This window comes from Macrotis lagotis, chromosome 1 (assembly GCF_037893015.1).
Source record: "Macrotis lagotis isolate mMagLag1 chromosome 1, bilby.v1.9.chrom.fasta, whole genome shotgun sequence".
Classification (NCBI taxonomy): domain Eukaryota; kingdom Metazoa; phylum Chordata; class Mammalia; order Peramelemorphia; family Peramelidae; genus Macrotis; species Macrotis lagotis.
In genome coordinates, this window is record NC_133658.1 from 429,908,221 (window position 1) to 430,172,577 (window position 264,357).

General features: G+C 35.3%; 1 protein-coding gene and 1 long non-coding RNA gene across 5 annotated transcripts; one reads left to right on the forward strand and one right to left on the reverse strand.

The window, feature by feature from the left end:
* The first annotated feature begins 68,660 nt into the window (after positions 1-68,660).
* On the forward strand, positions 68,661-236,568 carry TRAF3 (TNF receptor associated factor 3). Of its 4 annotated transcripts, none has more exons than XM_074213155.1 (14): positions 68,661-68,871; positions 69,161-69,443; positions 102,768-102,925; positions 155,696-155,816; positions 182,888-183,146; positions 190,091-190,142; positions 195,465-195,569; positions 199,275-199,442; positions 203,427-203,507; positions 208,079-208,153; positions 210,169-210,261; positions 218,164-218,304; positions 224,304-224,478; positions 226,004-236,568. In XM_074213155.1, exons 5-14 carry the CDS (start codon positions 182,905-182,907, stop codon positions 226,573-226,575), a joined length of 1,704 nt encoding a protein of 567 aa, XP_074069256.1. In that variant the 5' UTR covers positions 68,661-68,871; positions 69,161-69,443; positions 102,768-102,925; positions 155,696-155,816; positions 182,888-182,904; the 3' UTR covers positions 226,576-236,568. The 4 variants fall into 4 exon arrangements, with proteins under 4 accessions (XP_074069256.1, XP_074069255.1, XP_074069259.1 ...); XM_074213154.1 differs by having other exon boundaries at positions 69,314-69,443; XM_074213158.1 differs by lacking the exon at positions 102,768-102,925 and having other exon boundaries at positions 69,314-69,443.
* LOC141506395 (uncharacterized) lies at positions 185,467-197,161 on the reverse strand. Its single transcript, XR_012473837.1, has 3 exons — positions 197,098-197,161; positions 188,704-188,827; positions 185,467-185,657 (listed from the first exon to the last, which is right to left on the reverse strand). It is a non-coding gene; the product is annotated as an uncharacterized LOC141506395 (long non-coding RNA).
* Positions 236,569-264,357: the final 27,789 nt, after the last annotated feature.

Genomic DNA, 264,357 nt, shown 5'->3' on the forward strand with positions numbered 1-264,357 from the left:
AAGGAGCTGGGATCTGAACTTACGTATCCAAATCTAGTGATTGATCCAGCTCATAATATTTCACATTTATTACAACATATTAACAATTTATAACAATATATAATATTTATGTAACATATATAGATATATACATAACATTTATATTATATATAACTATATATATAAGACATTTTTGACAATATTATAACACTTTAAGCTTATACAATAACTTTCTGAAACGACCCTATGACTTGTAGATGGGGAAAAAAGAGATTCAAAGACATGAAATGAATTATCTATGTTCAAACACAACCAGTGTCAGGATTGTGATTTTTAACCTGAGTGTTATGACTCCAGGATGATTGCTCTTTCTATGATATTAGTCAATCAGCTAAGCAATCAATCTATAAACATTTATTGATCACATACTTCTATGTGCCAAGCAACAGTGATGGGGTTCATCAGTTCACACCGTTTTGGCAGAACCCATACCTAATTTTATGTTGAGTTCGATGAACTGGTTGTTAAAATGGCACATGTAATCAGAGTTCTTTCTAAGGTGGTCACCTAAGCAGCCAATCAATGTGGAAATCATAATTTTATATTCCTTACCTTTTTTTTATTCATCTGTGCAACAGTTTTTTCCAAGACCCTTATTAATATTCATTCAATTCATAGGTTAAAAAAATTATGGAACTCTGCTTGTAGTATTTATTTATTAATTTCTTAAAATTCATTATACCTTTGATGAAATACTATATATTTAATTCCCCCGTTTTTGTTACTTCAGTAAACAAACATATAATGTAAAGAGAAAAAGTACCAAACAACCAGCATGTGACAAGCTGTTGTTTCCATTTTGTATTACACCCCAAATTCCCCTAAGATATTATAAAAGCGTTGTTGTTTCCTGAACTGTGAAAAATAGAGAACTGGGACACAATGAATCAATACAAACATAGTTTTCAAAGGTTGTCTTATTGCCCATTTTGAAAGCCATGGAAGAGCGAAAAAAAGTTCAAATAGGTAGCATGAGTTTGGTTCTCCATTTATTCCAACATTGGCTACTTTCGCTCCCAATGAATACGTTTGCTTTTTTGTGAGTATTATTACATAATCCAGTTTTGTGAATCTCTTTTATGGTTCCTATTTGAATATTAAATGCATGAAAATTAAGCTACCTTTTGTTATATCTTTTCACACAGATCAGTGTTAAGTTGATTTAACACTGGAAAACACAGATGTAGCCCATTGAGTTAATAGACCACTAGGTGGCGCTATAATGCACAGAGTGCCAGACCTGAAGTCAGAAAGACTCATCTTCCTGAGTTCAAATCTGACCTCAGTCACTTAATGACTGTATGACTCTGGCCAAGTCATTTGACCTTGTTTGCCTTAGTTTCCTCATCTGTCAAATGAGCTAGAGAAGGAATTGACAAACCATTCCAGTATCTTTACCAAGAAAATTAAAAATGGAGTCATGAAGAATTAGGTATGACTGAAATAAGTGAACAACACATTTGACAGTTTCATCGTAAGTCCACAAGAAAAATGTTTCACCTCTATTTTAGTAGAGTTTTCTGTATGTCTCCCCCCATAATATTAGTGGATTTATATTTATAAATTACTTCTTGCTTCAATGCTTCATCAAGACTCTGTATTCTTAAAAGTCATGCCAGCCTACTACAGGCTCTGGGGGGTTCCAAATAAGGTTTCAAGACCAGTATGACAAGTACTAGCAGTGAATCATGATTATATTCCAAGGACCAGCCTAGCTAAGCTTTATGTCAGGTGAATTGATTGAAATGATTGAAAGGGCAAAGGTTTGAGCTTTTGAGCATATTAATTTATTAAGTATGCCAATTGCATAACAAATTGGGATTAGATCCCAAATACAGGGGGAGACATATTTTATGCATTAAAAGAAAACAATTAGCAGGATATAAACCAGGAAACAAGTTTAGGTAAACTGAATTCTAATTAGAGGAAAAATGATAGATTTTCCAAGTTGGGAGGGAGAAGAGTTTGTTTTGGCTGGGGGAACGGGGGTGAGTGGTTTTTGAGGTCTTTCATTTACCAAAATTGAGAGATGTTTATTAATTGCATATACCTTCATTTATGAAACAGCAGATGGTCGAGTTTCCCTTGAATGATTTGCAGAAAAACAAGATGGAGGATAAAACATGTGGCAACACACTTTGAAGTCGGCATTCAGGAGATAGAATCTGATTGGGTTTTTTTGATTCCTACAACAAACCAATTCCATTTTGTAACTGGCCTTCATTCTATCCCATCAGTGTTATGTGGGAAGGCTTATCATTGGCAAGTTGAATACATAGTAATGTATTATTTGTTGATGACATTTTAATATTCAAATAGATGTATGCTCTCACTGACTGTTCTCTTCACTGATGCAGCTCACAACCTAATCTGCATGACTCTTGTCACATAAGTTCACCAAGGTCTAGAGGCTTATTTCACTTTCTTTTGACATGGGAGAGACACATCAGTGGATAGCGGCTATACACCTAACACTCCTCCCCTTACAATAGAATTGACCTGTCTTCTCTTTGTAGTATATATTTAATTGAAGACACTGAAATTCTTAAGGGCAAATGTGAATTATATCAGCTGAATATCTTGGGAATTATAATTATTCTTCCCTCTTCTTCCATCTCCCTCTCACCTTCTACCCCACAACTTCATACAGAGAAGATATAACATATTTCTCAGATGTCTAGATGTCAAAGTTCACAATATTTACCCTGGAGATTTTTTGCTGGCAGGATTTTGCAGTATCTTTTACTCTTTGAAATTCCTCATTGGTGAGATGTCATAGGCAGCTCATACCCACCATGTGCCTCACCAATGAATTCTATATAATGTTTATTTTTAATTGTTAGAGATTCTTATGTTTCACACATCACAGCCATACAACCATACTGGTAAAATATTGATTTTTAAAATGTGGGGATTTTTTTTTCTTTGCAAGGCAGTAGGGTTAAGTGGATTGCCCAAGGCCACACAGTTAGGTAATTATTAAGTGTCTGAGGCCAGATTTGAACTCAGGTACTCTTGACTCCAGGGCTGTTGCTCTATCCACTGTATCACCTAGCTGCCCCTAAATGTGGGGATTTTGTTCTGGGGCAGGGAGCAATTCTAAAGGCAATCCAGTCTATTCTCCACCTTCCAATTTAATTCTGGACTCAGAACTCATTGTCCATTTCTAATATCAGTCTTAGAAAGACATGCCAGCTTCCATCTAATTGCATTACTGACATTCTTTATCTTCTGTCTTTTTTGAGAATAGTAAATTTAAATTTTTTGTAAAGTAGGGATAGAAATATTTTTTATATCTCCATCTATATATCTCTACTGTTATAAAGCTCAGTTATATTAGAATTGTTCAGTATTCTGTAAACTTTAAAAACTATATAACACATCAATTATTATTATATTTAATTGTTTTATCCTTAACATGTTAACTTTGTCCAGTTGTTGAATTGAGATAACTGGAATAAACCACAACGATAATAACAATCTTTTCATTTTAGAAAACTAAAGGAAATTTTAAAATTGCAGTTAAATGGAAGGATAGCTTCTAGGACCTACTCAAAGAGAATGAAAGAATTAGAAGAGTTGGTTTCATCCTGTACGCAAAAACAATTTGTCATGGAACATTTTGTTATCTCATCTCACAAGATTAATGATGGGTATTAACAACAAACTGCCAATATATTCTTGCAATTTATGCATCAAGATCTGTTATAGGTTGTTGTTTTTTTCAAGGCAATGGGGTTAAGTGGCTTGCCCAAGGCCACACAGCTAGGTAATTATTAAGTGCTGGATTTGAACTCAGGTACTTCTGACTCCAGGGCCGGTGCTCTATCCACTGCACCACCTAGCTGCCCCAAGATCTGTTATAAAGGATAAAGGAAAACAAAGAGAAATCATGGTGATGAACTTATTAAAAAAATATCTTCCAACCCAGAATTATGTATGTCTCAAAACTCAATAAAATCAAGATAAATGTAAAAGCAGATGGCTAAAATTATAGTGTGTAAGGGTGGAAGGTGAAATATCTCTCTATTGAAATAATATTGAAATAATCAAACAAAAGCAGATGTGAATAAAGCCTACCCCTAATAAACAATCAAAAGCATTTCAATTAAGTGTGACTGTCTGTTCTAAATCAAGGAATTTTGTAACATCCTATGAGATTTAAGAGATTAAAGCATGAGATAGTAAAAGGAAGAGAGGGTCACCCCAGAGAAGAAACTACTTGAAGGAATGGAGAAGAATGCCTTAGTCCTGGCTTTAGTCTCTTCTCATTGTCCCTTCTCCTTTTGATCTAGAGGATTTTTGACTTCCCATTGGTATCCCAACATCACCTCTGGAAGAAGTATGTTTGGTAACAATGTCTAAATCAGGACTTAAGAACAAATTGGACATAAAGAAAAGAAGGCTCGGGGTGGCTAGGTGGCATAGAGGATAAAGCACCAGCCCTGGAGTCAGGAGTACCTGGGTTCAAATCTGGTCTCAGACACTTAATAATTACCTAGCTGTGTGGCCTTGGGCAAGCCACTTAACCCCATTTGCCTTGCAAAAACCTAAAAAAAAAAAAGAAAAGAAGGTTCAAGGCTCTATAGAGGAAAATATATATTATAGATAAGGGGAAGATCTTATGGATTCCAGTGAAGGGACTTCCAGGAACTATGAGATACCCCTTTTCCACAGGAAGTCCTTATATTTAAGTTCACTTTTTTCCTGGACTTTGCAAGTAGTAATGGAAGAGTATATACAGATTGGGGAATGTTTTGTGCTAACTTTTTCTACTATAGTATTTTAGTAACTATCTCTTTCTAAAATCAAATTAAGTCTAGCTGATTAATTGATATTTACTGATAACTCTGGGTGGATAAACATAGGTAAGGGTTTGAATTAATGGCCATAAAGAAATTTATTAAGCCATGCTGTGGAGGCCTGACTTGTCAGTGCAAATGGGACATATTCTTCCTTATTTGTTCTGCTATATGTGGAAAATTTGGTTTGGGAATAAGAAATAAAAGAGTCTAAACTCTGTAGCTAGAATATGCAAGAGGTGATTTTTTTGTTTTATTTTTTTCAATTTTTACCTTGCCTTCTGGCTGTAATAGTTTTGGACAGGTTTATGATTTCCTAAAGTATATTATCTAGACTTTCTGTTTGGTCTTGGTTTTTATATAGTTTAATGAATCTTAAATTATCTCTTTGTGTACTATTTTCCAGGTTGATTGTTTTTTTCTAATAGAAATTTCACTAGTTCTCAATCTTTTGTCTTTAAAATTTCTTGTCAGCTCACTGAATCACTGAGTTCTATTTGCTTCTTTCCATTTTTCAAAGTTTTGACTACTTGAGTAAGGTTGTCCCCCTTTCTCTCCAAGCTATATATTCTTGTTCCAAGTACTTTGATATTGTTTTTCATTTCTTGTTTCAAGTATGTTTCTTTATTACTTTCTTCCATTCTAAGAGTCTTTGCAATCAATCTATTTTTTTTCTAATTGTGATTATTTCAGTGTTATTTTCTTGGATTTTATCTTATGATTCCCTTAAACTATTATATTCCTTTTTTCCCCCTTCAGTTTACTAATGTCTATAACTTCTGTTTTTTGAATTGGGAATTCTACCAAAGCCAGACTCTCTGCTCTGTTGTATATTTTTGAAAAGCTTGGATAGACCCAAGTTTTGTCTCCTACTTCATTCAGAAGAGGGATGATATTTAAATGGATCTAAGTTCTAAGTGCTGAAGTCCAGAAGTCATTGTTCTGTGGTTTCTAAGTGATAGACTGCCTGAACTAGTCCCTGCCTTCTTTCATGTCACAGCCTAGGAATGCAGTCCTAGCTTGGAGCCCAGAGCTGGATGGAATTCCAGCATAGAGAAATTGTGATACTTTTCAGCTGAGTTCACAGAGATTGGAATATCACCAATTGCATTGTAGTATGTGAATCAGCTTCAGTTCTAGGGAAACCTGACCTCTAAAAAGAAAAGATTTTCCATTTTCTAAAGTGATTTTTTTCATTTTTCATTTTTTCCAATTACATGTAAAGATGGTTTTCAATATTCATATTTTGATAAGATTTCTCATTTCCACATTTTTCTCTCTCCCTCTCTTCCCTTTCCCCTTCCCAAGAAAGCAAGTAATTTGATACAGGTTATACATGTACAATCTTGTTTAAGGGAAAAAGGGGAAAAAACCATGAAAAAGAAAAAACAAAAGATAAAGTTTAAAAAGTGAAACTAATGTGCTGTATCTTCATTCAGACGCTTTAGTTCTTTCTCTGGATGTAGATGACATTTGGACAAGTCTTTTGAAATTGTCCTTGGTTACTGTTTGAGAAGAGCTAAATCTTTCATCGTTGATCTTCTTACAATGTTGCTGTTACTATGTACAATAATCTCCTGGTTCTCTTCACTTCACTCATTATTGGTAGTGAAATATTCTTATAATGGATAAGTATGGAATTCACCATATTAGAATCCTAAGAAATGATACTTGAGAAGTTGGGGAAACTATTAAGATCAGACTAATTATACATAAAAGTAAAAAAAAAAAGAAAGCAAAAAAATTTTTTTAGAGCAGTAAGAATTTTAAATATTCTTTTAAGATATTTGAAGAAAGAGAAACTATAAAATGAATAGAAAAAATTGGTGTTATTATTTCCCCCCCAAAGTGACCAAGAAAACATTAGCAATGACCTCTGTGTATGCTAACTTTCTGATCCTTTAAAAATTATTATGAGAATAATCTGTAAGGGTATTGAGGCTATCCTAGTTGGGAACAGGCATTTGGAAACAATTTTCTATAGCAGACCATCTTTACAGTCACATAATGGAGTGAAAAATATAGAAAAACAAGTGCCCACTATATTTATTGTTTGTTGTTCCAAAAAAAATGCATAACAAAATGCAACCTTACAAGCTCTATTTCAACAAGGAGGCTTTCATGCTTGAATTAAGACAATTCAAGATTCTTAAAGAGGCAGTCAGCAATAACTTGAAGTTCATTATCAATTTGTATCAATATCAACAAAGGTAAGTGAGATAGATTTGTGAACTAAAAATATCTGTCACTTTCATGGCTTGTACAGAATCTAAATAAAAGAGGGATTCCCAATAGATGATGGAAAAAAGGAAAATACAAGTACATGAAGCATGTCTATTGACTGGATTGTGAGATTATGTTGTATGAATAAGAATTAATCCACATAGATTGTAGATTAGCATTGCAAGTGTAACAAGAAGAAGAGAAAATTGGATTATATTTGAGAAGTTACACAGCATTTTCAACAGCAAATTGTTCCTAGAGACAAAAAAGCATTTATTGGCTAATACCAATAAATGTCTAGTGTTTTGATATGACTGCAAATCAAAAAATATAACAATCTCCAAAGAACAAAAAAATTACAAGTGCCTGAAAGGTATATGTGGTGGGCTTCAGTTACATATTAACAATAATGAATACCTGAAATAAAGTATGCAAAATGCATTATTAAGATTATTAAGATTCCTTTTGATGAAACAATTAGGGGATGCAGTGGTTAGAGCACCAACTCTGGAGTCAGGAGGACCTGAGTTCAAAAATGGTCTCAGATATTTAATAATTACCTAGCTGTGTCAGTTCCTTAACCCCATTGCCTTGCAAAAACCAAAACAAAAGATATCATGAGAAGGAAGTCAAGCAGTCTTGCAAGGAGAGCAAAGAATGGTCAGCCCAAAGGCTGTACTGATACTCACAAATTATTATAAAATCTAGACAAAAGATCCAATTGCTCTGGGAAGATGACTCATGGCAAACATTTTGGAACATCCTTTTCTGATGTCAGTTCAATAAAAATTATAATCAATAGAGTCAGATGAATTGATTCAGATTTAAGTAGAATAATAATATAATCCTAAAAAATTATGGGTCAAAGAACAAATTATAGAAACTATAGAACATTTTGTTAAAGCAAATTATAACATATCATATATCATGGTATATAACCACAGCAATGCTTAGGAGAAATTTAATTCTTTAAACATATTCATCAACAAAAGAGAGATGTAAATTACCAAGAAATTGGGTAAGGAAATAGGAAAGCAACAAATCAAAAAACTCCAAACCTAAAAAAACCAGAAAAATTTGAAAATAATAGAAGACATAAAAGAAAGTGAATACAAGAAAACCCATTGAATTAATAAAATAAGATGTTTTTAAAAGATTGATGAAATAGATAAATCATTTGTAATTTTTAAAAGAAAGAAAAACCAAAACACAAGTATGAAAAAATGAAGAGGAATCTCTTAGTAGATGGAGAGGAAATAAAAAAAAAACTATGCTGGAAAGGGTACTGAATTTACACTCTGAGTACCTGGGTTTAGATGCATTATTAGATGATATTTTGCCCAATTATATTAGGTGCTCCCCCAAATGGATAAATGAAACAGATGAATACTTAAAAGTCAAATGGAAATATTAACAAAACAGAAATAGAGACATTAAATAACCCAAACTCAGAAAAATAAATTGATCAATCCTTAAATAGATGCCCAAGGGAAGAAAATCCAGATTTAGATGAATTTATATATGAATTCTATCAAAAATTCAATGAAAAATTAATTCAAGTATTACATAAATTGCTTGGAAAAGTAGCAGAAGGCATTCTACCAAATTATTTTTATGAAAAAAAAATGAACCTGATACCTAAACCAGGGAGAGTAATTATTATAAAAACTAAATAAAGAACCCAATGGGCAGATGCCTTATGGCAAACTTTTGGTAGCATTACTGATTTCAATCCAATAAAAATTATAATCACTAGGATCATCAGACAAAGAGAAATATAGACCAATATCATTAATGAATATTAATGCAAACATGTTCAATAAAATATCAGCAGAAAAATAGCAATAAAATTCAAAAACTATCCACTATGATCAGGTTGCATTTATATCAGGGATGTAGAGATAGTTTTATGTTAGGAAAACTATAAATATAATAGAAAGTATTAACAAAATAATAAAAGTCACATGATTGCCATCACAAGAAAATTTATGAAGTGTGTACTATGCACTGTGTTAGACAGAAAAAGCTTTCAGGAAAATGTTTCATTACAAACAATAGAAAGAAAAAAGAGCATTAATAAAATAATTTTGAATTGCATAGAGAAAAGGGAGGTGAGTTCTGTAGAAATGGTAAAAATAGAACAATTTGTTAATATGTTATTTTCTGGATAAACACACCCACATAAATATGCATTTAAGTGTATATAGATACTTTTATATATGCATATGTGGATTTATTTTTGTCCAGGTAGTAATAAATTGCTCTATTTTAAAATTACACTTGAAGCATCTGTGATTTCATTAGAGGTAAGAATTCCTGATATAGAAACTCTGTTTATTTGTGACAGAACTTGAGGTTAAGAAAATTGTGGGAGCGACTAGGTGGTTCAGTGGATAGAGCACCGGTCCTGGAGTCAGGAGTCCCTGAGTTCACATCCAGTCTCAGACACTTAATTACCTAGCTGTATGGCCTTGGGCAAGCCACTTAACCCCTTTTGCCTTGAAAAACCCAAAAAAATATAAATAAAACTGTGAAGGGCCACATAAGTGAAATTATTAAAAGTAGGATTTAAATCTAGATTTTCAAGATTCTAAGACTAGAACTCTTGCCACCATTCTATATTGCCTTTCTAAGAAAACTATAAACATAATAAATCATAAAACTAAGTCATTTATATTACTTTTTTATATATGTCAATAAATGTCTTCATCAAAATACAGCATTCATTTATGTTAAACATACACATACACATTAAAAATCAGAGGTATAAAAAGACCTTTCTTAAGATGATTTAAAAATATCTATCTAAATTAAGAGTTAGCATTATTTGAAATGGAGCAGTACTAGAAATGTTCATAGTAGGATCAAGGATCCATTAAAGATATCCTTTGTCAATGTTATTACTTGAAATAGAGTTGGAAAGACTAATTATAGCAATAAGAAAATAGAGAGAGAATTGTGGGAATATAATAGTCAGAAATATCTTAATTTGGAGATATGGTAATTTATTTAGAAAAACTCAGGAATTCTACCAAGGAAAAACATCAATCAAGACAATAGCTTTAGTAAAATCATAGAACACAAAATGAATTTACAAAAAAATCACCAACCTTGATGAATACAAATTCTAGAAGGAAGAGTAGGAATGCAGATATCATTAAGATAACCACAAAATATACTTGAGAACCAACCTACCAAGATACATATATAAATATAACCACAAAGCAATTTTTACAGAAATAAAAGAAAAACTAAATAATTGGAATGAGATTCAGTGTTCACAACTGAGTCATATAAATATTCTAAGAATGATTATACTGCTGCAAATCTTGTTGTTCAGTCATTTGAACTCTTCATAACCTCATTTGGGATTTTGCTGGCAAAATGGCAATTTTGTTTGCCATTCCTAGTCCAGCTCATTTTAAAGATGAGGAAACTGAAGCAAATAGAGCTAAATGAATTGTCCATGGTCACACAACCAGTAGGTGTTGGGACTGGATTTGAATTCAGGTCTTCCTGACTTTAAGATCTGCCTGTCTCTTGATTCCAGGCCTGGGGCTCTAACTACTGTGTCACTTAACTGCCCACCACTACCCAAAATTATGCACTGAATTAGCACACAATCTGAGTACAATCCAACCTTTGATTTGTTCAAGCAAAGACCAAAATCAATACCAATTTAGAAGAATTAAAATGAGAAAAATTTGCCTGCATTTAAAACAAGCTCCAACTCGACTTAAAGAAGTTATTGATAAAAATTAAAAAAAAAAGAATAGAAATCATCCAATCACATTAAGAAGGCAAAAAAAAAACTTAGAAATAATTTCATCCAGCAAACACAGTCTCATCAAGAAGAAAGAGATAGCAGCCAAGGGCAATGCTGATTTTGAATATAAACCTCTTTGCATAATCTTTCATGCCTAATTAAAAAGAGAACAGTGTAAGATTATAAGAAACATCTCTTAAAATATCTAAAATTAGTGGAGGGATGAAAAGTTTGTATAAAGTTTGCCAGGGGACCCAGTTAAGACAAATCATCTGGAGGACATTTAGGGATGAAAGAGAATAACACAGAGAAGAAAAATGAAAAAAAGCCTTTCAAATATTGCTGTTGTTTTAGCAATGTGCTATTATTATAGATAACATTAATATTAGATATAATATTGTAATGATTAAGGATAGGAGAGTCATTATATTTAGAAACTAACAATGCAGTTTCCAGAGTACTGCTATGTGAAGTCTTACATCTGTCACCACCTGTGGGACCTCAGATAAGTCATTTAACCTCTGGATCTCATTTATAACATGAAAGGGTTAGACAATACAGGATCTTATGTCCCTTCCCTTTCTAGATTTGTGATCTATGATTAAAACTAAGGAAAGCAAATATAGGAAGAACAACTGGATCATATAAAGTAGAGAAGGAAGAGATCTATGCTACATGGAACAGTTTTGAAGGTATTGAGACATTGATTCTTGAGCTGTCTGAAAGAGGGGAGGACATAAAATGCTTGGGAAATATAATGGTAGATATGACATAGGGTTCAAAAATCTTTTAATCATGTATAAATGGGGTCTGGTCTAAGTGTAGAGGACCTCTAATTTCCTTTTTCCATATGAAAACATTGGTGAGCCTGCCAGAAGAGTTTCAGTGATATGAAATAGAAATACCTTGGAGACACTGGAGTATTGCAGAGTTCTATAACTGGTTTTAAGATTCTTTGATTGGCTGTGAAGTGATTCAGAACAATTCCTTCACTTTGCCTCAGCACTCTTGAGGGAGCTTGGTGACTAGTGAAGGGAGTCAAGAATACAATCTTGTTAGCTTGAAAGGTATAGACAAGGTTCATCCACATCCCAGTGTTCCTGAGGCTGGGTGTCAAAGGCAGATCCACCCTGATTCAAGGAGAGATGTTTGGAAGTAAACTTTGGGACTTTAGCCCAGTAATATCTGATATGAAAGTTCATACAACAGTCAAGTCACATCTGGATTTAGGGGAACCCATGTTATATAAGAATTGGGCTAAGTTTCAAACTTTCTTTCTAGAAAACAAATTAATAAAAGGGGGAATATGTCCCTGGGAGATTGGAAATAGAACATAATAAAACTTTATCTAATGTTGGGTGACTAAATGAAAAAAAGATAATTCTAGTCTATTGTCTTCCTAACAACTGGAAGGGGCACAACTGGTGGAGTCTAGAATTTTTTCAGTAAAGAAGAGGCATCTACAAACTCCTTGCAGGGGCAATTCAGTAGACCTGGAACAGAAAGAAGAAGCCAAAGCATTTATGCTACATATGGCTTTATTTAAGTAGTGAAAATTATTTTAAAAAAATAAAGCAAAACAAACAAACCAAAAACCTAGTGCAGTGACATATTAAAAATTCTCATGATGTCTGTTTCCTATACATCTCTTGCCTTAGTTTCATAATCAGAGAAATATTATTGCATTTGTTTTTGGGAGGCGGGAGGTCTTAATAAATATTTGTTGAATTTAATTGGATCAGGTTTTTATGACTTAGTTGAATTTGTATTGATGCCTTTTATTGTATTATCACATTCACTTCTGAATACATTCCTTCCCTCTTCCTTATTCAGTAAGCTTCATTGTAACAAAAATTGTAAATGAAAGAAAAAAAATCATTCCAGCAACCAGCCAGCATATCAACTGTGTCTGATAAAATATACAATATCTGACATCTATAGTCTCAGATCACTGCAATGAAGGGAGAGAGATACATTTTATAAACTATTCTCTTGGGGTCAAATTTGTTCATTATGATTACACAGTATTCAATTTCATTTTTCAACCTTAATTTTATTATTTTACTTTTATATCCACCCTTCATTTGTGAATATAGTCTTCCTCCTCTACCATTAAAATTCTTGAAACAAGAATTTTAAAAGAAAGGGGGGGGGAAAGTAGTCCTACAAAATTAACCAATAAATCAACCATGACTGACTAAATATACGTGATATTATAACAGGCTCCTTCTCAGACTCCTCTACTGGATCTTCCTCCAGATCACACACACTAACTCACCAGAGGTTCTGTCCTGAGCTCTCTTCTCTTCTTCATCTATGCTATATTACTGAGTGATCTTAACAGTTCCCATGGTTTAATTATCCTCTTTATATAAATGTCTCTCAAATTTAACCTCTCTCCTGACCTAAAGACTTCCATCTCTAATTGCCTATGACATGTCCTTATAGATTGTGTAAACTCACCAAGTCCAAAACTGAACTCACTTTCTTTTCTCCCAAACCCTCCCCTCTTAACTTTTCTAGTATTTCAAGAATACCACCACCCACTTCCTCAGCTCTCCACTTTTTCTCATTTCTCACAGCCAATCAATTGTCAAGTCTTATTTCTACCTTTGTAATATCCAGTCCCTTCTCTCCTGTCACTGCCACCAGGTGCAGACCTTCATCACCTCACATCTGGACAATTGTAATATTCAACTGATTGATCTCCAGGCCACAAGTCTCTCTTAACTCCAGTCCATCTGCTACTCAGCTATTAAGGTTCAAGTCTCACCATATCACTTCCTTCCCTATTCCTTTAAACTTCTTAATATCCCAATAAACTACATTGACTCTGTTTTTGTCTCAGAATCAAACATAAAATCAATCTGTTAGCCTTTTAAAGTCCTTCATACTTTGGCTCCTTCCTCCCTTCCCAGTCTTCTTACACTTTATTTCCCTCCCAATACTCTGTAATCTGATGACACGCTATTCTTCATATATGACTCCTGGAGCTTGAACCCAGGAGTTTCTGTGTGTAAAGTGATAATCACTATACCATAGAACTTTTGACAGGGCAGCTAGGTGGTGCAGTGGATAGAACACTGACCTTGGAGTCAGGAGAATGGAAGTTCGAAGTCAACCTCAGACAATTGACATTTACTAACTAGGTGAACTTGGGCAAGTCATTTCACTCTGATTCCCTCTCATCCAGGACCATCTCCAGTCATCTCAATTCATATCTGGCCACTAGACTCAGATGTCTCTGGAGGAGAAAGTGAGACTGGTGACAGAACAATATCCCCTTCACTCAAATCCAATTCATGTGCTTATCATGGTGTCACCTCCCTGATGTCATGGTCTTCTTCAAGAAAGACAGGCAATGGGGGCGGCTAGGTGGTGTAGTGGATAAAGCACCGGCCTTGGAGTCAGGAGTATCTGGGTTCAAATCTGGCCTCAGACACTTAATAATTACCTACCTGTGTGGCCTTGGGCAAGCCACTTAACCCTATCTGCCCTGCAAAAACCTTAAAAAAAAAAGATGGGCAAACATCACCATCATCATTATTACATTATTACATTACATTATACATCATTATCACATTCCATTTGTCAAGTCAGACATTTTCACTGGTTGGACCCCCCCCCTTCCCCCAGGCCTGGAATTCTCTTTTTCATATTAAACTTCTAAACTACCCTTGTTTCCTTCAAATATCAACTGAGAAGTCTTTCCCAGTCTTTCCTTAGTGTCTTCCCTCTACACTACTCCACATTTTTCCTGTATATACTTTGAGCTCCTTGACATCGGGAACTGGGGCTAAGGTCTCCCACTGTACCAGGGCCACCTCCAGTCATCCTAATTCATATCTGATCACTGGACCCAGATGGCTTCAGAGGAGAAAGTGAGATTAGTGACTTTGCACAGTCCTCCCCTCACTTAAATTCAATTCACTTGCTTGTCATGACATCAGCTCCCTGATGTCATGTGCTGCAGGACAAACAATAATAACAACAATTGTATTTCCAAATGTCTCTTGTAATCCATCTCCTTTTCTTCTTTCACACAATCACTGTCCTTTGATACACCCTCCTTCAGTCCTGTTGTTTATTCACATGTGTCCAAGGTATATATGTTGATAACTGAGCTCTATAGTTTGTTCATCAATTAACAAATCAAACAACAAACACTCATAAGTACCTACCCTGTGCCAAACACTATGCTAGCTAGATACTGGGAATACAAAGAATGAAACAGTCTACATTCTTGGAGTTATAGTTCATTAGAATAGGCAGCAAGTGTATATGTAAGTGTAGAAAGAATAAATATCAAGAAAATAAAAGCAGGATAATTCAATACAAGTTATTTTTGAGGGTATTATCTATTTCAGGAGGCAGATAGGTGATACAGTGGCTAAAATGCTGGATCCAGAGTTAGGAAGACCTTAGTTCAAATCCAATATCAGACATCTTGAGACTCTGGGCAAGTCACTTACCCTATTTGCCTTGGTTTCCTCTTTTGTAATATGATCTGGAGAAATAAACAGCAAACCATTGAAGGATCTTTGCCAAGAAAACCCCAAATGGAGTCACAAAGAGTCAGATAAAAACTGAAAAATGACACAGCAACCTAGTGATGAATTAAAGTGAAAGGAGACCTAAGTGGAGAGAACAACTAGGAGACTAGGAGGTAGGAAATGATGAGGATCGATCCTGAACTAAAGTGAGGAGAAAGAAGTTATCAGAAAAGACAGATATTGTGAAAATAGAAACAAAATTTTCCAGCTGACTGTATCTGAGAGGAAGTGAGGAACTGAGGTTGATACCAAAGTTAACCTGGGAGACTGGAAGACTAATGGTCCCTTTTGCAAAAAGGGAATTGTTCAGATTTGGCCAATGTCGAATTTGAGATTCCTCTGGAATATTGAGGTTGAAATCTCCAAAAGACAGGACTAAAGCTCAAGGGAGACACTGGCCTGAAAATGGAGAACTGTGAGTCATTTTCAGGGAATTCATTTTAACCCTGTTAGTGAAATTATTTAGAGCAGGGGAGGGGAAAATCTGGATGTAGATTGTATATGGCAGCCAGAGAAATCACTTGGTTTGGTGCTGCCAAGGCAACTGTAGACAGGACTTGAACCTCAACAAATCTAGGAACTTTTTAGGGATGAATTAATTAAATTTTTGATCAAATATAACAGTCTGCTTTTTAATATGATAATTTTGTATGGCCCCTGAATGGTGTTATAAATATCCAAATGGTCCTTGGCAAAGAAAAGGTTCCCCACCCCTGATCTAGAGAGTGAAGAAAGAAAAAAGAATAATATCAAACTATTGAATATATGGAACTAAATATCATGTCATAAACCTGACAATGAAGGAAAAAGTATCAGAAGTGTCATGAAAAGATAATGACAAAGAAATTTGTAACAACAGAAAAGAAGGTAATGTGCAGTAAGAGTAGAGGATAATAGATTTTCTGTGCTTCATTGATACCTAGTACCAGTATTGCACATTGGTATTAAAGCCCTTTCAGGAGAGCTGGATGAAGGACCCCACAATGTTGGCTGGGCCCCTGTGAAGAACCTATGGGAGGACACGAACAAGGGAAACCCAGAATAAAAGCCATGAATGAATATTATTAGGTAGCGTTCTGGAAGGACTACTTATATCAGTGAAATCATAAATACCTTTGGGAATATTTTTTCATTAATACTATTTGGCTAAAAATTATGAAATAGTAACATTTCAGAAGATTAACCTTCAGATTACCCAAAAATGCTTGACCTGGAATCAGGAAAACTTGAATTCAAATCCAGCCCCAGACATTTACTAGCTGTGTAACCTTGGACAAATTGCTTAACTTGTTTGCCTCAGTTTCCTCCACAGTATAATGGGGATAAAAATAGAACCTACCTCCTAGGGTTGTCATGAGGATCAAATGAAGAATATTTATAAAGCATTTAGCATAGTGTCTGACATTTGGCAGGTGCTTAATGTTTGTTTCCTTTCTTTTTTCTCCCTCCCTCTCTGTTCTTTTTCTCTTTCTTCCTCCCTCCCTCTCTTCCTTCTTCCCTCCCTCCCTCCCTCCCTCCCTCCCTTCCTTCCTTCCTTCCTTCCTTCCTTCCTTCCTTCCTTCCTTCCTTCCTTCCTTCCTTCCTTCCTTCCTTCCTTCCTCCCTTCTTTCCTTCCATCCTTTCTTCCTTCCTTCCAGCTCACACATATCCTTCAGTGTAGGTTAGAATTCATGAGGTACACAGTGGTACACAGTGCTGACTATGGAATAATAAGACCTGAATTCAAATGTTACCTCAATCACTTGTGACCTTTCCTCATCTTTAAAATGCCATCTTTGATGGCATCTGAAGTCCTTTTCATCTCTAGTAGTTTATGTTGCTCTTCTTAAGAAGTTGAAGAACTTAACAACTTTTAATATTTAAAAATCAAAGTCTGAAAGTTTAAAGCAGTTGACCCCTTGATAAGTCATAATTTCACTGGGTCTCAATTTCCTCATCTATTAAAAATGGGACAGGTATGTGACACCTATCTCTGCTCCCCTCACTTATCCCTTGTGGGATCACTAAGTATTTTGATAAATTGATTCTACTGATAACAATATCAATTTACTTTACTTTCAGGCTTACTCATTTCTCTTCATATTTTCATTTCATCCTCAAAACCACCCCGTGAAATAGGAAGTTCAAGTATTATAATCCCTATTTTTGAACTGAGGAACCTGGGGCCCAGAGAGGTTAAATTGACTGCTGTCTGTCACAAGACAAGAAAGTGGTATAGCCAAAATTAGAACCATGAGGACATAACTGGATTCCAGAACTCTTGCCCCTAAACCACATTGCCTCTTGAAAATAAATGTAGAGTTAACTGTGACCTTCAATTTTCTGATCTGAAATCACATGGGTAGCAGTGCAAGTTAAGTCTACATAAATCTTCCCTCCTCTGCCAGGAATCTAAACCCTAATATAAGGTTTCTGAGAAGAAGAAGAAATGACTTCATTGTTGTACCTTCAATTTGACCCACAAAACACCCCCCACACACACACACACACATACACTGTTCTGGAAGCTTCTCTTCTGAACACTCCAGATTTTTAATGCTCCAAACAAGTACAGATTGCATAAGGAAGTACACAGCAATAAACTGACTTGTTTTCAAGTTAGGGAAGACATATTATCAGATGGGTTAATATTGTGGAAGTTATGATCTGTAGTTGTGATTTGTACTACCCTGCAAACCTTTGTGTAACCTCAGAAATGACACATAATTTCTGCGTTCCTGCCAGTTGCATAGCTGGAAATTTTGGGACTCTAGTCAAAAAGTTTAGAAAGGGATCCCTTGCTCTGCCAAAAAAATATTTCTACTTGATGAAATAAGAAGGGAGTTGTTTAAGGGAATGTCATAGGGGTTAGAGTCAGAAAAGCACTTATAGTTCGTTGTATCCATCTTACCCTCTACCCTACCCATCCTATAGAAGAGGAATCTAAGATCTTGAGATATCAAGGAACTTGCCCATTCTTTTTGGGGATGATACAGAGAATGCATTGAGCTTTCCTGTCTCTTCACAGCCCAACCTTACAACAACAAGCAGTTTTACAGTCTTTATAATATATAGACATACAATCTAAAGCAGCAAATAAGCACAATAACATTGTTCTTATCAAAAATTTGAAAAGACTTAAGGTTTTTGAATAAAAATTCATTATTTAGTAAAAATTTTTGAGAAAACTGGAAAGCAGAAACTGGGCATGGGTCAATATTTTATACCATTTTCTAAGACAGATCAAATTGGATATATAGCCCATATATAAAGAAAGCTTTAACAAGAAAATTAGAAGAACATGGAACATATTTGACTTATGGATAGGTGAACAATTTATGAATAAGCAAGTGATGGGGGCAGGTGCAAAATGGATAATTTCAATTATATTAAATTAAAAAGGTTTTGTACACCATAGTAGATTGATTGCTATTTTGGGGAGGGGAAGGAAAAAGAAAGGAGGGAGAAAAGTTTGGTACTCAAAAATATAAAAATGGATGTTGAAAACTATCTTTACAATAAAAAAATTTTTTTTACAAATAAAACAAATATAAACAAGAATAGAAGGAAAGCAGAAAATTGAGAAAAAATTTATAGATTTTGTCTATCCTTCAATCCATTATCATTACAGATATATTACAAAAATATTTTATATCTATAGTTTATTAGATAAAGATATCATATTTAAAATTTTTAAAGAACTTTGTCAGGTCTATAAGAATATGTCATTCCCCAATTGATAAATTCCCCAAAGAATATGAACAGGCAGTTTTCCAATGAAGAAATCAAAATAATTTAATTAATTATCATTACAAAACAAATTATTGCAATATGGTAGGTGCTATACTAAACACTGGGGATACAAGTAAAGGCAAAAATAAGCCCTGTCCTTAAAGGGGTTTTTTATTTTTATGGGGGAGACAACACATAAATAACTTTTTCCTGGTACTTTTTCTTTCTGCATATGTATAATATATAAATACTTATATAGTAGACACACACACACATATATATATATACACAAGCACACAATGGGGTTCTGTTGGAACTCACTGAGCAAGGAAGTGACATGGTCAGATATATAATATTTAGATATCACCTTTGGATTGAGTGGGGGGTAGTTTTGGAGTGGGGAGAGCCTTAAGATAGGAACATCAGTTAGAAGGTTAATGTAATCATCCAAGCGAGAAGTAATGAGAATCTCAATTCTTTATTATTTTCCATTTATCCTATAGATGGCTTGCTTTGTATATGTTCTCTGCATGTTGCCTCCTCTGTTAGATTGTAAGCATCTTGAGAGCAGGGATTTTCTTTCTACTCTTTTTTTCCCTCTACTTTTTCTCTACTTCTTTCTTTTCTCCTCTTTTTTTTTATCAGTCCTCAGCACAGTATCTAGCACATTCTTAATAAATGTTTATTGACTGATTGAACTAGACAAGTGGCCATGTAGATAGAGGAAAGGGAAAAATATATTAAAAATATATAAAGGTAGAAATTACAAGATTTGGCAATAAATAGATTGTATTTGTGGAGTGAGTAACAGCGAGGATGACACAAAGTTTATGAGTCTGAATGACTGGAAGGATGGTAGTGCCCTTGAGAATAATAAGGAAATTAGGAAGAAAGGGGTAATTGAAGGGAAATTTTATAATGAGTTCTGTTTTGAATACCTTAAATTTGAATTGCCTTTGGGAATCCACTTAAAGGTTAGGTTTTCCAGGATTAACCTTGTCTGGACACTGTGCATGAAACTATAGTAAAAGCTTCCCTTAGTAGAAAGAGAGGGTACAGTGCCATACTCCCCTCCCATACCCTCAACCAGCAATGTTAGACATTCATTTATTGGACAAACTTTTATTAAATGCTTTCATTGTATATAGATTCAGGTCCCAAACCACTAATCTTCTGAATCTCAGCCCAGAGTTATTTCCATTATACCATCCTGCCTTCCTTGCTCAGATGCTTCCTCTCCATTATCTTTTGACCTTTCTCCATAGCAACCAGAGTCTCATGAGTCATTACCTTTCAATATGCTGAGTAACTGATCTTTAGTAAGTGACCACTTCCTGCAAATTTAGAGTTTAGCTGAGGTGAACACCATATGTAAGTGGGCAGTGTTCCATAAAACTCCAAAGCAATTTTAGGTGGCAGCAATGAAAGTGTGGATGGCAGCCAAAGCAAGGGAGATGACAATGCTGTCCCTCTCTGCTCTGGTCAGGTCTCATCTGGAGTGTCATGTTCACTTCTGGTGGCCACATTCTTAGGGAGGACATTGACAATCTGGAGTATGTCCAGAGGAGGGTGAGAAGATTAAAAAACCATTCTGCAGAAGGATCAGTTGAAAGAACTAAGCCTAGAGGAAAAAAGATTAGGGGAAGGGAAGAGGGCAGGGGCAGGGCTTCATGAATCTTGTGAAAGCAGGTTTTGATTTGCCCCAAAGGGAAGGAGATGAAAAATGGAAAAGAAGAATTAGTAATTATTTTTATAGCACCCTCTCAGGCATTCTGCTAAGCACTTTGACAAATATTTCATTTGGTCCTCATAACAATCCTGAGAGGCAGGTGCTATTATTATTCCAATTTTACAGTTAAGGAAACTGAGGCAAACCAAAGTTAAGGTCCACTCAGTAAGTGACTGAAGTCAAGATGGAAATAATGGATGAGCAAATTTTTTTTTAATTCAGTAGAAGGGAAAATTTCTTAGCATTTGGCTGTAGTACAGTGGAAAGAGAACTAACTCTGAATTCAGATGATGTGGGTTCAAATCTGCTTTTGATAGGTGACTTCAGACAAGTCAATTAATCTTCCTAGGTCTCAGTGAGTATATTGGACTAGATTTCACCTGAGTGAAATCTGTTCAGTTTGGAACTGTGATTCATATAATTTCAGTCATTTCATTTGTGCCTGACTCTTTATGACCTCATTTTCGAGGTTTCTTGGCAAAGGTACTAGAGTAGCTTGCCATTTTCTTTTCATTTATAGATGAGGAAACTGAGGAAAACAGGATTAAATGACTTGCCCTGAGTCACACAGCTAATAAGTATCTGAAACCAGATTTAAATTTACTGATTCCAGACCTAGTTGTATTATCCACTGTTCCACTTAGCTGCTGTCTGATCCTTATGATCCTTGCAGGTATAATCTATCAGTGAAAGGAATTAATACTGATAAATAGTTCAAGGTGCTTTGGGATGGGGTCTGCAACACAGGAGAAATCTTATATCCATCCAAGTATGAGAGAATCAAAGAAAATAATAACATCAATATTGAGCATTAAGATTCTGATATGCAGGGACAATTTGGGGCTATCTGCAATGGAGAATACCATCTGTAACCAGAGAAAGAACTGTGGAGTTTGAACAAAGACCAAGGACTATTACCTTTAATTTAGAAAAAAACTGATATCTTATTGTCTGATCTTGCTATCTCTTATACTTTATGTTTCTTCCTTAAGGATATGATTTCTCTCTCATCACATTCAGTTTGGATCAATGTAAACCATGGAAACAATGGAAAGACTGGTAAATTGCCTTCTGTGAGGGGTAGGGGGGAGGGAAGTAAGATTAGGGGGAAAAATTATAAAACTCAAAATAAATAAAATCTTAAAAAAAATCCTGAATATGGTAAATTCTTGCTGAGCACATGAAGAACTGTAACTCTCTCTTACAGTTCAGTAGTTGGAAACATTTAGTGGTTTTCCATAGAATTTTTTTAAATAGCCAAAGATAGTTGTCTTCTTTGAGGATCCAATCTGTGACCAGCTTAAGATTTAAAATGAGTAAATGAAAAGTAGTGCTGTATAGTGGATAGAGAACTTCTCTATCAGTTACCTCTGACTTGTACTGGCTATGTGAAACTGGACACTGACATTAACTTTTCAGTGACCAACCAAGCAACTCTCTTTTTAAGAGAAAGTGATGTTAAGCTTTGGTAGAGAAAATTTCCTTGTTGGGGGCAGGGCATATTTATGAAATAGTAGAGGATCTAAAATTCTAGCTAAAACATTATGAGACTAGGGGCGGCTAGGTGGAGCAGTGGATAAAGCACCAGCCCTGTTCAGGAGTACCTGGGTTCAAATCTGGTCTCAAACACTTAATAATGACCTAGCTGTGTGGCCTTGGGCAAGCCACTTAACCTCATTTGCCTTGCAAAAACCTAAAAAAAAAAACATTATGAGACTCCTAATTTCTGAATCAACTTAAAAATTTCTCAGCATAATTTACATAAGCTTTCTGTGCATAATGAAGATCTGGTTTAGAATTTTAAATGAACTGAGCTAATTTAAGAGTGGATTTTCTGAGTAAGATGATCCACACTCATTGATCAAAGGTAACAGGATTGAACTGGTACTAACTGCTAGAAAATACATTATAAATGATCAAATTTAGCAAAGCTAGCAACAGACCAAAAAAACTTTTCCTCTTTTCTTCCTAGTCTCTCTTCCCTCCACTGGTAAAACAAGCAAAAAGGAAATTTCAAGAATGCATTTCCTTAAGCTTTTTAAAATAAATGTTTATGATAAATATTTGTGACAATTTTTAGTTGATGCTAATTGAACTTGAAATCAATGTCATTTAACTAGATTCATTTTCATCTTTCCAGTCACCCAGACTTTCTTAACTCCTAATTATCCTTAACCACCCCCCAAATCCAATCAGTTACTGCATCTTGTCCATTCTATTACCATGTTTCTCCCATCTGTTCCCCTCCTTCTGCCTCTATAACTACCATGGTAGTTCAGGCACCCATCACTTTTTTCCTATTATTGCAATAGACATAATCAGTCTCCTTCGGAGCATTTTACTCCCTTTCTCAGAAAACTCCAATGGTTCTATTTCATCATAAACTTAAACATAAATGTCAATGTATTTGACATTTAACCCCCCTATACAATCTAGCACTAGTCTACCTTTCCAAATTTGCTACATACCATTCCCCTTTATATAATCCACCATCTATCAGTGGCATCAGACTCAAATAGAAATGAATTCCTGTGGGCAGCATGTTGACTTAGAAATCCATAATTTAACAATATCTATTACTTTATCAACTGTTCTCAGTTATTTTAAAACATCAAATAGTTTTACAGTGAGAGTCTGACCCCTCTGAAAGTCAATCAGCATTCCTGTTCCTCATGCATAGTATTTATTCCCAGACCTTTATGCAAATTGTCCCCCATGCTTGTACTGCATTGCATTTTTGCCTCTATCCCTTATAATTCCTGGGTTCCATCACCAGTTACCTGAGACCTTTTCTGAGACTTCTATCTGTTAGAGCCATGGTCCCCTCTAGCAAAAATTTTCTTGTATTTATTGTGAATATATTTTATAACCATTGTATACACATTACTTCACTTGATAAAATGCAAGTTCCTTGAGGGTAGTCTCTGTTCTGTTTTTGTCTTTGCGCTTTTAGAGTCTAGCGTATCACCTGTCATATGATAGATAATAAATAGTTGTTGGTTAATTGACTCCCTTGCCAGACACTGGACTTGATAGCAAACTAAAAAGATGAAAAATGATCCAGTCTCTGACCTTTAGAAATTAACACACTGATTGGAAAATATGATAGCAAATAATTTTAATATAAGATAAAAATATAACAACAAAGGAGAGATACAGACAAAATGCTTTGGTAAAATCTGAATTGGGTATAGTAATTTTTAGCTGGAAAGATTGGGGAAGGTCTCATAGAAGAGGTAGTCTCAGTGTTAGGTCTTGAAAGAAAATACAGATTTCATCTGCCATTGAGGATGAGGAGTGTTTGTCTTGTTGACATGGTAACTAATAAGTTTTATTTCAATTTAAGGGAATTTTTCATGCCTTTCATCCCCAAGTAATGTAACTAAAAAGTTGATCTGAAGCCTTCATCAGATGCAAATGCCTCTTTGAATTAAATAATCAAATAGAGGCATAAACTATTTATTAACAATTCCTAGATATCATTTTTGAATCAATCAAATGTGCAAAATACCATTTTAATTTATAAATATGTAAAAACACAGGTGTAAATAAGTTGAATGGAAGGAGATGGCCCACACAGGAAACGTCTTATGATTAATTGAAGAGATTTTTGACCTCTGGAACATAAGAGCAATAACAGCATAACAGGAAGTTCTCAATTTGGAATTCTAATAATAGACCAATTTTGTGGCAGAATAGTTCCAGGAATTATTTGAAGGAGAGGGAACAAGCACTTATATAGTGCCTACTGTATACTAGTGGGTAGAGTATTGGCCTCAGACTATTGATAGTTGTGTGACATTGGGCAAGTCACTTAAAAGTGTTTGCCTCAGTTTTCTCATTTGTAAAATGAACTGGAGAAGGAAATGACAAAGTGCCCTGATTTTTTTTTCTTAGTTTTTTTGCAGAGCAATGGGGTTAAGTGGCTTGCCCAAGGCCACACAGCTAGGTAATTATTAAGTGTCTGAGGCCGGATTTGAACTCAGGTACTCCTGACTCCAGGACCGATGTTCTATCCACTGTACCACCTAGCTGCCCCTTCCCTAATATTTTTGCCAAGAAAACCCCAAATGGGTTCACAAAGAGTTAGATACAATTGAATATCACTATCATCAACAACTATTTAGGCCATAGTCATTCTGTTTACTAAGAAGTTAAAAACCTAAATTGGCCGAAAGGAAGAGCATCCATGACAGCAGGGAAGGGTTCTAATTTGGGAGTCCAGGAATTTATTGCATTTCAATATCATTGGTTTTCTTTTTAATCCTATGTATTTTATTTTATGCATTTAAAAACTTTATTCTAAAAAGTTATTTATAGACTTCCCAGATTACCAAAGAGGTCTGTAAAACAAAAAAATTCTCTACAGTAAAATCCCAGTTAGATGATACACTGAAGATACAGTAAAAACACTTTGCATTTATATAGTGCTTTTACCTTTAACAAAGTGCTTTTCTGGGACGGCAAGGTGGCGTAGTGGGTAAAGCACTGACCTTGGAGTCAGGAGTACCTGGGTTCAAATCCGGCCTCAGACACTTAATAATTCCCTAGCTGTGTGGCCTTGGGCAAGCCACTTAACCCCATTTGCCTTGCAAAAAAAAAACAACAACAACAAAAACCAAAGTGCTTTTCTCTCGACAGTTCTTTAAAGGAGATGGAGGAAAGATGAGGTCACTGAGAGCCAAAGAGAAATCTTGCCTACAGTGGTACTTAGCAGTGGAGCCAGAGCCTTCCTCTAAAACTCCTCTAAAACTCTTCTCAAGTTGGGAAACTTTTGCATGAAGCTTCTTCCATTCTTCCCTTCCCTGGGTAGATATGTGGCATAATAGGTAAAATATTGGATCTGGAGTCATAAGTTCAAAGCTGGCCTCAGGTATTTACTAGCTGTCTGATCCTGGACAAGTCTGATCCTATCTACTTCAGCTTCATCATCTGTAAAATGAGGATAATAACAAGACCTGTTGGAGGGATCAAATGAGATAATATTTACAGAGCCTTATTTGTACATAAATAAATAATACAAGATAAGTTGTGGGGGGGGAAGAACACAAGTATTTATTAAAGCATTTAAGCTCTTGTGTCCATCCTCCCCCACAACTTACTATATATATATTTGCTTACACTTATTTCCATGCATGGTATTTTTCCAATAGGATATATGATACTTGAGGGCAGGTACTGCCTCATTTTGGTCTGTCGATCATCAAGTGTCCAGTACTTGCACAGTACCTAACATAATAGGCATTTCATAAATGTATGTTGATTGATTCATTTCCATAGAGAGAGAATAAATATTGATAGATGAAATCTCAATGTAATCTTGAGAAAGACTTTGAAAAACTACTCTGTGGCTGATTGAATCACAGTAAGCCTGATTCTCCTCTGAGAAAGGTTGAGAATGGCAGGCTTTCATTAGCCATAGACAGTGGCAAAGCTAGGATAAATTGATGTGGATCAACAATGGAGTTAACAATAAAGGAAAACTTTTTTTTCTAGGCATAAAGGTTGCAGAACTGAGAAACCCCCTTTTAAGATAATGAAAAGAACACTATATTTGGAATTAGAAGGCCTTGGTTAGAATCCAAACTACTATTATTTCCTAATTATATGACTTTGGACAAGTCATTTTATTAGTAAATAATTACTTATTCTGTACCTACTAGGTGCCGGTACTGTGCAAATTTAAGAATACAAAGAAATATAAAAGATAGTTGCCGTTCTCAAGGAGGCACAGTCTAATGGGAGAGACAGCAAGTACACAACCATTGATATGCTGGTATAACAACTGAATCTTAAGGGGAAAAGAAGGGAATATACACACCAACACACTTTTAATTAAATCTAATTTATTAACATTTTCTCCATCTTTTTTTATATCAAGACAATCAATAAAACAAAAATTCAGGCATGTATGTATATATGTAATGTTTTTCATATTTCAAGATGTATATGCTCACATTGAAAATTTAACTGCCAGGGCAGGTAGGTAGCCCAGTGGATACAAGACAAGCTCTAGAGTCAAGAGGACTTGAGTTCAAATTCGATCTCAGACACGTCATACTTACTAGCTATATGACCTTGGGCAAGTCACTTAATCCCATTGCCTTGCAAAAAGAATAACAACACCAAAAAAGTTTGGGGCAACTAGGTGGCATAGTGGATAGAACACCAGTCAGGAGGACCTGAGTTCAAATCCAGCCTAAGTCATTTGATATTTCCTAGCTGTCTGGCCTTGGGTATTCCTTTAGCCCCATTGTCCCACCAAAAACAGAACAAAAAAAGAAAATTTAACTGTCAGCTCTCACCTTCTGACTTGTCTAATTGCCCTGTGAATACTCAGGTATATAAAAAAAGTTCAATAAATGATAAATGGAGGTAACCAAAAGATGAGCACTAGAATTATGGGGGATTGGGAAAGACTTTTTGCAGTAATTGGTATTTTAGTTGGAACTTAAAGGAAGCCAGGGAAAAGGAGGGAGAGAATTTTAGGAATGGAAGACAACTATGAAGAGATCCAGAGTAAAGATATGGAGAGTCTTGTTCTCCCTGAACCTTTATTTCCTCATCTTTAAAAGGAAAGTTTTGTACAACATGATTTCTAAGGTCCCTTCCAATCAATTCTATGAAGATAATATATCAGGAAACTACAAAGACAAATATGTTGGTTTGAGCAGAGGAAGGGACACTGAATTTGGAATCAAGAGAGGGTTCACATATCACCTCCAGCACTTGCTAAATGTGTATTGTTTATTGTTTACAACATTAAAAAGAAGGTCATCTAGGAATGAATAAGTCTCTTAATTTCTCCCAGGCTCAGGATCCCTCAGTGTAACTTGTGAATATTAAGACCTCTAGCACCTACCTCACAAAGTTGTCATATGACACTCTCAAAAAATCAAATATGTAAAACATTTGGTAAACTTTAAAGCACTATAAAATTGCCAGCTATTACTATTGTTATTATATTTTCAGTCAAAATCACAGCCTCTTTCTTTCCAAAGCATTCTTTTGAAGTACATAGAGCAAGATATTTTTATTTCATAGAAGAAAGAAATTTATTCACAGAGTTGAGGACACATACTAATCCCTTACATTGTTATAAAACTTAAAACTAAAAAAATGCTTTCAAATATATTATCATTCACCCTTTCTAGAATTAAGAGTCCAAATGTATAAAATGAAAGGGTGGTGGTAGATAGTCTTTAAGTCCCCACCCTTCCTAAAATCTTATGTCTTATAATTTTTGACCCTGACAACTCCCCTGTGTGTTAGGTAAAGCATATGACATTATCTCTAACTGAGAACTAAGGAAACTGAAATTAGTGTTTAGTGGCTTGTACTGGATTACATAATGATTTAATGATAAAGCCATGACTAGGACATAGACTCTTAATTCAATATTCTTTGAACTATAAAAAGCTGTTACCAGAACCCATCATTCTTACTTTTAGTCTTAGACTGTGCTAACTCACTGAGTAAAACTTTTCTTTGTGATTTATTTAAAGAAATTAACTTATCAGTGGAATTTTGAAATATTTGTTAAGCATCTACAATGTGTATGGCACTGTGCTAGTCTCTGGAGACTCGGACAAAAAAAATCATGTCTCCTCAAGGAGCTTAAATTTTACCAGTGGAAAAATAGTGTTAATAACCTTGGGGAAAATTAATCATAGCTTTTTATGAATCATGTGAATCTACTTAGATGAATGATGGCTTGACAATTGCAACTTTTGTTATTTTTTGTGGTAGCCAATAACTGGAAATAAAGTATCACTTGGACAATGAAATAAATAAATAAACTGTGAATAAACTGTGGCATGTGAATGCAGTGGAATATTTTTGTGTCATAAAAAATTACAAATATGAAGAATTCAGAGAAGCCTGTGCAAACTACATTTTAAGAGCAAAATAAGCAGAACTAGGAGAATACTATATAGAATATTCACAATAATGTAAAAGAAAACATCATTAAAAGATATCAGATCCCAGATAAATGTCCCAGAGGCCAATGATAACTCTCTTTTTTTCATCAATGAGACTTCTGTAATTCTCCCAATTTAAATGTTTCCCTTTGTAGCTTAGGTTTATTAAGAAATCAGATTCCCTAATTATGAACATCTCTAACATTTTCCAAAAAGAAAAGACAACAGAGTGTAGATTCTCATGATGTTCTCTACATCTAGTCAGGGATCACTTTCAACCAAGCGGGCCCTAACAGCTTTATTAACTCTTAAATAGTATGCCCAAGTTTCTTTGGTTTTTACCTTGTTCTTACGATGTAGCTTCATGGGAGGATTGAATTTTAGAGTTGGAAAAAATCTAGATTTTACTTACTAGTCATATGATCCTAAATGAAATTACTTAATTTTCCTCTCTTGTAAAATAGGGGTAGTAATACCCAAAGCATTTCCCTCATGGTTTTGGTTTGAAATTTAAAGATATAATATGTGTAAAGAATATTTTGTATGCTTTAAAAGCTATACAAAATCAGTTATTATTATTATTATATAATCATCTTTCTACCTCCAAGGCAAGTTACAATAATTTTATTGCTATTATTATTGAAAAATTTTATCTTGAGGGCAGCTAGGTGGCGCAGAGGATAGAGCACCAGCCCTGGAGTCAGGAGTACCTGAGTTCAGTTCCGGCCTCAGACACTTAATAATTACTTAGCTGTGTGGCCTTGGGCAAGCCACATAACCCCATTGCCTTGCAAAAACCTAAAAAAAAAAAAAGAAAAAAAATTATCTTGTTTAATGAACTTCAGATAGAAACTTGTCCTGGGGATAGGTCTTTAATCTGTTGTTATTCTGAATATTGAATACTGAATGTTCTGAATATTGAACAAGCAGATAAAATGATTGGTTTTTGAGACTAAATAAAATTGTTCAGTTGTAAGATCATCTTTGGTAGACTCAATGAAAGCATCTTCAATAAAACCTTAGCAACAGAATAATGAAGATGATTCTGTTCCCATGTGACTTGGATTTTTTTCTGCCAGACCTCTTTATTTTGGAAACTGTTCATTCCATGTAGTCCAGACATTATGAATATTTGTTAGACTAAAATCTATCTTAAAAGGTTCTGAGTTTTTATGGATCAGTATTATAGCCAAGTAATTGTGGAAAATGGTTCAGTCTATTTAATATACAATTCTAGTACAGTTTATTGAATTAGTTTCTCCAAGATATTTTGAGGTTTGTATTTGTAGTATAAAAATTCATTATATAACACACAGTCAATTAGCATTTATTGCTATTATTTCTCAGACACTGTGCAAGGCACTAGGGATGCAAAGAAAAGGAGAAAATAGCCCCTGCCCTTGAGGAGTTCACAATCTAATTGGGGAGACAATATGTAAATCACAATGTACAAATAAGCTATATACAGGAAAAATAGGAAATACTCAATAGAGGGAAAGCATTAAAACTAGGAGGGCTTGAGAAATGTTTCCTGAAAAAAAAAAGAGGAATTTCAACTGGAAAAATTTAGCCAGGGAAGAGGAAGAGACGAAAAAGGAGAATTTTTCAGCACAGGGGCTAGCCAGAGAAAATGACCAAAGCTAAGAGATGAAGTATCTCATTTAGGTTACAGTTAGGAGGACAGTGTTATGGAATCAAAGAGATGTAAGAAGAATGGAAAGAGGGAGGAGTATAGGTTATGAAGGGTTATGATTGCCAAATAGATTTGATATTTATTCCAGGAGGTAATAGTCATTGGAGTTTGTTAAGTGGGGTGGTGATATGATTAGATGTGTACTTCAGCAAAACCACTTTGATAGCTGAGTAGAGGATGACTGATCTTGTCTCTTGATCGATCCTCTGGAGTGCTAATTTTTTTTAATCTAATTAATTTGTTTTGAATTTTACAATTTCCCCCCTAATCTCACTTCCCTCTCCCCCCACCTCACAGAAGATTGTCTGTTAGTCTTTACATTGTTTCCATGATATACATTGATCTAAGTTGAATGTGATGAGAGAGGAATTATATCCATAAGGGAAAAAAATTAAGTATAAGAGATAGTAAAATGATATAATAAGGTTTTTTTTTTAATTAAAGGTAATAGTCTTTGGTCTTTGTTCAAACTCCACAATTCTTTCTTTGGATATAGATGGTATTCTCCATCAGAGATACCCCAAAATCGTGCCTGATTGTTGCACTGATTGAATGAGCAAGCCCATTAAGATTGATCATCACCCCCTTGTTGCTGTTAGGATATCTGATGTTCTTCTGGTTCTGCTCATCTTGCTCAGCATTGGTTCATGCAAATCCTTCCAGGCTTTCCTGAATTCCCATCCCTCCTGGTTTCTAATAGAACAATAGTGTTCCATAACACACATATACCACAATTTGTTCAGCCATTCCCCAATTGATGGATATTCACACAATTTCTAATTCTTTGCCACCACAAACAGGGCTGCTATGAATATTTTTGTACAGGTGATGTTTTTACCCTTTTTTCACGATCTCTTCAGGGTATAGACCCAGTAGTGGTATTGCTGGATCAAAGGGTATGCACATTTTTGTTGCCCTTTGGCATAATTCCAAATTTCTCTCCAGAAAGGTTGGATGAATTCACAGTAGAGTGCTAAATTGATGCATCCTGCAGTAATATGATTTATGATTTCTACTTTTTTCTTGCATAATCTATATTGATCATTAAATCTGGACCTCTTGAAGTCAATATTTCTTTAATTTTTATTATCAATGATCTGGTGCTGAAATACCATCATAAACTCCTCTTCCATAAACAGATCTACCTGATTCAGTCATTTGATGATACCTCTGTCAACATATTATTGATTGCATTTATATAGAGCTTATCCATGGAGGCATTTAGATTCTAATTCTGAACCTCAACTGTTGCACTGACTACATCCAGGGGTTAAAAAAAACAAAGAAAACTCCCAAAACTTTTGTGCTACAAATTCAATGACATGACCTTTTGTCAGTAAGGAGATGTCTATTTGTTCCAAAAGTATTTCCATAATTATTATCATGTAGCACCAAAATTTTTTTTGATGAAGAAATGCTAATCTTTCTACAGCTGCCTTAGTGTGATGACCCATTATTAATATTGTAGAGATTTTGTTTGTTTGTTTTTTAGTCTAGCCAAGATATCACCAAAATCCCCTTTCTTTCCCTCTGGGATGAGTCATTTTTCCCTCTCCTTCAAACTGCCTTTATCCTGAAAGGTTTGGTTTCTCTTTTTGTTTTCTCTTTCACAGGAGAGTCAGCTCTGGCTAATGCTACAATGCCACTATTTAAATTCTTTTTCAGGAGCCAATGTCTTGGCTTAACAGCTCCTAAAGCTTCCAATAGGGTTCTTCCCATTGAGATAAACCAAATAGTCACAATGACATCATTGATATCTAAATATGGAACATTTACTAAATGGCAAAAGCAAGAATCAAAATACAATAATTCAATCATAAATTTCACTTGCACCAAAACAGTCAGTGTCTATGGGAGATATGGGAATACATAAAAACTAAGAGATACACAAATTGGGAAACCTATGTGCCAGAGACAATTCACTATTCTGGATGGCAGATTTGATATCTTTAGTCTTTTTAAAGAACATTTGCCTCATGTGTCCAACATGCTGGGCAAAATTGCTTTTCTACTATATGTTCCCTTTCTGGTCCTCATGGGTTACCTCTCTGGAAGATATTGATTTTCCTGTTCTTTACAGTCTCCTAAAGCAGTGATAAACTTTTTATTTTTTTGGCACATAGTCACTCTTAGCAGGGTGCTAAGAAAGTGTTACAATCTTCCAGTGACAAGTAATTCCCTTAAGTCAAGGAACTGCCAAATTTCTTAGATCTATCCTAGGGGTTCTGAAGATTTTTTCCCTCTCAAGCTGTAGATACTAATAAGGCTATATAGCTTTTCCCTAGTCAGCTTTTCAAATAAGAGTATTTTTGTTTTTTCCAAATAGTTCTTAGCAAAGTCATGCCTCTTCTCAAAAAGCAAGATATTCAAATCTAGTCTTTCTCCAGCTTCTTCTTCTCAAACCAGAGAGGACAGTAAAAGGGCAACCAAGGAAATCTCTTGAGAGGTTTCCCTCTCTCAGGCTATAGATAAAGTAGAAAATAATAAAGCAATGCCTTTCTTACAATTAAAATAGTCCCCCCCCCCAAAATAGCTGGAGATCCTGTCAGTCAGCTTTGATCAATAAATGTCAGCCTCTCTACCTGTTTTCTATAACAAGCTAAATCCATGAACTCCTGTGCCTTTTGTCCCTAACTCCTCCTGTACTCAGTTTCCTTTCTTGCTTCTATCTTTATTTGGAGGTTTCCTACCCTTCTTCTCAACTGAATTCCAGAACTTAGCACAATAACTATCATATAATAAGCACTTAATTAATAGTTAACCATTTGATTGGATTCTACTATCTTGAATCAGAATCTCTTCATAATGACTCATCTTTAATATATATGTATATATATAAAATGTAAAAACTAAAAATGCCCCAAGAGACCTTATCAAACCTTCCAAACATGAGTTGACTTATAGTTTATCCCTTATATCCTTAAAAATTCTTAAAATAGTAATATGATAACATCATATCCATCTTTAGCTCAGTTCTTCAATCATTTATGTGAAGGGCACTTTTCACTTGATATTGGGAATAATCTGTGTCTCTTTCCAGCATTTTAGCTGAGAGGTTATTTCTTCTCAAGCTGATTTTTATCAGTGTTCATTGCACAATGTTCTTTTTCTGCCCATTTCAGAAGCCAAAATGTTCACATACGAAGAGTGTATTGGTGGGGAGAGGTAATTATGTATTAAGAAACTTTCTAAATGATCAATACATTATCCAAACAGTCCAATCTCAGAAAGGGAAATTGAGTAAACTATAAAAAGGGGTGAAGGTGAGGAGGGGGAAGAAAACCTTCAGGACCAGATACAATTATAAGTGAATGATTTGAACATTTTAAGAACAACAAAATCCATACTAAATAAATTATTCTAAAAATTAGAAAGATAAAGCACCATTTCAAATTACATTAATGAGAAAAATATAGGCCCTAATATTCAAATAAAGTAGGGATAGAACAGAGAAGCATTTACAATATCAATGAAATGATCAAATTAATTCTGTGTCTTTTAATCGATCCTTTTTACAATTAATTGATTAGCAGGGGAACTGAATTTCTAAACCTAATTCGTAACAGACTAGCTAAATTTCTGAACTAAGTTCAGAGACAAAGAAACATTATTTAGATAGAGAAAAAAATCAATTAATCGTAAATATAATCTGTTATCCATTGGGAATATGGGTGATCACCAGACTGTCTGATCTAGTATCTTTACAACACTAAATTATTCTTCAAGAATGCCTGGTTTGCTCTCCAAAGAAGTCTGGTCTATTATCTCTAACCTTGCAGGTGGATCCAAACAATGAATATTTCTTATTCCTAGGAGAGAAGAAGGGGTTTTTTGTTATCTATTCATTTCCAATTTCCAATTCCTATGTCTCAGTTCTATAGCCAATTAAAATTTCACCAATTATGAGGTTGAGTTCTTTTAACCAATTATAATATGTTCCTTATCTAGTAAGTCCTGTTCTTTGTCCTGTACTCCCTAAAAATTATAAAATAGAGTTGCCCCCTCGCTTAGTTTTGTGGAGAAAACTGAGATCCTATTTGTAGGCAAATTCACACTTTGATAATAAATTGATCATGTTCTGAACTGTGTGCTTCAGTTTACCTTAATTTTAACATCACAAATAGATTTTGATGCAAATTTTAAAATTATATAGTTTTCTATCTAAAAATTATTCATTATGAAAACTTAGTCACAGATGATTTGAGAACAATGAACGAAATCAATTGTAATAATAAAAAAATCACATAAATATATCAATAAATGTATAATAAAATTTTGGCAAAATGCATTTTTAATTTTTTTATTTTTTGGTTATATTTTAAATTCCAAAATGTCTCACTCCTCTCTCCACTCTGCATACTATCTCTCTCTCTCTCTCTCTCTCTCTCTCTGTCTCTCTCTTTTTCTCTCTTACAAACACACAAATTTTCAGAATAACTTAGTTGTTCACAGTTATTCTTCAAACACTATTGCTGTTTCCATTTCCAATTTTCTTTAATTCTACTCATTTCATTCTTCATTATTTCATGCAAGTATTTCTATATTTTCTAAAATCAACCTGCTCATCATTTCTTACAACCCAGAAGTATTCCATCACAATATTAAACCATAATTTGTTTAGGCATCCCCCAATTGATGGGCATTCTCTCAATTTCTAATTCTTTGCTACCTCAAGGAGAATGACTATAAAGATTTTAGAACATAAAGGTTCTTTTTTTCTTTTTCCCTGATCACCTTGGAAAATTGACCTAATAATGATACTGCTAGATCATAAGTGTATGCAGAGTTTTTATAACAGGAAATAATTCCAAATTGCTTTCCAAAATGTTTGGATCAGTTACAGTTCCACTAACAGTGTATTAATGTACCAATTTTTTTTCATATCCCCTCCATCATTTGTCATTTCCCTTTGATCATTATAACCAATGTGATAGATATGAGAAATCTCAAATTTGTTTTAATTTGTATGATTTAGAGCATGTTTTCATATGATTTTATATATAGTTCCAATTTCTTCATAAAAAACTACTTGTTCACATCCTTTGACCATTTATCAATTGAAGAATGACGTATTCTTATAAATTTGATAAATTCTCAATATATTTGAGATATGAGACCTTTATCCAAGAAATTATCTTTATAAAATATCCCCCCCAAATTTTCTGCTTTCTTTCTAATCTTATCTATATTGGCTTTATTTAAATCTTTTTTGATATAATCAAAATTCTCCATTTTACATCTCACAATGCTCTCTGTATCTTTTTATAATTCATAGATTCTCTCCATAAATCTGATAGATACCCTGTCACATGTTCTTCTGGTCATGTATTCATTTTGATCTTATTTTGGTAAATGGCATAAGTTATTGTTTCTATATTCAGTTTCTACCTGACTGCTTTCCAGTTTTCCCAATAATTTTTCTTTTAATCAAATAGTAAAATCTGGGGGTGGGGTGGAGGAGGTAGCTAGGTGGTACAGTGGATAGAGCACTGCAATCAGAAGGAACTGAGTTCAAATCTGGCCTCAGATTCTTAATAATTACCTGTGTGACCTTGGGAAAGTCATTTAACCCTATTGCCTTGCATAAACAAAAAAAATCAAATAGTAAAGTCTTATCTACAAGCTTAAATCTTTACATTTGTCAAACACAAGGTCAATGCTGTTATTGACTACTGACTGTTCCACTGGTTCATCTTTCTATTTCTTATGAGTACTAGAAATTTTGATAATTATTGCCTTATAATACAGTTTAAGAACTAGTGTTACTAAAACTACCATTTTTTCCCCACCCATTAATTCCTTGGATATTCTTGACTTCTTGGTCTTTCACATAAAGTTTATTACTATTTTTTCTATCTAAATAAAATATTCTTGGTAATTTAATTGGAATGACATTGCATCAGTAGATTAGTTTAGATAGAATTATAATTTTTATTATATTGACTCTGATGTAATTAATATTTCTCCAATGATTTAAATCTTTTATTTGTATAAAAAGTCTTTTATAATTATGTTTATGTAGTTCCTGAGTTCACTTAAACAGTTATACTCCCAAGTATTTGCTATTGTCTATAATTATTTTAAATGAGGTGTTTCTTACTATCTTTTCTTGCAGTGTTTTATTTGTAGAAATGCTGATAGCTTATTGGATTTATTTTGTATCACTTTGCTCAAATGATTGATTATTTCAGCTATCTTTTTAGTTGATTTCTTAGGATTTTCCAAGTATATGTATATATATCATCTTTGTTGCCTGCATAAAGATTTGGTTTGATTACTTCACTGTCCATTCTGATTCCTTTGATTTCTTTTCTTCTCTTATTGATATTGCCTATATTTCTTAATACAAGATTGAATAATGTTTGTGATAATGAACCACTTGTTTCACTCCTGATCTTATTAGGAAGGTTTCTAGCTTATCCCCATTGCAAGCAATGTTGCTGAGAATTTTCAAGTATTTCTTGTTGTCATTTTAAGGAAAAATCCATTTATACCTAGCTTTCAAAGTGATTTTTAATAGGAATGATTGCTGCTTTTTGTCAAAGGAATTTTTTGGCATCTACTGATATAATTCTATGATTTTTTTGCTACCTTTGTTAATTATTATAATAGTTTTTCTTATAATTATTCCTGGTATAAAACCTACATGGTCAAAATGTATAATTTTCATAATATGTTATTATAGTCTCCTAGCTAGTATTTTATTTAGGATTTTTGCATCCTAATTTATTATTGAAGTTGTTCTATAATTTTTTTCTCTGTTTTTGCTTTTCCAAGTCAAGATGCAGGCACCATATTTGCTTGATAAAAGGAATTAGATAATACTACTTCTTTGTCTTTTTCCAAATAATTTATTTGACATTAGAATTAGTTGATCTTTAAATGTTTGGTAGAATCACTTGTCCATTCATCTGGCTGGTGCTTTTTTTAATTAGGAAGCACATTTATGCCATGTTCAATTTCTTTTTCCATAATAGGCTTATACATTTTTATAAGCATTCTTTCATTTTATTATATTGGCATATAATTGGGCAAAATAACTCCTAATAATTACTTAGATTTCATCTTAGTTATTAGTATATTCAGCCCTTTTATTTTTTGTACTAGTGATTTGATTTTCTTTTCTCTTTTTAAAAAATCACATTAATCAATAGTTTATCTAGTTTATTATTTCCCCCCTAAAACCAACTCCTAGTTTTATTTATTAAAGCAATATTAAATTTTATTAATCTTTTCTTTAACTTTTAGAATTTCCAATTTGGTATTTAATTGGGAATTTTTAGTTAGTTCTTTTTCTAATTTTTTAAAAAATTTAATATTTAATTCATTGGTCTGTTTTTTCTATTTTATTGTTATAAATATTTAGAGATATACATTTTCCTCTGATTACTGCTTTTTCTGTGTATTATAAGTTTTGGTGTGTCATGTCATTATTTTAATTCTTTTGAATAAAATTATTTCTTATTTCTATGACTTTTCCTTTATCCCACTTAATTCTTTAAGTTTAAGTTATTTAGTCTACAATTCATTTTTAATATTACTTTATTGTATTATAATTTGAAAAAGATACATTTAATATTTCTACTTTCTTGTTAAACTATAAAGTTTTTATGCCCTGATATATAATCAATTTTGGCAATGATACCAGTATTGCTGAGAAAAAGGAAAATTTCTTTCTATTTCCATTTAATTCTTTGCAGATATCTACCAAATCTAGCTTATCTAAGATTCTATTCATCTCTTTGACTTCTTTCCTAGTTTTTGAATAGGCTTAACTAGTTCTGAGAGGGCAAGATTGAAGTCCACTGCTATTATAGTTTTAATATCTATTTCTACCTGTGATTCATTTTACTTTTCCTTTAAAAAATTTCAAGGTTATAGCATTTGATGCATATAGATTTAGTATTGATATTACTAATTATCTATGGTGCCTTTTATTATAATGTAATATAATGTTCCCTGTTTATCTCTTTTAATTAAATCTATTTTAGCTTTAATTTTGATTGCTACCCTCCTTTTTTGGCATTAAAGAATAATTCATTCTACTTCAGCCCTTCATTTTTACTCAATGTATATATCTCTCATTTTTAAATGTATTTCTCATTGGGGGGCGGTTGCAAGGCAGTGTGATTAAATGACTAACCCAAGATCACACAGCTAGGTAATTAAATGTCTGAGGTCAAAGTTGAATTCAGTTTCTCCTGACTCCAGGGTCAGTGCTCTATCCATTGTGCCACCTAGCTGCCCCCAAATGTATTTTTTGCAAACAACATGTTGGATTCTGGTTTTTTGATCTATTTTTACTATCTTTTTGCATTTTAAGGGAGAGTCCATTCCCATTTAAACTTATAATTACTAATTGTATATTTCTTTCTATCCTATTTTAACTCATTGCTTAGCCTTTTATCCTTTTTGGACTACCTTTATTCAGATATCTAATTTACTTCTGAACTACTGCCTTACTAATATATAGTCCTTCTAAGAATCCTTCCCTTATCCTCTCCCCTTGTGTTCCTATTTCTTGACCTACATACCTTTCTAAGAGTCCTGCCCTTATTCTTTCTCCTAGCCCTCCTATTTCTTTCTAAGTTAAGAAGACGTTTATATCCTTTTAGGTGTATATATTATTTCCTCTTTAACCCAGTTTTGATGAGAATAACGTTCTATTGCTGAAACTAACATTTCTAACACAATATTGAATAGTAGTGGTGATAACGGGCATCCTTGTTTCATCCCTGATCTTATTGGGAATGCCTCTAGCTTATCCCCATTGCATATAATGCTTGTTGATGGTTTCGGATAGATACTGCTAATCATTCTAAGGAAAAATCCATTTAGAGAATAAGGTTCTAACACTACAATGTTCCACCTCCTCCTGCCGTGTACCAAAATGGTTTTTCCATTGATACCTCATTTGTATGAGATAATTGCTCCATTTTATCTCTCCCTGCATAATTTTATTTTTTAGTATCATCTTATCATATTCAACTCTAAGTCATTTATTTATTATGTGCTTTTAAATTAGTCTAATAATGATAACATTCTTAAGAGTTACAGAAAGCATTTTCCTATATAAGAAGTGAACAGGTTGACTTTTTAAAAATTAAATCCCTTATAATTGCTCTTTTGTCATGTCATATGTATTCCAGGCTAAGAGCTATGAAGGGTTAACACAGAAATAGTTATGTGCTTTAACCAGCAAGATGTACTTCAGAGCTTAGATAAGGGAGTAGCTGCATGTCTGAGCTAACAAGGTGTATTCCCAGGCTCAGATAGATAGCGCATTCTGAGATAATTACCTTCTGCACTCTGTTTATCAAATCACTGTTTGGTTCTCAAAACAATCACCTAAGACATACACAAGGTATGCATGTGAAAAAAAATGCTTGCTAAAACGCTTATGTAATTGGTTACGTAAATGTATAGTATAAAAGTATGTATCCTGTGATCAATAAACGAACCAGCTTATGCATCATATTGATGTCGACCTGAGTTCCCTCCCCCGGACTCAACAGTCTTTCTCATTTATCTTCTTAAATTTCTCCTGATTCTTGTAGGTCAAATTTTCTGTTCTATCTTTTCCCCATGAATACCAGAAAATCCTTTAATTCATTAAACACCTATTTTGTTTTTCTATACAGAGTTACATTCAGCTTTCCTGGGTGATTTAGTCTTGGTTGCAAACCCAGCTTCTTTGCTCTTTGAAATATTGTACTCCATGTCCTTCAGTCTTTTAATGTAAAAGCTGTCAAATCTTATATTCTGACTATAGCCCCACAGTATTTAAATTGTTTCTTACTAATTGTTATTTTTAAACTTTGCTATAATGGTCCTGTGAGTTTTCATTTTAGGATCTCTTTCAGGTCATGATTGGTGGATTTTTTCAATTTCTCTTTTTTTTTTAAGTTTTTTTCAAGGCAATGGGGTTAAGTAGCTTGCCCAAGGCCACACAGCTAGGTAATTATTAAGTGTCTGAGGCCGAATTTGAACTCAGGTACTCCTGACTCCAGGGCCAGTGCTTTATCCACTGTGCCACCTAGCCACCCTGGGAATGCCAAGTTCTATTTTACCTTCTAATTCTAAAAGTTTAGGGCAATTTTGCTTAATAATTTCTTATAGGATAGTGTCTAGACTCTTTTTGATCATAACTTTCAGGGAATCCAACAATTTTTATATTGTGTCTCCTTGATCTGTTTTTCAAGTCACTTGTTTTTCTAATGAGATATTTCATATTCTCTTCTATTTTTTCATTTTTCTGATTTTATTTTATTATTTCTTGATTTCTTATAAAGTCATTTGGTTCTTGGTTCTCATAAAGTCATTTAGTTCTTGGTTCTTATAAAATCATTAGCTTCCCCTTGCCCAATTCTAATTTTTAAGGAGTTACTTTCTTCCATAAGTTTTTGGCTATCTTTTCCCAATTGTTTGACTTCCTTTTCATAATTTTCCTGCATTACTCATTTTTTTTCTTAATTTTTCCTCACCATCTCTTATTTGATTTTTGAAGTTCTTTCTAAGCTCTTCCAAGAAATCTTCTTGGGTTTGTGACCATTTTGCATTTTTTTTGGAAGTATAAGTAGCTGTTTTGACTTCATTGTCTTCTTTTGAGTTTGAACCCAGATCTTCTATATTATCATAGTAGTTATCTATGGTCAAGTTCTTTCTCTTTTGTTTACTCATTTTAAGTGACTTATTTCTTGACTATTTATGTAACAGTCAGGTTCTTGACCTGAGATGTGGGAGATAATGCCTCAAGCTTCATGTGTTTTATGTTGCTGTTTTCTGAGTATATCTGAGGACTTGATTTCATGTACTCCTCTCTAACCCTGAACCATGACTAGGGCCCCTAGAAATTCTATTATTGAAAATGCTCTTACTCCTTGTGATCTTGAGTTTGCAAGCTTCAGCTTATCCATTTGCCCTGGAAACAAAACCAGGTTTGGGTCACCTACAAGTGACCATAGTATGGCCCTTGCCCCTCTACTCTCATCAAGTGTATACTCTCTCACCCTCATTCATAGACACAGACTGGAACCCAGACTGATCAATGCCCTGGATCCTATGTCCAGAGTGTTGGTGGATTCTGCAATTTTCTTATCAGTTGTCTGACTCCCACACTGTAGGTTCCTGAAGCTGAGGCTACCTCCAAAACAGCTGCCCCCAGGGCTTGTTGTTTATTGATTAAACAGTATCTGCCTAGAGGTATCTGTACTTAAATCAGGCCAGATTAATGCCCTGGAAGATCAGATCTTTCCTAATATCCTCCTAAATTGTCTTAGAACAACTGCTTTATGCCAACTTTTAATTATTTCTGCTGCTCTAAAATTCACTTTGAGGCTTTATTTCAAATTTGTGGGGAAATTTGGGAGCATCAGGTAATTTCCACTCTTATTCTGCCATCTTCCCAAGACCTCATTTTTGTTAGAAGTATCAAAAAGCATGGAAATGAAAGGATTTTTCTTTAATATGATTTAAAAACATCTATGTAAAACCAAGAATTATAATTATTTATAATGTAGAACTACTGGGAAGTGTTTCAAGTAATATCAAGGGTGAATCAAGGATACTTACTATGGTTAGCTAACTGTACTAGTAAGAAAATTAAAAAGAAATTAAGCAAATAAGTATCAGTAAGTAAAGGGCAAAATTTTCTATCTGTGAATGATAGTTTACTTATAGGATCTTAATAAAAACAAAATTGAGATAATAGCTTCAGCAAAGTATCAGGATTCAAAAATAAGTCCATAAAGATCATAACCACGTGGTTGTGGGCATGTATGAAAAATCATGAAGGAAGGAAAAATATCTACATAATATATTATGTGTATCTACATAGACAACTAGAAAGCAATTTTTATAGAAATAAAGAAAATCCTATCTAAACAGTGAGCTATTTAATGTCCTTGTTTGGGAAGTGCATAATGATGATCTTTTCCAGTTAATCTACAGATAGATAATGCTATGTCAATTAAATTATCAAGCACATAACTTTATAGAATTAGGCAAAATAATAAAATTTATATGGAGAAATAAAATGCCAATATTTCCAGGGGAAATCATAAATAAAAATAAAAGTGAAGTTGTCTAGCATTACAAGATCTCAAATTACATTATAAAGCAATAATTATCAAAATTATCAAATATCTGGAATGAATAAAAAATATAAAAGTAGTCAGTAGAATAGGTTAAATGGGATAGATTAGGGGAAAGAATTTGCATTAGGTATATCTGATAAAAAGTCTGACAGCTAACAGCTATAAAGAATTGATACAGCTCCAGACTCTGATTAAGAGGTGACCCTTCTTTCAAAGATGAACTCCTTTATTTTCACCTTTGAACCTATCCCATTCCTTCTGGGATTTCCTGGCAGCTTGCCCCAGTAATTATTCTCTCTCTTTGTAATTTTCAAGCTCTTCATATCTATTAACTCCATCCTTCATATCTATTAACTCCATACAAACATGTCCAGTTCTTCCCTATCCATAAAAATAAAATAAATCAAACCCCCTACCAACTTCTATTTGTTGCTCTTATTCCATCAAGCTATCATCTTATATTCCTCCTCTTTTTATCAAATTCTCAGAAAAAAGCTATTTCTTTTCCTTATATCCAGTTTCTTTTCTCTCACTTTTCAACCCCTTGTAATCTGGCTTCTGACCTCAAATAAAACAGCTCCCTCCAAAGCTACCAAGGTTGTCCTTCACTCAATCCTCATTTTTGCAATATTTTGCTCTATTGGCTTCCCTTCACTCGGAGCAACTTGCTCTTCTCTAAGTTTTTTATAACATCACTCTTTCCTGGTTTTCCTCCTTCCTCTCCAGAAACTTCTTCTCAGTCTACTTTGCTGAATTTTCATCCATGCCCCACCCCTTAACTATGGGTATCCTAGGATTTATTCCCATTACTTCTTTAATCTCTATATATTCTCTTTCTCAGAAATTTCTTCTGTTCTCATGGGTCAACTCTCATTATCTTTAGAGATGACTTGTGTGTGGGCATATATATAAACTTAGTGATATGTATGCTCACACATAATATATGCATATATGTGTACATATACACCCATATTTATAATCTCTAATTTTTCTAAGTGGTTGAAATGTGGACATCTTAAATTCAAAATTTCTAAACCATAATTCATTATCTTTTCCCTTTTCATTGACTCCACTCTCTAACTCCCCTGGCTCCTTCTAGTCACTTGATTTTGCAGTCTCAAAATCAATAAGCATTGTGGGTGCTTAGGCTATATCTTTTTACTCACCCCACTCCCCTAATACCACAGTATAACCACAATAACTCTCCCATCTGTCCCCTCTTCTTTATTCACATGACCACCACTCTAGTTCAGGTTTTCATCACTTCTTACATGACTTGTTGCAATGGTTTCCTATTGAGTCTCACTTTCTCACTCCTCAGTCCATTTTCCACATATCTTCAAAATTAAGTCCCTAAAACCCCTCTCTAACTTTAAAATCTCTCATATCTCTTAATTGCTTCCAGGATAAAATATATACTCCTTGCATTTAAAGGTCTCACTATCTAGCTCTACTCTATTCTGCCAGTCATACTGGTTTCAAATTGCACACAACTCATTTCACATATTCTAGATTTCAACTAAACTTTGTTACTACTCTTTACAAGAACCTCCATCTCATGTACTTGTGCATGGCTTGATCCCCATGCCTGCATGTATCTCCTTTTATTAATCCTTTTTAGAATCCCTATTTTTTTCCCAGGTCAAGTTCAAGTATTATTTTCAACTGAGGCTTATATTGATCTTTTCATTTGATAGTGAAGTACCACTCTCCTAGTCAAATTACTTTGTATTTACTTTGCATCTGCAATATTGATGAGTAGATACTTCTGTCTAATATAATAAAAGGATCACATAGCTACTAAGTGTCTCAGGCCAGATTTGACCTCAGGAAGATGACTCCAGGCCCAGTTCTGTATCCACAGTGCCACCTAGCTGCTCAATTATAAAAATAGCTACCATTTTGTAGTGTTTAAGGTTTACAAAGGATAGATATAATCTAGGATCTAACAAGAGATATGCTGACTGTGAATGTGTGTGTACATATATATGTATGTATAATATAATGTATATATATATATACACACAAATACATGATATTCTTTTTTTTAATTTTTACAGATTTTATTTGAGTTTTGAGTTTTACAATTTTTCTCCCAATCTTCCTTCCTTCCTTCCCCCACCCCCACCCCCCACAGAAAGCAATCTGCCAGTCTCTATTTTGTTTCCATGTTGTACATTGATCCAAATTGAGTGTGATGAGAGAGAAACCACATCCTTAAGGAAGAAACAGAGAGTATAAGTGATCACAAGATCAGACAATAAGATATCTGTTTTTTTCTAAAGTAAGGGAAATAGTGCTTGAAATTTGTTCAAACTCCATGGCTCTTTATCTGGATACAGATGGTATTCTCCATTGTAGACAGTCCAAATTTGTCCCTGAATGTTGCATTGATGGAATGAGCAAGTCCATCAAGGTTGATCATCACTCCCATGTTGCTGTTAGGGTGTACAGTGTTTTTCTGGTTCTGCTGATCTCACTCAGCATCAGTTCATGCAAATCCCTCCAGGCTTCCCTGAATTCCTGTCCCTCCTGGTTTCTAATAGAACAATAGTGTTCTATGACATACATATAACACAGTTTGCTAAGCCATTCCCCAATTGAAGGACATTTACTTGATTTCCAATTCTTTGCCACCACAAACAGGACTGTTATGAATATTTTTGTATAAGTGATGTTTTTAACCCTTTTTCATCATCTCTTCAGGGTATAGACCCAGTAGTGGTATTGCTGGATCAAAAGATATGCTCATTTTTGTTGCCCTTTGGGCGTGGGTCCAAATTTCTCTCCAGAAAGGTTGGATAAGTTCACAGCTGCACCAACAGTGTAATAGTGTCTCATATTTCCCACAACCCTTCCAACAATGATCATTATGCTTTCTGGTCATATTGGCCAGTCTGAGAGGTGTGAGGTGGTACCTCAAAGAAACTTTGATTTGTATTTCTCTAATAATTAATGATTTAGAGAAATATGGCTATGGATTGCTTTGATCTCCTCATCTGTAGATTGCCTTCATAATGATATACTTTTAAATTGCATATGCATCATTAATATTTTTCTCCACCACTTTCTTAAGTCTATAGGCAATCAACAAAACAAACCAAGACTTAATTTGCAACATTTGCCAGTTTTAGTGGTACAAATGCTTACACTGAAAATTTAACTATTGTCTCTCCCTAGCTAGTGTGAACTGACTCTAACACATCTCTGAATCTAGCCTACCCCATCTCTCTTTGTAAGGAATAAGAAGGTAGCTGTGGCTGAGTTCCTTTGCTAGAATTATATTTCTATCTACCACATACCAAATGCTGTCTATCTATGGTAATCATTCTTCTGGGGTTCAGGATAAATGCCACTTTACCTGATTGTGCTAAAGGGGATGGTAGCAACTAACTTCCTCTCTTTAGTTTATCTCCTTCCCCCAGATATGTGATACAAGAAAAACAATCTTAGCTTGAAAGAAAATCTATTTATCCAAATAAACTATAAACAGAAAGAGAAGTAGGTGAAAGAATACAGAAGAGTAAATGAGCTCTTTGGGAATGAGATAACCTCTCAGCTCAATCAGAGAGAGAATGATTTCACCAGGGAAGTCTGTTCTTTGCGGTCTCTGGGATTATAAATATTGGCAATCAAGTGACATGTTGGGAATCAACTTTTGCACATGCTAACAGCTCTGATGAGATCTCTCATTCAATATTCAAAACTATGTCCTACTCTCTAGCTGTCTCTCTGGACTCCTTCCTTTTCTTCTTTCACCAGTTTCTCCCAATCTGATAACTCTACCCTTACACAGCCTCCTAACTCAGAGATCTCTCAACCCATGAGAAATCACATTTCCTTCCATAAATGTAACACTTAGTATCATAAGGCTGTTCTTCAGGAAATCTCCTAGCTCTTCAACAGGTCTGACATTACATATTTTTTGCACCTATTTATTTGTTTTTCATATTATTTCCCAATCCCCACTGGAATGTAGGTTTCTTAATTATAATAATTTTGTTATTTTTGAGTTTTTCCAGTTATATCTGACTCTGTGGCTCCATTTGAGATTTTCTCAGGAGAGATTCTGGAATGGTTTGTTATTGCCTTCTCCAATTCATTTTACAGGGAAGGAAATGGAGATAACAGAGTTAAGCAGCTGGCTCAGGGTCACAGAGTTAGTAAGTATCTAGGCTGGATTTGAACTGAAGAAGATGACTCCAGGCCTAGTGCTCTATCCCCTGGGTCACACAGCTGCCCAATTATAATAAAAGATACCATTCATCTAGCACTTTAAGATTTGCAAAACACTTTCCATGCTCCTTTATCATATAATGCTCACAGTAACATGATAAATGAGCAACTATTATCCCCATTTTATAGATGAGGAAATTGAAGTCCAGAGACATTAATGACTCGCTCCAGCTCAGTTTACAGATGAGGAAACTGGGACAAACCTTTTGCTCAAGGTGACCCATCTAAGGAATGATTGAGTCAGACTTTGAACTCTTCCTGATTCCCAGTCTCACACTCTAGTCCCTTCACCATCTTCCTCTCTCCTACTCAAGGAAGCAAAACTTATTTCAGTTTTATGTTTATATCCCCAACACCTATTACAATGCCTAGCAGATATTAAATACTTAATAAAGCTTGTCACCTAAATATAACATCTAATTATGGCAGCCATTCACTTGCAGATGGCTAGTATTCTCCCTTTTAATTTCCTTCTCTCTCTAGACTTCAGAGAAAAGCAGAAAAGTGTGAGTAAACAGCCTAGGACATTTAACATAAAGGTATTTGCCTAAGGCCATTGTGATTCACCATGAAGGTGACATTAGAGAAGTTACAGGATAAAGGTAGTGAGAGAGACCAGGAGACACTTGAAACCAACAAGAAGGGAAAGAAGACTGATCTTGAAACCTCTAACAATCAACTTTTTGATAAATTGAGATTTCAGTTTGTCATGGAGATTGACCTGGAATAGAGGAATTGGTGAGTGAGAATGCAATAAGTGATGAATTAATCTTGCTTCATGATTCTGAGACCATGGAGGGTTGGTATAATGATGTTTGGAGATGTCATTCTCTTTCCATACCTTATGAGGTACAAAAGACTCAACACATAAAAGAATGAGCAAGTTGAGAAGGATGATAGTAAAAATAAGATAGTAAAAGATTAGAATCTTTTTTTAATTGAATTTTACATTTCTCCCCCATCCTCCCTTCCCTCCCCCACCCCCACAGAAGGCAGTCTGATAGTCTTTTTTATTAATTTATTTTTATTAAAGGTATTATTTGAATTTTACAATTTTCCCCCAATCTTGCTTCCCTCCCCCCACTCCCCACCCCCACGGAAAGCACTCTGTCAGTCTTTACTTTGTTTCCATGTTGTACCTTGATACAAATTGGGTGTGATGAGAGAGAAATCATATCCTTAAAGAAGAGAAGAGGGGCGGCTTAGGTGGCACAGTGGATAAAGCACCAGCCCTGGAGTAAGGAGTACCTGGGTTCAAATCCGGTCTCAGACACTTAATAATTACCTAGCTGTGTGGCCTTGGGCAAGTCACTTAACCCCGCTTGCCTTGCAAAAAAGAAAAAAAACCTTAAAAAAAAAAAAAGAGAAGAGAAGTCTAAGAGCTAACAAGATGAGACAATAAGATATCTGTTTTTTTTTTTTCTAAATTAAAGGGAATAGTCCTTGCACTTTGTTCAAATTCCACAGCTCCTTATCTGGATACAGATGGCACTCTCCTTTGCAGACAGCCCAAAATTGTTCCCAATTGTTGCACTGATGGAATGAGCGAGTCCTTCAAGGTTGAACATCACTCCCATGTTGCTGTGAGGGTGTACAGTGTTTTCCTGGTTCTGCTCATCTCACTCAGTATCAGTTCATGCAAATTCCTCCAGGCTTCCCTGAAATCCCGTCCCTCCTGGTTTCTAATAGCACAATAGTGTTCCATGACATACATATACCACAGTTTGCTAAGCCATTCCCCAATTGAAGGACATTTACTTGATTTCCAATTCTTTGCCACCACAAACAGGGCTGCTATAAATATTTTTGCACAAGTAATGTTTTTACACTTTTTCACCATCTCTTCAGGGTATAGACTCAGTAGTGGTATTGCTGGCTCAAAGGGTATGCACATTTTTGTTGCCCTTTGGGCATAGTTGCAAATAGCTCTCCAGAAGGGTTGGATGAGTTCACAGCTCCACCAACAGTGTAATAGTGTCTCAGATTTCCCACAACCCTTCCAACAATGATCATTATCCTTCCTGGTCATATTGGCCAATCTGAGAGCTGTGAGTTAGTACCTCAGAGCTGCTTTAATTTGCATTTCTAAAATAATTAATGATTTAGAGCATTTTTTTCATACGGCTATGGATTGCTTTGATCTCCTCATCTGTAAATTGCCTCTGCATATCCTTTGACCATTTGTCAATTGGGGAATGGCTTTTTTGTTTTAAAAATATGACTCAGTTTTCTCTGTATTTTAGAAATGTGTCCTTTGTCAGAATCATTAGTTGTAAAGATTGTTTCCCAATTTACTACATTTCTTTTGATCTTGGTTACATTGGTTTTATCTGTGCAAAAGCTTTTTAATTTAATGTAATCGAAATCATCTAATTGGTTTTTGGTGATGTTCTCCAACTCTTCCTTAGTCATAAACTGCACCCCTTTCCATAGATCTGACAGGTAGACTAGTCCTTGATCTTCTAATTTGCTTATAGTATTTTTTTATGTCTATGTCCTGTAACCATTTGGAAATTATCTTGGTAAAGGGTGTGAGGTGTTGGTCTAATCTAAGTTTCTTCCATACTAACTTCCAATTATCCCAGCAATTTTTATCAAAGAAGGAGTTTTTAATCCCAATGGCTGGACTCTTTGGGTTTATCAAACAGCAGATTACTATAATCATCTCCTGCTTTTACACCTAGTCTATTCCACTGGTCCACCACTCTATTTCTTAGCCAATACCAAACAGTTCTGATGACTGATGCTTTATAATATAATTTTAGATCAGGTAGGGCTAAGCCATCTTCTTTTGCACTTTTTTGCATTAAGCTCCTGGCATTTCTTGACTATTTATTTTTCCATATGAATTTACTTACAATTTTTTCTAACTCATTAAAGTAATTTTTTGGAATTTTGACTGGTAGGGCACTAAACAGATAGTTTAGTTTTGGTAGAATTGTCATTTTTATTATATTAGCTCTGCCTATCCATGAGCAGTTGATATTTGCCCAGTTATTTAAATCTGATTTAATTTGTGTGAGAAGTGTGTTATAATTATTTTCAAAAAGATTCTGAGTCTGTCTTGGCAAATAGACTCCCAAATATTTTATATTGTCTGAGGTTACTTTGAATGGGATTTCTCTTTCTAGCTCTTCCTGCTGTTTTTTGCTAGACATATATAGAAAAGTTGAGGATTTATGAGGGTTTATTTTATAACCTGCAACTTTGCTAAAATTGCTAATTGTTTCCAGTAGTTTTTTGGATGATTTCTTGGGATTCTCTAGGTAGCCCATCATGTCATCTGCAAAGAGTGAGAGTTTTGTCTCTTCCTTACCAATTCTAATTCCTTCAATTTCTTTTTCTTCTCTAATTGCTGACACTAACATTTCTAATACAGTATAGAATAGTAGTGGTGATAATGGGCACCCTTGTTTCACCCCTGATCTTATTGGGAATGCCTCTAGCCTCTCCCCTATAATGCTTGTTGATGGTTTCAAATAGATACTGCTAATTATTTTAAGGAACAGTCCATTTATTCCTACACTCTATAGTGTTTTTAATAGGAATGGATGCTGTATTTTGTCAAAAGCTTTTTCAGCATCTATTGATATGATCATACGATTTCTGATAGGTTTGTTGTTGATATAATTGAGTACATTAACAGTTTTCCTAATATTGAACCAACCCTGCATTCCTGGAATAAATCCTACTTGATCATAATGTATTATCTTAGTGATGATTTGTTGTAAATGTTTTGCTAAGATCTTATTTAGGATTTTTGCATCTATATTCATCAGGGAATTAGGTCTATAATTTTCTTTCTCTGTTTTAACTCTTCCTGGTTTAGGTAACAGCACCATATTGGTTTCATAGAAAGAGTTAGGCAGAGTTCCATCTTTCCCTATTTTTCCAAAGAGTTTATATAGGATTGGAACCAATTGTCCCTTAAATGTTTGCTAGAATTCACTTGTGAATCCATCAGGCCCTGGAGATTTTTTTTTAGGGAGTTCAATAATGGCTTGTAGAATTTCTTTTTCTGAGATAGGATGGTTTAGGTATTTAATCTCTTCTTCATTTAACCTGGGCAACTTATATTTTTGTAAATATTCATCCATTTCACTTAGATTATCAAATTTATTGGCATAGAGTTGGGCAAAATAATTTCGAATTATTACTTTAATTTCCTCCTCATTGGTGGTGAGTTCACTTTTTTTTATTTATGATACTAGCAATTTGGTTTTCTTCTTTTTTTAATCAAATTGACCAGAGGTTTATCAATTTTATTGGTTTTCTCATGATACCAACTTTTGGTTTTATTTATTAATTCAATAGTTTTTTTACTTTCAATTTTATAAATTTCTTCTTTAATTTTTAGAATTTCTAATTTGGTATTTAATTGGGGTTTTTTGATTTGTTCTTTCTCTAATTTTTTGTGTTGCATGTTTAGTTCATTGATTTCCTCTTTCTCCAATTTATTCATGTAAGCATTTAGAGCTATAATATATACCCTGAGAGTCACTTTGAATGAATCCCATAGGTTTTGGTATATTGTTTCATTATTATCATTATCTAGGATAAAATGGTTAATTCTTTCTATAATTTGTTTTTTGGTTCACTCATTTTTTAAAATGAGGTTATTCAGTTTCCAATTTGTTCTGGGTCTATATCTCCTTGGCCCAGTATTGCATATGACTTTTATTGCATTGTGATCTGAGAAAGATGTATTCACTATTTCTGCCTTTCTGCAGTTGATCATTAGGTTTTTATGTCCTAGTACATGGTCAATTTTTGTATAAGTTCCATGTACTGCAGAGAAAAAGGTATATTCCTTTCTATCCCCATTCAGTTTCCTCCATAAGTCTACCATATCTAATTTTTTTTAACAATCTATTTACCTCCTTAACTTCTTTCTTGTTTATTTTATGATTTGATTTATCTAGATCCGATAATGGGAGGTTGAGGTCTCCCACTAGTAGAGTTTTGCTTCTGATTCTGCTCATCTCACTCAGTCTTCCTGTAGTTCTTTCAGCTTCTCCTCTAAGAATTTGGGTGCTGTCCCACTGGGTGCATATATATTCAATATTGAAATGACTTTATTGTCTATGGTACCTTTTAGGAGGATAAAGTTTCCTTCCTTATCTCTTTTAACGCTATCTATTTTTGCTGCTGCTTTGTATGGGATAAGGATTGCTACCCCTGCTTTTTTTTACTTCAGCTGAAGCAAAATATATTTTGCTCCAACCTTTTACCTTTACTCTATATGTATCTCTCTGCTTCAAATGAGTTTCTTGTAAGCAGCATATTGTAGGATTCTGGTTTTTAATCCACTCTGCTATTTGCTTAGGTTTTAAGGGAGAGTTCATCCCATTCACATTTAAAGTTATGATTACTAATTCTTTATTTCCCTCCATGCTATCTTCCCTCTGTTTGTATTTTCCCCCTTCCCCCCCTTTATCCATATTCCCCAGTATTTTATTTCTGAATACCACCCCCTTCACTTCCCTCCCCTTTCTTTCCCCTTTCCCTTTTTCCCTTCCCTTCCTTTTGTTATTTCCCCTTTTTCCTCCACTCCCCTTCCCTTTTTTCATCCCCCCCTTTTCCCCTTTTAATACTTGAAAGGTTAGATGTTTTATAAGTTAACTGAGTATGTGTAGGTTGAATTTAGCCAAGTTTGATGAGAATAAGATTCAGGTGTTTCTCATCTGCTCCCTTCTTCCCCTCTATTACCATAGGTTTTTTTGTAACTGTGCCTGTCTTCTCTCCACCATCTTGGCCAGAAGTCAGTCTGATAGTCTTTACCTTGTTTTCATGCTATATATTGATCAAAATTGAATGTGTAGAGAGATAAATCATATCTAAAGGAAAAATAAAAGAGGTAGCAGAATTTCATAATAAGATAAGTTTTTTTAAAAAATTAAAGGTGATAATGGAAGCAATGTAAAAATTGCCTTCTGTGGGAGAGTGAGGGGAGGGAATTTAAGATTAGGTGAAAAACTGTAAAACTCAAAATAAATAAAACCTTTAAAAAAATTAAAGGTGATAGCCTTTGGTCTTTGTTTAAACCCCACAATTCTTTCTTTGAATACAGATGGCATTCTCCATCACAGATAACCTAAAACTGTCCCTGATTATTGTACTGATGAATAAGATTGATCGCCAACCCCATGTTGCTGTTAGGGTGTATAATTCTGCTCATCTCACTCAGTATCAGTTCATGCAAATTTTTCCAGGTTTCTCTGAATTCCCATCCCTCTTGGTTTCTAATAGAACAAGAGGATTCCATCATATACATATACCACACAGTTTGTTAAGTCATTTCCCAGTTGAAGGTCATTCACTTAATTTCCAATTCTTTGCCACCACAAACAGGGCTGCTTTGAATATTTTTGTACAAGTGATGTTTTTACCTTTTTTTCATAATCTCTTCAGTGTATAGACCCAGTAGTGGTAGTGCTGGATCAAAGGGTATGCAAAGTTTTGTTGCCCTTTGGATGTAATTAATTCCAAATTGCTCTCCAGAAAGGTTGGATGAGTTCACAGCTCCACCAACAATGTATTAGTGTCCCAGATTACCCACATCCATTCCAACATTGATCATCCTCCTTTCTGGTCATATTGGCCAGTCTGAGAGGTGTGAGGTGGTACCTCAGAGATGCTTTAATTTGCATTTCTCTAATAAGTAATGATTTAGAGCAATTTTTCATATGATTACGGATCACTTTGATTTCCTCATCTGCCTTTGCATATCCTTTGACCATTTGTCAATTGGGGAATGGAAGAATCTTGAAGATATTTTCGTTGTTATAAATCAAGAGAAGGAATTGTAATTTCAGACCTCATTTGGCATATTGAGTGGATAGTTGCTTGGAATTCCTAAAGCTGTGTCTTTCACCTTTGATTTCATCTGCAAAAATGTACTATATTCTAAATGTAAGTAAGTAGCCCTGTTGGTTCTTGAAATTGGGAAGGAGATTACCACATTGAATGGGATGGGGGCTGAGCCAATTGCATAAGTTATGAATTATTATTACAAATATATTCATACCTTTTCATTGACTAGACTGAATTTGTGCTGAAGTTACAAAAGGAAAGACTGAAAGCTGAACTACCCAGCAAGGCAATCAGTACATGCATCTCAGTTATACCTGAAGGACCTGTTTGAACCTAGAGCACCTCTATCTTGTGGTGCCACAGAAATTGTATATTTAAGTAGCTATCATAGTCATGAATCCTTAACCTCTCCCATGCCAAGCTTGTGAAGCACTTATTGTCCTGCTTTATGGATAAAATTAAAAGTTATTCCTCAGGGCTGCTAGGTAGCTCAGTGGATAGAGCACCAGTCCTGGAGTCAGGAGGGCCTAAGTACAAATTCAGCCTCAGACACTTAATAATTACCTAGCTGTGTGGCCTTGGACAATTGACTTAACCCCATTGCTTTGCAAAAACCTAAACAAAAAGTTTTTCCTAAATAATAACTTTTTTTTAGGTTTTTACAATAATAATAAGTGGCAAAACATACCACTACCAGTAACCATGTGAAAACTGTTCAAGAGGGGTGGCTAGGTGGCATAGTGGATAAAGCACCAGCCTTGGAGCCAGGAGTACCTGGGTTCAAATCCGGTCTCAGACACTTAATAATTACCTAGCTGTGTGGCCTTGGGCAAGCCACTTAACCCCATTTGCCTTGCAAAAAAAAAAAAAAAAAGAAAAGAAAACTGTTCAAGATTCCTAATTCTTTGAATCAAATCTGAGGTATCAGTTTACACTCATAAAATTAGCAAAGATAGTAAAAAAAACCCCTCAACATTAGAAGAATTCTAAGGTGACAGTGATGCTTATTTATTGTTGTGGTAACTGGGATTTGATGTAAGCATTTTTAAAACAATTTGGAATTATACAATAAAAGTTATTAAGTTGTTCAGATCTCCCATTGGGTTTATACTCCAAAGAGATTATTGACAATGAGAAAAAAGTCATATATATATACAAAAATATTCCTAGAAACATTATCTATAATAGCAAAAACTAGAAACAAAATATGTGCTCAATGACTGGAGAGCAGATGATATGGAAGTATAATGGGATATTATTGTGACAAAAGGAATGATGGATAAGTAGAATTTAGAGAAACTTGGAAATACTTCTATGACAAAATAGAGAATGAAGAAAGTAGAGTAAAAATGATATTCATAATAACAATAAAATAACTTCATACAAAATACCAACAAAACTAAGACCAAATACATACAATATTGGTACTGTGTTTATTAAAGTTAATGCATATATACATCCTTTCAGTTATTAATGGTAAAAGACAAAAGTGGAAAGTTGATGAATAAATGAATGAATGAATGGGAAATAATTTACTAAGCCCTTTCTATGCACCAAAATGCTATGTTAAACAGAGGGAATAGAAAATAAAAAGTGAGACTATCCTTACTGTTTAGAAGAGCACACTCTAACTGGGCAAGATAACACATATAAGGGTGTTCAAATGCAGGACACATGGAAAGATTTAGAAATCCTAAGGACACAGTGGCAAGTCAGATGGCAATATTCTTGGATCTTTAGGTTGTATCAACAAATCAAATGTCAGTTAGGTGGCTCAGTGGATAGAAGACCGACCCTGAAGTTGGGAGGACCTGAGTTCAAATTTGACATCAGACATTTAATTACCTATCTGTGTGACCTTGGGCAAGTCACAATCCCATTGCCTTGCAAAAAAATAAAAATTAGAAAAGAATTATACAAAGCTATTGGATCACAAGTTTCAATATTACTGGATTACTATATGAACAATACAGTCCTTCCAAAGATGTTTGTCCATCTCACCAGAAAGATTATTGATGGTGAGTCTCAGTTTAATTAAGTGATGTCACCCTTCCTACCTACCTACCCCATGGGGTCTGGGTTATATAAGGAGTCAAGGAAAGGCAAAAGAGAAGGGCACTCCTTAATGTGTTACATGTACTATCAGTTAGAATCGTTCTGTGATATGGTTTCATCTAATTGTTTTCAGAGTTTGTAGTCTATGGGATAACTGGTTTTTGGGTTGTGTCCACTGGGCCAAAACAAAATGAACAAATCTAAATAAATGAACAAAGGGGAAAAAATGAGCAAACATAAAGTGTGAAAAAGAATCCTGTCAGAAATCCTTATATATAGAAAAATCCTGGGGTGGCTAGGTGGCATAGTGGATAAAGCACTAGCCTTGGAGTCAGGAGTACCTGGGTTCAAATCTGGTCTCAGACACTTAATAATTACCTAGCTGTGTGGCCTTGGGCACCCCATTTGCCTTGCAAAAAAAACCTAAAAAAAATCCTTCTCCAAAAACATTTTGGTCACTGGGAGAAGACCCTAATAGCTAGTTGGTTAGACTGGTACACACTGGTAGAAATAATTTATTTCTATGAGGATGCTGCTGCATTTTCCTCTGCCAGGATCTCAACTCTGATCATGTCTCAGATTGCTTTTGCTTCCTGCTTGAGGTCTACAGTCAGAACTTCTGTATCCATGTTGATTTTTCTTGACCATCAATATCCATTAAACTCACTGTTGGCCAGGGTCACTACCTATGCCTGTCTGGTGGTCAATAGCTTGTTTATGTAAACAATACAACCTTCCATTCTCCTCCAACATGCTCTTCTTTCATGGGCCCTGGAAGGCAATCCTAAGGCTATATGCACAAGTTCCTACCAGTACACTTCTCATTAACAATCAGCCAATACCCATAATTAGTTCTTAGCAAAGTCATTCATCAAGGTGATTTAGTAAAACAGTAGCTACCAGGGGTGGCTAGGTGGCATAGTGGATAAAGGACTGGCCTTGGAGTCAGGAGTACCTGGGTTCCAAATCTGGTCTCAGACACTTAATAATTACCTAGCTGCGTGGCCTTGGGCAAGCCACTTAACCCCATTTGCCTTGCAAAGACCTAAAAAAAAAAATAAAAAAAAAAACAGTAGCTACCAAATCGTGGCTTCATAAGCCTGTCAGTTTCCTACACAACGTGCATGGGAAGAGAGTAACCTTTTGAGTATAGGGGTCTTAAGACACACAAGAGGGAAACATGTGTGACCAAAAAAAAACTCCAGTACTACAGAACCTAAAAATTCTTTCTCTTTCGGATAGTCATTATAAAGTCTTCATAAGAGCATTTCTTCTGGGTGGATTGATCAGCTGAACTCCTAGGATTTTCTCCTCTTAAAGCCTGACTCTTGATTGTTAGGGCTAATCCTCTCTCTCTTGAGCCAGAGGTCTCACTATTAGGAGCTGCTTCTCTGGTTATCCTCTCTGCTCTGTTATACTTTAGTGTCTCGAACTGATAATGTAATTCTGATTTAAAGCAAACATGTCCAATGGATGTTGGGGGCAAAGGGAGAGAGAACTCCTCTCCTCATTTATGAGCTATTCCCTTTCAGGATAAGGGGTTGTTCCTTCACCTCTGACTCTAGGCTTGGAGTCACTTATCCTGAAATTCAGAAGCTCACTTATCTGGGGCTTGGCTATTTAAAATTCTGCAAGAGCATGTCTATTGAGGTTGCTTCCATTAATTCCCCCAGAAAAACAATGTTAGTATCTTTCGATTTCTGGGGGATAACCTCCTCTTGACATATAGTTTGGAAGATTTCTTTTTTTTTCTTTTTTGCAAGGCAGTGGGGTTAAGTGACTTGTCCAAGGGTGCATAGCTAAGTATGAATTAAGTGACTGAGACTAGATTTGAACTCAAGTCAAACTGACTCCAGGTCAGGTACTCTCTCCACTGCACCACCTATCTGTCCCCTGGAAGATTTCTGCTAGTTTTTTTTAATGAGCAGTGGACAGTCTGCCTTGTAAATCTCTGCTAGAATAGGATCACCTCCAGGTACTTTGCCACAGGAGAGGAGTCTAAGGCGTTCAAAACCTCTTCTTCAGTTGAAAGTTCATCTGGAAAGGGAGTGACTTTACCCTGAATTATATGGCCAATGACCTTTAATTGATTGATCATGGTCTATTGAGCACACTTTGGAGTATTCTTCTCATCTCTCCAGGATCATGTCAATGTGGCTCCATCAGCACTGAGTGGTTGAGATGAACCATAGGTCTCTGACCCATAAATAGGTTACAGGTGTATACCAAAGGTGGAGAGCAGTACTGCAAAGGGTTTATCAGCTCTCACTATTGCCAGAGGTACTAGTACTAGTCTTCCCTGAGCAACCATATCCCCCATCCCGTCACCCCAAAATATGCAACAATAGCTGACTTTAAGACCAAAAACTCCAATTTGTAGTTGGGATAACAAGCATCAATGTCAGAAAAGAATTTCTGGTAAGTATCAGTTTTCTGGCACAAAACTTCCCTCAGGCCATCTTGGCTAATGTCTGGGAATAATTCAAAGAGCTTGCTGGTATTAATAAAAATCAACCCTGGTGTATGTATTTACTAGCTAGCCAAGTTCTTAAAGATCTCCTTTACATTTCTCATTCCAGATCCTTGCAAATGTGCAATGGGGTCTAATCTGGTCTGTTTCTTTAGTCTTCTTTTCTGCTTCTGGCTCCTTTCAGCCTTATATTCATTAGTATGGTCTTGAGGTCCTCACTAATTTCAATAATAAAAAAGTGACTTAATAATTTTCCCCAAATCATTGATCAAAGTCATCTATCCTCAGAAACATTTTCATTTCCTGATGATTCTTGTGCTTGTGACCATGTGATCATGACTTCTATTTTCTCAAGGACAATATTTATTTACCTCTCTGTTGACAGTCTGGGTAGAGCTGATTCTGATTTAATGCCCCCCAACAGTCTGTCCTTAACTCTTTCACAACCTTTTTCAGATCACTTAAATCTAGATAAACCCATCTTTCAGTAATTCATATTCATGGGAGGGAGCACTGTATAAAATCATCAATAAAATGTTAAAAAAAGAATATTTGTAGTATTTATCTTATGGAATTTTCATAAGAATCAAATGAGATAATACATACAATGTATTTTATCAATCTCAAACCTATACGAATGTGAGCAACAGTAATTATGATGATGACATCACTGACCACCTTTATCAACTAAGGTAAAAAAAATATATTAAGGCTAAAATATATTGGGTCCATAGAAATTCCTTGGGGCATCTGTTCAGACTGCTAGGATACCTGCTGACAGATGAATACTGCCTTCTCATCTTTCTTTACCATGGGTACCTGATATACAGGTCCCAAACTTATAATCACTGACTAGTCAAATAAAATCCAGGCATTCTGGACCTAGGATATGCTGTACACTTAAGTTCTTTCATTAAGGATTTAATAATATTCATTCCTGACACCAGTCTTTTCCTATACCATTACTAGCTATGAGGCATATAGAGCATGATATTCCATAATGTTAAGTGACTTGGACAGTCACAGAGCTAGTAAATATCAAATGTTTGAGGCTGGATTCAAATTCCTGTCCTCTTGACTCCAAAGCCACCTAGCTGCCCATCTAGGGCACTCTTCAGTCATCCTGATCCATATCTGGCTACTGAACTCTCTGGAGGAGAAAGAGAGACTAGTGACTTAGAACTCTCCCCATCCCACCCCACCCATCAAATCCAATTCATCTGCATGTCATGGTATCACCATAATGTTATCACTTATTTCATGTGATTCCTAGTATGTCCATTTTCATGAAAACACTTTTCTAAATGACTCAAAAATCCCAAGGTTCATAAGAGTCATCTTTGAAAAATTTCTGACCTTTAAAAAATATTTTATTATTCCCCCAACTATATGTAAAGGCAATTATTAACATTCATTTAAAAATTTTTTGAGTTCCAAATTTTCTGCCTCATCTCCCAACACCCTAAAGCAGTAAGCAATTTGATATAGGTTTTATATATATATATATATATATGTATATATATATATATACATATATATATATACATATATATATGCAATCATGTAAAACATATTTATATATTAGTTATGGAAGAAAGAAGAAATAGACCAAAAGAAAAAAAAACACAAAAAATAAAGGAAAATGAAAAACAGCATGCTTCAATCTTTATTTGGACTTCATCCGTTTTTTCTCTGGATGTGAATAATATTTTTCATCATGAACCCTTTGGAATTGTTTTGAACCATTGTATTACTGAGAATAGTTGAATTGTTCACAGTTGGTAATAACATAATATTGCTGTTACTGTGTATAGCGTTCTCCTGGTTTCACATCATTTTGCATTCGATTTTGTAAATTTTTCCAGGTTTTTTCTGAGATCAACCTGATCATAATTTCTTATAGCATAACCATATTCCATCACAACCATATACTGCAGCTTGTTCACCCATTCCCCAATTTCCCTCAACTTCCAGTTCTTTTCCATAACAAAAAAGAGCTGCTATACTTTTGTACACATAGATCCTCTTTCTTTTTTAAAAAATCTCTTTGAGATAAGAAATTGGTAGTGATGTTGCTGAATTAAAGGGCAAGCAAAGTTTTATTATCCTTGGGGCATAATACCAAATTACTCTCCAGAATGATTTGATCAATTCACAACTCCATCAACAGTAGTCTCTATTTTCTATTAGAGTCTCAATTTTCCCCTCAAATATATATCATTTTCTTTTTCTCTCTTATTAGCCAATCTGATAGGTATGAGGTAATACCTCAGATTTGTTTTAATTTGCATTTCTCTAATCAGTGATTTCGAATATTTTTATGTGACAATAGATTGCTTTGATTTCTTTATCTGAAAATTACTTGTTCATATTCTTTGATCATTTATGAATTGGGGAATGAGTTGTATTCCTATAAATTTGACTTAGTTCTCTATATGTTTGAGAAATGAGATCTTTATTAGAGACACTTAATGAAAAAATTGTTTATAAACTTTCTCTTCTAATCTTTGTTGCCTTGGTTTTGTTTGTGCAATCCCCTTTTAGTTTAATATATTCAGTTATTTATTTTACATTTCACAAAACTCTGTCTCTTGTTTGCTCATAAATTCTGCCCTTCTTAATAGATATAACAGTTAAACTATTCCTTGCTTTCCTTATTTGCTTATACTATCACCCATTATGTCTAAACTGTGTATCCATTATGATCTAATCTTGGTGATCTGGACTTCATGATGAATTTCTTGCTCAGAAGACCCTCCTGTTTCTCTTTCCTGGGTATATCCTATGGGTTACAAAAGAATCCTATTATATTGAAATACATTTCTTTATAGTATTGAGATGTGTGTGTGTGTGTGTGTGTGTGTGTGTGTGTGTGTGTGTGTGTGTGTGTGTGTGTATTAAAAGTTCAAAGATCTCCCCAGGTTCAGAATCTCTCTTCTACCCTGAGCTTTGATCTTGAAAACTTAGATTTTTTTTATTTGATCTCGCTTCCCCCATAACCCTCCAAGTTCTATTGTTCACCATCAAAATCTATGAAAGAATAATATATATTACTATCTTACACATACTCACAGCCATTCGATTTACAATATCTTCCAATCTTCATTAGGAGTTAAAGGAAAATCAAACTTGTTCAAATTCAATTTCAGGGTAGGGCAAAGAAAGTTAACATAAAGGTCTACAAACTTTTTTTTAAATTTAAATTTCTTAAAAGTAATTGTTTTAGCATTATTTTCTTTTTAAAATGTTTGAGTTCCAAATTTTCTCCCTCCCTCCCTCCTACCCTTCCCTCACCCCTGAGATGACAAGCAAAATTATATCAATTAATTATATAGGTGAAATCATGCTAAATGTATTTTCTTATTTTGCACTCAGAATTCATCAGTTTTTCTCTGAAAGTAGATTTTATTTTTCATCATAAGTCATTTGGAACTGTCTTATAACATTGTATTTATCAGAGCAGTCAAGTGTTTCACAATTGATCATTACAACATTGTTCTTATTGTGTATAATGTAGTGTGCACCATTTCAAGCATATCAGATTGACTAATATGAGAAAAAAGGAAAGTGCTCAATATTTTAAGGGAAAATAGAGACACTAATGCACTGTTGGTGGAGTTGTGAACTGATCCAATCATTCTGGAGAGTAATTTGAAATCATAACCAATCTTCTCACTTCGCTTTGTATCAGTTCATATAGATTTTGCTACATTTTTTTTTTCTGAAAATCCCCCTCCCCTGATCATTTCTTAAAGCACATTTGTACTCTGCCAAAAATCATATGCCACAACTTGTTCTGTCATTCCCCAGTTTGTTCTTCTGAAAGGTTGGGACAGCTCAGAACTCCAACAGTTTATTAGTGTATCTATTTTTTTCTCTAAGTGTGAATATGTTTTAAAAATCTTTTGATAAACTGTAATTCCAAGTAATTGGTTTCCATTGTGATCTTATGTATTTTATATTATGTATTTAAAAATATTGTTCTGAAAATATATTATCAAAGGGATCACAAAAAAGTTTTAAAAGATGGGGCAGTTCTTTTGAGACAACATAGAAACATTTATTAAGTGATAAAAGCAGTTTAAGATGCCAACAATGACAAGAAGTAATAAACAGTTAACCATTTAAAACTTGACAGTCCAAAGTTTAAAAACCCAAATATTGAAAATATTTAAACATTCTTTCTGCTGGTTTGTCATATGTCAACTTTCTTCCCTCATTAGCTGTATAGAACTTTTTTAGACTGGTGGGTCTTCAGAGGATTATAGCAACTATACATCTAATTTTTCAGTTCTTGTATCTTTTTTTTAATCACTCTTGGATTTTAGGACACTCTTAGTCTTTAAGGACATCATTTTAAGTTCATGGCATACTCTGAGGGTTCCAATTTCGGTGTTCCCCACCACACCACACTTTATGGGCAATCTGGTACTGAATCCTAACTTGATGCAAGATATGCCCTGTTGATGTACTTTGAACTGGATGGAAGAGGGTCTAACACCGAACTTTAATTCAGCAAACATGAATTGGGCATGTAAAAGATACCAAACTAGAAACTAGAGCTTCCAAAAAGGAAAAAAAGCAAGTTTTTGGGCCCCAGTCCCAAAGACTATGATAGGGGCATATAATAACCATATAAATGTGTATAAAATATGGAAATTGAGAAAGAGATCCCTAACATTTGAAAGGAGGATCAGGGAAAGTTTCATGGAGCATTTATAACTTGAACCGAGACCTTGAAGGAAGATAAGGATTCCAAGAAGTAGAAAGGTCAGGAGGGTAGCTTAAGAAAATGAACAGAGATGGGAGATGAAGTGTTCAGCTCAGAAAATGGTCAGCAGGAATGTAAAATTCATTAAGGAAAACAATATGAGATAAAGTTGGAAAATATTTCGAAGGAAGATCATGGAGGGCTTTTAAATGCCAGCCTTAGGAGTTTGTGTTGCATCCTATAGGCAATAGGGAGGCATTGAAGGTTTTTGAACAAGAGAACAGCAGTCAGGACTATGCCTAAGGAAGTTGACTGGAGAGGAATGAGTAGAAACGGAGAGAAATGGGAGCTAATTTTGGAAGTCTAGGTGAGACATGAGGAATATAATTTAGGGAACTGATATATGCTATGGAAGTGGTGATTGATAGGATATGTAGGGAGGAAGGGAGAGAAAACAGACCAAGATGACTCTGAAGTTACAAATGGCTCTAGGAAAATATGCTTTCAACAGAAAAGGAAAGTAGAGTCCTCAGACTGCCTTAGGAGGAAGCAAATGAGTTCTGTTATGGACATAATGAATTTGTCATAACTCTGGGATGTCCAGGAAAAGATATATAGCAAAAAGTTTACAATATAGTCCAGTAGTTCAAGAAAGAGGAAGGGTGGAATATATAGATTTGGAATTATCTTCTGAGAGAGGATACTTGAACTCATGGATGCAGAGATCACTGAAGGAGAAATAGAAACTGGAGAATGAGACTAGAAGGGGACCCAGGACTGGACCATAGGACAAAAGTCAGGCTAAGGGGGCAAGAGATTGAGGATGGTATAACAATTGCCATCAAGGATGAGCTTACTGGTAGGAAGAGGAGTAGGGGAAATCGCAGAAGCCAATGGAGGACAGGAGGTACAAGTAGAAGGGAGTGGTACAGGGTTAAAATCTGTAAAGAATAAAGGAGTGAAAGGACTGAGTAAAGGTCATCAGATGGGACGGTAGAGTTTGTTGATAACCTTTGCAGAGAGCAATTTCAGTGGGAATGAAGTGAGATTGCAATGAATAGAAGCTGTTAATGTAGATTATTCCTCCTAGGAGTTAGTCAATTAAAGGTATAACTGGGGTGAGGGTAGGAGGGGTCAAGTGAAAATTTTAAAACATGAGCCAGACTAAACATATTTGTATGTTACAGAGAAAGGACCAATAGATAGGGAGAGATCAAGGAAGAGAAAAAGAGGAAGAATGAATAGTCACTGCAGCAAATTCCTGCAGGAGAAACTTCAGAAAGATTGTCAGGGATGAATATAAAAAGGGAAGAAAACCCAGAAAACTCAGAGTACTATAATATAAACATCCTGATATGGGTGGTCTTTAGAGTTCAGAGACTAGTAATACCTCAGATTTTCTTTGTTAATGACTAGATGTATTGTTACTGAAGATCTTTTGACCCCTTCAGCAGAATAATTCCTCTCTCTAATTCTCTGTCAATTATAAAGTCTGCTAAATCAGACCCAGGGTCAAAAAATAGTGAGACAAGCATTAATTTTTCTGGGAACGGGGGGGTTCCTCTTCTCTGTGGCCCAAAACCCATTTCCTGGCACTTATCCAGTGGACTTTGGGTTCTGGAAGACCAATAGCAAATTTTTATCAGGTACATCAAGTACGCATAATATTTTATTATTGTTTAGTACAGGTATTTGTATTGCCTTTCTGAAAAAGGTATCCTCAACCTCTAAATCTGAGTGTCCTTGTTCCTCAGAGAAGAGTGACTGAACAGTGTTGCCACAGATAGCAGAGCAGACCTTTCAAACTCCTTTAGTGAGGTTTATTATGATGGTTTTTGCTCTCTGTGTTTCTATGGTCCATTTTTTTTTTTAGGTTTTTGCAAGGGAAATGGGGTTAAGTGGCTTGCCCAAGGCCACACAGCTAGGTAATTATTAAGTGTCTGAGACCAGATTTGAACCCAGGTACTCCTGACTCCAGGGCCGGTGCTTTATCCACTATGCCACCTAGCCGCCCCTCTATGGTCCATTCTTTAGGGAATCCCTTATGGACTCTAGGATCATTTTATAGCCTCTTTGCTCATACATTCTTTTTCTGATCAATTGATCAGTTCCCAATTAGCTGGAGGGCTGTCTTCAATGAAGCATTGTTGCATGAGTCCATCATTTCAGAGCTACAATCTTCAATCATTATCCTTGGAGAACAGTTCTTTGCACTCTGACCTTTATACAAATTTTTCCCCCTGCCCTTTTTTGGGGGGGGATTGGAGCATAATGTAAATATCTCCTGAAGTTTCTGTGCCATCCAATTATCTTTCCAACACCCAGAAGCATTTGAAAGCCTTGGTTGAGGGGGTGTTTCATCTTTAAGGTGCCTAGAAAGTCAAAGGCCAGTTCCTCTGAGATTATTTTACCAACCTCTCCCCATCATCACTGATCTGGACACACCCCCCTCAAATATAACTTGTATTATCAGTTATATTTAGCTCCTGACATGATTAGAGAGTCTCTCACAAAAGTCTCTGGGTTGTGGTCTTCTACTATCCATTACACACACACACTCTCTCTCTCTCTCTCTCTCTCTCTCTCTCTCTCAGAAATCCTGGGAATATTAGTATCTGACCTGTGATAGTATCTGATATTTAATGAAAAAAAAATCTGTCAAGTCCTCAAACAGAGAAAATCTGGTGACATCAGTATCTGACTTATTTTGCTCTTAGAAAAATAAGTCTCAGCTTCCCTACAAGGAATTCAGACCAATAAGGCATCTAATATAAGAAATATTGTATATGTCCCACAAACACTTTATAACTATTTCCAAAGACAGTCAAGAAAATTCTCCCATATTCCTCATGGCCAGAATTTGGGAATACTAGAGTCTACCTTTCCTCTCATTTTCCTTGAACCCATACTGTCTACATGTCTCACAGTGCCAGTCTAATGATAAGGCCAAGTTATTTCTCAGTTCAGATGGTTCCCTTTAACACAAAGAGTTTGCTTGGATCAGCAAATACCAACAGTGGTGCATGTTTGAGGCAGCTATCCAAATCTTTAAAGGTCTTTTCACATTTCTCCTCCTGTTCTCCAAAAGATGCCAAGAAGGTGTAGTCCAATGTTTATTTTGGCCTTTTTGTTTATGGTTCTTTCCAGTCTTACATATCTATGTGTGAAATCATTGAGAATGTTTGCAATGATGACAGTGTTCTTCATAACTTTCTCACCATAGCCACTAAACCCCAGAAATGGCTTCACTTCCTGATAATTCTTCCACTATGGCCAGGTAATGAGAACTTTTATCCTCTTAGGGTCAATATTCATTCTGAGCTAAGATACTATGTGGCCTTGGTCTCTGTCTGCCGGGTTCCCAGTCCTGTTACCATGTTACTCTTCATTGAGCTCTCTCTCTGTTTCTCTCTCGTTCCCTTCTCCTCCTGGAACCTGTGTTCCCTGTCCAGCAGTCCGTCCCCCTTTTACCCAGGAACCTGGACAGAGGGGCTCACCTGCATGCTTACTGCACAGCCGCTGGAGGTAGAAACCAAAACTAGACCTGAAAATAGCGGGCGGCGGGGGCGGCCCATTTCTCCTGAGTCAGCTCGGGGGCTTCTCCCCCCGGGCCGGGCGGCCACAGCGCCGCGCCTCTGCAGGCTCCTGCGAAGTGACGGCCTGCTCGGTTAGCCCCCCCCCCCCCCGCGGCTCGGCGCCCCTCCCCCTCACTTTAGCGTGCAGTGATGTCATTCACTTCCCACTTTGTGGAAAGATCTCAGGCCCGCAAGCGCGCCTTTTTGACCTGGGGGGAAAAGGAGGAGAAGAGAGCGCGCGTGCACGTTTCCAGCCCCCCCCCCCCCCCGGCCCTGGCACAAGGAATAAAAGTGGAGTCTGAGTGGACATGGGTTCCAAGAGAGGGGTGGGTGGGCGCCAAAGGCCCCGGCGAGGGGTCACGGGTTGGGGGGGGGGGGAAGCGGCGCGTGGCATTTTAAATCCCGCTGCGGAGAAAGGGGCCGGACTGCGGCGGCGCCGGCCGGGGGGGGGGGAGGCGCGCGGCGGCGGCAGGTTTAATTCAGGGGCTGGCGCGGGGCTGGCGCGCCCCTCCCCCTGCCATCCCCGGCCTGGTCCCGGGGCGCCCGTGGGCCCCCCTCCCCCGCCGGCGCGGCGCTTCCCGCCCCGCCGCCTGTTGCTAAGTGGCCGGCTGGCGCCGGGCGGGAGGCCTTAGTGACCCGGCCGGCCCGGGACGCTGTGCGCGCGCGGGGAGCTGGCATTGCCACCCCCACGCCGGCCCCCCCCCACGGGCTCTCTTCTTGTAGATAGAGGGGAGAGGAAGGCGTGTGCGTGTGTCTGTGTTTCTGTGTGTGTCTGTCTGTGTGTATAAAAATATGTGCGCGGGAGGGCAGGCATTCCGACCCTCCACACTGTCCCCCCACAGGCCCTCTTCTTGTAGATAGAGGGGAGAGGAAGACGTGTGCGTGTGTGCCGCGTGTGTGTCTGTGTGTGTCTGTGTCTGTGTGTGTCGTGTGTGTGTCTGTGTCTGCGTGTATAAAAATATGTGCGCGGGGGGGCAGGCATTCCGACCCCCCACACTGTCCCCCCACAGGCCCTCTTCAAAGCAGATGGGAGAGGAAGACGTGTGTCTGTGTGTGTGTCTGTGCGTGTGTGTGAAAATATGTGCGGGGTCAGCCAGGTTCTCCTCCCCCCGCCGGATCCTCTTCTCAGGAGAGGAAGGGGGTGTGCGAAGAGGAGAGAGTGTGATTGTGTGAATGTGCGTGAGGGGGCGGGTTATCTCCGTCGTGGACTCTGTGTGTGTGTGTGTGTGTGTGTGTGTGTGTGTGTGTGTGTGTGTGTGTAGTGGGGGAGCGCGGCCACAGACCCCGCTTCTCATGGACACACTGACTCGTGTGTGTGTGTGTGTGTGTGTGTGTGTGTGTGTGTGTGTAGTGGGGGAGCGCGGCCACAGACCCCGCTTCTCATGGACACACTGACTCGTGTGTGTGTGTGTGTGTGTGTGTGTGTGTGTGTGTGTGTGTGTGGGCCCCCTTGTGGACAGACTGCCTTCTCATGGCCACACACGCCCCGTTAGCGGGCAGGGAAGAGGGGCCCACGAGGAGAACAAGGGGGTGTGTGCGTCGGTGCTCGTGTGCCTGCGCTTTCTCCGCTTCCTTCCCTTACACAAGGCCACGGCCGAGACGATGCTCGCGGCCAGGAGAGCAGGCTGCGCGTCCCCCGCCCGCAGCGCTGCGGCTCGATGCGGGGGGGCAGCCTTCTCGCTATAACCAGCCCCCGGGGTGCTGGACGCCCCCTCCCTCAGGCACGCAGGGAGGAGAGCGGGAGGCGGGCAGCGGGAGCGGAGCAGACGAGGGCCGGAGCCGCGTCTGCGCGGGTCCAGCGCGGCCGGCCGGCGGCTCCCCGGCGTGGCCACAGCGCGAGCCGCGGGGCGGGGCCGCCAGCATCAGGTGCAGTGGGCGGGGCCGGACGAGGGGCGGGGCCGCGGCGCATGGGCGGGGCCTGGCCCGCGCCGTGACAGCCGCTGGTGTCGCCGCCTCCGGTGCAGGGCCAGAGCGAGGGGATTTCCAGCGTTGAGAGAGGAAGTGCGGTATGTGTGTGTGTGTGAGTGTGTGTGTGAGTGAGTGAGTGAGTGAGTGAGTGAGTGAGTGTGTGTGTGCGCGTATGCATGCATGTATGTGTGTGTGTTTGTGTGAGGGATTACAGCACAGAAGGGACTTTCCAGCCCCGGCGGCGGCGGCGGCGGCGGCGGCGGCGGCTCCAGCCCCAGCTCTCCCCCCTCCCACCACCTCACACCCCTCCCCCAGCCCCTTCTCCCTCCTCCCCACCGGGACGGCAGCCGCCTCCTCCTCCTCCTCCTCTCCCCCCACCCCTCAATTTGGCGCTGCTGCTTCCCACCCACCCCCGTCCTCCCCCCCCCACGCAGCCCAGCCCACCCGCCTGCGAGATGGGGCTGAAGGGGGAAGAGGAGGGTGCGGAAGGGGGATCAGGACCCACTTGGCTTCCCTAAGCGACCCGTGGCTTTGAGGAGCCTCAGCCGGTGGCAGCTCTATCAGCCTTGGGTAAGGGGGGAAACTGGGAGGGGGAGGAGGAAGGGGAAGGGGGCTGGTGGGAGTGCTCGTCCACGTTGCTCTGCCCCACTGAAGGGAGGGGGTGGGCGTGTTGGGGAGGGGGGAGGCGGGGCAGGCACCTTCCCCTGCTGCGGCCGGGGCACTTGCTTCTGCAGCTTTCTCAGACTCCCTCCCTCCCTCCCTCTCCTTCCCTCTCCCCCCCGCCCCCTCCCTCTTTCCTTCCCTCCACCCCCCCCCCCCCCGAGCTGTGCCCTCGCTGCTCTCTCGCTGCTCTCTTTAGCTTCTTGCTTCAAGATTGTGGCTGCCCCTGATCCTCCTCAGACCCTCATCTGTTGCCTTGCTGCCGCTGCCGCCGCTGTGGCCGCTGATCCTGCTGCTGGAGGCTGGGGCTGTGGACCCCCTTCCCAGCTCTGCCTGCCCTGTTGCTGCCCAGGCAAAACTCGGGCTTCTCGGCGGGAGGACGTTGGAGCCGCGGGACCCCAAACTGATCCACATTTCCCTGGTGCCGGTGCTGCTGCTGCTGCTGCTGCTGCTGCTGCTACCGCCGCAGAAAGGATGGATCAGTAAGTATTACCCTGGCCCAGGACTCCCTAGGCAATTTTGTATATGTGGTTTTTTCTTGTCTTAATTTGGTTTTATTATTATTATTTTTTGAAATCCCTGTCCATTTCATTATTTTCCCATTGTAGCTGGGAGTAAGCGGGTCATGGGGCTTTAAGAACCATCGGCCACCTCTAATTTTGCTATTCTCTTCCTCCTGGAGACTCAAAACGCCTTAACCTAACTTTGAAAAACTTTGTAAGGGAAAGATGGTATTCCTCTGGAAATGTCTTGGGGTTAAGGAAGGCAGTTTTGATGGCTTTTTCCTCTTAAAGGATTTGCTCTTAGTTACTGAGGCGGTAGAATTATACTAAATAATGCAGTCTAATGTGATTTGGATTTTCCCCTCTTGGAAAATCCGCAGAATATTTCAGTGTGGACAGTTGCACCTGGTCAACACAGAAGGATTTTTTTTTATCCTCAGCTTGCCAGAAAATGTGGATTCCAAGGCCTTATTGTATGTAATTTTCCTCTCGCTCTCTGCCTCTCTCTCTCTCTCTCTCTCTCTCTCTCTCTCTCTCTCTCTCTCTAAATCTATGTTCTTTGGACTGAGAGGGATAAAATTATGCAGCCCCGAGAAAGAGATACTCCATTCAAAGCATTTACATTCATGAATGTACTTATCCTGGTTGAGTTTAGGGTTTTTTTAAAAGCTATTATTTTAAAGTTTATACTGAGTCATTCCTCTGCAGATGAACCTCTGACTGATTCATAATCAGAAAACTGCAGTGGCCTGTATGATAGAAAAGTACTGTAATACAGTTACAGATAGCTTGCAAAATTTGATCTTCAGTTGATATTAATGAAATCCCCCAAAGCAATGATGATGATGAGTTATTCCTACCACTTCATTCCCAACTCCATCCTAAGGTGCCAAGCTGTTGCTTACATACTAATGAAACTCATTGTCTTTTTTGGGGTGTCTAGTTGATATTTAGACCTTTGGAAGAATTTTCACTGTTTAAAATAATCTCAAATTAATTGTTTTAAAGGAGTAATAGATGATTGAGGTCGAAGTCACAAGGACATGTTTAGGAATCCAAGATAGCCTCAGATGATTAATGGCCAATCAAAGAGGAAATTGTAATTGAAATGTTTACATTCATCTTAGAATGAATTTACAGCCAGAAATTGGGTGTATTCTATTTTTGTAGGCATTATAAGAAAGCAGGATTTAACACATTGTATGCTTTTCTTAATTTACATGCACAGCATACAACTGAAGAGGAGCCATTATTTTTCAACACATGCTGTGAATACATATTAGGAGTAAAACCTTGGAAGAGGCTGGTTTCTCTAATCTTGGTTTTAGCAATGATTTAATCATTATGTGAAAAAATGATTGCACGCAAATGCTATTTTAAAATCCATGTAGTTTCTACATGAAATCTTTAAAAAATATTCTTATTTTAAAAGGCTTCATCAGGTATAGGGAGAAATGGATAAAATAGTATCAATTCTTTCCCAATTTAAATGAATGAAGAAGATTATTTAAAAGAAAATACTTGCCTTGTCATGTTGTGCTTATAAAAATCTCCTTAAGAATTTAAATGTGAATTAAAGCTCACACACCCAAAGCCTCACCATTCCTAGACTGAAACAAAATAAGCCACACCAATGCCAAAATAGGAAAATTTTATGGCCAGATTGGAAACCCCTGAGAGTAGGGGCTTATTATGGAAATACTGACAGACTTTGAATTTTAGCATCTCTAGTTAAAATCAGACCTTATCAGGGTTGTGGTTTACAATGTAAGGCATCTCACTGAAGAGTAATCTGTTCCAGCTGTCATATCCTATAATATAGGAAACCAAATAGCAGCCAGAAAGAATTCCAGTATAGCAATGATGCTTTTTAAGTATACATAGGACAATTTTCTGTGATAGGAAGACTAATTCATTTTATTTTTATGTCTTCCAATTCCCTAATAAGACTCTTGATCAGGGAACAGGGTTATAAAGACATTGAATGACAATAGCAGGAACTAATGGTTAGTTGATTACCTTATTATTGTTAATGTCTTTAAAAAATAGATTTTAACTAAAATAATTAAAGAATTTCAGTTTATTGTCTCAGCTTTCCTCCTAACACCCTCTCCTCATCTCTCAGACATAATTTTAATACCATTTCATTTACTGATACTGACCTCTGTTTATTAGACAAATTTCATAAACAGAACTCACAAAAACAGTTTATATGTCTGTGTGTGTGTGTGTGTGTGTGTGTGTGTGTGTGTGTGTGTGATGAATCCTTGTGAGAAATTTTAAATCACTTTTTTGAAAAAAATTTTGGAGTATGCTTTAGGGTACTATTAGGTTAGAAATACTAATAAATTGGAATATGAAAAGGTATTAATCATTGCTAAAAAAAGATTTTCTTCTTTCAAATACTGTTTTTATATTGGAAATTTCTGTGAGGGGTTTAAACTGTTACTGTGTTGCAAGATTAATTAGACCAAAGAAAGGAAATTGTGTTAAAGTTGTTCATCTCTATTTTCCCATCTAGATATGACAAGAACAGTATGTAATCCAGCCTATCAAATGTTATGCAATAGCTGAAATTTTTATTGCATTGGTAAATTTAAGAGCTATTACCTCAGAAGCTAAATTCTCATGCTTCAAGGTTATATATCATTTCTATAGAAGCAAGATTTCCTTACTAATTTAAAAAAAGTTTTATTAATGTCTTTTGGTTTTGTATCACTTATTTCCAACTAAATCCCCTCAAATTAGTGCCATGGAATGTTTTGCTATAAAAAAAGAAAAAGTTAAATCAACTGCCAGTGATCAAGTCTTGTCAGTGACAGATGATCAAGTATATACAATATTCTGTATCCTTAGATTCCTCTGCTTCCAATTGCCCCTTATCAAAAGGAGGATGTTATATTTCATAATCTGTTCTATGGGACAAATATTGATCATTACAATTATTAAGAATTTGGCTTTGGCTTTTCAATAACTTCACCATAGTTACTGTATACATTGTTTTTCTTTATGTCACTGCATCAGTTCTTATGGGTTTTCTTATATTTTTCTACAAATTCTCAGATTCATTGTTTCTTATGGCACAACTATAAATACTATGATGTTCATGGATCACAATTTGTTGAGCCATTCCTTCACCAAAGATATCCACTTTGTTTACAGTTCTTGGCTACCCTAAAAAGTACTATGATGAATATTTTGGTAAATAAGGGATTTTTTCTGTGTTTGACCTCTCTGTGGTTTCTAATGCAGTAATGGGCTCTCTAGGTCACAAGGATATTAATATATTTTTAAAAACTTTTGGAAGCAGTAGGTGATTTGCTCAAGGTCACATAACTAGTAAGTGATAGGATTTGAACTCTAGTCCTCCCCCTGACTACAGGGCCAGTGCTCTGGCCACCAAACTGTCCCTGTATTGACAGTTTAGTGACTTTTTTGACATAATTCTAAACTTGAAACGATTGACCTAAATGACAGTTCCACCAACAATGTATGTTTGCCTGTTTTCTCATCACACTCCCAACATGTTTCTGTAGATCATTATCTTTGCCAAAATGATGTGAAATAGAACCTAAAAATTGTTTTAATTTGCACTTTTCATGTAGTTTTAGTGATCTGGAAGTTTTTTAATTCTTGTTGCTACTTTGCTAGTCTTTTAAAGCTGTTTGTTCGTAACTTTGACCAGTTATCCAATGAAGAATGGCTCTTGGTGTTATATATTTATATACTATATATTATGAATATCAGAGATGGTTAATTCAGAGTTCCCCATTCCAGGTTCTCCTCTTTATCTAGCTGCATTGATTTTGTTCATACAAAATTTAAAAAAAAATTTTGTAACATAAATTATCTTTTAGATAAAATAGGATTTAAAAAGATAAAATGGACATTTCTTTTTAACAGGTTACTTTGGATCTGAATACAAAGAAACTCTAGAAAGAAAATGTAAGATAGGGTGAATAAAAGGAAAAGAAATAGACTCAGTGACAAAGATGATGCCTGAAAATGAAGTTTAAGCAAGGTAGATATTTAGTGGCAGGGAATTTGGAGGGTTGTTGGGGAATAGAAAGCTGATAGACAAACAGGAAGAAATTTAGTATTGCCCTGGTTTTTGTGTGTTTTGTCTATATTTCTAATCACTTTAAGAAGCTCCATTTTTGTGAACTCTTTCCACCAGTGCAGCTAAGTAAGCAACTTCTCTAGTGTTAAGAGTTCCTGGGGTCCTGAGCTGTTAAATGTCAGACCTGTGGTCACACAGCTTATCAGAGGCAAGTCTTGAATAACTCTATCAGTTATTCTGTATGGCCTTTCCTTGCAGAATAGACCAAATAAGAAAACAGTTGGAGGCTTTTTGTCCAAAAGGAGAGATTAAAAAAAAAAGCAAAATAGTTGGAAATTATCCATATCAAGAGAGCATATTTATGCTGAAATATCTTTTAATTTATACAATTAATCAAAAGATGGTTTTCTCATCATTTAAAAATACTTATTGAAAACCTATATGCACTGTGTGCATATATGTATGGGTTGGTGTTCGTGTGGTATAGGAAATAGAAGACAGGATCATAAAAGATAATGCATTTTTTCTGGAAAACTTTTCTCTATGCAGATGACATGGGTCAAAGTATGGTGGGTATAGGACAAAGAGATGGTGAAATGTTACTGTTATAGATCAAGTTTTATTACATGAAAGTCCGAGGAATTGTCCTCCCTTTTTTGGGTATAAGTTTTCTGTTAATTGAACCTTGGCCTCGGATTTTATTGACCTAGATATAGTTTTGTGGAGGTCTCTCACAGTTTCTTTGTATTGTGACCCTACTCAGGGAAATCTTGGCACAGTTAGTATCTAGTTCCTTTTGCTTTCCCAGAAAGGGCCTTTGGCTATCCTGCTAGCACTCAGGTTAAGGGGACACTGAATTTATTTAGCCAAACAAAAACATGTAAATTTTTACCTTAGCCTCTTATCTATCAGATAAACTCTTCTTTCACTTGTTAAAGAGCTCAGGCAAGTCTCTTTTCTCCTGGATTCCAACTTCCCTTGGGCCCTATATAATCCAAATGGTACCAGTGAACAAACTGATTCCACTTGTTTCTCTTTGCCTGTAGTCCCCCTGCTCTTTTGATCTGTCTAGTATTTGTAAGAGCAAGGTGACTTTCCCCCTTGTGATTTTCTCTTTCCCTCTGTGATTCTTTTGATGTGTCACCATCATTATATGTTGTTGGCTTCCTTGTAAAGACTTCAGGTATGTACAGTCTCTTTCCAGTTCCTTTGTGCAGTTCCATGTTTCATCTCTGTGTCTGTGTGTCCTGGACAGCTCCTGTGAACAAAACTGGGACTTCATGGAATGAGAAAGCAAGATTTTCTGTTCACCTGAATAAAGTGAATAGAAATATCAGTTACATTGCAATTGAATGTTTCTTGAAGTTATAACAGAGACATTTGTATTCCATTTAGTATACCAAGTAATAATATTTATATTATCAGACCTTATGAGATAAACTGCAATTATAGTCATTTCATTGAAGAGAAAACTAAAATCCAGAGGGTTTTAATGACTTGTCCAAAGACAACATCTGTAGGGGGAAGAGAATAAACTTTTCTTAAGTACCTGTTATGGATCAGACACTGTGCTAAACACTTTACAGATATTATCTCATTCCATCTTCACAACCTTGGTAGGTAGTTGCTATTTATCACTGCTTTACCAGTTGAGGAAACAGACAAACAGGTTAAATGGCTTGTCCAAAGTCACCAGCTAGTAAATGTCTGTGATCATATTTGAACTCAGGTTTCCATGCATAGTACCCAGTTTAGTGTACCCTCTCAACTCAGTCTTCTGATTCTAAATACAGTGTTTTTCTTTTACTATATTTAGATGCCTACCATGAATGTTTGCCATAAGTGAAACATTGGCTGGGGCTTGTCATACATGGTATCTTAGGATAGCACAGTGCTGAACTATGTAGGATTTTAGATAAGAGCCCATTTTAGTGGAAGTATGAAAAAATCATCAAACATTTACTGTTTACTAGTAATGTGTTAGGTTCTGTAGGAATATGGAAGAGATCCTGACTTCCAGGAGTCACAGAAATATACCCATAGGAAGACACTAAAAGAAAATAAAACATTGTACCCTGGAAAACTTGCTATCCTTGATTTGATCAATAGGTTTAGAAACTATTCTCTAGAAAAATTCCCAGCAGTTCTATGCAGATGTCAGGACTTAAATATTTCAGGGGACTGTGTGGGTATTCCTTCACTGATAAAGAGTGCAATCCCTCTATAACTAATTTTAAAAGTTGCCAAACCTGAAAAACTCTTCATTCTGTAGCCAACCAGGTAATGAGCTCCTCCAAACTTAGCTATTTTGGTCTGCAGCCAATAGGCCTACTAGGCCCATGTTTAAAGCCTTTGTAGCATGGTTGGACCTGCCAGTGCTTGTACTATGCTGGCATAACCTTTGAGAACCCAAGGACACCTCCCTGTCACATTGAGGCATCAGAGGCGATTGATGAGATGAGACAGCATTTAACAAACTGCTGGAAAGTGATTCAAAAAAAGGGAAAACTCTTTGGGAGCTGGGATTATTCATGGAAGGATTCATGGATAAATTGAAATTTGAGATGAGCTTTGATGTAGATACAGAATTAGAATTTCAGTAGGGTAGAGAATCAAGGAGCAGTACAAACAATTGGAAAGATAATTCACCTGTGACCAACTTGGCCCCCTGGTATAGGAACCCGAAGAGTGCATTGTATTGTATGTTTTGTTGTAATAACCTATTTTGATTTTTATAAAATAGAATTTGACCTGTGAAGCTATTTAATGTCAAGTTGCTTTTTATGGTTAATTAATGTGAGGACTTGGAATGATGAAAATGAAAATAACAATAACAATGGAGATTTTTCTGCTATATTTGAGGGAAGGAGGTAGGTGTTTTTCACTCATTTTCTCACTTGAACTCCAGCCTGGTTGTGTAGGAAAATGAAGGTAGCTTTTCAACCTGGGACTCATTGGCTTCATTAATGCTAACCACTTAAAACCTACTTGGTTATTGCTGACTTTCAAATATGAAAACTCAAGACAAACACGTTTTCATATTGTATTTTTAATTACTTTGAAATATCTTTTTTTAGGTTGGTTTTTTTTTTTTGCAAGGCAAATGGGGTTAAGTGGCTTGCCCAAGGCCACACAGCTAGGTAATTATTAAGTGTCTGAGACCAGATTTGAACCCAAGTACTCCTGACTCCAGAGCCGGTGCTTTATCCACTACACCACCTAGCTGCCCCTACTTTGAAAGATCTTGATGTCATCAATGTAGTACCTGATGCAGATCATGACTTGGCCACATTGCACTAGTTACTGACCTTGCATATCACCTGTTAGTCAGCCTTCATCAGACTTATACTTAGACTGACCATCTGATAGTAATTCAATGTAATTCTGCAGCTTCTTCAAAGTGTGTGTAAAGAACTGAACTAGGTTCTAGGAGAGATAATAACATAGACATGATTGTAGTCGTTATCAGGCCTTACTTAAAGTCCTTTCTCATGCGTTAGAACAACCAGATTTTTATTCAGCAAGCATTGCATTAAACATTTTCTATGTACTAGGCAGCTAGGTGGTATAGGGGATAGAATACCTTATCTGGTCAGGAAGACCTGATTTCAAATTCTGTATTAGACACTTACTGGCTGTGTGATCCTGGGCAAGTTATTTAATCTTGTCTGCCTCAGTTTCCTATTGTGTAAAAAGCTGGAGAAGGAAATGACAAGCCACTCCAGTACCTATGCCAAGAAAATCCTAAATGGGGTTACAAAGATTTGGACTTGACTGAGCCACAACATGTGTAGGCATATAACTTTTGCGAACCTAAGTTTGCATTATTAAGTAATGCTTTTAAAAATCATTCTAGAGTTTATGCTATATTAACTTTCAAAAAATTTTTGTGTTTTATTTTTAAGAGGGTTCCTAGATGACTTCTTTTTCTCTATAGCAATGGAAATCACAGTAGAACCTTCTTTTGATGCTCAGTCTAATGTATGGCATGTGTTTCTTCTCCTCTTGTGCCTTATATTTTCTAAAACTGACAGACTCTTGATCTGATGGATGATGTGTCTTTCTCAAGGCTAGTTGTTGCTAACTATTGCAGGAATAAGGAAGAGAGATAAATCTCCTTCCCTCAATCTTGTTTCCGTCAAGTTGAATGTATGCCCCATGACTATTTATTAAAAAAAAAAACCTCTTCTCTTCTAGTGAGATGGAACCCTTTTTAATATCAGGGAATAGGGGATCTTAATGGTTAATTTAATACTTTTCCAACACCTCATGATTGAATTCTAAAGGCTTTCTGGTCTGAAGGTTGGTCAAAGTAAATACAAGTTAATAATTTTTTTTTGATAGGTGGCACTACCTTCTGGGAAGATCAGTAAAGGATTTAGGCAAAAAGTGAATTTGGGCTGAACTTTAAGAAAACTATTCTGAGACAGAGGAGAAGAGGTAGTCCTTTCCAGGTATGGGAGAAGAGACATGAAGTAAGATGGAGGGAAAAACAGAAACAAGATCTATTTAACTGACTCATAGAGTGTATGAAGAGACATAATGTATAATAATAATAATAATAATAATAATAATAATAATAATAATAATAATAAGACTAGAAAGGTAGGTTGGAACTAGACTGTGACTTGCTTTAGATACTAGACAGAGGAGTTTATGTTTCATTCTAGAGGGAATCTAGAGCCTTTTAATTGACATAGTTTGACATGACCAGACATTGCTTTAGGAAAAAACATTTTGGCAACTGTGTAGAGGAAGGATGGATTGGAGAAAGGAGAGACTTGAGGCAGAGACCAAGAAACTTGCAATAGTCTTCTTGGCAAGAGATGATTAGGGCTTAAGGGAGAAAGGTAGGTATGTGAGAAAAAAATGGAATGGATGAAGTCTTATACATAATAAGAAAACTAGAATTTATTTCATGTTAAGTGACTTCCTTAAGGTCTTGTATGTCAAATTAGTAGCAGAATTGGGACTAAAATTTAGGCCTTCTGATTTTTGGATCAATTGTACCTCATTTTCAAATAGTTTTCATTCTATAGAATTACTAATTGTATAATAATCTTTCATTTTGTCTCTCCTACCCATCCTACTCATTTTACTTGCTAGTTATTCTATTACATCTTTAACTTTTTCATTTGGAATCTTTTCCCTTATATTTCAGTTTATTTGCCTAATATGGTGAGCAACAATATTCAAGTCCTTTTACAAATCTAATTTACGGAAACTCACCCCCCCACCACTCTAGGATTTACCTAACTAAACAACTCTCTAACTTATATGAAGTTAGAGACTTTAGTAAATGACTGATTTTTTTTCTTCTTCTTGATTTACATTTGATTATTACCAGTTACCTAGTAATAACAGTATTTAGTCACGATGTAGCACTTTAGATCCTTAAAGAATTTTGCAAACACTAATTTGTTTGTGGTGAGTAAATCCCTCAGGCCAGCTCATTGTGTAGAGAGTATTTTGTCCCTTCAAATTAGCATTTCATTCTAACTACAGAGTACTTAAGGGAATTTGAGTTAAGGAGAGGAAAAGTCCCGTTTCCAAATTATAGGAGGAATGATGTTGGTTATTTTGGAAAAAGAATGAATATGATTCTGGTAAAGTCTTTCAACAGAGCTCGTTCTTTGTTAAACAACTAAATGTTAAATGTTAACCATGTTAATTTTTGGGTCAGTAGGCTATTTTTTTTTTTCTTTTTGAGGAGCAGAGGATGAGAATCTTCCCTCCTTGAGGGTAAAGACTGTAATGATAATAACTGGCACTTATATGGCACCTTAAGGTTTACAAGTCACTTTACAAGTATCTCATTTTACCCTCATAGCAACCTTGAGAAGTAGATGCTATTATGATCCACATTTTACAAATGAAGAAACTGAGGCAGAGGGTAGGTGACTTGTCTAGGGTTACACAGCTAGTTAGAGTCTGGGCAGCATTTGAACTCTGGTCTTCCAGAGGTCCAGTGCTTTATCCACTACCTTACTAACTGCCTTATTCATCTTTATATCACCCAGCAGAGCCTAATACAGAGCCTCCTTGCCATAGTAATAATAATTCATTTCTTTGGTGCTTTGAAATTTACACAGCACTTTCTTTATAGAAATCTTTAATATAGGGAATGCAAGTATTCCTGGGTAAGCTAGGTGGATAAATTCCCAGGCCGGAAACCAAGCTTATCTTTCTGAGTTCAGATGTGACCTCAGATACTTGTATGACCTTGGGCAAGTCATTTCACCTTTTGCCTCAGTTTCCTCATTTGTAATATGATCTGGAGAAGAAATGACAAACTACTGCCAAGAAAACTCCAAATGGGACCTCAAGAAGAGTTGGCCACAACTCAACAACAGCAACAATATCTTTCCTATTTTCAGGTTAAGAAACTGCTTCAGAGAAGTGAAGTAGGTTTTATGAGAAATGTTATAGAAATCCTAAAAATATATAAATGTAAATTATTATAAAAATAAGAATTTTAATTTCCAAATATGTTTTCAGAACAATTTCTCAATTATCTCATTCAAGTCACTTCTTCAATTTCTGCCTAATGTGCAGTTTTCAAAGCTACCACATATTTCTGGGAGCATCCCTCATCATCTAACTATCTTTCTTTTCTTTGATTTTCACATGAAGGCTAATTTATTTTAGAAAAATTTTAGAAGTATTTTAGAAGTGTTGCAGAGCTCTTAAATGTCAGAACTGAAATTTGAACCAGGATCTCTCCTGGCTCCCCTTAATTCTCCCCTCTTCCAAACTTTCCTATTTCTGTTAATGGCACCCCGCAATCTTCCCAGTCACCCAGATAAATAACCTTTGAGTCATCCTAGACTCTTCTCTCTCCCTTGTTTTCCCCATATTTAGTCAGTTGTCAAGTCCTGGGTAATCTGCTTCTGCAATATTTCTCTACCCTTCTAACCATTATCTCAGTTCAGGCTCTCATCACCCCTTATCTCTGATATTGTAATAGCCTCCTTGGTCTTCCTAGTCTCTGTCCTTTCCAATACATCTTTAGTGCAGCTGTCAAATAACCTTCCTAAGACACAGGCCTGGCCATGTGGCTCCTTATTTCCTTTGGGATAACATACCAACTCCTCAGTATGGCAATTCAGGTTCTCTACAATCTGGCTCCAATCTATCTTTCCAAATTTATTTCACATTATTCCTTTTACCTCTTTGTGTTCTGTCCAAAATATATTTATAACTCTTGATCTTCCATTTCCTTGAAATGTGCTCTTTTTTATTTATGCCTTTGAGAAGTCTTATTCACTTACAAGTCTCAGCTTAGAGGATGCTACCTCCTCTATGAAACCTTTCCTTATCTTTCTAGTTAGTGCTCTCCACCCTCTAATTACTTTGAATGTATTTATCTGTTTATTTCCCAGTATGCCCTTTGAGGAAGATAGTAATTTTTTTTCATCTCCAGAGTCTAGAGTACATAATGTTTTGCATAGGGTTTAATAGGTGTTTAAAGGCCATATTAGTGAACCTTTGCACTTAAATGTTCAACTGAATTGAGCATTGAATCATGGCTAACTTCAGAGTGACTTGATGTAAACATTTCATTTTCTATAACTATAACTGAAAAGGAAGATAAATGTATCAGAAGTAAAGATGAATGATAGCTCAGTATTTCCCTAATTTTTTGATTTACTAAGCAGCTAAAACAGATTTTTCTAAAATAAATTATTCTTCATGTGAAAATCAAAGAAAAGAAAGATAGTTAGATGATGAGAGATGTTCCCAGAAATATGTGGTAGCTTTGAAAACTGCACATTAGGCAGAAATTGAAGAAGTGACTTGAATGAGATAATTGAGAAATTGTTCTGAAAATATATTTGGAAATTAAAATTCCTATTTTTATAATAATTTACATTTATATATTTTTAGGATTTCTATAACACTTTTCTCACAAAATCCTGTAATATCATTTCATTCAGAAAAAGATTTTCTGTGTTTGATTAATTTTAGTTTAATTTAACATATTACAAATTCTTCCCCCCACCCTGAATTTAGAGTTTATCCCAAATATTAATACAACTTTGGACAAGTCACTTAAGCTCACTCAGGGAATTCTCCAGTTCTATAAATGGCAAGACAATTGCCACAGTTTTCTTTGGGAGCTTCTTATAGCTTTGAAATCACAGATCTAGACTGGAAAAAAGTCTTACAAACTTAATTGGTTATATATTAGACCTTTTTTAAAAACCTGAAATTTTGAAAGCCCTTTCCATTAGTCTAACCTCATCACCCTTTGATGTTGTAGAGAATTGTTCTGGTTGGGATTATTTTAAAATATAAATTGGGAATTTTCCTAGAAGGAGGCAATTTAGGTCCCTTTTATAAGATACCACAGCAAAGTGGACCTTGGAACTTCTTTCCCTTCCTAGTTGTTACTAGAGAGTTTCCTCCTTTTCATTCTTCCCAGTTCCATTTCTCTTCTTGCTGTTGACCCCAACATTGACCAGAAGCTCAGCTCTTTTTTCCCCTCAGCAATCCAAGTACATGTTGGAGTTGAGCTCTTGGCAGGGAGATGGTTAGGAGAATGAAGGGAAACAGGAGAAAGAGAAGTAGCACTTCTCTGCACTTCAGTTCTATATATGTAACTTCTTCGGGACAGGTTCTATGGACAATGAACTGAGAACAAAACAAAGACCACAAACTTGGAATGAATTGCATTTGGGAAAGAGCACAGGGCTTTTAAGGACTCCAAGCTGAAATATATATATATATATATATATATCTGTGATTCTAAGGCAAATTTCATCTATTGACTGTACCTCCTAATGTCCCACCCCCCATTCTCATTCTTTTCCAAATAACAACTCCTATTTCCTTCTTTCTTGAAGAAACCAAGACTAGTGACTTAGAGTTGGGGGAGTCATCATTTCTTACTGTTTTTGGGTGGGGTTTCAACTTTGACATTGATTCCCAAATCTCTATGTTTGGTCCTAATCTCAATTCTGAGCTCTCTAGGGCTACATTCTCAGATGTTTGATAAATACTTTCATCTAGATGTCTAGTCTCCACCTCAAAATCAGCACATCCAAAATGGAATCGCTCATTTTCTTTCCAAAACCTACTTCTTTTCCCAATTTGCCTTTTTTCTGTTGACTACTATCTTCCCAGTCACTCATATTACAAAATGTGGAGTCATTGACTCTTCCCTCTTCCTTGATCTCCACAACTAGTCAGATGTTAAATCTTGTCAATGTTTTTCAATATCTTTTATATTCTTCCTTACCTTTCTACTCTTACAATACCTAGTTTAGGACTTCTTGCTAAAACTATTATAATAGCTTTTTAACTAGTCTCCCAACCTCCACTTCTGGTAGCTGCCAAAATCATCTTCCTAATGCACAGATCTGACATATCAATGTCATGTTAAAAAATTTGAATAGTTCTTTATTATTGCCTTTAGGGTAAAATGCAAATGCCTCATCTGGTTATAACTTACCTTTCCAACCTTATTTTACTCTACTCTTCCTTATATTTAGTCCAAACTGGACTGCTCTTCCTTATATTTAGTCCAAACTGGACTGACTGTTCTTTCTTCCTTGAATTTGTTTTATATTTCAAGACCTTATTTCCTTATACATTGTTTCTATATCTCTACCTGTAGATTGACAGCTAGGGAGTTCAGTGTATAGAGAGCTGAGTCTGAAGTCAGAAAGGCCTTAGTTCAATTTTAATCTAATTTACTAGTTGTATCACCCTGAGCAAATTACTTAAGTTCTTTTTGCTTCAGTTTTATTACTGTAAAATAAGTGATCTTTCCTTACTTATGTCCATTGCTTCGCTTTGTTTAGACTTATGCATTGCATGTTTTCATATTCTCTCTTTGTAATGCTTATCTTTTCTGTGTCTCAGTATCTCCCCGATTGGAGTATAAGCACTTTAAGGGCAAGGACTATGTTTTTGTTGTTTCTTCTCCTCCTCCTCCCCCTCTCTTCTTTCTTCTTTCTTTCTTCTTTCTTCTTTCTTCTTTCTTCTTTCTTCTTTCTTCTTTCTTCTTTCTTCTTTCTTCTTTCTTCTTTCTTCTTTCTTCTTTCTTCTTTCTTCTTCTTCATAATCCTTGCTCAGAATCCTAGCACTGGATTTTGCCTTTATCTTGGTGGCAGGATTCTTAATCTTTTTGTGTCATAGATCCCTCTGACAGTCCTATAAAGCCTCTGGACCCCTTCTGAGACAACTGTTTTGTTACCTATATTCAAAATTGAAGGACATTTAAAGTTTCAATAAGACCTTAGTGAAAATAAAAAATGTAATTTTTCCCCCATTCAAAATGGGTTGGAATTCCCTGAAATCTGTGGACATTTTGGAGGTTAGAAACTCTTATATTAGTGGATCTATGATATTTTCAATTATTGGTATTACTTCCATTAGTACAGATTACAAACCAATGAGACCTTCTCATTCTTGAGGAATCTTGTTCCTGTTCTTTTATAAATCAAATCCATCAGATATATTCAACATGTAAATAGGTCTTTGTCTAGATATTTTTACCTTTTTTGGAGACTAGTGGAACATTAAGGTAGCCCATCTGTTATCCCTTACTTTTGCCACACAACCAATTCACCGGCTTTTCTACACATATACTTTTTTTTTTGTTGTTGGTATCCCATATGTCCAAGTTTGTACATCATTGGAAACACTGTGTTTTACTTGTTCCCACCTTGTATCTTTCCATTACTCTTTGGGTTACTTACAACTTTGACTCTTGTCCACTACCCTGCAATAGCAATAAGAAACATTGTATTAAACAAGGTTTTTCTTGTGTCAGGGAGCAGCTTGGAGTCCTTAAAAGCCCTGTGCTCTTTCCCAAATGCAATTCATTCCAAGTTTGTGGTCTTTGTTTTGTTCTCAGTTCACTGTTCATAGAACCTGTCCCAAATGACTGTATTGATATACTGACTCTTTGATTTCATGTCATTAGTCTGGACAATAAACATTTTTATCCATTTAGTTTTCCTATGTGGATGTTGGGTCGATTTTGAGTTATTTGAATAATCATGAATGCCAATGAGAAGGAAGTATAATGCTTTGGAGTTTGAGGCAATTAGCATATCAGCTGCAAAAGGAGTATTTGTAGAACCTCGACATTTAACACTTTTTCATTTGAACTCTGTGCTGCACTTTCTCCATGAGAGTAATTACCTTTTGCAATTTACATCTTGTTTTGTGCTTTACTTAAATATAATCAGGATCATTAGTTACTGTTAATTCTGTGGTTTCAATTATTGAGAGATCTTGCCTGATTTTAGTATTTATATGAAAAAGTTCATTGTTAGAAGAGAATCTTTTTTTTTTTAGGTTTTTGCAAGGCAAACGGGGTTAAGTGGCTTGCCCAAGGCCACACAGCTAGGTAATTATTAAGTGTCTGACGCCGGATTTGAACCCAGGTACTCCTGACTCCAGGGCCAGTGCTCTATCCACTACGCCACCTAGCTGCCCCAGAAGAGAATCTTAAAAGTCTGTTCTTTGCTCTCCTAAATCAAATGCTTATTTGTAATCAACAAACAGTAAGCATGACAGTCTTGCATTCTCTTCAAGTCGCTTCCCCATTTAGTTCATTGTGTCATTAAGACCTGGCTTGAGTGTAGAAAATAATTTGAGAAAGTATAACTGTGTCCTCATATTTTTACCAAAGATAACATTAACATGTGTAGATAATTTTTAAGAAGTTAATATAAGAATGAGACAGTAGGCAAATTGTTCTATTATATATTCTCAATTGCCTTTTTGGGGGGAGAGATAATAATCAATAATGGACTAGAGAGAGAACTAGCCTCAGAGACAAGAAGACCTAGTAAGTCCTGTTTCACACCCTGGATAAGTTGCTTAACCTCTTGGTGATCTCATGCAACAACTCTAAAACTAAACCATAAAGTTGTTGCTGTGTCTTGATAGAAGAATTTCTCTATACCACTAAAGTCACAGATCTAGGAAAATATATCATCTGGGATGGCTAGGTGACGCAGTGGATAGAGCACCGGCCTTGGAGTCAGGACCTGAATTCAATTCCGGCCTCAGACACTTAATAGTTAACCTAGCTGTGTGGCCTTGGGCAAGCCACTTAACTCCATTGCCTTGCAAAAAAAAAAAACTAAAAAAAATCTATATATTTTTTTTCCATTCTCTTGTTACCTTCCCTTAATTGAGATGTTTTGTAAAATAATCTATCAACAATTTCAAGATTGTGTCATCTGTTTCCATAAAGATGAAAATGGAACAGTGGAAAAACATAAGAAGATGTTAAAGGTAATATTTTAAGCATCCAATAATAACATAGCTATAGGTACTATGTTAGATCTTTGACCAGTGATGAAAGAATGAATGTAGTATTAGAACAATTAAACAACATTAGTATTGCTATTCTTTTGTTAATTGAAGTTAGAAGATGTAAGGAAGCTAGAACTAAAAGGAAGAATGGCTCATGGATTCTCTCCGAGTAGGCAAACAAAAAGAGGTTATGAGGTTGATTTCATTTTCCACCCAGAAACTGGAAAGTGTTCTATGGGATACTGTTATTTTCTGGCAATATCCATGATGAGGATAAAGAAAAAGATCCTCATGAAGATAATTGAAGTTTACTTATAAACCATCATTTCTGTAGCTAGTGAAGAAGAGAAATTTTACTAACAATTCAAATTTGAACTTAATTGTGTCTTAATATTAGGTTAACATCAATATGAATGTGGGCATATGGAATGATGGTGAAAAATATATTTCAAAATATATTGAAAAAAGATCAAATACCGAAAGTCAAAGGTCAAAGATTACTCAGAAACTTCATGGATTATGTTAGGAAGAGAGTACAAATACAGAAGGGTGATATATCAACTGTTACATAACAGTCTTATATTTTGTAGACTTCCAATTTTAGCCCATCTTAGAACTTCTGATTGTAATTTGGGGTTTAATGAGGTTAGAAAATTCAACTAGATTGTTTATACTATTTTCTCTGTTTTCTGTATGCTTGCTCATGACATACAAAGCCAGTTCAATGACCTCTTTTGGTAATGGCTGTTATCACCAAAGCAACACTATCTGCTCTGAAGACAGTTAATAGGTTGTGTCCTTGACCTTGAATCTGCTAATCTCCTATCTTCAATAGAGGACCTCACTGTACTCTGCTTGGACTCATTCAGCAATGGTTCACATATTCTCACTCCCTATGATTCTCCAATTCAAGTAGTCTATTCTGCTATTTCTATCTACCTTAACCTAATGGAAATATCAAAAACTTAAGAAAAAAATCCTTTTAGTATCACTGGAGAGTTATAGACTTGGGTGCTCACAACAGAAAAAGGAAACTTTGGCAGAGTGCTGATTTTTAGAAGAACATATGATGAATTCAGATTAGGGTATGTTGAGATTTGGATGTTAGTAGAGATTTCTAGGTAGAGAAGTCCAAGTAAGGCTTTGGAGATGTGGGAATAATGTACTTTGGGAATGCATACACAAATTTGGAAGTCATCTAAAAGATCAAAACTGATCCCAGGAGAACAGATGAACTTCCATAGCCTTTAGATAAGAGCTTCATAGGACATTCACATTTAATGGGAAAGGAGTGAGGAGACTGGGATTGATAGATGCTGAACCATCAAAGAAGAAGGAAACAGCATACCGATTAATAAGTGAGTCAGAAAAGGACAGAGACACAGGAGACAATATTCAGGAGAGATGAGGCAGGTAAGAATTCTCAGATAATTTTTGAGTGATCATGCTAAAATATACAGGAGACAGTTTTTCCCAAAATAATAATTTCACAATTTATCTTCTCCACAAAAATTTCTCTACTAATGTCTACTTCTCAAAGAGAAGTTTGATTTTTGGAGTATTCATAGTAATAGTCTGTTTACTAAATGTTTATTTCTTTCAACTGCCAAGCTATGAGGTTTATAGACCTTTTTTTCGCACTTATGTTGTGGTTGTCTGAGACAATTTGGCTTCCAGCATGTTATGTCTAAGAATTTGTAAGTTTCAAAGCAAAAAAAAAAAAAAGGTTTATGGCCCTAGATCTCTGTGGGTCATTCTGTTCCAAGAGAACTGAACAAATTTTACCTGTCTTTGTTGGAGACCTCCCAGTATTATTTGATGGAATTCAGTGACTGAAAATTGTGCTTGGAGAACTTTGACCCTTTAACATGTTCTTGAAGTCTTGTTTTATTGTTGATTTGTTTCATTTATTGATTTAAGTTTTTCTCAAGTCATACTACCATTATTACTCTGATAATCCTGCTCTTTGTATTTTTATGCTTTTTGCCCTTGGTTCCTTTTTGGTTTTCCTCATCTACCACATAGGGTATTGTTAAGCAAAATGCTTTGTAAAAGCAAATCTAATATAAATCTGTGGTTCTTTAATTTTTAATGTGATTGGTTTTCTGCCTCAGTGATATTCCTGATTTTTAAAATCAAATCAATAAATATATAAATACCCATTCAGTGTAAGACATTGTGGTGGATATATAAATTTAGAAAGTCTGATTCTAGTCTTCTTAGATCTTAGACTGATTACCAACACTTAGAAGTTTTTTCTAATGTTGAGCAAGTTACTTCAGTTTCCTCCTCTGTAGAATGTTATAATAAATGTTCTAGCTACTATTATCAAGGAAACAAGACAAACCTGTGAAATTTAAATATATATGTATACATATATGTGACAAATATCTATCTACAATCTATTATCTCTCTCTTTTCTCTCTCTCTCTCTCTTTGAGTGAGGAAAATCTGGGTTCAAGTACTAGCTCCAGTTATGTGACCCTATTTTTATAAATGACTTGTAATTATAAATATTTAGTCCAGAGTGATTGAAGTAGTTTTTATTAATAAACTTCTCTGCAAAAGGGGGCCAGTTTCCCTAGAGGAAAAAGGCATCGAATTTCGACAGTGTCTAGTCTTCTATTTAGTTTGAAAGGCCAAGCATTGGTCAGGGTTACAATCTAATCAATACCACTCTCTAATAATATGTTTTCCCCAACCTGGTCATTATACTAATGAGCACAGGGGAATGTACTGTAATAGTCACTTGTAAAGAACAAGGACCCTAGGTCAACTCTGGACCAGATGGAGCAGGCCTGATCTAATCTCCGGTCTGATCAGGTTGGAGTCAGTTCTTTTGTCTTACACTCACATAGCTGCATGTAGGCAACAACAACCACAGGCAGACACTTCTTTGTAATGTATATACATTTTTAAACAATCTCCTCTTAGTTCTGTAGAAGCCACATGTCCTGCTTTCCTCACAAAGTCAACCTCTCAGAACGTTAGACAGCTCTGTAATCACAGCACAATTATTGATCTGCATTGGTAAAGGCAGTTCCCTCTTTAGGAGTAGCTAAAGTCAGTGAAATCACAATTCTGTACCAAAAATACAGTGCAAGAGTATCTTTTCTACTTTCAGCTTGAATTTAATTCATGCTTTCATTGAAGAGAATTTTCTTTTCATTCTATGAGACTCTTGTCTAAGTCCTCCCATAAATTCTCAGTAAGGGTTCTACCCAACATGATAGAGGCCTTCTTTTAGAACTTTTAACATGATAATTATACCAGGAGAGCATTTAGATAGAATGTTAGAGTCCAGGCTCTTGTGACCTTACTGTCTTCTTTTTTTTTGATCACAATGATCTTTCTTATCATTTGGATCAGCAGCATCACACTAGGGAACTAGATTAAAATACAATAGAATATAGATAATGTTAATGTGTGGTTTTCTAAGTCTTTATAGTCCACAGGGATCCTTATATATAATTTAATAATCTATTTCTATTTGAGTTTGACAACATTGATCTGAATGCTATATAACATGGATATATGTAATACATCTTTTTACACTGTTCTCTTTCTCCTCTCTCCACTCCCGCCCTGCCCTTAGGGAGCCATTCCTTAAAACAAGGCTCTCCAAAATTCAGCCAGTAGCTAGTAATTTTAATGAGGCCTGCCTGTGGGTTTACTAAATGCAAAAACTAGTCAACAGATTATAAAAATCTGATATTTTGTGCAGTGTCCCACACCCATGATTCCCCACTTCAACAAAGGAGAAACATCTCTTCTTGAGCACCAAGTTTGCTCATTATGGTTACATATCCTTCATTTTCTATTGTTTTGTTATTGTTATTATTTCTGTATACATTATAATAGTTGTTAACATATTGTTTACCTAATTTGCTTACTTTACATCATTTTACATATTTTTGTCTTTTGAAGTCTTTATTTTCAGCATTTATTATCTGTCATTATTGTTCAGTAATATTCTTATATTCAATTTCTTTAATCATTCAACTTTTTTTTTTTTAGGTTTTTGCAAGGCAGACAGGGTTAAGTGGCTTGCCCAAGGCCACACAGCTAGGTAATTATTAAGTGTCTGAGACTGGATTTGAACCCAGGTACTCCTGACTCCAAGGCTGGTGCTTTATCCATTATGCCACCTAGCCATCCCTAATGCCACCTAGCTGCCCCTTCATTCAACCTTTAATGGACATATACTTTGTTTCTAATTTGCTACCACACAGAATGCTGGTATAAATATTTTGGCCAAGATAAGATCTTTCTTTCTCTCCTAGACCTCTTTAGAGCAGGATCTCTGGCTCAAAAGAATATAGGCATTTTCCCAGTATAATGTCAAATTGCTTTCCAGAATATTGTCAATTCATAGTACCACTAAAGGTATTTGATGTGTTTAATTATCTTTCCACTACTCTCTCAATATCAACAATTCCCATATTTTATAATTTTTACTAATATGTTGGGTGTGAGGTGAAATCTCAGAAATGTTTTGATTTCTATTTCTCTTATTAATGATTTGGAACAGTTTCATTTAGTTGTTATTAATTTGCAATTCATTGAGAGCTATTTGTTCATATCGTTGGGATGAATCTTGGTCTTGTGTATTTTAGTTCTCTGTATATGGGAATCAATCAATCTATCTATCTATCCATCTATCTATCTGTCCTGGCTTGGATAAATGCATATATTCCTTTTCAGAGATTATTAATATGATTTTTTCTCCAATGACTTCTTTTCTTATCCTAGTTGATTGATTCATTAAGGGCTTCTATGTTCCAGACATTGTGCCAAGCAATGAGGATACAGAGAAAAGCAGAAGACAGCTTCTATTTTTGAGGGGTTCATTCTGACTGGGGAGAAAATATGCAAATAACCATGTATAAAAAAGTTATATACAGGATAAACAGGGAGAGATCAACAGAGGAAGGCATTCTCATTAAGAGGTATCAAAGAAAGGATTCCTGAAGGTGGGAATTTAGCTAGGACTCTAAGGTAGCCAGGGAATCCAGGAGAGGGAGTTAAGAAGAGTGAGCCAGGCATGGAGGAAAGCCAGTGAACTCCAGGAGTTAGGAGATGGAGCATTTTTTTCTAGGAAGTGTCAAAGTGGGAATAAAGTGAATATAAGGTATAAGAGAACTAGAAAAGTAGTGGCGCTAGTGGCATGTTTTGAAAGACTTTGAATTCCAAGCAGAGAATTTTATAATTGTATCTGAGGTGTGCAGGAGCTAGACTATTGCAATAGTTCAAGCATGAGGGGATGAGGGCCTGTATCAGTGTGGTAGTAGTGTGAGAGGAGAGAAGGAGACTTCAATGAGATATGTTGCCATGATAAAATTGATAGTCTTTGGCAACAAATTTAATTTTATGTAATCAGAATGATCCGTTTTGGTTTTGGTGATTGTTTCTGTCTTTTTGGGTATACCCTTTAGCTGTAGCTATGAGAAGTATCTGATCTGGGCCTCTTCTAATTTTTTCATGTTGTGACCTTTTACATTCAGGTTTCATTTTTTGATGCCATTCCTTTCACACACATCATCATTAGTAATATGCTGCAGAATACATTGTCTTTATTACCATTTAGGGAAACTAAAGTTTTGGTTTTTCAGGGGCTATGTTGTTCTCAGATTTATAGACATCATTGCCAGAATATTGGTATTTGGTTTTTGTTTGTTTTTGGTTTTTTTGCAAGGCAGTGGGGTTACGTGACTTGACCAAGGTCACACAGCTAGGTAATTATTAAGTGTCTGAGGCAGGATTTGAACTCAAGTCCTCCTGACTCCAGGGCCAGTGCTCTATCCATTATGCCACCTAGCTGCCCCCCAGAATATTGGTGTTAAAAGAATGGTTTTTATTTTAAGGAGCATCTTAAGGATATTGGAAGGACTACACAGTTCTTAGGGTCAAAGATTTAGAGCTAGACCTCATGCCATCTAGTTCATCCTTTACTTTATAAAAGAGGAAACTGAAGTCTAGAGATGCTAACTAACTTGCCCAATATCACATAGGCTAAAGGTATCTGAGGTGTAAGTAATCTCAGGTCCTCTGATTCCATAAACCTGGATGACCTTACCCTACTATACAAAATTTCAGTTCTATTTGGATTCTTTACTGGATACATCCCCTGACAATGATGAACACTTTTTTTTAATTTTATACCTTGTTTGATTGATATTGATAATCAAAGTATCACAGAATAAATTTGGTTTTGATTTTATGCCTAAAGAAAACTTGTATGATTTTAACATATACCTTGGAGACATGACTACACTTCATTTTATCAAATCAAATGCCATTTAATTGTCAACAGGAAATATTCACAGTGAGATTTTTATATGCTCTACATGTTTCAATCAATGGAATAACTGTAAAGATGTGGTCTGATGTAGAATATGGTTTGTGATAGCCTGTCTGTTCCCTTTTCATATTTTCTTCAGTTATCCTACATATATGTGTAGATCATTTTCTTTTTTTTAGGTTTTTTTTTAGGGTTAAGTGACTTGCCCAAGGCCACACAGCTAGGTAATTATTAAGTGTCTGAGGCCAGATTTGAACTTAGGTACTCCTGACTCCAGGGCCGGTGCTCTATCCACTGCGCCACCTAGCTGCCTCTGTGTAGATCATTTTCACAAAGATTTTATAGAAATAAAAGTATATAGATTGTTGATGTCCTCATAGTAGTCTTTTTGGATTTTTTGATATTTAATATTTTATTTTTTCTCACTTGCATGTAAAAATAATTTTTAACCTTTGTTTTTTAAATTTTGAGTTCCAAATTTTCTCCTGATCACCCCTTTCCCCATCATTAAGGAGGCAAGTATTTGATAAAGGTTATACATGTATAGTCATGTCATGCTTATTTCTGTGTTAGTCATGTGAAATCTTTCAGATTTTTTAAGAATCAGTCTTATCAAATTTTTGTCAGATGTGGGGGTTGGATTTCATATATATACATATATATATATATACATATATATATATATATATATATATGTATATATACTTGCTCTGGTCCAGCTGTTTTCCTGATATCATGTTCTTCAGTGCTATTTCTATTTCCTATCGCACTCATTGGGGACTCTTGTATAACATATATTCTACATATGTCATTTGCACTGTCATAAGAAATGTCTGGATCTTTTCCAATTTGATGTTTGTTGCTCTCCTAGTTTCCTTTTTAAATGTTGTGGGGATATTTTGACTTATTTGAATTTCATAACAACCATTCTTGAAACTTTTTTTTCCCCCTCTGCTGCCTTTTATTCATTTTTGAGGTAATATTGCTCCCAATTTGCTCCCTTCCTCCATAGGTTTTAGCAAATGAATTAGAATTCTAAACTGTTGTTGTCCTTATCTCCCACCTCTCTCCTCTTGGTAAGGAGAGGAGACCTGTGCTAACTGGGATCCTTTTGGGGCTCTTTTGTTTTTCTTGTTAGTGTAATAGCTTTGAATTGTTTCAACTTCTGTAGGAAATTATGCTAGTCGGTGTCATTGTTTTTTCTTTTTAGCCAGTCCTCAATAAAAAAAAAAAATTAGGTCAGGTTGGAGTTGTTGTGATTGCATGCCATACATATCATCTTCTTGTCATCTTTTTTTTCCTTCTAAGTTGTGTCAATTTTGATTTTTTTCTCTAACAAGTTAGAGTGAACATAGGAAACTGATTCAGTCAGTCAGTCAGACAGTCAGTCAATAAATATTTACTAAGCACCTATTATGTGTCAGGCACTGTATTAAATGCTGAATATCCAAAGAAAGGCAAAAACAAAATAAAACAAAAAAAAAAGACCCTACTTTCTAGGAGTTCATGATCTAATGGGGGAGATGACATGAAAATAATTATGTATAATTGATGTTGTTCATTTGTTGTTCTTAGTCATTTCCGATTCTTTGAGAGCCCATTTAGGATTTTCTTGACAAAGTTACTGAAGTGGTTTGACATTTCCTTTTCTAGCCCATTTTACAGATGAGGGAATTGAGGCAAACAGGGTTAAGTGATTTGCCCAGAGACACATAGCTCAAAGTCTGAGTTTGGATTTGAACCCAGGGAGAAAAGTGTTTGTGACTTTTGACCTAGCACTTTATCCATAGGGCCACCTTTCTGCCCACAAATAATACACACACACACACACACACACACACACACACACACACACACACACACACACACACACACATAGATAAATTGAAGATAATCAAGAAGGAATCAAGGAATCAATTGAAGATAATAATGAAGGAAGACACTAGCATTAAGAAGGGGAATCAGGAAAGGCTTTTTGTAAGGAGGTTATATTTTCAGCAAGGAATTTGAAGGAAGCCAGGATGCAGAGATGATGAGAGAGAGCATACCAAGCATTGGGAACAGCCAGTGAAAATATAGAATTCAGACATGGAATAACTTGAGGAATAGCAACAGTGTATTAGGTCACAGAGTCACAGAGTATTAAGTAGGGATATAGGATAGTGGGATGGAAGGGAATGAGATGGAAGAAAATTGGAAAAGTCAGATTATGAAAGCTTTTGAATACCAGAGACTTTTATATTGTTTCTTGATGTGTTAGGGAGCTCTTAGAGTTTATGAACTTGGGGGTACTATAAGTAACTAGTCAATGTCAATGCTTTTTCTTCCAGCCAGTCCTCATTGTTTTAATAGGTCAGGTTGGAGCTGCTGTATTTTGCATATCATATCTTCTCATAGTCTTTCTTCTGAATTGTTGCTGATTTTGATATTTGGGGTTAATGAGTTGACTGCATAGGAAGCTAATTCAGGAATGAATTCCATACTGGAAGTTTATTGTTTCCTGTTGAGACAGTTTCATTTTTTTGTGATGTTCAGTACTCAACATCTTGTTCAGTACTCACCAACTGACTCTTTTTGAAGAAAGTATTCATGAATATAGCATAGGATTTACATATAGTCTATAAAACATCTTTCTTAATCTGGAACCTTATTTTCTTTCTTTTTTAAAAAAACTATTCTTATCTGTACATATCTGCTCATTGAAGTCTCTGACTGTTAACAGTAAATATTTATTTAGTTAAGATATTTAAAGTTTCTTAAGTTAGTTTAGAATTTCACTACCTCCTATACATTTTAGCACATATGCAGTTTTTAAAATTGATTCTATCTTAGGTTCTGCAAGGTAACTTCCCAAGTATCTATTGAAATGTCTATTTTTGTGGTTCTTGGGTTGGATTAAGCCAATACCTTTATTTATCTCTCCAAGAACTTATAAATCATCTTTTCATTTTGTTCTACCTTCTTTTTGTTGTTTTTACATTGAAATATATTACAAAGAATGCTGGACAGAGGCATTTTGCTAAGGTTTTCTTTCTACCTGTCACCTACCATCTGTATATCCTGTTTAAGTCATGTAACCTGTCAGAGTTCTCATTTTCTTTTTTGTAAAATGGGATAATAATGACTATAATGCCTACATTGCAGGAATATCCTTAAGGATCAATGAAGATAAATGTATGTAGAGCACTTTGAAAACCTTATGAGAGCTATAAAGATATCAACCATTATTATTCATTTGCCTTGAAACAGTCAGTTCTTCAGTAGTATATCTGTTAATGATCCTTAGATAGAGGTCTCTCATTTAAACACTGCAGTTAATATTTATAACTGGTTTAAAATATATATAATATGTATTATGCTCTGACCCCTTTACCAACATACCACTTTTTATTATTGCAGAAATGAAAGAAGAATTGAGAAACTTCATTTTTCTTTGTTTTGTGGATTAGCATGGTCAAAAAATTCATCATCTTCTGGTAACCCTACAGATGATAAGCTTCTTCATGTTGAGCTAGGATAGTCTTTGAATAACAGGCACAGCCTTTGGCCAATCAAAATCTTTCCAGCATGATAGAATCTGCCAGAGCTTGTACTCCATTTACGTAGTCACTATCCTATATGAGATTAATTGCTAAATAAGTTCAAAGAAGAGAGAGATCACTTTTGAGTGGGAATGTCAAGGAAGGATTATGAAAGAGGTGGCAATCTGTAGTAGTTAGAATCAGGACTATATCAGATCTGGAAAGGGAACTTTTTTTTTTTAGGTTTTTGCAAGTCAAATGGAGTTAAGTGGCTTGCCCAAGGCCACACAGCTAGGTAATTATTAAGTGTCTGAGACCAGATTTGAACCCAGGTACTCTTGACTGCAAGGCTGGTGCTTTATCCAATATGCCACCTAGCCACCCCCTGGAAAGGGAACTTTAAGATCATGTAGCTTAATCATTTTATTTTACAGATAAGGAAACTGAGGCTCAGAGAGGGAAATAACTTGCCCCAGGCACATGGCAAGACTAATATGTTCTGTAGAAGATTCTGTAAAAGGAATGGCTTAAAAGTTTGAAAGGTTAATCTATTAAATCTGACTTAGCCCATAGTGGGGAAGTATGGACTTTTTATTTGCATCTTGGGTCATTACTACAATTGCCAAGCATGTTTCATTTACTTAGAGATGCCACCAATCAATAAATAAATGTCTCATATAATGGGGATACAAAGAAAAAGCTGAAACAGTTCTGCCTCAAGGAGTTTATGTTCTAAGGGAACAGGCAGCATGCACACATGAGACAAGATACAAGTAGATTAAAACATCTACTTTTGCAGAAGATAGTGAGTAGAGTCTTAAGGAAGCTAGAGATCCTGAGGAGGAAAAGCACTCCAGATTTGGGCAATAGAATCAGGGCAAGGAAACAGAAAAGGAACAGTCATATTGTTAGAAATAGTGTTAGGGCATTGTATAGAGGGGAGCAGTGTGTACAAAGATTCGGAAAGATAGAAAGTCTTTCTTGGTTGATATTTTATTTTATTTTATTTTTCCAATTACATATTTGAAAGTTTTTCAACATTCATCCAGTTGCATAATTATGTTACACAATTTTTTACCTTCCTCCCTTCCCAGCCCCCTCCCCTCAGTGGTAAACAGTCTGGTAAAAGCTGTACATGTTTATTTGTGTTTAATATGTTTACATAGTAGTCATTTTGTGTATGAGGAATTAGGACTAAGGGAAAAGAAAGAAAACTATGGTATAGGAAGGAAAAACATAAGAGAAGTTTTTAAAAAAATGAACATGGTATCCATTTAGATTCGGTGGGTTTTTTCTTTGTTTTTTTCTCTGAATGTGGATGGTATTATCCATAACAGGTTTCCTAGGGTGTCCTAGATTGTTGAACTGCTGAGAGGAGCTGCATCCATCATGGTTGGTCAACTCACAGTGTTGTTATTAATATGTACAGTGTTCTTTTGGTTCTGTTCACTTCACTCATCATCAGTTTATGTAATTCATTCCATGTTTTTCTAGAGTCTGACCATTCTTGGTTTCTTATAGAATAATAGTACTCTGTAATATTCATATACTATAACTTGTTGAGCCAGTCCCCAAAATGGGTATACTCTTGATTTCCAATTCTTAGCTATAAATATTTTTTGAATGTGTGGGGCTTTTCCCATTTTTTATGATTTCTCTTGGATATAGGCTAGACATTGCTGAGTCAAAGGGTATGATCAGTTTTATTACTCTTTGGACACAGTTCCATATTGCTCTCCAGAATGGTTGGATCAATTCACAGCTCCACCAACAATGCATTAATGTCCCAATCTTCCCACAACCTCTCCAACATTGAGCATTTTCCCTTTTAGACATCTTAGCCAATCTAATAGTGTGAGTGGTACGTCATAATTGTTTTAATTTGCATTTCTGTAATGTTTTGGAGCATTTTCCCATATGATTATATATTTAATTTATTTCTTTGAAAATTTCCTGTTCATATCCTTTGACCATGTTTCAATTGAGGAATGATTTGAAATCTTATAAATTTGATTCAAATCTCTATATATTTTAGAAATGAGACTTTTATCAAAATCCCTAACTGTGAAAATTGTTTTCTAGCTTTCTGTTTTCCTTCTAATCTTGGCTGCATTAGCTTTATTAGTGCAAAAACTCTTCAGTTTAATATAGTTAAAATCATTCATTTTGAAATTTATAATGTACTCTATTTCTTGTTTGGACATAAATTTTTCTCCTTTCCATTGATCTGATAGAGTATTTCTTGATCTGTTAATTGGTCTATGGTATCCCTCTTTAGTTCTAAATTCTATACCCATTTTGACCTTATTTTGGTGATGTGAGATGTGGGTCTATGCCTAGTTTTTGCCATACTGTTTTCCAGTTTCCTTATCACTTGTCAAATAGTGAGTTCTTATCCCAGAAGTTAATGTCTTTGGGCTTGCCAAACAATAGATTACTGGAGTTGTTTATTGAAGTTTCTTTTGTACCTTCTTTTGATCCATTACTTTATTTTTAAATTAGTATCAGAACGTTTTGTTGACTGCCATTATATAGTATAGTTTTAGATCTGGTACAACTAGATTACTTTTCTTTGCATTTTTTTAACATCAATTCCTAGGATATTCCAGACCTTTTTTTGCTCCAAATGAATTTTGTTACTAATTTTTCTAATTCTGTTATATAGGTCATTGTAGTTTTATTGGTAGGACACTGAATAAGTAATGTAATTTGGTAGAATTGTCATTTTTATTCTATTAGCTTGGCATAACCATGAACAATTGACATTTTTCCAGTTGGTTTAGATCTGATTTTATTTGTATGAAATGTATTTTGTAATTGTGTCCATACAGTTTCTCGGTTTGTCTTGGGAGGTAGATTCTCAAGTATTTTACAATTAGTTTAAATGGAATTTCCCAGGGTGGCTAGGTGGCATAGTGGATAAAGCACTGGCCCTGGAGTCAGGAGTACCTGGGTTCAAATCCGTTGTCAGACACTTAATAATTACCTAGCTGTGTGTACTTGGGCAAGCCACTTAACTCCATTTTCCTTGGGGGAAAAAAAAAAAACCTAAAACACTGGAATTTCCCTTTCTAACTTTCTGGGCTTTTTTTCACAAATAGAAATGGTTATGATTTATGTGGATTTATTTTATATCCTCCTACTTTGCTGAAGTTGTTAATTGTTTCAAAGGGTGAAAGTTGTACTTTCTCATTGTCTTTTCTAATACCTCCAATTTCTTTTTCTTCTCTTATTGCTAAAGATAACATTTCTAATACTATATTGGATAGTAGTAGTGATAATGGGCATCTTGGTCTCATCCCTGATCTTATTGGAAATACTCCTCGTTTATTCCCATTAATTTTTTTTTAAAAAAGATTTTATTCATTTTTGTTTTTACAATTTTTCTCTCAATCATACTTCCCTCCCCCACCCCCCCCACAGAAGGCAATTTGCCAGTCTTTACAGTTTCCATGGTATACATTGATCCAAATTGAATGTGATGAGAGAGAAATCATATATTTAAGGAAGAAACATAAAGTAAAAGAGATAGGAAAATCAAACAATAAGATACTGGTTTTTTTCCTAAATTAAAGGTTAATAGTCCTTGGTCTATGTTCAAACTCCATAGTTCTTTCTCTGGATACAGATGGTATTCTCCATCTCAGACAGCCCCAAATTATCCCTGATTGTTGCACTGATAGAATGAGCAAGTCCATCAAGGTTGATCATCACCCCCATGTTGCTGTTAGGGCGTACAATGTTTTTCTGGTTCTGCTCATCTTGCTCAGAATCAGTTCATGCAAATCCCTCCAGGCTTCCTTGAATTCCTGTCCCTCCTAGTTTCTAATATACCATATACCATTCTAATATACCATTCCATATACCACAGTTTGCTAAGCCCTTCCCCAATTGAAGGACACTTACTTGATTTTCAATACTTAGCCACCACAAACAGGGTATCCCCATTACTTTTAATGTCTGTTGATGGTTTTAACTAGATACTGCTTATTATTTTGGGAAAACTCCATTTATTTCTATACTCTCTAGTGTTTTTAATAGGAATGGATGTTGTATTTTGTCAAAAGCTTTTTCAGCATCTATTGAGATGATCAAATGATTTCTGTTGGTTTTGATATTGATCTGTTCAGTTATGTTGATTTTTTTTTACCCATAAAATGGAACCATTCCTAGCTACCCCCAGATAAATCCTACTTGATCGTGGTGTTGTATCTTAGTAATAATTAGTTGTGTTCTCTTTGCTAAAATTTCATTTAAGATTTTTGCAGCAATGTTCATTAGGGAGATTGGTCTATAATTTTCTGTGTTTTGGCTCTTGCTGGTTTAGGTATCAGCATCATAATAGTATCAAAGAAGGAATTTGGCAGAACTCCTATTAAGATAGGAAGTCTTAACTTTAAAAGCCAAATAGTAGAGTTTATATTTGATCATCGAAATAAAAGGTTGACTAGAATGGTACTGTGGTATAATATGGTCAGACCTATCCTTTAAAAGATACTTTTGGAAGCCTTGGGGAAGATTGGTTGGAGGGAGGGAGACTTTTGGTGGGGAGTGCAATTAGAAAGCTTTTTCAATATTCCAGGCAAAAATGATGAAGAGCTGAACTAAAGGATAACTGTGAATATATGGGAAATTCCGGAAATGGGAATTTTGTTGTGGTTTGATTTCTCTATGTTGATATCTGCTCTCACATTTAAATACTCATAGTTAATATTTATAGGTTACCAAAAATATGGTGGTAGTTGTTGCTGTCTTAAAGACAAGTGTCAGTAAGTCTGCTGAAGCTGAGTTTATATCCTAATTTGTTGTTCAGTCATTTTAGTCATTTTCAACTCTGTGTTTCTTGGCAAAGATACTGAAGTGGTTTGCCATTTCCTTCTTCAGTTTATCTTTACAGATGAGGTTTGTCTGATTTGTCCATGGTCACACAGCTAATAAGTGTCTGAGATCAGATTTGAACTCACAAAAAGGACTTCTTGACTCCAGTGCCATGCTCTATCTACTGAGCTATCTAGCTGCCCCAAAACACTTGCTACTGTGGCTAAAATCCTAAGAGAGGTTCTGTCTTTTTCTGTGACTTTAGAAAAACTTAAGAATTGTACTTGCCCTTGCTTTTCAGGGAAAGAGGAGGATACTGGGTCTTTGGAGATAACAACTTTTTTTTTAATGACATGAATTCATTTAAGTACCCTGAGTGTAGTTAGTACAAATCTATTAAGCATCCTTATGCATCTTTCATATGCCAAGCACTATGCTAAGTGATAAAAATACAAAGACAAGAATGAAAGTCCTTGACCTCAGGAAGCTTATATACATAAGATACATCTCTCAACTTTAGTTTCCTTATTCATAAAATAGAATTGATAATAATATCTGATAGTACTTAACTTACAGGATAGGTGGAAAGTTCAAATGCTATAATGTATAGAAATGTACTTTGAAGACTTTCACCAAGTTGTTTAACTTTTGTCTCAGTTTTTTCATCATCAAATTGAGATGATAGCACCTCCCTCATAAGTGCTTGTGAGGATAAAATGACATCACTTTTGTAAAGCACTTTGCAAAACTTAAATGTGTGTGTGTGTATATGTATACATAATAGCTAATATTATTGTTAAATCACAGTTGACATTATTTGGTATTTTACAATGTTTCTTGATGTAGGATCCATGGTAAGACATGGATAGGAATTGTGTAGAATGTGAGGGATTGCCATCTTTACAAAGGAACATTAGCCTCAGATCATGAAGACATAGAAACATATCAAAATTTTAGTATGATCGTAGTATTTAGAGCTGTACAGGACAGGGTCTAGTTCAGGCTCTTAATTTTTTTAAGTTGAGAAAACTCAGAAATAGAGTTGCCTTATCACTGAGAGAGTACAACCAGGGACCCTGAAGGGTATGAGAATTTTCTGGAATAAATTATTTTGTTTGTCTTCCTGTTGCATACTTCACTTCAAAAGATTTGATCTTTCATTGGACTGGGTACTCTCTCTACTTCTACAGATTACAATCTTTCTTCACCACCAAGGATTGTTTTATGATTTTTTTTTGTGACCAAACAAATTAATTACTCATTGAGCTGACTTCTGGTGACAAAATTTGTTTTGAATACTTACTTGAATAATAATTAGTCACTCATCTAGAGAAAGTATGGTGTAAAAAAAAAAGACTACTAGATCACTAGGGACTGTGAATTTGAATAGAGTGCCAGTTATTCCCTTTGAGATCTTGGGCAAGTCACTCCATCTCTTTGAGTTTTTTAACAAGTCAATGGAGTTAAGTGACTTGTCCATGGTCACACAGCTAAGTAATTATTAAGTGTCTGAGGCCAGAGGACCTTCAGACTCCAAGAACGGTGCTCTATCCACTGCACCACCTAGCTGCCCCTCATTACATCTCTTTGGACTTCAGTTCCCTGATCTATAAAATGAGATTGGATTAGGTCAAGGGTACTTAACCTTTTTTGTGTCATGGACCTTTTTGACAATCTGGTGGAACCTGTGGACTTCTCAGAATAATATTCTTAAATGTATGCAATAAAATAGATATGATTGGGGGCAGCTAGGTGGTATAGTGGATAGAGTCCTTGCACTGGAATCAGGAGGACCTAAGCTCAAATCTAACCTCAGACAATAATTGCCTATCTTGTGTGACCTTGGGCTGTTGTGACACTTAACCCCATTGCCTTAAATAAATAAAGAATTAAAAAAAAACACATATGATTATAAAGGAAACCAGTTACACTGAAATAAAGATATAACTTTTTTTCATAAGTTCCTGAAACCCTTGAAATGAACCTTATGTTAAAAATTCTGGATTAGATGATTTCTAAGGTTACCTTGAGCTTGAAAAGTGGATAGTGATGATAATTTGCAAAGTACTTTCCTTACAACAATCCTGTGACTTAGGTAGTTTCATTTTATAAATGTATTCTTTGCATTAGGACTAATGTGTGTCATGTAGAGGGGTTGGAGAAGATAGCTTAGCAAATCAGGGAATGGTAGGCCAAATGGTGAGAATGTAGAATGGGAGAATGGAAGTAATATAAAATAAAGCTGGAAAAGTTCATTGAAGCCAGGTTGTGAATTGCCATGATATTAAATGTCAGGCTAATAAGGAGTTTGTATTTTATCCTAGAGACAATCGGGAGACTTTGAAGGCTTTTGAGCAGGGGAATGACATGATTGCACTTGTGCCTTAGGAAGATTATTTTGGCAACTGTGTGGTGGATAGATTTGGAGAAGAGAGAGACTGGAATCTGGGAGACCAATTAGAAGGCCATTATAATCATCCAGGTGAGTGATGATAAAGGTCTAAACTAGGGTTGTGCTAATGTCAATGGAGTTAGTAAGGATGGGACTGAGAAATTTTGTGGAAATAGAATTAATATTTCTTGGTGAAATACCTGTAGTACCCTCTCTCACACAACAAGTTCCCAGAATAATTAGCCCAGGCTTAAGATGCTCTCTTAGTCCATATGCACATGATTGCTCATTAGCCCCAAATGATGTTAATTTTTTTCTTTTAATTAATGAGAGGAAACATTTAGTTCAAAGAAAGGCTTATGATATAATAACATAGACAATTGCTAACCAAAAATTCTTTCCATAAAAATAGTATGCCTTTCCCTATAAATATATACATATCATTAGTAAGAACGAGCATGAAAGGGACCAAGCAATAAGAGAATTTGGTGAACACAGAGTGTCTGCATTCTTCCACTAGGCACTACTGGGCTCTTAGTCGATGCTTCTGTGCTCATTTTTTTAAGGATAGTTTCAGTCTGGCTAAATTGACTAACTGGTTAAACCTCATGTAAACAACACTACACACAGCTAAGAAAAGCTAAATAGAGTGGTCCAAAGCCTAGGATTAAATCTTTCCTTTTTGATCCCTAGGTTAGACTTGTAATCAAAGCCTTCTGTCATAGGTGATTTGGGGTTAAGATAATCTGACACTCTCCTTTAGACTTCCTTTGGCTTAACTGCAAATTACTTTGAGGCATAATAAAAGATAGGGACTTTAGGTCAGTATCTTCTATCCACCTAGTCCAAATATATGTGTTTGTGTGTCTGTGTGTGTGTGTCTGTGTGTGTGTCTGTGTGTGTGTGTGTGTGTGTGTGTGTGTGTGTGTGTGTGTAGCAAAGTCTTGAGTGCTTTGAATGATGTATTTATGACTTAGAAACAATTTTGGTAAAGTTATAATATAATGCTAAAATATGTATAGTCTTTGATAGTTCCATTCAGAAGTCACTACAAGTCTTTCAAGTTCGTTTTCCAACAATCTCTTCTGTTTTTTGCTTATCTTCTTTGTAAGAATTATCCATCTCTGAGAGGAATAATAAAGATTCCTACAATTATGCTATGACCTTTTTGCAGTTTGTTTAACTTTTTCTCTAAGAATTTAGATGTCACATTCTTTAATACCTAAATATTTAATAGAATATTATTTCTTTGTGGTTCCTTAAATTATAATGTAGTTTCTCTGGTTTTTTTCTCATGACCGTGTCACATTTGATGAATTCATCATCTGAAATGATTATAATGGCTACTTGTTTTAATTGTCTGAAGCATAATATATTTTGTTTGAATCTAATTCAATAAGTATTTATTAAGCATCTGCTATGTACAAATAACTGTTTTAGGGGGCTATGGTGATTATAAAAACAAACCAAAAAAATTCTTTCCTTCAAAGTACTTCAGCTCTTATTTTCATGCAAAAAAATGTATGTAATGTAAATAAATGGAAGAAAGCACAAACTTATCAATTATAACTTTAACTGTGAATGTATCAAATAAAATAAGGAAAACAAAAAGTAATAAAATAATGGGAATAAACTCCAATAAAATAATACACACAAATCTCAGTAATTTGCTGTATATAAGAAACACAATTGTTGCCTTTCTTAATTTATTCACATTTTGTATTTTGTCATTTTTTAGATTATTTATTCATTCTTTGTGTGATCTTGCCACTTGTTTATGTGGGCAGGGGTTGGGTTTATATATAATCTTAATCTTAATCCTTTTGCAGGCAGCCCCTCTCTTTCATTTCAAATGAAGATGTCTTAAGCCTGGAACTATTTGATCCCTTCCTCATTCAGTACTTCCTGTTTTCTCCTCCCCCTGACTCTGGGATCTACAGCTGTTATTATTATTATTACTATTATTGTTGTTAATAATAATAGTAATAATAACTAGGGTGTTTTAAGGTTTTCAGTGTTCTTGAAATATATTGTTACACTTCTGCCTCTTAACAACCCTGTGAGGTAAGTTCTTCTATTATTCACATTATTCAAATAAGAAAACTAAGGTTGAGAGATTTCATTGCTCTCCTCTCATTAAGGGGGAGGAACTTCCTCTTAGAACATTGTTAAGAAGAAACTGTGAGAAGATAAAATACATGCAACTATTTAAAACTTGAAAATACCTGTCAAAAGATATGGAGAGCCAGTTCTGGCTATAAGTTGGAACTTGGTAATGCAGCCTTCTCTTTTCTTTTGTTTTATTAGGATTTATATTATGGGAAAATGTTTCTCTTCATCTTCTTATAATTTTTGTTACTTTAATTTTTTTTTAATATTTTGTTTTGAGGTTGTGGGGCTAAGAGACATACTTGTCAATGCATCATCTTTCTGGGAGAGGACATGTTGAAATGTTGAAGTTTAGGTTCAAGATTGTGAAGGGAGGAAAGTGGTGTCAAATTTGAGATTCTGACCTGGGAGGATGGTGAAGGATAGTGAGGAACTAGGTGTTATGGTTATGACAAAAAAGTTTAAAAGGACTGAGGTAGTAAGTTAGCTTTCAAGTTAGGTACCTTTGGGTGTAACCCTTTGAGTTTCTGAGATGATGTAGATTTATAAATCATAAAGAGTTCAGGAGGTTGATAACTGGGAAGTCAGGGATGTTTGAAGTGACTTTGTTGTTGTTAATGTTCATTCTCAAAGAGGACCAATGACAACCTGAGAATGATATCTTGACTAGCTTTATGAATTGGATTTAAGTTGTCAGTCTCACTCTCTCTTTCAGAATCATCAGAGTTCAGTGACATACAAGAGTCAAGATGTCTAGTGAGGTATAGGATGCAGCACATGACTTTGACCTTTCTAAATTATGTTTTTTTTCCCAGGTTTCAAATTGTCTGAGACAGTCCATTCAACACCATCACAAAAGTATGATAGAGAAAAAGACCCTCAGAGTTTCTGGCAAGAACAAGAAAGTGATTGTCATTTGCATACATTAGTGTGTAATTATGCTATTATTGTACATCCAATGAAAGCCAGAGTGATTTAGGTTTACAAGTTTAGTCAAGTAGTTCTATTTTGAAGCACAGTAGGATTTTTTTTTAAAACCTGTTTTTTCAGAGCTATTTTTCAAGAATTCACAAATGAAAACTGCATAGGAAAAAATGTTAATCATCCCAGTTTTTTAAAACAAAAAAATAATAAAAATAAAAATTGTGTAGGAAGAAGAGGAACTGAAAAGGAGAAGGAGAACAAGGGAAAGAAGGAAAAGAAGAAAAAGCAACTTTACTATGAATATTCAAATCATCCAGCATAAGGTCAGGGTATAGGATAGCCTATGATACCCTTACATCTTTCACTTTTATAATCTTAGCCAAATCACTTACCCTCACTGAACCTTTTTTCCCATATTTGTAAAGTGTTGGGGCTCTACTAGATGACCTCTATGCCACCTTTAGGTCCTATTGATACCAGGGGAAAATGTGTCCTGATAAAGATTTCAGGGGTTGTGCAAACATGTGTGTATACACATGCATGCATATACATACATATATGTAATAATAGTGGAAGCTAAGGAAAAGAAAGAGTAAAGGCAGTTGAAAGTCAACACCAGCTACATGAGTGACATTAAGTCCCCATGAGAGGATGGGCAATAAGGGAAAGTGTAGGAGCAAGAGAGGTTACCTGGGAGATCATGCTACCTTAAACTGCTACCTCCCAAAGGAAAATGAGCAATCAGGGGATAAGTTAGCAAAGATAGGCAGAGGGGTGTGAGAATTTATTTGGGGAGTCAAGTTCCCCTAGAGCAGGCTGCCCTCCCAAAGAAAACCAAGGAACTCAACTGAGAAGTAAGTGAGCTTTTAAAGGGGCAGGAAGATGTGGTAATACAGATATATATTGATAGGGGCAGTAGGGATATGTAGATGAGGGGTGATAACACAAAGACTTAAATATTTCAGGTTTAAGGCAGGGATCCATTGTTTTGTTGATAGGGACTTGTCTTGTGCTTAGGGGAAGGGATTTACTGGAGTTCTTGTCAGGTTGGGGTGAGGTGCTTTACTCAAAGATCTGTGATCTCATCTTATGGAGGGAAAAGATTAATTATAAAACATTTTTCTGTATAACATTTTCCCTACTTCGCTGTAATATTTTACATACCCTTATTTGAAATAACCTGCAGTTCAGAAAAGGAGAGCAACAAAGATCTTGCCAAAGTAATAGCAAAACATAGGTCATATTTTAAATGAAGAAAGCTGTCAGTCAATAAACATTTATCAAACTCCTGTTACATGCTAGACCCTAGGCTAAGCTTTGAGGATAAAAGAAAGCTAAATGACCATCCCCCCTCTCAAGTTGTTCACAGGGAAACGACATGCAAACTAGATATTGTAGTGGAGGGAATGTTCCCTCTGTGCTGACCATGCTAAATAATTTATCTATTTCTATCTGTGTTGGTCTCATATTAACACACTGACCCCATCCCATTGTTCTATTCTATGGAAATTCCTTGAAGCATGCCCATACTTACATTTCATTGTCTACCTTAGGATACTACTTGAAGACACTAAGTTGACCCTTCAGGACATGTGCTTACCCACTTCTTAATCTTCCTTAGCACTGCCCTAACTCCTCCCCATTTCCTCACATTGGATACCAGGCCATGGTTTAAAAGGTCTTTCCTTTCTCTCTTAGCTTGGCTACTTTCTTAAGGAACTCTAGACAGTTCCCTTAAAAAAAATCTAGCCCAAACTTGCATTGCCCTTCAATTCTTTCTTTTCTTTTATTTATTGTATGTTTTCTTTTATTATTTTATTTATTTAAGGCAATGAGGTTAAGGGACTTGCCCAAGGTCACACAACCAGGCAATTATTAAGCATTTGAGGTCATATTTGAACTCAGGTCCTCCTGATTCAGGGCTGGTGCTCTATCTACTGTACCACCTAACTGCCCCTCCATTTCTTTCTTTATGCTGCTTATCCCCTGTTAGCTGCTGTTGATCAGTTCAACTGCAACACTCTTAAAACTGTCCTTACTTTTTCTTTTTACTTCCTTAAAATTCCTTTACTATTTAATCCCTTCACTTTTATCATCTTAACAGAATTAACCTTTTTTGTCCCTAATTCTGAATTCATTTACATTGTTGAACCCTAAACTAGACTACCCTAAAACATTTCTCTACCTCCAATATATTCAAGATAATTTGGTCATAATCTACAGAGGGAAGGTGTTAGAATTAAGAAGGGAATAGGGAAAGACTTTCTTGTAGAAGGTAGGATTTTAATTGGACGTTAAAGGAAGTTAGGGAAACCAGGAAGTGCAGATGATGTTGTAGTGATTCCATGTGGAGTTTTAATAAATGTTAGTTGACTTGACTGGCCTGAACTATGCAAAGAGATGAACTGAAGAAACTGTCACCTAGAAGAGTTTTGTCATTTAAAGGATGACTATCTGAGATGGTGGCTCCTAAGCTATTTAAAAGTTTGTATTGGGTCATTTTGTAGATCATGGCTTTTTTTTTTACTTTTAGAAAGATTTTATTTATTTTGAATTTCACAATTTTCCCCCTAATCTTGCTCCCCCCCCTACAGAAGGCAGTCTGTTAGTCTTTACATTATTTCCATGCTATACATTGATCTAAGTTGAATGTGATGAAAGAGAAATCATATCCTTAAGAAAGAAAAATAAAGTATAAGAGATAGCAAAATTATATAATAAGGTATTGTTTTTGTTTTTGTTTTTAATTAAAGGTAATAGCCTTTGGTCTTTGTTCAAACTCCACAGTTCTTTTTCTGGATACAGATGGTATTCTCTATTGCAGAAAACCCAGAATTGTGCATGATTGTTGCACTGATAGAATGAGCAAGTCCATTAAGGTTGATCATCACTCCCATATTGCTGTTAGGGTATCCAATGTTCTTCTATTTCTGCTCATCTCGCTCAGCATTAGTTCATGCAAATCCTTCTAGGCTTCTCTGAATTTCCATCCCTCCTGGTTTCTAATAGAACAATAGTGTTCCAACACATACATATACCACAGTTTGTTAAGCCATTCCCCAATTGAAGGACTTTCACTTAATTTCCAATTCTTTGCCACCCCAACAGGGCTGCTATCAATATTTTTGTACAAGTGATGTTTTTACCCTTTTTTCATAATCTCTTCAGAGTGTAGACCCAGTAGTGCTATTGTTGGATCAAAGAATATACACATTTTTGTTGCCCTTTGGGCATAGTTCCAAATTGCTCTCCAGAAAGGCTGGATGAGTTCACAACTCCACCAACAATGCATTAATGTCCCAGATTTCCCACATCCTTTCCAATATTGATCATTGCCCTTTCTGGTCATATTGGCCAGTCTGCGAGGTGTGAGGTGGTACCTCAGAGATGCCTTAATTTGCATTTCTCTAATAATGAGTGATTTAGAGCAGTTTTTCATATTACTATGGATTGCTTTAATTTCCTGATCTGTAAATTGCCTTTGCATATCCTTTGACCATTTGTCAATTGGGGAATGACTTGTTTTTTCAAAAAAAATTGACTCAGTTCTCTGTATATTTTAGAGATGAGTCCTTTGTCAGAAATACTAGTTGTAAAAAATGTTTCCCATTTACTGCACTTCTTTTGATCTTGGTTACAGTGGTTTTATCTGTGCAAAAGCATTTTAATTTAATGTAATCAAAATTACCTAGTTTGTTTTTAATGATGTTCTCCATCTCTTCCTTAGTCATAAACTGCTTCCCTTTCCATAGATCTGACAGGTAAACTATTCCTTGATCTTATAGTTTGCTTATAATATTTTTTTTATGTCTAAATCCTATATCCATTTTTATCTTATCTTGGTATAGAGTGTTAGGTGTTTATCTAATCCAAGTTTCTGCCATACTAACTTCCAATTTTCCCAACACTTTTCTTGGCATACTTTTTTGATTGTATAGGCATAAGTATAAGCATACTTATAGTTAAAACCATTCTATTAAGTTTAAAGTAATCTTGCTTCTGGATCTCTTCTGATGAAGTTGATTGAGTATTCACGATTTGCCTTTGGTTTTGGGATTATAATATAGATAAAGCTAGAATACTATCAAAATTGTTGAAGTTGAAATCAGTCTTTTTTTATATTTCAGACTGATATTGAACATTATCTATGAGTTCTTAATGTTTTTTTTGCATCACAGACCCCAATCTTTTTTTTTTGCATCATAGACCCCTTCTCACAATATTTTTAAATATGTCAAGTAAAATACATAAGATTATGAAGGAAGCCAATAATATTGAACTCTAGTTATCCATTTAAATAATTGTTCACCCTAGGTTAAGAACTCTTGCTCTATAATATTAATATGCTATAGATAAATTTAAACTGATGAAAATTGCTTCTCCTTGCCTACTTCTCCTCCATACTTAAGAGTATTTGCAGGAGGATAGTTGCCCTAAGTTCAAGCTATCATGAATCTACATAAGACTTAAACTGAAGCCAGAAGCTGGAAACAGAGTAGGATATCCACTCTATCCCTCTTAGCAAACATTCCCAGAGGAACCAGTGGGACAACATCACCTGAAAACAACAGAATCATGAGTTGCAACCTGGCTACACACATTCCCTCTCTATCTACTTCATGTGTGTCCATTTTTCCACTATTGATAAATGTATCTGAGAGAGAATAGTAACAAGTTTTGTGAGAGAACTCTTCTTTTGACATTTTTCTTACTTTGGCATTTCATTTAATGTCTTTGATATGAACTGATTCTGTCTTCCAAGGGCTGTCAGAACTGGAAACAAAGTAGATATCAAGGGGCAACTCATGACTGTTACAAGATTACTGTTTTTTTTCAGTGATGTTGCACCCACCTCCCTCTAGGAATAATGGCCAAGAGTCATTTAGTGGAGGCTTTTAAGAAAAAAGTTTTCAGAACTGGAAACAAGGTAGATACTCACTGATTGGGACAAGTGATAAATAAATTTTAGTACCTGTTTATAATGGAATATTACTGTGCTGTGAAGAATATGAAGATTTCAGTGAAGAATGGAAAGATTTATATGAACTGATATAGTTTGAAGTATTCAGAACCAGGGAAACCATATATATATATATATATATATATATATATATATATATATATATATATGAATTCAACTGTAAATGTGACCCCCCCCCCACAAAAGGAACAGTAACCCAAAACTGAATAGTTAAATTATAATGACAAAACTTTTCATCTGAGAAAGAGAGGGGAAAATTCACTTCTCTTCTTTATTTGCAGAGATTAGGGATTATGGGTTTGAGGTTTTGTGCAAACTTTCAAACTCAGTTGATGTATTAGTTTTGATGAATCCTTTTTTTCCTTCTATTTAAAAAATGTTTTATGTTTCAAGGAAAGACTTGTTGAGGATAGGAAGGAAAATATATTTGAAGAGGATGTAAAAACAAAAATATCAATTTAAATGAATTGAAAAACAATTACTCTAGCTATATTCCAGCAAAAGTCCTTACTTATGGAAAAAAAGACATTCTAGGCTTTTTTCCCCCTTATGAAATTGCTTTGCTATCCTAGCATCTTGGCTATGCAGCATTTCATTTTGTAAACAGGAGATTACACAGGTTACTCCTGTAACCCCAATTCTTCAAAGTAGTGTATGAATTCTCCTAGTTAAGTAACTCAGGCTTAGTTCTTCCTGATCACTGAGGTTAGAGTTTTTGAGGATGATCTCACTCTAGTTCATGGTACCTTTCCGATTTTCATTTCTGAAACTATACTGTAAGCCATTAACCAATATTTAGCAAACTGCTCTAAGCTTGGCTCTTCTCTTTTTTTCAATCCTAAACCTCGTCTATTCTTCCATGTAGATTAGTGGGTTGGGAAAAAAAGCCTGGACAGAACTAAACCCAGTAAATCAAATTATCCTTTCCCTACTCTGCAACAGTCTTAGCCTTTTATATGCAGATAGAATCAACCAAGGGAAATTGGGCCCTGGGCTTAGTTTTGCATTAGTTATAAAATACTGTTATCATGGTCCTGGCAATAGAATATATGTTGTTTATCTGAGGATCAGCTTACATTCCTAGTTTAGGAATGTTCATTATCATTTATGGCCATAGCCAAAAGACAAACTGTATTAAATGATCTCGAAGGCCCCTTATAACTCAGAAGCCTGTGATCTTGTGATATTTAAATACTTGAGGACAACTATCACGTCTCTAGTAAGTCTCTTTTAAGCTAAATATTCCCAATTTCTTCATGGTTTTGTCCCATATCACGGTTTTGAATACTCCCATCATTTTGATTGCCTTTTGCTAGACTCATCCCAGCTTATCTTTTTATTCCTAATTAAATGTAGAGCTCCAAATGTGGTCTAATCAAGGACAGAGGACTGTATAACAACCACCTTCACTAAGCTTCCATTGTAGTCTAAGGCCATATTAGCATTTTTGACTATCATATCTCATTTTTCAGTCAATTGATCAGTAAACATTTATTAAGGTCCTATTGCCAAGGACTGTGCAAAGCACTTTGCTGACCCATAAGAGGTGAAATAGTGCCTTGAATTTATGATATTGGCATGATTTTAAGTTGAACCCCATTCATTTTGGAGATATGTTGATCTCCCAACCATTTCTAATCATACTCATAAGATTATTTTCTTACATTCTCTATTTTCTAGTAGGCATATTTTTTTAGTTCTGTTTTTACATTAATGATGATAATTGCCAATTATTTTTTAGATGCATTGCTAGGTATTATTTGGGGATATTATGCCCTTTATATTTGTAGTTTTTGAAGATGAGAAAAATCACTCACCTGTCCATTATTTCAAAAAATATACTAGTGAATGATTCACAGTGACCCCCTCATCTTCCAACAGAGTTGGGGTTTTTTCTTAGGGGATTTTTCAGTCAGTTATTTTTTCCTCACCTTTTGTATATTAAAAGAATGAAGGCAATAGTGTTTGGGAGAATCAGTGACAATGGTTTTAGTGGAGTTCACCTTTGAACTGAGTGCAATTAGTTTAGTTTGATCTTGTCTTCCTGTAGTCACAAGAGAGCCATACTTTGATTTACTCAGAATGCTTTGCCCTTCCATTTTTGTTAAGAAGAAAACTAATCTTACAATCCATGTAATGTAACAATATTTATTAAGTGGAACAATAGGTTAAGCAGTAAGGAAGATACAAAGTTTAGATAATATTGTATGTAAGATAATTTGGAATTGAAATGTCATCCAGTATGTAGATTAGTTCTAGGAGGGAAACATATAGTCACTTTTGGTCTGTTTTTAGTGTTTTATGGCAAGTATTTAAAATACTCATACACATGTAAAATGTATACACTTATACACATATTTTTCTTCCAGAAGTTTCTCAAATAAGATATGATAGTAATAATAGCTAGCATTTATTTAGCACTTCAGAAATATTTCATTCTATTTTCATAACAACCCAGGTAGGAAGATGCTGTTATTGCTTCCATTTTATGGATGAGGAAACTGAAGCATACAGGTTAGATGACTTGTCCAAAAAAGGTCACATAGCTAGGAAGTATCAGGCCAGATTTGAACTAAGGTCTTCCTGACTCTGAATCTAATGCTCAGTGCCCACTTGCTGCCTTTAGGCTTTTATGATTTCTTTTGAATAGGGAAATAATGGGTAAGGCAACTCCTTCTACTGTAGAGATTGATACTTTTCCTATAATTTTTAGTCTTAGAGGGTTGCTCAGAATTAAAAATATCAACCAATCAGAACATCTTCTACTGAAGGCCCTGCCACCCTGAAAGTCTGTTTCAAAGAGATAAGAACTTTGACCTTTACTTAAAGCAGACTAGAAGTTTCCCTGTTGTTATGGCTTCAATGAGAGAAATCAGTCTTTTTCTTCATAAAGGTACTAATATTTGTAGCTGAAATGATGTTAGATCTGAAAACCTAAACCCATTCCAATTGCATTCAAAGGTAATCAGCTTTACCAAACTTTTAAAATTAGAATGTCTGCACAATTTAATAGGGTTAGACAATTAATTTGACTTCCCTGGAGAGACTCTCTTAGTGGAAATGACTATGGTCATACATAGTTCCGTTTGCAACCACATTCTCTCATAGAAAACATCCAACTTCCCTTAAAAAAAAGTCTGCTTTATATGTGATTTAACTTGGGAGGGAGTACCATAACAGAAGGAGCACTAGACTGGAAGGACACAGCCTGTATGACAGAGGGAGTTTTGAATCCAGGTCTCTCTGACTTTGAAGTTGGCTCTCCAGACACTGTGCCAGATTGGCTTTATTTTTCAAGTAAAGGAAATTAAATATCTAAGCTTCTCCTAAATTCCTCTTCTATTGCTATATTGTGTAGAAGTAACCTTTGGTTCTTGGGGGCTATGGTAGCAAAACTTAAACTTTAGCAAATGCTATCATGTTGAAAGTCTTCAAGTATCTAATGGCAAAGTCTCACTAAATTTGCAGATGTTCATAATCAGAAAGTTGGATCCTAGGTGAAAAAAAATGATGGTTTTCTGATTTCTGAGGAAATCATGGATTTTTTGAGTTACATGAAAAAGATGAGTAGAAATAAAAAAAAATAGAGCTAGAAGCTGGAGATTAAACAAAGGTAACACTTTCATCTTATATGTGAAGAAATGGAGGCATTGTGAATAATGAATGAATTGCTCAGTCACAGAGCTAAATGTGAGAACTGGGGCTTGAATTTATGGCTTCTGATTGCAAGGCTGGTGCTGTTTTGGCCACATTACTCTAGGAGCCCTTTACAGTAGAGGGTCACAGACAGTCTTCTGATTTGTTGTATTTGGAAATTCATAATTCACATTAAGCTATCTTCATGGTATATTCACTTGGCTCATCAGAATTCTGACTACAAGGGATAATTTTTTCTTACATATTTGAAAAAATAGAGAAACAATTATTTTTAGTTAATAGAAACAAAATTGAAACTGCAGAGTAAGAACAATTGTATGTTACCTGCCCCTTTCATCTTTTCAGTCTTCTTCACCCCTTCTCTCCTCTCACCCCTCTCCCCCCCCCCCCACCCCCATGCCTTCGGCCATGTACTCTGCAATCCAGCTGATAGTGATCTCTTTGTTGTTTCTCAAAAAGACTTCTAGAATGATTTCCCTCTTCATCTTGGCCTTCTGACATCTCTGGCTTTCTTCAGGTCCTAGTTAAAATCTCTTCTTCTAAGGGAAGCCTTCTCTTGTTTGTTTGTGTGTGTGTGTGTGTGTGTGTGTGTGTGTGTGTGTGTGTGTGTGTATCTCCTATTTGTACACATTTGTTTGCATATTGTCACCCTCATTAGACTGAGCTCCTTTAGAGACGAGGGACTGTCTTTTAAACCTTCTTTGTATCCTTGGTGGTCTGCAGAGTGTTTGGCACATACTAGGAACATAATAAATGTAAACTGATTAACTGAAATGCCTTAGAATGCAAAAGTAATAAATTCTAAGCAAATGGGGATCAGCATATATTGATGTTCTTGTCATCCATCATCATCATTGTAATAATAAATAGTCTTCATTGAAATTATCTTATAGCAGAAGGTACATCTTCCTAATGACACTACTTAATGAGGAACTAAGATCAGTTCCTAGAGATAGAAACATCCTTTTCAACTCAGGGATTGAGTTTTAACTGTTTAAACTTCCTGATATGGAGCTTCAGTACTGGGGAAAGAAATCAAACTTCTTGTTCACATACAAAATAGACCATAGATCTTGTAATAATAATAATAATAATAATAATAATAATAATAATAATAATAATAATAATAATAATAATAATAAATTCACATTTGTTTAGACCTTTATGATTATTTCTTCATAGTAACCATATGAGGCGGGTAGTACAGTTATTTTTATGTCTATTTTATAGGTGAGGAAATAGAGGGTTAGATTGTTAAGTGATTGCATGATGACAGTGGGCTTTGTTTCAAACCCAGGTCTCCTCCAAGTCTAGTACTCTTTTTGTTATAGCATTCTCCTGAGTTAATTCACATGTAAAGCAGAAAAGGTAACTTTTTTAAAGGGAAGCTCCTATGAGATAATATGGTTATAAGCAGAACTGTGTATGACTACCAGTCGTTTCTACTCTCTTCTCTCCAGAGAGCTCAAATTAATGCCCTATTAACTTGTGCAAAGTCATTTTAATTTGAAAAGTTTGGAATAGCTGAATACCTATGAATGTAATGAAGGGTGACCTAATAGTTTTGGAGAATATTCAAGTACTATATTCTTTTAATTGGAATGAGTTCAGGCTTTCAGATCAAACATTATTTCAATTACAAATGCTAGTATCTTTATGGAGAAAAGACTGATTTCTCTTACTGAATCTATAACAACAGGACAATTTCTAGTCTGTTTTCATAAAAATCATAGTTCTTATATCTTTGAGATAGAGTTTCAAGATGGCAGGGCCTTTAGGAGAATATGTTTTACTTGGTTCATTATTCTCATGATCAGAATTTGGTTAAATAACATGAAGAATCTAGATGCATAAACCAACCAGCAACTGATCTTGTAGTCCTAATAATGGACACCTTTAGAGAGAGATGTTTTGATCAGCATTATTCTTAGGGATCCAGAAGAATACAAGGAGATCTGGTCTAGAAATGAAGCAAATTCAGATACAGAAAAGATTGAGTTGGAAGCTAGAAATGACCATGGCCAGGCTGTGATAGCACCTACCATTCTTAGTATTCCATATAGTCTCTTTGGCAAAGTTATACCTGAAACTACAGAAAGTCTACTTAATTTTTTCTTATCATGTATATTTACATTTTTATTGTCATAATACCATGGGAAGTCATTTCTAGTCCTAGACAGCATTGTTGGCAACAGAGTAATCATTCTGGAGACTCCTTGAGTTGAGTTTCTCATTGCAGCCAGATAGGCTCAGCCTATCTCTGGAATAGCTGATACCTATGAATGCAATGAAGGATGACCTAATTATTTTGGAGAATAATTGGAATGAATTTAGAATCAGATGATTCTCCTTTGGTGGATGTGAGTGAAAGCTTGTATATCCAGGATTTTTTTTAGTCCTCATTTCACACTCTCAAATGTCAGAGTTTCTTGTCTTTTCTTCCCACTTCTTTATCAATTGAGAGCTGGGTCTGGGTCATATTTCTCTTTTGGCAGCTGAGTACAGAGCCTTGAACATAGCAGCAAATGCTGGTTGATTTGGAATTGCCATTAAGAGGTTTTGCTCAGAGAGGGAAGGAGAGAGAGAGAGTTTGGAGCCTAATGACCTTGAGAGTTTCTCTTTGTCTTGAAACTGGCCAAGGAATGCCCCTGGCCAGTTGTGGATGCTTAGAAATCCTTCTTTAGTTCTTCCTCAGTATTAATTTCCATTCTCATAAAATAAAGATGGAAAGCAATACAACCTAGAAACATGTTTCCTTCTTTCTCCTCCTTTCACTCCCTGTGGAGGTAGAAATTAAAAACTCATATTTACATAGTGCAATATAGTTGACAAAGTTTTTTACTAACAATTTCTGAACATGGGTATTTCTAGGATAGTGTTCCTAATTTAAAATTTTTAAAGATATTTTGTTTGTTTTTCCAACAATATGCAATGGTAGTTTTTAACAATCATTTTTATAAGGTTTTGAGTTTTATAATTTTTCTCCTTCCCTCCTCCTAATTTAAAATTTTAATTTTATATTGATCACTTATGTTTTTATCTCACCCAGCTCAAAGTATAATAAAGAGGGGAAAAGCTGTTTAGCAAAACTCACTAATACCTCAACTGAATATCTGACAGTACATGCAATATTATACATACATAGTCCTCCCTCACTTTTTTTTTTAGTTTTTGCAAGGCAAATAGGGTTAAGTGGCTTGCCCAAGGCCACACAGCTAGGTAATTATTAAGTGTCTGAGACCAGATTTGAACCCAGGCACTCCTGACTCCAAGGCCGGTGGTTTATCCACTGTGCCACCTAGCTGCCCCCCTCCCTCACTTTTGCAAAGAAATATCTCCTATTTCTTCCATGAGATTATTATTTATCAGTCCTCTCCCATTCTGTGCTCACTAAGAGGAAAAAGCCAGAAATGACCATATTTTTCTGAGTAGTGATAGTGAGATTCAGTATAAGTAAAACCAGACCCTGGCATTTCCTGTTGTTAGATAGTTGGTAGTCAAGGAATGGAGAGAGATTAGGAAAGATTTTTGATCTCAGAAATACTGGTACTTTCCAAGGCCTACCTTGTATCCAGTAATCTCAGAATATTCCACAACCATTCCACATCTTTTTCAAATCACTGTCAGATGCACCTTGTATTATGATTGAAGTTTTTAAAAGTTATAAAGCTATTAGCTGACTTTCTTAATATTAGTTACTTGTTGATTAGAATTCAGGTTTCTTCCTTGTTTAGGGGAGGTAAACTATTGAATGGAAAGAACTTGGTGAAAGAACATCTGAGTTTTAATTCTGACTTTGCCATCTACTTACTTATTTTATGATCATAGTCAAGTCATTTTATATTTCTGTGTTTTAGTTCACTCATCTGTAAAATGAGGATAATGTACTACTCACTGTATGATGTTGCTGTGTTGAAAATGACATGTAAATTATAAGGCATTCTATATGGGTTTTATTTGGTGTTTCCTACTTTTTTTTTCCTTTTCTGCTTTTTAAAAAATTTTTATATTCAAGGAAAATTAAGTAATGATCAGGATGTTCTCATGTAACTTTTAAAGTAAAAGCTAAATACTTTCTTGAATCATTTTTTTTTTGTTGAAAGTGCTTTTATTCGTTTTTTCTCCTGAGCTAACAGTATTATTGAATTTCCTGCTTATATGCACATGGATTCTTAAGCTTTAAGCCTAATGCCTGATTTCCATCCAAGGTCCTCCTATGCATTCTCTGTTTATTAATGATTGTGTACTGTGTTAGGTTCTCTGGATAATAGCAGTTCAGGGGAAAGAAAAAATGCACGTAACTATAATATAAAATGGAATATAAGTATATAAGATACAAATAGGCATCATTCCAATTTGTGGGAGAGAAAGATCATTTTTAGCTAGAGATGTGGATGATCTTAGAAATTTTCCTTGAGTAGGTAGCACTTGGGCTGGGCTGGGCTGGGCTGTAAAGGATCTGTAGAATTTCAAAAACATGATATTCAGGTGTGCAAAACTATACTGCCCCTTTTCTCAGTATTTCTGAACTCATATTAATCCTATATGGTTCATGTTTCTGATTAGAAAGTTACTGCCTTTATGGCATACTCTGGTTTCTTCTATTTTTAATTGAATTTTTTAGAATAAACTTGGTGGGGTTCAGTTCACTGTATTGAATAGAGACTATATAGCAAGTGGGTTGAGAGTTGCCATATCTGAATTGCAAGAGGAAGTGGCAACAGTGGGACACTATTTATTCCCTTCCTTTGTCTCTGTTGGTGGGTGGTGAAGGGAAGCAAGAAATGAGAGGTATGCTATGGAGAGGTGGTATTTAGCAAGCATTCTGTGGCTTGGGGCCAACAACATCTACCAAAGAAGGAATTATCTCCTGTTTCTGATTTTTTGCATCTGTTTCCTTTTATGGATATAGTTTATCAAAAATAGATATACTATACATACTAGTATACAGGTTAAAAGGTTCTTAGTTGTTTGTGTATTGTGTATATAGTGTATTTTATTGGTCAGTTTTGATTAAGAAACAACAGCAGCAACAACTCCCAATAGATTTAGTTGATTACTCTGAGACTTCGCACCAATGAAACATTGTCTGACTCTAGGCTCTCCAGGGATATGCCAAAAGAATGTAAGTTTGGACAGGTCCTCCTTCATTGGCTTGATGTTCTGTTCCAGCTCCAAAATGATGACCTCAGAATAGATAGGACCTGTCTATTAAGATCTTAGTTCTAGAAGGTTGACCACCAGGTTACAATTTTTTTTTAAACCATAGTGAGTAATGAAATTTCGTAAGGCATGGAGTGATTGGGATGTATGGTGAGGTAGTACTAGTATTCACATCAATGAAATTTTGTGTCCCTGAAGTTTTTGAAACATTAAAAAAAATTTATATTAAGTTTAATTTATTATATTTTTATTTAAATTTAAATTAAAATTTTCAGGTCTATATTCTTTGTCTTACAGTTTATAATAGCTAATATTTACATCATACTATGTGCTAGGCTATATGCTAGGTGCTTTTCAAATATTATTTCATTTAATCCTTACAATAACTGTAGGAAGTCAGTGCTATCATTATCCCTGTTTAAAGTTTAAATGACTTGCTCAGTTACACAGCAAATAAGTTCCTGGAACTCAATTTGAACACAGTTCTTTCTGACTCCAAGCCTGATACTCTCTCCATTGTGCCACCTAGTTGTTCCTACCTTTTCCTACTTTCTCCTAAACCTTTCCCTTCTTCCTTTTCCCCCTCACTTCCGGAAAAAAAAACAATTAAAACAAAGCCCATTATAAACATGCATAATCAAATAAAACAAATTCCTGCATTGACCATCTTCCACCTCTCTGAGTCTTTTGCTGTCTTATCAGGAAGTGTATAACCAGTTTTATCATGAATGAAAATCCTCTGAAATTGTGGTTGGTCATTGTATTGATTAGAATTACTATATCTTTCAAAACCATTTATCTTTACAATGTTGCTATTATTATGTGAATTGTTCTGACTCTGCTCACTTCGATCTGCATCATTCCTGCCGAATTTTATTATAATATGTTTTAAAAGAAGATCCAAATGTTCCTCCTCTACTATTCCACCAAATGAAAAAAAAGTGTTTGTTTGGAGATGTCACAAAAATAAAAAAAAACTGCTTTTAAAATTTCCATTATTCAGGAAAAATCCATTTTTTATTACAAAGCAATTACCAATATATTTTTGTTTTTAAAAGGTTTGAGATGCAAAATTAAGTTTGAAACAGAATTTTAGGACTGAATGTGTCACTATACATTGTTTCTGCCATTTTGAAAGTTGTATTTTTCTCTAGTCATTGATAGATTATAGAACTTCTGAGTTGGAAGTGATTTTTTTTTTTAGTTTTTTTGCAAGGCAAATGGGGTTAAGTGGCTTGCCCGGGGCCACACAGCTAGATAATTATTAAGTGTCTGAGACCGGATTTGAACCCAGGTACTCTTGACTCCAGGGCCAGTGCTTTATCCACTGCGCCACCTAGCTGCCCCTGGAAGTGGTTTCAATGAAGCATGACTCCCTTTTACAACATGTTCCTCAAAAGTGGGTCATTCGACCTCCACATAGAGACTCCTAGAGGTGGCAAATTTACTGGGCACCTCAGTTGGCCTAGAATTAGGAAGCCCTGAGTTCAACTCCAGCATCAGATGCTTGCTAGTGGAATGGTCTTAGGCAAATTTAGCCTCTAACTCTGACTTAGCACCTTTCTTCTAAGTGCTGAGAGTTCAAATGGGATATTTCTAAGTGTTAAGTGCTCAATAAATGCTTGTTCCATTCCTCTCTGCCCCCACTAGCATTCTAGAGGCAAGCCTGTTCACTTTGTGATCACTCTGTCAAGCTTTTCAAGTCAAAATCTATCGCAGTTTCCATCAGTTCTTCCTACTTCTGTAGCCTGAGGTCAAGAGAAAGAAATCACTTCCTTTTTTCCACTTGATAGTTCCTTATCTAGTGATCACATCCTTGCTAAGTCTTCTTTTCTCTAGACAAAACATCCCTAGTTCTTCAAGGAATAGTATTTTTAAAAGTAAATTATCACATCTTCTCTTTTTATATCTCCGTCTTTTCCCCCATGTCCATTCCCTCCCCCTTCCAAGCTAGCTAGGTGTAGTTGGTTGAGCACTAAGCCTGGCTTCAGAAAGGCCTGAGTCTCAATCCAGCTTCAGACAACTTGCTAAACTGTATGACCTTGGACAAGTTACTTACCCTCCTCTATATCTCAGTTCCTTTAACTGTAAAATGGAAATGATAAAAGCCCTGACTTCCCAGGGTTATTGTGAGAACCAAATGAAATAACAATGTCTGACATATAAATGCTCCTTTCCTTTCTTCCATAAAACAAATATTTTTCTAAAGACAAAAAAGGAAAAAATAACATCCACATTGAAAAAAGTCTAAAAATATACCACATTTATGGACCTCCTCCTTCTGCAAAGAGATAGCTTAGAGGTGTCTTCTCATAACTGTTTTTTAATTAATTTTTTTAATTGAAAAAGACATCTGTTTTCCTCCTGCCAAACATATCCCCCCTCCGCCCACATAGAGTGAAAGAAAAGCAAAGCCATGACTACAGTTCTTGCTTTACATCAATTCACATTAAACAAATTCCACTCTATGTAAAAAATTCTGAAAGAAATCTGCATTCCAAAAACCCACCTGTGTTAGTTTTATTGTACAGTTACTGTGCTCTCTGTCTCTCTGTCTCTCTCTCTCTCATTCCACTCCCACCCCTCAAATCGTGTACTGTGGCCTTCTACCCTCCTACCAAAAAATCAGCCAACTTTCAAACAAAAGCAGGAGATGGAATATGTGTCATCATTGCTGCTGTCACTTGATCAGGGGCTTGGTTTGAGACCTCCAAGCACCAAGAGAGGAGACCTTTGCCCTGCTCCACCCACCTGCCCATGTGTCTGCCCCTCACATGTCTGTTTTCCATCAGTCCATACTTGATATCACATGTCTGTCCCTGCTTGTCACCTGTCCTCTCTTGTCTGTGTCTGTATCTGGCTTCCACATATATGATCCCCCCACTCCCCCACCCTTTAGGTTCCTCCTCTAAGTACTGATTAGGCCACATTGTGGCTGGCCCTGGCCTCTACATGTTCCTCTTCTTTCTCTTGCCTCTTTGTCCCCAGGTCCCAGAATCCTTCCTTTATAGATATGGCCCCCTTTTTATCTTCCTGCCTCTCCCTTGCCCACATCCATAAGCAAATTCACACTGTAAAAATCATCACTCTATATAGAGGTCTGCCAAATAGTCTACTCACTCAAATTAAGAACTCTGTGTAGTCAAACACATTTTTGCATTGACCATATATAAAAGAAAATGTATACCTCTCTCTAGGTCTCATTTTCCATCCTGAGGAATTGGATAGCATCTTCATTAGTCTCTTTGATTGTGTTTGATTATTACATTGAGCAGAATTTCTGAGTCCTTCAAAGTTTCTCCTTTTCTCCCCAGCTATCTTGCATTTAACTACTATTTGTCTATATGTGTATATAATATGTGTGTATAAAACATATAAATGCACATGCTTATATAGAATATACATTATATTCATGCTGTATTTTCTATGTACTTTTTGCTTCTCCCATTAGAATTTAAACTTATTGCAAATATTATTTCATTCTCTGTACTTGTACAGTACATGGTATGTCCTGGTAGGTGCCTGATAAATGCATGTTAGTTAACTGAATCATAGCATTCACTTTCTTCATTGCTATGTAATCCCATTGATCCTTTGAATCCATTCACATCCCATGGTTATTTTCCCATGGACTATGTTATCTAATCCTGTACTTATTCAGTTTTTTTTAATATAAGTATGGTCCTTGACATTTATTTCTATTAATTTTATTAGTGTACAAGATGAAATTTAAGGGTAGAGAATATACAGGGATAATGTTAAGTTTTATTGAAGAGTTCAATTTGAATTCCTTTAATTTAGTATTGTGTGTTTGGGTTCCATTTCAGTTAAGGTTGATAGGATACAGTTTGGCTTCATATTTAATGACTTGCTTGACATCATTGCAAGCATATTTTCAGTTCTCTGAATTCATAAAAAAAATTATGTAACATCTAAAATATTTAAGGACATGTGCTACTGCACAGAACTCAGTAATGTAAGTTGTTATCCACAAATATTTATTTGCTTTAAAATGTCTAGAAATTTGTAAATCAGTTATGATATTAGCAGAACCAGGGTATTAAAATCTGTAATCATTTAGTGACTTTTGCAAATATCTTATTGTGAACATTTCAGAAGAGAACTCGAATGTTTTAGTTTGAAATCAAATGCATAATGAATAATTTCTTAATAAGTACATCATCTACATGAAGTTTAAAATAAATTAAATTTTAAAAGTAAGAATAGATTATATACTTGGTAAATAAAAAGCTTACACTTGTATTTTGTTATCTGTTTTATACAAATGTTATAAGTTATATAATAAATATATAACTACTATACAAATGATTTAAAGCATTTTATAAAAGAATGAGTAATTTAAAAGTTAATATATATATATATATATATATATATATATATATATATATATATATAACTCTGGGAACAATTTTAACTATTTGTGATGATCTATCTGGAATTTTAAAACTATTAGGAAAATTATGAATTGGAAAAAAGCTTTACTAATTTCCATTGTCATTTATTTCCTAGTAAAGCAAAATGGGATGAATCCTTTAATACTTTAGGTGATATTGACATAATTGGGGGGAATTTTTTGTACAATAATTAATAAGTTTCCAAATTAATAAGTTTTCAATTTTCACTATCATTTGGGCAGATCTCTATAAAGTAACTGAATACCATTTCAAAACCAGGTTTACAATACTTGGATTATCAATGTTCAGCTTTTCTTTATTCAGAAAAAGATTAATTTGTGAATCTGTTTGAAGTCCAGTTGCTAAAAAAGAATTATATCTGCTAAAATGAAAATATATGTACAAATGAATTAGTTTCTTTTCTTGATTTGAGATCAGGTTAAAAGAAGCACTTCATATCTGTAAAATCTGTAATTTAATGAGAATATATTGAACTTTTTGGCTACTATAAATTTTCCCATTATGTAAAACACCTTCCATTTAGTTGACTCATTGTAAATCGTGACTAGACATGATTCTCTTCCTTAAGACAACAGCAACATAAACTGCTTTGAAAAAGTTTTTAATCACTTATAATGTTAGGAGGTTACTAACTTGGTAATTGAAAAGTTTGGGGTTTTTTACCCCCCTGCCATTGGATTGATTGAAACTTCCAGTTCAAGACTACCAGAGGTGAGAAAAGAAAAAAATTACAAATATTGGAAGAACTCTGGGAAAATAGGCACATCCATACACTATGAAGCCATGATTTGGTTTATTCATTCTGGAAAGCAGTGTGGAACTCTGCTCCAAGTTATAAATTATGACATAATTTTTGACCTAGCAATACCACCACTAGATCTATAACCCAAACAAATTAAAGAAAGAGAAAAAGAACCTCTGTATATAAAAATATTTATAGCAGTTCATTTTGTAATAGCCAACTGATAAATATATACTATCTTCCTGTTGAGGAATGGCTAAAACAAATGATGATATATAAATGTAATCGGATATTATTATATCATAAGAAATGAATACTAACAGAAATAATGATAGAATTTTTATATTTTGTTTTATATCATCTATATTTTTTCCACTGTACTTCCTCTCCTATGCCCTCTTAGAGATATTTATGAATATGTTCCTCAAGTCTATTATATGTAATATTCCATTCCCATGCAAAGAAACAGAAGAAGGGATTCCTATAGCAGTTTGGGGCCCAGAGTTGGTCATTATATTGCAGCATTCAACTTTGTTGTTCTTTCTTTTTAAATTTTTGTTGAATTGTTTTCCTAGTTATGCTAACTTTGTATCAATGCATTGTCTTTTCATGCTTCTCTGGATTCATCATTTTCAACCACATAGTAGCATTCTGTTACATTTATGTATCAATTTGTTAAGCCATTCCCCAATTGACTAGCATCTTCTTTGTCCTTTGTCCTTTGCTGCCATATAGTTTAGAGCATATGAGACCTTTTTTGTCATTAAATCTCTTGAAGATATGTAGCCAGCAGTTTGTTTCCTGCTTTTAAAAGTTGTAGTTTCAAAGATGGCGACAAGAGCAGATCGTGTCTTAGGTGCTCTCTCATAAATCTTCAAAACTAAGGACTCTAACTAAATTTTCGAGAGACAGAACCCACAGAGGGACCCAGTGAGGCAGTTCTTCTACTCAAGGTTAGCTGGAAAAGAGCAGAAAGGCTCTGCTCCCAGGAGTTGGAGGGGTGGCCCACCAGAGGGGTGGCCCGTCAGAGCAAAAGAACTTCAGCCTCCTGGAGGCAGCCCCAGAGCGCTGGGAGCAGCGGCTCACAGCAGTGGGGGAGTTTCCTGAGCTACGCCCTGGGGAATACGGGGCACAAATTGGGGGGAAAAGCAGGGGGCCTCTGCCAGAGTGAGCACATGAAGCCCAGACCTCGGCACACAGTGAGCAGTGTGGCCACTGCAGCCCAGATCCAGGAAACAGAAGCAGGCAGAACCTGTAAGCTGGAGCCCCCAGGGCATGAGCCCATTTAGCCTAGGGAGAGGAGTGAAGAGAGAGACTGCAGAGCTCTATCCCTTGCCCCGGAAGAGGACTCTAGGGCTCTGACCACATTCAGATCCTGATTGCAGTCTAGACCCCCCCATAGAACAGCAGGGCCCTCCCCACCTCAGCCCCGTTGCAGCCCCATTGAAGAGGGGGGCGCATATGGTCATTCAAAGACCAGGAGAGAAGACAGAGCCTCACACACTGAGATCCTTCTGGGAGTATCACAAAAGCTCAGGAAACACCCCCAAAACAAGCTAAGGTTGGGAAAATGAGCAAGCAGAGAAACAAGAGGAACACCATTGAGAAATGCATTATCTATGATCCCAAGAAGGATCAAAATACTCAGTCTGAAGATGAGGAAGCACAAGCTCCTGCATCTAAAGACTCCAAGAAGAACAGAAATTGGGCTCAGGCTATGACAGAGCTCAAAAAAGACTTTGAAAATCAAATGAGAGAGTTAGAAGAAAAACTGGGAAAAGAAATGAGAGAGATACAGGAAAAACATGAAAATGAAGTCAGCAGCTTAGTCAAGGAGATCCAAAAAAATGCTGAAGAAAATAGCATGCTAAAAACCAGCTAAGGTCAAATGGATAAAACAGTTCAAAAAGTTATTGAGAAGAAGAATGCTTTAAAAAGCAAAATTGGCCAGATGGAAAAAGAGATAAAAAAATCTGAGGAAAACAAATCCTTCAGACAAAGAATAGAACTCAGGAAGATTGATGAATGTACGAGAAATCAGGACTCAATACTTCAAAACCAAAAAAAAAAGAAAAATTAGAAGAAAATGTGAAACATCTCATTGAAAAAACAACTGATATAGAAAACAGATTTAGGAAAGATAATTTAAAAATTATTGGAATACCTGAAAGTCATGATCAAGAAAAGAGCCTTGACATCATTTTCAAAGAATTACTACAGGAAAATTGCCCTGATATCCTAGAAGCAGAGGGAAAAATAGAAATGGAGAGAATCCACCAATCCCCCTGAGAAAGAGATCCCAAAAAACCAACCCCTAGGAATATTATAGCCAAGTTCCAGAACTCCCAAGTCAAAGAGAAAATATTACAAGCAGCCAGAAGGACACAGTTCAAATATTGTGGAGCTGCAGTCAGGATCACACAGGACCTAGCAGCAGCTACATTAAAAGCTTGTAGGGCTTGGAATATAATATACCGGAAGGCAAAAGAGCTTAGAATGCAACCGAGAATCAACTACCCAGCAAAACTGAATGTCCTCTTCCAGGGAAAAAGATGGACTTTCAATGAACCAGGGGAATTTCAACTGTTTCTGTTGGAATGGCCAGAGCTGAACAGAAGATTTGATCTTCAAATATAGGACTTAAGTGAAGCAAAAGGACTGGAGGAGAAGAGGAAAATATGAGGGACTTAATGATGATGAACTGCATGTATTCCTGCATAGAAAAATGACACTGATAATACTTATATGAACCTTCTCAATTAACAGAGCAGTTAGAAGGAGCTTTTATAGTTGAAGCACAGGAGAAAGCTGAATTTGAAGTTAAAATATGGTGTAAAAATGGAGTCAATAGAAAAAAGGGAAATGTAATGGGAGAAAGAAAAAGGAGAGGGGGAATAGGCCAAGATATTGCATATAAGATTTTTCTTTATTACAATGAGCTATTGCAATGATATGGAAGGGGGGAAGGCAAGGGGGAATGGGGGAATCTTCACTCTCCTCAGAGGTAGCCAGGAGAGGAAACAGCATATATACTCAATGGGGTATAGGTATCTGGACTAAGAAGAAGAGGGGGGGACAGGGGGAAGGGGGTCAATGTGAGTGATGGAGGAATGGATGGACCATGGGGGGAGAGTGGTCAGATATAACACATTTTCTCTTTTACTTCTTGTAGGGGGCTGGGATTGGATAGCTTGTCCAGGACCATAGGGCCAGGTGGATGCTGGGCCTAAGGGATGGTAGGGGGCTCGGGGCCTTTTGGCCCCAGGGCCAGGGATCTGTCTGCTGCACCACTCAGCTACCCTACAGCAGAGTCAGAGTGAAAGGAGAAGGGGCAGCTGGGTGGTGTAGTGGATAGAGCGCCGGCCCTGGAGTCAGGAGTACCTGGGTTTAAATCTGGCCTCAGGCACTTAATAATTACCTGGCTGTGTGGCTTTGGGCAAGCCACTTAAATCAGTTTGCCTTGCCAAAAAAAAAAAAAAAGAATGAAAGGAGAGAGAAAATATAGTACATGGTAGTTGGGAAATACAGGAGGGAGTTGTGATCAGCAATGGCAACGGTGGAAAAATATGGAAGTAATTTTTGCAATGGACTTATCATAAAGAATGTGATCCACCCGTGACAGAGTTTTTGGTGTTGGAACAAAGACTGAAGCACATTTTTTATTATTATTTTGGTGGGGGGCGTGTAAGGCAAATGGGGCTGGGTGGCCTGCCTGGGGCTGCATAGCATGGTGATCGTTGGGTGTCTGGGGCTGGATTTGGACCTGGGTGCTCCTGGCTCAAGGGCCAATGCTCTGTCCACCACCCAGCCACCCCTACTATTATTACTATTTTATTTTATTTTGGGTCCTTTTTTTCTTTTTTCTTTTTTTTTTTTTTTGCAGGGCAGTGGGGTTGGGATGGCTTGCATGTCACATGGCTGGGTGATTGTTGGGTATATGGGGCCGCATATGGGCTTGGGTGCTCCTGGCTCCAGGGCTGGTACTCTGTCCATTGTGCCACCTGGCCATACCTACAATTATTACTATTATTTTTTTAATTTAAAATTTTTTTCTCTCCCCTTTACTTTATCGCTCAAGTGAGCCTACATTTTTTGGGGGGGAGGGGGTATTTTGTTTACTCTTAAGCAAGAATATTTTATTAATGTATAAAAAACCATTATTTATACAAAATGAGAATAAATACACATTAAATATTTTAAAAAGTTGTAGTTTCTGATTTAATGCTACTTATTTTATATATTCTAAAATGCCATTTGATGTGTTCATATTTTAAAGTAAGGTAAATTTTATATTTAAGATTGGAAAATTTTATAATACTTCCTTTTGAAGTATCAGAGCTAACCAGAGTGTCCAAAAAATAACAAAACAACTTAAACAATAATAAACTAATAACTAAAAATAAACTAAAACTGCCATCAGAGTTGAAAATCACTAACTTAGGCTAAAAGAAATAGGTTCATAGGACTTAAGAGGTAAAGGGGTAATATAGAGGTCATTTCTTTCAGATAATATATGAGGAAATTAAGTCCAAGAGAGGTGAAAGACTTACCCAAAGTTTTAGAGTTTATTATTAATAGAGCCTAGGCTAGATTCCAGGCATCCTTAATCCCAATGTCATGCTTTTATGTTCCACTGTCTGTTCACATTTAAGTGAAATGTACTACACAGAAACTGTGATTAATACTGGGTTAAAAGTTTTTATAAACCTAGTCCCTCAGTTTTGTGGAACTTAACACTCTAGCAGAGGAGTAGGAATTTACAATTGCATATTATATATAATAATATATGATATATGGCATTAGGAAGATATTAATCAAGTGCTCTATGGGGTCTGGTGGGTAAAAGATGATTATTGTACCAAAACTCTTAGAATAGAGCCTGACCCATAGTAGGCACTTAATAAAACCTCATTCCCTTCCCTCTCCCTGATCACACCATGATGCTTTAGGTTTGTTTTTTTCTCAAGTTCTATATTTTTTCATTTTTAAAATTTTATTGATGTCTTAGTTTTTACCACAGTATTTTCTGGTTATAATTCTTTTCTATCTACTATCCTGTCTTGTAACCAAAAAATACATCTAATACTATATAAAAATTTAATATTCTTGCTCTCCCATCTCCCACCTTCCACCAAAAATAGGAAGGTATATTTCATCATCTTTTCTCTGGGACTGAAATTGGTCATTGCAATTTAAGTAGAATTCCATTATTTTTAATAATCTCCATTTACATTATTGCAGTCAATGAATATTGTTGCATTATAAGAAATGATGAATATGAAGAATCAGTATGGTAGTAGTATGTGAAGACATCCAAACTGATGCCCAGTGAAGTAAATAGAACCAGAAGAAAAAAAAACACATCATTATGTTCATATATCATACTTTCTGTTTGTGAAGTCATTCCTCAGTTACTGAGCATTCACTTAATTTTAAGTTTTTTGCTACCACAAAAATGCTTTATTTATACATATATGTTTGTGTATAGCTTGTAGGGGATCTCCTTATTACATTGACCTCCACATCCAATTAGAACTAGGAAACCTGAGCATCCATGAGCTTCATGGCCTTCCCTGTTTGGACCTCCATATTTTTTTCTGTAAAACAAATATATATGTATAAGTACATATATATATATATATATATATATTTGTGTATAGCTATCTATTTATACTTTTTTAAGTCTTTGATCCTTTTGGCATCTGTGCTTAGTAATGACTTTTCTCAAGTTCCAAATGCTTGTCTAGAATGGTTCAATCAATTCACAGCTCCACTAAACAGTGTTACTTTTCTTGTCTTCCTATAGTACCTTAAGCATTGACTATTTTCAGTTTTTGACATCTTTGCCAATGAAATTGAGTTGAAACTTCAGAAAGTTTTAGTTATATATACATTCTTAACTATATTTATATATTTAGTCATCATATTTTAGAGCTAGAAGCAGCTCCGCACATCTTATAATTTGAACTCCTTTGTTTTACAGAAAAGAATATAGAGTTCCAAAGAGGGAAGTTACCTCACCATGGTCATGGAGCTCATGGGTGCCCAGGTTTCCTAGTTCTAATTGGATGTGGTGGTCAATATAATAAGGAGATTCCCCTATAATGAAATTGATCACAAGAGTTACTAGCAAGTACAACAATAGGATAAAGAGAAAAGGGAGAATTTTTCAGTAACTTGCATAGCGTAGGCTTACACTGCCAAATTAGTATCAAATATGCTTCAAATGTAGGTATGTCTCTTCCCACAGGAGAAAGTAAAGGATATCTTTCTTCTAATCAGTTCATCAATGAAAATAAAATATTCCTATTAAAAATGAAAATGTTTAGCGTAAAACAAAAAATGGTATGGATGGAAAACTTGTAAGAAGGTGACAGAAGGTTTATCAGTCATTGCAAATATAATTTTAAAAAAATCTTAAACTGAACAGAAAGCTACAGGAAAGGAAAAATTGCTTGTGTATAGTTACACAGAGTAGCTACAGAATAGAAAGAATAGCAGTGAAAATGCTCAGAAATTCATAGTAGAAAAAAATCCAAACATTTATTAAGGGTTTATTACTAAGTACCGATCTAGACCCAAGTCAAAAAAATGCAAGTCTCTGTTCTTAAGGAACTTATATTCTTTTGGGGGGAGACTTCATGTATATATACATATATATATATATATATATATATATATATATATACACATATATAAATATATGGAAAACAAATATTTATCTGATAGATACTAATTGAAAGTTAATTAAATTCAAGTAAGCTCTGGAATCTCAGGGAGTAGATGACATCAGGAAGATCATCATGGAGAAATGTGTGAGGTGGAGTTAAGAAGGGAAAAGATCAATGGAGAAAGAATCAAATATTATTATTGCAGTATGCTATAAACCTCCTGGATATAAAAACATATTTTTGAAGCAGATTACAAGCATGGTATGGAAATGTGACATAGTAATGCTATTCATTTATCTGAATGTCTTCTGAGATTCTCTTCCAAAAGGAAAGACAAAAATTCTTAATTTAATAATAACTTCTTCTTTCAGAAGGTAGAAGAACCAACATGCAGAGCTCTATTCTGATTGTGACTCTTACCAACAAAGTTGTTGCCGTAGAAATAATGGGATTGTTGGAGGAAATAGACCATTCTGTTCTCTCTTAGAATTTGGGATAGAGAAGTGGGAAGCAGCTTAAATATCAGGAGAGCAGACTCTTCCCTTTTTTCCCTCCTATTTAGAAATCCACGCTTTCTAGTTTCTTTTGCTTTTTGCCATCTGTGTTATTCCCATTACTGTGGTTCTTCCCAAAACTCTGACCTGGGTTTTCTTTCTTTTTTTTTTTTAACTATCATCTTTCACTTGGAATCTTCATCAATTCTCATGTATTCATTTACCTTTGTGCAGATGTGTCCCAAATCTTTATAGCTTCCATTCTGCTTTATCATGGACAATTCAAATCCCATCTCATCTGCATCTCAAACTCAACATTTCCAAAACAGAATTCATCTTTTGCCCAAACCTTTCCCTCTTTTGAACCTTTATGTTATTGTCAAGCATAAACCTATTCTATTCACCCAGGTTAAAAATCTCTGTCATCCTTAGCTTTTCATTAGCATATTTAATTAGTTGCCAAATATTTTTTCTTATCTCCACAATATCTCAATGAGTTTTGGGAGTCAGATTCCTAGGCTGCTGATGGCAATACCCCTGGGTGGACAAATCTCATATGAACTTCTAAGAATAACTAATATAATGATATACTGCATCTTTGTAGGCTTAAAGAAGATAATGTATAAACCAATTTGAACTCCTTGTATTCCTGAAGTGCCCAAATATCCCATATAGCCTATATGTGCATCGTGACAAATATCATTCATTGGTTCTAGAAAAGTACTACATTTAAGTGAAAGAAAATTACAGAGAATATAGTTAGTTCTATAAGAAAAATATTTATGCAGCCAGTGGCAAAACCCAGCAAGCACATTAAGCTTAATGAACTAGTAATTTGAAATATTATGTACCATCCAAATATTACACTAGGATTTTGTAATCTTTTTGTGAACCTGGTTATAATATACTGTATTGTGAAATGAATTGTCAATGTCTCATCATGGCATGAAGGTGAACCTAGTGATAGACTGTGTCTGTTATCCAAGAACTAACCTTACTTAGTGTGGAGAGTTACATTGCTTGAAAATTGGCTATAGGGCCATGAATTTGATAGTCATAGAAATCCACAGATTGTCTCCTAATTCATTTTTATATTATCGAAGACTTGAATTTTTTTAACAGTTGTGAAATGGCATTGTTAAAAATAAATGTGGGGTCTACCTGTAGATCATACTATTGCATATGTAGTTGTTTTCAGCAAAATCTAATGGTTGCAAAATAATAAATTCTATGAAATCTATACTCCATCCAGGCTTTAATAAACAATTTCTGTAATTTTGAAATGTCACCAAACCATTTGCAATCTGTAAACCCCTTTCTTTTCCCTTTGCTTAATCTTTGTATTTTAAAAAGCAGTTTTCTATAACTTAGTATTTGGCTTTTTAGTGTGCCTGATTTCTGGGCTATGTAGCCTTAAGAAAGACTGCAATGCAGTAATTGGTAAATATCCCTATTAATATGGAAACCGTCTATGATAATCTTTTTTCCTCTTTTCACAATTGTTGACTGATGCATGTCATTTGTAATGGGGGAATAAGGATGATAATCTTCAAAATCCAGCTTAGTAAAAAGAACATAAACTGTTTTCTGGTTAGCTAGAGTAGGTATGTCCTGCAGCAGATCTCTTAAAGTTTGTGGTGCATTGGGCTCCCTTTGAATTTGAAATTGAAGATGTCTAGCAGTTTGTGCATAATAACCTTGTTTTCATCTTTGTGTTCAGATGGTTGAAGATAAGAAGGTAAGGGACTTTTTATTATGCATAATTTTTAATATTTATGAAAACCCCTAGAAGAGATCTATCAAAAGATATGATATGTGGTAGATTTCTAATGAATTTTACATGAAACTTACTTCTTAGTGAAATGTAAAGAAAATTCATTGTTTAATTTTGGCTAATGAAATTTTTAAATATAGGTTGAGGGTAAAATTATTTAGGGTGGTATAGTCTTTGGGGCTATGTGGGAATAACATTTTTCAATTTAGGTCTCTTCAGAAATAGATATATTTGTGTGACTCTGGTAAGCAATAATTTATTTCATTGCTCCATTAAGTATATATTCAGTGCCAAAGTTAGATTTCCTTTGATTTTATTTTGCCTTATAATCTTGCATCATAAGTAATATAGTGGTATTTTCTCATTAGTAGAGAGAATCTGACAGTAGTACCACATGCTGTTACTACTTGTTTAAGTATAAGGACAAAAGTCAGAAATTGGGTTTATTTTCTTCTGACTCACTGACAAAAACCTATATTAAATATATTAAAGATCATAATTTACATGTATTTATGTCAGGAAATATAATGTTAAGGTTCTTGTAGTAACTGCATGTATTTGGCTGAACTTGTCCATGTGTTCTAAACCCTCTGGCATTTTAAATGGGATTTTCCAGTTGAAAGCCTACATTTGTGATTAGTAAGAAATAAATACAATTCCTTTTTTGAGACACATCCACATTATTTATTTACAAAAGAATACCCATTCACTCTGGCTATTTGCAGTGTTTATTTACTAGAGATTGTCCCTTTGGTTTGATTGGTGTTGTCTGCATGCAAGTCCTTTATAGAGATAATGAGCTTAGAAGGTCATTTTCAAACATTTGAATTTAAGGAATCCTTCACTGTGCTTTGTGTTCTGCAAGCCTGATTCATGGTCTTGTATTAGAATCATGGATCTAATTCATTGGTAGAAGGTACCATAAAAATTCCTCATTTTACAGATAAGCATGCTGTGGCCCCCCAAATGAAACAATTTGCTTAGATAAAGAGAACTAACAAGTATCAGAGACATCTAGTTCATTTGATTTGAATACAGTCTGGTACCACTACTGTACCTTTCCAGCCTTAGCTCATGTCTCTCTCTAACATATTCTCTATATCCTATCCCTACTCTATCATTTGCTAATGAGTTTAACTACACGTTTCCCCTCCCTGTCTCTATACCTTTAAATTCTTATTGCTTCCAGTTTCTTTCTGTGCTTTTCCCATAATCTCCATCTGTGGGAATTCTACTCAACCTTGAAAGCCCAACTCAAATGCCACCCTTCTTGACTCCCTCCCTTTCTCTTACCTCTTAATATTAGTAATGACAGTCCTTCCTGTACTTCACTTCCTGTATCTGCTCCTTTCTTTTTAGAATTGACTGTTCATGTAGGTCATATTTTCCTCTTAGACCATAAGGTTGCGCCTTTTAAAATCTTTTCATCCCCAGTTCTATGAAGCCTAACCTACATTTTTGTTTAAGGGATCTGCAGCTGTAAGTTAACCTTGAGGTTCTTTGCCCACAGTTTCGAAACCATTGTGCCAAGGTATGAGCATAATGAATGCTCAATTTCTCATGGAAAGGAGTTCTCTCCCCTTTTTCAGTGGAAGTGTTGTGATTAAAGAATGTCGTTGCTACATACATGCCTACTATATTCATAATGACCATTGCATGGTCCTATTTTAAGCTTGTCAGTTAGCTAACATTTATTAAGCTCCTGCACTGTGCCAGGTTCTGTGCTAAGCACTAGAAAGAAAGGAAAAATCCTAGCTCTCAAGGAGCCTACAGTTTAAAGGGGGAGATCAAAATAATATAAAACCTCAATTGGGAGTAATCTCAGAGGGAAGGCACAAGGCTCCTGATGGAAGATGGGACTTAAGCTGAGACTAACGAAGTCAGGAGGTGGTGCTGAGGAGGAAGGGCATTCTAGGCATGGGGCACCAAGAAAATACTTGGAATCAGGAGATCATGTCTAGTGTGAAGAATGATAAGGAGGCCAATGTCACTGGATCACAAAGTTGTACATGGAAGGGAATGAACCATAAGAAGACTAGAAAGGTAGGATATGAAGCCTTTAAAGGTCAAACAGAAGATTTTATATTTGTTCCTGGAGATAATAGGTAGCCAGTGGAATTTATTGAATGGGGGAGAAAATGATATGTTCGGACCTACATGTTGGAAAGATTAATTTGATAACTGGGTAGAGAATGGATTGGAGTGGGGAGAGATGAAGCAAGGCAACTAAGCAGACTACTGCAGCAGTTCAGATATGAGGTGATGAAGGCTGGACTGGATTGTGACAGGGTTAGAAGAAGGAAGGGGAACTTGGACTGAAAATGTTGTGAAGGTAGAATCAACAGGATTTGACAATGTATTGGATATGGAAAGTATGAGAGAATAAGAAGTTGAGAATGACCTAGGTTGTGAAACAGTTACTGAGAGGATAGTTATACCATCTACAGTAGAAGTGGGGAATCTTTTTTCCTACCAAGGGCCATTAGACCAACATCATTTGAGAGCTGTAACTGGTCAAACATTTAATTAAATCACTCTTTAAAAAGCATCTAAATTTATTGAATTTCATATTGTCATCCCCCCCCCCCCCCCATGCTTGTGTTTGCCTTAGCAACATCAGACCAATACAACCCATGGACCAGAGGTTCCCTCCACCCCTATTCTACATAGGGAAGTTAGGAATTGGGGAGGATTGGGAAGGAGGAAGGGAAAGGGAAAAGAATTTTTTGTTGTTGAATTATTTCAGTCATATCCAACTCCCCATAACCCCATTGTTTTTTGGGTTTGGGGGTTTTTTGGTAAAGATTCTGGAGCGGTTTGCCATTTCCTTCTCTACTCCATTTTACAGATAAAGAACTGAGGCAAACAAGATTAAGTGACTTACCCAGGGTTACACCTGTCCAATAATGGCTCTTTCTTTATTCATACAACTTAACACTTGTTTTTAAAGGGATATTGAAATACTTTGGGTTGTTTTGTTTTTTAAACAAATTTTTATTAAAGTCTTGATTTTTCCATTACCATAGTTTCCCACAGTATCCCTCCCTTTCTACTTTTAGATTATCACCCCATATAACAAATAGTATTTTTAAAGAAAAAAAAAATAGAACAAGAAGCAGAATAGATTAGCACAATCAATCAATACATTGAAAAAGACTGAAAATATATGCAATGTACAGTCCTGTGGACCTTCCATATCCACAATGAAGTAGATTGAGAGCATTCTGTCAAATCAAAGTTCTAATGAGCTTTCAGTTCATTCTTGTTCTCATCAATTTTTGCAGCATTCATGTGTTTTTGTATTTCTTTCCATTGATATTGTCATATGTAGTTTTCTTGGTTCTTATTTCATTCTGCATCAGTTCAGATAACCCTTCCTGTGCTTCTTTGTATCATCACATTCATCGTTTCTTACAGTAAACAATTACTCCATTATATTCATATACTAAAATGACTTAGTCATTTGCCAATCAGTGGCTATCTACTTTAGTTCTAATTCTTTATCATATAAAAAGTATATGCTTTAAATGTTTTGTTGTATATGGAGGCTTTATCAATGAAGGAAGGATTGGAATCTCTAGGTCTAAAAGGGTATGAACATTTTGACACTTTGTTTAATCCAAATTACTTTTCAAAATGGTTTTACAAGTTCACAACTCCACTTATAATGCATCACTGTGCCTGTCTTCATGTAACCCCTCCACTATTGACTCCTGCCAGTTTTAGAATCTTTGCCATTTTGCAGAATGTGAGATGAAACAATAATGTTTTTTATTTTATTTTTGTTTTATTTGCATTTCTCTTATTAGTGATTTGGAGCATTTTTTTTCCTGTGGTTGTGAATATTTTGAAGTTCTTTTTTTTGAAAGCTTCATGTCCTTTGATCACTTATCTATTGAGAATATGTCATATTTGTTAATTTTTTTTATATATTTTAGACATCAAACTTGTTAGATTCAAAGTCAGTATTTATTAAGGAATTACTGTGTGCCAGATGCCATGCTAAGTGCTGAAGATATGAAGAAGGACATAAGACAGCTGCTGCTTTCAAAAAGCTCACACTCACATGTGGCTAGGTGGCACAGTGGATAGAGCACTGGTTCTGGAGTCAAGACGACCTGACTTCAAATCAGGCCTCAGACACTTAATAATTACCTGTGTGACCTTGGGCAAGTCACTTAACCCCCATTGCCTTGCAAAAACCAAAAAAAAAAAACAACAAGAAAAAGAAATGGGAAAAGTCAGCTCATAAAAAAGAAGCTAATAAAGGTGGGGTCTGCAGCCCCCAGTGTGGGAGGATGCAGCCAGGCTGAGAAATGATGTGAGAAGATGCGAGTGAGCAGAGATGATTTCATTTCGTAGGCCAAGAGGATAAGTTTCAGGAGAACATCTGGGCGACAAGTTATGAGGTGAGTGAACTGCTTGCCCTCCTTGAATGGTGAAGGATCTGGGAGGAGGTCTTTCTTGTACATCTATTCTTTCCAAAGAGGGAGAGAAGGACCCTACAGGCAAAGGGCATGGAAGAGGTAGACATTTTAGTCTTGGTTTTATGTTGCAGAGGGATGAGTTTTTGGAGATGGTGAAGGAGAGGAGAGCTGTCAGGTAGGAAGTAATGAGATTTGATACAAAGTTGTTTTTTCCCCCCATTTGACCACTTCCCTTATTCTAAGTGCATTAACTTTGTACAGAAGTTTTTCAGTTTCATGTAATCAGTTATCTATTTTATCTGTTGTGATTTCTTCTATTCCTTGTTTGATTAAGAATACATCTCCAAGTCAAAGCTGGGAGAGGTATATAATTTGTTTCTTTTTTCATTTTTTGTTTTATTTTTTTAATGTTGAGGTGTTATATCCATTTAGAAAGTATTAGGGAACATAGTGTAAGGTGTTAGTCTAAACCTAAATTCTGTCAGAGGATGTGTGTGTGCGTGTGTGTGTGTGTGTGTGTGTGTGTGTGTGTGTATTCATTACTTTATTAATAAATAAGATTTTCCCAGTAAATTTGTATTTTTTTGTTTAATGGAACCCTTTATTGAGTCTCACTGTTTTTGATTCTCCCTTGTTTAGCCTATTTAATGGATCTCTCCTCCCCCCTTCTCTCTCTCTCTCTCTCTCTCTCTCCCTCCCTCCCTCCCCCTATTCTTTAACCAAGACTAGACAGTTTTTTGACTGTTGCTTTATAATTTTGTTTGAGGTCTGGAAGTGCTAAAGTGAAACTGTAAATTCAAATTTGGGAGTATTGTCTTTTTTTTATTATATTGGCTCGATACAGCCATGAGCACTGAATATTTCTGCATCACTTAAGCTATTCTTTAATTTTTTAAAAGAACACTTTGTAATTGAATCCTTCTAAGTCTTTTTTTGTCCTTTGGTACATTGACCTCCAGATGTTATTTTTTGGTTATTTGGAAGGGAATATCTCTCAATTTTTTTTGTCATTATGTAGAAATGCTATTGATTTTTGAAGATTTATTTTGTAGTTTGCAACACTGATGAAATTATTAATTTTCTTAGTACCTTTGCTGATTCACTGAGATTTTCCAAGCATGTTATCATATATATATCATCAGCAAATGGAATAGTTTTTATCTCTCTACTTTTCTTTGTCTTTAATTTCTTTCTCGTCTTATTGTTATTAGCATTTCCAGAACTATTTAAAATAACAGTGAGAAGAATAGACATACTTGTTTATTTAAAAAAGTTCTAGTATATTCCCTTACATATGATGCTAGCTTTCGATTTTATTTGTTTTGTTTTTTTTAAGTTTTTGCAAGGCAATGGGGGTTAAGTGGCTTGCCCAAGGCCACACAGCTAGGTAATTATTAAGTGTCGGAGGCCGGATTTGAACTCAGGTACTCCTGACTCCAGGGCTGGTGCTCTATCCACTGTGCCACCTAGCTGCCCCCCTGTGCCACCTAGCCGCCCCCACTTTTGATTTCAAATAGATGCTTTTTATCATCTTAAAAATGGTTCTTTGCCTGTACTTTGCAGAGTTGTTGGTTTTTTTAGCATAAATAAGTGTTGTTCTTTGTCAAAGACTTTTTCTTCATGTTTTGAGATAATCATGTGGTTTAGGATGTTTTGGTTTTTAATATGATTCATTATGTTGATTGTTTTCCTAATGTTGAACCTTTTTGCTTTCCCAGGATGTAATTCAACTTGGTTATAATGAATGAGTTCATGAATAAATTGCAATTACCTGTTTTGACAAGATTTTATTTTAAGACTTTTGAATCAATATTCATTAATTTTACCAGTCTATAATTCTTCTGAATTTTATTTTTCTGTGGTTTATGTATTATACTACATTTGTCTCATAAAAAAAGATTCTTATATGTTGCTTTCTTTCTCAATTTTTGAGAATAATTTACATATTGTAAGTACTGATTGTTCTTTAAGTGTTTGGTAGAATTCTCCTGTGAATCCATCAGGATTAATAGGTTTTTGTTTTTGTTTTTTCTTTAGTAGCTCCTTTATGACTAATTCTGTTTTCTTTTCTGAGATTTAGTTATTTAAATCTCTCTTAAATCTTCTATTTAAATCTCTATTAAATCTTCTGTCAGTTAATGCTTTTGAAAGTTTTTCTATGTTTCTTTTGTGTTCTCAGTTTCATTAGTATATAATTATATGTAACATTTTGATTATTCTTTATATTTCTTCTGGTTTTGTGATTTTTGCCTTTCTCATTTGCTATTTTATTGATTTTATTTTCTGCCCTCTTCTTTTTAATAAGATTGACTATAGGTTTATCAATTTTATTGTCTTTTCAAAGAACCAGCCTTTAGTTTTATTTATTATTCCTACAGGTTGATTTTTTTTCCCCAACTGATTTCTTTAATTTTTAGTACCTTTTCTTTTGTGTATATTTTAGGTTTGTTACTTGGTTGACTGCCTAATTTTCAAAAATGCATATTTTAGTCCATGAAATTTTACTTGTGGGCATATGATATTCTTCCCATAGGACTGCTTTAGTGACCCTCCAGATATTTTGGTATGTTGTTTCATCATTAACATTTTCTTTCATATGACAGTTGTCTCTATGATTTGAGCTTTGACCTATTCATTGTTTAGAGTTTCAATGTTAAGTCTCCATTTGGGTCTTTGTCTTGTTTGTGAGCCTAATTGATAACTATTGTTATTACATTATGATATATAAAGATTATATTTTCTATTTTTGCCTTTTTGTATTTATTCACAATATTTCTTTGCCCTAACACATAGTTTTTGTTAAAGTTTACTCTAAGTTTTCTAGCTCAATTTTTTTCAGCAATTTGTTCAGTTCTGTATTTTTTACTTTTATTTACTTTCCTTTGAAACTTATCAAAAACTGAGACACTGAAATCTCTCATCACTATTGTGCTGTTTTTTATTTATTCTTATAGTTTGATGAAGGGCAGCTAAGTGTTTCAGTGATTAGAGGACTGGGCTTGAATCAGGTGCACTCATCATGACTTCAAATCAGTCTTGGACACTTATTAGTTGTGGTATCCTGGGCAAGTCATTTACCTCTGTTTGCCTCAGTTTCCTCATCTGTAAAATGAGCTAGAGAAAGAAATAGCAACCTACTCTAGTATTTTTGTCAAGAAAATCCTAAAATGGGATCATGGAGAGTTAGATATGACTAAAAAAAGCTCAGTTGATGTTTCCTTTAAGAATTCAATGCTCAGGTATCCAAATTCACACATACATGTATAAAGCATATAAATGTGTGTGTGTGTGTATTTAATATTGATATTGTTTAGTTATCTGTGGTTCCTTTCAGTATCCTGTATTTAATTTCTTTTTATATTTTGAAATGTTGAAATGTTTGTTTTTGCTTTGTCTGATACAATGAATACAACTTTAGTATGGCATTTTTTCAGACCTTTATTTTTATTCTTTGTATGTTTTTGTTTATTAAATGTTTCTTGTAAGTGATAGATTATATGCTTTTGTTTTCTTATCTTATATGTTATTCTATTTATTTTATTGGATTGTTTAATCCATCTACAAAGTTATGAGAGTAATGTTTATATTTTCTTCCATTTTTCTCCGTTATTGTCTTTTTTCCTAATTTATGATTTTTCCTCCTTTTCTATTGTAAATATAATAGTATGTCTCTTCAGTTATTTTAGCTTAATCTTTTCAAAGATAATCATATGCTCAAAGGCTTTCTTTGCTTTGCCCTCAAGACTCTTAACCTGCCCTGCTTTGTCAATTTGTTAACTCTTTTCCTGGTTTTAGAATTTTGCTTATAGTTCCTTTTCCTTTTCTTGTTTTTATCTGGTTATTTTAATTCTTTTCTCACTCCCCCCCCCCTTTTCCTCTTAAAGAGTCAAGTGTTGTCCTTTTTCTCTTCCCTTCAATTTTCTTTTTTTTTGTAGAAAAGATTTCTTTCACTCTCTTCATTATTTTCCATTTCTTTGTGTCTGTATTTTTAGTTATGACCTTTAAACTTACTTAGTCCTCCTTTATTCTCTATATTCCTCATGGAATCAAAACTTTTGAGACACTTTATTTGAATTCTGTGTTCTAAGCAGTTTTTGTTATTTCCTTATACAGCTTGCTTCCTGGTCCTTTGTTTTCTTTTGTGTCTCACTTTTAGAAAAATGTCAATTCCTGCAGGATATTATAGTAGAAACTATAATTCTGCAAAGTAGAAATCTTCCTATGACCCTGCTTGTGCAGGTTATTACTGACCTTTGCCTCTCTTTGCTCATTTTTTTCTCTATTTGCCTCAGAATCATTTTGCTGGCTCAATACTTTCCCGCTTTTCTGGGAGTCAGATTTCTGGAACTGGGGCTCAAATTTATATTTTTGGTTCAAAGTCCAAAATTATTTATATTTTATGACATTGGCTTCTGTTTTCCACATGTGACCAAGTAAAAATATTTGCCTTATGAATGTCAAAGAAAATATAAAACTTACTCTCCTAGTTAAAAGAATGTAATAGATTTAAATCATTAGAATGAATTAAGTTAAAAAGAATTGTCAGAATGAGAGACTGCTGGCAGGTTGCTTTGATGGGATGTCACTGAATGCTTATATAGATTGTGGCTTCATCTGATCTTTCAGATTAAACTGTATAATAACTTGTTTACATAATGCTTTCTAAATACCCTTTTCACAGTAACTACGAGAGGTAGGTATTTCTTCAAACTTTTACTGAGTGCTTATATTATCCTTTATAAAGAAGAAGAAAAACCAAGCCAGGCCCTGCCATTAAAGAGTTTATATTCCACTGAAAGAATACAACATGACCACAGATAAGTGGCTAAAAGATAATTTAAAGAGGGAGAGAACACTAGGATCTTCCTTCCTCCTTACCTCATGTCACTCAGACATCTTCTACAGTCCCTCCCTTTGATCTTATCCCTACTGAATAGATGACCCTGTCCCAGTGCAAACCTGTCTTTGTCCCATTGCCTTCCATCTTCAGAAGTTGATCCCCTCTGTCATCCTCACTCTCTAATTCTCTGTCTCTTCCTACCTGTTGACTTTCTCCCTGTTTTCTATTAACATGTGCATGTCTTCCTATTAAAAACAAAAACAATTCTTGATCTGACCATGCCTACTATCAGACAGTATTCCTTCAGCTAAATTCCTTGAGAAGGCCATCCACTCTAGGAGAATCCTCACCTCTAGCTCACCTCTAAATCCTCTGAAATCTCTTTCAGTCTGATTCAACTGAAACTGTCCTCTCCAAAATTACTGATTCCTTTTTTTAGTTGCTAATTCTAATAATTTTTTCCTAATCTTTGGTCTTTTTTATCCTCCAACCTTTGACACTTTTAATTACCACGTTCTCTGATACAGCTCTCTTTAGATTTTCATTATATTATTCTCTTCTGGTTCTTCTTCTACCCATTTTTTCTTTGGTTTTTGCAAGGTAATGGGGTTAAATGTTTTTTCCAAGGTCACACAGCTAGGAATTATTAAGCATCTGAGGTCAAATTTGAACTCAGATTCCAGGACCAGTGCTCTAACCACTGCAACCACCTAGCTGTTCTCTCCTTTCACCTATTTTAATTATTTCTTGTCTGTCTGTCTTATTGGATCTTCATCCATATCATGTCTACCAATTGTGTTTATCCCTTCAGCCTCTGTCCTGCGTTCTCTTCTATTCTGCCTCATTATTGACATTATTGTCAGCTCCCATCAGTTCAATTTTTATCTTTATGAAGATAATTCCCAAGTATGACTATCCAACCCTAGGCTCATTTCCCATATCTCCTAATTCTAACATATGTTTGCCTCACTCCATTTATCCAATCTATTGTCAAATCTTGTTTCTACCTTTGCAACATCTTCCTACTCATCACTTCCAGAGCCACCATTAGAATGTGATCTTGAGGAGAACACAGTGCCTGGCTCATAGTAAGTGTTTACTATGTGCTATTGATTGATTGATAAGAAAAGACTTAACTATTGAAATTGTGATATCTATGCCTAGTCATAATGATAAGAATTACAAGAGGAGATAAGAAGGTAATGTGCCCTAGGCATGGAGGAAAGACTATGATAGGTAGTAACATGAAACATGCTAGAATTGTCCTAGATAATGGAAAGTTTTAAATGTTATGCTGAGAATTTATTTTTCTACAGACAATAGGGAGCCACTGAAGACTTGATCAGGAGAGTGATACATTTAGATTAGAAAGATTATTTTAGCAGTTATGTGGAGAATTGTTATAGTTGTTTACAAGAGGAAATAGTGAAATGAATAACTGACATTTTATATAGTACATTAAAGTTGAAAAGTAATTTACATCAATTTTATGAAGGATTACTACAAAATCCCCATTTTGCAGTTGAGCAAACTAAGCTATTGAAAGAGATCAGATGACTTATCCTTGGTCATTAGTAAGTTTCAGAAGTAGAATTTGAACCCATCTTTCTAACTCCCTGTCTGGTACTGCCCTATGAGTAGAGAGAAGGATGTGAGGGATGCGACAGTAGAATTAATAAGACTTAGTAATGTAAATATTAATCTCCACTTTGCCAACAAAGGGAATGATCTTGCTTGCTGTTTAGGTCTTCTAACCCCAGCTCTAGCATTCTTTTCTTTTTTCTTTTAAGTTTTTCCTCCCTCCCTTCCTTCCCTTCTTTCTGTCTTTCTTTTGTCTCTTCCTTCCATGCTTGTCACTATTACTTTTATTAAAATTAATTAATTTATTTAATTTTACAACTGCATGTAAAGATAGTTTTCAACAATTTTGGGGGGTAAGGTTTTGAGTTCCATGTTTCTCTCCATTCCCTCCCCCTCCTCTAGACAGAGAGTAATCTAATATAACTTATACATACATATATATATAAAACAATGTTAAATATACCTTATTAATCATATTGAGTAAGAAAAATCAGAACAAAAAGGAAGAATTAAAACATGAGAGGAAAAAAGTATAAAGCAAATTTTAAAAATTGAAAAAAGTATACTTTGATCTTCCATTCAGACTCCATAGTTCCTTCTCTGGATATGGATGGTATTTTCCATCACAAGTCCTTTAGAATTGTCTATTGTTGTACTACTGAGAAGAGCAAGTCCATCATAATTCATCATCATGCAGTGGTGCTGTTAATATGTTCAATGTCCTTCTGGTTCTGCTTGCTTCACCCAGCATCTGTTCAAGCAAATCTTTCCAGGTTTTTCCAAAGTCTGGCCACTCATAATGTCTTGTATAACATTCATATACCACAATTTGTTCAATCATTCCCCAATTGATGGACAACCCCTGAATTTCCAATTATTTGCTACTATAAAGAGTTACCACAAATATTTTTGTACATGTGAGCTTTTTACCTTTTCTTATGCTCTCTTTGGGATACAAACCTAGTAATGTTATTGCTGGAGCAAAGAATATCTAGCACTCTTTTCTACATATTAAACAGTTACTTCCCAGTTGAGGACTAACTATAGTAGATAGTTTTCTGGCACTTCACTTATTATGTCTAAAACAGCTTTTCATATGGAGTGAATCCATTTAATAATTTTCTACAAAAGTTTTCCAGGTTATTTTAACTTCCTGTATCATTGAACATCACTATCCAAATACAGTAAGAAAACATTCTTAGTTACCTTATTCAATGTTTTGGTAAATTTATTTTTTAAATTATGTCTTAGATGTTTTTAATTAAATTATCAATTCGATTTCCTCAAATGTGTTTATCAGTGGAATATTTTACATTTAAAATATTAATTAGGGTTTGGAGTTTCTTTTGGTAGCTTAAGGCGTTTGATATTGCCTCTCAATTTAAATTTCCTGAATGAATCTAAATGATTTCCAATTCAAGTGAAACCAAATCAAAGGGCATATTTTGAACAACCTCTTAACCAGAATTTCAGGGTGATTCTACTAAGGTAAGAAAAAAAAATAGAAAATTTTTGCTCAGGAGGGTAACATAGAACTCTTCAGCAGCTGTGTGCAGGATTAATTGGAGAAGGGAAAACTGGAAATAGAGAAGTCCAGTTACAGTAGTTCAGGAGAGGCAATAATGATAATAATAACTGACATTTATAGTGTTTTAATGTTCATATTAATGTTTTATATACATTATTTCTTTTTTTAGTTTCTCAATAACCCATGAGACATTTAGATCTATTTGTGAAAGTACTGCTGGATCTAGTAATCTCAGTAGTGGGAGGAGCAAATATTATATGTAAAATAATTAAATTTATGCCAGAGGGATTATTCAGCACTCTAGTTATTAAATTTGAAGAGACTTAAAGGCTACAGTGGAAGGATACATGAAAATGATTCACATGACTACAAATGGAAAAATAAAATAAGGATTTTTCTTTTTTTCCTCCATCACCTGTTTTAGATGTGAAATGTATGCAATGGTGATGGATAGTTGATTGTAATTAAAATAATACATATCAGGCCATTAAGATTACAAGAAAACCTGTTTAAAAAGTCAAAAGAAATCTTATCCTTAAATCCTAATTTCAAATTAGTGTTCCAGCATAGTGATTTCTGTCTCTTCTGTTTTTAAATTCTGGTGTGGATCATGCTTTCAAAATTTTTTCAATTTAATTTGCCATGTATTTGTTAAGTACATAGTATCTTCAAGGCCCTGGGAACATAGATCTATTTACCTATCAATCTGTCTATCTATCCATCATCTATTTATAAATAGATAGATACACATACACACATAATGTATGTTTATATGTACCTCTCTCTCTCTTTTTGTCTCTCTCTCTGTCTTATCTGTGATTAAGAACTTACTTTCCAGGAGTTGACTGTCTGAAAATGAAAGGAAAGACAAATTCTCATTGAGCAAAGAAGGATCAAGCAAAGTGCTATGAACAACTGGAGAAGAGAGATTTTTTTTTCATAAACATAAAAATGGACTACCAAATTTAAGGAATTATAAATTATAAATTCAGGAAATCAAATGAATTTTTAAAAATCATAATGGAAAAAAACTGTTGTTTTGCTGAAATTTGGAAGCCTGTGTATTTGTCCTTATTTGATTACTTTCAGTGATAATACTTTAAAATATATGTGGTTGCTCTTAGATCTTTAATTTTCCCATTGCTAAAATAAAAGAAAATGTTTTCGAAATAACAGGGAGAAACTAAACAAAAAAAGAGAGAAGTTATTACCAAATGATTCACTGATTTATGTAACTATAGACAAAGCCACCTCTGGTTTGCCTCTGTTTCTTCTCCTTTAAAATGAAAGAGTTGGAGTAAATGATCTATAAAGTGTCTTCTGGCTTTAAAATTCTGCAAACATTTCCAATATTTCAGTAGCGATTTAGATTGTACAACATAAATTATTTTTAAAACAACCAAATTATAAGCTAATACTATATAATTGAGAAAGAGTAAAAGGAAACATTGTCTTTTTGCCTTATAAGTATCCTATTTCAGACCTAGAAGGACCTTTAGAGGTTATCTACCTTAGTGCTACAATTTCTTTATTCTTTTTTTTAAATCCTTATTGATGTACTCTGTTGCAACACATTAGTCATATGCTCTATTCCACTAAATTAGGACTTAAAATGTTCGACAGAAACATTTACTGTATTGATTTCAAATGATAGCACATATAACTTACTTTCACTGCTTACAATTTGTTAACATGAGGGAAGTATATTTTAACTTCAGTCATCTGGAAACAAAACTCACTATTTATATTTGACCTAACCCATCTATTCTTTTAGTGTTGTCTTGCATTAATCACTATATATGTACTCTGCTTTCTTTATTTTCATCAGTTCATATAAATCTTGTATTTCTTTGAATTTATGTTGATTACTTTCTTTTTTATGTTTTTGCAAGGCAAATGGGGTTAAGTGACTTGCCCAAGGTCACACAGCTAGGCAATTATTAAGTGTCTGAGGTCATATTTGAACTCATGTACTCCTGACTCCAGGGCCGGTGCTCTATCCACTGCGCCACCTAGCTGCCCTGTTGATTACTTCTTATGGCATAATCATTTGCCAAACATTGGTTACATAATGTAGGTACAGATTTTTGTCATTTCAAAATGAGCCCCTATACATATTTTGTGTATGAAACTTTTTATTATTATTAATTTCCTTCAAGTATAAACCCAGTACTAAGTTCATTGTATCAAGTTAATATAAATAGTTTCTCACAGTACTGGTTCTCACATAATTCTTTTTTTTCTATAAAGATTGTACCAATTCATTGTTTTAATAATAGCCCTTCTAACAGTGACTGTTTCTATCTTTTATAAACCTCTGGCACTTGATTGTTTTTAAGGTGAAACTTCTACTATTTTAATTTACATTTCAGTTAATCAATTAATATGCCTTTAAGTTGTTTACCATGTGCCTTGGCACTATTCTAAGATGGATAATGCAATGAAAGTTGAAAAAAAAGTCTCTACCCTAAGGAGCTCACATTTTAATTGGAGAGACAATATGCAAACAACTATGTATATACACACAACATTTACATATATTCATATAAAAGTACAATTAGTAGATTGAACAGTAGAGAGGACTCTAAAAGGCATCTTGCAGAATTTGTTGGATTTGAAGAGAGTTGAAAGAAACCAGGGATTCCCAGAGAATATTTTAGACATAGGGGATGGCCAGTGAAAAAACTTGGATTTGGGATTTCCAGAGTACTGAGAATACAACAAAAAGACCAGTGAGTAACATAAAGACCAATGTCACTGAATCATAAAATGTGTGAGGTGACTGAAAAGGTAAGGAAGGGACCAGGTTGTGAAGGGTTTTAAAAGCAAGTGGGAGATTTTATGTTGATCTTAGATTTTATTAAGAAGGGGAATAAAGATGGCATGATCATACCTGTGCTTTAGCCACTTTGCCAACTGAGTGGAAGATGAACTGGGGAGAGGAAAGACTTTGAGATAGGGAAATCAACCAAAATTTGTTGTTCAGGAGTGAAGTGATGAGAATCCAGTGACAATGAGGGGAGATTGTAGAAGTGACAAGATTTGGCAATGAATTGAACATGTGACCTAAGTTGCAAATGAGAATTAGAAGATGATACTTAAATTGTAAACTTGTGACTGAAAGGATGTGTTGCCTTATAATCATAATAAAATTACATACAATCATAGTAAAGTTGGGAATATGGAAAGTTTGGAGTGGGCAAGAGGGGAAAGAATGACTACCCACTAGATATCTAAAAAGCAGTTAATGATATGAAACTGGAGCTCAGGAGAAGGGCTCGAGCTGCATAGATAGATTCTATATTGTATATAACTTGCTTTGTATGTACTTGTTTAGAGATTGTCACCTTTAGATTGTAATATCCTTGAAGGTAGGCACAATCTTTTGCTTCTTTTTGTATCTTCTATGCTTAGCATAGTGTCTGGTATCTAGTAGGCTTTTAATAAATGTTTATTGATTGATTGATCTGGGAATCATCTTTATAAAGATGATAAGTGAATCCATGAAAGTTGATAAGATTAACAAAGGAACTAATAATAGAGGGAGAAGAGAAGAGAAGAGTTCCCAGGATAGAGCCCATATTTAGTTGGCATGACCTGGATGAAAATCTTGGAAAGTGAGAACAGGTAGAAAGAGTTATGAAAACCTGGAGATAAGAGAATATTCAAGGGAAGATGGTGATTGACAATTTCAGATGCTGCAGAGAGATCAAGAAGTATAAGGAGAAAAGATCGTTGAATTTGGCTGCTAAGAGATCACTTGGAGAGAACAGTTTGAATTGAATGGTGGAGATTGGTAACCTTTCTACAGACACTTTAGAATCGAAGGAAGGAAAAGGAGTGAAGGCACATATTTTAATATTTTTTTCTCAAGGACTCATTGGTGATTTGGATTTCTCCAACTCCAGATTCTATGCTCTTTAGGTTCTGTTTACTTGTTCAATTTGCAGTGGATATGCCTGGAATATTTTTCAACAATTTCCTAGAACTTGAATAATTTACTGTTATTTTCATTTAAGTACTATAAATTAATTTTATTTAGTATTACCTCATGCGAGATGTAATTTAAAGTATAACATAGTTCTTCAGAAAAGTTTAATACTCATGAAATTGAATTCTATGAAATGAAATTAGGAAAATAGAATCCTAGAATTCAAGATGGAATATGTTATTATAAACAAGGGTGTTGCATAGATTCTTAAAATCCTGTTTTATATTTAGTACCTTTTTTACTCTAAAAGATTGGCTTTGTAATTTCCTAGTACCTATCTACTCTTTTTAATCATGATGATCTAAAACTAAATACATACATTATATATATAAAGTTTTAAGATTATATAAGTATATTTTTGTATATGTATATATTTAGTGTGTGTTTACAGTTTTGAAATAAATTTTTTCACAACTCAAAAAAATCCCAAACAATTTTAAACAAAGGGAAGTTAAACAAGAGATGGTGGGACCTGACAGATAATTTTAAGATCATTATATAAATGCATTGATTTTAAAGACAAAAATATTCTGCTCTCTATGCTAATAATATTTATTTGAGAAATCAAGTTCCCTGCTTTATAGTGAAAGTTCAGTTTCTCTGTTCAGCAGTAATACAAATGATACATTGTGTTTTAATTTTAAAAAATATTTTCAAAATGCATTTTTATTAAATGATAATCTTTTATTTTGGAATCTCTTAAATTTATTTTTTTCCTTCTCTACTCTTCCCAGAAGGCCCTTTATGTAACATAAAATTTTTTAAGAGGAAGAAAAGGGGAAAATCATAAAAATTGACCACTGAAAAAAATTTGACAAAATATGCAATGTTCCATACTTATGGAACCAGACCTTTGCAAAGGAAGATGTTTTCTCATACCTCTCCTTTTGGATCTTGCTTATTTTTCATAATTTTATAAATTTTGTTTTGTAGTTTTCTTTCCATCTGTATTTATGTAATCTGTGTGTATATTATTTTCTTGATTCTGCTTACTTCACTATGTATCAGTTTATGTAAGTTTTCCATGTTGCTCTCTTCTCCTTACATTTTTCATTTCTTGTTATATTCCATTTAATTCATGGATTACAATTTGTTTAGCTATTCCCCAATTGATGAATTACTTTGTTTTCATTTTTTGCTCTCACAAAAGTGATGCTATAAATATTTTGATATGTATGGGGACTTTCTTTTTATCAGTAACTTCCTTGTGATACCTACCAGTTGTAGAATCTCTGAGTCCAAGTTATAGATATTTATTTATATAATTTTAAATTGTTTTAATCATCTGTTTAGCAAAATGTAGTTTTCCTGCATATTTCTTTTAATTAGATATGTTTGTTTTTACATTGGCCAAGATTATGGTTGCTATCCCTTTTTAAAATTAAGCTGAAGCATAATAGATTCTTTTTTAGTCCTTTATTTTATTCTGTGTTTGTTCTCTGTATCAGATGTAATTCTTGCAAAAACCATACTGTAGGATTCTGATTTTTAATCCACTCTGCTTAATCTACTTCCATTTTACAGGTGAGTTCATCTCATTCAAATTCATAGTTCTGTTTATTGTTTCTTTCTTTCTGTTGTATTTTTTGCTTTTATCCTTCCCTTTCTCTTCTTTCCCCCTGTACCATCTCAAAAATTTTGCTTCTAATCACAGCCTCCCACAATCTGCCCTCCTTTCTATAAGTACCCCCCTTTTCCTTCTTCCTTCCTACTTCTCTGTAGAATATAAGAGTTCAACATCCAACTAAATGTGTATGTCATTTCCTCTTTGAGCCAATTCTGATATAAGGTTCAAACTGCCTGCTACCACCACCCCATCTTCCCCAAAACTATAAAAGTCTTTTCATGTTTCTTTTATGTAAGGTAATTTACCCCATACTATCTCTCCCTTCCCCTTTCTATACCCTTTTCTTTTCACTTATTTTGGATATCATCCCATTGTAGTCCACTCACACCCCATGCCCTCTTAGCTATATACATGCCTTCTAACTGCCATAATAAAGAAGTTCTTCAGAATTATAAGAATCATTATCCCATTCTCTTTCCTGTTTACCTTTTTTTTTGTTTCTTTTGGGTTTTGTTTTGAAAGTTACATTTTCTATTCAGCTTTGGTCTTTTCATCAGAAATATTTGAAAGTCCTGAATTTCATTAAATGTTCCTTTTTTCCCTTGAAGGATTATGCTCAGTTTTGCTGGGTAGGTATTCTTACTCCTAACTCCTTTACCTAGTCTTCTGATCCTCTAATGTAGAAGTTGCTAAATCTTGAGGGGTACTGACTGTGTCTCCATGAAACTTAAATTGTTTCTTTTTGACTGCTTCCAGTATTTTCTTTTTGAACTGGGGAGCTCTGAATTTGACTGTTATGTTCCTGGAAGTTTTCATTTTGGATTTCTTTCAAGATGTTATTGGTGGATTCTTCCAAACTCTAGTTATTTTCCTTGATAATTTCTTGAAAGATGATGCCTAGGCTCTTTTTTTCATCATGACTTTTGGATAGCCGATCAATTCTTAAGTTTTCTCTCCTTCATTTAATATCCAGGTCATTTCCTTTTCTGATGAGCTAATATGCCTTTTCTTCCCTTTTTTTTCCTCACTTTATTTTTGTTGTCTCATGGAGTCATTAACTTGCATTTGCCTGATTCTAATGTTTAAAGAATTATTTTTTTTCAATGAAATTTTCTACCTCCTATTCCATTTTGTCAATTCTAGTTTTAAGGAGAACTTTCCTTCAGTGAATTTTGTGCCTCATTTGACCAATTTTACCTTTTCTTTTTTTAGTTTTTTTGCAAGGCAAACGGGGTTAAGTGGCTTGCCCAAGGCCACACAGCTAGGTAATTATTAAGTGTCTGAGACCAGATTTGAACCTAGGTACTCCTGACTCCTAGGCCAGTGCTCTATCCACTGTGCCACCTAGCCGCCCCACCAATTTTATCTTTTAAGGAATTCTTCTCTTTAGTAAATTTTTGTGTCTCTTTTAACAGTTGACATATTCTGTTTTTTAAGGTGTTATTTTCTTTAGATTTTGTGTATGTGTATGTGTGTGTGTGTGTGCCTCCTTTACCAAGGTGTTGACTTACGTCACCTTCATTTCTTTTCCTCATTTTTCTTCTGTCTCTCTTATTTGATTTTTAAAATTCTTTTTGCCCTCTTCTAGGGTCTGAAGCCAATTCACATTTTTCTTTGAGGCTTTTTATATAATTGCTTTGATCTCATTGTTTTCTTTTGAGTTTGTGTTATGAGAGTCCCTGTTACCATATTAACTTCAGGTTCTTTTGTTCATTTTTGTTCATTTTTCCAGCTTTTATCTTGACTCTGTATTATAGCTGGCCTCTACTGCCAGAGTACAGGGAGGATTGTCCTAAGCTCCAGGTTTTTAGTGCTACTGTGTTCAAATGTATTAGTTTTTCCAAGATAGTATGGATTAAGGAGAGAAGTGGTCATTGCTTTCCTGGCCTGTACTCTGCTCTGTGAGGATGTCAGCCACTTTTCTTCACCCTGGAACTGTGACCTAGAACTGTATATGGGCAATGCAACAGAGTTCTTTACCCAGAGCCAGCCAAGGGTCTCTTTTTATTTCCTTCTGACCACTTCTCTGACCTTCTGTGGCCTGAGGTCTCCAAAAGGCACTGCTGCAACTATTCAGTCACCTCTACGACTTGCTGTTGGTTTGCTGGAGTTCAGACTGCTCTGGACTTCATTCCACTCTTACTCTACCACCAGTAATTATATCTTTGTACAGCCTCTGGAATATTTATTATTCCCATCTTTTGTCATCTTTGACAATTTGCTAGTGTAAGGATTATTTTAATTTATATTTATTTTATTAGTGATTTAGAGCAGTTTTTCATGTGGTTGTTCTAGATTACAATTCTTTGAGAACTATTTGTTTATATTCTTTAACCATTTATCTATATCTTTGGGGGAAATTACTTTTAGTTATATGTTTGGATTTATGTGTTTGTGTTAGTTGTTTGTATATCTTGGATAAAAAACCCTTTTCTGAACAATTTGATATAAAGAATTTTTCCCATTTAATCACTTCCTTTGTTGTTCTAAATGCATTAATTTTCTTCATGTTTCAATTTTACTTAATTCATATTTTCAATTTTATGTTTTGCAATTGTGTCTATCCCGTTGGTTAAAAAAAAAAAAATCTCCCATCCAAAGCTGTGAAATATATTTGATTTGCTTCTCTTCTAATTTTTCGTGGTATGAATTTTCATATTTGTGTCATGTATCCATTTTGAATTTGTTGTGGAATATGGTTTAAGATAAGGATTTAAACCTATTTTTTTCCAGATTGCTTTCCAGTTTTCCCCAACGTTCTTATTGATAAGGAGTCTTTCTTAAGTAATTTATTTGGGTGAGAGAGGTTATTGAACTCTAAGTTACTGAGATTCATTATTTCTGATTATCTGATGATTGCAATTTCAAACAAAAAGAAGCATAATTTTCAAATTTTGCCTAGATATGCACAAATATCCTGCCTGTTTGGATATATGCTATTTATTCTTTTGTGGTGATAAGAATGAGCTCATTATACTTGCCAAGTGCTGTACTACTAACTTTCTTATTAGTTGAGGTGGGAAGTTAGGAGTACTTACAAAATGAGCTGGCTAATTTCAGTAGGACTATGACCTTGCAAACTCAGGAAATGAAATGTCTTTGTTGATTTGCTTTTAATTGAAATAATGTGCTCAGAGAACTGTATTCTTACTTTTACTAATCAATAAATTGACTTGGTGGCAGTTGTTGCAGCTAGCACTCTTTAAAATTAGGAGATATAATATAAAAAGGTCATTTATGCTCCAGTTGTAGTCTTGCATTTTGTAATGTAGCCTGGCTATCTCTTAATCCACAAATGGAACTATTAATTGTATATGATAACAAATACTTGAAAGATAATATTTCATATTAAAATTAAGTTGGTTTCTCATCTTGTAAAACAAGAGGGTTGAATGTGATGTCTTTGTCACCTTTTTGCTTTGAGTTCATTTTCTTTTCTTTATAATTCTCAGGGAGTGGAATCATAGCATCATAGAGTTGCTGAAAGGAATTTTAGAGTTCATCTAATTCTAATAGGATTAATGGTTAAGTGACATGTCTAAGATTATACAGATCTGTCAGAGACAGATCTGAGATTTGAATCTTAAAACCATTGCTGTCTCCAAATCCAGTGCACTTTCTCATATACCACACTGGCTCCCTTCGTGTGTGGATAGAGTAAAAAGGATTGGATTGAGCATAAGAAAACTTGTGTTTGAATGGAGCATAAGAAAACTTGTGTTTGAATGGTGACTTCTGCCTACTTTCTGTAACCTTTGAGCTAATTACTTACTTTCTTCAGGTATCATTTTTCTTCATCTGTAAAATGAGGAGCTTATATTATTAGATCTCTAAGTCCCTTCAGTTTCTAAGGTTTATCTGATATGATATTGTGAAGGATTATGTGATTTTAAGTTTCCATTTGCAAAAGTTCATTTTCTATGATTTTAAGACTTTCCAGACAAGATATTAATATGGCATTTACTTGCTTTTTAGCTAAGCAACAACCTCACACTGTTTGAAGAAAAATAAAGTTGAAACTGCTTCTCTGAAAACCTTTATTGAAGTCTACTCACTTCTCAGGCTTAGCTATCCCTTGCCTGCATATGACTTACAGGTATGTCAATAGGAAACTTTCAATTTCGTCATATACTGATATTACTAATTTGCTTTACTTAGAAGTAAAATTGCAATTCAACTCAAAATTATAATATATTTTTTTTCAGTTTCAGAAACTTTAAGAAGTTTTTGAGTGTCTACCATATATTATTTTTGTTTATGTTTTTATTTTTAATTTTTCATTTTTTTTATAGAGTTAGAGATGAAAGTAACTTATAGGTATCTAGATCTGCTCCCTCATTTTTGCAATGAGGAAACTGAACCTAGTTTCTTGGGAATTATATGGGATCACTTCATAAATGACTGAGTCAGCAATCTAATACAGGATCACTAGCTTCAAATTCAGTTGTGATACCTTTACATTCTCTTTAGGAATATTGTTTTGTTTAGATCTCATATACCAAATATGCAATGATATTTCAAGTTTATATTAACAAAGTATCTTTCCTACAGAATCTGACCACTTATTGAAATAAAACAGAAAGAATTACATGAAGATAAAAACATACTATAGGAGCATATTGGGTCCTTTAGTTTACTGAAATATTTGTTTCTTAACATAGTCTCTCCAAGATTTTGAAAAATAAAAATTTATAATTCTTTAAAAATTTTACTCAGTATGACATTATATAGAATATTTCATTGTAATTTGGAAACACAGTCATAAATTTTAAATCAGTGCACATTTAATTTCTATTCTTGATGGTTAAGTGGTATTTTGCTTCTGAAATGGACCCAAGTTTCATGTTTGAATATTTAGATGAATATGCAATAGGTTTTAAAGCAATAAAATTAATATCAAAATATATGTACACACATTTATGCTTGCATGTGATGTTTTTGAAAATTGCATGTGTAAAAAAAGTAAATTTTTAATAATCTTTAAAAAGAAAGTTGTACATATTTAATTATCAGATTTTGCTTCTTTATCTAGCATTTTGGAATGGAAAGGGATCATTCAGCTACTACTTCTTCCTTGAAGCATTTCCTGATTCCCTTTGCCATTGTAGTTACCATAATTCTTTCTTCCTTAAATTTCTCAGACCACTCTATCTGAACCCTCCTATAACTTAGTCATGTTTTAACTTTTATTGTAGTTATTTATATGCATTTCTTATTTCTACTTTTCTTAGTCCCTTCCAGCAAAAAGTTAATGATATACAATTTTTTCTTTCATTCTTATATCCTCTACAACAAGGACAGTCTCATACATAGAACAGACACTTGATATATATTTACCAAATTAAACAGAATTGACATTCATAGATGAGGAAACTGAGATGCAGAGAGGCTATATAAGTTTCTTAATTCACACAGCTGAATCAGCACTGGGAACTAGATCTGTTTATATCTCCATATTCTTTCTATATCATACTGCTATGAGAAAAGAGATGAATCCTGAAAATTATAGCATATTTAACTTCATAGAATAATTAAATTCTTTAAAATTACTTAAAATAAAATTCTTTAGTTTTATCATTTCGTTTTTCATGAAATAAAAATACTTAAGACAGCTCAGTGAATAGAGTGTTGGACCTGGATTCAAGAAGACCTGTGTTTAAATTTGACCTCAGACATTCACTAGCTGTATGATCCTGGGCAAGTCACTTAATCAACTAGAGAAGGAATAGCAAACCACTCCAGCATATTTGCCAAGAAAACCCCATAAGAGATTATGAAAGTTGGACATGTACTAAACAACTCAACAACAACAATAACGAAGATTTTTGTGCCTCTTATATTTACTGTTTGATCTTGGGCAAATCACTTAACCCATTTCATCTTCTGTTTCTTCCCCTGTAAAATGAAAGGGTTGAATCAAATGACCTCTATTTCCTTCTAGCTCTAAATCTCTGATTTTCTGATTTTGGGTTCATTTGAAGTGGTCAGGAGATGCACTAGTAGTAGACCAGAAATTTCACCCAGGTCACTATTCAGCTTGTAATGAGTAGAGTAACTCCCTGAATGAGTCTAATCAGGTTGAGTGAGCTTCTTTACATCCTCTGGACGATATAAATATTGAATTCAATAACAATTGGTTGATGCCACAATTTTTGAAGTCTGTCTTTTGGAAAATCATAATGGAGAGTGTTATTTTTCAAGTAGAGGTTAGACTGGATGGTCCCTGAAGTCCCTATCCATCTGCTGCCATTGATTTGAAACTACCCTTCTCTTCTAGAAAGGCCAGGGGTTCACAGGTCAGCTAGGCCCTTGGAGGCTTTCTCATTTTACAGGGAAGGCAATGAAGCTCAGAGATATTAAGTAATTTGTTCAAAATCACACAGGTAGCAAGGCACAAAGTCAGGACTTGACTCTAGGTCCTCTGATGGTACTGTATCTCTCCAATCCATTTCTTTCCTTCCTTTTTACCTAGATAGGTAAGTATGCTATTGGATTATAAATTTCTTTTGAAAAAGAATTATGCTTTAGTCTTTGTTTTTTGGGTTAGCTTTTATATCACCTAATAGAGAGAGAATAGATGATCAAATGAAGTCTTCTTTATGATCCTAAACATAAGTCAGAAGCTTGCTTATTGGATACATCTTAGCATTTTTTTTCTTGAAAATTAAAAACCATATATATTAGTTTTTGTCTATTGTCTTTTAATTGAACAAGGATATTTATTGTTATTTACTGTTAAGTTAGGGCATTGAGTAATTTAAAGGATTTTTGAAGAGGAGGGCATGGCAAAGTGGAGAACATACTGGATTTAGGATCCAAAGATTGAATTTGAATTGTAGCTCTGCCATTTACTAGCTTCTCCATGTGAGTCATCTAAAGCAGTTTCAAAGAATCTCAGAAGTGGAAGGAATGCCCCTTGACAATATCCCCCACAAGTGATTTTCCACCATCCACTTGAAGCCCTACAGTGACCAGTGTCTCCCTGTGTTCTAAGCACTTCATTCCATTTTTGAACAACTTAGAAAATTTTTTTGAACCTAAAACTGACTCTAGTGATGTCCTATGGGTCAAGTAGATCAGCCTAACCATCCCTCTTTCTCATGAGATTTCTTCAAAAATTTAGGAAAACAATCATTTCCACCCTTAAGTTTCCTGGAAATAATAATACTATTTATTTTCCAGAGTTGTTAGAACTAAATAAGATAAATAAGAATATTCTTTTTAATTATAAAGTACTAGCTCAAGTAAACTCTTGTTGTGTTTTTAGATGTTTGGTTAAAAAAATCTAATTGCTTCCATTTCCACAACCTCAAAGTTCTTTCTCAGTAGAATATCAAGTATGATTGAGAACCAGCTCTAATTTATTTCTTTATATGTGGCTTTTAACATTGAGACTTTTCTTAAGGTAGAAACACACCTGTATAATCATGCTTCTTCCTCCTGTCTATTCCAATCCTTTAGCCATTTCATGTCCCCATTGGCCTCCCTGAGTTTGCATTTTAATTTACAATCAAACAGTAAGGAAGCATCTTCAGTAACACTTTTGTGTTGACAGCAGCATTTGTTCTGTTTTGTTTATCTGATTGTTCCCTTTTTTGGTTTTCCCCGGGATTTCCAGTTCTTGGAACATCCTTTGGTCAGCAGATGCACTTTTATTTTCAGTTTCAAATTTCCAGCCAAGTTGCACATTGAGGTGAAGTACAAAAATATTTTTTAGTGTTGTCACATCTTGGCAACAGGAGGTAAATATATCTAAGAAATATTTACTCAATACTTTATATAGCTCCCAAGAATATTCTTTTTCTTTTGGGGGGGCATATTTATGACTCCCAGCTCTGTTTTTTCATTAAATATTCCCTAGTGTCATGCATTCTTGGGCTCACTCTTCTAATTCTCCCTTGCTCTGGGAGGGTGGGTCCCCAAAGCAGAGCTGGCAGCTTCTCCCTTCAGAGATCTCGGAGTATCCCTGAACTTGGGTTTTTCTTTTTCTAGTAATTTTACTTGAGTCCCTACTGGTATTCACCCCCATTAATTACCAGTTGATAATTAGCTTTTTAGAAGTGGTTATTTTTTTTTTTAGGTTTTTGCAAGGCAAATGGGGTTAGGTGGCTTGTGCAAGACCACACAGCTAGGTAATTATTAAGTGTCTGAGACTGGATTTGAACCCAGGTACTCCTGACTCCAGGGCTGGTGCTTTATCCACTGGGCCACCTAGCCACCCCTGAAGTGGTTATTTTTAATATAAGAACAGTTAATACAAAACACTCCCTCAAACTAGGGCACACCCTCTCCCACAGGTACATGGAGAGTCTATGAGAAAGTGGGCTCAAGCTTAGTGATTGCATAATAACAAAGATGGAAGTTCCTTTTTTCTTCTCCTTGAAATTTTGTGAAATTCCCCTTAGGCACAGTATTGCTTTCTTACTGGTCTGCTTGAATAGTCCTGTTAACTTCCTCTCTTCAGTAAGTATAATTTGTCTTTGGCTCCAGAGATATTCTGTATTCTGATGACTCTGCTAAAATGCCCTTGGGGAGTCCACAGTTCATAACCTTTTGGGGGGGGAGGGGGTTTGCAAGGCAGTGGGGTTAAGTGACTTGCCCAAGGTCACATAGCTAGGAAATTATTAAGTGTCTGAGGTCAAATTTAAACTCAGGTCCTCCTGACTTCAGGGCCAGTGCTCTATCTACTGCACCACCTAACTTCTCCTGGCCTCATAACCTTTTGAGGTTTATCCTCTATACAAGCCAGAGGAGAAGTCAGAGGCTTTCTTTCTCCCACCACATAACAGCTCCCTTTTAGGGGAGTTGCTGTCTCTTCTAGGTTATCCTTCCATTAGAGAATTCTGGGTTCTGAGTGGTTATGTTTTTATCCTAAACACACTGGATATGATTAAGTCTCCTCAGTAAATCCATGTAGTGTGCCCCATATAGTGTCATTTCATTTCTTCCATTGGTTTTTCACTCCTTCCAAATTGATTAAATATTTTTCACATCTAGTTTAATGCTCCTGATTCATTGATTCAATACAGATGTTCCCACTTAGGCTCTTCTTTGTAGTTACTTTAAATGAGGAGGGAGGCATTGAGTCACTCCTTTCTTCTTCCCAACACTGTCTTAATCAGCAATACATCCTTACCTATACTTGTGTTCTCAGTAGTCTTTTGGTAAATACAGGTATCCCTCAAATTACAGAGGTTATACTTTCAACAGTTTGATTCATCAGACATTTATAAGAATCTGTTATCTGCAGAAAATACTGTTCTTAGTAGGGGAGATACAAAGCATGAATGTGCTTGACGTGATCTAATATAGAGAAAAGACATATTCACAATTTACTTGACCCAAGAAGGAGAACCAGGAGTAGTTGGTAGAAGTTATAGAGATGCATATTTTTGTTTGATGTAAAGTAACATTTCCTAACAGTCATATCTGTTCTAATGTGAAATGGAATACCTTAAAAATTGATGAGTTCCTGATTCTATAGAGAATTCTATAGAGAAATTTGGAACTATGCCCAAAGGACTTTAAACCATGCATACACTTTGACTTAGAAGTTCCACTATTAGATCTGTATCCCCAGAGATGAAAAATAAAAAAGGAAAAGGACCTGTATATATCATGATATTTATACCAGCTCTTTTCTGGTGGCAAGGAATTAGAAACAGGGTAAACCCATGAGTTGGGGAATGACTGAACAAATTGTGGTGTATGATTATGATGGAATGCTATTCTACTATAAGAAATGATGAGAAAGATGCTCTCAGAAAACCTGGAAAGCTGAGACAAAGTGTACAGTGTACACAAAATCAGCAATATCGTAGGATGATCAGCTCTGAATGACTTAACTTTTCTCAGCAATACAGTGACCCAAAACAACTTTGAAGTACTGATGGTGAAGAATGCTATCCATCCTCAGAGATAGAGCTGATGATGTCTGAATACATATTGAAGCATATTTTTTTACTTCATTTTTCTTGAGGTTTCTTTCACAGTATGACTATTATGGAAATGTTTTTCATGACTACATATTTATAACCTCTATCTAATTGTTTTCTTTCTCAATGGGGGAGGAAAGAAAGAGAATTTAGGACTCAGAATTTTAAAAATTGAATATTAAAAATTGTTTTTACATGTAACTGGGAAAAATAAAATACTAAATTTAAAAAATGATGATTTGCTTGTCTTTGGAGGTTTTCATAGTTGGATGACCACTGATTTGGGGTTTTGGGGAGGAAAATTTTACTCAAGTATAGATTAAACTTGATGACCTTTAAGGTTTCTTCTAGCTCTAAGATTTTTGTGCATAAATTACTATTATACAAAATAATATTTCACAAGTACAAAAAAAGGGCAGAAACAAAATATAATGGAGAGGAGTCTTAGGAGCTATATGGAAAGTAAAATTTTATAAACCACTTTCCTGCATTCTCTCATAATGAAATTTGTTATATATATTCTTTTGGTGCAATACATTGAGTCTAGGTGTAATAAACACCCCCTTAAAATATAATGAAATTCAAATAAAATAGTTTTATGATCTAATAATAATAACATTTAAGTGACTGTAAACATACTGATGAGAATTTCTCCATTGGTGAATAATGCAATATTCTATTTCTTTTCATCCTATGCTGTTCTTTTTCATGCCTTTCTATAAATCCAAATTCAGAAATAATAGAAGTCTTCTTCTTGGTTTTTTTTAATATGCAGTTAAATACCAATGAAGCATTTGGACTGCTCTCTTACCCTTCATTTTTACTACACAACTGGCCCAACTCCTTTTCTAATCATAAATTTCATCAATAATATCCCTTTACAAGTAAGGCATTGATTATAGTATACTGCAGTCTGTTTGAAAACACTAAATACCTCCCACTTGCCCTTTCAGCTTTTTATGTCTTTCAACTCTAATTTCTTAGTCTTGAATCTTATTTTTCAACAAATTTTTCAGTGTTTTCCCCTATGCCTATCCTTAATATTGATGTCATTGACTGTTAGTGCTTATGTTAACTAAGTTTTACAGAAACACATAAGATAAATTTCAAAATAAAGATAATGAAAAGGAAAATATCAGAAATTATATTGGTTCCTGATTATCACATTATCACATTATTCATTACCTTTCTGCAAGAAATGAATGTTTATATATATCCTAACTTGTAACTTAGGGTAGTTCTAGTCTCAGGCTTCTTTTAGCTAGTCTGACTTTTGTAAAATAGTGAGGCAGCCTTAAAGCGAAGTATAGAACACAGGGCCAATACTCAAATGACTGGTTGTATTCTATACTTATTTCTTCCACAAACTAGTAATGTGACAATGAATAAGGTTATCCACCTTTCTGAGCCTTATTTTCCACATCTGTGGGAATAAAAGTATATGTTCCCATGGAGTAGTTGGGAGGATCAGATGATGCAATATCCATAAAAAACTATATAATGCAAATTCTAATTACTTATAAATGATCCTGTGTCTAATTTCCTCATTAAAAATAAATGTGCTTTCATTCAGTGATTGAAAAATTCTGTACCGGTTTGTATAGGTTTGAATTTGAGGGTTTATTTTAGCTTTCTGAAATGGATACACCAAATTAAGTTGTTAAACTGATAATCAAGTATCTTAAAACTACCTCTTCCTTCATCTCATTTAAAACTCATGACTTAATTTGTATATATTATAATTAATAAAATGTACAAGTAAGCATACAAATTTCATCATTACAATAATTTATGTTTAAAGACATTGTAAGTCAAGGAAACTTAGACTTTTGGTGAAAGAATTTTACTGATCTTAAATCCATATTATCATTTAATCAACCAAGCAAAGATGTAACTTATTATTAAATTGTAAAATATTGCCATATCTTTCAGTTATATTTTGATGAAACCTTTTGGAGGTTTCAGTGGTATAGGCCTAGCTGACTAGTTACCATTCCTGACCATCAATTAACATTTTGTTGTGTGCCCACAGAAATCTGGCTACCAATGAATCATAGTTTGCAACTTACATGAAGGTTGCATGATCAAATATTTCCACAGATCAGAATTGAAAACCACACCTGGCTTAAGAAAAATTTGTATACTAGAATCACAATCTTCATTTGTTTTAGACAACTGCATAAAATTAGAAGGGTGTAACAAATATATGTTACTACAAACAATAGTGGCTGGATATTGAGGTGTTTGGTTGCGGAGATAAACTCTATTCTGTCTTGAATTATCTTTGCAATGAATCAGGGAATGACTCAGCTCTAGTGGAATGACCAAAGGCAGTTAGAAAAAAAATTTTGGAAGTCATCTTAATTTCTCCCTTATTCCCTGTTGACTCTCCATTTAATTAAAGATGCCATCCCCCAAAGCTTTTTTACATTGCCTTCTAATTCTTTATTGCTCTCTATTATTAATTTTTATATTGAAATGATTATTAAACTATGTGTATGGCCTTACAATTGAACTTGGATAAATAAGATTACCTAACATCAAATTCCAATTCATAAATATAAGAATAAGTAAAAAAATTTTTTTTTCTAGACCCAATGACATCCCACTGTCATTGAATATTTCTTGGGAATCCACTGAGTCTCTAAAAGGTATTTCACAATGCACCATACCTTCAGCTGTGATTGAATATTTGCTTCTTCTTTTAGGAATTATTTTTCCTAGAGGAATATGAGGTTCTTATCTTTTGTTGTCTGGGAACTTTCCCTAAGTTGATTCTATCTGGGTATATCTTCGAATAATTTTGTGGACATAGTTATCTCAATGATTACTCCTCTTTTTATGACTTTATTCCAGTTATTAAGTTGATACACTCTTCTGCTATGTAGCTTTTTGAATCTTTGAAAGAGATTTAAAAAATCCACTTTTTCCTTTTGTCTATTTCTAAGTTGATTACAATGCATCTTTATGTTATTTTTTTCAAAAGCACTCTTAGAGGTTTTCTAAGATTGAGCTTGTGCCCTATTTTGAAACTTAAAAAGAAACCACATACACATGCATACACACACACACACACACACACACACACAGTACATATGGAATGCCTTGTATCACTGTTTTCTGTGTTGAGATACAGAGAGAGAGAGACAGACAGACAGAGAGAGAGAGAGAGAAAGAGAGAGAGAGAGACAGAGAGAAATTTCTTCTCATAAAGAGCTTACATTCTAATGGGGGAAGAAAGGCCCCCAGGAAGGTAAAAATTCCTCCTTATGGAGGAATATTGGCAGAGTCTTCAGGGACTTGGTGAGGCAGAAGCATAGTTACAAAAGGAATAAAGTTTGGTCAACCTGGACCCATCACCAAAATGGAGGCCCTTGGAAGAAATTCACTAATGGTAGAATGAAGATGGTATAATGAAAGGATGTTATAGGGGAAAAAGGTCCCAGGCCCTGAGGGAAGTTCCAGGGCTAGAAGGCAGAAATATAGCTGGGAGGTGAATGAAGGACTAAGGGTGATGGAATTCATTATATTTTCCCTGAAATTCATCATTCAAAATAACTTATAATCCTCGAAGATTCCTTTGTCTTGGTGCCTCCTTCCCATGATCAGTCAGTTTCTTTGTACACCTCCATTTTAAGGAAAATGCCCAGACCCCATAGTCACTTCTTTACTCCTCTCTGGACTCTACTCCTAACTCTTCAGACTGTTTTCTTCACCATCTCCCTTCTCCCCGTTTAATCCTCACTTTCCCAGCTTTTCAGCTTCCTTTTATATGTTGTCTTTTCCCATTAAAATATAAGTTTCTTAAAGACAGGGACTGTCTTTCTTTGTACTTTTAATTATATTCCTGGCACTTTGCATAACACTTGGAACACAGTAATAATTGTCTTTTAACTTGAGGGCATTGCCATTTTTCCAGAATTCAAAATTTATAACTTTGGATTCATCCTTGGCCTTTCTGACTCCCTCAATCCCCATACCCAAACAGTTGCCAAATCCTGTTGGTCCTACCTTCAAACATCTCTCTCTTATTACCCCCTCTCTTCTCTCATATAGCCCTTTCTCTAATTCAAGTCATCATTGCTTTAACTATAAGTAATGTATCTTCCTACCTATAGTCTTTCTCTTTTCAGTACTATCTGTCACATAGCTACCAAATTGACATTTCTAAAGAATTATCTGACCATGTCACCTCCTATTCAAAAATATTTTTGGTTACTTTAGTTACTTCTTATCTCCAGGGTAACATGATTGGGCAGCTAGGTGGTACAGTAGATGGAGCACTGGCTTTGGAGTCAAGAAGACTTCGAATCCAACCTCAGACACTTGATACTCACTAGCTGTGTTATCTTGGGCAAGTCACTTAACTCTGCCTCACATCTAGGACCATCTCTAGTCATCCTGATTCATATCTGACCACTGGATCCAGATGACTCTGGAGGAGAAAGGGAGGCTTGTGACTGAGCATTGAGCACCCTCTCACTCAACTCCAATTCATGTACTTGTTGTGGTATCACCTCCTTGATGTCATGGTCTTCTTTGAGGATGAAGGATAAAATATCATATTCATAAACATCAACATGCTTAAAGTTTTTACATTATTCCTTTTTCCATTCATGCTTGTTATTATCTCTTCTCATGCATTCTTCATTACAGTCATATTGTAAAGTCAGACTACCAACTGACATTCCATTTTCTTCCTTCATAGACAAATGGTCCCTCATGTCTGGTATACACGTCTACCTTGTAGATAGATTTTCTAGGATCCTTCAAAGGAAGGTGCCACCTCTTATCTAAATTTTTCCCCCTGATTTCCCCCCAATCTTGCCTAAATTTTAGCATTCTTATTTATAATTTGTATTTATATTAAGATAATAGAATATATGCTCCATAAAGGCATATTTTTTATTTTTTGCCTTTATATCCTCAGTGCTAGCATAGTATCTTTCACATAAAGATGTGCTCAAGAATAAGTGCATAAAATATTTGTTGTTATCTAAACTTTATATACTTTCCAGCACTTAGCGTAGTGCTCTATACACAATCAATACTTGGTAAATACAGATTTAATTGAATTCTCCCCATTTTTATTTTAAGAATTGAATGTCGGGGGTGGCTAGGTGGTACAGTAGATAGAGCACTGGCCCTGGACTCAGGAGTACCTGAGTTCAAATCCAGCCTCAGACACTTAATAATTACTTAACTGTGTGGCCTTGGGCAAGCCATTTAACCCCATAGCCTTGCAAAAACAACAAAAAAAAAAAACAAATTGAATGTCATATTTATTTATTTTTAACATTTCTTTTTTTAATTCCAAATTCTCTGCCTGACCCCATCGATTGAGAAGGCAAGGAATGTTATATCGATTATACATATGAAGTCATGTGAAACATTTTCATATTAGCCATGTAACCAAAAAAAGACAGAAGAAATTAAGTGAAAAAACTGCTTCAATTTGCACTCAGACTCTAGTTCTCTCTCTAGAGGTAGAGAGCATGTTTTATCAATAAGTCCTTCAGAACTGTCTTAGATCATTTTATTGATCAGAATTAATCAGTCATTCACAATTGATCAGAATTAATCAGTCATTCACAATTGGTCATTTTGCAACAATGCTATTACTGTGTTTAATATTTTACTGGTTCTACTCTATTCATTTTGCATCAAAGTATATTTCTTTCCAGGTTTTTCTGAAACCATTCTGCTCATTAATTCTTATAGCACAATAACATTCCAACACTTGTTTAAGTCATTCCCATCTCCTCAATTTCCAATTTTTGTTATATAAAAAAGTTGCTATAAGTATTGTTTTATATATGTGTGTGTGTGTATATATATATATGGATCCTGTTTGTTTAGATTTGTCTTGGTAAGAAAAGTGTTTTATAATTGTGTTCAAATAGTTCTTGGGTATGTCTTACTGGTTGACTCCTGAGTATTTTATATTGTCTATAGTTATTCTCTTTCTATCTTTTATTGCTAGACTTTATTGGTAATATTGTTATGGGTTTACCTTACATCCTACAATTTTGCTAAGGTTATTAATTGTTTCAAAAAAATTTTAGTCATTTTTCTAGGATTCAATAAGTATAACATCATATCATTTGCAAAGAGTGATTATTTTGTTTCCTCATTGACTATTCTAATTCCTTCAATTTCTTTTTCTTGTCTTATTGCTAGAGCTAGCATTTCTAGTACGATGCTGAATAATAGTGGTGATAATGACATCCTTGTCTCAACTCTGTATTGGGAAGGTTTCTAGCTTATCCCCATTACAGATAATGCTTGCTGATGATAGATTCTTTTCATCATTTTAAGGAAAACTCCATTATTCCTGTGTTTTCTCATGTTTTTAATGGGAATGAACTTTTTTTTGTCAAAAGCTTTTTTTGCTTCTATTGAAATTATAATGATTTTTGTTGTTTTTGTTATCAAGATGGTCACTTTATGCTGATAGTGTTTTTAACATTGAACTAACCCTGAAATCTTATATCAATCCCACTTGGTCATAATATATGATTTTTGTGATTTATTGCTGTAATCTCCTTGCTTGCATTTTATTTAAAATTTTTACATCAAATTTTATTAGAGAAAGTGGTCTGTGTTTTCTTTCTCTGTTTTTGCTCTTCCTAACTTAGGTATGAATACCATATTTGTGCCATAAAAAGAATTTGCTAGAACTCCTTCTTAGCCTGTTTTTCCAAATAATTTCTATCCTTTGGGAACTAATTATTTTTTAAAAGTTTGATAGAATTGAGAATCCATCCAGGCCTATGGATTTTTCCTTTGGTAACTCACTGGTGGCTTGTTCAATTTCTTTTTCTAAGGTGGACTTATTTAAGTATTCTGTTTCCTAATTGAATTTTTAATGAATAACTACTGTATTGTCAAGTCAGGAAGCATTTATTAAGTCCCTACTATGTTCCTAAGTTGCCATCCTCACTTTCTGCTTGTTATTTTCTAGGCTCTATACTAAGATCTGAGTATTCAAACAGAGGCAAAAAAAAGTTTCTGCTCTCAAGGAGCCTACAATCTAATGGGGGGGGGGGCAAAGCATGCACACAATTTCAAACGAACAGGTTGTAAACAGGAGAAATTGGAGAAATCTCATCAATAGAAGAAAAACCATTAAGGAGTAATCAGATAAAATTTTAGCTTAAATTTGAAGGAAACTATGGAAGGCCAGAAAATGTACATGAGGAAGAAGAAAATTTTAGGGATGAGAGACAACAATCTGAAGATGTAATATTTTGTCCAGGAAACAGCAAAGGGGCCACTGACACTGGTCACAGAGTACATAGAGGAAGGTATGATGTAGGAATACTAGAAAAGTAGGAAAGGATCCCACATTATAGAGAGCTTTAAAATGACAAATTAAGGATTTTCTTTTTAATCCTGGAAGTAACAGGGAGTCAGTGAAATTTATTGAAAGGGTGAAGAGGGCTGTGGCACATCTGACCTGTATTTTAGGAAGATTAATTTGATAGCTTAGTGGAAGACATACTGGAGAGGGGAGTGATTTGAAGTAAGGAGATCAAACAAAGGCTCTTGCAGTTGTCCAGGTATGAGGTGATTAGAGCCTGTACCAGGGTGATGGCAATGGCTGAGGAAAGAAAGGGGCATATAACAGAGATATTAAAAGGTAGAATCAACAGGACTTGAATATAGGAGGGGAGAGAGAATAGTTGAGGTAACAGCTAGATTTTGAGCCTGAGTTACAGAGACAGTAGTGGTACCTTATACAGTCATAAGAATGTTAGGAAAAGGGGGAGGTTGGGGAAGGGATAAAGAGAATGAGTTCAGTTTGAGAAATGTTGAGTTTAGATGTCTATAGGATTTACAGATGGAGTTGAGAGACTGGAAGTTACCAGAGAGGTTAAAGCTAACTGGAAGATCTTAAGAGTCACTGACATATGGTGACTGGTGAGATCCCTAGGTGAAATAGTATAGAGAGAAAATAGTATAGGACAGAGCCTGGGGTGGAGACTCTTACTTAGTGAGCAAAGGCGATAGAGGAGTAGTGAGACAGGTAGGAAGAGAATCAGGGCAGAGCACTGTCATGAAAACCTAGAGAGAAGAGTGTTATCAAGGAAAAGAGAATGATGGGCAGAATCAGAAGTTGGAGAGAAGTAAAAAGGTTGAAGATAGTGAAAAATAGAAGATTTCTTTATTTGATCCTGGAGGCAATAGGGAGCCATTAAAGTTGATTAAATAGTGGGCTTAAATGGTCAGATCAGATCTGCACTTTAGGAACATTAACTTGAGAGCTGAGTCAAGGATGGACTAGAGGACAGAGTGACTTGAGGCAGAAAATCAACCAAGAGGCTATTGAAGGAGTCCAGTTATGAGGTGAAGAAGTTCTGGACTAGGGTGGTGGCAATGTCAGACTTCAAGAGAAGTTTAGAGAAAGAGAAAGGTAGAATCCACAGAATTTTAGGAGGGATTAGCTAGGGGTTGGTGAGTGAGAATGAGAATTTGAAGATGATAAGTTGTTAAGTCTACCATAGTGACTACAAAGATAATGCTATCCTTCACAATAATAGGGAAATTAAGAAGAAAGATATTTGTTTAAGATAGCTGTATTGGGGGCGGCTAGGTGGCGCAGTGGATAAAGCACCAGCCCTGGAGTTAGGAGTACCTGGGTTCAAATCTGGTCTCAGACACTTAATAAGTACCTAGCTGTGTGGCCTTGGGCAAGCCACTTAACCCCATTTGCCTTGCAAAAACCTAAAAAAAAAAAAAAAAAAGATAGCTGTATTGATTTAACCAGTTCAATGGACAGTCCATTTATTTACCTGCATTTAGGTACCTACATACCCAAGTATTTGGACAAAAACATTTTTTATTCATTTAGATTTTCCTATATAAATTTCTATATTGACCAAATTTTTTAAGGTTTTCTTTTCATTAAAGATTAAGGATATTATTTGAGTTTTACAATTTTCCCCCCAATCTTACTTCCCTCCCCCCCCCCCCCCACGGAAAACAATCTGTCAGTCTTTACTTTGCTTCCATGTTGTACATTGATCCAAATTGAGTGTGTTGAGAGAGAAATCTTATCCTTAAGGAAGAGACAAGAAGTCTAAGAAGTAACAAGATCAGACAATAATATATCTGGGTTTTTTTTTTCTAATTTAAAGGGAATAGTCCTTGAACTTTGTTCAAACTCCATGGCTCTTTATCTGGATACAGATGGCACTCTCCTTTGCAGACAGTCCAAAATTGTTCCCGATTGTTACACTGATGGAATGAGCAAGTCCTTCAAGGTTGAACATCACCCCCATGTTGCTGTTAGGGTATACAGAGTTTTTCTGGTTCTGCTCATCTCACTCAGCATCAGTTCATGCAAATCCCTCCAGGCTTCCCTGAAATCCTGTCCCTCCTGGTTTCGAATAGAACAACAGTGTTCCATGACATACATATACCAGTTTGCTAAGCCATTCCCCAATTGAAGGATATTTACTTGATTTCCAATTCTTTGCCACCACAGATAGGGCTGCTATAAATATTTTTGTACAAGTGATGTTTTTACCCTTTTTCATCATCTCTTCAGGGTATAGACCCAGTAGTGGTATTGCTGGCTCAAAGGGTATGCACATTTTTGTTGCCCTTTGGGCGTAATTCCAAATTTCTCTCCAGAAAGGTTGGATGAATTCACAGCTCCACCAAGAGTGTAATGGTGTCCCAGATTTTCCACAACCCTTCCAACAATGATCATTATCCTTTCTGGTCATATTGGCCAATCTGAGAGGCATGAGGTGGTGCCTCAGAGAACCTTTAATTTGCATTTCTCTAGTAATTAATGATTTAGAGCATATATTGACCAAATTTTTAAGTAGTTATGGATCTTACTAAAGAATCTTTGTAATGCCTTGTGTTAGCACATTTCTGTGCTTCTGTTAGCAAATAGAGTATCTGAAAAGCAGCACCATACATAAGAAATTTCTCTTCCATTTGAACTGTGCATTAGATAACCTCCAAGATAGTACTGAATATATTAGTGAATATACAATTGTGTTTAATGTCTCTTTGACATTATTACATAAATGGAATCATAGAATGATGGTATCTCTTGTTCTACCTCACAAGGAATCTTTTATGATGATACTATATGATTGGAAACTCCTTGTTGGGGGTGTGTCATAGATTTAAGAGAACCCCCTTTTTCTGATAAGTCAGTTTTTAGAATCAATCAATCAGTAACATTTATTAAGTACCTACTGTGTCAGGAATCATGTTTTTAAAAATATAATTTTTAATCAATCAAGTGAATAGGAGAGAATTATTTGATGATGATTTCTTGACTTTATAATTTTGTTAAGGATATACAGGAGACATTTTTGAGAAAATACTGTACATGACTAACAAAAAATTTAATTTTAAACAAAAAAACTTTTCTGTTGTTGTTCTAGTTGTGTCCAAGTCTTCATGACCTCAAATGAGGTTTTCTTGACAAAGATACTGGAGTGGTTTGCCATTTCCTTCTTTGGTCCATTTTACAGCTGAGGAAACTGAAGCAAACAGAATTAAGTGACTTGCCTAGAATCAACAGCTAGTGTCTGATCTCAGATCTTCCTGACTCCAAACCTGATGCTCTATATACTGCACCAAATAACTGCAAGTGTTCAGAAAAAGCTATTAATACCCTAGAATATTTCATAAGACACTGACAAGAAAAGGCATCAACAATGACTGAACTAAGTGATACTTTCTCATAATAATGTCTTAGTTTAGAATCTTTTAAAACATTTTTGATACTTGTGATAACCAGTACTTTTTGACTTTCTAAAAAGTTATCTTGATAGATAGATATGAAGCTCAGCATGAGTACTACAACACAAGATGATGACATGTCCAATTAAATGCTATTTCTTGTTGCTTTGTATGCCAATTTTTTTTAATTGTCTATTCAGGGAAAAACTGTGAGCTCTTCTATTTAGCTACAATTTTTTATGGATTTGGAATCAAAGGAGTTGAAATTTTGCTTTACTACTTAGTTCTTGTTTCACTAGGCCTTAGTTTCTTCAACTGTAAAATGAGATGGTTATATTAAATGGTCTCTAAGTTCCCTTTTATCTCCAAATATGTGATTCTTCTGATTTTATTTATAACAAGGATATCATAATTGATAAGTTTCATTTCCTATAGAAATATAGTATGTCAAGTTACTGATTTTTGAAGGATCTCCTATTCAGTGTGCCAAGTTAATGTTAATGGTCAGAATACTATGATTCTTAACATCCTCTGACCCCTTTTCCACCATTCTATTGTCAATAAACACAACACTTGCACAGGAAGAAGACATTTTACATTTTCCTTGTTTTATGCCTTGCCTTGGCAATTCATCACCATGTGGTCAGCCATCAGGTGCTGAACTGCTTTGTACTTAATTAAACCTGTCTTCAGTGTATTCAGTTTGTCACTGGACTGGACTCAAAACTCTCTTAGCTTGGTGGACTTCCCAAAGATTTTACTCCATAGGCAAAGCATTGGAAAACCTAGGATCATTGTTATGATATAGCTTCACAGTGAGATTAAGTTCAGCAATATACTAAATAGCTCTATTGCAGAATAGTTGAAGTAATAATATGTAAATGTAAATGAGGAAATCTCTTAGGATCTAAATTAGTTATCTATTAGGAGTTTCATGTTTTGTATGTGTTTTTCTTCTGTTCTCAAGAGGAAGTAGTTTTGTAATTTATCTCAACCCTTATTTTAGCTGAAAATTTATGATGTTAGGGTATTTTTCTCTACAACCTTCTTTGGTAATATAATAAGTGCAAAAATACTAATCTCTTAGTAAGAAGATTTTTAGGATTTTTGATAAAATTCAAGCAGCACTTTTTTACTTTTTTACATATTCATCTATCCTGCTGACTTTTAGCTTTTCTAGGACTTTATTTGAACAAGTTAGGCCCTCCATTGCAAAAAAAAAAAAAAAGGATATGGTTTTATTATTGACCTCTACGTAAGCTTTGGGTTTCTTTTAACTTAGCAAATTATCATTGGAAGAATATTCTTATGAGAAATTTATGTCTATTTGAAACAGTTATCTGTTCATCTGCTTTTCTTGTATGAGTGGAATATTGCCTCTTGAAATGATTTTGTGATTGGGTGAATTAATTTCTATTTTAGCTTCAAATGTGCCAGATTCTTTTCATCAGCATCACCCTTGAGGTATTCTAAAAACATTAAAAGGCAATATACATTTCCCAGACAATGAAGCCTTGGAACTCAGCCACCATCAAGGCAACACAGCTTTGCTGGGTTGGGCAAATGTGTAAGTTCGATAATAGCAGGATATTGAACCAGCTGCCATTAAACATTATAAAGTACTGTTATTGTTCAAAAGAAGAACTCTTAAAATACTCCAAATTATCACATAATTTTTCCCTTCCTCTTTCCCCCACTTCTTCTCTTAAGGATTTCTATCTAGCTAAAAAGCTTATCTCAGAAATAAGACATGCTAAATTATGAAGGGAGTTCTTGTTACCAAGTTATAAAACTTGTGGCTAATCTACAAAGATGTTCTTACATCTATCCCATATTTGCCAAACAAGCCTTAGGAAACTTTTTAACTAGTCTTCTTCATATGGCCATTAATAAGCCTGAGGAAAACTGATCATTGGTTTCTCATACGGCTGTAAAATACATCCTTTTTCACTGAACACCTATGACTATATTGTTGTAAAGAATCATGTGTTTTATTTCTTCTCCATAGTACCTGGCTTATTTTGGTTGTGTAGTACAGTGGTGACATTATGCTGCTTGACTGTGCTGCTAAGCTGTGTCACTCCTCGTGGCCACCACCATTGTCTGGATCAAGCTATTTCTCCCCACTTAGTCCTTGACTCTTCCCCTCTGCCTTGACTTTCCCACTTATTGCTCAGCTCCTCTGATCTGAAGGAGTAATTTTCCATTAAATTAGGAAAACCTCAGGAAATAATGGAAACACTTCCAGTTCCAGCATGGTAGTTGTAACCTTCCCCAGTCAAAATACCTACTTGTTGCCTAAAAGGAAAAATTTTCTCTCCCAGTTCTATGAGGTTACAGAAAGTTAATCAGTAATTCTCTTTCTACTCTTCTAAATCCCTAGCTAGAAAATTTCTGTGGTAAACTATACACCAGTTGTAAAATCTTTTCGTTCATTATTTTTACTTAAAGGACCCTTAAAGTTCATTCAACTCCTTTTTCATTGTGGAGATGAAATAACCAAGACCCCAAATCAAAGAGAAACTTCCAGTAACAAACAATTCAACTACCGAGGCTCCATAATCAGGATTACACAGGATCTGGCAGCATCTATATTAAGGGTTCTTAGGGATTGGATGATACTCCAGAAGGCAAAAGATCTTTGTTTACAACTGAGAATCAACTACCCAGAAAAACTGAACATCCTCTTTCAGGGACTTTCAAACTGTCCTATTGAAACAACCAGAGCTGAACAGAAAGTTTGATCTCCCAGTATAGGACTCTGGTGAACCATAGAGGGGGTTGGAAGAGAAGGACTAACTATGAGGAACTTGATGATATTGAACTGTTTGTAGTCCTGCATGGGACTTTTTCATTTATAAGAGCTGTTAGAAGGAGCATATATAGACAGGACAAAGGAAGGAGCAGAATATAATGGTATAATGTAGTAAAAAGAAGGAGTCAATGGTTGATAAAAGTACTGGGAGGAAGGGAAAGAAGATGAAGAAACTAAGAAATTTCACATAAGAGTCAAGAAAAAAACTTCCAATGGAGTGGAAAGGGAGAAGGCAAGGGGGAATGAATGAGCCTTCATTCTTATCTGAAATAGCTCAGAGTTAATAGGGTGAGGAAATCTATCTTACCCTAGAGAAAAATGGGAAGAAAGGGACGGGATAAGGGGGAATGGGGGGAAGGAAGCTGGGAATGGGTGATAGAAGAGAGGGAAGATTGAGGGAGAGGGTACTCAGATACAACATATTTTTGGATAGGGCCAGGATAAAAGGAGAGAGAGAGAGAATAGGAATAAATGAGAGTGGGGAGGAATAGAGTGGAGGGATATACAGCTAGTAATAGCAACTGTGGGCAAAATATTGAAGCAACTTCTCTGGTGGACTTATGATAAAGAAAGCAACTCACCCCAGAGACAGAGCCATTGGAATCTGAACACCAACTGAAGTACATTTTTGGTTTTTTCCCCTCTCTTTCTATTCTTGAGGTTTCTGATCTTCTTGGGGGGGGATTTATGTTTACTCTTACAACACATTCAGTTTCAATCAGTGTATAGCATGGAAACAATATAAAGACTATCAGACAGCCTTCTGTGGTGGGGGGGAAGGGAGGAGGGGGGAAAATTGTAAAATTCAAAACCTTACAAAAAAGTTATATGTAGATACTACTATTGTATATAATTGGGAAACAAATAAAATGAAGGAAGGAAGGAAGGAAGGAAGGAAGGAAAGAAAGAAGGAATCAATCAGTACTGGTACCCAGGTCTCCTCACTCCCAATCCATGTTTTCTCCTACTACACAGTCAGGTTTGTATCACTGCCTCAGTAGGATTTTGTTCTTTATCATCCAGCAAGTCTCATCAAATAATATTTTCTGAATAGCCTTAGATTATTGAACACTGAATAGAAGAATGAATTTGCTAAAATTTTAACTGAAATATTGAATAAAGAAGTCAAATGCTCACATTTGATTAAAATGAAGCTGTCTATTCCTGTAGAAATAAGAAATATTAAATTACATAAATAAAATTGTTCATATTTCCATAATATTTTTTGGTTTATGACCAATTAGCAAGCAAATTATTATACTAACAGTTCTTCACCACAATGGTGTTTTGGGCTGCCAGAATGGTTTTCCTAAAAAAGCAGTTTTGACTCTGTCATTCCCCTACTCAGTAAATTCCAGTGATTTCCCATGACACATGAATGATACCTACTACATGAATCTTTTCCTGATTCCCCCCAATTGTTAGTGTCCTACCCCTCAAAAACTTATATATATTTATATGCCTGTTGTTTCCAAAGTAAGTTCCTTGAGGACAGGACCTATTTCAGTTTTGTCTTACTATCACTAACATTCAACATAATGTTTGGCATATAATAGTTGCTATATACTTATTGATTAATTTTTTTTCAGGGATATTCCAAAAATTATTTCTTCATAGGGCTTCTTGGAGATTAGATTAGAAAACTTCTCAAATCCTAATAGAATCTGTGATCCACTTAACTTATAATTGGAATGAACAATTTGCATATTTATTAATGCAAAACTATTTATATGTATTATCAATTAATTAGTTATAATAAAATTTTCTACCATTGTTGGTCATTAGTGTCAATCAACATGTTGATAATTAAACACTCTATTTGAATTCCTATAGTGTGTGAATTTTACATCTTTAATTTTTAAGCAGGGACAGAGTCAATTATTATTTTTTCTTAATGTCCTAAGGTTAGTCTTAAGTTAATTAAGTATACATAAGTCTTCTAATTAAGGAATTTGTTAGTTCTCCCCTGCTAGGGACCTTAGGCAGCATTTCATTTCTAGCAATGGTGTGTCGATGTGTATATGTACATTGTTTTGCCTCCTCTTATAGCATATGATGTATTTCTAGACCATTTTTTTAATTACTCACATTAACAAATTTTTGCCCCATATCCTTGCAGTCCTGCCAATATAGTATCTTAATTACTTAAGTATATGGCCTGTGATCTCATCAATTTCAACATTATCTTCAACATTTCAAATTGCAAGTCATCTCTGCCTGTTCTTCTTGGGCAACTTTCATCAGGATCACTTAAATGTGGTTTATGAGACTGAAAATTGATTTTAACATTGGTTTAAGGGAAATATAAATTATAAAAGAGAAAACTACTACAGTATATGATTTCTGTATTGTAGTGTAGCTATTCTTGCCATGGCTTCCTTCTTGACTAATCAGAAGTTATTTCTTCTTGTGGTGTTCTATATTATCTCTTCATAATCCCTTGAGTGCACTAAAAATGAATTGACAGTCCATATATCCAGAACAGTATGTTGTATAACTCACAGTTTAGGTAGCTATGTATTGGATGATTTATGTCATGTTGGAAGAGATTGATGACTTAAAAATATGATTTTCTTGCTGGAGCAACAAGAATAAAGGCAAAAAAGAGGGTGAAGAAGAAGAAGGAAGGAACTTTCTCCTCACATCTATTCCAGTTCCTCATAGTATTCCTGTCTCTATCAACATCTCTCAAACCTCCACTGTCAATCTGCTTATCCTTTTAACTACTTCTGTTTATTAACAAGACAAACCATCTCTCAGCTTCAAGCATCTTCTTTGCCTCCTCCATGCCTGAAAAACCTTTCCTCCTCATCTTCCTGACTTCCATTAAGTCCTAACGAAAATTCCATCTATAGAAGGGAACTTTTTCTAACCTCACTTAATTAGTAACTTCCCTCTTTTAATTATTTCCTATTTTCCCTATATATAGTTTATTTCTACATTTTTTTCCTATTTGCAGTATCCTCCCATTAGGTGAGGAGTTCTCCAGGGCAGAGACTATCTTTTGCCTTTTTTTTATCCCCAGCACTTAACACAGTGGTTGACAGTAGGTGTTTAATAAATGTTTATTGACTGACTATGAGTCATTCAGACTTGAAATGAGTTATCTACAGTTAAGCAACTGGCAATCCCTGTTTGAGTCTATTTCTACAATATCTCTTCTTTTTGATCCCACTGCAGTTATTATAGTTTTACCCAAATGTTTGTAAATAGCCTTAAACTTGCCTCTTCTGGCACTCAAGAAGAGCTGATTCCTCTCAGAGGCTATCTTCTGGCCATCCTTTCCGGTACTTGTTGCACATTTTTTCATGTCTCTTAATGGAGGAAAAATTGGCACACTCCCCATTGCCCAGTGCCACTTCCAGATCCTTTCTCTGCTAATATCCTTCAGCAATCTCTCTTCTAAGGTTCAGTAGATCCAGATCTTGTGGCTGTTATCTTCTGACCCCCCCCCCCCACAGTTTTCCTCTCCATTCTTACATTAGGGGCCTTCAACATGCATGTTGATTTTTCCTCAAGCACCCACATCTACCCTTTTCTACCCTAGTGACTTGGTTTGAGAATGACTTCTTAAAATGAAGTAGGGCAATGAACTTTTTTCACCCCTCTTATGAAGAAGGTGGGGAATACTGAGTCTTTAAGGTAAAACTCAGAAAACTTGAACCTCTTTGTCCAAAGGCTCTCTTAAGAACAGACTGAAGAAAGGTGTTGCCAGGTAACCTCTGGCCCTTCCCTTCTGTCATGTTTAGAGACTCCTTGAAAGGAGGAAGGAATTAAGAGAGGGAAGGAAGGAAACAAGTACCCACTGTTCTAGGTTCTGGCTAAGTACTTTACAAATATCTTCTCATTTGCTCCTCACAACAATCCAAGGGAGGAAAGGCAGCATTATTATTATTTTTTTCATTTTACAGTTGATGAAACTAAAACAGAATTGAAATGACTTACCCATAGTCACCCAGCCAGTGATTTTGGACTGAGATCTTTCTGAGTCCAGATTTAGCATTTCATCCACTATAGCATGTAGAAATGGTGTCAGATACCTTGCCTCTTTGTAAAACCACTGCCCTGGATAACTCCACCTACTGCCTCATACTGACATGCTGCTAAATTAAGAGAGTTATGCAGTTATCCACTGTTGGGCCAGGTCCACCACATATTTATATTACATAACAGTAACTGGGGCCTTTTGGTTGCAAAGTGATCCTTTTACTCCTTCCTAATTAATTCTCTGTCAAACTCTCCATAGCATCCTGTTTGAAACCTTTTATTATATCCTCATGCTTCTTACACAATCTCTTCCCCAAGCCTGATCTCAGCAAAGAATCTTACTTTATGTTTTATTGAGAATTTAGAGGCTATTTGCCTTGAGTTCTATCTTCTCTGTAACTCAAATACCTTTAACATCCCTTCACTCTCTCCTTTATTCCAGTCTCTGATGAAGTGACCTTTCTCCTTTCTCATGTGCTCTCCTTTCTCTTTCACCGGGTTATCCCTACAATCATTCTTTCTAATGTTTAATCTTTTCCTTTCTAACTTCTTCCCTGATAACTGCAAAAGTGCCCAGATTGCAACATCTTTAAAAAAAACACTTTTATTTAATCTTACTCTTCCCTGAAGTTGTCATTCTATATCTCTCCTTTTCATAATCAAAATCCTAGAAAAGGGGTTGTTTCACTTCCTTTCCTATCACTTCTCAATCTTTCACAAGTTTTTTTCCTTCCCTTGTTGCTCAAACTACTCTCTCCAGAATTATCATTGAACTCTTAATTTCCAAATTTGATGATCTTTCCTCAAACCTCATCTTTATTACCCCTCAACAACCACTGATTCCCACCTCACCTTCTGGATACTGTAGCTTACCCGAATTTTCTAGGCACTTCTTTCTCGTCATACTCCTACCTGTCTGTTTCTTCTCAATTTCCTTTGTTTATTAATCATTCATATGAATGCATCCTAATTGCATATCCCAGAACTTTGTCCTGATTCTTCTTTTCTACTTTTGAAATCTCACATGAGTTCATTTATGATCTCTGTGTGTGAATGGCTCCCAAATATACATCCAGTTCTAGTTCCTCTTCTAGGTTCTAATCTTGTACCAACAACTCTTATTAAACATTTCAAACTGTATTTACTATAGGTATCTTAAACTTGACCTAGTCTGAACAGAATTTAATTCTCTTTTGCCCTAAACCTACCTTTTTAACTTCCCTATTATTTCTACCAAGGGATCACCATCTTCACAATCATCTCAGGTCTTGAACTTGAAGTCATAGTCAACTCCTCTGACTCTCCTGGTCTCTTTCCCTCCCTCCCTTCTTTTCTCTTTTCCTTCTCCTCTCCTGTCCCCTTCTTATATATCTAATCAGTTGCTGATTTTGCCACCATAACATTTCTCACTTCTATCTCCCCTTTGCCACAGTCACCACCTTCAGACCTTTATTACATTTCTCCTAAACTATTACAGTAGACTACTACTTCATCTTCCTTCCTCAAATCTCTCCTTTTTCCTATCCATTTTCCACACAGAAGCCAAAATGGTGCATCTAAAGCACAGATCTGGCCACCTTATTCTCTTGCTCAGTAGACTTCAGTGGCTCTCAGTTACCTCCAGGATCAAATCCCTCAGTTTGGCATTTAAGACCTTTGCTACCTGGCTCCAGACTACATTATTTATTTTCTGCATATATGGTATGTATTTTTATAAGTTCATATTATGTCCCCTGATAAGGTAATAAACTACTTCAGAGCAAGGACTGTTTTATGTCCTTATATTCCTAGTATCTAGTACACTTGTCTGACACAGAATCAGAATTTAAAAAGGACTTGTTGACTGAGTGATTCTTCTTCCCATCTTCATAATAATCTTCATAAGGGACAGGTTTGGTCACATTGCTGCTCAAAAGGTTTCCATATTTCCTCCTTATCTACCAAATAAAATCCAAACTCTATAACTTGACATTCAAAGTCTTCTGTAATCTGATTCTTAACCTCCCATTTCAGTATAATTTCATCCTCTTCCCCAATCATATTCTCATACTGGACTCTTCTCAACTTGTCCTCTTCTACCTCTACATTTGTACATCCCCTCTCTCTTTCCTGGAATGGACTTCTTCTGGGACTTCTCTGTATGTCCTTCACTTCCTTCAAGCCAGCCCTGGAGGTGTTCCTGGGGATGCCTCTTCTTGAAAGTATCACAAAATCAGAAGGGATCTCAAAGATCATATAATGTTATATAATCTATTGCTGGCTGAAAATCCTCTCTACCACATCCTTTGCTTAAAGACATCCAGAGTAGGAAGAATCATTTTTCTAGGCAGCCCACTCCAATTTTGGATACTTCTAATTGTTAGGAAATCTTTTCTTATATTAAGACTAAATTTGCTTCTGCATCTTCTTCCCTTTATTCCTATCTCTGCCCTCTGAGGTCAAGCAAAGGAAATCTAATCCTTCTTCCAGGCAATTACTTTTCAAATATTTGTAAATAATGAGCATGACTTCCTTAAGTCTTTTCTCCACCTTGCTTAACATCTCTCTTTCCTTCATCTATTCTTTATATGACATCATTTCAAGATCCTTTAGCAATCTGGTTTTCCATTCATTGAAGAATGAAGAAGTAAGGACCAAGACTGAACTAATTCCTCATATATGACCTGGTTTGGAATAACGGTGCCCTCCCTAGTTCTGGACATTGTTCTTCTCAATGCAGTGTATTCCTCTGTGACATTCACACTAAGTTCTTTGTCCTCTAAAATCTCCATGTCTTTTTAAAACAAGCTGTTATCTGACTTTGTGATTTCTCTCTTCTTAAATTTTTTTTATGTTTGAACTTCCCCTCTGTGTTGTAATGGGAAGAGTATTGAATTTGAAGTGAAAGGACCTGTTCCAAGTAGCTAGGTGTTGCTCAGGCTACTTCACTGGAGCCTCAGTTTTCTTCTCCATCAAATGAATTAGTTGAATTCGATGATCTCCAAGTCTCCTTACAACTTTTACAAAACAAAATGGTTTGTCTTTTCCTTCTTCAGATCATTTTTCAAATGAAGAAATTGAGATGAATAAAGTTATGTGACTTTTCTAGGATTCTACAATTACTAACTAGCTGAGACTGGATTTAAATTCAGGTCCTCCTGACTCTAGGCCCAGCACTCTGTACACTGCCATTCAACTGCCACTTATACCACTAAGCTCTATTCTATAGAGCTCTATTTTGTATAGCTATAGAGAGCTATAGAGCTCTGTTCTATACCACTAAGCTTTATTCTATGTGTTTAATTTTATTCTAGTTATTTTTGTATATATCAATTGCCCCTTCTGCAGGAAAAAAATTTAAGTGGAAGAATTGTCTAACACATAGCCTTTGCATATAATGGGAATTTAATAATTCGTTTTGAAAATTTAATTAGATCCTTAATTTTCAGATGAAGAACTCAGAGGTTGAGTGATATACCTAGGGTTTCATTTGAATAGTTGGAAGAATGAAAACTCAAATCCAGATAATGTTGTATAATAGAAAAATTGCTAGAGTCTGCTTTTTAAGCTTACTGGCATTACAAGTAACATTCTGTGTACTATTTGGTTTCTTTATCTATAAGATGGAGATTATAGTACCTATGAATTTAGGTGTCATATGTCCTAGGGGATCCCTCTTTCTGATATTTGTATTATCACTTCACTTACTAATTGTATACTTTTCTTTTTCTTCTGCAGAATTTTTCTCTTCTAAAATGGATTCCAGTAAAAAGATGGATCCTCCTGCTCCTTTGCAAACTGTACAACAAAAAGCAAATCCTGATCGTGGTGCTGGTGTATCAATTTATGTCCCAGAACAAGGGGGATACAAAGAAAAATTTGTGAAGCCTGTGGAAGACAAATATAAGTGTGAAAAGTGTCACCTCATTTTATGTAATCCTAAGCAGACAGAATGTGGTCACCGATTCTGTGAAACCTGTATGCATGTCTTGTTGAGGTATGTGTTTCTGGCTGTCAATTAAAGTATTCATAGACTAGATGTTTTTTGAGGTAATCTTTTTTCAGTTTCAACCTTTACACTCATGATTTTTTCAATTTCAGCTTTTAAATACACAAATTCTCAGAACTTGCCCCTGAAATTTTTTAGGAAAAACTGATTAAAATATGGAGGACAACTGTTTGCATAATTGAAGATGAGATAAAGTTGTCAGTGTTTTTTGACAGAAAAGGAAAAATCTTACTGGATTTTTTTAATTGGGATCTTTCTTCTCATCTGTAATTTGTCATTGATGAATGCAATCAGTCGTAAATCATTGATGAGAGTAACCAGTCTTATTTATGAAGATAGCTTTTGAAATATGAATTGAATAGTCTCATTTCTTCCTGAGAATGTACTATATGTGATAATACAAAGGAGTTCACATATTGATCATTTATTTTTTTTTGCAAGGCAAATGGGGTTAAGTGACTTGCCCAAGGCCACACAGCTAGGTAATTATTAAGTGTCTGAGGCTGGATTTGAATTCAGGTACTCCTGACTCCAGGGCCAGTGCTCTATCCACTGCACCACCTAGCCGTCCCTGATCATTTACTCTTGGGATCATTTTTAACTTTGTAAAGGCCTTTGGCTCTTTTTATAGGTATTACAGAACACATGCATATGTAACAAATATACATAGCCATATTATAGCTGTTAATAACATTTGATAAGATATACATCTCACTTATCTTTTCTGTGTTGGAGCTGCTGCATTTCCACAGGATTGACTGTCACTCTTGCTTGCCTATTCTTTCTATTTTGGATATGACTTTTTAGCCATGCTCTTAACTCTTCCCTTCTGGAGGAAAGGCTTTCCTTTAAAAGCTAGGCTTCTCAATTTAGCACACCTATTTAGCCGGCCATAGTCATGCTTCTGATTCATTTGCCTTAGAAATCCAGGTAAAAGTATTCTCTCTGTCCTGGGAAGTAATAAAAATGAATCTTTAACTCTTTGTTACTTAGCTGAAGTTCCTAGTCAGAGATTGCATTTTGGCAAAATATCACAAATTTTAACTATTTTTCTCCCTTCTCAGGAGTTCCCTAATTGCTGCTCTACATTTGAATAATAAAGTACATAAAATCATAGGTGTTGAGTAGCTTTTATCATATTTAGTGGCTTATGAGAAAAAAGTAAATAATTGAACACAGAAGAATAAATCATTTTAAAAAAGTCTCCCATAGTCCAGGAAAAATATCAGAATAATATCCTTTCAAGGGAAAGAAAAGGACAGAAGAACCCCCCCCCCCCCAAAAAAGAATCATATACAGCCTGTAGCCTGAATGAATTTCAGAAATTCTAGATCAACTTTAAAGCAGGCAAATATTTTGACACCAGTCCAGGGAGCCAGGATCACTTAACTTTTCTTTCCCTGCCATCTATGCAAGTTGCTATGAACTCATCAAAGTCAGACCTTCCTTCATTCCAAAAAATCAGCAGAAAACTCCTGGAAAGAAGAAGAGTAGATTGCTAAGAGATCTCTGCCTGAAGTCTGCAAGCATTTCCCTCTAGCTTGCTAGTCTAACCATGTGGATGCTTGGAGTAGGTAAGACCAAGACAGCTAAGTCTCAGAGCAAGGAGGGCACAAGGAGAAATATATGAAGGCTGTGGAGGACAGATATAAATGTGAAACAGCCACCTATCCAAATTTTCAATCTTCTAAATGTTATTCAGATCTACTTTTATATTTTAGTTTCCTATGAATAAAAGATTTAGAACATGCCAATGTAGCCAAGAAGATCACAGATATATTCTATAAATCTTTCATTATCAAAAATTGGTCATGCACCATGTGTATGAAATAACATACTCATGCACATGCATTCTACTGGAAAATTGTCTTAGTCTCTTACCATGACATCTTAGATTTCTTGATTTTTAACTAATTTTTCTATAAACCTTATCTTTATTAAAATTCTTGTTAATAGCAGTCTGTCCTTCTTTGAATACTTAAATCTAATTGATATGAGTATTCCCTCCCTTGGTACAGATTGAATACCTTCTCATCATGTACAACTCTTATTTATGTATGCCCATAAAGGCTCCATCTATAAATATGATAGAAATCTTTCCTTAGCTCTTTTAATATTATGTAGGTAACACTGGGCTGATTGTTTATTCTCTTACTCTTGCTACTTGAGCAGCCCAACTTTTTCTGATATTGCATCTTCTGATTGGCATAAAAGATATCACTGGTAATATGTGTTATTTAGTGCATCCTATGTCTTTCTGTTGCCTTTTAGATCACCCAGAATTTTGATGCTTCCAAAATTGTGGTAATACAAAAATATAGAACCATCTGAAGAATAATCATGTTTTGTTTCAGGGAGCATCTTGGTATCCTTGAAATATCACATTATTTTCCAAATATAATCCATCCTGTTCTCTTTCTCTTTATCCTGTTCATTGCTGGGCCCAGTTCATTATCCATTTTCAGTGGCTGCTCAAGATCTCTGTATTGACGAACCAACCTGTATCAAGGGAGGGAATATTCTTATCAGTTAGAGCATTTGGGATATTGGAAAATAGGAAGTGAAAAAATAAGGTACAGAGTCATGAGGTGAAATGTTGAGTAAGGAATAGTAGGAAAATACTGTCACTGCATTATAAAGTATATGGAATACAGCAGAAAACTGAAAAGGTAGGAAAAGATAAAGAGATTTAAAGGGCCTTATAACAAGCAGAGGATTTTTATATTTGATTTTAGAAATAATAGGCAGCGTTTATTTTGGAGAAGGTAATATGGCCAGATCTGAGCTTTAGGAAAGTCACTTTAGCAGCTTAGTGGAGGGGATAGACTGTAGTGGGAAGAAACTTGAGACAAGGAGACCAATTAGAAGGGTACTACTGGTAATCTAGATGTGAGGTAGTGAAGGCCTGCATCAGGGTAATGATGGTGTCAATGAAGAGAAATAAGGAATTTATAAGATATTGAAGGTAAAAATGATAAGACTTGAGAAAAGACTGGATATTGGAATGAATTGCAAATGAAGACTAGAGAATGACAGACTTCAAAGTTTTGAGTCTGGAGGACTTGGAGGATAAGATGCTTGTGTTCTCAACAGTAAAAGGAAAATTCAGGAGCTAGGAGAATTTGGGGAGAAAGATAATGAGTTCTGTGTTGGACTTGCTGAGTTTGAGATGTCTTTAGGATATCCAAGTTGGAAGATCAAAAAAATAGTCATTCTGGACCTGGAGGTCATACTGCTCATAATCCATCTTTCATAAGATTCTGCAAGTTTGTGTTGACTTATACTCATGTCTTTCTAATTTACAGGGAGATCAAGTATTTGATGACAGATACTTTTTGGACTCAGCATTCTTATTGTGATGATTAGAGAGACTAGACTAATAAGAAAGGATGTTCATAGAAGCAGCTAGTTGTAGTGTCTGCAAAGCTGGTTTCAAAGTCAGGAAAATTTGTGTGCAATTTCCTTCCCTGATACATACTAATTAGCTGTGTGACCCTAGAAAAGTTATTTGACCTCTCATTGCCCCCCAGGCAATTTTCTAAGACCATAAATTGCTTTTTAGGTACTAATCCTTTTTTGTAAAGGAAATTATACCAAGAATGCCTCATAACAATGATATCACAAGTTCCATTAAAAATGGTTATAATGCCATTGTCTTTTCTCTTAACAAAGTTTACTTTCTTTAGTACCAACATTTCATTTGAGTAAGTCAGGTAAGAGCTATGTAATAATATGTCATATCTTCTCATCTTTATTCTTTTTTCTATTTTTATGCTGATTTTGATCTTTGCTCTAACAAGTCAGTACACTAGCACATGACTAGTTCAGAAATGACTGTAATCATTTACCTGTAATTTCCTATCTGTTAAGCTATAGTCAGTTTCATTTTTTGTGATGATCTTTGGTGTTCTCCAAGTTGACTTTCTCTCTCTCTCTCTCTCTCTCTCTCTCTCTCTCTCTCTCTCTCTCTCACTCTCCATATAAATATATATATATATATATATATATATATATGTATATATATATATATGTATACACTTCTTTGTAGTCTATAAGCTCATGGCTTCTATTGTCTTTTAATCTTAACTAACATTATCCAATACTTTTTAACATCCCTACTTATGTTCACCTTCATTTTGAAGCTCCTGAGTATTAAAATATATATTTACTTAGTTTGGAAAATTATATAAAATTCTTCACAAATTTTGTTTCTTTATCTTCTGAAATAAACATTGAAATGTAAGCTGCTGTCATTTTTATGTAGATCTTTCTAGTTTTGTTCATTCATTATGGACAATACAACACAAGATCACTAAGCTTCATTCTATAAGAGTCAAAATGATATAGTGGATTGGGCACTGGACTTAGAGTCAGGAAGACCTGGATTCAAATCCTGCTTAGTCACCAACTTTGTGGCACTGGACAAGTCACTTAAGTCTCTCTCCTTAAGTTTTCCTTAGGAATAAAATGAAAAATTTGTATTCAGTGTCCTCTAGGGCCCCCACTATCTCTAGATTTATGATATTATAATCATATGAAACAATAATATGAGCTTTCCTAATATTTTTGGTTACATCCTAAAACTAATCATACCAGCTTCTTCATTTTCCTCTCCAAAGACTGTATACTGTCTTTCCAATAAGCTCTAATTTTCCCTTATTCTGAGTGTCAATATTAGTATGCTGTTCTTCCAGCAATATGTTACTCACTGGTTGCTCGGCAAGGCACTCATGTTTAGTGTTAAATTAATATTTCTAAATGATCTAAGAACTGTGCGACTCCCAGCACCCCTTGTCTCTTTTTCATAACTATATCACTGTCACTATGAAACCAGAAGGATACAACCCAGTGCTGAGGACTAATTTTAAAAATTTGGTTTTTGTTTCATGGATCATCAGAACCAAAGAATTCATCACCTAGTGGTCAACATACTGGACATAAAATTTATAGTATTATACATTTTAGTGCTTGGTTCCGTTTATCCATAGGCTATTTAGCCTTGCCACCTTGAGGAAACTTAGTGAGAACTTGTGTTCTGTTCGTATGGCCCTCAAGAACATGGGAGTATTACCATATTTAGGTACTGCAATCGGACTTTTTTGAAGGGAGAGACCTCAGGAAAAAAGGAAGAATAATTTGTCATGAAGTGTTATTTTTTTTCAAAGAATATTTGAAAAATCATTAAGGTCTAATATATCAAATTTACTGAATCTACTTACTGTTTAGAAGATTTTGGGACTTTGAACCTTATAAATAAGTGAGTAAGGGTAGTTACAGAGAATGTAGTTAGGTGTGTTAATAGGAAATACAATATTTACTAAATGAATATTTAGTAAGATAGAAAGATAGATAGATAGATAGATAGATAGATAGATAGATAGATAGATAACAAAGAAAGCACTTACCAGACACTGACCTAGGTGGAAGACAGTCCATGAAGAGAAATTTAGAGGGGTAGATTTGCACTCACACAACAAAATAGCATCAAGATGACTTGGAAGTATTGTAGAAACCCATTTCTGATCAAGAAAAGGTGAAAACTCACCTATCAGAGTATGCTTCCAAAAACAGTGAGGATCCAAGGTTCTTGTTAGGGATAAGGGATTTTGATGATGGTGACTTGAGAAGAGATATCATGGTGTAGAGATGGCCTGGAAATGATGGCCCAACTGGTTAAAATAAAGGAGAAAAACTCAGAAGGAAAAAAATAGAAACCAGGTTGTGTTTTCTCTCTAGTCTTTCTTCCACCAACCCTGATGGATCTCTTTTCCTCTTTATTGTTTGGGGACAGGAGAACATAGAAACACAGGCTTTTAGAATGAGAAGGGATATTAAAGCTCAATTAGTCCATATCTTCATTTTATAAAGAAACTGCCCCTCAAATAAAGAGCATCAATGTACTGATACTGTTTTCATATTCAATTCAACAAATATTCATTTAATGTCTACAGTCTGAAAGGCATTGTGCTCAGCTCTGAGGCTCTATGTGGTAAATCATAAGAAATACAAACAAAATGCTTTGGGAGTTTGGAGATGGGAGGCTATAATTTCTGAATGAGAGAGTTTGAGAAAATGTCATAGAGAAGGTGGCATTTGGAACAGACCCTTCAAGGATAGATGAGATTTCAACAGGTAGAACTTATATTGGAGTACTGCATTTCAGTCTTAGGGAATGACAAGAGCATTGTTGTAGAAAAAGGAAAGTTTGAGTACATTCAGAATATCCTAAGTTCTCTAATCACAAAGTGGAAGATAAGGCTGTAAGACTGTGGCAGACTTCAATATCAGGTTGTGTTTTAAATTTTTATTTCATAGGTCAATTGAGAGTCATTAAAGCTTTTTGAACAGTGTAGTGATATGATGAGAACTGTGCATCAAGAAAATCTGGAAATAGAAAGAATGTGAATTGCATCTATTTTTAATATCATAAAGAAAACAGCCATTTGATATAATATTAAGAAAAACTTTTTTTAAAGTAAAGAGAACCTGTAGATTATAACAAAATGGAATGGTGCTAGTACTTGATAACCTAAATTCCCTTTCATAGGTTTTTAGTTTTGATTTCTGTAAATAAATATACTTTGATCAGTATAGAAAGGCTCTCACAAAAAGTACATGGGAGCTGAAATGAATTTTTATTTTAAATGTTTGAGAACTTTTTTTAATTGACATTTTTTTCCCATGGTAGCTCCTCCTGTTCTATTTCATTTTATGCCCAATTCATCTCATATTGGACTGAAGTGAGCTTACTGTAGCAGCAAGACAAATTGGATAATTAAAATTAAGCATAATGATTTTCATTAAGTGGCATCAATTTGAAGGTTGCAGTTTCCTAAAATATATGTTACAGTTTTAAGAAATAAGTAAAAGCTCACATTTTTAAAAATGATTTGTTATGCTATAATATAATTAATCTGTGTGTTTTTCCCCAGTGCTCCAAGTCCAAAATGTACAGCATGTCAAGAAAGCATCATTAAAGATAAGGTATTACAAAGTATTTCTCAATTACTTTGTGAAAATGTTTTTTATAATTTGGTTGTATTTTTAAATACTTATTTTTTTAATTTTTTAATTTTAAAATTTAATACAAAATAAGAAAACAAACATTGTCATGTGCATAGCAGAACATGACAGGATTCATAATATAAAGCAAATACATTTACAGTTCAAGAAAGCTCATATAATAAATACATATTGTGTTCAGAATTGCTTTTCTTTTCTTCCTTGTAGGTTTTCTTCTGTTCTCTGTTGTGCAGTTTATTTTTTCCCCAGCCCCCCCGATGACTATAATTATATACACATATGCCTACTCACATACACAAACACACCCATAATTTAGACATTCTTATATATATATATATATATATATTACATATATATATACATATATATGTATATATATGAGCAGAATCTGTTTGAAAAGAAATTTTAAATTTGAAAGATTAAAAGAAAATGTAATTTTATACATATTTAATGCCATCTTATATTTTAATTTTACTACAAAATTTTGCTTAATCTTATTTATTAGATTAAATAGATACCTCTCCCATTCAAATCCCAAATCAAAGCATTAAGTATAGATGAAGTTTTACAAAATGAGAAAGCTCAAAGTCACCTTAGAGATTATATAGCCAAACTATCTCATTTTTCAGAATGAAAATTCAAGAAATTTTTTCATGATCCCATATCTAAAAAGCAACAGAATTGGATCTCAAAACTAATTTTGATCTCAAGACTAACTTTCCACCATAGTATAATATAAGCTTCTTGAGGTCATGGGTTATTTGATTTTTATATTTGTATTCTCAGAGCCAACTTCTGTATCTGGTATAGACAATTAATAAATGCTTATTGAATGACAACTCAACCAGTTTTTATTAAAAATCTGCTATGTGCAAGACACTATCTTGAGTATTGGGGATTTGTTTTGGTTTTTTTTTTGTCTGGATCAACATAAGGAGTGCTTCATGAGGAATTTTCTCTACATTGAAAAAGTGACTTATCCAGGACTACTTTTTTAATTGAAAGGGAGCTTAGAGGTAACAAATTCTATCTTCCCTTTCATGCAGGAATCCCCATTTAACACTCTCAAAGCAGTCTGCTTCAGTACTTATAGGGACATATGAAGTTTGAAAGATACAGTTCCAAATATGTCAGTTAAAAATATTTGCGATTTTTAACATTCTGAATAAAGAAAGATTAAGTCTTTAGAATCTTGTAATCATCAAAAAAAATAATAGTATAATTATACTCATGGCCCAGAAGGGCATGGGGAGGAGTGGTAGGAAAGAGAATGTTCTACATATGAAGTCTTTAAAACTTAGAGAACAACCTCACCTGCCAGAAAAGCAAACCTAAATGACTACATATAACATAAGTAATTGTCTTTTATGGATTCTAATATCATTGCAGCATCATGAATTTACTGAGTACAGAAAAGATCCAAATACTACTTTAAACTTTGGGTGATTTTTGAGACTTCTAATTCATAGTTTTTCATGTACCTTGTCATTGTTTGTGTTTTAAGCATAATTAGTATGTTTAGAAAAGAAGAAATAAAAATAAAGTCCATTCATTCAACTTTGCTCCTTAGCAGTAGTTTGTTTATGAATTTGGGTAAAAAAAGATGTTGAAATGATTGATTCATTTTTTTGTTAATTTTTAATTGTTTAAATGATCTCTACTTCATTTATCAGAATCGTTATCCTTGCCCTCTGATGGCATGGATAAATTGGCATTTGACTTTGTTAATAGTTGACTATTAATTTCATTTTAATTAATTAATATTAATGAATTTTAAGTCAGAAAAAATTATTATGAAGTAACAAGTGGAAGAAATTCTATGGACTTTGAAGGCAGAACATTAGTGTGAAAGGGCCCCCTGACCTTGAATAATATGAAATATTATAAAATCCTGCCTTTACTATTTATTAACTGTCTAACTTTGGACAGGTAACTTTCTCCTTGTCTTCCATCTATGAAATGAAGTTTAACTAAATGATTTCAAACGTCCTTCTGGAACCCTTAAGTCCTCACATGTGGCTCTGTCTCTTAAGGCCCAGCATAAAGAGTGAGGGAGTAGAGGAGCAAGTCGTCAACAGGCTGGTCACTAGATAATAAAATCTTTGGCCATGGAAAGCCAGGAAGCAATGAAAATAATTCATGATCCTGCAACCTGTGTGACCCCTTTCTGTTCTGTAGTGACAGTAGTAGAAAAGGGGGCATTTACTATTATCTGAAGTGCTCTTTTAGAAATTTACTCCTTTAATAGTTAGGGAAATCCTTCACTAGCATCCAGTGGAAGAACCAAAAACATGACAGTGTCTCTGAGTAGCCTTTGATAAATGGTGCTGTTTGATAAAACAACAGCATGTTAGTATAGCTGAGGAATGAAATTCATTTTTGTTTGTTCAGACCTTGTAGGGAATCACCACCATAGAAATCCCCTCCACCAATACAGATAGGCAATTCCTTGTGATTAGCAATTTTAAAGAGATGTCTGCTTGACCTGAGAGGTTGATACTTGCTTATGCTCACATGGCTACTATAAGAAGGCGAAGTTTGAATCCAGGTCTTCCTGACTCCTAGGCCAACCTTCTGCCCTCTGTGCTATACAATCTCTTCTCAAATTCATAAACTGGGATTATTGGTCTAAGGCAGGGGTGGGAAGGGTGGCCCTTCTAAGCAAGGGCCATTTGGATATTTAAAACATCATTCGCAGCCTATATTTGGTCAAACATTTAATTAATTCACCCTTAAAAGCTCTTAAGACTTATTGAATTTCAAGTTCCATTTGCAGTTGTCATGGCAATGCCAGACCAATATGGCTGCCAGGCTGGAGGTTCTCTGCCGCTGGCCTATGGTAAGAAAGAATCATTTATTGGCCACAGAGATAATCTGTTACTTAGAAGTGTTGGCACAAAGATTTGATTTAACACAAAGATTTGATTTAACTTGAGTTCCTAGTGTAAAATGTCTGCATGTGAAAATATAAACATATTGTGAATACTCCTGAGCTCTCACCTATAGAAAGAAATCCAATTTCATTGAAAGAAAAAAAAAAGAGAGAAGGAGGTAGAAAGAGGACATTAAAGTAACCAGTCTCAAAGACCAAGCAGAAGTCTTGAACTAAGTTTGAAAGCAAAAGTGTCCAAAGTTAGGTGGGGAAAGTAAAACTACTTGAAACAGGAAGACAGCATAAGTCAAGAAGGATCAGTGGGGACATGCAATATCAGCATTTTGATCCCCCCCTTTGTTTCATGTACTTGGGGTGTACTATAATCTCGCAGTTTCTCGTTGTCCTTGTCTGTAAAGTGAAGGGGTTGAACTGTATATGTGATATCTAAACTCTCCCAAAATTCCTTTATTCTAACAATAGTCATAATAAACATGACTGACTTTTCAATAACACTTTAAGGTTTGATCCTTATAAAAACCCTGTTATAGTAGATAGTCCTGGTGCTATTTAGCTTATTTTTTTTTAGTTGATGAAACTGAGACCTATCGAGACATAATGTCTTGTCTCCATAGGCAGAGCCATAAGAACTAGTAAGGCCAGATTGTAACCCATTTCTTCCTATCTCCTAAATCCAATTTTTTATCTTCTATGCTTATGCTGCCTTTTTGAGATTGATATAGACAATAAAGATCCCAGATATGACTCAAGACTTATAAAATCTGACAAAATAAAAGTAAAATAATTTTCTTAAAGCTTTTGAAGTTGATGATTTTAGTATCTTAAGTTCATGAGGTTTTTTAAGCCATATTTACAAACGACCTTTATCTGGTTTTGAATTTCTTATTTTTAATAATTGACAGCATTTATTCTATTTCTTTCCCAATGAAGTTGAAGGGAAAAAAATTAAAATTTCACGTGTCTTTTTCAACTATCACAGGATCTTCTTCAGTAGACATTTAATTGAAACTCCTAGTAACAAAAATGTTTCAGAAGATTTCATTAGAAAGCAAGACTATTTCCCATTGAATAGCAGGGCCTTTCCCATAAGAAATGCTCTGTAAATATTTCTTGAATTAAGTTGAATTCACAGTATGTTAAGTGGTGAAGAATGCTAAGAATAAAAGCAAAAGAAAGATTTTTCTTTTCCAAGAAAAAAACTCCATTTTATTATCAAATTAAAGTTGGTCATTGCAGTAAATATTTTTAAACATTTATAATCAAACTATTTCAGAAAGAAATGAATTATCATGAGAAACAAATTTAATACTACAAGAGAATAAAAAATCACTTTCATATTTACAAAGTGCTGGTCTCATAATTATCCCCCACATGGGAAGATAATATAATTATTATTTCTATTTTATTGATAAAGAATATGAGGTTCAGGCAGATTAAATTATGAGAAATATAACTAGTAAATGCTGGAAATGGGACTCCTACTCATTCACCTCAAGGTAATTTTTTTCTATTAAATTGTTCTTTTTATCATCATTGCTATTCCACTTTCAATTTTCTTATTACTTTTATTTAACTTTGTAGTATGAAATTTGTTCTACCACTTCCTTATTGTGTGGTAGTGAATTCCTTTATCATGCCTATTTTGGGAATTGTCACCAATACCCACTCAATATATAAAATGAAATACTGATATATATTATTAGGCTTTTATATTTCTGGGAAATATGCTAGAACTAAATTCACTGAAGTTTGTTCCAAAGTCAATTAAATGTATGGAAGAATTTTTACATATTTAGAGCAATCCAACAATGAAATTGATTAGTTTGTCAGGTTATGGGAGGCATTTAAGCAGCAGCTGAGTAACCACTTAGCAAGAATATTGTAAAGGAGATTCATTCATTGAGCAGGTGTTGAACCGAATCCAGTACTGATATTCTCTATTATAAAATTCTTTTCCATCTGGTTTTTTATTTTGTTTTATTTTTCAATGAAACCTATCTCTACTAATACATACATTATTAGTTCTTTGTTCCTGAAAATTTGATTATATGTTTGACTAAATATTTGAAAAATTCAGCAATGTATTCATGTTATATTTGTGTCCTTAAGCTATGTAATGGCATCTGAAAAATCAATCATGCTAGTACTTTAAAAAGTTTACCATTATGTCCCATCTAATAATTTTGTTAAGATTAGATTATTTTAATTGTGTTTTGTAGCAGGAATAGTTCCTTCACTTTGTATAAAAATATCCAGATGATTCTTAACTCTGTTGTTGTCCACTTCAAAGTTGGTTTTATAATTTTATTAAAAGCCTTTTGCTTTATTTGATATTTGATGTTTTCTTCAAGTGATGCTAGTCCTCTAAAATAAGTGCCTTTCAATTTCAGGTATTTAAGGATAATTGCTGTAAGAGAGAAATTCTGGCTCTTCAAATATATTGTAGGAATGAAAGCAGAGGATGCACAGAACAATTAACCCTGGGACAGTTACTGGTGAGCATTGAACCATCATTATTAGGGTTTATATTAAGAAGTTGAATTCCTTAACATTGACATAATTTTCAAGTTTGAACAGCCTAAATTGTCTGAAATATAAATATGTTTTAGCCACCAGAATTCTGGGATCACACAGGAGCTGACCTAAGAGGGTACTACTCTCTCTTTGGTTCATTATACTCTTACCCAGAGTTTCCTATGAAAAATTGTCAATATATCTTATGCTAAGATTTTCACATAGGTGGGTTAAAAGAAAATGTCTATAAAAGTACTCAAGGTAACAAATAGATATCTAGAGAACAGCCTTTATTTTATCCCCACAGAAAATAGAATGTATAAGATTGTGTATAAGATGTATAAGATTGAATGGAGTGAGTCCATAAACATATATAGAAAAAAAACATTTAAAGGACTATTAGTATACTGTCCTTTCCTTTCCAGTCAGAGAACATTCCAATATTCTAGTAAATCTCTAGCTTTCTTACAGGGGCCTGCATAGTTTTTCCCAGACTAGTTAAGTAATACTCCCTCATCTTATAGACTCCTGGAATTCAAACAATCTTTTGGAGGTACTGCACTAGCAAGTCAAAGTACTGTTAGACTTGATCCTTTCCATAAATAAGTGTATTTCTTTTGCTGGTGCTCCAGATGCAGGGTCCATGTAGGTGATTCTCTTCTTTTTCCATGAACCATGCTGCTCAGGAAATCCCTCACCCCCTTTACCTCCTCCAAAAGCTATGATTCCTGAATTCTCAAACTTGGGGTTATCCTTAAGGCAACTCCCAAGGCTAGTACTCCCCAAGACATTTCCCTTCTGACTTAAAAGAATACATTGTGGGGCGGCTAGGTGGCATAGTGAATAAAGCACCGGCCTTGGAGTCAGGAGTACCTGGGTTCAAATCCGGTCTCAGACACTTAATAATTACCTAGCTGTGTGGCCTTGGACAAGCCATTTAACCCCATTTGCCTTGCAAAAAACCTTAAAAAAAAAGAATACATTGTAAGATTAGACTATCTAGAAATTCAAAATCCTACTTTCTGTCCGTAGAATGCTGAGGTTCAAAAATATTGCTCCCTCATGAATAGACAACCATGTGCTTCTTCAGTAAATCCATTATTGCCCAATTACTGCCATCTCTTTAGCTAGGAAAGTCTGCTATCAGGGCTCTGGTCTCTAATCTGTCCTTATAAACAGGATGGCCAGGAATTTGAGAACCCAGAAATTCTCCTCTTAGTTCACTTGGACAAATATACAGTTTACCAAGTACTTCTGCCTCAAAGGCAGCATACTTTACCTGAAACTCTACCCTAAGCATCACTCTGGAAGAAAGACACATTAAAAAGAACTGAGAGGTCTAACATCTCACCTTTATAGACTAGTGCAAAAGAATGCCATCTCCCCTCTCACAAGAATCCTAGCCAATTAAATGATGGAGAAACTAATCAGTCATGATCTTTGTTCTCTTCACAAGGTGCTAGTTAGTAGTAGGCATGTTCATTCTCTAGAGGGAGCTGGTATACTCACCATACTTGGAATTCTTGTCCTCAGTTCTAACCTATATAAGACCATGTCTGTACTGACTTTTCAAAACCAAAACCAAAATGCGAAACAGTCAGGGTGGCTTTTATTTGAACTGTTGTTTCCCATGGCATTATGACCTGAATTGTCAGCCAGGTTGAGTCATCTACTACCCTGAATCTAAGAGGCTTTGGTAACATTGCTTACTCCCACTATAGTGAAATAGCTATGGCTCACATTTATAGGGTGATTGGCAGCTTATAGAATGCTTTTCTTACTGCAGTCCCTCTATAGTATATCTTATCCTAGTTTTACAGAGAAGTGAAATGAAGTGAAGTGACTTGTTCCAGATTACATAGACAATGAATTTAGAATTCCAACCCAGATGCAACAACAGAGTCCTTACTACTACCCTACACCACCCCTAAAGTAGTTTACTTGATGTGTAAATTATATGGTTATAGTTTAGCTTTTTTTTTACCCTTCCCCACCTCAAATTTGTTTTTTAAAAGTATATATTCTTTCTCCTTCCCATTGCTCTCCCATCCACATTGAACAATACCAAAAAAATGAAAAAATAAAACCCTTCAATATGTACTCTAGCAAATAGTCTAGCAAAACAAATTCTCATATTGACCATGTCTAAAAATGTATGTTAAAATGCATTCTACATTTTAATCTTTCATCTCTCTTGCAGGAGATGGATGCTGTGCTTTGTCTTTAGTCCTCTGTGCTCATGGTTTGTCAATTGCATTGAAAGAGTTCTAAAGTTTTTGAAAGTTTCTTTTCCCAGGCAGCTAGGTGGCTTAGTGGATAGAGCACCAGCCTTGGAGTCAGGAGGACCTGAGTTCAAATGTGCCCTCAGACACTTAATAATTACCTAGCTGTGTGGCCTTGGGCAAGCCACTTAACCCCATTGCCTTGCAAAAACTAAAAGAAAGTTTCTTTTCTCTATTTTTTAAAAAATTTTGTTTAATACTACTTCTCTATTAAAAAAAGAGATCTTCCCAGTTTACTCTAAAACTGTCCATTTTGTCATTTCATATGGCATAACATTCCATTACATTCTTTTACAGTAATATTTTTTATCTATTCCCCAACTGGTAGGACCCCTTTAACTCCCATTTTCAACTCCTATAAAAATAAGCAGCTATAAATAATTTTGTATATATAAATCCATTTCCTTTTTTTAATCTCATTGCAATATGAGCTAGTAATATTAGCTAGATCAAAGGGTATACAGTTTAATAACTTTTGAACAGAGTTCCAAATTAATTTTTATTTTCAAAGAAATATTGAAAAAATTTAAACTTCATAAAAATTTTCACAATTTGAAATGCCTAGAAAAAAATCTACATTGTTGAATTTGCATGGCTTCTTTTTGGAATCTGTTTTCAGTGACAATTGCAGAATGTTAGCGTTCACTTATTTTAATCCCTTCCTCTTCAACTGAGGTCTATTCCTGAAAGACTTCTTGAAAACTCTGAATATTTCATTTCTTATTAATTATAAAAATTAACTCAATATTTTATTTCTTAAGATGTGTTTCTCAAGTTAATTTGGTTACATGGCAATTTGTGACTTGAAATGTTCTTACAAAATCTCTGAACCTTGACTTGAGTGGTATAGATAATATTCCTCTCAGAGCAAAGAAAGAATTAGAATATTTAAGGGCCAAAAAGTTGAAATTTATATTATTTATATACTAAAATGTCACCTTTGTTATTAATATATAATTTTATATTAAATTTTTAGAAGAAGAAAATATCAGAAGTATTCTCACAGAACTCCCATAAACATTGTATGAAAAACTCTGGTTCCTTGAAACACAGGTTGGGAAATGTTGCTTCAAGATTATTTAAACTGAAATGTAGTGACTAACTAAGATTTTTAGCTTCCCACCCAGAAGGTTGCCTGAGATGTTACCTATGAAGTTCTTCAGGCTCAATTTAGCACAAGAATAATTCTCAAACACATTATGGAAGTCATTGTCTCTGATTAATCTGTTACTCTTTGCAGGCTGTACACAGATGTGATGGTAAATATTAGAAATCTCAGATAGAGAACCACTTATTTAAGATTAGAGCCATTACTCATTTTATTTCAGATTCAGTTGTTCCATTCAATATTCCATATTGAATGAGCTCTCAAAGAGCTAGGATTGTTTGTCCTTTGTCTCATAGGTACATTTAAAAAGTGAATGCCAATTTGAAGAACTCCCATGTGTTCGTGCTGACTGCAAAGAAAAAATCCTGCGAAAAGATTTACCAGACCATGTAGAAAAGTCATGTAAATACCGAGAAGCAACATGTCAATACTGTAAAAGTCAAGTTCCCATGATAACATTGCAGGTGAAATTTTTCCTATTTCAATTACTCATACCTTCTGTGCAATTCAGATTTTGTTTCTGCATCAAACAAATTTTCTCAAGATTCTTTTCTAAAAATAACAATCATAATAATATTTGCATTTCTGTAGTTCTTTAATGTTTCAAAAGGACCTCTCTCAAAATCATGTGAGGGAATTGAGAAGCACAAGGCAAGGTAAGGCAAAAGCTCACCAATCAGTTCCAGAAACCATGATAGTTCTTTTCAAGTATTGAAAAACTGTCATGTGAAGAAGGGTGAGATTTGTTTTGTTCGGTCATCGAGGACTAAACCAGGAGCAATTGATAGAAGCTACTACAAGTTTGTTGCCAGGAAAAACAATAGAGGATATCCAGAAATGGAAATAGGATGCCTTGGGAAAGAGAGGTAGAATTTCTTTGCTAAGGAGCTCTCTAGGGAAAAGCTGGCTGACCACTCAGTGGGCACACTCTAGTGGAGATTCTTTTTCAGGTGTGAGTTAGACTAGATGAGCCCCCTTCTAATGCTTAAATTACATGATTCTGTAATGGCATTACAGGCTCATTGTGTAAGTTTTGTAAGACAAGCTTTTTAATCTTTTGTAAAGTCTTTTCTTTAGAAATTTTGTAACTGAAACAACAATAATGATACTACTACTTTGCATTTTATAGTGCTTTATGATTTAAAAAAATATGTTCATGTTGACTGTCTCAGCTGCCCTCAATAATCCTATGCTATAGTAGTTCATAGACTCCACTTCCAGTAATTTAGCCTGATAATGAGGTGATCTTTACTATCTGGAACAAATAGAAATAGAAGTTCTCAAAGATTTTAAATTTGTTTTCAACAACAAAAAAAAAACAACTAGGTAATCTTGATACTTGAGTCATTTCGATTCCTTTGAACTACGTTTTATGATATGTCTAAGAAGTTAGCTATGTATACTATCTCTGGTGCTGTGTGTAGTGTTGTGTAGTGTTGTATAGTGTTGTGTGAAAGAAGCCCTAGATCTAGGGTAAGAATACTGGGACTTGAATCCCAGTTCTGATAAATATACTTCTGTGACGGGTGACTCATCATTCTTTTCTGAGCTTCAGTTTTGTCATCTATAAAATATTAAATAATATTTATCATATTTAACTTGTATGGTTGTTATGAAGAAGGTATTTTATAAACCCTAAAGCACTATGTAAATGTATCCTATCATTATATAACGTGCACTGAAGTGGGGCATAATTGTAACATCAAAACTCCAGAAGAATTTTGTCATTCAAGGGCTCAGACTTTTCCTCTGTATTTCAGCTACAATTCTAATATTATTTGCTGCTTATTCATTCAAATCTTTCTTCCAAACTGTACCATTTTGTCCTAATTTAGAGTGATGCCAAAAGGACAGGGGCAGGGCAGTAGTCCTTTCTTCCTCAGCAACCTAATGTAGAAATTAGTGAATAATTTTTAACAAGCAAAGGATTGACGATCACCTGAGATTTTTTTGGTAGCTACAGTGAAGCTAAGTTCAAATGTCTTCATAGTGATTGTTGGTTTATGGGAAGAGAGAAGAAGCCCCACTTTAAATGTAGGGCTAAAATATTTGAGCCTTCTAAATTCTTAGGGTTTTTTAATATCTTAGGGTTTTTTTAAGAATCATGGAATGGACTTTAGTTATCGTCTAGCCCAACCTTCTTATTTTACAAAGGAAACTGAGACCCAAAGAAGTCAAATGACTTGCCCTTGGTCATAATAGATGGTAATTAACAGACTGAGGATTTCAGCCCTCCTCCTCCTCTGACTCCCAATCTAGTTCTAGTTCCAACTGACCACATTTCATCTGCCCACCCAAGTAAGTCCCATGTCCTGGGACAATAGCATTAATGTTGCTGCCTAGTGATCTTAGGAGTTATTATAGTGAACTTATGTGTTCATCTCTTTCTTTGGCATCATACCATGTCACAAGAGATGATCATCTTTTACAAAAGGTATTTATTCATTTTTCAGTAACTCAGAGAAGTAGAATTAAAATATCTTATTTTAGTTTTGTAGATCAGTAATTCATTTGGGAGAAGTTATTTTCTTAATATCTATATAGAGGAATTCAATCAATAAATAGGAATTAATACATAGAATTATGTCTATAGTAAATTATCTACTAGCATTTGTTAGAACTATCTTAATTCCATCATAAAATGTTAAACTTATCAGTAGTATTAAGTTTTGTTTTTTTTAAATTCACTTCCAAATGAGTTGAATAAGACTTTGATTATTTCATCATGACCTTGAGCTATATATTTTGAGAAAGCTTGAGAAGTTCACTTACATTCATTTGAAGGGACAATATTAAAACTCTGTTATATAAAATTATAAGGAATAACCTATTTATAATCTTTATGTTTTTATGATGACATTTAAGGAGGTTTGTTAATAGATTTATGCTTGCTATATTTAGAATTCAGGGAATATTTAATTGATCTATTGATTATTATTAGAACATAAATAATATGGGAGGAGATTTATCACTGATTTTATTATTAGAATTTGGAAAATATTTAATGGTCTTGATTATTTTATTATTAGAACATGAATAAAATGGGAGATTTATCACTGAGTTCTTGTGTTTTGATTTTATGTTTCTATTTAAGGTTTCTGAATATTAATTTAAGGATAATTTATATCACTAAAGTCCTCTTCTGATGCCTTAACATGGCATAGAAATGACCCTGGATTTTTGGAAGCTAGACTAGATCTTCTTACCTCCTAAACTCCAATTCCTCTGAGACTCACTCAAGTACTACTTCCTCCAGGAATCCTTTCCTGGTCCTGCCAGCTGCTAGTGATTTGTCTCTAAGATTAAACTTCCATCTGCTCTATATTTATGTAATATGTTCTTATTTGTTTATGTTGCTTCCCCCATTAGAATGTCAGTACCTAGAGAGCAGACATGGATTTTTGCTTTTTCTTTATATCTGCAGTGCTTCGCCTAGTACCTGGAACACAGAAAATACTTAATAAATATTCATTGATTGAGTATAGGCCCAGTGACAGAATACATATTTTATCTGAAGAAAAGACAAGCTAATTTTAGAAACCTCAACACAAGATGATCAAGGGGATCAATATTTTTAGCCATAGAAACTCATGAAGATCATCTAAATCTAATGAAATTGGTTGTCATCTCCATTTCCTCAGAAATCAGAATTTTTATATTTTCATTGGGGTGAATTAATGTCCCCTTATGCTCTAAGTAATTTCTTAGAAGTTTGTTTATCCAGTGTCAGGAATTATTCTGGGATACTTAACTCTTGCTTATTTCATTTAGTTCAACACTGTGAAACATTTCAGATAATAAAGATTGTTTTAGAAAGAGATTTTCTAACAATCTAAACAAAATCTGAATTAATAAATTTTGAATTATTATATTCAAATAGATCTGTGATCACATCATTTGATTGTTCACTGCAGTAGTATAGATCACAACCTATCTTTCCCTGCCCATCCTGTTCGATTCTTGCCCATGTTCTCCCAAAAGCTTGTTATAGCCTTTGCATCCAACATGCTGAAGGTCTTATTCATTTTCTCCTGACATTGTAAGAGTTCCATTGGAGTACTCTGTGTACCTGTCATCCATTATTTTTATCACATTGCCAAAATAATATGACTGTTTCTTTGCAAGTATTTCATAATTTATATTTTATCATTCAAATTAGGCTCCATACATGCTTATTCTCATTAACAATATTTTGTTTTATCTTCTAAGATAAAGTGTAGTTGTTTTTCTCTTTTTTTAAGAAATCATTGTACCAAATTCAAAATGTTTTCAAATAATATATGTTATATAAATATAACACTTACATTAAATTCCATTTATTGTATAGAGTTTTTATTGGTATGATTGTAGTAGGAAGTTCATTTTCTTTTGGTAAAAGTCCTTTGCTAATTTGTAGACAGAGACTGTTTTTTAACAAGTCACAATAATTTTTTTCTTCTTTTCCTTAGAAACATGAAGATACAGACTGCCCATGTGTTGTTGTCTCATGCCCACATAAGTGTAGTGTTCAGACACTTTTGAGGAGTGAGGTAAGATGCTTCTAACTAATTGTAAATTGTAAATATATGTTTATTTAGTATTATTAGATTTAGAAATTTAGATTGGATTGTGAGATTTTTTTTACATTTTGTAGAACTCATTTGCTTTTAATCCTTGAAGTATATAAAATTGATTGAGCATGACAGTAATGAGTGGGTATGTTTTGATAACTTTAAAAAATGATTTTGCAAAAAATGTTTTTTTTCCCTTTGAGTAGGGGGAAATGGACCTTGTGGAATTTGCCTCCTTATGTAATTTATTGTGCATCCCTTTTCAAAAGTAAATTTGTTGTAGGTGTTTATTTTCTTTTGCTTTTTCTGTACCATCTCATCATTGAATAAAATTTGATGACAATGTTAAAAATTGGATTTTTTTTTTATCCCAAGAGTTTCATTAGCATAAGAAATCACCTAGGATGTGAGTAATCTAGATTTTTGGCACTTATTTCATGGAGATTTTTATTGGATGAAAGCTATGAGTTTTGATAGAAGGTAGAATGCCATTTGATTAAAAATAAAATGAAAAACAAATAGGTTTCTAATCTAAATTTTTTCTAGAAAATGCTTAAAAACAGCAACCCAAGTGATAGAGGCCTTGAGGATTCAGTGTTCTGGTAGAGTTGGGGACTGAGAAACTTCTCTTCCTTGATGCTCTATTAACATGCTGTTTTACTGAGTATAAGCCCAATGACAGACTGCATCTTTTATGTGAAGACTGGCCAAGCTCATTTTAGAAGCCTCGTCACCAGATGATCAGCAACATCTCTGGGCTAAATTTCTTTCTCTTTAAAATGAATGATTTAGACTGTTTCTGAGATTCCTACAAGTTCTCATATTCTATTTGAATATCCCTTCTAGTTCTAGAATTATAAGACCCTTTCCAGTTTTTACTTAGAAAAGTTATTTTTTTTACTTAAAAATTTAAGAGTTTTTTCTCTGTGACCCTATAGTGAGTATAAGAGAATGAGAGAAGATGGTAAATATATAGAAGACCTAAAGTACCAAAAGAAGGGTTAGTCATGATTATTTTAGATACATCTCAGAGAAAAAGGGATATTTGAAAAATGAAATAATATCAATGACATTATATATATATATATATATATACATATATATATATATATAATATTGTATGTAATCTTATGGAATTTTTCTATAAGATTATCTTGAAAATGTAAAGACATTTAGTAAGATTAAAAGATAATTTCAGTTAGACTTTTTAATAGAACAGGCTATACAGTTACCCTAGCTGTAGAAACATCATAGCTTCATAGATTGTTAGGTCTGGAAGGCAGTGTTATACCAACTCTTTCATTTTATAGATAAGGAAACTAAGGTTCAGTGAGGTTAGGCAGCACATGCCAGAGATGGGGTTCAAAGTCAGATTAGTTGCTCGTTCTGCTGTCCACACTACCTGCTGCACTAGCTCCCACACAGAATCAGTACTCTTGGCACACCTGTTTGCTGCCTTCGCCTCAATAATACTCTATTGATGCCAGCTTCACTCTGTCATGTGTTTCAGAGGCAGCAATTACAAGATTAAAAATAGTGGAGTAATATATATATATATTTCAATAGTGCATGAGATGAATATGTATTTTAAAATATTTCATTTTAGTAAAATCAGAATAATCTTGGATCAAATTTCAAGGTCATTCTTGCATCAAATAGATCACTAGCTGTCAGGGAAACATCTGATTTTCTATTACCAATTCACATTTCTATGGCACTTTAAGATTTACAAAGCATTTTTCTCATAACCAGCCTGTGAGCAAGTAGTACAAGAATAATTATCCCCATTTAACTGATAATAAGACAGATTCCTCAGAAAGGTGAAGTGCCTTGCCAGGAACCTAGTGGTGTTATAAGCACTTCTGAACAAGGATCATGGTTCTGCGTGTAGGATGAAGAGGTTTCATGAAAGCTGAAGTACTTCAAAATATCTCTCATAGGGATCTGAAATTCCATCAGTAGAGATTTATTGCTTTGGATTTTAAAGGCCTTTAGGACCTAGCATTGTCTGTTAAAATATAAATATCCTTCAGCCAACCCTTAAGCAGAGATTAGTTTCTAGTATTTGTTTCTGGTAGCTAGATAGTTGAGGGTGAAAGAGTCTAAGGAAAAATAGGACACAGTAGACTTTGTGAAGCTGGTATATACAAGCTCATGGGAATTCAAAAAGAAATCAAAGAGGAGGGGGAAGAACATCAGAGACTCATTTTCCCAATAGCTAACCATACCTCAAATCTCTGATGTGGTCTCCTGTTATTAGGATAATAGACCAAGTGACTGATACATGGGTCTTTTTTACTTATATAACAATCCACATAGTTTATAGTCTGAGAAAAATGCATCTAAATTATCATTTTTTAGGGCATGGATAAATTAATTCTCACAGTAAAATAAATATAGACATTAAACATTGTACATCCTTTTTTCTCAAGGACCCTTTTTTTACTCATTGTTATCCAATATAGTAGGAAAATGAGTTTCTATCTTGTTTAAAACCCATTCTAATTTTTTTTTTCCTTAAGACCTCCATCCTCCAATTAGTTTGGTTTCTAGTGATATGATCTGGACAATTTTTTGGTTAAACATCCATCCATATTAATGAATGGTAGTTATAGGGAGGCTATATTTTATTTCTCTAATTTCCTTTCCATCTTCTTTGAAGAAACTCCTGAATCAGTGTTGCTCAGCAGGGTTCTGAGAAGAATAATCAGGTGGTACTTGGGGGAATAAACAGCACTTTCTGTTCAGAGGATGGTCTTGCCAGCAGAAAATCAACACTCACTAGCTGAACATGTTTGTCCTTTTGTTAAGACCATCAGTGGTGGGGACAGAAGCAGGAGCTGCCAAGGAGAGAAGTAGTTATGAATATTTTAGGTACAACTCAGAGATAAGATGATACTTAAAAATGAAAATACAGATTAAAAATATAATTTGATAATGTTCAAAAGTGTGTGATTATAGTCTAGAGTTATATTTTAAAAGTACAGTAACTTAATATTATAAAGATTAGGATGATCAGATACATTTTTCTAATCAAATGCAGGTTATTCTTGCAACATTAGATGTGTGTCTTGATATATTTATGCATAATTTTACATAGTACAACATTTTGTTGCTACCATTGTTCATTTGTTTTCTCATTCCAAAAATGTTGATAATGTAAAATGAGATTATAAGCTATTTTTCTTATACCTATAGTTCATGAATATTTAATGGTATAGAAGGGAACACATTTCTAAATGTTATAGTAGTTGATTAATAACAACTATTATTCTGTCCTGGCACAGTATCTTTTTAAAAAAAGGTTATTTTAGCATAGTCATTGTAAAGATGACATTTGAACAGGTCCACAACAATGTTGGTCATTCTTAAACCATTAAGGGGTGGGTGGGAGGAAAGGGTCAGCAGATAAGTTATAAATTCTCTTATAATTTTGTCATAAATGAATGGTACCTTTTTTCCTTTATTGTAAATGCCAGCATATAAAGAATGGACCCTCTGTGTACTAGTGAGAAAAAGAAAATAAATCTATATATATTATTGTATATGAAAAATTATGAGATTTTCAGCTATGCTGAACAGAAAGGAAAAAACACCTCCCTTGACTTTTTATTGCACTTTTGTATATCATTGTCTCTGATTTGATGTGTAAATATTTTCCAGGACTGAAATGTACGTGAATTTTCTAATGTGAATTTTTATATTTAAGGAAGTTATTTTGGGACATTATTTTAAGATTTATACATAAGCAAAATTAATAACGTATACATTAAAATATTATCATTGTAATAATTTGTATGAGAGATAAAGTAATTTTATTTTATACTTTAAAGAATATTTCAGTCTAACCAAGGTTTTTGCCAAAAGATGAGTTTTCCTCTCCTAATTCATGTGAATTTTAATCTCAGTTTAGTTTTTGAAATATTGGTAATACTGAGATCCACATTAAAAAAAAACAACCCACCATCACTGGGTTTCTTTTTAAGATTAAATGTCAAACATTCATTATAAGATTGCATTAGGGAAGAAATCAATGTTATCAAAAGAGGAAAAACTCATCTCTAATGATTCTATGATTAATGGTACATTGTGTAAGCTTGCCTTGAAAATATTTTTCATTTTGTGTTCCTGTGTACTGTATATGAGATGTGTGATCCAATTTCATCTTAAAATACTGTATGAGATTTCTGTGTTTCATGCAATTTTCATTTCTGGTCCATAATTGTTCATTTTGGGTTTATTGTTTTTGTTTTGTTTTCAATTCTGGCATTGCAGATTGCTTGTCATATTTTGAACAATTTGTTCTTGAGAAACTACAATTTTAGAAAATTATTATATTAAATGTATTTCTGTATATTAGTGTATGTGTGTATATATGTGGATATACTGTATATTGCTGCATATGAGTCTAGCAAGCAGATAATATACACACTTGTTTATTTAGAAACACCATTTTTAATAATACAATCCAGATGATCTGTGCCCTTAATGTATTTGAGCATTATCATGCAAACGTTTGTACCAAAACTCACATTTTTTTCCCGTTGCAGTTGAATGCACATTTGTCAGAATGTATTAATGCCCCAAGTACCTGTAGTTTTAAGCGTTATGGCTGCACTTTTCAGGTCAGTATATAATGATTCTATTTCTCAATTGCTGAAAGTCTGCAATAAGAGAAACTTATATTGGCAATTTAACATGCAAGTTCTGGACTACTCTAGTCTTTATAAGGAAGGAGAAACCTAGAGTTGTATGAATGAGTCAAGTTGTATGCAGCAGGTCTTGGTGTCTGCCCTTTATTCTGGTGATGCCTTGAGGCATCAGTTAGATCACTTTGGGGAGGCAGAAGTTGTCTTTCCATTCATAACTTCTACAGTAAAAACATCTTTTGCTGTTTTTCAAAAATAAAAGAACAAATATTATATTTGGGGATTTTCTAGAGAGTCTGTGGCAGGAGTTTTAACTTATTTGACAAGAAACATTGAACTTATCTGGACATTTCTAGTTTCTGCAGCATCTATAGTATTCTGTAGAGTAATACAGAGAAAACTATAGGAGGTCACATACACACATAGATAAATGTAGAAAAAATGAATGTTCACATATATATGTACTTACTCAGATTTCAATATCTAGATGCAGGTTTAGTTTGGAGTTCCACACTTCCCATTTCCATAATGCTTTACAGTTTATAAAGCACATTCCTTCCAACAGTCCCATGGAAGTAAGTAGTTGAAGTATGATGATCCCATTGTCCAGCTAAGATACCTGAGACTCAAGAGTTGGGATGATCAGGCTGGGATCATACAGATACTAAGTCCATTGGAACCAGGATTTGAATCCATCATTCTTTCTCTCACACTACATTTCCTTTGAGATTAGCTAACATGAAGGACAGTTACACACACACACACACACACACACACACACACACACACACACACAATGTACTAGTCTGGTAAGAACATACTATGTTATTGCTGCATACGTAATGTGAGAAACCTGTTTTTTATTTTTGTTTTGTTTTTTAATTATGTCTGAGATGGCCAGCAAATTTTGATTAAGTTTTCATTTAATATATATCTTGGCATTTTAAAACTGTGAGAAGGGAAAATATATCTCAAGTAAAAGACTTTCCACTTAATTATAATATACCATAAATAAATTCTATCCTAGTATAGAAATTTTAATATTTTATTTGTCAAAAATTCAAGAAATACCTACAGTTTTCATTGTTTTATTTCTATAATAATGCTGACCCTTAACCACTGTTATGTCTTACGTACTATCATTCATTTTCTTTGTGTACATATATATGTTTGTATATATCTAAATGTATATCGACATATATATAAATATTCTGTATACAGAGTATATGTTTTGGAGATCATTAACAATTTTCTAGTGATTTCTTAAATTTTGGATTTTAAAACACTGAAGACTTTCATACAAATTCATTTCTTAAGTGAATTATTATCACCTTGTTTGGAAGAGACTAAGTTGGTCTACATCTTATGTACTCTGTATATTATATACGTTTGTATGTAACTTTTATAATTATCAAAAACTTTAGGCTGTATGGGAGCAGCAAATTTTGATTTTTTTATACAAATTTTTGTTTTCTTTTGGTAGATTAGTTACAGTATATACTATTTAATTTGATCCTAATTGGACTTGAATTTCAATATACTGTTGTGGCAGCATCTAATTATGACTTCAATGTACCTTTATTAATTATCAGTGAAAAAAATGATTTTTTTAAAAATCCCTGATTTAAAATTTTCATTCCTGTGAAATAGATTATAAATTCATTATTTCAAAAGAAGGTTCTCTCTTTTGAGAATGGGGAGAAAATTAGTTCAAATTTCCATGTAGGGTTATAAAAACATTTTTATTATTTAACTCCTCTCCCATTCCTTGACTATGCTCCCATGTATTTAAAAACATATTAATTACCTCAGTTGGCTAATATTTGCCATTAAAACCTATTCTCTTCATTTGAATATTTCTTATTAAGTCCATATGATCAGATTTCCCTCCATTCAGATTTACTATTGGTTTCATAGTTTTGTGTTATATTCTTTCTGTATGTTTTTAAAACTATTTTGATTTTAATGTTTTTTGTTCTTTGTTCTCACAGGGAACAAATCAGCAAATTAAGACCCATGAGGCCAGCTCAGCAGTGCAACATGTTAATTTACTGAAAGAATGGAGTAATTCGCTAGAGAAAAAGGTACAGCCATATATTTCTTACTAATATTGTTAAATGTAAATAATTGTGCAGAAATGAAGAGAGAATAAAACCATTCTTGGTAACTTTTTGGCTGAATGAAACAGTATCTTAAGATTGTCAAAGGGCCAGAATTTCATGCTGGTCTTAAGCCTCAACCATGAGAGTCCAGTTGATGGTAAGCTTTTTTTTTTTTTTAATTTACAAGCAAAATATGTAATGGGTTCACCTCACTAGCTAGCACAGCTAAATATTTTAACATAGAATGCCTAATACACAATTGCTCTATTTGTTCCATTGACCTTCTTGCAAGAAAGACAGCAAGAAAAGTGGTTCAATATTTATAGCTTTTCACTCTGATCAAAATAGTGATCTAAAACAATTACAAAGGACACATGATGAAAAATATTATGAACTCTTCAGTGCAGATTGAAGCATACTTTTTAAATTTTTCACTTTTTATTGTTTTATTTATTCTTTTGAAAGATGGAAAATATAATTATTAAAATTTTGTGCATAATTGAAAATATTTAATGAAATAATAAAAATAATTGATTTTTAAAAAGAAGCAAAACCAAAAAACTATCTGCAGCTTTTCTATGAGCTTTCTAAAACTAAAGTGTCTCAAGGTGAAACTTAAGAGAGCTGTATGTCCTGAGAAGGTTTACTTTCTAAACAAGTATTTATTTTCCTCTCTCCTCTCCATTCCTCCCTGTTTGTTTTTATTTTCTAAAACATCTTTTAGTTCTCTTCTGCTCTGAACTCTCTAGCATCCTAATGTCCATTTTGATATCTCCTGGGGTACTGTTCTATGTATATACTTGCTGTGAGGAATTCTAAATTTCTCTCATAAAAATCTAACAGCCTGTGAGACTTTCTAGAAAAAGGATCATTTAAGATGACAGCAATTAGGGTTGTAGAAGTCTTTAGAGATTGCTTAATCTAATCCCTCCCTTCATTTTATAAATGAGGAAAATGAGTTACAGACCCCCAAATTGTGATTTATTTATCAAAATAGATTCTCTGACTTCACTTTAAGGTTTTATTTTCTGTTGGCCTTGAGGTTTGTAGGCTAATTTCTGCAGTTTTGAAGGAAAATTCTTGCAGTAAAGTATTGGAGAAAGTCTAGGATTTTAAACTAAAACATTTTCATTCCATGTAAAACAGGACTATTTATTCCAAATAATATCTTTTTAAATTGCCAAGTAATCAGAAGAGCAAAATAAAGATGGATTTGTTTTCTCAAAAGTGCTATTTCTATATGCATTCATAATTGTAACCAAAAAAATCTAAATAACATCTAAATAACAACAAAAATAAATAAATAATAAATAATAAACATCATTCTTCCTGTTTTTTATGAGCATGTACCAAATTGCTCTCAGAATATGCTGAGAATAAAAATGCATATTAAACAGTGCTTTCTCTCACACTAACTCTGTGAGATAAGTAGTGCAGATTCATTCCAATTTTACAGAGAAGAAACCTGAGCCTCAAAGAGGCTGATTTGCCCAGAGAAGCCACAGCAAGTCAGTGCCAAAGCCTGTATTCCAGCCCAAGATTTCTGACTCTCTTCCATTCCTCTTCTTCACTACTTGGTTTGTCACAATCTGCACATTTCTCTGAACATTATAAATGTATTTTTATTTTCACTTTCCTTTTTATCATATGCCTATTCTTAAGGGTCATTTACAATTATAATTCTTCTATTACATTTCCTATCCTAACACTTAGTCAAGATTGTGCAGTTTCCATTTTGCCATCCATGTGACTCCTGAGACAGTTTTCTGTAATCTTTGTTCCTCAGCAGAAGTGATCTAATCAGTTAGCGGCTGTGGTTCTAGTTTCACTCTTTCTGTTCATCTAGTTCAACCTGTGCATAATATTATGACAAATCGTCTACTTTTCTCCCTACAACACTTGATCCAATTTTCAAAGCATTATAATTGTGACAAGGACTGTTTCCAAGACTTCTTCCAAGGGTTACTTGAATCAGCTTGCTGAAGGATTTTTATCTTTGGCTGATTATCATTATTGCTAATTTCCTCACTTCCTGCTTTGTAGTCTTTTTCCAGTTTAGAATGAATGGTTTGAATCACTGGAAATCCCAGGACATACCAGATTACCAGAATAGCTCGCCACACATCACGAGGTTCATTATATTCTCTTAGAGAAAGATGGCAACAATATTTTTTTTTACTTTCTGTTTTAATTTAATTAGAAATTTTTTGTATTTTGGCAAGGCAGAGGGCTGAAGATTACAGATGAGAACTAAAGTTTAATTTATCAGATCAATAAATATTAAAGTCTTGCTTTTCTTAATAATTGTTCAAAGATGTGATATAAAACTATTTGAACATATGCTGATGCCCCAAGCTTCTTCATTTCAGACATGGCTCTAAAAATTCTAATTTGAAATTGTAGAATTGTTATTAGTGAGGCTATAAAGTCATAATTTCCAAAAATAAATGGAATATAATACATATAAAATGAAGATCTTATTATCCTACTGTGTAGATCAGTTTCTCGTTGTATGGTTATCAGATTAGAATTTCATAGATGACTTCATGCTTGATTTGGGAAATCAGTTTAAAAGGATTTATTAAGCACCTACTATGTGCCAGATACTATACTAAGTCTTGAGGATTCAAATACAATAAATAAATAAATAAAACAATCTCCATTCTCAGAGAGCTTACAGTCTTATCAGGTAAGACTATATATATATATTCAGAAGTATATACAAAATAAACACAAGATCATGGGAAAGGAGGGCACTAGCCATTAGAGAGATCAGGAAAAGCCTCATGTAGAAGGCAGTGCTTGAGCTACATCTTCTAGGAGATGAGGGATTCTCTGAAGTAGAAGTGAGGTGGAAAGTTCATTGTGGGTATAGGGAATGACCAGAGTCTAAACCTTGGAGATGAGAGATAGAGTACTTGCAATATGAGAGGAATAGAAAGAAGGGCAGTTTGGTTGAATTGTAGAGTTCAGGAAGTGGAGTAATTTAGATTAAGAATGGAAAGATAGGGGGCAGTTAGGGGCAGAGAGAATAGAGCACCTGCTCTGAAGTCAAGAGGACCTGAGTTCAAATTTGACCTCAGACACTTGATAATTACCTAGTTGTGTGACTTTGGGCAAAATCACTTAACCCTATTTGCCTTGGGAAAAAAAAGAATGGAAAGATAGGCCAGCTTGTAAAGGGTTTTAAAAGCCAGACATCTAGGTTGTTACAGATATTAATTCTAAACATAGCAGTGTACCAAGAGTCTGCAAAAACTAAACATTCTTCAAGGAAAGTACATAAATTAGTAAGAGTAACAAACACTAACTCTATGCTGTTTCCAAAGAAGTTAAGTTTTATGGAAGTTATTGTGAAAGAAAAATAGCTAAGCTTTTCTTAACTCATAGTTTTTAAAAGATATCAAATCACGTGGAAATATATGATGTTATTAGCATTAGAATTTAGAATTGAGAGGAACTTTAAAGAAGCAATGTATTTGATGTACAACTTTTTCTCTCACAAAACATAAGATCTTCAGTGGGAATTGTAAGCCATGATCTCTGGTACAGGTGTTTCCAGTTTTCATTTTAGAATTTAGAATTGACTGTACTTTTAAGCTATATTAACCATGTGAACATTTAATTTCTATAAAACTGGAAACAGTAAATTATTCTAAATTTGATTGCTATAAGAACAGTGGGATCCTCTTTAGTTCTAAAAGTATGATTATATAAGAGAAGATCCCGCACTGAATATTTCCACCTCCTGAACTATTTTTTGTTCTCTCCAAGTATCTTGTACATTGTAGCAAAAATTCAGTGTGTTATATGATGTTACTAGAGTATAAAGGGATGACAAGTCTAACAATTATTTGGGTGGACATAGAAAAAACAGTATTATTTATTGTTGGCAGCTCAAAGATGAATGAATTTTAAATCTTTTTTTAAGATTAAAAAATAGAACTTTTATTATGCCATTTGGTGCATTCTTTTATTTAGATAATTGCTTCTCCCTTTCTCTTCATCTCATTCCCTATTCTTTCCTCTTTTTCCACAGTCTCTCTTAATAAGGTGACCCTTCTCCTTTCCAAGACCAGCCCTTTAACACATGCCCTTGAACCCACATCCTCCTGCCTTTTGCCACAAACCATAATCTCTAACTTTCAATCTTTTCCTAGCTAATGGTTCCTTCCCTACTATCTTTGAACATACCCAAGTCTCTTCCATTCTTAAAAACGTTCACTAAACTCTTGCCATCCGTTCAAAAGCTATTATTCCATACCTTTCTTTGCTTTCTCAAAAAACTCAAAATTTTAAAAACATTGTGTTCATTGCTTCCACTTCCTCTCCTATCACTGATCCCTCAACTTTTTACAGTCTGACCTCCCATCTCATCCCTCATCTAAAAGTGTTCTTTCCAAAGTTACCAATGATCTCTTAATTATTAGTGCTGAAGGTCTTTTCTTAATCTTCCTTGTTGAGTTCTCCACATTTGACTCTATTGAACACTGTCTCCTTCTGAATATTCTCTCTTCCTTAACTTTTATTTTGTTTGTTGGTTTGTTTTGGGTTTTTGCAAGGCAAATGGGGTTAAGTGGCTTGCCCAAGTCCACACAGCTAGGTAATTATTAAGTGTCTGAGACCGGATTTGAACCCAGGTACTCCTGACTCCAGGGCCGGTGCTTTATCCACTGCACCACCTAGCCACCCCCTTCCTTAACTTTTAAATCTGACCATTCCTTCTGTTTCCTTTGCTTTAGACGTAATCCATACCTTAAAATCTAACTATGAGTTTTTTTTCCAGAGCTCTTCTTTTTCTATATATTTTGTCCTATATATTTTTTTCATTTGTGTGTAGTGTGTGTGTGTGTGTGTGTGTGTGTGTGTGTGTGTGTGTGTGACCTCATCAGCTTCCATGGGTTTAGTTTCATTATCATCACTTTGCAGATCACTTATAGAACTATATATTCAGCTTAAATCTCTAACTTGAGTATCAGTTCCAAATTACCAAACACTCTATGGAGATATCAAACTAGTTGTCTTAAAGACATCTTCAGCATAATCAAAACATCTCATTTCCCCTAAAACCTATCCCTTTTAAATTTGTTAAAGGAACCACTAATCTTCTAGTCTCGAATTTGTGACCTTGGCATGATCCCCAGCTACTTACTCACTATCTCTCACCCAAATTTCCAGTCAGTTGCCAAAACTTATTTCTGCTTCAAAATCCCGTCTGACCCCTTCTTGCTACTCACAAAGCTATCATCTTGAGTCTCTCATCACTCCTTGTCTAGACTGCATTTTTTCCTTGCCTCCATTACTGTTCTGATTACTCTCCTTATTTGTCTCTCCCAAATTACATTCATCTTCCACATAGCTGCCAAAGTGATTTTCCGTAAGCACAGCTCTGTGTCAATCCCTACTCCTTAAGCCCCAGAGGTTCTATATTACCTCTGAGATCAATTATAAACCTCCACTTAAAGCCCTTCACAACCTATCTTTCCAGCCTCATTTTATAAGGCTTCCTCTCCTGAATTTTGATCTAGACAAACTGGTTCTCTCTTTGTTCCTCCTATTGTTCTACTCCATTTCCAGTCTCAGCACCTATCCCTGGAATGCACCAATCCCTCATCTCTGCCTCAGAGATTCTCTCTGTCCCTTTAAGATGCAATGTGGGCACCCCTTTTAGCATAAAACTTCCAGATTCCTTGTGCCCTCCTTCCCTAAGTTCCTGAAATGTAACTACCTTTTATTTATTTGTATTTACTCTCTATGTTCTTGTGCTTCTCTCCCTTGAAAGAAGGCAGTAAGCTTCTTCAGTAGTCAGTCCTTAAACATTGATTAAGCACCTCCTACATACAGGTACATTGAGGTACAGTCATACAAATGAAAAGCAGACAATCTAAGTACAAAAGCAGTGCGGCTGATGGAAAAGGAGCACCTTCTGGAGAGATGGTGTTATTTTATGCCTCCTCTTTGTATTCACAACATCCAGCACTATGTCTGACATGTAGCTGGTGCTAATAAATGCTGATTGATTGGTTGTGAAGGTTAAGACTCTCAGTAGAGGTGAGGTTAGGGCTCCCCCTCTAATAAAGATCATTTAAATTGTTAATGCCAGAGAACACTGCCCCTATGATGCAACAACCTCTTTTCAGAATGAAAATTAATTTATTGGAAACAGTGAGAAATTAGAAATTAGAAAAGTTTGAGAAATTAGAAAAACTTTAGTAATTAGATATTTACCCTAATCTCTAAAGGAAAGTAGTTTTGGTGACCAAGAAAGGGCATGCATTAAATATTCTTATTGTTGGAAAGAGAAATTACATAATATAATATAAATTCATTTTGGTATAATGAGAAATCGTATTTTGCCCATGAGAAATTATATATTTATAATTCTGGATGGAAATGTTTTTTTAATAAACAGAATTGCCAAATTTATTTGTTTTGAGTTGGTAAGCAATGTTTGTGCATTAAAAATCACTGGCATGTTATACTGTGTGAAAATAAATGTATTGAAGAATGGCACCACCTACTTCAGCTCTTGCCCTTTTGTACATGAGAGCAGCATGTCATAGACAGAGTTCTGGGTTTAGAGTAAAGAAGATCCTCCCTCTTATAATCCTCTACTTGCTGTGTGACCCTGGGCAAATTGTTTAACTTCTCTGTGCTTTGGACAATTCCTTAGAATTTATTTACCAATTCATAAATACTATGTAATTGATTGTCTGAGAAAAATGACCCTGATAAAATCACAGATCCTTTCAGTATTTTTATATTGCTATTCTCCTAGTGACTTAGATGTTCTTATGGATCTGTTTTAAGCAGAAACACTTAAAAAAAAAAAGAATAGTGCACCAAGATGAAGTTTTCTGTTATTTAAATGAAAGAAAAATAGTCATTGCTTTATATATTGTGACAACTTGTTCCTTTACATAGACTCTTGGTATTTTAGAATTTTTCTGATGAATTCCATTTTACAATATTTCATAAATATTATAAAATAAAATAAATTAAATATTACATATTACAAATCTGTATTTCCCAAGTCCAAAATAGCTCAACTTCTGCTCCCAAGAACCTACCCCAAACAGCTAGTAGAACAATTTTTCTTGCAAAAAAGGATTAAAGTAAATTTAATGTAATATTATTGCACATACCCTTTCTCTGATCAGCCTAGAAATCCTTGGAATCCACTTTTTTTCCCCTATTCTAGTAGGATTGATTTTTCTTTGTTAGACTTTCTGAATTCCACTTGCACCATTTAATTTTTTAGTGGTTTTGATGTTGCCTCCCCAATTCACTTCAGCAAGAATCAATTATTTCAGTAATTATGACAAACTAAGTTTGTAAGCATTTACAAGTAAGTACAAGCTGCAAGCAAGTTTCTTTTATTTGATGATGTACCCAAAGAGTAGCCTATTCTCTTATTACTATCTTTGTTTCAATATATTTATTGGACTGGAATATACCAAGTAGATCTACTGGACCCCTCACTATATTATTCAGAACAACAGTTCCCTTTCAGTGTTGGAAACAAATTTCCTCCTTCCTCTGGTCTTGAAGAAGAGCTGGATTTATTATAAAAAATCATGTGTGCATCATAATGATGAGAACATAGAATAGTAGATAGAAAACTGGTCTTGGAGTCAAGAAGACCTGGGACCAACCAAATTCCACCTCTGACACACATGGCTGGGGGACACTAGGAATATCACCTACTCCTTTATTGCCCTAGCAAATTGTTCGGCTTTTATGTTATACATCAGCTGGTCTGACTCAATAGAGAAAGTAATGAAGTAATAGGTCCAAATTCCCCATCCCCTTTTGATTATTTGATATTATTGAAAAATATGTAAGTCATGTGTTGGTGAATTAATTGTAGAACTTTCTTTCCAGGTTTCTTTGTTACAGAATGAAAGTGTAGAAAAAAACAAGAGTATACAGAGTTTACACAATCAGATATGTAGCTTTGAAATAGAAATTGAAAGACAAAAAGAAATGCTCCGGAATAATGAATCCAAAATTCTTCATTTACAGGTAAGCATTATTCAATATAGATGGTTAAGTTAAGGCAAAAGTTGTATATTCTTTTTTTCTGCTTTAGGACTTTTCATTGTGATAATAAAATTAAAACTAATTTTTATTTTTAACAAGAACAGTATTTCATATAAAGATGTAGATTAATCTGACACAATTAATGGTATTTATGGTTGTTATTTTCTTCATGGGTAATTAGAAATATATATTAAACAGTTAAAATACATGGTTGTAATTGGTATTACTTTTACACAGCCAAAGTAAATTCTTAACAGTTTTCCTCTTTCCATTTTGCTTGTTCTCCAGTACCTAAAAAGAGCATCAGTTGAGTTTTCCATGATTCTATGTACATTAGCAATCATTACACTCATATTCACTGATACACACCTAACGGCTAAGGGCATGCCTGGAATTCCCCAATTTCTGAGGTAGCCTGTGCCCCAAAACCTTTGCATGAAACTGAAACTCCTTCTGTTTTCCTCCCTGAGTCCCTTTCACCTAAGGATTTACTGAGAATCATATCTAGAAACTGGACAACAAGAGAGGCTGTGAATGTCCATTAATTTCATGAAGCAGAATAGTGATATGCTTTCCATTTCAATAGTTTTGCAGCATGATTTGAAATAAAGAGTCAAGAGGAAATATGGTTTAGTGATTAGAACAGCCATGGGAACTGGGAGTTCAAGTTTCAGTGTCTAATTTTACTGTTGCCTTATTTCTTGGTCAAATCACTGAACTTTGGTACCTTTGTTCCATGGTTTGTGTAATGAAAGTACTAAGAAGTCCTATATAAATTAAACTCAATTCAGTTTAAAAATAGTTATGCAATAACCATTCTGTGCAAAAATGTTATGCTAGAGATACATAAATGAGACCAGACATAGTCATTCCCCTTAAAAACCATAAAAGTTATGGGGTGTAGGAGAGAGATAACTCTACAATTCAATTCAACAAACTTTGATTTAGTACCCACTCTGTAGTAGTAGGCACAGTGATAGATGCTGTATACACAGGAGTTTATTTTCTTCTGGTGATGGAAGGGATACAAAAAGCATGTGTGAATAGACATTTTGTTTCACAGCTGTGATTTCCCTCCAAGAAACATCTTGGGAGGACACTCTCACTGACCAGTGGAGATAAGCAGAGGCTTTACAATTTACAGTCATAGAAAATTTCCTTAGAAGCACTGAGAGGTTAAGTTATTCAGTTATTTGTTTCATTTTAGAGTATCAGAGGCAAGACTGAGCACCTTGTCTTCCTGCCTCTGAAGCTGGCTCTCATTCACAACCCTATGCCTGTCACAATCTGTGTAGAGAGAAGGAAAGGCAGGGGAATATGAGGAGGGCATGAAACACCTTTGGCGACTCAGGACATCCCCTTATTTATTTCTGCTCCCCCCCTTTTGCTTCTAGCTCTCTGAATCTCTCATTTCAGCCCAGGTGCTGCCTCTTCAAAGAGGTCTTTCCTGATTCCTTCTCTCATCCTACAACCTCACAGAAGTACTGATCTTTTATTTTGTATAGATTTTCTCTTGACTTCTGTATATGCATGGTTTGGATTTTTAAAATTCATAATTAAGTCTTTGTATCAGCACAAAGCATATCACCTATTAACTTTTCATTAAATCTCTGTCCTTCAAGTTCTCTGTCCAACCATGGCCACTTATCCATTACATGTATTTTGTTTGCATAGACAGAACATTGTAAAGTCATAAAAAGGGATCCAAAAGGAACCTTTAAAGTTTCTAGTTAAAGGCCCTTGTTTTGCAGATGCAGAAACTGAGGTCCCAAGGGGTTATATGACTTGCTCTGGGCCCTACAAGTAATAAGTACATGGTGATAGTTTGAACCATAGGGATTGGTGGGTTTCAAAAATCATAAATATTTAACCTCCAGATTCAAATCATTGCTGCTGTATTCCCTTTCTGAATATTGTATGGATACAAGTGGAGATCATGTATTTCCTTAAATAGGAAACATTTAATGGTCTTGACAATACAGATTCATAATAATTTTTGGAAGTGCTCATTCTTCCCATTTTAAATATTGTGCTAGGAAGGATATTAGTCTTGAAATTAGCCTTCCTGAAATGTGTAACCTATAACTTCTTCAGAAAAGAGAGAATGCTATCTAGTATTACAAAGCTTTTTTCTCATTCAGTTACAGACATGAAGTAATATTTATTATAGGTGAAATCTCTATGGATCTTTTAAGTTTACAAAATGTCTCCTCTCATAAGGAGTTAGGAAGTTAAGGCTTTATGGCCATTTTGTAGATGAGGAAAAATGAAAAAGAGGGTGGTCAAGATCATGTGATCAGAATTTAATCACTTCACCACATCTAAAATGTGCTGAATCTTTTCTCCTTACTGGGGAAAGGATCCTTGGGTTAGAAGATTCACATGAGAGCAAATTTATGTGTTTGGGTTAAATCGAATTGGGTTAAAATTAATTTTGGATATATTCAATGAAAACATGTGTGTGTAAAACTCAGAAAGAAGTCTTGAATTCATCTTAAGCTATGGCTTCTTCCTACTTACTCTCCTCAAAATGTACCTTGTCACATTCATATAAAGGTACCAGCTATTAAAATATTGAGATGTGTGAACCAGTTAGATAATAGGATAATTCATGATATTGATTATTTGATACTATTTAAGAAACAAATGTTTAAATAAAGATGAATTTATGTAGGGTGTTGATTATTTATAAATTCACTTCCTCACAACCAAGAAACAAAAATTCAGCTTGCGATATGCTGTAGTGTGTGATGTGTGTGTGTGTATATATATATATATATATATATATATATATATATCTGCATCATACTTGGCAGTTTTCAAAGCTCCTTCCCATCTATTGCCTTACCTGATTCAGTCATCTCAACAGTCTGATAAGGGAGACAATCCAAGGTTCTAGTCCTCATATTATAGATGAGAAAACTAAAACCTAAGGTAGAGTGACTTCCCCAAAATGATTCATGTGCCTAATAAGTGGCCAAAAAAGGACCAAGTCTTCTGTCTCTGATTCAATGTTCTATCTTATAAAATAGATATAAATAGACTTAATTTAGAACTCAAATGCTTGAGCAAATTTTATTGACTAAACTTATGAACTCTGGTTTCTACTAACTTAACTGATTTTTCCTTCAATTAACTAATTAATCAGCTAGCATTTATTAAGTGTCTACTATTGCCAGGCTGTCCTTCAAGTGTGAGAGATACAGAGACAAAAGACAGTCCCCAGCCTCATTACAAACTAATGAGGGAATACAATATCATTATTTGTATTCATTTTTACTCTAGTTTATAGTATTGTGGTACTTCAAAATAATCATTATTTTTAAAAAACATTTTTAACCTCCAATAGAATTCCATCTCTCCCTACTTAAAAAAAAACCAAATATGTAGTGTATGTGAATACACACACACACACACACACACACACACACACACACTCCTATATTGGAATCTTTACTGTGTATTATACTTGTTTGAAAATAAAATAATCATATCTGCATAAGAAATGATATTTTTTGAGAAATTATTACTATATTTTTTAAATATGCAAGTAACTATTCTTTCTTGGAAAGAAGAAAAAGAGGAAGATAGATATTTGCAGACCAGGTAACTAAGTAAAAAATGTGTTCTTTTCATAGTTTCCTTTTAATTATAAACAACATGCTGTAGGTACTGAAACTTAAATGTTTAAAAATAAAAAGGAGAAGTAGAGATAGTGGGGACCAACAGGGTTATCCCCTAAGATGCAGTGAATGTTGGACTGCCCCTCGAAGATAATTTATTATTCTCACAATGTGACTTAAATCTAAATTACCTTAGGTTGTCTTGATCTTTCAAACATGCAAATCTTTTTAGAAGCAAAAAACCCCTTTAGGTTCTGAGAATGGTCACAAACTGGTACATGACTCTATTAGAGTAGACAAGAATATAGACAAATCTGGCAGTAAAATTACTTTTGTCACCTAAATGATTACATGATTCCTGTTATTTTATTATTGTTTATATGAAATCTACCACTGACTCCATGGGTAAAATTTTTACCAAATCAATTAAATTGAGATGCTATGGAACTTGGGCAAGTTATTTCATATCTTTCCTCCTCTGAATAGAAGGGATTAGACTAAATAATATTTAAAAGTCTTGTCTGAAGCCCCTTGGGCTGAAGGTTAAGATTGACATTGTTAAAGAAATTATTAAAGAAATAAGTGCAATTTTACAAAATATATCAATATAATATCCAAGTAAAAATATGAAACATCCAAAACAGGAAAATGATCATTTAAATAAATTATTATCAGAAAAATAAACAGTATTAATTAACTGGCCGCTGGGTGGATTGGTGGATATAGCAAGGAATTTGTAGTTGGAAAGACCTGAGTTTGAATCATGTCCCTGACATATTCTAGCTTTGTTACCCTAAGGAAATCACTAAACCTCCCTCCGTCTCAGTATTCTTCTAGTGATGTTATTTGGCTAAAAGTCAAGGAATGTCCATTTTTTGGAAGAACTAAATCTATAAATTGTGATAATAGCACCTACCTCACTGAGTTGTTGTCACATGAGTTTGTGTATGTGTATATGTGTATATATGTCTCTGTACACACACATCCATACAAAAATACATACAGGCATCTATATATAGCATTTTGAAACATCTATATATATATATAGCATTTAAGGCTATTTAAATAATGCTAGAAATGATAACTATATCCACTTAAGTGGATCTGTGATCTTTTCCATGTAGACAATGATACAAATTATAATGCATCCTCCTCCTGTGTGATGTTTGCCCGTGTATTTCTATAAGAGCTACCTTCCTATGAGGGTCCACTCCTTGGAATACAAGGGCACTTTATATGTTATCCTTTGCTTATCATCTGGCTGTGGTCTGCCTCCTTTTCTCATCACATATTTCTCTGATCTTTATGTCACTTCTAGTGTTCAATTCTTGTAGCCTCCAAGTACCTCTCTATTGTCCTTTGGATGATTCTCAACTCTAATTCTTCCAAAAATGGACATTCCTTGACTTTAGCCAAATAGCATCACTAGAAGAATATTGAGGTCAAAGGCAGAAGAGATTTGGAGTCATTAAAAGCCCTGCACAGTTTCCCAAATGTGCAATCCAGGTTGCTTTCCTGCTCCAGTTCATTTCTAGGCACAGTTTATTGTCTATGAAAAAATATATGTGGATGGACCAGCTTTGTGGGTTGTCCATCTGACCATTTATATTAAGGAACCCTGCTTCCATTTGAACTTGTGTTATATTTCCTCTTTGGTGATGGCAAACACTTTTGATAAGTATATAAATCCTGCTTTGTGCCTCACTTGATATTAACAATCAGGGGCCATCAAAATAATTTTCTATTTTGTGATGAAGTTCAAGAATTTTTTTATGATTTTGATACCAACTTAGGAAATACCTTGTTACCTAAGAGACTTTAAAGGTCACATTTTACTCAGAAAAGTTTGTGTGTTATTTGTATATATGTATAAAGATACATATATAGTGGAATATTATATTTTCTACAACTTTCAGAAAATTATGTGACTATAAAGATGTATTCTATGGGAAAATATTCATAAAAGCCTGCTTTTCTTCTCATTCTCATCATGACTGCCCTTGTTACATGTGTGTAGAATTATCTTGGTTATCTATTCTGGTTTGGTTGTGAAAAGGTCCATTTTTTTCTGCCCTCATCTTTCATACTTGAATGTTAAATACTATTGTGATTTTCAGTAGAAAACAAATCTCAGAAAAGCAACAACCACCAAAAAATAAAACAAAAATCCCATGTGTTTTTTTATATGTCACTGAAACTAATTTTCAGAAAACTTAGGTTATTTTTACTTGAGTTTCTGATAATCCTTGACCTTACTAATGTAGTTATATTGCTTCTCTGATTTTTTTGTTTTGTGTTTAATGCATTTTCAAACATTTCCAATTGGTTTTATTTTTCCATCCTCTTTCTTTTGAAAAGCGAGTGATTGATAGTCAGGCTGAGAAGCTGAAAGAACTGGACAAAGAGATCCGTCCCTTCCGCCAAAACTGGGAGGAGGCTGACAGTATGAAAAGCAGTGTGGAATCCCTCCAGAATCGAGTAACAGAACTGGAAAGTGTGGATAAAACTGCAGGACAAGCAGCACGAAATACAGGTGAGGCAAGAGGGACAGGGAAATTCGAGACTATTTCACCATCTCCCTGATATAAAAGCCTGTATCAAAAGTTGCCATACTGGGTCCTTAGTTATCACAAGGAAAGCCATGTACAGGTAGCAAACTTTTCAGATAATATCAGTGACTTATATACCACTTTTAGTTTTCATGTTACAGAAAATAACCTTGGTGTGATAGGAGTGACAGAAAACAAGTGTATGTATGTATGTATGTCTTACTTGAACAGTGCCCATATCTAGGAGCTCAATTGGGTCAATGTTTTCAGTTAATTCATCATTTTTACATGTATTCAGCAAACTTAACAGATAAAACAATAAATTTAGAGCTAGAAGAAAGGTCATCTATTCCAGTTCCCTTGTGTTACAGATCATGGCCTGGAAAAAGTGAAATGATTGGTCTAACACACAGATCACACAAGTCTTAGTCTAAATTCTAAGTTCTTTCCCTATACTGTGGCACTTTTCAGTGTTCTAGAGGCAGTTGAAGACCTTGGGGAAAATATCTAGAAAAGAGATATTTATTCATATAGAATTAATATTTTTGCCTTTGGAAGAGAGTTTATTGACCAAAGAGTAATCCATTCTCATGTAGTTAGCATTTCTTTCTAGATCTGGATGATTTCACAAGTCTCTGTGGCCACTACCTAATCTGATGAGGTAGCTAAGCTCCACATTTAACTTTGCCTAGTGCTAGACCTCTTCTGAAAGCCTTCTCAGTTTAGTGGTGAGCATAATACTATTATTGTTGTCATAATCTTGATGATATTATTATTTTATTAGAGTGACAGAGCCCAGCTAGAGAATTGGAGAGTGGGATGTGATAAAACTTTACAGGTAGTGCTTAGACTTTTGTTTGATCTGAAGATCTTTGCATAGTTGTATGGTGGTCACTAAATGTCTTTAGCTGAAGCAGAAAGATTTTGTAAAGAAGCATGAGGGTAGTTTTAAAAAGTTAGAATAGGGGTGGCTAGGTGGCACAATGGATAGAGCATCAGCCCTGGAGTCAGGAGTACCTGAGTTCAAATCCGGCCTCAAACACTTAATAATTACCTAGCTGTGTGGCCTTGGGCAAACCACTTAACCCCATTTGCCTTGCCAAAAAAAACCCTAAAAAAAAAAGTTAGAATATTGCAAATATAAGAGGAATTGGACAAGGGATTTAGTGATGGGTTCAGAGAAAAATGTGCAGATATGAATCATATGGACAGTTGACTAAATGCTGTAGAGTGAAAAGACAGAGTTGTCAGAGGGTAAATACTTCCATTAGTTCAAGGGTTTGCAGGGCAGGTATGATGGGAAAATTATTATGAAACTTTTACGTATTTCCTCTTAACTACCCCTCACTTCATTGCTCCCAGATTTCATACTTGTTTGTCTTAAAGACAGTTTTGGCTCAGGAAGCAGATTTCAGCTAATGTGTATTGATATGAGCTTGTTAATCTTGCCAGTGCTGATATTTCAAAGTATTTGAGTGCTTCTGTTTCTCTTCCCCAACTCTCTTTTAGGCTTGCTTGAGACACAATTAAGCAGACATGACCAGATGCTAAGTGTACACGATATTCGACTGGCTGACATGGACCTCCGATTCCAAGTCCTAGAAACCGCCAGCTACAATGGAGTGTTAATCTGGAAAATTCGAGATTATAAACGACGGAAGCAAGAAGCTGTCATGGGGAAGACCTTGTCGCTTTACAGTCAACCATTCTATACTGGCTACTTCGGCTATAAGATGTGTGCTAGGGTTTACCTTAATGGGGATGGGATGGGAAAAGGAACTCACTTGTCTTTGTTTTTTGTCATAATGCGTGGAGAATATGATGCTTTGCTTCCTTGGCCATTTAAGCAAAAAGTGACTCTCATGCTAATGGATCAGGGATCTTCTCGACGTCATTTAGGAGATGCTTTCAAACCTGACCCAAACAGCAGTAGCTTCAAGAAACCTACCGGAGAGATGAACATTGCATCTGGTTGCCCTGTCTTTGTGGCCCAAACTGTTCTAGAAAATGGGACGTATATTAAAGATGATACTATTTTTATTAAAGTCATAGTGGATACGTCGGATCTACCAGACCCCTGACAAGTAAATGGGGAAATGGATTTAAGCAACAGGTAACCCCACTTAGGGGTTTTGAACCAGTCTATCTTCAATGAGGTCCTAAGCTCAGAAGAGGACCTTGTGGAACAGAAGGAAGAGTTTGAAGGCATAATTGCTTAGGGTCCAATGGTGAAGTAGCAACACATTAAGAAATCATACCTTGGTATATTTTCTAATAGAACTAGCAACACTTCAACTCTGAAGAATTATTTATCCTTCATTAGGATAAATATTACTATCAGAGGGTTTTAATTTTTATTTTTAAAGATCTAGTTAATTGAGGTAGAAAGACATATATGCTAAGCAAAAAACAAACAAACAAAACAGATATGATTTTTCTTCCTTAAACTAGAACACCAAAAAATTCACATGTGGGGATAGCTGGATATGTCAGCATGTTAAGTAAAAGAAGAAATGATGAAATCATAATGCAGTTCTGATATAGTCATTCAAAAAAAAAACAAAGTGCAATCTTGTTTCAAATACAATATATTGTTTATTTTTAAGGCCTCACCTGGTCTCTGTTTTAATAATTTGTTTGTCAGAAGACCCTGAAGTACTCAGTCTCTAAATTCAAAATCATTTTTTATTTAAAGTTTTATTGATAATTATTAACACAAACATCTTATTTTAAAATGTTGATAGACTGATATTTCTTGGAAGAAAATGTAAAATATCAAACACTGGTTATCACTTGTGATAGGAAAGAAAATATTCAATCTGTTGTTATTTCTCGTTAGAAATGTAAACCTACAATATATGTCGTAGTTAATGACACTACTTCAAAATTAAGAAAGAAAAATTGCTCATGGATGCCGTGCATCATTCTCAGATTTATAATTGTTTTCACCCTAAAATAGGGCATTTGTTGAACTCTGAAGTTCTAAACAAAAATCCTGTAGGTTTTTAAAGCTCTGCCCCATGTGTTCAAATGATCTCTCTATTGCTGATGACACAAATATTAAATCTCCAAGATGCTTAGTGTGCTAAGGGGTGGGAAAGGTGATTCATGCAAGAAAGTGGTCACTTTAGATACATTTATTCATTCTGTCACAATTGCTGCATTTTGTTAAAGATCTCAGAAAGTGAAGTCTTTACATTGAGATGGTGGCATAATGTACATGTGCCTTAGATGTGACATGCTGCTTCTATAATGTAGATTTGTACTTAGTTAAATTAGAGAAAAACAATAGTTTAACAAGACTTTTCTGTTGTCATCTATGGACTTTATCCATGTGAAGGCCCTCAAATGATTCCCTATATGTGCTGACAAGAAGCCAAACTATCCTTTTGGCCTCTGGAGCTTCCATTGCTTCCATTGATTGTTGTGGATTCCAAATCTTCAGGCCCTAACAGTTTTCCCACATTGCTTTCATGGAGCTTGGACTTAGGGCTTTGATCCCATCCCTAAGGCTAATGTGGAGTAGAAATTTAAATCCTCTTCCATACTCCTGCATGGAAGAGGAAAGCACAGATGAATAAACCAACTCATCTGGGCTTTCTCAAAATGTAAATTACATCTCCCCTCAGGGATGACTTGTTGAGGCAGACTCACAGACATCCCTATCATCCATCTCTTTTCCAGGGAAATGCTCTATAGGCTTCTATTGGCATAGCCTAAGCTTTTCCAAAAGGCTTTTTCTCCAACCCTGTTTACCTTCTCTTAATGGTCTGACTGTGATTAGGAGTCTGATGACCTATCTCCTGTCTCTTACCTTTTACTATGCACCATGTTCTATGGGTGCTTCTTAACATCGATGGGTGCTAAACCTTGATGGGTGCTTCTTAGGCAAAACCAATGTGTACGAACTACCGCATCTGTGCCACGTTCAAGAGAAATTTGCACCCCCACTATTGGCCAGTTGGGTGGTGCTCCTCAGACTGCCTGCCTCTTGGGCTATTTCTACAATCTGTAGCATGGGGACAGTTGGATTCATGCCTCAGTAGTTCACCTTGTCTCTGGTGCTATTGTCTGTCATGGGTGTGCCTTCACATACAGTGCCTGCAGGAAGGACTTTCCAATTACAATAGTAATTCAACACATACCATAAGTATTCAGTGCATACCATAAGTGGTCTTCATTGGTTTTCCAAGCACCTGATCCAGTACAACCTATTATTTAAGTAGCACAAACACTCCATTTATTGTTTCTTGATTTCCTTTTCCTTTATTCATCACCATGATATTCCTTTTGGGGGTGGGAGACACAAGTTAATGCCATCATGTAAGACCTAATTTGAGTCATTTGTTTCTATCACTTCTCACTGAGAAAGGACTTCCTGCAGAAGATCTGACAGCTGCAGTATTTTACAGGCTGCCCACCTAAAACCACTGTTACCTCGAAGGTATAGCCCCTGGGTGTGTCCTGGGTCTTGTTCAGATGTGTGTTCTCCTAAGAGGCTTTTGGATACAGGCAGCCTGGCAGTTCTCATAGTGGGTCTAGGGTCTCTTTAATGAGGCCACAGTCACCAACAGGGACTGCTCCAAAGGACTTTTTTTTTCCAACACAGAAAACCACATGATTGTCTAAAATTTTAAAAGAAATACAAAAACATTTGTGGCCTTGTAAAGAAATCCCCTCCCTAGATTGAATCCTGGTTTGAACTGGGGATTACCTCGAAGCATTACATTGAAGCATCCATTCCCTTTATGGTAGGACTTTTCCAAATAGACTTCCCAGACTAAGACTATTGGTTGAATAATTGGTTGAGAAATTTTTTTTTCCCTTGGCTTTCCAACATAGGAAGGTCATAGTATTTAATTTCAGTAAAACTGTGAAATCTCACCTAGAGCAAAGAGGTGCTGTTATGTCTTATAATCTTTTAGTAATTAGGTTAATATTTATTGGAACTCTTTTTTTCAGTATACCTTTTGGATTTTCTCTTTCTCTCAAATATACCAAACTTGTCAAAAGGCTTTTTGAGTCTTTTACATACTCTCTAGAATTTTCAGTTTTGCTACCAATAGTTGGCATAACTAGAATCTCTTCAATAATATTATTTTTCTGTTTGTACTAGTGTTCCCAAACAACCAGATGCTGTTCAATCACATGAGGCAATGGTCTGCTCTAATATAGTGGGAGAACTTAATCCCCCAACTTTTTCAAAAGGCCTCAGGCTACTAGGAGTTGAATGTTTCTATGTGCTAGATGCTCTATGTACGTGTGCACCTTCTTTACTATTCCTGAGTGACAAATTTCCACCATAACAAAACTATTCCAGTAATTAAAAACAAAATTAAGTATTTGTGCATGAATTAATTTATTTAAATTCTCTGGTAAATTTCATAATGGAAATAAGAACTTCTTCCTGCCTCTCTCTCTCTCTCTCTCTCTCTCTCTCTCTCTCTCACTAGTTTATTCATGCAGTTGACAGTGTTGAGGCACAGAACATCCATATTTTGGAACCATGTTGAAAAATCACTCATTGTGGATGATTTCACATAACCTATCCTAATTTGATAGGAATTCTAGCACTATCAACTATCTTTAAATCTTGTCATCACTGGCATGGCTTTGCATACTCAGTGGACTGGGACTTTTATATGTATTGTTGGCCCACTCTAACATACCAGCAGGTCTTGTTACCTAATTTGTATGTGTAACAGAGAAACAGAAAATGTATCTAATATGTAATGATGCAATTTAGATGTCTAATATAATTCATCTGTACTTTGTAAAGATTTTCAACCCAATGAAAATCCAAACCAGGTTCTCTTCTAAGCTGGTTTTCTGCCATACTAGAAGGCAAGTTTGGAAGGTAGAACTTTTGCCTGGGATGGGACTGAAAAGTCTTTCAAAGAAGACATGGAAGAGCTTTGTATCCTGTAGGATTTTAAAGTGTTGAATAATATGAATGTTGGGGTGTCATTTTATTTAGACATCAGTTGGGAAGGAGTACTGTCAGTGACCATAATCTGAGATACCTTCTAAAGCTAAAAATCAGCTTCTAGGCTGTATACAATGAGATTGATTTAGTTCTTTTTCATTAAAAATATTCCCATGTTCATATATGTGACTGCCAAACTAAAATAAAATCACATAAATTATTGAATTACAAGTGACAAATAAGAAAATAGCAGTGCTCTTCCAGATGTTGAGATTCAATGGCACTCTCATAGTTTTAATGCCTTGATAAATGTTAACTATGCAAGCAGAGTAGGCCGAGAAGAGGTCTTCTATTTTAATGGCTAATGTTCATGAGCTCAGTCTAGTTAGTAGTCCATCCCCAGGATAGATGCCCTGTAATTGACTCATCTTCAGAAACATGGAGCATAAAATCTGAGACTATGAAAAACACCTCTCTGAGGCCCATGTCTCTAGATACCAAATCAACCAGATGAAAAGTCAAACAAATGAGTTATATAAGAACTATTAATATTGTAATGTATAATGCCGGACCAGAAATTAAAAGACCTGGGTCTGACCATTGCTGGCTGTGAGACTGGCAAATCATTTCCTCTCTCTGGACTAGTTTCCTCATCTATAAAATGAGGAACATTGGACTAGGTGATCCCTGGGATCTCTTCTAGCTCTAACATTCCGTAATTTTCCTAAGCTGATTTGAATGATTCTGTCATTACCACCACCACCAGACTGACTAGTTTTTGACTGAATTGGCCAAATCATCTGATGATTTTGACACTGTGCAGACACTATCCAAATGATTCTCTTTGGAGAGAGATATGCACCTCATAATAACTTCAAGGAAGCCATTGGACAGTATCTACTTTTGGCTTTTCATTGTCAATATAGGAAAACCTAGAAAGGGGAAAAAAAGCACTGATCTACCTTGTTTCTAATCTCTTGTCTCCCTAGTAGGAGTCACAGAGTGGTGACTAGCTATTGGTGCTATCACTTATGTGACTCAGTGAGGGGGGCATGCTATAAAAGCTATAAACAACACACTGAGACTTGGATCCACTTCTCCTTCTTCCTGAGAGAGCACTGAAGACAGCTGACCTAACTCCCCTGAGACATGTTCCAAATAATGAGGCTGGTAACAATATTCTTTAACAGGCTAATATGTACATATAAGAGGAGCCCTTGCTTCTAGCCCCTATTTTCCCTAAACATATTAGGAAGTGAAGCAGAATAGTGAACCACAAGGAACACTGTGCATAATTCCTTCTGGTTGTGGTTCCTGGCTTATCCTTAGGTTAAATTCCCTTGTCAGAGTAATTCAGCCACACAGGTGGCTCATTAAGTCAGTGAAAGCAAAAATTAGGAGCATTTTCAACTCTGACTTTGGGTGTTTTAAGCCGACTTGCCTGTTTAAAATATGTCTCATTGCTTGGGTAACATCTGTACTTCAAAGGACCTATGATTTCATCAGTGTGGGTGCTCCTACTACTGAGGCAGATCAGAGCCCTTCTAGCTAGCAATGCTATCGATGAGTTGCTGTGGCTAGAGGGGGAAAAAAACACAAACAAAAAAAACCCCTTTCCCACCTGATAGTAATCTTCTGATGATGAAGCTATCTGAACTTAACTAGTCTGGTCTACAAATGTCAGACATAGTCTCATACTAAGTCTGTTCTCTAAGCCTTTTCAGTTTGGTATTTCCTATCAGAGATTGGTATTTGGCCTAACTTTTGAGAACTCAGAGTGACCTCCATGTCACAATAAGGCATCAGAATGGGGCTCTAATGGAGGTAGATGAAGCATTAAGGGCTGAACTATAGCTGTAAAACAATATTTTTTTAACATGTAGTCCTGATCTTTTAGTCCTTAGATTATTAGGAGAAGGAAAATTCAGGGAACTCACTTAAAATGTGTAGCAGTTTTGAGATGAATGTGGGATCTGTTCTCCAAATCTCTTATTTCTTGACCCATTGATTGTAGTTTTTGTCTTCCATTTCAAAAGCTGTAACATCTTGCATGCAGTTTTCTCCAGAATAGGAGTACTTTGTTAGGGTGAATTTCAGTTGAGAGTTTGATCTTTGGAAATATTGAATATATTGGCTATTTCAATATTGTTGAATATGATGGTAACATTCATTTTTTTGTAATTTATTAAGCACCTACACTGTGTGAGACATTACTGGATGTTAGGGATACAAAGATGGATGTGACATAGATGTTCCTTAGGAGTTTACAGTCTAATGAGGAAAAAAGACAAGTCCACAAATAACTATTAAGCAAGGAAGTATCAACTCTGTGCAAAGGAAGGTTTGAAGTACAGAGAAATTTGAGATGGAGAATTCACTTTAGGAAAGAAGGATGTCCAGGAATGCTTCTTGAAAAAATAGTATTTCTGGGAATTTGTCTTTTTTCTTAGGCTATAAGCTCATTTGGGGTTAGGGCTCTGTCCTGGCCATTGTTGTATGTCTCATGACTCCTTAGTACAGTGCCTTGCACAGAGTGAGCACTGAATAAATATTTATTGAATTTTAAAAAGGTCTTTGTCATACATTATTACACCACTAGATTTTTTAAGAGTTTTTTAAATGTCATAAGTGAAGAAAATAGAAGCATCAGAACAATAATAAATTGAGGCTCTTATTAAGATCAGTAAAGGCCAGCAAGAATTTCTAGGTAACTTTTCTCCTTCATTGAATGTGATATGACTTGAATTTCAGTACAGGATTGAAAAGGCAGATTCTCCAACTATGACCTGCACCCTTGGCAGAGAGTTGCCCAATCTGGTTTGGGAGAACAACAGAATGGCTTCAAATATCCATAACTGCTAAGGTACCATGCAGCTCATTTTATCTCCTTCAGTGCTGCTATATTTGGAGTATATTGTTTTCACTGTCTTGGTGAAAGAAAAAAAGAGGTTAAAGTTCAGAATTTCTTTAATTGTGGCATCAGACTCCAAAATTAGCGGTGATTGATAATAGATCTTATTCCCCTTGGACAAGTAAGATAACCTTTAACATCAAATGAAGTGACTTTTAATTGGAAAACAAAAAAAAAAATGGACATCATTTCCAAGGACTTCTGTAAGAAATATCTGTGAAAGAACATCAGTGACAAAGAACCATATGTAAATCAATGTAAAAAATTGTGTAACATTTTTGGAATTGCATTGACTTCACCAATGGTACACTTATGTTCAGTTCTATTATCCAAAAACAAAGACCAAAGAAGGCCAATCTCATTTGACTCTGTATTTTTAATCTGCCTGTTTTAAAGATGATCATATGTAGTAACCATTAGCTATAAGGATGCTTTTTTGGCAGTACAAGTGATCTGGTAACCAGTGGTTTATGCATTGTGTTTGCTCTTCTAGGTTTAAAAACAAAAAAGAGACAATATTATTTATTGCTCAGCAATAACCATGTTGTTAATAATTATTGACAACATGTCTTAATTTTCCAAAAGCATTATTATGTTTTGTATTTCTGTTTATTGTATATTGTGTGTGGTTTTATTTGGTATTTATTTGTGTTTTGAGGTCTTGCAATGTCTTTTGTGTTTTAATGCTAAGTAAAATATGTAAGTATAGAATGCAAAACTTCAAAATGCTAAATTGTCTGTTATTAGAGAAAAAAATAAATCTAAATAAGGAATTCTCACTTATTGTATAAAAACAGCCCAGAAATATAAATGGGCCAGTATCTTAGAGTTTGTTGTTTGGAGTAAAATGCTCATATAAAAGAACAGTATTTCAACCATGAGTGAGCCTGGTAGTCAAAGGCAACTTTCCCTAAATAAGACTATGTGTTACTGGACCCCCCCTAGGAAGACTAGCTCTCTGCTTTAGAAAGCATCTTAGCTAGAGGTATTACATTCATAAATTAGCAGTTCAGTCAGCTATTGAGATGATTCCCACATGCATAGAAGGCTAGAGTCTTCAACTGTCTCTTATACTTGGGACAGGATCTTAAAATGTTGACTTTTTATGAAATGTTTTTTTCTCCAAAAAGTTTAAAAAGCTAATAATGTTCATGCTTTCTTTGTGAAATCATTAAAAGCATTTAAAGACATACTCAGTACCATGCCATCAGCCTCCTTAAAGAAGATTGACCAAGAACTTACTACTTTAGCTACACCCATTTTAGTGGGAGTCACTATCCTGAGGGGATGTATTCCTCTTTAACTTATACAACTTCGGTTTATAGCATCAGAAAGAATTAAATCTTGAAATGAATACATGAAATTAAAACCCTCTAAAGAAAAGGATATGAAAAAATTTGTCCTCTGTATCTTGGATAATTTTCAAAATTGTAATAATAGGTGACATTTGTAAAGCTCTTTAACATCATTAAAGTACCATCCATCAATCATTCGTTCAATCTTCAAAAGCAATAAGAGACAAGGCATGTGATTTTAAATCTCAATTTAAAGAGGAAAAAAGGCAGAGTTGTCATGTTATTTACCCAAGGTCACATAGCTGAGTGATAGAGCAAGAACTTGGGACCTGGTTCTCATTCATGACTCTTTGCAAAGCATCCTACTAATAAACCTGACTTTAAGAATTTATGCTCTTCCCTTTCCTCAGACCTAAAAAGAGATCTTCAAGAGCCATTTAGACAAAGAAAAATGGTAATAAACAACAAAAGCCTAAATCTGAAGAACAACAAAAGGAAATTAATGGCAGTAAGAGCTTTTGGCAATAATGGATAAAAATTCTACCAAGTAGGTTTCAAAACTTCTAAACATGTAAAAGTCTATAAACGACACAAATAATCTTAGCAGGACATTCCAGTGATAGAAAGTAATCTCAGTATTATAATTTCTCAACATATCTCTCTCTGTGCTGGGAGAAACCCTAGTTCAATCTCTTCCTAGGTAAGAAGCTCCTCTACAGAATTTGGGGGAAGAGATGTGTGGGAGGAGGGCTGCTGCTTTAGTATTTCTAGTGGTGATTATTTCAGTCCCAAACTCAGCCTGTTCCATTACTGGATATTACTAATAGTCAGGAAAAATTTGCTTATATGTCAAAACTTGCCTGCTTATGATTTCCACTTATTAATACTACTTCACCCCACCTGAGTAGAGCATGACATGTCTAATCCCCCTCCCATGATAGCCACTGAAATACAAAGAAAAAGTAGACAGCCTATGGCAACAAAGTGTTTACTTTTTACTGTAGAAGACAAGCTGTGTGTGTGTGTGTGTGTGTGTGTGTGTGTGTACACAAAGGTAGTCTTAGAAGGGAGAACATGAGGTGAGTTTGGGAGGAAGCTCAAAATTCTAAGGTGAGACAAGGGAGGAAAGTATTCCATAGTTGGAAAGAAATGAGGGAGAATGGAGCATCCTGTTTGAAGAATAGCAAGTGGAGGGAAAGAGAAGAGCCAGTTTGTGAAGAAGAGTGTTTTGGATTACAGAGATCAGAGGGAGTCACAGGAATTTGTTAAGCAAGAGATTAGACCTGAACTTTAGGAAAATCATCTGTGTGAAGATGAATTGGAGTAGAAAAAGACTTGAGATAATAAGGTCAATTAATCTATTGCAAGAGCCTAAATGAGAGATGATGAAGACCGGACAATGGATGGAGAGAAAGAAGAGGTTGTAAACTAAAATGACCAAGAGGATGGTAGTCCTCTTGACAGTAGCAAGGAAGTTTGGAAGAGACATGAGTTGTTTTGGATACAATGAATTTGAGATGTCTGTGAGACATCCAGAAACAGAATACTCTCTAGGCAACTATTGGTGATGTGGTACTGGTACTCAGGTTAAAGACTGGTTTCATATAAATAGATCTGGAAGTCATCTGCATAGACCATTGGACCCTTAGATGATGATGAGATCATAAAATGAGAAAATACACAGGGCGAGAAGAGGGACTAGGACAGAACCTTAGAACATGCTCACAGTTAGTGGGAATGGGATATATATTAAGATTCATCTTAAGAGCCTAAGAGAGTTGGCAAGGTAAGACAGATAAGAGCAGAACCAAGTGAGAATAGTGATATTAAAGAGGAAAGAATATCCAAGAGGAGAAGATAGCCAATAGTGTCATACATTACAGAGAGATCATGAAGAAGATTTAAGAAAAGAACATTAGATTTGGTCATTAAAATATCACAGTAGGGGTCGTCTAGGTGGCACAGTGGATAGACCACTGGCCCTGGAGTCAGGAGGACCTGAGTTCAAATCGGGCCTCAGACACTTATTACCTAGCTGTATGATCTTGGGCAAGTCACTCAACCCCATTACCTAACAAAAAAACAAACAAAAAAAGATCACAGTAACTTTGGAGGAAAATGGATTTTTTGAGGAAATTAACTGAGGAGTTGGGAGAGATATAAAATACTGAGGAATAATGTCAGACATTACTGAGTTTATTTGTTTATTTTTAAGGATAAGAGAGTTGGGAGTGTTTGCAGATAGCATGAAAAAAATGACTAGATCAGAGAATTAAAAATACAAGTTCCAAATACAGAAAAAGTCCAAAATAACCTATAGGCCAGATATGTTTTAAAATAGCAAATTTAAAAGGAGCAATATGATAGAAACAGAGGATATGATCATAGAATCATACTGTTACCTCACCTATTATAGAGAATAGGCAATTACTAGTAACCCCATGTTACAAGTAGGTTAACTGAAGTCCATAGCCTACTAGGGACAGTAGATCTGTATGGGTGAAAATAGGATCAGTACATGAGAGACACAAATGAAGCACTTCAGGTACTTCAGTAAACAACAAATAGATGCCTACCACCTACAGAGACTGTGCCTAGCCTAGAGTTAGAAATAAAATGGGCTATGTATGTGCTTGAGGAACACAAAATTTAATAGGAAGAATAGAATGTGTATAATACAAGTAATAAGAGCAAAGAAGTATCTGGACAAAATAATGAAAATATGAGGAAAGAGATTGGGGTATGTGAAAAAAGGGAGGAGACAGGGATTTTTTCATGGAGAAGGAACATCTGAGCTAGGTCTTAAAAAGGAAGGACATTACAACAAGTGTTTGGTCAATTAGTCAATAAAATGCCTGCCATGTGCCAGTCACCATACTAAAAACACTGGAGTATGCAAAGAAGGATAAAAAAAGAGGCCTTGCTGCCAAAGGATTTATAATCCAATGGGGTAGACATCATACAATGATTATGTACAAGCAAGATATGCACAGAATAAATTGGAAATAATCAACAGAGAGAAGGCACTAGAAGTAAGATCAGGAAAAGATTCCTGTAGAAAATAATAATTTACCTGGAACCTAAAGAAAGGCAAAGAAACTGAAAGGAGATGAGGAAGGGGCATTCCAGTCATGAAGTAACAGCCAGTAAAAACAGTCCAGTAGTCTGAAAATAGATGTCTTATTCAAAAAGCAATAAGGAGTCTGAGTCAAAGGTTATATGGAGGTGGGGGAAGGAATAAGAAGAATGAAATGGTTGGGAGGGTTAGGTTACAAAGGGCTTTGGTGCCAAACATAGGATTTTTTATTTGATTGTAGAGACACTAGGGAACCAATGTGGTTTATTGAACCAGGAGTGTAACATAAACCAGAATTTGGGGGAAATTGCTTTGACAGCCCATTGGAGAAAACATGTAGTAAGGAGAACCTTAAGGCAAGGAAAATATTCAACAGGTAGTTAAAATAGTCCAATTGAGAGGAAATGAGGGATGGCACTAAGGTGGTGATAGTGTCAGAGAAAAGAAGGAACATATTCAAAAAATGTCACAAAGGACAGGCTTTGGCAATAGATTGGTCATGGAACAAGGGACAGAGACCTAGGTTTCAAGAAAAAGGGACTGAGATGGTCATGCCTTAACAGTGATAGGAGGGCAGCTAGGTGGTACAGTGCATAAAGCACCGGCCCTTGGAGTCAGGAGTACCTGGGTTCAAATCCGGTCGCAGACACTTAATAATCACCTAGCTGTGTGGTCTTGGGCAAGCCACTTAACCCCATTTGCCTTGCAAAAAAACTCTAAAAAAAACAGTAATAGGGAAGTTTGGAAGAGGGGAGGGTTTGGAGGGAAATATAATGAATTCAATTTTGGACATATATCTTAAGAGGTCTATTGAACATACAGTTTAAAATATTTAATAGACAGTTGAAATAAGAGATTGGAGGTTAGAAGATTGAAGCACATCAAATAGATCCTTCAGTCATTGGCAATAGAGATGACCATTGAAGTCAAGGGAACTGACCACTGAACTGGAGGCCTATGTCCCTGGCAATTGCCCTCCACGGAAAAGGAATATAGCAGGGTTTGATTAGCAGCCATCTAAGGCCCATAGGCAAATTTAAGTGTAAGTTTTTTGAGAACTGATTCAGCCAACTCCTATGTAGCTATTTTAGCAAAACTGGAAGGTAAAGTCATGCCCTTTGTTATGCAGTCAAGTCTGAACATTTGGGATTATCTTGGCAAAGATACTTGAGTGGTTTGCCATTTCCTTCTCCAGCTGATTTTATAGATGAGGAAACTGAGTCTGAGTTAAGTAATTTGCCCAGGTTCACACAACTTAAAAGTTTCTGAGGTCAAATTTGAACTCAGGAAGATGAGTCTTTGACTCCAGGCCTATGTTTTACCCACTGGACCACCTAACTTCCCCTACAATTCTTTAATATAAGGCATGATACCTCCAAGTACAGGTTGTTTCCAGTCTTTTTTGCATTCAATAAATTGTCATGCTTCCATTCAATAGAAATGATATGAATTTTCTATGAATATGGACATAAGAAATAGATTAATTTAATTTAATGTACAATATTTTTAGTATCATAAAGTTGTTCCCTATTTATAAAAACATAGTCAATTACATAAGGGGCACCCTTATTTCAGTTCTTGTCAACCAAAAGTTTTATTTTCTATAGTTTTTAAAACTGATCCTGGCTTGTCATATTTAGCTTACAGTTTTTGCGTGCTTTGAATTTGATTGAGAACAGGACTGAGAATCCTACTTCACATAGAAAAATTGTTACAAATGGAAGTAAGAGGTTGTACAAGAACAAGATTCATTTCTCCAAGGGTAAGATAGAAGATTCTAGGACCTGGAATTAATTCAGTTTCTGGTTTTGGTAGTGCCTATCTTTCCCTTTTCCCATTGTTGCTATTTTTTTTAGATCAGAACAAAAAGGTTTTCATATACATGTCTTATTCATTTGCTTTGTCCTTGAGGAATTATTGCTTCAACTGTCTCAGATTTTTTCAGAAGCAAAAGTTTTTCAGAACTTCCCATCCTCTCCCATCCCATCCTTACTTTGTCACCATTTTCTTTCCACTCCACAAATTTTTTTCATCAGTTTGGATTTGAGGGGGGGGGGGGGGGGGGCGGGGTTTGTGCAAAGTCATCAACCTCACTTTCTCCTCCAGAGCCATGTGGATCCAATGACCAGATATGGATCAAGATGCCTGGAGATGGCCTTCTTTGTAAATTTTTAATAGGAATGTTGTTCAAAGGGATGGTAAATTATTTACCAAATATTTTCCAAATCCTTTTGACAATCTTCTTGGAACTCCTGAGGTGCAAATACCCTGGATTGAGAGACCCTTGTCCTGGAACATATGCGAGGTTCAATTGAATCAAAATGGAATAAAGTGTGAGGCTAAGCCATGAATCATGCCTAAGATGAGGGGATTAGGTCCCTTGTACTCTCATGTAGGAGAATATCAGTGAGATTATTAATTTTGTAGCATGAATCATTTTGATAAATTGTTTTGGGTCCAACATTTGGCAGCTTTAATGGTGTACGAAGGGAAATATAGATTATTTCACATGGTAAATAGAATTCTCTCAAATAGACAATGGAGTGTGAGGGAGGGACCATTCCATCAGATCACCATGCTCCATGTTGGGGATGGACAGAACACAGAAAGAGGCTATATGTTTTTCAGAATTTAGTGAGATACTATAGATTTTATTTCAAGAAAGGAGGTACAAAGCACAAGGTCTTCCTAGGAGTGGGACTCCAAGTGGAAAAAAGTAGCTTGTCTCAGTGTAATAATCACTAGATTCAGAGACAAAGGAACTAGATTTGAATTTTATCTTTGCTACATACTTTGTGTGTGTGTGTGTGTGTGAGAGAGAGAGAGAGACAGAGAGAGAGAGAGAGAGAGAGAGAGAGAGAGAGAGAGAGAGAGAGAGAGAGAGAGAGAGAGAGAGAGAGAGAATGAGAGAATCTTGGGAAAGTTCTTCACTCTCTCTTGGCTTCTGTTTCCTGTAAAATCTGTATAACTGGAAGTTCAAGTCCATTTACATAAAATTCTTCTCTTTGATGGAGACTGAAAGCTAGATGCTCTAAGCCTATGGGTCTAAAGTTTGTGGGGGGGGGGGAGGAAGAAGAGTTATTTTAGCTCAAATCAACCAAGAGGGAGAGTCCCCATCTTTCCCAAGGGTAAATTCATGGAAGTCTCTAGTGTAAGCTGGAGACAGGGATATGATTGAGGGATCAAGCTCCCCTACATGTTGACTTCTTCCTGGAGTCTTTCCCTACAGGGACCTCTCCCCGGAAAGAACCTGGAACAGCGTGTGTCTTATTTTGAAGCCAGAATCCTTCAGAGCATTTGCCTTCCTAAGCTGCTTAAACTTTCCCAGTAATTAGGTTGCTATTGTTGCCTCAGTCAAACTGAGAGATGTTAAAGACCCTAGTTTAAAGACTTTAAAAAGGTCTTCCATTACATCCAGGGCCATCTCCAGTCATTTTTTTAAATTTTTTTTTTGCAAGGCAAATGGAGTTAAGTGGCTTGCCCAAGGCCACACAGCTAGGTAATTATTAAGTATCTGAGACCAGATTTAAACCCAGGTACTCCTGACTCCAAGGCTGGTGCTTTATCCACTGCCACCTAGCCGCCCCCACCTCCAGTCATCTTGATCTATATCTGGCCATTGTATCCAGATGGCTAAAGAGGAGAAAGTGAGGTTGGTGACTTTGCACAGCCTCCCCCCACTCAATTCCAATTCATTTGCATGTCATGGCCTCACTTTCCTGTTGGTTCTCTGAGAGAATGAAGAACAAACAACAGCAACAATAATGGAGGAGGACAATTGATCTTGGCAGATGAGACATTTGAAAAGATTAAGGTCTTCTCTCCCTACTTTACTTGCACTAATTCATGAGACCACTACTCTGAAAGGACCATTGTACCTCTTGGAGTGAAGGGGTAAGTGGAAAAATTCCAACAGCCTGGCCTAGAGGGCTGGATTGGGAAATGAGAGAATGAATTTCTAGTCCTTTTGTCCTTTTTTGATATTTGCTTTCAAACTTTGTTTCCTTTAGTTATAAAGTGTTTGGGGTTTTTTAGGGGGAGGTGGTGGAATGGAAGAATGTGAACAAAGTGATCTCTAAAGTTTCTCCCAGCTCTAACAGTCTTTGACTCTATGAGCCTTGAGATCCACACCATATCTGGTATCTTACTGGATCAGTAAGAGTTGAATGATCTTGGCTTTGATCTTAAATTACTCCCCTTCTTTGGAGCCACAGTTTCCTTCTTTGTAAAATAAAGAAGTTGTACCAGCTAATCTCTAAACTGTCTTCCAGTTCTCATTTTATGTTTTGAGAGTTGGGTGGGTTTATTTTGGTAGGGATGAGAGGTAGAATAGGCTAGGGGTAGGGTTGGTTTCATGCCCTCCCTTCATCATCTTCCCACAAGGCATTTATTTGTTTATTATAATAATGACCACTTTATACTTACTCCTAGTAATCAGATTGCTTGGATGTCCTATGTAAATAGGACTGATCTTAACATCTAGTTATTCAGAATAATTATTTTCCTCAGGGAGTCACTGGTCAGCCTCCCCCCACCCCCAGTGATGTCCATGGCTTCTCCCAATCCCAACCAGGAGTGCCATTTATTCTGCTTCTCCCAAGTGCGACAACTTTTAGCTATGGCTCTATCCAATCCAATTATAGACAACTGTCAAAGCTTAAAATTAGAGCCTGTGTCTCCTAAGTCTTTATCAAATGCTCATTCCATATTTCTACCTCCTTCTGCTCTCAGGTCTACCTGCCTGACCTAGAGATCCAACAACCCTGGGTCCCATTCTAACTGTCCCTGATTCTAAACACTCACATCTAATTCCAATGGCATTACCAGGTTCTGGAATCATCTTCAGGAGAAATACTGGTACAGTTGAATATACCCATGCACCTGGACATTTTGTTTGAGGCTCAACTCTGACATTTACCATGTGCTTCTGAGGAACAAGACATTTTGCCCCTGGGCCTCAATTTTCCCATCTGTAGAAATGGGATGCTAAGATGGAGAATACTCACCTTAAAAGGTTGTCAAGGGGCGCGGCTAGGTGGCCCAGTGAATAGAGCACCGGCCTGGAGTCAGGAGTACCTGGGTTCAAGTCCAGTCTCAGACATTTGATAATGACCTAGCCGTGTGGCCTTGGGCAAGCCACTGAACCCCATTTGCCTTACAAAAACCTAAATAAAAAAATAAAAAAGGGTTGTCAAGAAAACTGTTTTTAGGTTTTAAATAATTACAAAAATGAGAACTGTTACTGTGAATAATAAGACTCTGAGAGGCAATGGATAGAACAAGGATTTGGAATCAGGATCACCTAATGTTCACATGACCAGTTAGATTACTTACTATCTAAATGCTCCAGGCAATTCTCTAAGACTGTGAGATGAGTGACAGTTGGCTATCTGCAATGGTAGAGGGAGTTTCTCCTTTGGAATTTCCCTTACCCATGACAGAGCAGGTCTGATTAAAAAAAAAATGAGGCCCTTGAGGATAGAGGTTATAATCACTCTGAATACCCAGAAGTTCTCTATTCTGTATTCTACTAGAGCTGCTGTAAGCTTTCCTCCCCACTCCTCACTTCCACTGTAGGCAGGCAAGCCCAGAAAGAGGGAAAGTCTCAGATTGATCAGACAAGAACAAAATTCTTAGAGTCCCAAGACTGATAACTATTCAGCAAGCATTTATCAAGAGCCTTCTGTGTACATGACAATGTCAAAAGAAGATACCTTGTACACAGAAGGCTCTTGATAAATGCTTACTGAATTGAAAACAGTAGACTTTTGTAATGTGCCAAATCCACAGACTCCACATTGATCTGTTTGAGTTTTCAGTCACCACCCAGATTGCTCATTCAAGGTTTTCTTCAATTTGGTATTTTGTGTTTTCAGTCTTATCTTATTACCCTTTTACATTAATCAAACTAGACAGTTCTTTACCTTGGACTTTTCCAACTCCTTGTCTTTGCTCATTTGCCCTATGCTTGAAATGCCCCTTCCTCCAGTTTTTCCTTTTGAGTTCCTATCCATGTATTCATGTAAAATGTCGCCTCCTCGAGGAAGCCTTCCCTAATCACCATTAACAACTTCCTGGTTGTTTCCTCTTCCTGTTCCCACCTAGCCTTTTGTTTATGTCTCTCCCCTATGCTCAGTACTGATTACTTGTCTTAATTTTAGCCAGAATTCATATAGTGCTTTAAGCTTTGCTAAATGACATAAATAATTTCTCATTTGGTCCTCCCCACAGTGCTATCATTCACCCCATTTTACATCTGAAGAAACTGAGGCTCACAATGGCCGAGTGACATTTCTAGGGTCACCTGTCTAGTGTCTGATGCAGGATATGAATGCAAGTTTTCCTGACTCTAGGTCCTGTGCTGTAGCTACTGCATCCCCAAATACATTCTACAGTGGCTGGAATGTTTCCTGTCTCTGAGTAGATTATAAATTGAAGGTAGGAATGTTTCTCATGGATCTGGAATCAGAAAAGTTACTGTGGTTGGTATTGGTATTGAGTGGCTTCAGTTGTGTCTGACTCTTTGTGACCCCAATTGAATTTTTTTGGCAGACATACTCTGGTGGCTTGCCATTTCCTTCTCCAACTCATTTCATGGATAAGGAAACTGAGGCACAAAGGGTTAAGCAACTGTCTTAGCATCTGAAGTCAGACTTAAAGGTCGGGAGGAAGAATCTTTCCCAATTCCAGAGCCAGAATTCTAAGTATACACTATGGTGCCACCTAGCTGATGCACAAGTAATTTTCAACTCCATAATTAGGACTAGATGTCCCCTGAGGTCCCTTCCATCTCCAAAACCATGATTCCATTATCCACATGCAGCAGCCATGAAATAACTCTTGATCTGAATTTTAAAAATTTTCTTTCCTTCCTCCCTGAGGAGAGAACAAGAGGAAATAGGTGGAAGTGACTGTACAAAATGAATGAGAACTGTTGGGTTGGTTCAAGGAGGGTGAGTAGGCAAAGAGTGGGAAGAATCTCCCCATTTAGGATGAGAAGGAAAGCACCTCCTTAGTCTGCCTGAAGGCAGGGAATGGATCAGATGACCTCTTCAGCCCTGTCTCAGGGTCAAGAACTGACTTCAGTTCTGTCTGGAACTCCCTAGCTTGAAACTCAGACTATAAAAGCAACTGGCTAAATAAAAAGGCATCTGTTTGAGGGACAAAAATAAATCCTCTATTAATTCAGCTTTCTGGCTGTGTCTGTAGCAGGCCCCTTAGCATTGAGAGAGAATGAGAACCAGGGAAAGAGAGAAAGAGAGATAGATAAAGACAGATAGACTAAAAGACAGAGAGAAAAACAAAGACAGAAACAGAGACAGACAGACAGACAAGTGACAGAAACATAGACAGAGGCAGAGAGAGATAGAGATAAAGAGACAAGGGGAGAGAGAGAGAGAAAGAGAGAGAGAGAGAGAGAGAGAGAGAGAGAGAGAGAGAGAGAAATAGAGACAGAGACAAGGGAAATCTATTGATGCAATATAAAGACAGGGCCTTCCCCTGGGCCCAGGGTCATCAGGAAGAACCCCTTCAGGAAACCTGTTACTTGGACTGCTCCTAAGGCCAGTGGCTCCAAGATTTTAAAATCTAGGGCTCCCAAAGGATGGAGTGATTGGTATCCCAGCTGCTGCTCTCTGACTCCAATGGGCTAATTTCTGTGAACCCTTAGGCAGGGGTAGGGGTGTGGGCTAGGGTGGGTTGATGGAGGAATTCTTTCAAAGGGACAGAACTATTTGTTCTTCCTTTCCCTTTCAGGGACAGGATCATAGGACCAGATTACTTAGAGCTTTAAGGATTCAGAGATCATTTAGCACAATCCAGTTTGAAAAAAGAAAAAGAGGAGGAGGAAACTGAAGCCCAAGAAGGGGTTTTTACTTCCCCAAGGTCACATAGGAAATAAATGAGCAAAACTACTGGAATCAACAGGTAATTGTGCAAGCTTGTACTACTGAGCTCCCTGTCACTTTCTTATCCAAGCCCAAGTGAGCATTCTTATATACAATGAGTCCTACCAGCCCCTTCTTACTCTTTCCATGCTTATACTCTTTCCAGACTTATAGGACAAAGGGAAGAGAAAAAGGCCACCTCATGGTTTATTCAGCATAGGATTCACATGTACTAGGGGCATTGGGTTCTACAGATTGTTCCCTTTCTCCCTCATATAAATTATCATATCTCTTAATGTGCAGCTGCTTGAGCCCCCAGCTAGAGAGCTTCCTCTGGTGGTGCTAATTTGGGTTGTATAAGGACAATCACCACCATTTTAAATCTGCTTCCCTTCTGAAGTTTTTCATCCCTCAGTTTCCAGTCTCACTGCTAACGTTCAAGTAAGCAAAATTAGCAATGATTTAAATGATTATATAGATTTTTAATATAGGAAGTCTATACCACCTCTACCAATAATCCCAATTCATGTAAAAACAGAAGACCCAGATATATCAGTGCAATCAATCAGCCCAAATTATCATCTAGGTATTAAGGAATTTTCCCACAAACTTCACCATAATGTATGAGTAACTCACTAATCAATTTGAGAGAATTATAGGTTTTCACTACTGGCCCTATTTTCCAATGACTCTACAGGGAAGTATCTAGTGATTGACTGAAAGAATTAGGCATGCCTCTGAACCTATGTAAAAAAAAAAATGGCAGACAATCAAGGGGTGGAAGATTCCAAGTCTAGGCTCCTGATAGAGAATCATTCTCAGGGAAGGACATAGTCAATAATCTGTAGATCTTTCTGCTGTCTGTCTGTCTGTCTGTCTCTTCTACTCTTCCCCCCCCATCCCCACCCCTGCTTCCTCATTGACCATGTCATCAGAGAAACCAATAGAAAGTAGTACATCCATTTGGAATCAGAAATTGGACCCATGGGAGGCAACCCATTTAATTGGGACTTGGATGGAAACATGTCAAGGAAAACTAGATTCAGAAAGAGGGAGGCAACTTCAAGGAGCATGATCCCTTGTACCAAAGAAAAATACTTACTGAAATCTCAAAAAAAGACTTTCAATGTCATATGTATGAATTGTCACTTTGTCACATCCTTTCTCCATGCAGGTCTCACTGTAAGTCATTTACTCAGTAAACATTTATGAAGTTCTTAATATGTAACCACCATTATGCTAAGTTCTGAAGGCAAAAAGGAAGGTAAAAAAGTAGGTCCCTGGTTTCATGGAACTCACATTCAAATGGACAGATAAATAGAATGGAAAATAGTTCTAAAAGGAAGGAGTTAGCAATAAAGGGGACATTACTATTGGATCCTGGGTATATTAATGAGAGAATATACTCTGAGTCAGGCTTTGGGGGGCAAATGTTTGTACTAGTTGTTCTTACTTTACCATATCAGTAAATACTTTTAACTAAAAGCTGATTAGCCCTAATGACTAATTGGGTTTTTTTGGGGGGGTACTTTTTTGGGGTTTTTGCAAGACAAATGGGGTTAAGTGACTTGCCCAAGGCCACACAGCTGGGTAATTATTAAGTGTCTGAGGCTGGATTTGAACTCAGGTACTCCTGACTCCAGGGCCGGTGCTCTATCCAACTGCCACCTAGCCACCCCCAAATGACTAATTGTTAACAAAGATTACACAGATAAAGATTCTGCGTGACAGTACTAGACCTACCTAGAACCTAGTAGGTTTCTTTCTTTCTTCATTAGTCCCTTCAGATTCAAGGACAAAAATCAGCATTTTGGGTAAGTTGGATTTGGTAGAGAAGAAGGAGGGGTGTATAGGGAGTGGAAGGGGGGGAGAGAGAGAGAGAGAGAGAGAGAGAGAGAGAGAGAGAGAGAGAGAGAGAGAGATTTTACAAGAATGTAGAAAAAGATACATATTTTGGGGTAATTGTTTTGTTCTATTTTGTTAAATGTAAAAAAAAATTTCAAATGTTTAAAAATGTTATGCAAGATTTTACTTTCTGTTAGCATTAGTTACCTCCTCTTTTGCCTCAATCCCTCTTAGTAACACTTTTTTTTTAGTTTTTGCAAGGCAAATGGGGTTAAGTGTCTTGCCACTGCACCACCTAGCCGCCCCTTAGTAACACTTTTGATGACAATTCCTGGTAAACCTTGTTGCTTTAACCCTCTAAAGACTAGTGACCCTTGAGAAATGGACATTGTTTATTAATCTTTTTTATTTGTTCTTTTCCATTCAAAGTGAAGGGAATGAAGGCTCAAAACTAGTGAGTTCAAATAGTCATCAGGACAGAACTCCAACCAGTGCCACATAGTGTGCTGAGAAACAAGGAGTGATATTTGGGTGTGACTTTTGTGACCAGAAAAAACTGAGATGGGTACACGGCTGGTTATCATGTCGCATCTGAATATGAGTTTGGTGGAACTGAGAAGAACTAAGGAAAGCATTGAGTCTACTCTCCCAGAAACTGAAAAAGGAATGATTGATTAAGTTTTAAAACTAGTGGAAATTTCCCCAGGAAGTACTCTGAAAAGAGAGACTGACAGACTATCCTCAAGGGTATGTGTGTTTGTGTGTTTGTGTATGTGTGTGTATGTGGGGGGGGAGATAATATTCATAATTTGTTTTTGCTGTAAATCTAAAGTAAATCTTCCTATACAAAAACTAATTGAAGTTAAGTCATTAAATAGACTGGTGTGGTGGTCAGAAGTTCCTAACAAGTGTAGAACACAGTGATAGTTTGAGCTGATGGCAGAGGAAAGACACCCCAACCCTCAGCATTATCCATGGGATAGTGAGAGATAGATGTAGGAGACTGACTCTAGAAGAAGTCAGATCGTATACCCCATACTATTATAGAAACCACAGACTATCATGTGATCTGTCGATAACTTACCCTAGAGGGAAGGGTTTTATTTTATTGCTTGGGTGCCATTTTGAACCCCAGCTACCTATGAATAGAATACTCTTCCTCCACTACTCTTTACCATTTACGCTCCACTCTTGGTCTTCCAATGAATACCAGACCCAGATTTGATGAAAATCTAATATTATGGTCCAGACCAGAGAATAAACTCCAAATTATCAAAAATACAAAGTTTTTTTTTCCCTCTCTCCAATTCCTCAGACTTCCATTTACCATGGGCTGGATTTCTATCAATCACCCCTTCTTCCAACTTATAGGATTTAGCAATTCACTGTTAATGATCCTGTGATTTACTAACATAATCAGATAATATAATTCAAATGACCCTAAAAGATTTTAAACAGCAAACTGCAAGATCTTTGCAACTTGTGTTGGTTCCCCTTTCCCTCCACTCTTCCTCGCAGTCAGGCTGAAAGGGAGAACAAATGGGAGTGACTGAGTAAGTTTTAAAACTAATGGAAGGTTCTCAGGAAGTATTCTGAGCAAAGTGTGCACTGCAGTTTAACCTGATCTCACCACTACAATAGTCACTGTTTTTATTTCAGGCTGCTCCATAGTTGGTTGCAGACTTGACTTTTCAACTCAACTCCATTTCCTTTGAGCAGCTCTCATTCTATGCCCAGCCTCACAGAGCAATCTTGATTATCACTCTGCTCTACTTTTCTCTAGTCTAGCTTGAGGAATCCAGTATGACCTTCATTTGCTATTTTTTCCACTTCCTTTCCAGACCCCAAGTCCATGAAGTCTCTGGGCTGAAGTTCCTCTAAGGACTAAGAAAATGGAAATTCAAAGGTTCTAAGAAATGTATTTCCTAGATTACTCAAACCTCTCTATGATTTCTTTATCCTGGTTCCTCCTGAGGAGTCTTAGATTCCAAGATAATATTTATAATATGTTGCAGATAGCTCATACCCCCCCATTTTGTGCATTTTATTGCCCTATCAATAATCTTCAATTTAAATTATTTAGAGACTTCAGAGTTCCATAACTCACTTATACAATATCCAGAATAGTGGTATTTAAAAGATATGTCTTTGTTCTAGGGAGAAGGCTGAATAATTAAATCACTATAATTTCTTTAAGGCAGTTCAAATCCTGCTCTTTTCCAAATGTTCAGTTCTGGGCCAACATCATTATCCATTTACAGTGTCTGTCCCAGATAAATGTACACACAGGCTCAATTGCATAATTATAGATCTTATTTAGAAGTCTTTGCAGTGCTCTAGGGCTAGTTGTAATCCACACAATCTGTTCTTGGTCAGACATTTCAGTTATGTCCAACTCTTCATGACCCTGTTTGGGGTTGTCTTGGCAAAGATACTGAAAATGGTTTGTCATTTTCTTCTCTAACTCATTGTACAAATGAAGAAACTGAGGCAAACAAGGTTAAGTGACTTGTTCTGGGTCACACAACCAGTACATGTCTAGGCTAATTTTGAACACAGGTCTTATTGTTTCTATCCACTGTGCCACCTAGCTGCCCAATCATCCACAAACAGAAGCACCTGAAGTATCTCACCATCCATTTAACTTTAAGCTGGACTTCTTCCTTGATAATGATAGGTACATTTGGCAAGAATGTATCCATGTGTATTATTCTTAAATAGGTGTTAATAAGAGGATTGTTGAACAAAATGATCTCTTCTGTAACATCTTTATAGACATTTTACATGATTTTGATTTTTGACCTTGTTGGAAAAGAATCTTTCCTTTTTTAAAAAATGTAAAGTTGGTTTCCAATATTCATTTTTGCAAGATTTTAAATTTCATAGTTTTCTACATCTCTCCCTTCCCTCTTCCTGCCCCTTGACAGCAAGTAATCTGATATAGGTTATACATATACAATCATGCTAAATATATTTCCATATAAGACACATTGTGAAAGAAGAATCAGAGCAAAAGGGGAAAAACCGTGAAAAAGAAAAAACATAAAACAAATTTTTAAAACTGAAAATGGTATACTTTGATCTGCATTCAGATTCCATAGTTCTTTCTTGAGATGTGGATGATATTTTCCATCACAAGTCTTTTAGAACTATCTTTGATCATCATACTACTGAGAAGAGCAAATTCTATCATAGTAGATCATTACACAAAGTTACTGTTAATGTGTCAATGTTCTTCTGGTTTTGCTCATTTCACTCAACATCAGTTCATGCAAGCCTTTCCAGGATTTTCTTAAATCCACCTGCTCCTGATTTCTTACAGAACAATGGTATTCCATCATATTTATATACCACATTTTATTCAGTCGTTCCCCAATTGATAAGCATCCCCTCAGTTTCTAATTCTTTATCATTACAAAACTGCTATAAATATTTTTTGTATATGTGGATCTTTTTCCTTTTTTAATGATCTCTTTGGGAAATAAACCGAATAGTGGTATTGCTGGACCAAAGAGAATGTGTAGATTCCTACTTCTGGACTCCCTTATCTTTCCCAAGTGAGTGTTGGAGGGGTGGGAGACAAGGATGACAAAGGAGACAAGTACTCCATCAAGATTTTCAAGTGCTCCATTTATTCACCAAAACACCAGTCTTTCCAGTCTCTAATCCACTCTCACTCCTGTGGCACTTAGTAAGATAAGATTCTGGTGTTCAAGGACATGAGGTGAAGATAATTCAAAATACTCCCATACACAATGGTACAATTTCATCACCTTTTAGGTATGGTTCCAAATTGTTGTCCAGAGTGGCTGGACCAGTCCACAATTCCACCAACAATGCTTTAGTGTCCCAGTTTTCCCACATCACTCCAACATTTATTTTCCTTCTTTGTCATACTAGCTAATCTGATAGGTGGTACCTCAGTATTGCTTTAACTTGCATTTTTCTAATCAATAATGATTTAGAACATTTTTTCATGTATCTATAGGCAGTTTTAATTGAGAAGAGAGCCTTTCTTTTTAAATATATTTTATTTATTTCCAATTATATACAATAGTAGTTTCTACCTATCATTTTTGTAATGTTTTGAATTTTACAGTTTTCCCCCAACCTCCAACCCCCCCAAAGACAGCTGTCTGATAATCTTTACATTATTTTCATGCTATACAAGGATTAAAATTGAATGTGTTGAGAGAAAAATCATATCCTTGAGAGAAAAATAAAATACAAGAGACAGCAAAATTACATAGTACATAAGACAACTTTTTTTAAAAAATTGAAGGTAATAATCTTTGTTCTTCATTTAAACTCTTGTTTAACACTTCTTTTTCTGGATACAGATGGTATTCCATCACAGATACCCCCAAATCATGCCTGATTATTGCACTGATGAAATGAGCAAGTCCATTAAGGTTGATCATCACCCTCATGTTGCTGTTAGGGTATACATAGGGTTCTCTGGTTCTGCTCATCTTGCTGAACATCAGTTCATGCAAATCCTTCCATGCTTCTCTGAATTCCCATCCTTCCTAGTTTCTAATAGAACAATAATGTTCCATCATGCACATATACCACAATTTGTTCAGTCATTCCCCAGTTGATGGACATTCACTCAATTTCCAATTAGAAGAGAGACTTTCTAGCTGCATTTTGCTCCTATTGAATCAAATGCTTTTTTAAAAATAGGCCACAAGTAATAAGCCATGTGAGACCTTCTATTCTCTACTCTTTTCAGTAAATACTTTCAAGATGTTGTCAGCTGAGGAATATCACTTGCAAAAGCCTCTCTGTATCCTTCTAGGACCCTCATCAAGAATGCCTCATAGAAAGAAGTGAGTTCAATAGCCCCAGTGTTTGATAAATCCAAGAACATAGATTACTTGGGAAAGAACTTCCTAGTTGAAAAGAATTTCTGGTAAAACTGAAAATCAGCTGGCAGAAATTGTTTCAACTACCATTTTATATCATATAACGCAATAAACTCAAGTGAAAATAGGACCTAAATATTAAAGTTCATAGCATTAAAAATAATTAGAAGAGCACAAGTGCATGCATCTTTAACATTTATGACTAGAGGGAGAATTATTAACCAAACAAGAGATAAAGATGATCATAAGAGATAAAATAGATTATTTACATTATATGATATTTAAAGGTTTTGCCAAATGAAAATTAAGGCAATTCAGATTTTTTTAAAAAAAGAAGCAGTTAATTGAGGAAAAATATCTTTGCATCAAATATCTCTGACAAGGGTTTAATATTCAAATATGTAGGCAACTAATGCAAATACATAAAATCAAAAGCCATTGCCCAATGGAAAACTAGTCAAAGAATATAAAGGAAGAGTTCTCAGAGGAATTGCAAACCATTAACAACCACATGAAAGATTACTTTAAATCAGTAAGAGAAATGTCAATCAAAACAACTTTGAGGTTTCACCTCACACTCAGCAAATTAATTAAGATGATAATAATCACTGTTAAAGTAATGGCAGAAAAGCAGGCATTCTAATACACAATTGGTGGAACTGTGAATTGCTACAGCATATTCTGGTAATATAGAATTATACAAAGAATAACCAAAAATAGAATTATACAAAGAATAACTAAAAATGTCCATATCCTTTGATGTATTACTAGGCTAATACTAAAGGACAATGAGTTTAAAAAAAAGAACTATATATATTAAAATGTTTGAAGGAGAATTTAATAATTTTAAAATGAAAATAAAGTAGATACTTTCTGCTTTTGAATAGTTAAATGGTGATACATTAATACATATTGTAACTATGCTATGAGAAATTACAAACATGATGGATATAGAGAAGCATGGGAAGATGTTTGAATTGATACAAAGTAAGTAGAATCAGAACAACAATAGTCAGTGGAAAGAATTGATAGCTAAGCAATTGAGATTTAATGCTATGAAATTTTAATGACCTCAAAGAAGAGAAATGAGAATTCATCTTTTTTTTTGACTGAGAAAGGAGGCTGTGGTCAAGTTACACCATATACACTGGTGTATATGCTGGTTAATATATAACATGCTGTTTAGTTTTGTACTTTTTAAAGAAAATTTTTTTTTATTCTTTGTTATAAAAAATGACTTTCTGGGAGGAAGAGGAGGGATGGGACATATTGGGAAATATAGGTAATGTAAAAACAAGATACAAAATATTTTTGTTGCTTTTATTATATTTTATTTTTATTTTTTAAATGTACAAAATCTTATTAGATTTTGTCATGTCATCATAATCTCTAATATGGAATAAAAAGCTTTCAAAAATAGAAACCTGGTCAAACAGATGAAAGTCATATTGGAATAGAATGCTTACTGTCCTTTCTACTCCTGAAATTTGTACTAAGGATGCTCTTAATAAAGGCTAAGCTCACATCCTAGTAGTAAAAAAATTTTAAATACTCTTTCCTGCAAGATTTTCTCATAAAAATTTTAGTAAGTTAGGTATTACTACTAGTAGGAGTATTTTCTCAGATTCTTACTTAGATTTTTTTGCATGTAGAAGTATATGTCATAATATATATAAAAGTCATAATAAATTATATATATATATATATATATATAAAATGGTGAAATTTTTTTCATATATTTTAGTATCTTCCCTAGTTTCTTATACCTTAAAAGTCTATCCTCTAATTTCCTCAAACTCGTTTCACCACCCTGCTTTGTCTCTGCTTCTTTCCCCTCTCCTCAATCGTACTTACTCATTCAGCCATGAGACTCAAAGCTACTTGGCAGCTATTAGGGTTCTGTTGTCCTAATTGGTGATGGTTGTCCCCCTCCTTTTAGGAAAACTCTGCCCATAGTTCACTTTTTTTCAATTGTTTTTTGAATTATACCATTTTCCCTTCATTCTCACTTTCCTCCCCCGCCCCAGAAGGCAGTTTGATAGTCTTTACATTGTTTCCATGCTATACATAGATCAAAATTGAATGTGTAGAGGGGGAAATCATATGCTTAGGGAAAAATATATGAGATAGCAAAATTACATAGTAAGAAACCTTTTTTTAAAAAAATTTAAATTAAAGGTAATAGTCTTTGGTCTTTGTTTAAACTCCACAGTTCTTTCTCTGGATACAGATAGTATTCTCCATTGCAGACAGTCCCAAATTGTCCCTGATTGTTGCAGTGATGGAATGAGTGAGTCCATCAAGGTTCATCATCACCCCCTTGTAGCTATTAGGGTATACAATATTCTTCTGGTTCTGCTCATCTCATTCAGCATCAGTTCATGCAAATCCTTCCAGGTTTCTCTGAATTCCCATCCCTCCTGGTTTCTAATAGAGCAATAGTGTTCCTTAATTTACTTGTGCCACAATTTGTTCAGCCATTTCCCAGTTGATGGACCTCACACTTTACTCTTTACTCAACTCACTTCTCTAAGACCATCCTCTCCAAAGTCTCAAGCAATAGACTTGTATTCCTGCATATTCCTTTTCCTTATTTTCCAGTTCTTGGATGAACCAACTTACTTCCCTCTAGCTCAATTTTCCCTGTAACTTTCTGGATCAAAGCACCTTTCTGGACACCATTTTCCTTTGCAATTTGTCTCCTCCATTTGAATGTAAACTTCTTAAGGAGTGAGGGTGTCTTTGCTTTATATCTATATCCCCAACACTTAGTTGGTGCACTGTATAGAACTCTGGTTCTGGAAACAGGAAGACCTGAGTTCAATTTCAGTCTCAGAAACTTGATACTTACTAGTTGTGTGATCCCATTGCCTCACCAAAAAAAAAAAACCCAAACAAACCCAAAAATAGCCAAGCAAAAAAAGATCTATAAAACAACCTCTAGCACTTTGAACTAAAAAAAGAAAAATGAAAACAAAACAACAACAAAAACCATAACATAACTTCCTTATTATATGATATGAATCTCCTGGAATGGAAAGGAAGAGATATAGGGGTGATATAAAAATTTAAAAAAAGAACAGGGCAGAAACCCCTCTCTTCATAAGGAAAGAACAACTGAAATCAAAAGTCGGGGGGCAGAGTGAAATTCCATAGTCATATCTGGGTTTCCTGCCTAATGGGCATCACACTTGGGAGCATCTATTGGAGTTGCATCTGGTAGAGACTATGTGGTTGGTGGGGTCATGTAAGAGCATCCCTGGTAGACACTCACAGTCCATGTAAATTGTATATATATACACACAGTTATTTGGTTGTAGTCTCCCCAATTAGAATATGAATGTGAGCTACTTGAGAACAAGAACCATGTTTTTATCATTTTTTGGTATCCTTAATAGTACTATGCTGATACATAATAAACACTCAACAAATTCTTCTTGACTAATATCTTGTCATATTATAGATGTGAATTTTCCTTCCTCATGTATGGCCCAGTCTTATATTCCCTATGCATATTCCCTGATATGTGTGTACCCTGGTCAGATGTGTACCACATACATGTATACTTCCATAAGTATTCCTCCCACTCATGGTGAATTTTGAGCAAGTATGCAAAAGGTTTTAATGCTACTTTTCTTATTATGCCATTTCATTAAATACCTTTGTTGTGGGCTAATTGTATTCTTTGATTCACTATTAAAGATGAAGGCAGCTAGGTAGTACAATGGATAGAGCACTAGGCCCAAAGTCAGGATGACAGGAGTTCATATCCATTTTCAGATAGTTACTAGCTAGGTAAAAGTCATTTATCCTTGCTTACCTCAGTTTCCTCATCTGTAAATGAGCCAGAAAAGTAAAATGTCAAACCACTATAGTATCTTTGTCAAGAAAACCCCAACTGGGATCACAAAAAGTTGAACACAACTGAAAAACAACTGAACCAACAACAACAAAATTAAAGGTAAACACAATGATGGCTTCTTAAGAGCTATAATTTAAGTGGATGTCAATCCAGAGTACCTTCAGCTTGAGGTAGCCTTCTCTGAGATTACAGAGTTGGAGCTATCCCCAGAAGCTAGTGAACATAACAATGCCTCTTCACTTTCTTTCTGTCACTAATATCTTTGCCAGAGACTCTGTTGACCTTTGCTCCCCTGTCCCTTTGCTTCTCTAAGGGAAACTATTCTATTTCTTAACAGTGAGCACTCTTGCCTTGTCCCTGTGGATTTTACCCAAGAAGATGTCCTATAAGTAGTCAAAATTGGATTTTCCCAGAGATATTTTGAGTTTTGAATGAAGTAAGGGATGTAAACCCTAAATACATGCTATATGAATTCCAGTTATTATTAGCTGAAAGTCACCAGGCCATTGTACTCCTGCTGAGCTCTAGCAACATGAATATGGAATGTGCAGGTAAATGTTTAATAGGCTCTTTAGGGAGGAAGAAGTAGGCATGTATACTTTCAAATTTAATTTGTATTTTTACCATTTTCTTAAGTCTCGGCAATCAACAAAACAATAAATCAAACCCTTATTTGTAGCAATTGATTCTTCTGAGCTGGAGAAGGAAGTGGCAAAGCTTTTCAACATCAGTGCCAAGAAAACCCCAAATGGCATCATAAAGAGTCAAATGTGAATAACTGATTAAACAACAAAACAACAACAATTCCTGAACATTTAATAGTTAAGACTTCCTTAGAGTTGGCTCTAGCACAATGGAATTTTTAAAAAATCATTCTTTGTTGCTTAGAGTTGGTTCTCAAACTGACTTCCTCTTCATAGCAATGAATCATAGTCCTACTGCTTCTGGTCTTACTCAAGGTTCTCATCTCCTGAGGACATATCCTGTCTTCACAAACACTACTATTTGATCTCCTCCCTTTCTCATCATGTGTTGCTCCACTCTCTATTGGTCTTAATGGACTTATTTCAGAGATATTGTGGGTTGGGATACAGATCACTACAATAAAGTGAATATCACAATAAAGCAAATCACATGAATTTCTTAGTACATAAAAAGTTATATTTGTATTATTCTATAGCCTTTTACATGTACAATAGTATTGTATCCAAAAAATTACATATCTTAGTTAAAAAAATACTTTTTTGCCAAAATATGCTATTACCTGAACTTTCATGGAATCTTAATCTTTTTTTCTGGGGCAGCTAGGTGGCACCGTGGCCAGAGTGTTGACCTAGAGTCAGGAAGACTCATCTTCCCGAGTTCAAATCCAGCCTCAGATGCTTATTAGCTGCATACCCTGGGGAAGTCACTTAACCCTAATTGCCTTAGGTTCTTCATCTATAAAATGAAATGGAGAAGGAAATGGCCAATCATACCAGTGTTTTTGCCAAGAAAATTCCAGATAAGATCATGAAAGTTGGACACAGCTGAATAATAACAAATAACAATTCTTTGTGGAGATGGAGGATCTTGCCTCAATGTTAATGGCTGCTGAATGATCCACTGTCATAGTTTCTTAAAATAGACAACAATTAAATTTGTCATATAGATTGACTTTTCATTTGAACACTGAGAGGCCATTATGGTATTATTAATTGCCCTAATGTCAACATTGTTGTATATCAGGGAAGAGGTAGGCCAAAGTAGAGGAAGAGAGGCCAAATAGCTGGTCAATGGAACAGTCAGAACATACACATTTATTAAGTTTGGCATCTTATGGGTATAGTTCTTGGTATCCCAAAACAATAGTAATTGCAACTAAAAGATCACTGATCACAGTTCAACATAACAGGTATAATACTAATAGAAAAAAGTTTGAAACATTGCAAGAATTACCAAAATGTGCCCCCAGAGACATGATGTGAGCCTATAATGTTGGGAAAATGGTACCAATAGATTTGCTTGACTCTGGGTTGCCTCAGGCCTTCAAAATGTAAAAATGCAGTATCTGCAAAGTGCAATAAAGCAAAGCACAATAAAGTGAGCTATGTTCATATAGTCAAATGTCCACAGAAGTTAAATCAGCTGGCTTTCCCCTTTATTCAGAAAGGTACACTGGATTAACTTAGCCTATTTTATGATGATGTATCATTACCAACAAACTTCCCATGCAAACACACACACACACACACACACACACACACACACACACACACACAGTCTTTAGACTGCCAAATTCCCAAAATGATTCCGTTTACACTTTTCCCCCTGCCTAATTTCAAGAATGTGCTGTTATATGTGTTGTTGGTATGACTGATGCAGGAATCCCATGATTCTTCCTTGAGCAGACAAGATCCCTTCCTAAGAGCATTCTAATTTAGGTTTGTACTTCTCCAGGAGTTCAGAAGGGTCAGTATCACACACAGAAAAGAACAGAGGCCAAACAACATCTTTTACAATTTTTTCCTTCACCCTTAGAACTGGTCCAGGCAGCACCTTTCCTCTAGAATTATCTCTAATTTATTCTATATTATCTTCAGAAACTCTTCCTTTGACTAACAGAATTTTGACTCTACCTATTAGCCTCGTATGGTCAGTAAAAAAAATCTAGTGGGTAGTTTCCATGTACTAACTGAAATTCTTATTCTTTCAGGGGTTCTAAAATAGTCTATCTATTCAAGTAATTTATAGGAAACAGATCAAGTGTTAGATTCTGTCTTCTCATATAGCTTACTTCGTGTCTCCCCTAAGTGTTTAAAACATTTTGCCAAATGCTCTCAATAGTCTTATTGCCCTCTTTTAAATGGTGGGCCTTTGATGAAACTTAAATAATATTTCTTGCACACTAGGGGTATAAAGATAAAAACACCCACAGTGCTATGTCAGCTTCCATACCTCATAATGAACACTATAATACAACAGGTATCAGGACTAAAGCACACAACCAGTCATATACACTGAGACAAAGTTAAGCTTAGGTGGTAAGGAATTCTCTCTTACTGACTAATCACTTTCCTGACCTTTTATATGCTTATACAGTCAGACAAAACCTAAAGGGACTCACCTTACTTCAAAGTCCTGAAGTATGAGAAACCCTAATGACCATTAGAGGCACAGTGAATAGAAAACCAGGCCTGGATTCAGAAAGACTCATCTTCCTGATTTCAAATACAACCTCAGACATTTGGCAAAGATACTGAAGTAGTTTGCCATTTCCTTCTCCAGATCATTTTGCAGATGAGAAAACTGAGGCAAACAGGGTGAAATGATTTGCCCAGGGTCACACAGTATCTTTGTCAAAAGAAAACCTCAGATGGGGTCACAAAGAGTTGGCCATGACAGAAAGGACTGAAGAACAACAATCCATTAAATGATGTCTCAAGTTGTGGTAAAAGTCACCTAGTCAAGTCTTAGGTGACCTTAAAGAGGGGGAGACATTGCTAAAGACCCAGAGATTTGTGGTCTCCATCCTGAGAAGAAATACAACTATCCTAATGTGTGGTTTGGACTTGGGCAGGTTAAGCCAACTTGGAGTCTTTTAAATTAGTAACTGTCTCCAATCTCTTCCCTTTTGCAGATGTGTCCAAAATTTTTCAGGCTAGTATAAAACCCCACCCAGTCCAAACCACACCATAGGATAGTTCATCTAGTTTTGGGTTAGGACTAGACTCCAAAATTCAGGAGTTTTTTCTTCTTGTTTTATTTTGTTAAGCAATTTAATCCTCTGAACAAGCAGTCAGTCTAAAACTTGTCTGGGTGAATATCATATTGCCTCTGAAGATATGATAAAACTCAAGGAGAGCTGTCCTTCCATTTAGCTACAACTCATTTTGTCTTTTAGTTTCATTTATCACAAGATTGTCAAGATGAATATGAGTTCAATTCCTCTGACAGTATGTTCACTCCTTGGTCTTTAGCCAAGGATCTCATATCTAGCCTATCAACAACTATATTTCCATATAAGTCTACGGTTTTGATGGCTCTAGTCTATCATTCAAAAATTTACACCACTCAAAATTCTCTCTCTCCTTCTATCTTTCTTTCTGTCTCTCTCTCTTTCCTCCCTTCCTCCCTCCCTCCTCCTCCCCACCCTCCCTCACTTTCCCTCTTCCCCTTTCTTTTTTATCTTTCTTTTTATTCTCTCTGTCTTTGTCAGCTCTTCCCTCCCTCTCTTCATCTTCTTCCTTCCTTCCTTCTTCCTCCCCTCTCCCCCACCCTTCCCTGCAGAGTTTTCTTGAAGAATGTCTGCAAGCAAATCAAATCCCTTATGGCAGGTACTCAGCATCACACTCAGCATTCTCCTTAGCCAATCAGGAGTCACATCTCCTTCCTGCTATGCAGCATAGAGCAAGAACAAGGCTGCTTTTCAGGACATCTTCTGAGGGAGTTTTAGAAACACAGTAACAACAGCAACATTGTAAAGACAAAAAGCTTTGAAGGAATTAAGGGCTTTGATAAATGAAATAAGTATCATGATTTCAAAGTACCAATGGGGACTACTGCCATTTATCTACTTCCAGGCTGGATTAAAGGACAGAATGAGACATGGCCAATGTGGGCATTTGTTTTGATTGACTATAAAATTCTGTTACAAAGATTTTTTTTTTATTATTTTTTCCATTTGAGAGGAAGTAAGAGGGAGAAGGGTATTAGGGATAGCTTACCACCCCTCCTACCTCACCAAAAAAGAAAAGCAAGCTCTATATAATAGAGATTTGCAGTTGCATTACAATCCTCTCCTGTTCTATAGTGTATATGGAAATATTCTTTTTTGTTAATGTTTATTAAATTCAGGATAAAAAAATTAAATGAAAAAAATTTTAAATTTAAAACACTAGGGGATGATTCACTATGGCAAATAGCAGCTCTTTCCATTGTCAAGGACAACTCCGATTGTTAGGAATTTTTTCCTTCTATCAAGCCTAAATCTATACCCATATACTTAATAATAGTAATAATTTATATTTATATCTATATAATTTATATATTTATATTGATGCAGAAAATCATGGATATAGGGAATATTGAAATTAATTGGAAACAAAATTTTTCAAATCTTTTGTTTGCACTCTTAACTATCTTCCCTCTTCCTTTATCACTTTGTTAAAGCCTGCCATTTTAGCCTCCTGTCTGACCTTGGCCACATTCTCATTAGTGAGGCAAGATAGATTTATGCAGGCACTGAAACTTCATTTTGAGACCATCCAGACCAGAATTGGACCTTTGACCCCTTCCCAAAAGGCAAATTCTCCAATGTGGCACTTGGGCACCTCCCAAGTCACTATTTCTCATGGGGGTGGGGGATTTAAGGAGATTATGGTGAGGTATCTTTTTACTTTCAGACTTCTGCTTAATCTTACAGCTGTACTGTCAGGGTTAATTAGCAGTCCACTAGGTTTTCTTTAATCTCTCTTTAATTTCTCTTTCACTGTCTTTGTGTTGTAACTCTTTCTCAATAAATCTCTTTTCTTTTTACACCTGTATTCCTGGGTCAAGTAGTGATTCTTCACTGGAAAACACTGAACCACTGCAATAATATCATATAGATGATATAGATATAGACATAGACATAGACATAGACATAGACATAGACATAGATATAGATATATAGATATAGCTATACATATGCATATACATATAGATATACATATATACATAATGCCTACTGCATGCTAGGAACTATGCTAGACATTTTAGAAATAGTATCTCATTTGATCCTCCCAACAATCCTGTTATTCCATTTAACAATTGAGGAAACTGAGGCAGACAGAGGTTAAGTGACTTCCTTGCTAAGAGTCAAACATCTAACCAGGATCTTCCTGACTCTAGATTCAGCACTCTATCCATCAAGTTATTTAGCCCCTAACTTTGTTTAATGCTCTTAATTTTACCCTCTGGAATCACATAGAGTAACTTCTAATCCCCCTTCCACCTATCAATCCAGAACTGAAGGGAACCTCAGAAGTATCTGGTCCAAACTACCCTTGACCAGGAATGATCTTGATAGCATTTCTGGCAAGTGTTCATTGAGCTTCTGATGAAAAATTGTTCCGAGGTTTAAGGTCAGTAGCTTCAACTGTCTAACACAAAAAAGCAAATTTTCACATGAGATTATTACAATTATAACAAAATATATCACAATTTAATTTTAGAATATTAAGAACCTAAAGAGATCTGAGAAATGATCTAGTCTGACTGATCCTTTACTTTATATGAGATCCAGAGAGGTAAAAAGCCTCATAATCAGTCAAAATGACTCCAATTTTATATTCTGAACTATTTTACCAAAGAATCAGATAGAATAGTGAAAAAATATTTTTAAGCTTTCTTCCTATAGTCCTTAGCAGCTCTATTCAATGGGAATTGAGGTGCTCAAAGAATGTCTAAATCATAGAATTGTTTCTTTCAACTGCTCTGTTAAAGACTCAACCTTCAATTACTGAGGCTTACTCAAAAGAACATGGACTGCTTAGCCCTGCAAGAGACCTTAGAGAGGTCATATATTCCAGCCCCCTCATTTAACAAATGAGGGAAGTGAACCACCGAGAAGTTAAGTGATTTGTTCCAGGTCATCCTGCTAGGAAGTAACAGGAGGAGGCTTGGGAAGGTAGTCTGACTCCACAGCCAGTGTTCCTTCTAACTCTCCCTGGAGAGGCACAAAGGGGAGACAAACACAGTCTAACAAAGGCAATACCCAGAATGGTTTCTTTTTAATTATAAGAAGTTCCGCCTACATAGGTTTGGGCTTACTGAATTTATCAGGCTAGGGAAATGTAATGCACCTCCCCACATTTTCGGCTTGTCAAGCGTTTCTGCTTTGTGTCTGGTTTCAGTAAATGGGTTCTCCCACTGCTTTCATTAGCTGTTCCATTTTGAATTGGGATCTGGACTGCTTTTGTATCTCTTTTCCCTTTCAGGTCAAATTAACCTACTCATTTGGAATTACTACTAATAGTAAATTCATACTTAAACACGTTAGGGTTTACAAAGCACTTTCCTCACAATAATTCTTTCATATTGACATTACAAGAATTATCTTTATCATCCCTTCATATTGAATCTGTTACCAAGGTCTATTGACATTAACTTTGTAAAATCTCATGTTCTCCTTCTTTCTCTTCTAATACTGTGAGTTCAAATCTAGCTTCAGTCACTTAGCTGAATGACTCTGGGCAAGTCCCTTAACCCTGTTGGTTTCAGTTTCCTCATCTGTAAAATGAGCTAGAAAAGAAAATTGGCAAACTGCTTTAGTATCTTTAACAAGAAAATCCCAAACGGAGTCAACAGTCAGACATGAATGAATAGCAACAATATCATCAGAGGTAAATAAGGGAAAAGGGTAAGAAAAGGCAAAGAAAACACTGAGATGGAGGAAAGGTCTTCAAGTTGAAGGATATTAAAAAGAGCCCTAGTCTGGGAACTCCTGGATTCTAATTCTGTCTCTAGTTGCATGACCTTGGACAAATCACTTTGTGGGCTTCATTTTTCTCCTCTGTCAAATGATGATGTTTGGCTATTTAGGAACAATAGCATACATTTCTACAGTACTTTAAAGTTTCCAGGGCACTTTCCTTACAACTTATCTGCAAAGTAATACAAGTATTATTGACCCATTTTATAGATGAGGACACCAAAGCTCATAGGATAAAGTGACTTATACAAGATCATGCAGAGAGCAAGTAGCAGGTCTGGGTTTTGAACCCTGTGTTCTTTCTATTCTTTCTCCCTCACTTGGTCAAATAATGAACCACATAATCAAAAATTCATGTGTGTGAGTAAATAGTGCTAATTACCACAGACTGGTTGGCAAATTCAGGAGGACTGATTCAGAGAATGGATGTAAAAGTGCTCTAAAATATAAGGGCTTGTTGTTTTTACAATTGTCACAGCCGCTGCCACTGTTGCTACTGTATTTTGGAACTTTGGGCCTGATCTGGAATTTCAGACATAGCCGGCAGTATGGTAGCTAGAGTACTGGGCCTGGAGTCAAGAAGACCTCAGTTCAAATTTTGCCTTGAGACTTATTATTGGTGTGACCCCAGGCAAATCATTTAATCTCTGTGGTTTTCAATTTTCTCATGCGCAAAATGTAGATAATATCATTTTCCTCCCAGAGCAGCTATGAAGGTCAAATATATGTAAAGCACCTTGC

Excerpts from the sequence above, each read along its gene's own strand:
- TRAF3 (XM_074213155.1), top strand. The coding sequence starts at position 182,905 with ATGGATTCCAGTAAAAAGATGGATCCTCCTGCTCCTTTGCAAACTGTA. Across the intron at positions 203,508-208,078 it reads AGACACTTTTGAGGAGTGAG|TTGAATGCACATTTGTCAGA; the intron begins GTAAGATGCTTC and ends TTCCCGTTGCAG. Across the intron at positions 218,305-224,303 it reads CCAAAATTCTTCATTTACAG|CGAGTGATTGATAGTCAGGC; the intron begins GTAAGCATTATT and ends TCTTTTGAAAAG.